The 232,899-nt window shown below is 43.4% G+C and overlaps 2 protein-coding genes across 2 annotated transcripts; one reads left to right on the top strand and one right to left on the bottom strand.

Moving 5' to 3' along the window:
• Positions 1-26,053: 26,053 nt before the first annotated feature.
• Positions 26,054-32,084, top strand: zgc:165573 (cysteine-rich and transmembrane domain-containing protein 1). The gene is made up of 3 exons (XM_068740529.1): positions 26,054-26,167; positions 29,206-29,526; positions 31,176-32,084. The coding sequence occupies exons 2-3, from the start codon at positions 29,223-29,225 to the stop codon at positions 31,277-31,279; spliced, it is 408 nt and encodes a 135-aa protein (XP_068596630.1). The 5' UTR covers positions 26,054-26,167; positions 29,206-29,222; the 3' UTR covers positions 31,280-32,084.
• Positions 32,085-39,214: 7,130 nt separating this feature from the next.
• On the bottom strand, positions 39,215-175,002 carry tenm2a (teneurin transmembrane protein 2a). The gene is made up of 37 exons (XM_068740384.1): positions 174,777-175,002; positions 162,062-162,106; positions 160,426-160,731; positions 154,658-154,708; positions 91,125-91,356; positions 80,191-80,429; positions 71,054-71,176; positions 69,839-70,044; positions 68,982-69,177; positions 67,211-67,312; positions 66,525-66,719; positions 65,021-65,221; positions 63,311-63,496; positions 62,382-62,408; positions 58,120-58,266; positions 57,583-57,793; positions 55,753-55,872; positions 54,151-54,412; positions 53,622-53,889; positions 52,406-52,549; positions 51,024-51,273; positions 50,600-50,620; positions 50,224-50,453; positions 47,965-48,119; positions 47,566-47,667; positions 47,088-47,261; positions 46,340-46,977; positions 45,852-46,027; positions 43,899-44,134; positions 43,482-43,778; positions 42,692-43,249; positions 42,281-42,550; positions 41,554-41,964; positions 41,296-41,406; positions 40,751-41,018; positions 40,129-40,259; positions 39,215-39,952 (listed from the first exon to the last, which is right to left on the bottom strand). The coding sequence occupies exons 1-37, from the start codon at positions 175,000-175,002 to the stop codon at positions 39,215-39,217; spliced, it is 8,253 nt and encodes a 2,750-aa protein (XP_068596485.1).
• Between the last annotated feature and the right edge of the window lie 57,897 nt (positions 175,003-232,899).

Raw genomic sequence — 232,899 nt, 5'->3', positions numbered from 1 at the left:
TTGGATAAGCGGCTCCTCAAGATACGATCTTACTTTATGTTATTTTGCCTTTGTGTCAACCGCATTAAAATGTGTCCAGATTTTACTACGTTTTCTATCGCTCGTTTTTTCTCTTACCCTTTTTTTTGGCTTACAATGACGGAAACCAGCTCCTGTCGTTCGCTTCAAAGTCTGAAGAACGATCTACGGGCGGCACACACGCTTTATTACAGCACGGACACCCTACAATGTTAATTACGTGATATTAGAAAAAATAAAATAAATATATATATATATATATATATATATTTTTTTGGTGACATTGGAAAATTTCTCACGGCACACCTGACGATCTCTCGCGGCACACCGGTTGGGAAACGCTGCAATGAGCTACCTATCCTGACACAGGAGCGAGACACATCTCACAACATAAGGTTGAAAACAAATTACGCACACATTGGTGGATAGCTCCTGACAAATATTCTGAGTGCAATCTCATCTTTATTTCCTTTACTGCACAACTCATACGACCAAGTAAAAAAAAGAAATAAAGTAAATTACATATCGTTTAATGCAAGGACGAAAATCTCACGGCATTTTGATATCTCGAGATCTCGTCGCACGAGATCTCGTCCCATCCCTAATTGATTCAGAATCAATAATTTTAGAGATTAAAATAAAAATGCCTTTATTGTATTCACCGAACATCCTCTTCTTTCTTAGCACATACCAAAAATGTCGACCAAAGCCGATTGTTAAACATAGACGCCGATTTATTTCTTTGTTTGAACAAGGCAATAACAAATGAACTGTACTCACGCAGTGCATTACTTAACTGACAGACCACACAAATCACTTTACAACGGAAGCCAGTTATTCACAGAGGCAGTCACACTGTAATGATACATTGTGGATGTACAGGAAGGGAAAAACACAAATATCACAGCAACAGGAAATGGACCCGCTCAGAGCATTCACATAGGTCTGAATATTAATGTGGAAAAACTTTTGTATTTTAATAGCTTTACACAATCATTCGCAATATGTTAACCAAGAGTCACGCAGACAGATTGTTGTTATAATGTTCACCTATGGATAGATGCCCAATGACATTGGCATTAAAGGAAAATGAGCACATCAAAGGAAAAAAAGTTCAAATACACTTAAAAACTGTGTCTTCAAAGCACAAGAGAGTAGATATAAAGCTGCTTTGGTAGACCTCACATTTTCTATACTGAGTACATACAGACACATTAATAATGCTCTGCAGCGACTCAACAACGTATTATCCTCAGCAACTCCTGGGCCAGGGGGCCTTTGGAAAGGTTTACAAAGCAAAACGGATGAGTGACATGAAGACGGTGGCCGTTAAAGTACAGCCCTTGACTAGACAAACCGTGCGCCAGTTAAAGGACGAGGTAAGTAAGAAAAATTGGGCCTTATTATGAAAGTTTACGATGAGCAGGATATATTTTATTTTCAAGTACTCGGTGCTGTAGGAAATCCGTGTCAGTGAGTTTGCAAGCGTTTCATACAGTATAAAATATGTGCCAGTAACATTTGATGAGGACCTGGATGGGACCTCTAGACCTGCTTAATGCATCTATGATACTGCAGAGTATTTATATTGATCTTTGCTTACTGCTGCACATTTCCTTCCTTGCCAGTGACTGGAGTTGGAGGAGAGGCGTGCCTTAGTAAATTTTTATTATAAAGACTACCTGTCACAGGGCAAGGCTAATACTTTAGCCGTGTTGACCATTGAGAGGGAGCTTGTTCAAAGACTCGATTTCAGTGACATTACTAATTACTAATGATGTTAATTTGATGACTTTAATGAAGAGAGAAGGCTGAAATATGCCCTGCTAAACTAATGTGAGAATTGGAATTGGAGGGCATTATATTACTCAGCTGATGATTGCAGTCTTTATGAATAGTCAACTGATTGTGATCAGTAAAATTTGTGTTCAATTTAATTGAAATTGGTTGTGAAGTTCTTGGAATGTTTTTATATACTTCAGTTTTTGTCATTACGAATATTTTTCAAATTAATTTTGTGTGGCTATTTGATTGAAATTAATGGGTCGATGTCGTGGAGGATTATTCGGCATGGGTTGGGGCATATAGTTCCCCAGCAAGTTTCTTGACGGTCCATCCATCCATCTGGACTATGGCTTTTGAGAGATTACTATGATGGGATGTGGATCCCACGGCCACATCCGTCTGTGTAAAATAAAGTCACAAGTTAGGGATGATACTAATTTAAAAAAAAAGTAAATCAGTAATTTTGTTAAATAATGCAGCCTCTTAGGCAGCACGGGTAGCGTCTCCCTTGAGCCGGTCCCAAAGAACAGCGTTGCGGCAGAACTGGCATCCAGACCTTTGCCAGACCTCTAAGCATGCAAAAAGAGATCACTGCATTTTCCGGGCAAATTGAAAAGGGCTTTTAGTCCTTGCCCTGATCCCAAGTGTTTGTGTCTTTTATGAGTGCTTTTTGGCAATTGACAAATTCGGAACTGGCTTATGATGTCTAACCAAACTGAAAATATTATGTTTCCTCAGTTATTCATCCTGTACAAATTGAAAGCATTGGACCCGGACAGGTGCAACATCGTCCGTTGGTACGAGGATTTCATTGACAAGAACATGTTTTGCCTCGTGTTTGAACATCTGGACATGAGTCTTCACACATTCATGTACCAACACTGCCATGCCTCCCACTTTCTACTGAAGGAGATCAGGCCGATTGTCTGCCAAGTATGTACTCTTGCACTTCTTTAGCATTACTTAACAGTTTCAAATTATTACCAATCAATTATGAATTCATTCTTTTGATTCCCTTTCAGCTTGCCAATGCATTATGCCACTTGCGTACATTGGGCATAGTCCATACGGACATTAAGATGGACAACGTTATGATGGTCAATCATTTACAGGAGCCCTACAGAGTGAAGTTAATTGACTTTGGGCTAGCCTGTAAACCATCAAGAATCATTGAGAGCTCTGAGATTCAGCCGCTTCCGTACAGGTGAGTAAATGGCTAATTTACACCCACTGTGCACTTGTAGAATTCAATATTACCTACATTGACATTAATGCCTGACATGTTTGTCCACTTTCAGGTCTCCAGAGGTCATCTTGGGTCTTCCTTTCACAGAGGCCATAGACATGTGGTCTCTGGGACATATGGCTGCAACTATGTACATTGGTACACAATTGTACAAAGGCAAGAATATGTACAACATAGTAAGTAGCATTTAAAGTTTCTTCCTTCTTCGGTTTGTCCCCGTCTGGGGTCGCCACAGCAAATCAACCTTCTATTTGATGATTGCATGCTTAATTCTGGTAATGTTTTACGCCAAATGCCATTCCTGCTGTAACCTTCTTCTGCATTTTTCCGGGCTTGAGACGGCTCAACTAAATTTGCTGTGTCTTCAGATCAGGTGCATTGTGCAGACGCAGGGCCAACCATCAGATATCCAGCTCGGGAATGGCGTCAACACTGAACTGTATTTCAAGAGAGTCAATAAATGCAGCGTCAGTTCCTGGAAACTTAAGGTACAGTGCTCTCTTTGTCTTGCATTTTGTGTAGAATGCAAATGTGATCTTTGTAAACTAACAACAACACTTTCCATGCAGACACCAGAGGAATATAGTGCTGATGCAGGGACTGCGAGCAAGACGATACGTAGAGCAGTTGTAAACACTCTGGATGACATCATCAAGGTAAGTTTAATTTATTTTGACCTTTCATCTGAAAGTTTTACTTGAAGCATCGAAAAACCCTCATCGAGTCAATTGAAGGAGTCCCCTGACCTTTGTTTTTCGTGTTCCAGATCTATCCCATCTATCCCATGCATTCGCATTTTGAAGACCATCTTGTCGAATGGTGGGATAGGATTTATTTCGTGAATATGCTGAAGAAAATGCTTGCGCTTGATCCCGATCAACGAATTACACCAACGGAGGTCCTCCATCACGCCTTCCTCACACAGGAACACATGATTCACATGTTGCCCTTCAGCATCCAGTAAGTCAATACTTGTATTTTATAATATTGTATTGATAATCTTACATATTTTGCAAGTATTATATAATGGAAGAAGACAAAATTCCAATACAGGCTGTTTCATTTACTTCTTATATCGTAATCACATTAGTAACTAGAAAAAACCCTTCAAATTAGATTTACACCATTCACATGGTGATGTGGATCATGACCAAAATGTTCTAAATTGTTGTTGTAAAGGGACACAAATTGTGAATTTGAATTTGACGCTTTTGAATGTAATGTAAACTGATCCATAATCCAGGATCACCAAAAAATAATCATCTGTTCCTGGTAACATTCCCAACATTTCTTACAAATTTCATCAAGATCCATCCAGAACGTCTTGAGTTATTTATCTAACGACGCGCGGACAAACGAGGTAATAAAGTCAACTATCTAATGGAATTATTTCATGTTTTCTAGCGTTCAGTCTTGCCATGGCCTCATGGCAAACTGTTTCAACATCATTAACCAGGACGTCGCTGTGGACAGGTCAGCAATATCAGTTTCTGCCAATGTCCCGGATAGGAGGAACCAGGGTGTGACAAAGAGGTCGCCTGAGGACAACACGGGTTCTCATAAAAAGAGGGCTCGTGATGAGGAAGAGGGGGAGCCTAACAACACAGGTCCAGACCAAAAGCGGACCTGCAAAGACGAGGGTCCTCGTAGAAAGAGGGCTCGCAATGAGGCAGAGCCCTCTCTGCCAGTCACCACAGGTCCAGACCAAAAGTGGACCTGCAAAGATGAGGGTCCTCGTAGAAAGAGGGCTCGCGATGAGGCAGAGCCCTCTCTGAGGCCTGTCACCACAGGTCCAGACCAAAAGTGGACCTGCAAAGACGAGGGTCCTCGTAGAAAGAGGGCTCGCGATGAGGCAGAGCCCTCTCTGAGGCCTGTCACCACAGGTACAGACCAAAACTGGACCTGCAAAGATGAGGGTCCTCGTAGAAAGAGGGCTCGCGATGAGGCGGAGCCCTCTCTGCCAGTCCCCACAGGTCCAGACCAAAAGTGGACCTGCAAAGATGAGGGTCCTCGTAGAAAGAGGGCTCGCGATGAGGCAGAGCCCTCTCTGAGGCCTGTCTCCACAGGTCCAGACCAAAAGTGGACCTGCAAAGACGAGGGTCCTCGTAGAAAGAGGGCTCGCGATGAGGCAGAGTCTTCTCTGCCAGTCACCACAGGTCCAGACCAAAAGTGGGCCTGCAAAGATGAGGGTCCTCGTAGAAAGAGGGCTCGCGATGAGGCAGAGCCCTCTCTGAGGCCTGTCTCCACAGGTCCAGACCAAAAGTGGACCTGCAAAGACGAGGCTCCTCGTAGAAAGAGGGCTCGCGATGAGGCAGAGCCCTCTCTGCCAGTCACCACAGGTCCAGGCCAAAAGTGGACCTGCAAAGATGAGGGTCCTCGTAGAAAGAGGGCTCGCGATGAGGCAGAGCCCTCTCTGAGGCCTGTCTCCACAGGTCCAGACCAAAAGTGGACCTGCAAAGACAAGGGTCCTCGTAGAAAGAGGGCTCGCGATGAGGCAGAGCCCTCTCTGCCAGTCACCACAGGTCCAGACCAAAAGTGGACCTGCAAAGATGAGGGTCCTCGTAGAAAGAGGGCTCGCGATGAGGCAGAGCCCTCTCTGCCAGTCCCCACAGGTCCAGGCCAAAAGTGGACCTGCAAAGATGAGGGTCCTCGTAAAAAGAGGGCTCGCGATGAGGCAGAGCCCTCTCTGCCAGTCCCCACAGGTCCAGACCAAAAGTGGACCTGCAAAGACGAGGCTCCTCGTAGAAAGAGGGCTCGCGATGAGGCAGAGCCCTCTCTGAGGCCTGTGTCCACAGGTCCAGACCAAAAGTGGACCTGCAAAGACGAGGGTCCTCGTAGAAAGAGGGCTCGCGATGAGGCAGAGCCCTCTCTGCCAGTCCCCACAGGTCCAGACCAAAAGTGGACCTGCAAAGATGAGGGTCCTCGTAGAAAGAGGGCTCGCGATGAGGCAGAGCCCTCTCTGAGGCCTGTCTCCACAGGTCCAGAGTAAAAGCGGACCTGCAAAGACAAGGGTCCTTGTAGAAAGAGGGCTCACGATGAGGCAGAGGGCTCGCGTTCGCGAGACAGATCGAAACAACATGAGTCAGAGTGTACCCGGTCTGGAGTGGAAGACAAAGCGTATCAAAACAGCTTAATTATGTCAAATAAGAAAAAGACACGGACCCTGCTCCAGAAACAAGCTCTAGGAACATGCAATGTCACCTCTCTGGCGGGAAAGGAGCCTGAGCTGGTGTGCGAGGTTGAGAAGTCCTGACTGGATATAGTTGGCCTCACCTCGACACACAGCACGGACGCCGGAACCACTCTTTATGAGAGGGGTTGGACTCTATTCCACTCTGGACTGGACTCGGGGGGTGAGCTCTCGATCTATGTTGGGCTGAGGTTGCTGAGGTAGTTAAAAGCTCCTTGGTGGCGAGGCCCCACGGGTGGATGAGATCCCCCCAGAGTTCCTCAAGGCTCTGGATGTTGGAGGGCTGTTATTGTTGACACGACTCAGGAGGGGGAACCAGACCCTCCAGGTCGGGGAGGAGATCCTTGTTCACGAGTGAGGGAAGAATGGAGCAGGAGATCGACAGATGGATCGGTGCAGCGTCTGCAGTCATGCGGACCGTGCGCAGATCCGTCGTGGTGAAGAGAGAGCTGAGCCGAAAGGCGAAGCTCTCGATTTACCGGTCGATCTTCGTTCCTACCCTCACCTATGGTCACGAGCTTTGGGTAGTGACCGAAAGAACAAGATCGCGGGTACAAGCAGCTGAAATGAGCTTCCTCCGTAGGGTGGCTGGGCTCTCCCTTAGAGATAGGGTGAGAAGCTCAGTCATCCGGGAGGAGCTCGGAGTAGAGCCGCTGCTCCTCCGCGTTGAGAGGAGTCAGATGAGGTGGCTCGGGCACCTATTCAGGATGCCTCCTGGACACCTCCCTGGTGAGGTGTTCAGGGCACATCCCACCGGGAGGAGACCACGGGGAAGACCCAGGACACGCTGGAGAGACTATGTCTCTCGGCTGGCCTGGCCTATCCATCTCCTTGTTTTTGACTCGTCTCCGAACTGCCATTCTCTCTCTCTCTCTCTCTCCCTCTCTCCCTCTCTCTCTCTCTCAACCCAGCCGGCCAGACAGATGGCCGTCCACCATGAGCCTAGGTTCTGTCCAAGGTTTCTGCCCATTAAAGGGAAGTTTTTCCTTGCCTCCGTTGCTCTTGTGGGTCAAGTTGGGTTCTGTGTTTCCCTGCAGGTCTTTCCCTGCTAATCCTGTAAAGTGCCTTGAGATGACTTTATGTTGTGATCTGGCGCTATATAAATAAAACTGAATTGAATTGAATTCAAACGGAACTTAATTTGTTATATACCACTGAAACGACGAGGCTATTAACACAGCTAGGGCACAAATATTATGAACATGGAGACATACGGGCCTCTTCACCAGACACACTTTGATTGGATTATTGTCAACCACATTTTTTAGAAGCACTGTGATTCGATTTTATCTGTTAAATAAAGGTGTAAAAAAGATCTCAACAGAGAAGATAGTTTATTCACTCAGAACTGAAAATATCTTGTGTTACTATGTTTATAATTACCGTATTTTCACGACCTTATGATGCACCTGCTGATTCGCCGCAGTCTCATTAACAGCTGATTTTTCAGTATTTCAAACGTACAAAGGGCGCGCGGATCAAAAGGCGCCGGCATGATAGGTGCACAAAATAAAGCAGGAGCAAAACTGAGTTTGGTACTCACATCTTTAATTGTCATCAATCAAACAAGCATACTAGTGCGCGTTTTAAAAAATAGAGGCGGAGCAAAACAGAGTCATTAATCAAACCCATCAAAGTCCTCATCCTCTGTTTCTGTAGTGAACAGCTGCGCTAGATCTCGTCAAACATGCCGGCCTCTTTCTTCATTGCCAGTCACTTTACGTGCGGCTGCGTCGGTGCCTCGGAAATGATGCGAACAACAATGCTAGCAGACAGTTAGCCGAAGCAGCTACAGTCCATTCAAACTGTGGCGCTGCGCTGCCTTCCACTCTGAGTGAAACTGTGGTCTCCTTCTGTCGTCCAGCGCTCCCACGCAGCCCACAGTTTAACGTTGAACGGTTGGAGTTCTTTGGTTAATCCACCAGGGATGACGATGATAAGCTAGCTTGCTAGTTAGCCCGTTAGCGCGCTAGCTAGCTTCACTCCGGTTTAGATGTTTAGTTGATGTTTAGTTACTCGCTACTTTACAGAATAATAATACACATACTGGTACATACATTTACTTATCATTTGCTAATGCTTGTTCATGTGTACATACGTATATCTCGACAGTTTTTCCATTACCAATTTGTATTCTTTCATGCTGCTGCTGCACAGGCCTCCAATTTCCCCTCGGGGATAAATAAAGTATTGAATACGACTGTTTTATCAAATAATATCATATACAACAGAATGGATTTCTGACACATTTGTCAGACAGCACATTTGTTGAGTACACCAGTAGCATTTTCCTCTATCTTTTAAACATTTGATTATTTGATCGCTGTGGTACTTTTACATTAAGCCTGAGACACAGGCATGTTTTCAGGTGACACCTGATTTATGCAAGCATATTTCCTCGTCGGTTTGAGCCTGTTCAGCTCCTCTTGGTGAAGAGTAGTGAAGCACTAGAATAGATGTTAAAGCTCTTAAAATGTCGCAAAAGGCTACGCAGAGACAAACACCTGCTCCTCTGCTTTTAATGGTTTTACCATAGAAGTCCATCCATCCATCCATAGAAACTACAGATAAACCCCTGTATTTCTACACGAACTATATATTTAAAATATCACACATATTTACATGACATACTGTGTGACAGAATTGTGCTATTCTTTTGGCCATTGGCAGTCGGATGCAATATGCAATGCATGCATCCGACTGCACAGTCCTGCGTTGGGTGACTGATGTTATTTGGTGTACGGGTCTTAAATATCTCATAAAATTCGCCTTCACTCATGTGGGTATTTTTATTCCCTAATCTCTGACTGCTTCTACCAGAGGTTGACAGTGTATTGTTCATTCATCCAGCTTTAACGTTCTACCCATGCACGCACGCACACATTCGTAGAGAGAAAATGTCACAGAAATAGGTGAGAAAAGCTTTTATACATGTAATTTCAGGCTTTAGTTGGTAGTTAGCACCAAGTGAGGAAAATTCAACAAAATAAGGGTCTTCACACAAAGTCAGGACATTTATCATTTATATCAAGTCTTTTATTTTCCACTTTTAGTTTTATGACTGAAATTGGGTTCAAGTTAAAGACTGACGGACAGGTAAAGACTGAAATCTGTTGGTTCATGCATTTGAGAACTGTTCTGAACGGTAATGTCAGTGTGTTTGCATCCACCTGTGCTTAATGCTTATTTTAATGAGGCAGACATACACGGATTTATAACAGGTTTTTTTTTAAGCCGGCCTTCTAAGAGTCAATCACACGGCAGAGGGATTTCCTGACTCTGAGAAAAGCCATTCAAAGGGTCAGACTCGACTGCGAGTTTGTGTGTGTTTAGAGTGCTTTAGAATTGGATAAACATGCATCACAGTGAGTCACATTTTTTATAGATTAGATAAAAAATTCTACTGACATTTGAAACTCGGTGACAGATTGTTTGCTGATGGTGATTCCACAGTGGGAGTGGGTTGGTGGGAGGGGTGGTGGTGCAGAAGAGCAGTTCTTACAGTAGTGTGCATATCCCTACCACGGTTTCAACATACGTCCTTATCCTTGTGTTTTTAAATGTAAAAAACCCATTAATGCTTCAAAAAAGCATTAATGGATTCACAAATTTAGCAAAATTATTTTTCTTTTAATAACTCACTCACTGGTTTACAGACTGCGTTCTGCTCTGTCTTCTTTGGTCTCTGAGGCCCAATGACACGAAACACAGATGTCCTCCTGCAGTCAGCCATATACCGGTACCATAGTTTTTTTTTCATACACTTTGAATCTACCACAGTGCAAGTGTTATCTCAGATGAGCTGTTTGGTGCAGATAAGTAAATGTGGGTCAGCTGAGTGTTCCTGAGGGGCGTTAGATTTATACACCTTCATGCACCGGGCTGCACACACACGGGGGAACAGGCTCCAATCAAACAATATCACTTACTAATTACGGAGAGTGCAGACCTCCGCCGAGCACCATAGTCTCCCTATACATTGTGATTTACACCAAAAATAATGGTACTACATTTATTTTATTAATTTTCATTTGTAGTTCTTCACTGGTTGACTCCCTTTTTTGGTAGCTTTTGGGATTTGGAGTGTCTGAATTTACACGCAGCATGCTAAAGAACTCCTTTATATGTCTGTTGATCCTATTCCTGAGCCGGAATTAACGCTCGGTATTAATTTTAAACACTCAGAGTATGTCTGTGCATGTGAATGCAGAATGTTTGTAACAAAATAAATAGCAAACCCCCCCAACTGTCTTTATTTGTTTAGACGCAGGCTCATGCTAAACTGAACAGAGACCGCTAGGATCAGCGCCACACCTTATTAAGTAATATGCAGCCATGTGTTGAGTCCTGGGAAGCTACTCCTAGCAATAAATAACCCATATCTAGCATCGATCTGATCCCAGGAGCAACCACCTCATCCAGTTGCTGCAGAACGAACCGGCAATAAACAAACAAGTCAACAGATATGTAAACAACCTCTATAGTGGACAAACATTGCACACACGTGTGTGTGCTGACTCCCTGATGTGAGATCGTGGTTATGAGTGTTTATGATACTGATAATATCATAAACGGGAGGCATGAAACAACGAATGGGCTGGCAAATGCGCCTCTCTTCAAGGGCAAGGGAAATGATAATAAACGACAATGAATTCTGTAAATCAGACAGGCAGTGGAGGTCGGAGTGATGAGCTAGTTTAGGTAAAGGTGTAACATCAGGCGGCAATGAAAAATACTCTCAACCTCAACTGTATAACAGCATTTTATTTTAAATATGGCGCAACCTTTAATGATCCCACTGGAAATCAGCTACCTTATAACTTCATATCTTCATCCTGAAGCCGGGATAACTCGAACATTCAGAGCAGCAGAAAAGTGAATCTTTTCTGTAACATGCCCCGTTTTATTTCTGTTAGACACTGATTTCTCAGAAGCCCTCTGCTATCTTGAGAACAAATTTTAGCAGTAGCCTTTTTTCCCCATTGCTGTTAGCAACTTAAGTTGTGGGACTTGAATAGAAAAGAGAGCCTTAGGAAAAAAAACTAAATGCATGAACATAATTTTAATTCAAGGATGGTGGGATGAATTTGGGCGGTATTTTGGCTCGGCAGTCTGCAGGCTCCCACATGGCTGGATCAGATTTCTTGATTTCAATCGTATCTCTAAATATGTGCACATTTAGAGTTTGAATATACCAACACATGTCTTTGCCTTTTTAATCAGCATATGATAATCCAACTTGCGATCACATTGGGTGCTGAGTGACCCTGAAATTTATTATTTTTCCCTTCTCGTCTTTTCAGACAGAAAACTGCAGCTGCCATGGCAGCAGTAGCAGAGGCTCCTGATGTTTGCTAATCTATTTCAATTAGAGCCAAACAAGTCAACATTTGATTCGTGTTTGAGGACATGATCGGCTCTGAACCTTCAGGGGACGACAATGTTTGGTTCCATTATCGGTAAACCTGCTCTTATATCTGACAGAGAAATAACAAAAGCGGTCACACTTGTAGGATTACGTAACATTCACAAAATCTTAATGCGCAGTAATTTGAACCACAGAATGTAGGTGATTTACGTGTCAGTATATCAAACAATTTAGAAATGATCTGAGACAAATTTCCCACCTTGTAGTTGTTTAGTAGTTTTATGGGAGTTGTCCCGAGTTCTGCTCGCTGGTAGGCGGTGTTTTATTTTCTTCAATACTGTGGTTGTGTTATTTGAAACTGTCATTGTGATTAATAATTGCAGACAGTAATGCTTTAAAGTACAGAAATTAACCTGTGTCGAATTGATAGTGGAAAAATGCGCTCTAATAGTGACTTAAACGTGCTTTTCACACTAATTGGGAGGCACTGTAGTGTCATTACTAAGCCCGCTGCAGTTTCCTACATAAAAAAGAATCAATTGTCATATTTGAACTTATGTGACGTTTATATGGACAGCGCAGTGGTAGCTGTCCTCACAGAAAGGTCACAGGTTCAAATCCGACTTGGTTGCCTTTCCGTGAGGAGTTTGCATGTTCTCCCCGTGTCTGCGTCTCCGGGCGCTCTGGCTATTTTCATTGTAGCAGCAGCAAGCAGGAAAAACATTAATTAAATCAAGTTCCAGGAATTTCCTGGGATTTGTGAAAAGAACACACGACAAATTTAATTATGGTGATGTGGGCATTGTATAATGAATATAGCTCCATTCTGAAAGTACATATAGCAAACACCAGCATTACAATGCTCTTTAGACCTCTTTTGGACACACAGTTCAATGCACACACGCACTCGCGTTCACACAATGAGCCAGTGTTTCCCAACCTTTTTTGAGCTGCGGCACATTTTTTACATTTACAAAATCCTGCGGCACACCACCAACCAAAATGACACTCTAACAGTACATATTAGATTAGATGACCTTTATTATAATAATATAGTTTTTTTTATGTATTTATACTTAGTGGAGGCCCTTAATTAGGGCCTCCATCCCAGAGATAGGACAGATTTATTTATCTTTTTTTAAAGGTTGTTTTTATTGTTGTTTTACTTTACATGTTCCATGTCGTCCTGTGGCATTGTTGTTGTTGTGACCTCTGCTGCAAAGCAAATTTCCCCTTGTGGGACAATAAAGCTCTGAACTGAACTGAACTTAGTGGGAAACCTGGGGCTGTTTCGATGAACACAAAATGAAGACACACACGAAGCTCTTCCTCAAAATCTCTCAGTCTCTCTGTTTGTAGTTTTTATTGCCGTCGAGCTTGAGAAGCTCAGCTCACACAGATATGTAGTTGAAAATGGGAGCAATGTCAGAATAGCTTTGTTGGCTAGAACGGGGAACTCCTTGGCAACAGATAACCAGAAACTGTCCAAAGGAAGATCAGCAAAGTTTAGCTTTAAACCACCATCTTGTTTCAGTTCAGTGTAGTGATGGGAATTCCAGCTCTTTTAAGAGAGCCGGTTCTTTTGGCTCCCAAGTGGCTCCTCAGATTTTTTGTTGTTGACAAAATTAATTTAATACCAAATCATGTGCATTGTGTAAAATTAGCTACTAATGTAAAAACATGCAATATATCAAATGTTGATTAAATGTCTTTATTTAAATCCTCTTTGCACTGCTAGCTACAATAAACATATTATATAATATAAAATACAAAACCAAACCAAACGCACATCTCACAGAGAACCAGGTCAAATCTCTGCATGTAAATCTCAAACAACACAACAAGAAAACATAAATTAAAAAGTACAAAAGATAAAGCAGCTTCAGGTAACAGTTCTACTGTTTTACTGAAGAATGGCATCAAAGAAAACCAAGTGGCTCAGCTTGGAGGGGCTGATCCTGTTTCTCCTTTCTGTTATGATCTGTCCTGTTCTGGAGAAGATTCTCTCTGGGGGGGACAGATGCGATACAGTCTCTGTGTCATCACATGTGTAAGACGTGGGTAGACTGAACACCTGGACTCCCACCAGCTCAGTGGGTCTGCACTTATTTGGATAAGCGGCTCCTCAAGATACGATCTTACTTTATGTTATTTTGCCTTTGTGTCAACCGCATTAAAATGTGTCCAGATTTTACTACGTTTTCTATCGCTCGTTTTTTCTCTTACCCTTTCTAGCGCGTCGTTTGTCTCTGGTCTAAAGTTCTCTCTCTCTGCCTCCCTTTCGTTTTGTCTGCTCGCTGTGCTGCATGTGTGTAACCCCCCCCCCCCGCTCGTTGTGGACACGCACACGCCCACACACACATCTCGACCAATCACGTTAGACTTTAACAGACTTTTTTTGGCTCACAATGACAGAAACCAGCTCCTGTCGTTCGCTTCAAAGTCTGAAGAGCGATCTACGGGCGGCACACACGCTTTATTGCAGCACGGACACCCGACAATGTTAATTACGTGATATTAGAAAAAAAAAAATATATATACCGTATTTTCCGGATTATAAGTCGCGGTTTTTTTCATAGTTTGGTCGGGGGTGCGACTTATAAATCGGAGCAACTTATATATGCTTTTTTTTACAAAATCTGTGAGCGCAGAGACAGTAGCCTACACATTTCTATAACAGGTGTTACAGGGAACTCTGTGACCCGTCAGAATCTGTCGCGGTTTCTGGAGGTTCAGAGTTATCTGTCACACCTGTTATCTAAAAACACAAATTAGAAGGGCTGAATGAAAATGGCGCCGAAAAGAAAGTCATATTCCGCGGCTTACAAGCTTCAGATAGTGAAATATGGAGCTGAAAACGGCAATCGAGCAGCAGAAAGAAAGTTTGGAGTGAGCGAAAAACTTGTAAGGGACTGGCGAAAAGCGGAGGTTACGCTTACTGAAATGAAGAAAACAAAGAAAGCTAATCGCGGGCGACAAGCTAGGTGGCCGCAGTTGGAGGAACGAGTTCACGCATGGGTGCTTGAACAACGTGCTGCTGGGAGAGGTTTGTCAACGGTGCAGTTGCGTCTCCACGCCCAGGTGGTTGCCAGGGAGGTGAATATAAACGGCTTTGCGGGAGGACCTTCTTGGTGTTACCGCTTCATGCAGCGCAAACGCCTCTCTATCAGAGCTAGGACGACACTGTCCCAAAAACTGCCAGCGGACTTCCAAGCCAAGGTTGACAGTTTCCGCGCGTTCATTGAAAAGCATGTAAGTGATCACAACGTGACACCGGATCATATTATTAACATGGACGAGGTCCCCCTCACTTTTGACATCCCCATGGGCCGAAGTGTTGCAGAGAAAGGGCAAAAAAGTGTGAATATCGTTACAACTGGTCATGAGAGATCACACTTCACAGTGGTGCTGGCATGTTGTGGAGACGGATCAAAACTGCCACCGATGGTCATTTTCAAACGAAAAACCATGCCAAAAATCCAATCCTCCTCAGTTGAAGTCGCCGTGAACGAGAAAGGGTGGATTGATCAAGAAATGATGAACTTGTGGCTTACAAAGTGCTACAATAAGCGACCGGATAGCTTCTTTAGAGCACGCAAAGCTCTGCTTGTGATGGATAGCATGAGAGCGCACATCACACCACAGTTAAAAAATAAATTAAAAGTTTTCAACTCCATACCTGCCATCATCCCTGGAGGCTTAACCAAAATACTCCAGCCACTTGATATCTCAGTGAATAGGAGCTTTAAGTCAGTTTTGCGTAACCTGTGGGAGCAGTGGATGACGGCTGGAGAGCACAGCTTCACGGCAACCGGGAGAATGTGGCATGCAACTTTCCTGGAAGTCATTGAATGGATCGACAAAGCATGGGCTTCAGTGACAACCGCAACCATCCTGTCGGGATTCAGAAAGGCTGGAATAATTGGAACTGCAACTGACGACGAGTCTGATGTAAGCGACGTAGAAGAGGAAGCGGCGTCTTGTCTACCTGCCGAGTTGGGGGAGTTGTTCAAAAGTGACACCGAGGATGAAGATTTCCTTGGATTTCGTGATTCGGAGTAAAACCTGATATTTTGGTAAATGTGTTAGCATGTTCTTTGTGCTATATGTTGTTTGGTGTTGGATTTTATCAAATAAATTTTCCCCAAAAATGCGACTTATCCTCCAGTGCGACCTATATATGTTTTTTTCTTCTTAATTATGCATTTTTTGGCTGGTGCGACCTACAATCCGGAGCGACGTATAATCCAAAAAATACGGTATATATATATATATATATTTTTTTTTTGGTGATATTGGAAAATTTCTCACGGCACACCTGACGATCTCTCGCGGCACACCGGTTGGGAAACGCTGCAATGAGCTACCTGTCCTGACACAGAAGCGAGACACATCTCACAACATAAGGTTGAAAACAAATTACGCACACGTTGGTGGATAGCTCCTGACAAATATTCTGAGTGCAATCTCATCTTTATTTCCTTTATTGCACAACTCATACGACCAAGTAAAAAAAAGAAATAAAGTAAATTACATATCGTTTAATGCAAGGACGAAAATCTCACGCCATTTTGATATCTCGAGATCTCGTCGCACGAGATCTCGTCCCATCCCTAATTGATTCAGAATCAATAATTTTATAGATTAAAATAAAAATGCCTTTATTGTATTCACCAAACATCCTCTTCTTTCTTAGCACATACCAAAAATGTCGACCAAAGCCGATTGTTAAACATAGACGCCGATTTATTTCTTTGTTTGAACAAGGCAATAACAAATGAACTGTACTCACGCAGTGCATTACTTAACTGACAGACCACACAAATCACTTTACAACGGAAGCCAGTTATTCACAGAGGCAGTCACACTGTATTGATACATTGTGGATGTACAGGAAGGGAAAAACACAAATATCACAGCAACAGGAAATGGACCCGCTCAGAGCATTCACATAGGTCTGAATATTAATGTGGAAAAACTTTTGTATTTTAATAGCTTTACACAATCATTCGCAATATGTTAACCAAGAGTCACGCAGACAGATTGTTGTTATAATGTTCACCTATGGATAGATGCCCAATGACATTGGCATTAAAGGAAAATGAGCACATCAAAGGAAAAAAAGTTCAAATACACTTAAAAACTGTGTCTTCAAAGCACAAGAGAGTAGATATAAAGCTGCTTTGGTAGACCTCACATTTTCTATACTGAGTACATACAGACACATTAATAATGCTCTGCAGCGACTCAACAACGTATTATCCTCAGCAACTCCTGGGCCAGGGGGCCTTTGGAAAGGTTTACAAAGCAAAACGGATGAGTGACATGAAGACGGTGGCCGTTAAAGTACAGCCCTTGACTAGACAAACCGTGCGCCAGTTAAAGGACGAGGTAAGTAAGAAAAATTGGGCCTTATTATGAAAGTTTACGATGAGCAGGATATATTTTATTTTCAAGTACTCGGTGCTGTAGGAAATCCGTGTCAGTGAGTTTGCAAGCGTTTCATACAGTATAAAATATGTGCCAGTAACATTTGATGAGGACCTGGATGGGACCTCTAGACCTGCTTAATGCATCTATGATACTGCAGAGTATTTATATTGATCTTTGCTTACTGCTGCACATTTCCTTCCTTGCCAGTGACTGGAGCTGGAGGAGAGGCGTGCCTTATTAAATTTTTATTATAAAGACTACCTGTCACAGGGCAAGGCTAATACTTTAGCCGTGTTGACCATTGAGAGGGAGCTCGTTCAAAGACTCGATTTCAGTGACATTACTAATTACTAATGATGTTAATTTGATGACTTTAATGAAGAGAGAAGGCTGAAATATGCCCTGCTAAACTAATGTGAGAATTGGAATTGGAGGGCATTATATTACTCAGCTGATGATTGCAGTCTTTATGAATAGTCAACTGATTGTGATCAGTAAAATTTGTGTTCAATTTAATTGAAATTGGTTGTGAAGTTCTTGGAATGTTTTATATACTTCAGTTTTTGTCATTACGAATATTTTTCAAATTAATTTTGTGTGGCTATTTGATTGAAATTAATGGGTCGATGTCGTGGAGGATTATTCGGCATGGGTTGGGGCATATAGTTCCCCAGCAAGTTTCTTGACGGTCCATCCATCCATCTGGACTATGGCTTTTGAGAGATTACTATGATGGGATGTGGATCCCACGGCCACATCCGTCTGTGTAAAATAAAGTCACAAGTTAGGGATGATACTAATTAAAAAAAAAAGTAAATCAGTAATTTTGTTAAATAATGCAGCCTCATAGGCAGCACGGGTAGCGTCTCCCTTGAGCCGGTCCCAAAGAACAGCGTTGCGGCAGAACTGGCATCCAGACCTTTGCCAGACCTCTAAGCATGCAAAAAGAGATCACTGCATTTTCCGGGCAAATTGAAAAGGGCTTTTAGTCCTTGCCCTGATCCCAAGTGTTTGTGTCTTTTATGAGTGCTTTTTGGCAATTGACAAATTCGGAACTGGCTTATGATGTCTAACCAAACTGAAAATATTATGTTTCCTCAGTTATTCATCCTGTACAAATTGAAAGCATTGGACCCGGACAGGTGCAACATCGTCCGTTGGTACGAGGATTTCATTGACAAGAACATGTTTTGCCTCGTGTTTGAACATCTGGACATGAGTCTTCACACATTCATGTACCAACACTGCCATGCCTCCCGCTTTCTACTGAAGGAGATCAGGCCGATTGTCTGCCAAGTATGTACTCTTGCACTTCTTTAGCATTACTTAACAGTTTCAAATTATTACCAATCAATTATGAATTCATTCTTTTGATTCCCTTTCAGCTTGCCAATGCATTATGCCACTTGCGTACATTGGGCATAGTCCATACGGACATTAAGATGGACAACGTTATGATGGTCAATCATTTACAGGAGCCCTACAGAGTGAAGTTAATTGACTTTGGGCTAGCCTGTAAACCATCAAGAATCATTGAGAGCTCTGAGATTCAGCCGCTTCCGTACAGGTGAGTAAATGGCTAATTTACACCCACTGTGCACTTGTAGAATTCAATATTACCTACATTGACATTAATGCCTGACATGTTTGTCCACTTTCAGGTCTCCAGAGGTCATCTTGGGTCTTCCTTTCACAGAGGCCATAGACATGTGGTCTCTGGGACATATGGCTGCAACTATGTACATTGGTACACAATTGTACAAAGGCAAGAATATGTACAACATAGTAAGTAGCATTTAAAGTTTCTTCCTTCTTCGGTTTGTCCCCGTCTGGGGTCGCCACAGCAAATCAACCTTCTATTTGATGATTGCATGCTTAATTCTGGTAATGTTTTACGCCAAATGCCATTCCTGCTGTAACCTTCTTCTGCATTTTTCCGGGCTTGAGACGGCTCAACTAAATTTGCTGTGTCTTCAGATCAGGTGCATTGTGCAGACGCAGGGCCAACCATCAGATATCCAGCTCGGGAATGGCGTCAACACTGAACTGTATTTCAAGAGAGTCAATAAATGCAGCGTCAGTTCCTGGAAACTTAAGGTACAGTGCTCTCTTTGTCTTGCATTTTGTGTAGAATGCAAATGTGATCTTTGTAAACTAACAACAACACTTTCCATGCAGACACCAGAGGAATATAGTGCTGATGCAGGGACTGCGAGCAAGACGATACGTAGAGCAGTTGTAAACACTCTGGATGACATCATCAAGGTAAGTTTAATTTATTTTGACCTTTCATCTGAAAGTTTTACTTGAAGCATCGAAAAACCCTCATCGAGTCAATTGAAGGAGTCCCCTGACCTTTGTTTTTCGTGTTCCAGATCTATCCCATAATGCATTCGCATTTTGAAGACCATCTTGTCGAATGGTGGGATAGGATTTATTTCGTGAATATGCTGAAGAAAATGCTTGCGCTTGATCCCGATCAACGAATTACACCAACAGAGGTCCTCCATCATGCCTTCCTCACACAGGAACACATGATTCACATGTTGCCCTTCAGCATCCAGTAAGTCAATACTTGTATTTTATAATATTGTATTGATAATCTTACATATTTTGCAAGTATTATATAATGGAAGAAGACAAAATTCCAATACAGGCTGTTTCATTTACTTCTTATATCGTAATCACATTAGTAACTAGAAAAAACCCTTCAAATTAGATTTACACCATTCACATGGTGATGTGGATCATGACCAAAATGTTCTAAATTGTTGTTGTAAAGGGACACAAATTGTGAATTTGAATTTGACGCTTTTGAATGTAATGTAAACTGATCCATAATCCAGGATCACCAAAAAATAATCATCTGTTCCTGGTAACATTCCCAACATTTCTTACAAATTTCATCAAGATCCATCCAGAACGTTTTGAGTTATTTATCTAACGGACGCGCGGACAAACGAGGTAATAAAGTCAACTATCTAATGGAATTATTTCATGTTTTCTAGCGTTCAGTCTTGCCATGGCCTCATGGCAAACTGTTTCAACATCATTAACCAGGACGTCGCTGTGGACAGGTCAGCAATATCAGTTTCTGCCAATGTCCCGGATAAGAGGAACCAGGGTGTGACAAAGAGGTCGCCTGAGGACAACACGGGTTCTCATAAAAAGAGGGCTCGTGATGAGGAAGAGGGGGAGCCTAACAACACAGGTCCAGACCAAAAGCGGACCTGCAAAGACGAGGGTCCTCGTAGAAAGAGGGCTCGCAATGAGGCAGAGCCCTCTCTGCCAGTCACCACAGGTCCAGACCAAAAGTGGACCTGCAAAAATGAGGGTCCTCGTAGAAAGAGGGCTCGCAATGAGGCAGAGCCCTCTCTGCCAGTCACCACAGGTCCAGACCAAAAGTGGACCTGCAAAGACGAGGGTCCTCGTAGAAAGAGGGCTCGCGATGAGGCAGAGCCCTCTCTGAGGCCTGTCACCACAGGTACAGACCAAAACTGGACCTGCAAAGATAAGGGTCCTCGTAGAAAGAGGGCTCGCGATGAGGCGGAGCCCTCTCTGCCAGTCCCCACAGGTCCAGACCAAAAGTGGACCTGCAAAGATGAGGGTCCTCGTAGAAAGAGGGCTCGCGATGAGGCAGAGCCCTCTCTGAGGCCTGTGTCCACAGGTCCAGACCAAAAGTGGACCTGCAAAGACGAGGGTCCTCGTAGAAAGAGGGCTCGCGGTGAGGCAGAGCCCTCTCTGCCAGTCACCACAGGTCTAGACCAAAAGTGGGCCTGCAAAGATGAGGGTCCTCGTAGAAAGAGGGCTCGCGATGAGGCAGAGCCCTCTCTGAGGCCTGTCTCCACAGGTCCAGACCAAAAGTGGACCTGCAAAGACGAGGGTCCTCGTAGGAAGAGGGCTCGCGATGAGGCAGAGCCCTCTCTGCCAGTCACCACAGGTCCAGACCAAAAGTGGACCTGCAAAGACGAGGGTCCTCGTAGAAAGAGGGCTCGCGATGAGGCAGAGCCCTCTCTGCCAGTCCCCACAGGTCCAGACCAAAAGTGGACCTGCAAAGATGAGGGTCCTCGTAGAAAGAGGGCTCGCGATGAGGCAGAGCCCTCTCTGAGGCCTGTCTCCACAGATCCAGACTAAAAGCGGACCTGCAAAGACAAGGGTCCTTGTAGAAAGAGGGCTCACGATGAGGCAGAGGGCTCGCGTTCGCGAGACAGATCGAAACAACATGAGTCAGAGTGTACCCGGTCTGGAGTGGAAGACAAAGCGTATCAAAACAGCTTAATTATGTCAAATAAGAAAAAGACACGGACCCTGCTCCAGAAACAAGCTCTAGGAACATGCAATGTCACCTCTCTGGTGGGAAAGGAGCCTGAGCTGGTGTGCGAGGTTGAGAAGTCCTGACTGGATATAGTTGGCCTCACCTCGACACACAGCACGGACGCCGGAACCACTCTTTTTGAGAGGGGTTGGACTCTATTCCACTCTGGACTGGACTCGGGGGGTGAGCTCTCGATCTATGTTGGGCTGAGGTTGCTGAGGTAGTTAAAAGCTCCTTGGTGGCGAGGCCCCACGGGTGGATGAGATCCCCCCAGAGTTCCTCAAGGCTCTGGATGTTGGTGGGCTGTTATTGTTGACACGACTCAGGAGGGGGAACCAGACCCTCCAGGTCGGGGAGGAGATCCTTGTTCACGAGTGAGGGAAGAATGGAGCAGGAGATCGACAGATGGATCGGTGCAGCGTCTGCAGTCATGCGGACCGTGCGCAGATCCGTCGTGGTGAAGAGAGAGCTGAGCCGAAAGGCGAAGCTCTCGATTTACCGGTCGATCTTCGTTCCTACCCTCACCTATGGTCACGAGCTTTGGGTAGTGACCGAAAGAACAAGATCGCGGGTACAAGCAGCTGAAATGAGCTTCCTCCGTAGGGTGGCTGGGCTCTCCCTTAGAGATAGGGTGAGAAGCTCAGTCATCCGGGAGGAGCTCGGAGTAGAGCCGCTGCTCCTCCGCGTTGAGAGGAGTCAGATGAGGTGGCTCGGGCACCTATTCAGGATGCCTCCTGGACACCTCCCTGGTGAGGTGTTCAGGGCACATCCCACCGGGAGGAGACCACGGGGAAGACCCAGGACACGCTGGAGAGACTATGTCTCTCGGCTGGCCTGGCCTATCCATCTCCTTGTTTTTGACTCGTCTCCGACCTGCCATTCTCTCTCTCTCTCTTTCTCTCCCTCTCTCCCTCTCTCTCTCTCTCTCTCAACCCAGCCGGCCAGACAGATGGCCGTCCACCATGAGCCTAGGTTCTGTCCAAGGTTTCTGCCCGTTAAAGGGAAGTTTTTCCTTGCCTCCGTTGCTCTTGTGGGTCAAGTTGGGTTCTGTGTTTCCCTGCAGGTCTTTCCCTGCTAATCCTGTAAAGTGCCTTGAGATGACTTTATGTTGTGATCTGGCGCTACATAAATAAAACTGAATTGAATTGAATTCAAACGGAACTTAATTTGTTATATACCACTGAAACGACGAGGCTATTAACACGGCTAGGGCACAAATATTATGAACATGGAGACATACGGGCCTCTTCACCAGACACACTTTGATTGGATTATTGTCAACCACATTTTTTAGAAGCACTGTGATTCGATTTTATCTGTTAAATAAAGGTGTAAAAAAGATCTCAACAGAGAAGATAGTTTATTCACTCAGAACTGAAAATATCTTGTGTTACTATGTTTATAATTACCGTAATTGCCGAACTATTATGCGCACCTGTGAAAAAGCCGCACCCACTGAATTAAAAAAAATATATATTTTGTACTAAAATAAGCCGCACATATTCGTAAGCCGCAAGTGCATTGAGACAAATGATATTTAACGGAACACGGCTCGTAACGATATCCGCAGCAGGTCTCCAAGGTGAACAGCGTCTGGCATGTTAGAATAAGGGAAGTCGGCAAATCAGATCCGTAACTTCGGGATAAGGATTGGCTCTAAGGGCTGGGTCGGTCGGGCTGGGGTGCGAAGCGGGGCTGGGCTCGAGCCACGGCTGGGGGAGCAGTCGCCCCGTCGCCCTCCCCTCTCCGCCCGTCGGAGGCTGCGCGGCGCGCGCGCGCGCCTGGCGGGGTGTCCCCGTACCCCTTGCCCCCGTGCCCCTCATCCTCCGTCCGCGGGAGCGTGGTGCGGCAGGGGTGGGGACGCCCGGGAGGTCGAGGGGGTGGGTTCCTTCCCCGCTACGCGGCGTGTCCGACGCCGCGTAGCGGATGGCGGACAGGCGGCGGGGACCGGGTACGGCGGTCCGGCGGCGGCGACTCTGGACGAGCGCCGGGCCCTTCTCACGGATCTCCCCAGCTACGCGCAAGCGGGGCTTTCCCTCCGGGCGGGCGGGCGTTAATTTTGTAACGAAAATAAATAGGCTTTAACGAAACACGGCTCGTAAAGAAAGTGGGAAAATATACGTAAATTTGCCGCGTCGTTGCATAAACCGCAAGGTTCAAAATATTGGAAAAAAGTAGCGGCTTGTACACCGGGAATTACGGTAATGGTATTATTAGCATTGATCATTCATAGTGTATTTTTCTATCTATTGTTTGAGTTCCTTGACTATTAATTATCTAGAGGTGGAATCTTTCCAGTAACATTTTGAAAAAGAACAAGTGTGGGTGGAACCTTCCTCTTTCTGTGAGTCTATGTGAGATATTTTGCTTGAATATGCTTGAAATTCATGACTGAAAAAGGCTCTTTTTTTGCAGAGAACCTCACCAGCACTTAGTAAAATTCCGTTTATCCTTTAGGCTTCCAAGGCCGTTTTTGTATCCAAAATCTGTTGCTCACAGCGTAGTAATAATGGAGATTATTTGGATGATAATGGTTAGTTTTATTTGACTAAGGCAACAGAACTGCTTGGCAAGGTATAATGGAAGATCTTCATTCTGGATTAAAACTTCAGGTATATTACTGTTGTCCTCTCCAGCCCCCCCCCCCCCCTTAAGAGTTATCTTTCGCCACAGTGAATACATACCTTGCATACCTTGAAATACTCTAGTTGCTGGGTTCTCTCCCGACAAAGTTTACGATTTGTTTTTATGCTCTTATGATGAGTTTCTCTGATATACTCTGCAGGATAGTCTCAGATCCTGTCTTTTGACAGCTGTTGCCAGATTATTGCATAATATGAGTACTGACTGTAAAAATAGCTTACTACATGTGTCAAAGATCAGGTATTTGTTTCAGAGGGGCAACGCCCGTCTACTCTGCCCATTTGCATCTCTGCACACACTCATTATGCAAACCTCATCACATGTAGCTACACAGTCTGGCCGCACATTCAACGGCAGCTGTCATGTTGGCGGCTTGCCGGAACGCTACTATACTCACGCTATACTCGTGTAGTGTCACGGCTGACAGAGGAACTGGAGGATGGCTCACCATCCTGTCCCCTAATGCTAACAATACGTAGTACATTCATGGGCGTGTTTATTGGAGCGCTATAGTTACTCGCTACTTTACAGAATAATAATACACATACTGGTACATACATTTACTTATCATTTGCTAATGCTTGTTCATTTGTACATACGTATATCTCGACAGTTTTTCCATTACCAATTTGTATTCTTTCATGCTGCTGCTGCACAGGCCTCCAATTTCCCCTCGGGGATAAATAAAGTATTGAATACGACTGTTTTATCAAATAATATCATATACAACAGAATGGATTTCTGACACAGCTGTAACCAAGCAACATGCTCTAGTGTTATTATTATTATTATTGTTGATGTAGCTATATATATGATCTTTTGTAATGGAGTATATTTTCTTTACTGTAACATCGACATTTCTTTTTCTTCTGCCACCGACTGTTTCGTGCTGCACATGCGCTCACACTAAGGTAAGCGCTGCAGGGACATGTGTTCACAAGTGTTTGCATGTATCCTCCTCTCTGTGAACTCGCTTCATTGTAAACTAAAATAAAATACCCTGGCACAGATTTAAAGGAGAGAGGGCTCCGAATCACAGCCACTTCTTGTCATAACAAGAACTGAGTAGACTCAGTCTGGTTTTACTTCTGTACACACACGGCATCTCACAAATGCAGTGTGTTGGGTTAAGCCCTTCATCGTTTTAAAGTCCCATTGTCTTAAGTATATGTCGTTGACATTTAAAATGTATGCCTGTACCAGTGTGACTGGAACGAGACAATGGAGGACCTTTCCTGAATGGCATGTGATGCTAATAACTACATTTATTAAGTCAAAAGCAACACAGTCATTTCCTAACCAACACTAGAAAGGCAAAATAATAAAAGAAAAAAGCAGCTCATTCTGCTCATAATTGGATTTACTCCGTCCACATGGTGATCCGGATCATCATCAAAAGGTTATAAATTGTTCTTGGTATCTTTATACACCAACCAGGAAATGTGGAAGTGAATTATAGTTGATGTTGTTCCCTCCTTTGCGGAAGTAACAACAGCACAATAGCGTAAATACATATTGTTTGCAGAAGTGAACAACAGAGGAACCAGTTCTCCAGAGAGGAATTGACTGAGGAGAGACTGACATCTGCTGGGAGAAAACCAGTAATGCGTCCTACCCAAACTGGTCTGCTGTTGAGCGACCAAACACAAGGATGCAGAATAGATGAACAAAAAATCAGAAACGATTAATGATATTCAAATATCTAGATAAAATTTATTTTATAAAAGAAAAAGTAATCTAAATTCAAGAGACACAAATGGACACCATGTATTGATTAACGTTTATTGATCTCTCTTGTGAATTAACTGGTGACTAATCAGACCAAAAGTTTCCCTTTGCATTATTAATCTCGTCACGGAATTGGTGATGTCGACTCATATCTGCTTCTGAAGTCAGGTGACTAGGATCCGCTGCCCCCCCCCCCCCCCACGTCCCTTTGGTCATTGCGCTGCTTTGTGATTGGACACCGTTACCAGCGGTTGTTCAAGCAGCCAATCAGGTGTTTTGTTGCTCCCTAACCGGTGCCGCGTCTGACGTCACGTCACTTCAGACGCAATCCGCACTGCACTGGGCTTTCTCCAGCAAAGAGGATCGCTCGTTACGGTAACCGACAATAACCGAAGACAGATATTTCATATTTACCAGCACCGGGACGCTCTTTATTCAAAGGTAGGCGCTCTCAGATGTCTGTAAGTCTTATTTTTCTATTTTTAATAGCAACTTACGGTGCTGGATAGCAGGAGAGGCTGTTATTTATTGGTTGGGGCCTGAGATACCACTAACCATTTTAGAAGCATTTTATTTAACGTTTATTTTTGGACAAAAATTACATTAATAACCTCACCTCAGATGCCATAATACTATTATTAATATTAAAGTAAGCTACTATAAATACGGTCATATTAATACTGTAATACTGTATTTTAGCTAGTAATAAACTAGCCTAATAGGCGATTTTATTCATGTTAACAGGCTAAATGCTGCGTAGGTATTTAGCATCACAGATTTTGTCGTGGCTTTGGTCGATTCTTTGAATTTACTTCTAGATGTGTGAGTTTTAGTGAGACACTTGGTGCGGGGGGGGGGGGGCTTAATGTACAGCAAACCTCATAGCGTCCCATGTTATCTCCAGAGAAGGTAAACGCATGCAGGCAGGTAACACAGTCGGTGCAAGCTCGGGCTCATTTGAATATAAACCTTAAATTTGTATAAACTTGGACTGCAAAGACCTGTTCTTGAGGCCTCTAATTGAAGTAATACTTCTTCAGGGCATTCTGCTTTGAAATCCACACGACATTTATTCCCTTTGGTGCCTTTTCTGTTCACAATTACGTATTTTATATAAGAAACATATTGAGTATTATCCAAATGTCGTACCTCAACAACAGCTGAGGCTAGCAGTCCTTCCGTAATCTACAGAGACGCTCTTTGAGCCCGTTTTATTATAATGCTACCATCACAATCTCACATATGTCAGTATAAAGATGAAATCATGTTTAATAGACTCTGAGATGTCTCCGGTTTCCTCTTCTGTGTGCGTTTGTATATTATCACCACTATCCTGTTGTGGAAACATTGGCTCAGCTTCCTCAGTCAAACAGGGGAAAAAGAAAATGACAAACATGCAAACGAACTCTGGGCAATCCATTCCGTAAACATACAAGTCATACAAGTCAAGGACTGCAGATCACTTCTCGCCAAAACTTTATCTGATTTTAATATCAGGATTCCATGGATGTAGTCAAGGGGAATAAAAAATGATGAACTTTAGACAGTATTGTGCAATGTAATAGGCAGTTTTACTGGTATCTGATTAACCAATGCACCACTCAGTATGAGGGTTGAAGGTGAAGTGTGTTCGCCATGAAAGCATTGCCGCTGTTTAAAAGGAGAAAGAGAGACAATCATGTTATTTAACTACTTTAAGGTACGATGAAAACAATTCACCAACTCCTGGAACCTATAGTAGCCTAGCTATCGGTCAGTAGCTTCATGAACTCACTTGGTGCCACTGCAGTAACAGTACCTTTCCTTCTGGTCCAATTCCCCCCTTTAAACTTTGGTAAGTAATAAATGAGATTAACATTCAGGTATCACACTTTCCAAAATCCACTCATAAAACTAGTTATTAATACAGTATTATTACTTAACTATGTAATATAGAAGATAAAAGAAACTAACTTTGAACATAATAAATGATGCTGGTTTTACAACACAGATAATGACGCTGGCAGCCATTTTTTTATTGCAAGTTATGCAAGAATCTGCTAACAGTCTACTGTGAAGTCAAAGTGAGCACCCTCGAGCAGAAGGTGGTCTGAGTGGACTCTCATGTCCTTTGTGTGCATGGCCAATGCAGTAATGAAGGCTTCCTTGTGCGCGGTGCTGAACCAGGATGTACCTTATCAGAAGGTACATCCTGGTTCAGCACCACGCACAAGGAAGCAGGATGTAACCCCTTAGGAGGTATTGGTGGTCGGATGGGAAATGCAACACCCTCTCATGCGGTGTAGCATAGAGCAGAGTTGAACCCTTGGACATTTAGAATTAATTGTACCTCCTAAACATGACAGATAAACTAATAGCTTGCAGAGAAACAACGTCAATAATAACAATCAGAATAATAATAAATAATAAATAATAATAAATGGGAACTAGAAAGACAATCAGAGATTGCAGACCCTCGCCTCCAAAAGACTATTGGATCTTGTGAGACAGTAAACAGGGCTTCCGGATCAGAGGGGCCAAACCTGCTCTAGCTTGCTGCTCCGGAACGTACTACACGACACCTTCTGGACTCTTTTTCCCATCATGCCATTCGTGTCCCTCCCTCTTAAAGTGACACTCCCATGTTACAGCACAGGCACAATTCCTGTTCATGTAAAAATAATTCTAGAATCTGGATACAGATCCAGATCAACGCCATTCTCAGAGAGGACCGAGCCACTGACAGAACCTTGCTTGTGTAAAAATTTCAAGTCGATTGGGTTACTCGTTTTTGAGTTATGCGCGCAGACAGGCAAAACAAACAAACAGACAAACAGACAAACAGACCCAATTGCAATACCCTCGCCTCCGCTTCGGCGAGGGTAATAATCACTTGCATGCGCTCTGCTGTCTCATTTTGTCCTCTTTGTGTCTTGATTCGTTTGGTTATCCTTACCACGCCTGCCGAGGCCACCTCCTCCACCTGGAGTACGTGTGAACAGAGGGATAATAGCGTTTATCGAGGGCTGATATTGATTTTGGTAAAACACTGATTCATAAGACGACCTCTGTTAACTTCCCAAATAATATTCCGTTGTTGTCCTGTGTGCAGAGACTCTAGCGGTGAAACGGCAAAGGTGCAGAATGGCAGGAAATGATTTGGGAAGTTAACTACATCCTTAAATGTTGTGTTCTGTGGAACTGTCACATTTTCTTTCTAACATTGTTTTGTTCTTGTATCAGAAGAATTATTGGACTAATATAACTGGTTTTTCCACAATCCACACCGTAGCACACATTGTGGTTTCCAGTTTAATCAAACAAAATGGAATGCAGATCTAATCCTTTTGTATTTTGTTGTATTATGTTGTATGATTCTGCTGGTATTGATGATGACCTACGACACCCAACTCGATGTTGTGCTCAGCGACTAATTTAAATTAAAAAGTGTCATTATTTACAACATCACAATTTTTTTTTCCTATTGTTTTTTTTTTAAGGTTAATCAAACTCAAAGATGAATTTTGAGCAGCCCCCACCATACCCAGACGGTCCTTCTGCTCCCGGCTACGCAGGCCCACCTCCACAGGGCTACCCAGCTCAGGGTTACCCTCCGCAGGTGAACATGGCACAACCTAATTCAGCTTACCCTAACTACCCTGCTGGACCTACGGGCCCAGGCGGTCCATACCCAGGCCCAGGCGGTCCTTATCCTGGCCCAGGTCAGCCGCCTTATCAGGGTTACGCTGGTCAACCACAGTTTGGTTGGCAGGGGGGACCCCCTCCTGGACCTATGTATGGGGAAGCTCCGAAAAACACAGGTGAGCGTCGCTACACAACTTCTCCATAAGTCCACAGAACATTTTAAATGAATCTGAATGAGTTTATTAGATGTAAGAAGCATTTGGGTCTCTGATCTTTGCTTAAAGAGTTCTTTGTTGACAGAAGGGCTCTTTGGACTGAGTGTTATCATTGTGAGTGTTACTCTCCAGAAGCGATCCGTTTGAAGGCCACTGATGAGTTGAGAAGTTAATGATATTTGAATTGGAAACAGTAAAGTAGAACAAAAAGATGTCAAAGTTATCAGTGTTTCACTTTTAGTCACAGGTTTCACATTTTACATGTGGAATAAAGTGATAGAGACGAAAAGAATTTCAGTGTGCATACCTTTTCCCATTTAATGGGAGTACTGACTTATCACATGACCGGCGGGGGCTAGATGAGCTTTAATTACTGTTAGTAGACGCTGCTGGCATGTTCGCTCGTACAATAGCGCTCTTGCCTGGCTTTGATTGCATTTAATAAAACAAAGCGATCTTATCCTATTTCACAGCAACATGACATGCTCTGCTGCCGCACAGTCGACTAAGCTAACTTAACAGCTAACATGAGCACGCCGCTCTATCATAACAAGTCTGTAAGTCACTGCAGCGAGGAACAAAAAAAACTACACAAGAGCCACAATATCTTCCTCTAACTTGATTAAATTAGGGTTTATTTCAACCAAACCATAGTTTCTCACTTTTGGATCACTATCCCGACGAACCAAAATGTTTTTTTTGAATGAATTATTGTCATACTTCCATAAAGTGTATTTGTGGTCGTGCACAACTCATTCTGTGAGTTAATGTTGTTTGTTTCAAAGACTGTAAAAGGTGACAGTCTTGCTACTTGCGCCGATCCGAAGCCAAGGAACCCAGGCGCCATTCATCAGTCTGTTCACTAGTTGCATGTGACACAAGTGGATTAGGTGACTTTACAGAAATGGTTGGCTCAACATTAAAGGAATGGACCTGCCGTCGAGCGTGATACGCACGGTACTGCATATCACCCAGCCCTGCTGGTCACCTTGGTCACCCGTTTAATGAGTCACTGTGACTAGCTGAGTAAAGCTAGGTAGGTGTCCCTCCACATGAATGATTAATCACCTACGCCGGGACGTGGAGGCGTATTTGCTCAAGCCTGTCGCTTGACCTTTTTTTGTGTGTGTCTGGAACAGATGGTAACGCTCACACAAATGGGTAACACAATCCTTTCGCATGAATAATTTAGACATATTGACTGAAGATCAAGTTGATGGAAAGGCCTCGTTGGGGGGGGGGGGGGGGGGGGGGGGTGGCGAGTCATTCCGTAAGCTCTCATTTCATTGGTTTAATTATACCTCAGAGCAGTGCTAATGCTACTCAACCGCAACTCTGTTTGATCGTGGCTCCGGGCTACTATGGCATTGCCATGGAGACGAGTCTCACGCGGCGGGCGTAATGAGAGGAAAATCATAGCCGCCATGGTGACGGCTGAACTCGCTGCTGAAGATTCGACAGTGATTCTGAAAATGATGTGTTTTTCGTACAATTTTAGATGAGGAATCTCTAATCGCTTTCTTTGAATTGCCTCCTCCCCTTTTCCCTTCTTCTAACACCTTGTCGACTTCTACCCTTTCCTCCTCCGCTGCTCTCTATTCTGTCTCCAGTGTATGTGGTTGAGGACAGGAGGAGAGATGACACAGGAGACACATGCCTGACAGCCTGCTGGACAGCTTTGTGCTGCTGCTGCCTGTGGGACATGCTGACATAACATATTCCACATTTATTCCCTTCCATTACCCTTTTGCCCCCCCATCTATGTGCCTCAGTCCTTATCACCCCCCACCTGCCTTAAAGCGTTTTGCTTCCTTGGAAACACCATTCTATTTAATCTGTGAGTCTGAAGCTTGTCTGTAATTCTAAGCATTGATGGTATTACATGGAGACGTCTTGACGTGAGGCCCTCAGCGCTGACTGACAGGCGCTGTTCAGTGACCACTCTGCAGCACCTTGCAACTAAGCTTCTAAAGTTAGAATAACCCGATTTTCACGCTCACACTCTGTAGAGCAATGCAACACTCACAGACATACACACAAGTTAATATAGATACACAATCATACATACACATTTACAATGTATTTGGAGCTCAGGTTCATGGTTTTCTGGCACTTTATTAAAATTACCTCTGTAAAATATGACTCCTGTTTGCCTTGTTATCGCCAACCCTTAAAAAGCCCCTTCAGCTAGTCTACTTTCCATAGCCAAGGACGACCCTCCCTGCACCAAAGGCCACAAAGACTTTGCTTGAAATGCTTCCCTTACGTTTGCACAGAAGCTGTTATTGCTCGAGTCTGTCTTCAAGTGTCATTAGAGAGATTTATGTTTGATTACTGTTAACGTTTATTGGCCTCAATGTCTCTTTTTTTCAAGGTGATCTTGATTAAAAAACAAAAACACTTTCCAATATTATTTAATTTTACTTTTCAGATTAAACTGAAATCATTACTTAAGTGAATGATCTGTCAGATGCATTTTGTCTTTGGAAAATAAAACCCATTGCATTAAAAGACTTTTCCCATCAGATGGAATCTTTGTTATTATTTGGGGAAATACAACAATAAAGCAGCATATACTGTTTGAAAGCATGAAAGCATGAAGAACTCTGGAAACTGGGCTTTCGACAATGAGTGAGCCTAAGATTTTTGAAAGCTCAGCGGACCCGATATGTAGAGAAATGTCAGCGTGCTAGGATTATATGAGTCAGCTAATTGGATCAATAAAGTTAACTGCATTGATAACCCAGGCATTGGTTACTGCAAGACATAACAAGGCAGAATGTTTCCTGGAGCTGAAGGCTCTTATTTTGATTCAGCAAAGAAAGATACAGATCCTAACCTAACGAGTTAAAGCTTCTCAGCAGCCGCAAAATCAATTTGGTAAAAAAAAAAAAAAAGAGACTTCCAAACGAAATGGTTCAAGAGTACTTATCTCGCAGAAAGATCTCAGGAAGAATTTGTTAATAGGTCGTATCAAGAACTCAGTAAGTTTCATACAAGATATGAGGACGTGGCTCTAAGAAGGACTGAAACGCATTTTCAATCTGCCCTCAGCATGCTGGGTATCTCTCCCAGAGAAGATTGGAACAACATGCCATTTCTTTACTGCCAGCTCTAAACATGAAGAAAAAAACTTAATCAATCAATCATCAATTGTTTGGCTTTTCAATGGCAAAAAATATGTAAATGTTTCACTTGGTCTGAAGATACTCTGTGCTTATATAGCTATTGATAATGCCCATTTATTTTCTGTCTGCTGACTAATTGAAATGTCTTACAAAAATAACAATTACTGATAATAAAAAAGAGTGTGATATAAAGATTTAGGATGCGTTTAAGATAAACTGTAAATGTGAATTATTAAAATTAAAATTGTAAATTGAAGAGTCCAGAGAGAAAACACCTTTATATATTATCACAAGCAATCCAGGTGTCCCTCAGGGCTGCTCTCGGCCCTCTGCTACTTGATTTACAAATCACACTCTGGCAGCTCCAGGTCGAAGGGGAGGAACACGGCCAGAGGTACTAAGAGATTGATTTAGAGATGATTCTACATCCTGTTCGACAAATGAAAGACGGCGGCTTTAACAATTATGCAAAAAGGGGAAGCGAAGGCTGCATTTCCTCAAGAGTGTTGGCGTCAGTTTGTCATTCACAACACGCATACAATGTTCGACAGTGCTTTTGTGGTGTGCATCTTAACCCTCATCCTCATTTGCTTGTTGGTTAACGAAACTGAAACACACACACACAAAAAAAAAACCCCTATGAGGAAGTGTGAAACTAATTTACTGCCAGCAATGCACTGACTAACCATTGTGTTGATGTGCCTGGGAGACATTGAATTAAGCAGAAACACATCTCTGACCCCAGCTCCTCTTTCTTCTTTAGGTTTTGATCTGTCACCCTCGGGACATGGGTTCTGCGTACGGTGAAACTAGAGTACGGACCCCAAAATACAGAGACACAAACCAGAGGGGATGTTTAAAGGCAGTACTAACACAAATAATAAAGACAAAATGCTGAACTAAGGAGACAGGACAGGCAGGCGGCGCATAATGCTGAACTAAGGAACACTGGCTAGAAAACTGAAACACACTATTAATAACCGAGGGGACCGGCTGGAGTCCAAGGTCCACAAGAACAACAAAACTACTCAGCTTAAACTAAACAACCACAAAGGAGCAACGAATAACTGTAACGCGCTTTAAAGATGAACCAGCAGGAAACACGACGAGGCTGGAGATACACGGGGAAGGAACAGGTCTGCATGTGTGCTGGGACAATCATCACCTGGCAGGTAACAGAGTGGAGAGGGCGGGCCTTAAGGGCATGACTGATAAGGGCTTTCAGGTGTGGCTCGTTGGGATCCTGCTGGTTCGTTTTCAGCCGCACCTGAAGCGCATGAGGAGAGGGCATGTGATCAGCGGCAACAGAAACGCCAGATTAATCAAAAGTGCAGGTTCATAACAGTCAGGCGACTATTTCCTCACTGCTTTATAGGAGCAGCGGATTACTTCAGTACATGTATTATCAAAGTTAGGCTAGCATTTCACCGAGGGATTGTGAAATACTGTATATTCTCAGTACTTTATTTTGGCTCGTAGTTTTAAAGGGATTGTGCAACACGGTGATTTGTGAAACAGTGAAAAAAAGTATTGTGTAATATTGTGATGCATTTGTGCCTCCATAAAAATGACCGTCATGGCTTTAATCCTGTTATCCTACCATAAAGTACTTTCCCCTCAGCTTTACCCGAATGCTTTTGTTAACCGACATCTGATAAGTGCATTGCTCCATTTTTATTTTTTATTTAACCAGGTAAGTCAAATGATAATTAATTCTCTTTTTCAATAAAGACCTGGACCTAAGTTGCACGTTTTTGGAGGTGGGAGGAAGCCGGAGAACCCGGAGAGAACCCACGCAGACACGGGGAGAACATGCAAACTCCTCACAGAAAAGCCGCAAGCTGGATTTTAACCTGTGACCTTCTTGCTGTGAGGAAACGGTGCCACTGTGCCACCGTGCTGCCCAAATATCAAAGTTCATTTTTAAACTCTGGCCATTTATTAACTGCTTGCTTGTCCTGACATGATCACAACTGAGCTCACAGGTAGTCGACGGGGCGTCGCTATCTTATCTGCTGATCGGAGCTGTAATTAACTCGCCTGAGTCGCTGCACCTGTTTTTAAAGCTCAACCAACTGACTTAAGGAAGTGAAATGTATTTGTTCAGGGCTGTCTTAATGTTTAAAGGAATAACTCATTGTATTATTACAATTGCCCCCCCCCCCCCCCCACATTGGCTTCACTTTCAACCATTTATCTTTGCTCCTGTGCCTCCTTCTCCTTTCCTTCTTTCAGCGAATGACAGATGGCGAGAGAAGAGGCAACACAGGGTCATTGTGCTTTGGAGTCTTCTGGAAATCTGTTGCCTGGGCCTTTCTCGTCAATATGCAGGCTTGCCTTAAACTCATCCCTCCATCGCTCATCGCTTCCAAAACCTGGTTCTCACTTGAAAGCGCCCTTCAGTTTCCTCTGTATGTTTTCCATTTGCCCTATAAAAAGCCTGGATCCCCTCTGACCACATTGATGTGAAGCCCCCCCCCCCCCCGGATCTGTTTCCCCTCCGGGGGCTACTCTGTAGAACTCTCATAGCTGACCTTCTAAGCACGCTGAATCTCGAGGCTCTTCACTGTAATCTTGTGGAATTGACTGACATCTAGCAGTTTATTTTCAGATGACACACTGACCAAGTACATACCTTTACCCTCACCTTCCAAATGAGTGGGAGAACCGGACCAATCCTCATGAAGTCGTAGGCTATGTTCTCTCCAGAGCAAAATATCTTGAATACATTTGCTGCTACTGCATCCAGTTGCATTTTAATACCATTGGCCGAATGAGTTTTTTTTTTTTTTTGGATATTGTGCAAAGAAATATTGATGTTTAACCAATGTGTTCATATTGGTGCTTGATACAGGTCACTCATATGTAAACTGTCAATCCGAGCTGAGCCAAAAAAAAAAAGCATTGGTAGTACGATGAGACTCGAACTGAGCCTGGTGGCCATTAAATTTGCTAAAAACGTGAAAATGCTTTTTCTAAGACCATTTTGTCAATATCACGTATATTTTCATTGTGATCTGTAAATTAAAAGTGTTATTTTTAGGATACATTTGAAAATCTAGAAGCGAATGTGATGAAATTCTTTTTGATTGTTTAACACAATAGGTAAAATGATCTATCACATGGAGTGGCACAGACATCCTCTGTGGAGTTTGGATGCTCTCACCACGTCTGTGCGGACCCATAGGTTGGAATCTTAGAATGGCTGGTTGTCTTTCTAAATACGCGTTCACGGGACCACACACACAATATCAGACTGCTTTTTGCTTCGTATAAAATGTAATATTAACAAAAAGAAAAACTTCTCATCGCATGCCAACACACAACATGCGTGGGAGAGTAACAGAGTCAGAGTTTAGACGAGCTGAGTGTGGCTCCTGGGGCCTGGCTGGATCCTATTCAACTATTTATAAGGTCTTCATAGCGCATGATATTAGTTGCAGCTTGACGGAAAGGCTACTATCTTAATAACATGTTTCACATTTTAAAAAATTTATAAAATACAATATGCACCTAAAGAAATTGAACAGTTGACTTCATTAGCCTAAAGTAGACTGACACATGAATACTTTACTTTTAATTAGTTGTGTTGCTGATACTAATACTTTTACTGAAGGAGATAAATGTAAATGATAAATAATAAGTACCTCCAAATAAACGTGCAGTAGCTAGCCTTTATACATAAATAAAGATTCATTTGGAATCCATTTAGTGGCCACATGCCCAACATGAGTCTAAAATTAAGTCTCCCCTTTCGCACTATTTTTGGCCTCTCGGTCTCCTTTGGGAGATACTGAGGGTCATTATACAGTAGTGCACAGATCGTGGCTCAGTGGTGAGGTCGCTAGGACATCACCACAGCACGACGGTTCTGCGTTTGAACCCGGAGCCCTTCATGCATGAAATTCACATTTGCATCAATCATCTTCAGGTGTTGTAAACTACAACGCTGGAAGCATCAGTTTCTGTTCATGTGAATGTAGTGTAACCTCTGTCATATGAATACGAGTAAACTGGCAATGAAAATGACCCAAGTTCAAATACTGACGGAAATCTAAAAATGAGCAAGTCGAAGAATCTCCCTTTCTCAATCTTTCAGGCCCCTATACATGGGCTCCACCCCCTGGTGAATCTGCAAAGGATAGGCAGAGATATAGTAAAGGTATGGATAGATACTACTCCCATAACACTGAAATATTTATAGCACATAGAGATTCTGGGTTCAAATCCACCCGAGGACCTAGAACATTTCTGGCGGCGAGTTCGCATGTTCTCCCCGTGCCTGTTTGGGCTCCCTATGGGATCGCTGGCTTCCCCCCACCTCCGAAAACGTGCAGTGGAGGTGAATTTGTAATCTAATTTAACCATAGGCGTGGATGTGACTATGAATGGTTGCTTGTCTCTCGATGTGGGTCTGTGATGAACTGATGACTTGTCCAGGGTGAACCCCACCTCCTGCCCGGAGCCAGTCGGGATTGGCTCCAGCCCCCCCCATCGGACCCTACACAGGATCAGCTGTTCCAGAATATGAATGAATGAATGATTATTCATACTTAAAAAAACCTCAAACACAGTGAAAAAAACAACCTCTGAGCCATCTCAAAGTTCCAGTTAACAGAGGTAGTAATAGGATCATTTTCGGAGCAGTCCGTGTGAAAATGACTCGCCCCTATGAATTTTGGAATTTCAGTCGTGTGTGGTTCTTTACTCAAATGCTGTTAAGGCATTCGTCTCGTGTGGGGACAACAATTTAACTATGCAAAGGCGTTTTTAAAAAGATCATTGGAGTCTGGTGCAGGTTTCTTTAGCAAAAAGATCAATAATCTGCAAAGACAAAAGCGAGATAAAAGTTAACACGTTGCTTCGGTTGAAGTAAACAATGATTTTTATTGATAAGGTTCTCAGAAGAGTCTCGTTTTCAGTGAATGTATAAGAATCATCTTTGATAATACTGATTTGGTACATTATGACATCCAGCACGAGTCTCTTCACAGTGAGAGGGATCCATTACTGCTACTGCCGTTGAGATCTAGGACAGAAATATCCCTGCTTCCAGACCAAAAAAAAGCAGTTGGGGGAAAAAAACAACAAATCGGGGACTGATATTGTAGAATATTAGAGTGCCACAAAACTCTACAGTAAGACCAGCTAAAGATTTCGCACATTACAAGCCACTTCCTCTTAGAAATATAAAACTTGATATTCGGACATTATTCTACTGTGCTGCATAAAGTTAAGTCTATACACTGTACATCGAAATATAGTTCGAAAAAACAGATTTCACAGTTTTAAAGACTTTATTTAAAGTATAAACCATTTTTAAACACTATATTACATAATTATTCTTTTCGAGAGTGACTATTATTTTGCCCTGCCAGCAAACCGAAATCAATACAAAACGAAAACAAACAAACAAACAAACATTTCTTACATATAATACAAAAGAAAATAAACTCCATCTATCGATGTTCATTTGGAATAGAACTGGTGACTCATTCATGATTGTCATATAGTACTAATTAATAAATAAATTAAAACAAGACTGAAATAAATACAGACGTAGAATGTTTTCTGGACCGTGGATGTCGTGTTCCGATCGTTCTTTACAGAAGTGCCTTGGTGAACGTCTCACAATTCTACCGCGACTGAAACATACAAAACTACGGCGTCTACAGTATATGCAACATCCTGAAAGTTAGTGTAGTTGGACACATACGTAGCAACTTGGTTCTCCCCATTTCAAAATAAACAATGCTGTGTGATACCACTGTCCACAAATATAGCCATCTTTTTTTTTTGCCTTTATTTTTAAAAAAAAGTTCCTATTCTGGTCTTCTCTGTTTGGAGGCCATTAGCTTGTGTGTGTGTGTGTGTGTGCGCGTGTGTGGCTTGGTTGGATGTTTGCTGCCTCATCAGCAATGGGGCTGGTCTGTGGTGGATGATTGGAGGCCTGAGACAGGGAGACGACTCGCTGTACTGTACGACGTTTGTCTGTCACTGTTTATAATGTCCTCCACTGGTGTGTAGTTAGAATGGCTGCACTCTGAAGGGCTTTGTCTCGCTCTTGGTCCCTGTGCCTTCAGCACATATTAGAGACAGACAAGCCTTTCGCCACAGAAGCCAAGCGCAGTAAAACTCCACGGCGCGCTCTCGGTGTGACCCAAAAAATATGGCCGAAAATATCACTATTTTCTTTTTTTAAAAAGGGGAATCTTTTTATTCTTTCAGCAACAGTTCTCAAAGTTCTTCAGTGCTTTTTCAGTTGTTCAAGTTGTTTTTTTCTCAAAAGAAAAAAGAAAAAAAAAAGAGCTATTTGACCAAACTTTCTTTTTTCTTTCTTTCAAATATGTTTCTGACAAGTCATTCTTTTGAAAAGTCCCTGCAGCATTCCACGAACAACCCAATCACTGTTTAATTCTCCATGGATATTGAGAGGAGTCGGGTCAAGGAGGCTGTGTGGGGGGGTCAAAAAGGAGCAGGGTCTAGAGAAGTGAAAGTGCCCTTCAAGTTCAGGTGGGCTGTTACCTCCTGCCCATCTCGTTCTGTCTGAGGAACTGGATGTTGTTGCTGCTGTCAGCCAGTTCTGGATACTGCTCCACGGGCAGTACGTAGTAGCCATCGTAGCCTTGCACTCTACCTGTCGTGAGGAGCTGCTGTCTTTCCCCCTCTGTCCAAAGGCGGCTGCCTCCCTTCCCATCCCTAGCCCTCTGCTGTTCTTTCGCCCAGGCCCCGGCCAAGGCCCGCTGCCTGGCCAGCTCCAGCAATCTGACCTTCTCTTCCTCCACTACGTCCACGGCGAGCCCATATCTAACGCTGAGAACCAGCGATGGAACGGCAAACTCCACCGTCACTCCTCTCCTAGAGCGGCCACTCACGGTCACGTTGATGCCGCTCTCCAGTGACTTACGCCCATTGGTAAGCCCCAGCGCTAAAAGGTCACTGTCAGCCGAACCCACTTTCACAAAGTAGTGACAGTCCTTCCCATCCTGGGTATAATGGGTGCCTTCGAGGTACTGGGCGCCATTGAGCACCAGAGACACTTTACGGCTGTCGTCGTTGGCCAAAGCGGACACACTGGCCACCGCCCGGCCTTCTTTCATAGCCAGCATCACTCCTCTCCCTATCAAAGGGGTGCTGGTGCCGAACCAGTGACCCGGCTTGTCCTTGCGTCTCCGGCGTTCCTTGTTTAGGAGGCGACCCTCCAGGGCCATGAAGGCTTGGTTGTGACGCTCCGCTGCCTGCTGAACGCCAGTGATGAGCTGCAAAGACGAGAAAGTATTAAAACACACCCGACTTTCCGCTTGTAAATATTTCTGTGTCGAAGACGACTGGACTGTGTGTCAAACACGGCAGCTCTGCTGAAAAGCCGATTTGCTGTCACGGAGTTAATATTGGCTTTGATCGCGCTGATGGCAGCCAGCCCGGTAGTCCATACCTGTCCATTCTCACAGTGCTGGGTGGCCCGGAGCTCGTACGGCGGCTCCACAAAGTAGAGCGAGTGGCGAGGGAACCCCGGGATTATGTTGCTAAGCTGGAAGCCAAACATTACCAGCCAGCTCTTCACATCTACAGCATACAGGAGGAAAATGAATCACTGAATGGCATACATGTAGGCAAAATAGAGAATTCATTATCATGAAATAGTGTCTTTGTGGCTGATACGGTGTTAAGCGAAGCGTTCAGCTACTGGGCCATCCTCTGGTTCATTGTCTCTCACACACACACACGCACACTACCTTGTTGATATCATCTGTTTCTTCTACACAGATATCAGAGACAAAGTCAGGACACGAGCAGCTAAGCTCTTGTTCTGAAGATGTCCCATATGCTTTGTTAATCTTATCCGTCGTCTGACCTCAACACAGCGAGTTTTAACTTATTGTTCACCGCATTCTCGCCAAAACTACGTGCATTTGTGGGAAATTTTGAAAGCAAATGAGAAATGGACAGACTTGAATAAAAATCCTGCAGCTTTAGATCCAAGGAAAAATGTCAGAATTCTGCAGACATATATTCCTGCAACAGAAATGAACACAAGCACAACATTGATCCTCTACCTGTGACATAATTCTTGACGTCCAGCATGTCACTGAGCGGGTTGTTGTTCTTGAACATGTACAAATTGAATGGAGAGGGATCCTTCCCTATCTTCGGCCAGATGCTGTAGTCAGGTGAGGTCCAGCGTCCAGCTAAGACGTCATAGTCCCGCTGGGTGAAGTGGACCAGCTTAGTCAAGGGATCATAGAGACCACCGTGAAATCCAACCACCAGCTGGAACTCTGGGTTGGAATCCAGATAAACCTCTCCATAAGCTGTGTATTGGACCTGGATGACACAAGCAGAGCCATTTTCTTTTTAGTTTTTGTCAGTGATGGTCAGCCGTGCCTCTGATGGAAAGGTCAGAATTCTGTCAGGGAGCAGAGTGTCCCTGGAAGGATGGTTTGAGACTTGGCAGATGCCAGAAGACTTTTCCAGACAGATTTCATGTTTTTTTTTTATACCACAAATCATTTCTAGAATTTTTCTAGCAGTGAGTGCAAATAGCTTTAAATGATTGCAAATAAACTAGAAAGAACAGATCCAAAACTACATTCAATAATACCTGTTTAATCATCTGCCCATTGCTGCTGAAGACGGCCAACGGTGTGCCCGTGTTGTCCGAAGCGATGTAATATTCTTCCCCACTGCTCACCTCCATAGCGAACAAATGTCCCTGATCACGGGAACAAAATAAAATAAAATAAAAACGCAAGGATTTTGACAGGATTTGCTACTATTGAGCTCACACGACATTCCCATTTTGCAGAAAAGATGATCTACTGAAACACAGTACTGATACGGACGACGTAAAAGGGCCTACCTGAAGGTCATAGTAGAGCGATGAGATCTCAGAGCTGGAGTGGTTGAATATGTGCGTGACCCTGGTTGGGTGGTTGAGGTCAGCGTAGAAGAACTGAAGGTGCTGCCCCATGCTGTTCCTTGTGGACACTCTGCGACCCAGCCCGTCATAATGATACACGACGCTCCAGCTGCCGGGGCCTCGATTGTAGGCCCTCAGCAGCTGACCTTTAGAGTTATAGTCAAAAACATCGGCACCACGCTGGCTGAGGAAGCCGTCCTCATCAAGGCGGTACTGGACATCTCCTAGGCGCGTGATGCGATCTCTGAGGTCGTACCGGAGCGGCATGATGCGGGCGATGTTTCCGGGATTTAGCAGATGGAGGTTGCCGTTTAAGTCATAGCTGTAGCGCCAGGTAGACCAGTCATTCACCTGTGTAAAGACATGAAATATTAAATTATAACTTTTAAAACCCCATTTACGGATTCAAAAATCAGTCAAAAGTACACATCGTCTCTGATTCCCTTTTACTTTTCATTATTGGTGTATAAAGATAACCAAGAACAATTTAGAACCTTTTGTTGATGGCCCAGGTCACCATGTGGACGGTGTAAATCTAATTATGATGGGGAATAAGCTGCTCGGCGGAGGTCTGCGCTCTCTGAGTGCTTTACTGGTTTAAAACTGTCACGACACCAGGTTAAAAAAAAAATCAAAATGTTACCAATCCTCCACACAGAATACTCGCCTTGACGCCACTGAGCTGTCCGTCTCCATCGTAATCGTAGCGATACTGAGTGGTGTTGGCGTAGGGCCCGATCTTAAGCTCCCTCTTCACCACTCGTCCCATGCTGTCATACTGCACCGTCATCCAGTACATAAGTGAGCGGAAGATCTCGTATTGGACCTCCTTGATGCGACCGTGGGTGTCAAAGTGCTTGCTCAGAGTCATGACAGCTGTGGTGATGATCTGATTGATGTCGTAGTAAATCACTCCAAACTTTCCAAAGTGCTCCACCTGTAGGATGATAGAACGGTTTGGTAAAGTTCTGGCAGCAGAACTCGAAAATTAAGACAAAGCAAAAGTCTTGAGTGCTTCAAAGACTTTAAAAGTAAGAATAGACCAGAATTATAATTTTTTTTAATTACAAATCCGCACCTTTCCAGAGATCTCATCGTATCGGTAGAGGTCGACAGGCAGCGGCGTCTCGCTGATGACGGGCTTCATGCTGGCGATACGGAAGCTGTTGTCATGGTACGTGTAGTCAAACCGAGCGTTGACCATTCCCTCCTCGCTGAACCGGTAGATCTGCTTGTCGATGAGCGGACCCATCTTTCGATAGCGTATGGTGCAAGAGAAACCCCCGCTCTGCAGGTTGACCATCTTCAGCACGCCGGCAGTCTCGTCGTAGCCAAAAGTGATGGCAGTGCTGTCGTACACAATCTCTGACAGCTTGGCCAGTTTGCCGTACTTGTAGAGGACACGGCGGCCGGTGCCCATGTAGTGCGTCGCCTGAGGTCTCCCGTCCTCGCTGAAGTCATGGATGATGGAGGCGTTGCTCTCCGGGGGGTTGTAGGTGTTGCGGATGTAGCCGATTGACACGTGCGTGAACATGGTGTGGCGGGCCACGCTGGGCATGGTGACAGCTGTGACCCGACCGGAGGCATCAAACTCAAAGACGTACTGTCTCTGACTCTGCAGGAGCAGCACCATGGACTGAAAGCAGAGAAATGGGGGTAAGCATTTCTTTTGAAGCATATCAATGGATGATTTGCGTCCCGTCATGTGTTGACAAATTAAAGCTTAAATAATTATGATTAATGAAACAATTTCTCGCTTGTTTCTGCAAGACAAATGACGACTGCTAGTTCTTGCCTTGTCTAGCGAAACCTCTAGACTGAAAAGAGGGGGGGGGGGGGGGGGGCGAGGTACAAACAAATGTACTTACTTTATCAAGGTAGCTGTAGCTCCACACCTTCCCGTCCACAAAAGAGCGAGATAGAATGCGTCCCTGGGGGTCAAATTCCGTCCTCTCGCTCATACTGCCCCTCTGCAGCCCGACGAGCTGCCCATTGGCGGAATACGACACGTTGACCACTGCCAGGCTGCTGCTGGGCAACCACATAGCTGGCCGGCCCTGAGCGTCGTACATGATGCGCAGCGTGAACTTGCGATGATCGTCGTAAATCTTCTCTGTCCGCGTGTTGCGGTCAAAATCGATGGAGAGAAGATTGCGGCCGTGTGCCTGAAAGAAAAAGGAAATTGAGGAGGTAAATTTGAGGACGTTCTTATCTTTTTTTTTAGACCAAAATGCTAGTTTTGTTAAATAATGCTGTGTTTTTAAGGAATTGAAACGTGGGCTCACTCTTAGCTTCCTCCCGAACACAGTGACTTTGCCCTTGGCCTGCTCTTTGCGCAGACGCCATTCGATGGAGTTGAGGCCATTGTCGGTGGGCAGAGTGATGTTCCTGCGACCAATTGTGGGGCTGACAGAACCCGCCAGGATGTGGGGCTCAGTGTGGAAGCTGATGCCCATCCCATTAGCATACATCACTCTGAGGGTCCCGTTGTTGCACAGCTGGTAGCTGTTCCTCACCTGGTCTGTTGAGACGAACAGATTGAAGGAAAGTGAAGGAAAGGAGACCACTGGGAGGACCAGCTGGCTTTCTAGCCTTTGTATTCCAATCCTGTGTTGTTTTTAAGGGATGCCAGAGCTCAGAGAATTTATCGATTGAGGTATATAATTGGGGTTAGACATGGCCGATTACAAACCTGCTACCTGACTCTCATGCACTACCAGAAGTTCCTCACTGACTCGGCGGTAATGCTGCGACAGAAATGAGAACAGAGGCTGGGTGCAACCAACGAAGACAGAGTGAGGAGGACTGATAATAGGCAGGGATGGATTTGTATGTCTGAAACATTACGTTCACTTGAAAAAGAGAACCAGATCACGAAACGCTCTTAATCTTATGCCTATGAAATATTTATGAACCTGATAATTATTATTGATTCCAATTATAACAAATGAAAATTTAACTGATTAAGCTATCATGTCTCTGCGGTTTAATGACTCACTCTCAAACACAAGAATGGAAACAGATAAGCCCCTGCCGAATGCCGGCGCTAATTCTTCCCTCTGATGTGTGAAAGCAGGCGTCCTGATCACAATGCGATGTGATCGATAGCAAGATAAAATTATTTTCGGCTCACACATATCTGGCAGAAGCAGAGGAGGGAGCTGTTCTTAATTTCATTAAAAAAAAAAAGATGAGCGGATCGGATGGTGTCTCCATTTGAACCTCACTATAAACGACAGTAATCCATAAGGCCAATTTGTAATAAAGCCCAAGGCACATTTTAACAATGCCTCAAACAGACAAGAGAAGCCCTTTTTTTTCTCCATTGACTTGGCAGCAAAAAGCTTTTAGATAAATCTTCTGAGCTCTCTCTCTCTCTGTCTGACCAACCTCGTAATAAAACAGGAGCGAGGGAAAGAGAGAGAGAGAGAGAGAAACAAGAGCTTGAGGGCCAAGCAGGATTCACTGTGCAGGAGTTAATGAAGAGCGCGAGAGGGGAGCAGAACGAGAGGAAGACGGTTAAGTGAGTATGCCAGCAGAGAGCCATGCTGAAACCCACACAGTGCGGAGGGAACCTCAAATGACTTACAGCTCTGTGAACAACTCGACATTTTCCCTCCTGCAACGCAGGTGGCTCGCTAAATACATTTACCATCTATTCCCCGCGGGCCCTTCACCTACAGTCCGCGGCCCGACCTCATCCCTCTGCCTCACCGCTCGCACTGGTCAAGAGAGAGGAGACAATTATTCTCCTTCATCCCCTCTATAAAGACCAAATGAGCTGAGGGATCATGGGAGATGATTGAGAACTGTGTTCGTGTGTCGGTGCCAGAGTGTGTGTGTGTGAGAGGAAGAAAGCTGAGGAAGGATGAGGAGGATTCACTCGACATGAGTTAATGAATTTTTGCTGTGATGATATTTAAAAGCAGGATGATCCCAACTGGGATTAACAGCTATATATATATTGGTAATTTTACGCCACGAGAGGTAGCGAGAGAGGCCTGGAGGGGAGTGGGAGGGATAATCTCCTGGAGCGTACACCTCACTGAATGAAAATTACAAGACTTTCAATTAGAGTGGACCGGCTGGATCACATTCGCCGTCACAGCGGAGGCTGTGTCTGAATGCTATGATTAAGTAGGTCTGACCTGTGTGTGAGCTGTCATTTATAACATATAAACAGACCCCGTCTCGTTCTTTCCGCCGCGTGTCCCGGTACACGCAGGGTGTGTCTCTACCTTGCACCACGGTGTACGAGGCCTCCACAGAGGACAGGTTGGTGATGACGGTGACGTCGTCGTCTCTGCTGGAACTTTCAATGTCAATGTTGATGGAGCGTTCAATCTCGCGGTGGAGGCTTGTCACCATGCCCGTGGGGTATGTCACGTTGGTCAAGCGACCCTCGCTGTCATACCTGGAGGACGGTTAAATTGCGGCGACAGTGTTTGTGAAAGGGGACAAATGCAAATACAAATATGCTAAAACAGTCAGTGCCAAAGAAGAACCTAAAAATGAGATCAGAAAGAATTTCAAAAATAAATGGGCTGCAGTTACAGAAGCTACCACTGAGGGGCAGCGGTGCTCTGTCGGATGTGAAGGGAATTGTTGCAAATGTGGTCAGACATGAACACAAAACATGTGGAATGCATTCATTTTGTAATTCAGTCATAAATAAAAGCGTTGCAAAGATTCAAAAACACAATCAGACACTTTGATGCACACTCACTGGTAAAACGTGGTCCATCCCGTCTCATCAGCTTTGGCAGCCAGGAGGCCTGTGTTGCCACTGTAGCCCATCAGAGCCACCTCCTGCCCGATGGCTGACACACTGCGCAACCCTCCATTGGGGTCCAGTCCCAGGGTCACCACTTGATTTTCTGGAAGTAGCACCAGTCGCAGCAGGCTGGCTCCTCCCCCCTGGCCCAGGCCGTCCCTCCTCACCTTCACCGTGTTGTTGCAGTTGTCCACCAACATAGCTAGCTCTCCATCAGAAGCGTAGGTGAAGTTGTAGAGTGGTTCCCCAGTCACCAGGCTAATTGTCTGGATGTGAAGCCCCTCCCCGTCGAAAATGTACAGCTCCTGTTCCCTTGGTGACGCGACTTCATACTGTGCAAATCCTCCATAGCCCACGCTTGAGACGGCGGGACCAGGGCGGTTGGCTCGCACAGCTCTGATGCGTATGTTATTGAGGTCTGCGATGAAGAGTGTCCCATCAGGGGACACAGCCAAGGAAGTGGGGGAGTTCAACCCGGCATCAGGGGCGTAGCCGTCATCGCCGTAGAAGCAGTTGCAGTTGACATCATTCTTGCAGTCACACTCCGAGGGAGTACCGGCCAGGAGAGAGATTTCTCCATTCGTGCTCACCTTGGAGAAATCCAGAAAATCAGGAAATGAAAAGATCAGTCAGTTAACGATACGATTGGAATACAGTGACCAATCATAGGAGAAAGCAAATGGAGCCTGGGCTCTCATACCTGTCTAACTCTGTTGATCTTCTTCTCATCTGTCTCGGCGATGTAGAGGATGCCGGTGTGGGACAGGGCGATGGCCGTGGCGCTCTCCAAGGCTGCATGTATAGCCAGCTTACTGAGGCTGTAGTCGATACCTGGTACTTGACAATGCATCGGGCGACCTGCTATGATGCTCACCTGGAAGCAGCAACAGAGATCTATGATCACATCTTATAGCCCAAGACAACGGAGACGATGGAGCGGCTTTACAAATAAACCGTAAAAAGAAAATGGCATTTCAGAAAGTTACAATATCCCTCAAGCAAATTTAGCAGTGACGCTGCCTCCAACTGCAAAACCTAGAAAACTATATTCGGATTTTAACTTCCCTACTATTTGGCTTGGAGGAAGCCCAAACTGGGGAAAAAAAGAAATCCGGACCAAGCCCAGTGAGTATCTGCCTTCAGGGATTTGCAGTGACGATCCACCTTGTGATCCATACCTGGTGGTTCTCAGTGATGCGTAGGATGACGTTATTTTCCAGGACATAGAGAGAGTTGTCCATGGGGTTCACCGCTAAATCTGTGGGCCACTCAAGACGCACCTGGTAGGCAGAAAGAAAAATGTACAAATGAGAAACAAGCTACGACCAGGGAGGCGTTTTGACAGGATGCCAAGGTTAATTCCGGTCTCTTCTTCATTTTTTTAAGTGACTGTTGTCCCAACTCCCTCTTGATCCATTCATTCATCAGTGGACTCTTTAATCCCTTCCTAAATCAGTCTCCGGCTGACCTCCGAGCTGGCATGTGTCCATGCAATTATCGCAGCAGCACTCACAGGGCTTTTAGATTGACGTGCGTCACGCCAAAACACCTCTCGTCTCATCTGCACTTCCTCCTACCTGGCCGACGTCCATGCTGGAATCGCAGCTCAGTGGTCGTATGGCAGTCAGATCGTTGGCCCCTAGAAGGGTAGAGATGATGCCGTTCTGGTCCACCTTACGGATCATGGTGGCATCCACAAAGTACATCATTCCATTTTTATCCACCGCGATACCTGCCAAAGTGTAGATGCACACCGTGAGTGACGACTCATAACTCAAAGGATTCAGGCGACCCATAGACATTTTGAGTCAATTAAACTTCACGCCTTCCATCAGTCTGCAAATGGATAGCAGCCCTGACAGCTGAATGGCTCAATGCTTCATCGAATGAGAGGGAGCAAATTGATGGGCCGGGCTTTGAACTGTTAGAGAAGTGTTAGTTTTCGGATGAGTCATGGGGCTGTGGCGCTGAGCTCATTCTCCTCCCCCTTTAGAGCGGAAAGCGATCTGTTGCAGCGACTTCCTTCCTTCGTCTCTGCTCGCTGCTTATTTTCGTTCCTCTGATTTTTAGATTCCGCAATCATTTTCCTTTTTTTTAGCATTTAACTGTGTTTCTGTGTCAGCCTCGCCGGTCTGAGAGGAGGCACGCTTTCAGACAGGTGCGTTTGTTTGCTTGACACAAAATAACTTCTAGATGTTAAGAGAATCACGGCGACAGAAGATGTGGGGGCGGAGGAATGCAGCAAACGAGAGAGACAGAGGCAAGGAGAGACAGCGAAAAATGATGGAGAAGAAAGAGACAAGAGGACAAGTTGATGTGTGCCGCTTGATTTTTGTCTGGAACCGGAAAGACGGAGCCATTGGATCTTTGTCTTCTGTTACCTCCTCTCACAAACACACACACACACGCTCTGTGCATACTAGCATCCGGAGTTCCACACACACTTGTGTCACTGACAGGAATTTGTGACAGCATGACATCCTTGACAGTTTGGTGTCACAATGTTCTAAGCGCTAGCGATCCGCAGAAATCATTCCATTATCAAGGTTACCATTAACCTGATTTATAACCTCCTTCTGTCTCCGTCTTGCGTTACTGGAGGCAAATGATGAGCACAATGTGAAAAAGATCACACACTCTGCTCAAATCTGCACGAGAAGGAAACACCCAGAAATATAAGCGTTTCAGGGCAGTGTGTTCGGGGGGATAGCGTTTGCTCTGCCTTGCAGGTCCTCAGATGGGTGGAGTTTAGTTGGGCATCAAGTAATTTGGAGCACCTGGCCACAGACCCCCCCCCCCCCCCCCAGTCATCAGGTGTCTGCGATCAGTAATCACAGTGGCAGTTGTTGCAGGTACGGATGCTGCTGCTTACTCCCAAAGCCATGCTGCCTGTTGGTGATTTCGCGGTCTTTCTTTTTGACATGCATCGCATATTATCTCACACATTCATGCAACCTCACACACAACTCATACTAACTTCCACAGCCCCCATTGCAGTATTTATTCAACTTGAATAAAGTTTTGTGTACTTTTGCAGCCACCCTGCCTACATCGCCTTCATTTACCTTTGTTGATGTCAAAGGGACTACAGATGGAAATTAGCCATTGGCTATAATCTTACATATTTACGCGTAAACGTTCATCGATATGTATTGTCCCTGTTTTAAATAAACTCAAACTCAAACTCATTTGTTGCGCCATACGAGCCGCTCTCAACAATTATTATAATTCGTCATCTGGACCAGAAAAATCTCGAGAGCTGCCTTCAACGCAATTCTGAGAGCGTAACCGCGGTTCTGTAACGTAGATAAATACGAGGTACTGGTCCCTGCTAGTCTTTCATCACCACCTGGTGAGGAACGATTTCTGTTATTGCAGATTATTCATATAAATTAAAGTGCCTGTAAAAACTTCAAAGCTGAAATTATCATACATTTATGTAATCTGAACAAAAATGGCACAAAGTCATTCAATTTACACTCTACAAATTGTGCATTTTTGTGCCAGGAATCACAGAAAGCCAAGAATTGTTGTTGACTAAAGTGACTAAAATCATTATTCAGTTATTAAAGTATTATTTTTCTACTCAGATTGGTTTCTAGCTCTATTTACACAGCTTTTGTAATGTGGGGCCGGTGATACTTTATTCCAGCTTCCTTAATAAATGCAGAGATTTGTTTTGCTCTACGTCTGTGGCGTTAATGGCAGCACCAAAGCCCATATTTGTGTAAATCTGAAGTGGAACAACAAGATGGTGCTGTGACGCTAAAAAAGAGAGGACAGAAAGAAAGGAGACAGCAGGGGGGGGGGGGGGGGGCATGTGGCTCGCGGCTCACCTTTGGGGCTCATGAGTGTCGCTTCAATGGCTTTGCCGCCATCGCCGCAGCGTTCATCAAAGGGCAGGCACTGCTCCCCTGTCCCAGCGACCACCTCTGAGTTGTCAGACTGCAGACGGCCCCCCGTTAATGAGCGAACGCGATAAATTCTGCGAGTGTTGGTGTCTGAGATGAACAAAGCCCCAGTTACTGGATCGACCGCCAGAAAGTACTTATGGGTTGGGTTATTGCTGTGGAGACAGATAAATAAATAAATAAATATCACGTCAGTGAAGAGCTTGTTTTTAAATCTTTGTCGAAAATGATCTCAAGTACTTTTCTTACTGGAATGTATACTAAAATATAATAACAACAAACTGTTCCGTCCTCATCTTACCTGTGTCTGAAATCCTTGTTCCTTCGAGGACAAGAATGAGGAAAAGCACAACAAAACAAACGTTAATTTACACAGTCTGACGAGAGCAACCTACAGAGAGTGGCACAAAGCTGGCTGCAGTGTGAACAGTAAAATCTAACCATGTGTAAAAACACTGGGGGGGGGGGGTATCTAGTGCAGTTTATATTCCACTTCAGTGTCGTCGTCCCCAGTGTCTCACTTTATTTTTTTCCGTTTCAAGGGGGGATGCAATCCTCCGTGTTTGTGAAGAGGAAACATGCAGTTTTTCCCTTCTTCATCTTCACACTTTAATCTACCCAGTCCTTCGTGTTTGAATGTCTTTCCCTCAGAAATCCTCTAAATCTCAATCTGCTTTCTTATTCCCTACTTTCTTTCAAACGTGAGTTTGGGTTTCGTGCTTCACCTTAATTCCAGGATGCCAGTTGTGTTCATTGACGGGTAGACCCTGCGGACGAAGTTGAGATCGCCGACATAAAGGCTACCGTCAACGCCCATCGCCAAGGCAACCGGTGCCAGCAGCTTGTTGCCATCTGCCAGGCCGTTACAGCTGGGGCAGGATATACTGCGCCTCCGGCCATTTCCCATGGTGCTGGTGATTACTGGGGGTTGCTCTGTGACAAAGATGTTCTCCCCACTTCCCTTGTGAAGGATGCCTGTACGGAGCGAGGGTGCAGAAGCTCTGGGTCATTACTTTTAGTTCGAGCACTTTTGGGACTATTCTGAGTTTTAACTTTAACTGTGTTCACTTCATGGTTCTGGGGACATCAGTCAGCGAGACACTTGGCAATATTGGCAGTTGTGAAGGACATGAAATACAATCTATTTCTACCTATTTCTGCTTTAGCATGCTGAACTAGAATGGTGAACATGCTGTTCATTATTCTTGCTAGACATCCGTCATTGATATGCTACCTGCTGATGATAGATTTTAGCTGCTAGCGTGGCTATAGACTTGTTTTACTAATGAATCCATCTTTTGGGATACTGAAATGTACAACAGTCTACAATCATTGTAGTTTACTGGCATGTGATTTGATGCCGTCCTCACATTAGGCTCAAACGAATCCATTTTGATTATTTGCCTTCATGTGACACAAATCATATCTCAGAATTGTTTCGACACAAATCAGATTTGTGTCACAGTTGTATGTGATCCTATACTGTATACATATCTAGCTCATGGTAAAATACAACATGCCGACCCCGGCAGAGGGGAAAAATAAAATGAACGAAGACGGACGGCAAAGAAAATCTGCTCGTAAACATGTCAGACATGCAATCACTGATTTTGTTGGGGCTGCAGATGATTCATTAATGTGTTCGTGCCTGCATGCCGAGGAAAGATGCATTCACGTAAGAGCTATAGACACACAGGTGACTTTTGATTGAGTAGGCCAGGGTCATGGCATCACCTTAGTAGGGTTTGTAAACAGGCTTTTTTTTGAGGAATATTCTCTGTAAACTGCCACAGGAATCAAATCAGTTTGAGAAAAATGCACCTCTGCCCCAATACCTCAATCCCTTGCCTGTCCTAGAAGCTGCTGTAGAACAGTTGCTGCACAATTCCATTTGGTAAGTTTGATGTGAGAGCATGAGGGAGCAAAGCTAAGCAAGTCATCGCATGTTGTTCCCGTTAAAAAAAACAACCTTGCTGACGGGCAAACAGATAAACCTGCCATATTCACGTGAAACATGTGAGGAATAGTGCGGTTCAAACTTTACCCAGGACAATGACATAACCCCACCTAACATTGAGAACTGATTTAGTGTGATGTCTGCACGTACCGCTGCGTGTGTTCAGGATGTGATGCTTGTCAAGAGACCAACCGCCCAGATTGGTGGGATCCAGTTCGTAACCTTGCAAAATGACTGTCCTCTTCTCCCAGAGGATGAGGCTGGCACAGGACTCATATTCATAGCCCACTGACACTAAATATAGAAGAGGTATAGGAGAGGGGGAAAAAACAAAGAACACAATAATGAAACACTTTCTGTATGAGAAACATTGTCGGAACATAACCTCCGAACCTCCTTTAAGTTATGACATGTGTGATACAGAAAGGAGCTACCGTAGTTAGCACCTGTGCCACAAGCTCACACCTAACAGTCTTACATTCTGCTTAGTTTAAAAAAAAACACCCGTTGATTGAACATACTGCCAGGTGCATCTTTAACTTCCAGAACACGAGGTGAAAGTGCTACCGGTGGTAACAATATGCTCCCGTCGTGCTAACAGAATCGTGCAATTTGGATAGAGGAAGGAGAAAAGGATGGAAAACGAGCTCAGAAAAGCCAGATGTTGAGATTGTTTGCATGCATTGTTACATTCCTACCCGTCAAAAGGAAAAGTGTTTGCTACATCAGCTCCCTGGGTTGCAAGCAAGAGCATTGCCGCCAGCATCTTTTTTCTTTAGCTCCAATGTAAACATTAATGGTGAGTATACTTGGAGCTGAATTGATACTTACCAAAACATAACCTCACTGTAAAGCTGATTTATATATAAAAAAAGAGGTTACGTTAGGGACCAGTGGGGTCTTTGAGTGGATTTAATTTCCCAAACAGTCTGTCCCCCATGATTTCAGTCCACACCGAAGCCCCCAGATGTCCACTGCATCTGTGGCCTGACAGCGGTGTTTGGCTGACAGCATCTGTGAGCGACTGTGACAGCAGAATGTAATGGCGCTGAGGCCCCCCTGGACTCATGCTTGCTGCTCCAGCAGCTAACTGCTAACACACCCTGATGGCTAATAACCCTTCACCGCAGTTACGGCTGGCTGACTGAAGCACACGTGGCTCCAATGAAAAATAGACATATGAAAAAAAGGCACTTAGCTGTGGCTCGACTGTGTAGTGGTTGGAGGAGGGATTCCGGCTGTATTATCTCTCCTCCAGGCTTCCTAATTAGTGCTCGCTCCCTCTGTCATATCCAGTGCAGCCTCATTGGAAAAGCTTCCAAACCACTGATAAAAACCCAAATCCCCACCCGTCCTTTCCACTCACCGACAGCTTCAGAAAGCCCGTAGACCCTCTGCCCGTATGCATCGGTTTTGTCCCAGATGTAGGTGTAGGCCAAATTGGGTGATGCGTGGAACCACTTCTGGAAAAGGTGGCCCTCAACTGCTACCATCAGATGAACTTTCATCAGGCCCATAGATACCACTGCCGGAGTCATGGTCACCTTGAGGAGGGAGCGGTAACCCTGCGTCCTGGAGCTTAGGTAGCACAGTTTCAGATTTGTGCCGGGCACTTCGATCTGCTCATGCAGCACCTGGAAGACAAAGAGAATAGATGACAAGGGAGGGGGATTAGAGGGGATTAGTGGGAGAGGGAGTAATGGGGGTCACGCTTCCACTGACGGCTGAAGGACAGAAAAGAGAAAAAACAATGGAAAAAAATAAGGAGGGAAATATAGGGGGTAAAGCTATGGCAGCGAAAGGAGGAGGTGAGCTACAAGAGACAGGAGAGTGGGGAGAGAGCGAGGGAGCCAGAAGGGAGATTAGCCGGCTGCCAGAGGTCAGGGGTACCGCACCTGTGTCTCCGGTATGATGGGTTTCTCCCCTGGCTTGGAGCTGAAGAAGGAGGAGAGAGGGGATGCAATCACAAGAGGGTCAGGCCTGACGAAGCCGCTCAGGTCACAACCTGGGATCGTGTTCTCTTCTGTCTTAAGCACCAGAGTGTCCATAGCACAAAACTGGCTCCAGGGCAGCCACACGGTGCGCTCCTGGCTCAGGAAGGGGGCACGCTCGAACCGCAGAGTCAGTGATGCACCACCGTTAGCTATCAGGTCAAACCTGGAGAGGTTTGCAAGAAGAGGATGGGAATAAGGAACATGTGGGGAGTGCTGTGTTGGATGGACTCATGCACTATTAGTGTTGGCTTCTTAACTAATATTTTCCCCATTTAAAAGAGACAACAAAAATCCTGGAATAAATGGTGCAAAACGATTTAGCCATGTTACAAAAAAAAGCTTTTCATCACATTTCTACAAAGGCTGTGGAGACAACAGCTAAAGTTCTGGAAAGAAGAATATAAAGAATCGTATTTTATTAGATGCTCTATATCAATCTATCATCACAAAGTTATGGTTAAGGGCTGCAGTTTAGAGGTTAATATGGGTCATATACACGTTTAGCATAGCACAAACAACAACAACAACAACAACAACAACAACAACAAACAGGAGCAGATCTTTGACCTAAACAAGATCAATCAGGAACATCAGAACATGCTCATTCAGATCAGAACTCAGTGGTACTGGAGAGTGTTCCTGAAATACAAGGTAAATTAAATGTTATTGGATTCATATCATTCGGCTCCAACTTGGCCGAACTGAGAGAAAATGCTGTAAAGAAAACACTGGCAAGGGGAGAAGAGTGCAGAAACTGCTCATTAAACGAGTGGAAATCTGTCTTCGGAACCAATGAATCACATTTTAAAGACAGATGTCAGGGATGTTAGCAAGACTCAAATCAAATAGAAACTGTAGGGGCAAAATCGGACAGAAAAGTCAAATTAGAAACTACCCCAGAAAGTGGAAGTCCTGCAGAGGAAACAGAGAGATAGTTCAGGTGAGTTAATCAGACAGGTATGGGTAGTGGCTGTTAAGGCCAATGATTATGGTTCTAACAGATCCACAATGTCAATGTTGTTTGGCTTAAAGGTTTCCCTTATTTTCTTTCAGACATTGCAACATGTTTTATTTTCTGCAGAACCCTCTTCTACCGGTCCACTACTATTCATACGGGATGAACCATGATCAAGTTAACACCAGCATTTATTCCAAAGCCTTTCGCCGGTACTATGCATTACGTTTATATAGCGTTTTCTTTTTCTTTCAGCAAATTTTTTTGTATTTAATTTTCACAATGGTTATGCTCTTCTTTCACATACCCTTAACTCAGAGATAGCAGTGTTTTAATCCTTATCTGTGTTGTCCTCTTAAATACATTAAATCTGTTCTTGAAGTCCCCTTCCCTTGCTGTGTCTAATTATCAGTGGCTGCAACATCTAATTTTCCTCATGGGATCATAATCTAATCCAATCTAATCTAATCTAATCGAATAATACAGATTTATGTGGTGAGGTAGTTTCACAGTTTCAGCAAGTAGTGCTGGGTAGCTGTTGTACATACATTCCATCCTGCCGTGTCAGCGTGTATCCGTAGTGGGGGTAGCTGACAAAAGACACATTCACCCCCACCAGCGGGGTTCCATCTGTAGTCAACACCTGACCCCGGATCAAAGATGCCAAACTGGAAGAAATCAGAAGAGGCAGAATGAGGGGGGCGATGGTCCAACATGAAAACCATCAATCCTTTTGATTTTGAGTGATTGATCTCTCTGTCATTCAATCATCCCATTCACTCGTTCATTCAATGCTCCGTCCGGTCTTCTTCAATAATTAGAAACCATCAGCAACCCCCCCCGGAATCCACATTCGCGCACATCATTCATGTAAACAAAGCATGCCAGTGTCGATGGACGTGTGTGTGAGTTGATGATGTTCAGCAACATTGTTTTCACACTGATGTGTTAGTTCCTTCTAGAAACGTCTGATGTTGGATTCTCAAATAAGAATCTTGGACAGAGTTTTTCCAGCTCTGATAAATCTACGTCTTTGCTTGATCTGCCTCGGCTGCGGGATTTGTTAAGATCTCGGGCGGCCCTGTCAGCCGCTCTGAAGTCCAAGTCAAAAGTTCTAAATCAAATCAGTTAATCAAGGAAGTCATGCGAGGCAAAAAAACCTGTGGAGCCACAATTAGAGCGGTGGACACGGTGATCTTCCACAGAAGACAATTAAAACAAAATAATGCAAATAATCATTAGCATAAATCGGGCTTTTGGGGGATTACTAAAAAACGAACAATCTGTTTCATAGCTGAGGATTCTCCCACTTTAGACGTGTTGGGTATCGCTGTAAATTTATTTAGAGATTTCAAGTCAATTATTTCTACTAAAGACACTCGCTTCTACACAATATTGTGTGCACTGCTTCCCTAAACTATTTAAGGGGCCTGAATTCAGAGAAAAGTCTATATTCATAATGCAAATTAATTAAGAAAAGAAAATATAGAGAGACAGATTAGAGGAATCCCAATATGGTAAATACTGTATTTCCAAACACAGTTAATAGGAAGCAGCGTGCATATGGATGAGACTATGGAGACAACACAGAGCAGAGTCTGGCTCCATTGCCAAGAAAAGCTCAGGCTGAGCAATGGTAACCTATTTTTCACACTGCTCTGCTTCTGAAAGATCCATCATCACCAGCGTAAATACATGCAATCTGTAACCACTGTCTGATTTATCATGAGAGAGAGACTCTCCAAGTTCACTTCTTGGGTCCTCTCTGCCTGACAGAAACGGCCATCTATCACAGATCACACTCGTTGAACTATCCTGCAGGGCAAATTTGGATTAGAGTCTAATTCATATTGCATTTACCAACAACATAAATACCAAATGTTTATTTCCATCAGTGTTTCTACCAGGCCCCACATATTTTCCATGTGTATTTTGCAATGAAATCGACACGACCACAAGAGGGCAGCGAAGAGTCAAAAGTGTCGAAAACAACAGAGATAACAGCGACGATAATGATATCCTCATTGCTGTTAGACCATTAAGAACATTGACAAATGAGGATGGACAGTTTTTAAACCTTTTCAATTAGCAATGTTCATCTTTTGTGTTTCCTTTGGTGCTTTTCTTGAATTGTAGTTACACTACTCCCAAAATGTTCAAGTGGAATTACACCATTTTACTAAACTTGCCCATATTTATAAGCGCTTTAAAAATGAGTCCAAGTGCTAAAGAAATTACATTTGCACAATCTTTTTTTGATCACATTAATGGCAAACACAATGAAACATGCACATGTGCCTTCTATATAGGTGTCAATGTATGAGGTTGTCTGGTATATCTCTCATCCTGTGACTGCAGCCTGTGCCTTCCTATTGTACCTGGAGTTGAATGGGTTCTCCCCGGGCAGGATGTGGGTGCTATCCCGCCCCACAAGCATCTTGACCCGGTCGTAGAAGGAGAGAACACGGGGCCGGGACACGGGCCTCTGCTGAATGACCTGCAGAGGATCTCTGGAGCCCCGACACAGTGGGCTGTTCTGACATGGACTCTGGATGCAGCAGTCTGGGTCCATGCAGTCTGTTAGTCCATCTGAGAGGTAAAATAAATCAATAAAATAGCACCGGCAAAATGATGATAAGAGTGGCAAGGAATACCAAAAAACTGCAGAGACCTCTTCTATTTTTGATTTAATATTTAAATAATCATGGATTGTCTCAAAGAGAAAAGTAAAATGTTCTCATTCATAGTCAGGGCTCTTCTCAAGAGACTTCTATTTTTGGTTTTAATTCATTATTTCTCATTATTTCCCTTCAGAAGCTTTTCTTATTTTTATTTTTATTCTGAAAGAAGGACTTTTAGCAGGGGCTCCACTTTAAAATCTAAAACAAATGTTCCTCCTTCTCCTCCCAATTCACCTCCTTCGTTGTCCTTGTTGTCGGCGCAGGAAGTCTCCATTGCAACACTGCAGCCGGGGCCCCTCCAGCCTGTCTGGCATTCACAATGCCAACTCTGCTGCCCCATGGTACACTGCCCGTTCCCGTTACACAAGTTAGGACATCCGTCTATTAGGACAGGAGGAGAGAGGGAGGAGGGAGGTGGGAAGGAAAGGAAAAAGGGCAGGGATGATGCTTGTTTGTTTTCATTGGTGATATACAGATGAATACACGCTCTTATCCTTATCCTTATTTCATTTATTCTAATAATCGTCTGCTAGCAAACTCTAAGCACTGAAGAATAAAACTAATTCAGCAGGTCAATTCTCATTCACACTTCCTACATGTGCGACACTGGGATGTCTGCCTCTGTGTGTGTGTACGTGTGATCAGAGGTGGATAGAACACTTACTTGATAGAGGCTCACACGATCATCACTCTTTCTCTCTCTCCTACTTATGATTCAGCAAAGGTAATGGGATTCTGATGGCCTGAGAGTAACGCTTTCTCATGAGAGAATGAGATTATGTTCAATGGAGTGTGTGTGCGTGTGTGTGTGTGTGTGTGTGTTTGAGCTAATAAACCCTCACTTTAGCTTATGCAAAAAGTCCTGAATCCAGAATCTGAGGCCATGGAGCCAAGAAAGTTTTGTAATGAGCACAGCAAGGCCACGCTGAACTCAAGAGTGAATTTAGGCCAAGGAAAAGCAAACACTTAAGAAGTTCGGATCAATAAATTTGCAATTAGAGAGCATAGTAAGAGATTTTCACTAGTAATGTCTGACAAGTTTTGGTTGGCAGTACTGCTGAAGAAAAATGAAAGGCGCAGTTTTGCATTTGTGGAAATACAGACATTTTGCACTTTTAGATGAGTTCAAGACCGTTCTATTTTTCTCGTCAGTATGAGCATGCTACAAAAAGCACGTGTGGAAACACACTAGTTGTTTTGTGGTGGCACTACAGTATGTGCAGGACGATTTCTTGGCTGTGAGCAGTGACTTTGTAGAATCTTGTCGCCAATGCCAAGAGTATCCAGGACATTACTGAGCAAAGTCAAAAAGGTTCTGCACAATGTCCCCTGTGATACTACAACATTCTATCTTTATTCTTTGGAATTGACACAACATTTCCAAGAGAGGCAACACTGCAGTATTAGTGGGGAAACCTTCGGTAACATTTTTATATTATTAGCAACCGAAACAGACCAAAATGTCTCTGGACACATTTATATTTAGATGGATAACCAACCAGAGCAACAACACATGACATAGCTTTGAGGTAAACATCGGGATAATAGAATATCTACAGCTCAAAATACAGATCTAATATATATTTATTAGCCACCATTGATTAAGAATAAAAAAAATTGTATTCACGCTAAGATGTCAACCCAACGCCATGGCCGCAGTCCGCCCAAAGTCCAAGTTAAATTTCACATCAACCCCTGACTCTGCTGCTGTTCTACTTCATTCAGCATAAGCTACTCTACTCAAACCCCAATGGGTAAAATACATTGACCTAAACTATATATTTAACACATCAATCCTGTTTTATACAGTACAATATAAACAGTTATGACTGGCATGATGCTGAGTCTACCTGCTACAGAAATAACATCACATACACATTTTTAATAATATTCTGAGACAATTCTGCCCTCATAGCCTTTTTCACGAACGTCGTTAAACTCCTGGCCTGTTTGTCATTATTACACGTCGTACCTTTGCTTTAACACAAGACATGTTTGCCACATTATCATCTATCAGGGGAAGTGGAAACGCATGTGGTGAGACACAAAGACAATGTTTTACTCGAGCAGCACATGGGGGCGTCTAACAAACTTGTCACAGTGATTTCCTCTTCAATAAACGAGCTAGCACAACGTGACACTCTTAAGTTTATCCACGGGAGATAGAAGCACAGACGAGGTCGACCGATAAAACAATAGCACATGCACACAAGGCACTTACACACTCGCGCACAGCCCACCCGAGAGATATCATACGACCTGACATTTCCCACTCAGTAGTGGTGTGCCGACGAAGAGCGAGGAAGGACAAAATAACCCAGTCAGAGATGATGAATATGAAAAGCTTCTCATTGGGGTCCTGCTCAGTAGATTAATGAACATATTTTCACCGAGATGTGCTTGTAGGATTTTTGCCCTCTAACAAATCGCTGCATCAATAAAGCCATGCATTATGAATACAAATAGTGCGATCTAAAACGCAGCCGCGGCTAAATTAACAGGGATTTCAGCCTGATTGTCATTTTATCACACAGTATATGTGTGTCAAACACTTAGCATTTAGGGAAAGTCAACAAAGGACAAAGCAGCATCTTTGATGAACTCCCATGAAGCAGGTAGGGGGGGGGGGCTTGTCAGGAGCAGCCAAAAACCACGTTTTCAACACGAGGAATCAAATCAAATGTTTTATCTTTAATTATTACCCTTTTCTGCATCAGGGGACTGATGCTGTATTAACAGTTAGGCTGGAATAGATTGTCCCCAAGTATTGAGCTCGGGGAACAAAGGCAGTTAGCAGTGATTGCCTGTTAAATGGAGTTGCCATTTAAGGCAGCCAAATACTTATGAAGCACCCGGACAGGACGATCCATAGTGGCATTGATCGGCTTGCATGGGCAGGCCAGCATGAGGCGCCTCTCTCTTTAATGCCAGGGTCCGGTCAATACCTCTCATGCTAACCTGAATAAGGTGGGATTTCAGAAACTATTAAGTCTTCCCTCCCTGCTAATGTAGCTGGACTCTGATGAAACACCTTTAAAAGGGAGAAGATATTGCCTTGGCTTATGGGTCAGCACACACACATTCTTGTGAGGCATGTGTGTGTGTGTGTGTGTGGGTATATATGACTGCACAGAGCTGTTAGATACTGTGTAAAAGGAAGATGTGAGGAAGAGTGTTAGAGACAGACAAAAGGAAAGGATGAGAACAAAGTGCATAAAAGAAAGTGTGGAGTCTCGGTTCTAAAATCGCTCCACCGTTCTCTATTCACTTCAAATCTGTCTCCTCTAAAGGTCATAAAGTAAAGGTCACATGAATAACTCTAAGAGCACTGCTTCAAAGATAGACCTGATCATTCTGCACTGTCTCTGACACACCTCCTCTCATCTGCCCCCATTCCTAACAACTTACCTCAGAAATTACTTTAATTACTTTAGCCCACTTGCTCTTTGACCTGCCGCTCTACCCTTCTGGCTCTCTCTATTCCTCACTCGCCCCCTCTGTCCTCCCTATTTAACCCTGCGATTTACCCCCCCCCCACCCCCCCCTCTGAGCTGGCTCTTCATAAAACAATGAAAGCTACTCCATTAAGTGTAGAGGGTGATAGGACACTCTCAACCGCTCTCCAGGGACCTGCACTGGCAGGCAAATCAGAGGCGATCGCTCCGACAGAGGTTCGGCCGCATCCATTAAGTGTTGTCGCTGTGCGCAGGAAGACGACTGGCCCTTAGACCCACGCCCTGCTGCACTCGCATCGATGTCTTAACCTTAACTAGGACTCGATTTATCTTCATATGATCTGATTACTTAGTTGTTGTTGTTGTGTTTTTGAAGAGGGGAAGGGAGATAAGTTTGATGAAAAGATAGAAAATCTGCAATTGATTGCTCGCTGAGTCACACGCAAAACAATATAACACACGCATGCACACAAAATAAATGTAATCGCCACTCTACCATGGCCGCGGCTACTGCCACAAATACCCCAATCACCACACACACACACACACACAAACTAGCTCTGTGTTTTTTGACATCACATTAAGGCCTCGGATCAGTGGCCTATGAAATTCACCAATTACCTCTAAAGTTCTTTATGGCTTTCGTTATTTTCTCCTCGTGTGAAGCAGCTGTGTTTATGCAGTACATGACTGGAATACCTGGGCAGAGTTATGTGTTTGTGTTTCCACATCGGATAAAGTCAGTGCGCATGCACATCCACACATTCACAACACAGCCCCCCCCCCTCCCGACACTGCTGATACCACACTGGGCTCTACGGCACCCCACGACACATCTAAGCTCAATGACAGCTCGCCCCCACTGCAGCACACTGCTGTGGATGGGAGTGGGAGTTATCATTGAGGCTGGCACCCTAAGCTACGGACAGAGAGCACCACAGAGCCTACAGAGCCAAGCCGGGCCAAAACCCACATTATGAAGCAGCTACAGCTTCTACCACCACAGGCTAAGAAACAAAACAGCAGAGTTAGATACGGTACCTGCTTTGTCAATCATACTCCCATGGTCTGCAGTGGGAGAAAACGTGCAAAAGGTAAGCAATCGGGAGAGTATTTATGTATTTATTTATTGTTTTTAAAAGTAAATGCAAGCAACATCATGCAGAGCCGATATTAACAACAGGCAAGCTGATATAAGCTAACGCTGAGAGTGTCTGGTGCTAGTGAAGCTTCCTTAGAGCCCAGCCGAGGCTTGACAAGCCTTTCATCTTGGGCTCATGCTGCAGTGAAAGCTGCCTTACTTTCTGATGGGGGGGGGGGGGATCATAGACTGTTATTCCCCTATATATGCGCTGTCGTGCATGCGCATAAGTGTAGATTTGTGTTGCTCTGTATGTGCTTGGGCGTTTGTTTGTGAGTTCACCAGGCTGAAATCGCACAGCTTGTGGTGACAGGAAAGTGAGACTTTGTGACTCAAAGCACTGAGTTGGGTGAATCAAATAAATCTGCCACTCATCCATCCACAGCGACAGTGATGTCAGTACGAGACGGTGATCGACTTGAGTGACATGGAAAGCAACACTCACACACACCAGCACGGTTGCCTACATGCACGCACGCACGCACACACACCCACACACACATGTGAGAGGGATATTTTTGATCTGAGTTTTACCTTTGATCACATAACTTTAACGTTTCAAAGGCCATAAAGACTAACACTCCTGGGTCTGAAGTTTAGAGGCAACCTAAAAACTGTGCTCTGCTGTAATCCTTTCTAGTCAGCTTCCATCCTCCCGGTTCACCCACCACCTTACGTCAGTTCCCCTTGTTCGAATTCCCCAAAGTCTCTCTTTTGCCTGCAAATTCCTCTAACAGAGTGAAGAGGAGCGGCAGAGTGGGTGCCAGTGTTTCTGTGCATACCCACACGGTGACACACAGATGCACATCAAACACACAAAGCCTCTTACCGATGGTGCAGTGCTCTCCGTTCCATCCCTGGTGACACTGGCATTTTCCATCTTTGCAGGTCCCGTGTTTGATACAGAGCGGGTTGCAGACGCGCTGGTCGCAGCCGGCACCGGTCCAGCCCTCCTCGCAGCGGCAAGTTCCACCCATGCAGACCCCATGGGTCCCACAGTCAACGGAGCACACCTCTGGAGGAGGCAAGGAAGATTTGAGTTGCAAACACCGCACAGAACTGAAAAGTCAATGCCTAGACTTTTTTTTAGATGCCTGCATTCCACCCATTATGTTGGATGTTGTTTCATTTGCATTAAAATGACCAGTTACATGCAGATATGCAATTATTTAAATGCAACTTAAAACAAAATGCTAATAAAAAAGTTAAAAGAAATCCGTTCTCTGTTTGAATATCAGTGTCAAATGAGTCTGTCAAGCACCCTTAATTTAACTGCATTACACCGCAAACAATTCTCCATCAAACACCTCCAACTACAATCTGTGATTATGGTTTTGTGAATACTGTTCATTTCCCAAGCCTCCATTACAGTCACTGTTTGTGAGGCTCGGATTTTGCAGGCGGCATCATTGCATGTGGCGAGATGCGCTATTCCGCCCAGGTCGTCGGAGCCCACGGAGAGAATTAAATGCACTACGCACAGATGTTTTGATGCACACTTGCTGGGGCATCCTGCAGCGTGGAGCCATGTTGTCTTTATTAAAGTTAAGCATTGCTATTCTGCTCTGAGCTCTGATTGTGATTCTGAGGCGGCATGTATTTTCCAGGCTGGTTGTTGTGCCACTTGTGTCACTTACAGTTGTAGCTCAACAGCTTTATTTTATTGAGATACAGAATCACAGAGGTTAAAAATTTCATTAAAAGAGAAACGCACTGAAGCATGAAGTCAGCTACTTTCAAAAGCAATATCTTCCTTAAAAAAAAAAAAAAAACTCCATCCAGGGACACAGTTGAGAATTACAAGCCTCACCCTCTATTGTTCCTTTGTCATGTAGACATTATTTCATCTTTCATCTGGATGTATCATTATTCACTATGCAAACACACCTCATGGTCTCTCCTGTTCAAGAATTTCCTCTCAGGAATGCACGGAATACATTTTAAATAGCTAACCACCATTTACAACAGTCGTCTTTGACAATTGCAATTTAAGCTTTTCCATCTGGATCTATAAGATCAACATGTGGTGAGGGGGCTTTTACTTTTTTTTTTTTTTTTACTAAAAACACATCCTCTGTAGTTTAAAAATACTATGCTTTTAATTAGTTGCAGAGTGTATGTGTATGTGTGTGTGTGTGTGTGTGTGTGGGTGGGGTTGGGGGGGGGGGCTACATTTGAGGCTGTGGGCGAGGTGTGAGTGTTTTGTGTGCTTTTTTGCATTTGCATATCTCTTTCAGCTTCTTTGACAGTGCTCTTTGTCGGGTTTGGGATGCTGTTGCTGCTTTGGTTGAATATTATAGTCTGCTATTTGTGGTTACATTTTGTTAATCGCTGTAATGTGTGTTTTTTATTTTATTGTTTTAAAGTTCCTTGCCTTGCTCATTTGGGATTTGGAGCACAAAAGCTCTCATAACTTCTGCATACTCTTCCGCACTATATATATAAAACTAATTAGCAGTGCAACCACAGAAAGCACAGAGTATGGCAGAACACAAAGCTAAGCTCTGTGCTATTTGATTGGTTCTGCAGCCATATTTACCCATAGAACAGTCGGGCCCCATCCAACTGGGGTCACAGCTGCAGAGCCCGGTGTCGGGTATGAAGGCCCCGTGGCCGTGACACTGGTCTGGGCACTGGGCCCTGGGCAGCTCACAGTGGAGCCCGCCCCAGCCCGGCTTACAGTGGCATTCCCCATTCACACATATGCCATTGTTGGAACACGTCGGATCCAGGCAATCCACTGCATTAAGAGAGAGGAATAGCGATGTGAAAGTAGAGAAGCACTGATGAACAAACACAAGGGAGAAAATGTCATTAAATATTATGAGCCATACCGTGAGACATATTTGGATTTTTCTTCTGTATACACAAATAGATAATGACTTAAAAGAAAACAGTAGCAGGCATATAACTAGACAATTAAAGCGCACAATAAGGAATCGCTGGGCTTATAATCAGGGCAGCGCAGCGACCGTGCTCCACTTTGAAAGAGCAGCGAGCCTGGCACATTATTCGGTGTCGGCATTTCTGCATGCATTAGTGTGTATGTGCTAATACATAGGGGAGAACTTGACACTGTCAGTCTGCCCGGTTGACAGGCAGCTCTGAGTCCAAGCACTGAGTGAAAACCAATTTGACAAATTACCTCCTCCCGGCAAAGAGCCCACCCACTCCTCCGCTGGTCTCATCTCACTGCTATGTCCCGATGGCTCCCAATTTCACTCTCTCTCTTTCCTCGTCCTCTTTGCCGTCCTTCCCCTACTCCTCCCTGTGCATCGGTGCCCCCCTCCCCCCAACCCTTCACACATACTTAGAAAAAGCATGTGCTCACACATAACCCCCGGCCCTCTGTTTCTGTTTGCCTGGCAGAAACGCCGGATCACAGCTATCGATTTTCATGTCCCAGGCACTCTAGGTAAATTGTTTGAAGAACTCTGTAGTGATGAATATCAGATTTGGGAACAGAAGAGCAAGTAAAAAAATTGGATGAGAGGGAGATCGAGAAAAAAAAAGAAGAGGAGAAAATGCTGACCTTGCCCTCTGACCCCGTGACTTTAGTTGTTCAGTGTTCTCCTTTCTTTGCTTTATCTGTTTGTCCCCTTTTCATCCTCATACCTGGCAGGCCGAGCTCTCTTTTCTCCCTCCTTCTCTCTCTTTCTTCTTCATCCATATTCCCCTCTCACTGCTGCCGTGACTCCATCTTTCTCCCTCTTGCTCTCTATCACTGCGACGACAGCGAATGTGGCGGGCTGATCCTTCTTAACAAGGATCAATAGAAGCAATTCCATCCCTTAATAAAAGCTCTGACGTGTTTGGATGCGGCACCATACTTCATCTGTATATGTGGAGGGAACGGATCCGCCGTCAGAGGAAGATTATGCTACGATGGGCCGTATAACTGGAGTTAGAAGGAGTGTGTGTGTTTGGATACAGGTGATGTGTTACTGTGCAAACAAGGTGGGGGGGGGACAAGACAGGCAACACAAAGGAAGCATTCCCACATCTTCGAGGATCACCACATCGTAAACCCGACGCTCTCTCACCCTCTGCGCAGCTCTGTCCTTTGTAGCCGATGGAGCAGATACAGTTGCCGTCGGTGCAGCTGCCGTGGCCGCTGCAAAGAGGGTCAATGCACTGCGTGACGGGGACATCACACTCGGGGCCCTTCCATCCGCTGTAACACACACAGGATCCCTTGTCGTACTGGCCGTTGCCGCTGCACAGCACAGGGCATGCCGCTGATGAAACGGAGAGAGGGTGGGGGGGGGGGGGGGGGAAGAGGTGGAATTAAATACCATGAATGACAACAGGAAAGCAGCAAGCTACTTAGAGATTCATGGGTTACTTGAAAAGCTTTGCCGCCCACCAACACACATCTACACCCACCCAACCCCACCAACACATCTCTGTGCGGGGGGGGGAGAAATAGAGTGGTTAAAGGGCTGGAGAATGGCAATGGCATGAAGTGTAATTACTGGCAGAGGTAACTAAACTATTCATCAAAGCTGTCTATCCCAGGTGATCACCGAGCCAGGGAGACATTAGCTCAGGGGGGGGGGCTGACATTCTTCATCAGTCATCTTGTCCCGGCTCCACCTCAGGCCATGCGACATCTTAGCTCTCCCAATCCTCCGCTGGCTTGGGTGGAGATGAAATGAAATGTGCCTGCCTGTCTAGATGTGGCGGGATTTTAAAATGGAGGGAACACATTTTGTGAGCGGCCCACTACCTTTGGAGCAGTCCATGCCGTGGAATCCTGGGAAGCAATGGCACACGCCAGAATTACACTCGCCGTTGCCATGGCAATTGCGCGGGCACTCTTGCACGGAATCTGCAAAGACAACAAAGTGAGAGAGGGAAGGGGCGAGAAAGTTCGATAGCGAGCATCAAAGCGTTCGATGAAATCGCACGCTCTTTAAGATGCGACACATCGAGTCAAGGCATTCAGACAGATCAAAAACACAAATGCCCCCCCCCCCCCTCCATGATCCAGTGCGTTTCTTCTTGGTGCGTTTTTCAGAGAATGCATTTTGAATCAGCCATTCTGTGAAAGTCTATCCATTATCCCTCCGTCATTTCACCGAACACTGTCAGATAAATACGCGTTCCCAGGCTCCAACACCGGAATTCATAAAAACCCTCTGCTGCTATTAAACACCTCTTCTTCCTCCTATGCTATCACTTCTCGACTCTCTTTGACTGTTTTATCCTTGCTGGGCCACACCAAGGTCGTTAACATTTCACCAATGTGCGGGTTCTTGATGCAGCTCAGCATTTTAATGTGATTTTTCTTTGCTGCTCCGCTTACATGACATCAGCTCTCTCTCTACTTCCTTTTGCATCATAACCCAATTACCAGAAGAGGAAGAATCACAGGGAGCAGTCTTCCTTTCCACAATGTCTTCAGACCTTTTTCCTCTCCTCAGCCACGTCCTCCACTAGCGCCACTCCTCTTCATTCCCCCTTCTTCCAATCCTTGACTCCACCCCACCAGCATTGATGGTGAAAGATTCTGTCATCTAGCTTGATTCTTTTTTTTTTTTAGCCATCCCCTCATTGCAATTGCAAATGCACCAAAAAACATCCAATTAGCAGTGGTGCCGTGTTCTTGTTTTGGACTCATCTTTGTCGTGTTCCGGATCCCATTTGAGACATTTGATTTGTTGTCGCTTGTTGAATGCATCCTCTTCACAGATGCATGAACGCCATTGATGTGATTCCAGAATCTCTTATATAAGAAGTTTACGAATGGCTGCATTATTATGAATTCAGCCTTATATGTTCTGGCAGATAGAGAAAAACACACTTCCTGCGTTTCCTATCTGACACTTAAACTATTGTTGAATGTGTCAATTATTCAGCAAACTATGGGAAAATGACTGCAGTTACCCCCCCCCCCCACCCCCACATTACATCAACATGTAATGTGGGGGTGGGGGGGTGATAGCTGCATTTGTGGACAGAGTTGCATAAAGCCTTTTTGTGACCCCAGAGGCAGCTGCACAAAATCTCATAAACTGCCTCAAGTCATGTCCCGTCAGCGTCTGTTGGGATTGAAATGTACAAGTTTGAAAATGAATTTAAAGAAAAACCTTGGGGTGTGAAGTGAGAAAGAAGACTTTGGCTGAACCGCGCCTCTTGTCTCTGCTTGAGGCGAGTGGCTGGAGGCTATGTGTTGCACTGTGGTTAATGCAGGCAGCAGGTTTGACAACGAAGAGAAAAAAAAAGCATGGAATAAAAAGGACTTCTGCTTCTGCTGCTTTAAAAAACAACAACAACAACAACCCTCTTTATAATCTGTTCATGGTGCGGCTGCAAGTGTCACAAAGTAGGAGTGAACGAGTGGAGTGTTCCTCTCAATCAGTGTCCCTGGTTGCGAAAAGATAGCCTCCAAACGTTCTCTCCACCCAGCAAAGCTCACTCTGATCTACCTCCCGATCTGCCCTCCCTTCCGTCACCTGTATATTATCTGCCCCCTACAAACACTGGCCCTTTCTTACCCATGACATTCGTGCTGAAGGAAACCGTTTCTCTCTCCCGGCCATCGTTGTAGAAGGCTAGATGCCAGGCCCCGGCGTCCAGGTACTGGACAAACACAGCCTCGTTGAGCACCACAGTTTGGATGCTCCTCCTCTCTCGTGGCGACTCCACCACACTCCACTTTTCCTTCCCGTCCAGGCGCTCCATATAGTCATACTGCAGGGGGGGGGGGGGGGGGGTTAAAGGTAGAAAGAGTTTCATGTTGAATAGACGTGAGGATAAAGTGCTGTTGTGGCACTTTTTAGACTGTGAAAAATGACCAAAGTTCTGGAAGATTACAAGATGGGGGGGAATTAGGGTTGGCTGGAAGGGAAGCGTGAAGGATGGAATAGAATGGATCCTTGAGGGCTGCCATTCTTTTTGGGTTCCGGCGAATTTATCAGAAGGTTTTTCAGTCTTAGAGCTCTTTTTTATGGTTCCTGCTGCTCAGTGGCCACATCTGGACTTTAAACGGTTAAGTCGGGTCAGGCAGTGAACGTATTATCTGAATGCAATTATACCATCCTACAAATGACATCTGCTGTTAATTGAATAGTTTTTAATTAATAAGAGGCAGTAAAAGTTACATTACTGTAAAAATTAATTAGAGTGCAAATCTTAGACTAAATGAGTTTTTTTAAACGATTATAATGAATTGCATATGAATTTTAAGAATTCCCACGGCACGGGAAATTATTTTACCCCCATTTTAGCTGATCAATACGAAGATAAAGGGTCCGCTAATGAACAGAAGCATAATTCTGTGATTAGTCCATTCCCCTCGAGGTGCAGACGATGTAGGATCTACGCTTAACTTGCATTTGTTGCCGTCGTTTACCTGTGCGTGTGAGGGAGGCAGGCCTTTGCGGATATACACCCCAAACAGGGCATCCTTGCTGAGGGAGATATTGAACTTGAGGAACTGTGGTAGGCTGAGGTGGAGCAGGGACCTCCAAAACACCCCCGGGGGCACTTCTTGGGTCGCCCGCCTCCCGACGTCAATGCTTCCTGTGTCTATGCTGCTATTCCGGCCGGCCCATGGACCTGGAGCAAGGGGGAAAGAAACTGCATAATCTGTGATTGAAGGCTTCGACTGCCAAAGTCAATAGCTAATCATCATACTTGAGGGAAAATAATTTGCTGTAAAAATTCAAAGCCATTGAATGACGGAGGACGAGCACCATTATCACTGCAAACTGCGTGCCCCCGCCAATTATGGTAAAATGAGTGTTGTTACATTTGACAGTGGGATGCAAAATGACACCTTTGCAGCGAAGGCTGCAGGAGTGTGGACTTTGTTATCTGGGCCGAAACGAGCGAGCTGATAGAACTGCTGGGCGCAGCTTTCCAAGCCGACTCAATGACAGGCAGCGCACGCAGCAAACACACAGCATCCTGCAATCGGGGGTCAGTCATCTAACAGCTGAATGCTTGGTCCCAGACAGAAAAAAGACTGTTTGTGTGTATGCGTGTGCAGCATGGCAATACAATGAGAAGAACAGCAGCAGCATCTGGCCGAGACGGCTGGGGAACACAACAGCCCTCTCATTAATACAGGATAGACACGCGGCTGAGGACACACTGCGTTCGTTACAGAGCATGATGGAGCAACCGAAAGAGGAACAGACAGAGCGTCATGGAAAATATGGAAATATTCTAGCTGGTGCGAGGCTGTTCGATTACACTTTGCATACAGCAGAAACAATTAAAAAGCCTTTTGAAAAAAAAAAGATTGTCTCTCTTTACTTTCTGACTTCTTTGGCATTCAATCCCGAGCAATTTTGTTCCAACTGAAGAAAATATTTAAATGTGCCTTTATTTCAGGAGTAAATACCCCATTTCCCAGGGACTGCTCCCCCCCCCCCCCCCCCACTTATAAATGAATGTAATATTTTAGTGAGCATTTTCCAGGTATTGAGTGAAAAATAATCATAAAGTGGCTCAGATTGATTTAATTTCTTTTAACTGATTTAAATAAAAACCTACACATACAATGGGAATACCGCCAGCCACGTCCTCCTGGGATGACTCTTTGGCTCATTGTGGTTCTTACCTCTGCCTCCAGAGGGCAGCGTGGCCACATCACTGTTGACAGGCAAGCCGGCTCCCAGTCCGTTGTTTAACACGGGGCCGTCGGATGCCTTCAGCTGCCATGTCAAACCCAGCAAGTTGATCGCTGCACACAAAGAGACGGAAAGACGGAGAGAGCGTGAGGATGAGGATTCTTTTTTTTAAACCAGGGATCTGCTTCCCTTGAAAGCTAATCAATGGAAATGAACGCAAGGGGGGGCGACGTTCTCATGTCTGATCTGTCGTCGTAGCACATCCTTAACATAAATAACGCTGCTGTTAAATACTCGTGCTGGCGCAGATAAAAAGCAGCTATTAAAACCCAAACAGGACCTCCCGTTTTGTTCACATTCTCCACCACGACCTCATGCCAGCTCCTTTAAAAGGGACAGCATCGCTTCCCTCTGATTTGGAAACCTTTGCAGCACCTCGTGAAAAGCCAGTGACAGATAGGCCTCTGAAGAGATCACTCCTTTCCCTTCACCTCTACCTTCTCCTTTGCCGCGTCGTTTTGTGACGGCGGCGCAAGGCTGCTCCTTCGCTCCACCCAGATGTCACTTCCCTCCTCAGCCTGTTGCCAAGTATTTCCACCCCCAGAAAAAAAAAGAAGAAGATGGGAGACATGAAATACCGGAGATTCGTTCGTGCAGCGATTTGAGCCTCGCTGATGCTCGTGGGGTGTGGGTGCAGGATTGTGCGTAAAGTATTTGCTGCGCTCATCCCCAACATCTGCATCTGAAACCCGGGAGTCAGCCTCCCTCTCATTAAGACGATCTCCTCTTGCCCAAGGGTTGCACACTGAGGCATGAGTGTAAAAGTATGGAGGAGAATGGGACGGAGCTTTGGGAAGTGCTGTCGGGGGCAATCTGATTCTCACCCTGAATCTCCCATCTCTCACCCCTTCTATCGCTTTCTTTGTTTATTCCTTTTTATGCTTCCTCTCGTTCCCTTTCTCTTCTCCCCCTCGCTCCTGGTCAAAGGAAAGCGCTGACACCTCGGCTGCTGCCGGCCTCCGCTGTCAGCTCTTTTCTATTTTTCATCGTGGGGGGGGTGGGGGGGGGGGTCGGAGCCGCTGTGGTGAGCGGAGAAAGGGGAGAGAATGAGAGAATACAGAGAAACTAAGGTGTCCTTCCTCCCACCATCTCTTTTCTCTTGCCATCTCCCCTCTGATCACGCTGACCTTCGTTCTCCTCCTTCCTTTCTTCCTCATTCTCTCCTCCTTTTCTCTGCCCGCCCTCCCCTTGTAGAAAACGCACGCATCCTCGCACACATGCAAGCGCACGCACGAGCAGAGATGGTATCACGGGGTGCAGTTGATGGAAAGATTACCCATTGAATCGGCAAGAGAGTAAGCAATAGTGGGCCTATTGTGATGGTGCGCTCAATCTAGGTCATCCCGGTGAATAAATCCGACAGCTCTACAGTTATCTTAATCTGAATGCGTCCGCGTCCAAGGGTCCGTGCACGTGCGGTTTTCCCAAATGAGTTTCTTTTTTCTTTTATTGCGGGAGGTGGCGAAGCCCTGGCCGATAGATGGCACTCTTCCTCCTCAGCAACGGGAGCACGGAATCCAGCACTTTGCCAACAGGTCACTTTTGCAGCGACACACAAAGAGGTGGAAACAGGAAAAGAAAGAACGACTGAGACAAAGAGAGACACTTGTTATCACTCGCTTCACCAAGCATCACCCATCTTAACAAATTACCCTAAAATTTGTTCGGGTGTCATTATATCCAACGCAAAACTGCTTAAATTCATGCATTGGGCTTCGGGTCGCCATAAATTCCCATTTTCTTTTCGGATCATAATTGCCGTAATTGCTATTTTCAAGCAGCATTGAAAGGTTGTATCAAACTCCACGGCAATAGATCTAAATTGAATTGCCGGGCAATCACAGTGTGAACAATATGAGGCAGTCTGCCGTACTTTTTTGAAGGCCTGTCTTTTCGTTACAAACACGCACACACAACACGTGTGCACACATCCACGGAGCGATCACAGAAGCGGCTTAAACAGGCCAACGAGCTGGATTAAAAATAGATCAGTTGCTTCACGAGGTTTTTATGTAATCTTGATGCATAATTTAAAGAGCCAAAGTGCTTGCCTGTATCATCCATGAAGGACGCGTTTGAAAAAGTGGCAGCACACGTGATCCATGTGAGCAAAAAAGAAATGAAAAAAAAAAAGGATGGACTGATGGATGGGCGAGGACGAGGGAGATGAAGAGGAGGAGGTGGCAGCTGGACTCGTAGCGGAGGCCAAAGGTCAGGAGCTGTTGAAGAAATGGTGCAAACCTCATCGGATCGGGGGGGGTGGAAAGGAACAGAAAGAATACTGGAAGAGAGCGAGAGAGAGAAAACTGAGAGAATATTAAGCGACATAAAATCCCCTGAGGATGAAAAGAGCAAGAAAAACAGGCTGCAGATGAGGTTGCAGAGAAGAGAGGAAAAGATGAATAAAGAGACTCTACGGATGAAATAAGGAAGTGCGACACAAGTGGGGGGGGGGATTTAAGTCATGAGTGGCCCTGTTTCCACTGACTGCAGGTCGGGTGAGAAAAGAAGAGGGCCGTGATGATTCTTCCTCTGACAGTAAGAGGTTCACAACGTGAGCAATCAGACATACGTCCAAGAGGAGAACGCTTTTTGCATACGTTCAGAAATATTTACACAAATCGTTTCTCCGTGGGAGGAAGAACAGACAGAGAGGGAGAAAGATGACTCTGTGGCCGGATGCGCAGCGTCTTCTGCTCTCTGCAAACATGTGCCAAACGTTTAAACCCTCCCTCCCCTTCTTTCCACCCTGTGCAGCGTTCATATGTCTCTCGCCCATTTCTGTCCTACCTCAACCATATCATTGCCTATTTAAGCAGCGGCATCTCCCACTGAACCAATTGCACTTCTTCTAATTGCACCACAGAGGCAGAAAATGGCCTCTTACGTGTTTTTACATGTAATCCCTTGCAATGGCACGAACACAAAGAGCACACACACACACAAGCAAACACTTTTTCTTCGCCGTCTCCCATGGCCATCCTGATAAATGCATATTAACTGTTGTAATTTACCACTAAATTAACAACTCTGACCTCAATTAGGTGTAGTAATTGTAGCCAGTCCCCGGTCCTCAGCCTGGCTGCTAATTGGTTTAGGAAGTCTTCTCCCTGCCTCCTTACCTATTGGCCCACCCCCCCCCCCATCTTTAAGGCTCTCATTTAGCGAGCTGGTAGACATTTTGTTGAAGCATTTTGTCGAAGAAGCGGCGGCACAAAAAGGCAGTCATTTGGGAAAACGCAGTCAGTCTTCCTTCCTTCCTTTACGAATCTCTCGCACCTTTCTCTGCGTTTTACAGCACACGGGCAAAGCGCTAATATCGAGCAGCGCGCTGCCTCTGGTTCTCAATATCCAGGCCGTTTGGGATAATTCTTTGAATTTACCACACAATATCCACTTATGTGGTCTATAAATAAAGCAGCCTTCTCTCTCAGCTACATTCTGAAGGCGCTGCTCGCTGAGATCATTTAGAGTCTCAGACAGAGCGACGGGGGCGGTGGTTGGCTGCTGCCCTTGGGGGTCATATGAACTGAGAGAGACAATTTATCTGCTTCTGAGTGTGTATGTGTGTGTGTGTGTGTGTGTGTGTGCGTGTATGCTTAAAATGACACGGTTTTAACAACGCTGTACACACCGGCACACACACACACTTGCAACCCCCGACGGGATCTCCTCACCCAGCTGATGCAACTTAACTGTAATTGACTGCAACACAAAAGGTTACGTGAGTTGCTTGCAGCTCCTACCTGCAAAATAGTGTCGAGGGGAGAGAGGGAGGCAACTCGCTCAATCACTCGACGAAACGCTGCTCTTATTGCCGCGGAAATATGGAGAGGGCAGAAGGAAGACGTGCACGCACGCGTGCACGTATGTGTATGATGGGCTAAATGAAAAGAGATGTGAATCTGAGTGATGCCCTCCTTTCTGAATCCTCATTTCCTCTTCAGATATCTTTGCCCTGACCCCCCCCCCCCTCAAGCTGCCCCTCCACCGCTAAGCCACCACCACTTCCCCTCCTTCTCTCTGTCTGCCTTGTCTTCTCCACCTCAATTTGCCGCGCCTCGTCCCTTCCCACCTCGGCCCTTTCCCCACTCATCGATCTGCATTAGAAACAGGATATGAGGGGCTATGCTATCTTATCACAGATCAGAGAATGAGTGAGGAGGAAAGATGAAGGCAAAAAAGTGAGTTCTCAAGGCCAAGAGAGGGAGAGACTGAAGGAAGATGAGAGGAGAAGAGAGGACAGTGATTTCTTCCACTTTCCATCTCCTGTGTTGAACATGGAACTCGTGAGGCTCCGTGGGCCTATCGGTAATTGAACAAATGATGGGGCCCGGATAAGAACGACGCTAATGAATAAATGAATGAGGAAATAAAGGAATGAAATGAGCCAATGCACTTTTAAAGCAGCCATGCAGGTCTACAAGCAGAAATGTAAGGATGGACGCTGATTCTATCACAACGTGGTGGACCACCTGCTCCGCATCGTCCGGCTGATGCAGGCGACCCGCCTATCCCTCTGGCGCAGATGGTACCGCCGCTGTCCCTGGTCCTGGCCATGACCTGCCCTTTTCTTGGAATGGCAGCGTGTGGTAAGATCTTAACCTTTATCAGTACGACAGGCCGTGCTGCTTTCAGACGCACACGCTCCACGTCTGGTCCTCATGCCCAGGTTCCTGAATTCACCATATGTCCAACTCTGTACCTTCACCTCAGCCCACAATCCACACACACACACACACACACACACAACAAATGAAGACACACACGCATACATTGGTACACAATCGCTGGCATGAGCGACACAGCCTGACCTCGAGCTGCTCCACACCGGACCAGCAGAAAGGGAAGTTCATGCAGAGTGAGAGGGGACAGTGGGGTCAAGGAAAGCAGCCACATAGTGAGACCTGCAGGTCGGACACGACTCAAACCGACATACTCAAGGGCTCATTTGAATGCGGACTTCTAATTTATGTGTGGTTTTGGCTTTTAAAATAGTGGGGAAATAAAAATAAGTGATAGTAAAGATGTTTCATTTTAATAAGCAACTAAATTGAATTGTCTCCTTATTTTTCTTTTAGCAGTCCTGGAGTCAGGCTGCTATTAACGTCATGGGAAAGAGGACAAAACAATTACCTACCAAATCATTTGATTTCTCTAATTCTTAATATTATTTTCTCCTCTCCGGATCTGTAAAAAATTAATAAAACAAAACAACCCAAAGAGGGGAAAAGAAATGAGAGACACGGCCCAGGTAAGGCAATCAGTTGACATTGGACGATAATTACAAAATAAAGGGAAGGGATGAAATATTTGTCTGTCGAAATCCTACAAGTCTCTGGAATTAGTTCAAATGAAAAATTTACAGAATTCACTAAAAATAATTATGCCAGTGCATCACCTCCCTGCTCTCAGGTTAAGGTCAGAAATATGCTAAAACTTTGATTTTCAATATATATGAAATACTCATCTGAGCTATATATAATCTGTGGACAGTAAAAATCATTAACGTGTTATTAAGTAAAGGAGCAGCGATATGAATGCAGTGAAGTGAGACACTTAGAGCCGAGGAGAATGGCCAGTAAGCGATTGTGATCAGTCTGGAACAGCGAGACAGCAATGATGGATGGAAGGTGGTCGGCTCAGAGGCATGAAGGTCACACTCGATGACAGTGAGTGTGTGTGCGTGTGTGTGTGTGTGTGCGCGTGTGTGTGTCAGTTTGTTTAATCAACAGAAAAGGGAGCTGAGATTATGACTAAAAATACCGTGTGTGTGTGTGTGTGTGTCCGTGCACACTTTCATTCATCAGTGGTGACAATATCGTGTGGCGTATGCTGCTGTGCACGACAAATTCAACCATCACACACACACACACACACACACACACCACCTCTGCAAGGTGACACAAACGCCAACAAGCAAGTTTACTCTTTGCAGTCAAGGGCACACCTAGGTGTGTGTGTGTGTGTGTTTGACAGTCCTCCTGGACACCACTGGCCTGACGTGTCCCCGATCTTTCGCCCAAGCATCAAACTGTCCCACTCTCTCCTTGCTAACACATGGCATCTCCCTCCCTGTCTGTTTCCCCCGCTCCGTCCTCTGAGGTTTACCGTCTTCTCCTCGTTTTTATCCTGTAACCCCCCCCCCCCCCCCCGCCCCTCCCTGTTCTCGTCCTCCACTGTTCTTTGTCCTCTCCTCTTCCTGTCACACTACCTCTGTTCTCTGCTTACTGTGATCAATTAGGAGACATTAGTCCCACAGATATAGCAGGTGACCGATCCTCAGGAGGCCTCGCTCTCCTTCATCTCCCCTTCTTTTGCCTCCCCTCATTTTCTCCTCTCCACACCTGGCTGTCTTGTCACTCCTGTTCCTCCTCCCCATCATCTCCCCTTCTTTTCTTGGAGAGTGCAAACCCCCAATCTATCGCAGGCGCCGACAGTGACATATCAGCCTCGGCCCTCCTCTCCTCCTTCTCTCCAGTCATCTGCCCTCCTTCCCCTCTCCCCTTTATGTTCGGGCTACATGCTGACAGTGACGCATCTCCCTTCTCCCCCATCTGCCCTCTCTGCTCAAACTCTTTTCCACTTCTTTCTCTTTCCGTTCCCTTTGCCTTCCTCTATCTCACTCTCTCCAGGCTGCCGTACACAATGACGGGCCCGTCTTCTCTCCCGTATGCCAACCGCTCACCTGTATCCTAGCAACCACATCTCCTTTGGCTCTGATGCTCCATGTGGAGCAAGCAAACAAGATGCCGGGAAATGAAGAGCAAGCACTCTTGTTTATCCTCCTCCCTCCAACCGTTCAGTCATTCCTTCACATGCAAAGAGGAGGCCATACTCCACTGGAGCTGGAGAAACGGTTTGACTCGGATGCGTATAAACTCTCTCTGATCCACACACACACATGCTTTCCGACAGAAACACAAACATGCGTATGTCCTCTACACTCTTCATCTGCGTGTATGTGCTCATCTCAATGCCTCCATTCTAACTGCTGGACACAGTGAATTCAAAGAGATGCTGTCTGCCGTGTTCTTGAAGCATGCTGAGTCCTGGAAGCTTCGTGTACAGGCGTGTGTGTGTGTGTGTGTGTGTGTGTATGTGTGTGTGTGAGTAGTTTCTGAAGCTTCTCACATGATCTCGAGAAATAATAAAGGAAAACATTATACAAAGGTGGACACACCCTTGACTCCATGTGACCAGACAGATCTTATACATTGTTCTCAGGGTAGGAGTACACACGCACACGCACACGCGCGCACACACACACATAAAAAAAGAAAAAAGAAAAAGAAAAGAAAAGTGCTGTTCATGCACTTGTGTCCTGGTGTAATTTATGAGCGGGCTCCTGAGCGTACGCCTCAGAGGGGCCCTCTTCATGCGGCATAGCTCTGGGTGCTCTGCGTGTTACCCCCAAGTGGGCATGAACTCCCGCATACACCGACACACAACACCCAAACAAGATACTACAACCACGATGAGCAGTGACCCCCCCTCCCCCCTGCATGATTAACGCTACAAAAAGCTGTGTAAACAGTGGCTCAGGCTGGGCAGCGCTGCTACAGCTCTGTTCAGCACAGACACAGAGGAAAGATCAGAGCTCTCTCTACCAATGCTGGAGACGGGCCCTTCGGTTCGGAAAAATAATAACACAAATAAAGGATCATTCCAGTCTTTTTCAGTTTACCGAATTACGGTCAGATGCACAATTAAGTTTGGCGTTTAGAATACAATCACGGCGTGAGCTTAAGAGGAAATGTACTAGCTACTCCTTGAACACACTCATTTAATTCCATTCAATAGATGCGGTATTATATAGCGTATTCACTCCATATCGAGATAGCAGGATTATCTATCTTTTTAGCTCTAAATGCACACAAAAAAATGGTTTATTATTGCAACTAAATAACTGTGTGGTGGTTTCTGTTATGGCCTTACAACAAGAAGCTGCCTGGGCTTGTCCGTGTGAAGCTTCGATGTTCCCCCCAGCGTGAATTCCTTCCAAGTTGCCTCCACATTCCAAAGGCGAGTGAGTTTAATATTAGATGTGAGCGTGAATGGCTGTTTGTGTGATGATGATCACCTGTCTGTGGTGCACCTCGCCCCCCCACCCCCCCACCCAGCGTCACCTCTGCTGTGTCCTGACAGCAATAAGCGGCTGGATGGATTTACAAGCTCACGCTATCAATCTTTACAACAGACAGGAACTGTTGCAAACAGATTATATCTGGTCAGTACAAGTAGTATACTGGCTAGTACCTGCCCTAGCATTCGTGGTGGGAAACATGTGAATAAGGGACTGTCTAGGGCCTCAGAATATATATATATATATCAGATAATGGTACATTAACAATCTATGGCAAGGCAGAAAGAAGGTTGCTCCTTCTGCTGATGCCAGTACTTCATAACATCCCACCGTCTGTTGACTGATCTCTCGGGTAAGATGCCAGTCAAAGGCTCGGTGACACATATACAGAAGTCTTTTGTCCAGTGAATGAGGTCAAGCAGGAATAAATTCCATAAATTCCTGTCAGAAATATTCCCTCTTTCTGATACACGGATCTACCCGTCGCCACACCGCCATCAGGATCTCGGCCTGGGCTTTTCAGCCACTCCACTGAATGTCTGCCTTTCACACAAGGTTAAATGAATGTGTGGCATAGGCATCTTCAGAACCGCCACTTCCCGGGTCGGCCCATTAGGATTTATACATTGACAGACTCAAACATGAAGCCGCTGCGGCGTGCCACTGTTGATGCCTCATCATGTATGTCTGAACGGCTGCTTTCTTATGCTGAGTGGAGGCCAAGACTCCTGCTGAGTCTCATTTTGGCGGTGCCTCATGAGCCAATAGTGACAAAACTCGCACCTCCGAAATCTGCTTTATGCTAATAACGGCCAACAAGCAAACTAGCCAACCTGAAATTAAGGAGGCACTTAAGTGCGTAAGCATGTGTTCTTTCAAAGATGGCTCTGACATTTTATCGTCCGTTCGAATTTCTAACTCCCCATTAAAGGAAATCATAACGCCATCATTATGAGTAATAACAGGCCTGTGCTCACTTACCGATAAAGTAGGACAGTAGGACGGCCAGCAGGGCAGCAGCTGCGATGGCTGTCACCGCGGCACATTTCCAGCTGCAGTACTTGGACGGCTTCTTTAGTTTGAAGGCCGAGCGGGAGAAGGTGTTTCTGGGTAGCAGGCGAGGAGGCGGCGAGTACACCGTTCCCGAGGTGAGAGGATACCCGGGGGAGGAGCTACTGAAGAGAGGGGTGGTCCCTGACGATGTCTTGAACAAGAAGTGCCTGAGAAAGACGGGAGAGAAAAGGTCGTTCTTACATGCGTGAAAAGAGGACATGGGCTCTGTTACTGAAATGAGAGGTAGAGGTGGTGAAGTTTTGGTACGGAAGGCGATACACCGCCCACAGGCTCACATATGTGCCAGCTTCTGTCCAATGTTTTGGGTTCGATGAACCCTTCCTGACATATGGGTTGGAACTGATTGTGTGTTGGATTTATCCGGTTCCAGACCAAGGTCTCTTTCTAACCTCCACCTGCTTTCCACCTTTTTTCTTCCTTTTGCCTTTTTCCTGCTTTTATTCTACTGGCAATGCCTTGTTTTCTGTTCCTTCTGGAAGGATTCGAAACATCACCTCGCTCATAATTCCCTTTTATCCTTTTCTGTCGCTGCACCTGCTCACCCATCATGCGTCCTTTGCTACTCTCCCTCCCCTCTTCCTCCAAATGACCACATTTTTGAGAATGTTTGAGGCAACATCAAAGTCATAGAAATACATAAATGGCTGGTACTTGAAGAAACTTTTTAATGACAAAATAAAAAAGTTTTTTCTGCATCCCTTCCAACACACAGTGAGGAGCTCCCCCCCCCCCCCCCGCCATTCCGACAACAGGTGGTGCAACAGAAGAAAGCCCTCGGGTGAGTGTGACAGATCAGAGGCAAGGTCACACCACTGGCTCAAAGACGATTGTGGAGAGGAGAGATTTTCCTTTCCGTCTTTTTTGAACCTTCTGGTTTTTGTGTAGAAGCACATGTTTTTGTCTCCTAGAGTTTCTGACCTTGTGAGTGAAATATTTTTTTTTTTAGAAAGGGTATTTTATCTGGTCTTCACTTTTCAAAAGATGCTGCTTGAGGATTGGGATCTTCTCTCAAGATTGATATGTGAAATAATGTGATGGGTAAATGTCATTCTTATTTATTTGTTCACAACCCTGTTGATCATACTGGAATTTAAGCACACCTATTGTACCAATAGTAATAACCAATTACACAAGGAAATGATACGCTGACAAATGCAGAAATAATCAGAAACCTTGTCCACGAAGTCTCGACTCAAATCCAAAAAGTTTTCAAATGAAGTCCTAAATATTGTGTCTGAGTCATAAACAGGAAAATGTGGAATTAGGCTAGAGCCATTTGTAAGTTAATCACTGCTACAGCCATCAACGACAAAGAGAGCGTTAATGTCAGGCGTCTCCAATTGTTTAATGATTGTACAAGTAATTTAGGCTTCCAATCTTAGATGCATAAAGATACAACACTGACATTTTGAAAGGCTCATTGATTTAAAGTTAATTATTAGCTCTTAGCTAATATTGGCTTAAATGCCATCCCATTAAGACGAGGGGGAGAGAAAATGATGTTTAGAGCGCAAATGTTTTCACATCTTACTTTTGCGTTGAGAATTTATTTAAATCAAACCTGAGGGGATAATAAAAAGATGAATCAAGAAAGCTGTGGTGAGTTAAATTTTGATTCTGCCCAGTTTGAATTAAATTCGTTTTAAGATGTGTTAAAATGTCAAAAGAGAGAATCTTGAAACTTGTATTTTCTCATTTACTATCTAGGTGCAAAGAGGAGTACCTCTTTGTTTTGTTCATGTACTCGACCAAGCCGTGAGAGAAATGTACCTTTGGACTTTTATCGAGGATGATATCAATTGAATATACAACTTGAGAACTTTGAGTTTCCTCCAGGGCTAAGAAGTTCACTTCTATGACGCACAAATCCACTGAAGCACCGTACGAGTGAACATGTTTTCAAAGGTATTACATTGAAATCAATATATGGCGCGTCTTTCCTTAATTATTAGCATCATCCCTCTGAATCATTATATGTGTATTACATGTGCAATGCTATCTTTCTATCTCTCTACCTTTATTCATTTCTCTTAATAATTGTTATCAAATGCATCATCATCATCATCATCTTCATCGTCATCAGAATTGTGGTTTTGTGGCCCCCAGCCAATTATTTTGCAGAAACTATACACCGAAACAGCATACAGGTCACACTGCTGCGTCTGTGTCATTCCTTCCTATTTCTGTTTCATGGATATATAAATAGCTGTAACAGTGTGTGTGTGTGTGTGTGTGTGTGTGTGTGTCCGCATTAAGGCACCTCTTCCTAGGGTTGCGTGGAGGTGTTGGAACACGTATTTTTGCTGAACAACGTCACTGCTGTGAAACAATCAGAAAATAAATTTTGTGCTCTGATTCGCTGTTCTTGTTGCAGACATGTTGTGTGTCCCCCCCCCCCCCCCCTATTTCCCCTATTTTTGCTGCTTGCTTGAGCTTTCTTGAAGCGGCGAGTAAAAATCCTACTCATTCCTGAGAAGCAAAATATAACCATGTGCGTACATAATGTGCACGCATCCTTGGCTCAACATCCTTCTGTCGAGTTTCGTGAACGTTACATTAGACCAGATGTACTTAAAGAAAAGCAATGCTCAAGCGGAAATCCTCCCTGTCGCGTAAAACAAAAGAGTCGGAAGTCACCGCGTTTGCCATTCACAGTAACAGCAGTAACTCCCAGCTGTAGCTGGGGTGGGATGATTACTATTCAAATAGTGCTTAACAACTCTATTCTGTGTGATCTCCTGCTCTTTCTGTTGCATCTAATAAGAGCCGTTTCGTAACAGCACGTCTGTACGCGTGTCTGCTTGTCTAAAAACAGTTGGTAAAAACAGGTGATGTGCTCATGGCATGAAGATATTGGTTTGAGAGCTCTGTTCCACTCTCGATCAATTATTCAGCCAGTCTGTTCTTTGTTTTTCTCATGCTCTCATCCTCACATGCCACTGATTGTTAGCTTTAATATCCTGCAGGAGTCTCTCCTCTCCTCCACCACCTTTTTCTGTACTCCCACCTCCCCTTCACATGTCAGGTACGCTGCATGACACCAAGAAAAATTGGGGGAAGAGAAGAACCCAACCCCCCCACAACAAACTTCAACACAGGCAGACACTGAAAAAGTGTGTGGATGTGGCACAGAGAGAAACGAGAGGTTACTGTCTAAAAATACCCGCCTCTCAGTGTCGCAGCCACCAGTTCTAATATGCATGCATAAATCTACCCGCTCCCAAATGCAAGAAGGCACATCGCATGCGTGTCCGTGTGCGTGTGCACAAACGCGCACATTTCAAGGTCAACTGGCACGCGTCTTTGCGTCGACTCATTTTCACCAGCAATGATGATCTCTGTGATGTCAAGGCCAGTGGTAATTAATTACAATCCCCCCTAATGTGTGAGTGAATGCAAGGAGCGCGTGAGCTGGTGAATTACACGCATTTCATTCCACACAACATCTGCGATTTAATGTGCGAGCATGTATTTGTATACGTGGGCACCGGATTCATTTTATTCCCCGGCTTTGTTGTTTGTGTGCAGAAGCTCGCTGTGGAATGGGAACATGTCTGTGGACCATACTAATTATGAGCAGGAATGGTAAGTGTCTAATGCGCTCTGGAGAGGTAATTGACATTGATTTATGTTGCAAAGGACTATGGAGGGGTTGTAGCATGGCTGGCAGCCGGCAATCACTACGCTATCATTAGGCTGTGGCGTGTGTGTGTGTGTGTGTGTATTTGGCGTTTGGGTGTGACTATTGTGGACTTTTGACAATGGTCCAGCATTGAAAAGTCGCACATAATTAGAGAACGCTGACAGAGACCCTGTTCTTTTTTCCTGAGCAGCCGGTAGAAGAAGCCCCCCTCCCCAAGTCCAGCTATTGCTATCTTGCTGTCATGCATCCTGTCTCACACGTACGACACATACACACATATATAGGTATATATACTGTACACACACTGGCTCAGCCACTGTGACATCCTTGCCCAGACTCAGGCACAGGTCTCCAACAACCCACAGACAATAAGAAACAACGTGGGCGGCCTGTCATAAAATCGCCCGGTAAAGACTTCCAAACATTTCATTTGGAGCACAAGGTGACATAAGAGAAGGATGGAGGATGGAGAGAGGGGCTGGAGTTTAGACGACAGACAGGCGGAGAGAGGGGGAGGATGGGTTTTTTTCTCCACTCCATTCCAACCCTGTTTCCCATTGAGAGAAAAGAGGACCTGGACAATTAACCACAGAACAGAGAGCATGCTGGGTAATTAGCAAGAAGTCAAAGCTTGCATTCCCCTTGAGCGAACGAACAGACGCACATTTACAAGCGCATAAACACACACTTTTTTTTCTCAGCTCTCACAAACATGTGGTTGCTTTGGATAGCACTCTGAGCATCATCATCAGAGGTAGGGAACAATTAACGGAGGTCGGCTCAGTATGGGGGGGCGGGGGGGGGGGGGGGACTGAAAATTGGTGCAATCTGAGAATGAAACAAAGGGCTCCGGGAGTGGCGGATGCTCAAGTATGGCGTAATGTGAATTGTTCTCTGCTATAAATGTCGGAAACAATAACAGGCAGATGGATGCAGTATAAGAGGCATGAATTTCATTCGCTGTTTGAAGTGGGACACGGGACACTTCTGGAGCTGAGAGATAAAAAGTCTAATACAAAAGGCATCAGATTAGCATCCAGATTTCAAGAGATTATGGTATTGTTTACACTAAAGGAGCACTTTGTCTGAGTGACACGCTCGAGTTTAGGATGTTGAGGCAAAAAAAAAAGAGAGAGATTTTGCATGGAATTTACTTGATATTTGTTCTGGGATTTTTTTCTGCGCGCTGCCCCCTCCCCGCCCCAAAATAAAGAATACCTGTGCAAACATCAGAGGAATCAATTAATTTTTTTATTAAATGTAATATCAAGCTTATTAAGCTTTAGGGAACATGAGCTGTGGTGGTATATTGTTAGGCAAAGGCCACACACTTAACGAGTGAGTCTGTTATTAAGATCATTAAGTAGATGAGATGGATCGGAACCGAATGAACACTTGCCTCTCGGTAATTAATCAGGGCAGCGCGGCGGCTGAAATGATTTTGATAATCACCAGGTGGACCAAATGTTCTACCAGGCAGAATCTGCTTTAGTACAAAGTTCTTATCAGAGCCCAGCCCATGTGTCCAACCATGTTGAATTTGTTTGGATACAAAACTAGAAAAGCACTCGGGGAGCACATGCCTCCACCGAGCAGCTCATTCCCCTCCTGTTTGGATTTACAACGTCCACATGGTGATCTGGACCATCATCAAAAGGTTATAAATTGTTCTTGGTATATTTATACACCAACCATGAAAAGTATGTTTAACTGATTTTTGAATCCATAATTTTTTTGTTTTGATATTTATTCCTGACCTTATTCTGGATCGGATTAGTGCATATCAAACCCCTTTATTGCTGCATATTTTACAAGATCGTTTTTGAAAAAGCATCAATTATAAGTAAATGGGAAAGCCAGGATATTTTTATTTTTTTCGTTAAGTATCCAGTAATCCTGCTAACAATCAGACAAACAGAAAAACAAAACCGTCTTAGGGGATAATAAAGATTTGCATAAAGAACGCAGAAATGCTTGATAAGCTTCGGATGAGGAGAAAAGCATCTCCAGAGAACAGCCCACCGATTTCACTTTGGTCATTGTTCCAGATTGCTAGATGTGATCTGTTACTCAAACTCTACGACGACTGTTGACTGTTGAGGGACTGTTGTTCACTACCTGGGGACTGAGCTGTGTGTAGATCTGCACATCGTTAGCACACACAACTCCTTTCTTGAGAAACACTCAAGCAGACTTGCCAGGTTTAGTTTTTCTCTTGCAACACTTCTACGTTCTGATGTCTAAAAATGACCAGCTTGTTGTTAGAATGATGTCCTGGCCATTGTCTGAAAGGGGAAACTGATTTTAAATTCTTTGTCAAATCTATTGACAGTGAATAAATCTTAAAATCTGCAAAAAAGCTGTGTCGCTTCAGTCAGGAGTCAAAACTGATGAATCAAAGGTTGCCGAGCTACAATCCTCAAGAAAACCACAACTAGTGAATCGTTATTTTACTCGACTAATGTACTTTCATCAAACCAAGAATGATAGCAATGTGATCATAAAATCTAAGGGCCAGTTTCCATGGTGACGAAGTAACGTAAGTGAGGGTGAAACTATCACAGGACTACCGGTAATAGCTTTTAGGTGCAACGGCATGATGAGGAAACTCAGGCTGAAGAGCGAGTTTCTATTCCAAACTTGTCTTTTTTTTTTTTGTCAAAAGTTTCTTACAGGTGTTACTTTTAATCCTCTTTAAGAAACATTCCTTTATTTGATATAAACAGCAACTGCCTGTCTTTTCCCATAATGCTTTCTTTTTTGGTGATAAATAATGGGTTTAAACCTACATTCCGTTTCTAACAATCTAAATATAAGATCATAAGTTGTGTTTGCATCATGTGCTGTTTGAATGTCAGGTATATGATTCATTAATTTTGCATGGTATTATGGATTTACCGCATGCATATTACAGTAGTGGCAGGGCTAAGCTTGAATCTTGTTTTCCCCGCAGTCACCTCTCCCCCCCCCCCCCCCCCCCCATCCGCCTCCCGTGGCTCTCACAGGTAGCATCACTGATTCTGTCCCCACAGTAATGCATTTGAAAGTAACCTATTACACGCCCCTCCACACTAACCCACCCTCTGCTGTGTCTCTCCAGACAAATAGAGATGCTGCAACCCAATCAGTGGTTCTATTTCTCCCCTAGAGCTGTCGTCCATCGATGAGAGAGCAGGGTGGGGGTGCGGGGGATGCAGTGGAATGTGTGGCGATCACAGACAGATTGAACCTGGCGTCAGCTATTCAACGGGGTCCACGGAAATCCGGAGTTTTATCGTAAAACGTTGAAAATGCAGCATTTTGTAAGACTCACGAATAGGCTCACGTTTGGAGACTTCAGATGGAGCCACATTCATTTCCTAGAATTTACTCTAACCCTAAACGTGACCTTCCACTGACAAATATTTTTTCCCCCAAGAGGGGATAAGCTCCGAATTTGTTCCCGAGTCTGGGTGTGTGTAAGTAGCCTATCCAAGACACACACACACACACAAACACCCCCCCCCCCCCCCCCCCACACACACACACACGCTGGAGTGGCACCAGCCATCTATAGTCATTTATCTCACAATGGTAAATGTATCCATGTTCGACGGGTCCCAATCTCCCTTCTCTGCTTTTCTATCTTCTCTCAAACACACTCCCCGAAACAATCTTCTTCAATCACCACCTCTCCATTCCTTTCCCTCTCTCTCACTTTATCTCTCCCTTCTCTATCGTAAACCATCCCCTTCCATTTCCTCCCACTCCCACTCTGCCAACTTATATTCCTCTGCTATATCACCCCTTTCTCGCCTGTTTCTATCTCTCTCTGCCAGTCATTCAGGCCCTGGGGTGTTCTTGGGTGATCAATCTTCATCCTCTCAGCGCTGTCACACTATCAGGTCAAGCAAAACACCCACACACACACCCCCACACACACACATGCACACACTTATTTGCAGTAAACAGTGGATAGCAGATGACAACGTTTACATACAATTACAGTGTATATAGTCAAAGAAAGCACACATGCTTAGATGCAAATATGCACACAAACGCACACAATCACGTGGCCTCTGTATGGCTTGTGCACGTGCGCTGATCATCTTCTAACTGCCGGTTATAATGAGATGGAGGGTGGCTCTGCCATCGCGGGGATGGTGTGACTCTCTGGCTATGCTTGGCTGGCTCTGACCCAGTCACAAGCTCCAGCAGCTCCAGCCAGCCCACCCAGCCTCCTCCATCGCCCAGCACAGACCGGAGGGCCCAGTATGGGCTGGAGGATGGAGGTGGAAATTCTGCTCTGGGCTCCATTCACTGTGACAGGCTCTGAGCCATGCCCAACCCCACCACCTGAACATGACTAAATACTGGCACTGCAGAGGGCTCAACAGCGTGTGTGTGTGTGTGTGTGTACGTGTGTGTCTGTCAATCTTACATTGTTTTGCTCAAATCTGTAAAGATGGCATGCATAACACCGTCTGTGACAAGAGGATTCCTAACTTTATTTTTGTAGCACAAACTTCAACAAATTTTACTACAAATAGATTTTACTCAAAGCTCAGACTTCCTGGTTCCGCACCACACTTCTTAACCATTGTGCAAAGTCATGGGTTAAAGGAGGATTTGGCAGGTATGAGAAACCCTAAAATCTGGTGGCACAGCCAGAGCGATATAAAATTAATTATTAGTCTATTGCGTAATTAAAATTTGTAATAAAATATAATAAAAATGCTGACAGCACTCCTGACAAAGTGATTTGACAATATGGTGCTCATATGATCATTCATAATGTTGTTCCCTGTGCTTAAACACAAGTCCAGTTCAACAACATGACATAATTTCGCTAAAAAAAAAAGAGTTTGTTTTAGAAAGTGTGTGATCATCAGCAGCACATTCGTGAAACAAATATTGATGTTAAATAATTTTGATGACAAATGACCTTAAACATTTTGTATTTGCAACAGATTTTCAATAAAGAAATGAATAAAAAACAACCTTTGAAGTAACCACACAAATTAAATAGTATTATAAGTTAAATGTTTTGAAGTTTAATGATAGTAATATATACATTTAAAAATATATGTACACCTAAAAAATAACTCCCTTTTCTTCTTGAATAAAGCGCATTTTACACATACTTTTTGGATCCGTGCTGAAATCTTATTGACTTGTGGTTGCGTGTTTAGTGTCATTATTATATTGTTAATTTCACACAATCGTCTTTCACAGTCAGCGCTGATAACAGCAAGTGATTTCACTCCTTGTTGCACTTTCAAAAGCCTGTTAACAACAGGATTTCATGGATCCTCTTTGAAAACTCAGTATTTTGTCTGACAACAGAAAAGCTTCATGTGTTTCACTGCCACACAGCCCTCGTCCTCTCGTTAGCTTGTCACGTGCTAGCTGGTGCTTTCCGCTACATAGACGTTACGGTCGGGTCCTTGGGGTGAACGATTTAAATGACAGAATGCTGAAAAATACAATAAAATGAGCTGGCTTGATTCCATTAAATGCAGAACTGCCGATCAGATCCTTTTATTTATTTATCGAAGGTGTCGGAATGCTGACCTGGACTGTTTCGGTCCATTTTAGCCCCCCCCGTGCAAACCACTGCAATGCATCAGCAGAGATGAGCCATAGATCTGAGATCAGAGGGTCTGAATTAAACATGCCCGGGCCTCATAAATACTGTAGAGGGCCAGCACTCTGGGGAACCTCAGGACCGAAAGAGTTGGAAGCCCCATTGCCCAGCAGGAGAAACACAACTACAGCCTGCAGAGTAAACGCTCAGACAGCAAGTGTGCATGCTAGCAAGCATGTAGGCAGCGGACCTCTCCCTGCATGCCTCATGAATAGTAATACCCTGCATGAATGCTCTGTTTGCCTGTTAAGTGTTCTTTGTGTACTGGCAAATGCACAAGTGTAGACTGTGTGAAATGGTTTGTATTTCCTGCATACATAATGGCCTTGACTTGTGACAACTTTTCTTTTTTTTTTATACGCTGCACTCGAAGATGATGTAGAGAACGCATCTGAGTAGAACACACTGAAATCAGAGGTCAGAAGCAATTTTCCTCTCAGTTAGGCGGTTGGCTTCGAATGATGGAGGGGAGCCTCTCAGTGACTCACAATGCATCTGTTCAGTGAACGAAAAAGTAGCTTTCATCAAAGGGCAGATTTGTTTGTTACTCTTACTTTTTATTTTTCTTACAAACAACTTACTTCATACGCTAAAAGTGCGTTGGCCTACTGGAAGGAATAAATCAGTGGAGCTGCTCACTGTTGCTGGACTGTCTTCTATCTTTTTTTCAAGTCAGAGGAATGTTGAAAATAGACAATTGGTGCAGAAAATAAGTATGGTAGGTGGTCTCAAATATTAAAACTATATAACTACTCATCACCATTATCCATTAATTCATACTTTTATTATTTTTAGTTCTGTTTTAGATTATATAAAATCTGGGCATTTAATGCAAGTACCGTTCTAAGAAAAAAAAATGTATTGTTTTATTTTACACATTTCATTTATGTTACAAAAGACGTATATCTAATCATTGTCTGTTAAAAAAAGTTCTGATTTGCAAAGAACAGGTCGAACGACTGCCAATCATTGGCTTTACTGGTAGAACTGAGAGACTGGCCGGTCATGCTGAGGAAAACCTTGGCGCGAACCAGCCAAGAGGTATTTTGATTTGTCTTTGGCCCCAATACTGAGGTCAGATGACCAGTTATCTAGGACCTCAGCAGGGCTCCACCAGAGTTCCATGTGGTTTTGCTCTGTCCAGGAATAGTTCATCTTTCAGATCGTAGCAAACACACTCATGTTCCAACCCAAGACTCCGGCAGAGCAACTGACTCCTAGAAACAGGGATCCCACCTCAGCAACAGGACACAAAACTACTGTTCACACCAACCAACGAACAGAATATTTGAACTGTAATTTAAAAGATTCTCCATAATAGTTTACTTTCTCTTTTGCTCTCTCTTAAAAAAAAGAAGTTCATGTATTTTTTTTAGTTCTCTTCTTTTCATGTTAATTTAGTCTCACTAACCTTCCAACGACACTCGTCTCATGTCATTTCATTTTAGTCTTGGAAATAGAGGTTGACAACAAATATCTTTTTCGAAGCTTTTCAGCCCTATTCCACTGCTGTGTATCAATAGCAGGTAAACATTGGGAATAAAACCTTAATGGGAACACATTTCTTCTGACCTGGTCTCCAGTGGGACGTTACTGTTGAGGACCCAGCTGTCTTGCAGCTGGACCGACTCTGGGGTGGTAGGCCCATCTCCAGTGCCCGGAGCAGGGGCGTGAATGGGGTTCCGTCCGCCCCTCATGGTGTTTCTGTTCAGGCTGTTGGCAGACTGGTGCGACAGAGTGTGGTGGTTGTGTGGAGGGGGCAGCGGAGGCCGTAGTGTGGACTGACTGTGGTGGTTGGCAGCCCCTGGAAGCAGACAAGAGCACAGCAGGAATGTCAGTGTCATTCTTCACGAACAAAGACAGTTTAAACAGGAAGTGAAGGATTTCATTCCAAAATCTACAAATTGTACCGTTGGACATAACTGTTACTTGATGTTTGATGTTTGTCAACAGGCCAAAGGAGTAAAACCGTCCCAGCTAGAAAATAACCACATTAACCATCCATTATGCGCTACTGTGTGTCAGCAATCACTTTGTCGGAGAGGCTCATATTTTCCAATATGGTCGATAACATATTCAAGATGGAATTTCGAGTCAAATTTCTAAAATTTGATTTTCACATTTTCCTTCCACATCTCATTTTTAGCCAATTCTTCTCTTACCCTCAGATACCTTTTTTACAACATCGAAGTTTGTGTGTCTGTGCATGTGTGTGTGTTTGTCTGCTGGATCAGAGTCCTCTGCGCGGTGCATTCCCACATCTCTCGCTCTCAGACTTCGAGGGAACATACAGTATCAGCTAGAAACCAATGGAGGCTCTTTCAACACTGAGCTAATGGATTGTTGAGTGAGATACGTAGCTGAACAGCAAACCCGGATGACTCAGACAAGAACGCCCATTAACTTTCTCTCATTCTTTTTCTGTAGAACAGTCGGGGGGGGGGGGGATTTCAGCCCCACTTTCACAGAGAAATCGTAAAAAAAAAAAAAAAAGCCATACAAGAATAGAGAAGCATCACACAGTTAAATTACTCTTGTTGACGTGCATTTATTGATGCACAGCTGATCAGAAAGTCTCCTTGTTTAAACAACAACAACAACACACACATACACACACTTTGCATGCCACTACTGTCCACACATTTATTCAAATTCTGTCTGAATAGAAGTGTTGGAATGATTAAAAAAACACACACACACATTGATGTTACATTTGACTTTGAAATCCGGCTTACACCGTTTGTATTTTGTTTCTTTCATCAAAGCTCAACACGACACTTTCATCATCAATATTTGCCAGGTCTGAACATGGAATGCATCAGAACGATTTGGTTTGCGTGTTCTGATCGAAAAAACAGCAGAAGTGCATCAATGAACATGCATGTGTGGGGTGAGAACAACAGAAGCAGCTGCGTTGTTGAGCTTGCGTTCACACTTGCCCTCCACTTGCCTTTTTATTATTATCTTGAAGTATTAACAGAAACAGTGCAGATATGCAGAAGAATTGGCACAATCTGAATTCATCTCAATCTCTTGTCCTGCTTCTGACCTTTGATTTTTGACATTTGTCAGGAACTTTACTGAAACGCACACGAACAAGTCAAGACAGAAAATGAATGCAGACGGCCACGACAACCTAATTCTAGGCATGGAGCGTATTTATAGCACAGAATGTGTGCTGACGTTCGTTCTTTGTCTCGCTTCCTCTTCCTTCCTTCTCGATCGGTGTTTAGAACAGATAGGGGGCACAGCGCTCCCCTGGAACTCTAACTGCAATGGCGAGCCGTTTGTAATGTGACCTGATTCCGCTGCACCGCTACTGGGACGCAGGTGTCACCCACACGGCACCAAAGAACAGATGCTCGTGAAAGGAGAGAAGAAGGGATGGAGATTAGAGAAAGACGGAGGGGCTTGTCCTCTGCCATGCAGGAAAGACTCCAAACATCTGTTTGTACGTGCAAAGACGCTCCTGGGAGCAGACGCATGCACGCATACACACACAAACCCGCATGCAGCTGCACACCCGCAGGAAACGCGAGTCATTCATCACAAATGTGTGGTTAATTCATATAAATGAAGTTTCATTTGCAGTTTCTCTCTTTCATTTGTCTTTTATTTGTGCTTTGTGTGCATCCATTGGTGAAATGTAAATCACTTAGAGATAAAACTGGATTGTTAGAAGTATATTCTAAACACATTTGACTGGAGATCTCTGTAATGCCCTTACATGAGTAAAAAAAAAGCCCAGACTACACCCTATTTGCATAAATAACTATCTGACAGTGAGATATACTGCAAAGAATATGTTTGCACACACATGTAGACACAAGCAGGTAGAACAAAGTGAAATTAAAGTAGGCATTCCTCGCACTCACTCGCTGCCACGTGCAAATTCTGTGTACAGAAATGAACGCATTTTTACCTTTGTTCATTTTGCGCCCATAAATATTGAACAGTTTCTTTCATTCAAATCCAGATGAATAATATATAATGTGCCATATATGGGAAATGGAAAGATGAATACATGTTTTTCTGTGGCTTTATTTTTCCAAATTGCTCTGCAGAAATGTCTGCAAGTGTGTGCTTCTTTGCACATGTGTGTGTGCACACAAATGCCACTGGAAGAGTATATATATATATATTTTTTTTTTTAATCCAGCCCATTGCTACACTTATTGGCATTCTGCAGTGTCATATAAATACATTTGTTTGCAATAAAGATTTTACGTCACCAGTAATGCTCGGAAAATATAAATGCAGGTAATTCTTCGCCTTTACGGTCCGGACCATTACGTTTGTCATGCTGAACTAGCATTTAAAAAAGATTATTCAGAATGTTTCTTTAATTATCGAATCAATATTCGCAGGAAAATGTATGCTGACTCACTGCATATGTTTCCTCTACAAATATTAGCTTCAAATAATTACCTAGGTTATGTTTTTGCGGGCGTTTATCTGTCTGTCTGTCTGTCTATATGTTTGTCTTACTGTTAGCACGATAACTCAAAAATGTAAGGACGGATCATGATGACATTTTGAGGAAATGTTGGGAATCATACCAGGAATAATTTATTACATTTAGCTGATGATCCAGAAGAGATTCAGGATCACGTTGAAATTGTCATTAACATTGCAGTCAATGGAGCTTCAAAATTTGTTCCTCAATATCTCGGTTGATTAATTACCGATGTTTAAAGAATTCGACACAGTCCTGTAGGGTGGGGACCTCTATCTCACCACCAAATATAATCTGGATTGGATCCGGATTGTGGATACTGTTGCAATCCGGATTGTCCCATTTACTTATAAAAGAGGCAAAAAAGACATATATTGTAAAATATGAATTCAATTCACTCGCCAAAAATCACAGTCATAAACGAGTCCAACATGTACTATCATGTAAAATGGCTTCTGGATCTGATCCAGAATGAGGTCCGGAAAAATTATTACATTTTAACATTGAAAACTCCATTTATGGATTCAAAAATCATTTAAAAATACACATGAACTTTTCATGGTTGGTGTATAAAGATATCAAGAACAATATAGAACCTTTTGGTGATGATCCAGATCACCATGTGGACGGTGCAAATCCAATTACGAGGGGAATGAGCTACTTGGTGGAGGTCTGCGATCTCTGAGCGCTTTTCTAGTTATTTCGAGTCACAAAACCTTTAGTATGTGTAAAGTATGGCTCTCAAGACATGCTGAAACATATTTATGATCAGAAACAAATTGCTTTCTTTTGTCTCTGCTCCAGCACAGCGGAGTAATCGCAAAGAAATTCCTTCTCATGTAGCCTTCAAATCCATAAAGAGAATCCTGAGAGCTCACCAGAGAAAACACAAACACGGCCAGGCTGAAGTACGAGGGAGTTTTCAGGCATGCACAGAACCCTGAAGAAACCTGCAAATATGAAACACAGAGCTGAACAACTGCCGAAACAGAGGCGGGTGCAGTACGGACTGACCAGAGGCAAATGGTTGCAACAAATTATGATACGGGACAGTTAGAAAAATCCAAAATTTCTAATGTGCAATCACCAGGTAGGCTAATGGGAGCAACTATTTTACCAGGAACCCAATCTGATAAAAGACAAAACGTGCTGTGATGAAATAGAGCAATTAAGGAGCAGCCAAGCAAATCACATTGTTTTCCACTTTATCTTTTCCTCTTTTCTTTCCTCCCTCTTTCATGCGACAGTGTGAATAAACAGCGATCATGAAAAGATTTTCTCACAATCCCTCTGTTCTGCTGTGACAGCTACTTTTTGCAGAGCAGCCTGCCTGACCACTGCTGAAGCCTGGCGCTGTCCAAGGTCCCCTGCGACTGGAGCGGGGGGGGGGGGGGGGTTCAGACTAAATCCTGGATCTCTGCAATGTATGCCAATTCAAATGAGCCAGAGAGGCATTAGCCTGCCTGCTAGCTCTGTAAAGACCACATAAATCAATGAGAGATGGGGGCTAACGACAATGTGCACATGTATGCGTATATATGTGTGTGTCAATGTGTGTGTTTTTGTGTGCAATACAGAAATGCTGATTCAGCAGTTAAAAGGGGATCGTTGCGTGGCTAAGGTCCCATGCACCCCCCCATTTTCTACCTTCTGTCTGTCCATCTTTATTTCACATTCCATACTGTCCATATTTGAAACAAAATGATCTGCTATTTGTCTGCACCTTCTCTCTGAGCTAATTGCTATGCTATGGATGCATTCCCATGTTCTCCCGGGTCACATGACCCTCATTTATCATTCTTGTCAGAGATGTGAGCCTAAGCATAACGGAGGTGAAAGTAAGACACACATACGAGCATAAACTGAACGCTGAAAAGAGGAGCTTCGTTTGGTCTTTATTATAGACCAGCGTACATGCAAACACACTGGAACAAACTGGAAATAATACAACAACACAAGCACACGCTGCCTCTGCCTTGGCTATAGCCATCCCCGTCTAACTAAACTAGGAGGCAATAATCCATGAGAAAAGAGTCATCAAATTCATCCGAAACAGTCGGAATGAGCAGAAATACACATTTCACTCACATGCAGACACACATGCAGGCAGAACACACCACACCAGGGCTCACCCCAACACAAGCGGCATTAGGAGGGACAACATTAGTGCAAAGGAAGGCGATGCATCTTTATGTGCCTTTGTTTCTGTAGATTTGTTTCAACACAGCCATTAAACATTCATATCCCCAGCAGTGACTTGAGGTGCCTTCCCTGGCAGCAGATAGCTAGCCACTTTAGAGGAGGCTCGAGCTAAAAATAGCGGAGCATTCCCCATGCATAATGAATGGCCAGAGACAGCGCTAACGCTAGCTCTTTCCAGGAGTGATCTGCCACGCTCCGTTTAGCCGTCTCAGCTCTTCCAGCGTTCCACAGAGCATTCCCAGACAGGTGCTCCGAGCCAGACAGTATTCCCACATAAACACTCGCAGACCCAATTCCCAGTAAATCCTCAGCAACAGCGTTCCGTCCCATTCACCTGCCATATGCTTCAGTAGGAACACAAGTCATGTCTGTCCACCTGTTAGCTTAGGTAATGGTGGACTACTTTACAGGAACACACATGGAAGCAGCATGCGGCTTCCTGTAGGATTATCTCGAGGAGGTCAGTTTCTGCATGGCTAGGCAGGGCTCATTTCCTGCTCAGCGTCCATTCTCTGCAGGATCACACAAAACACACGTTCAGACAGGCATGCAAGCGCTCATCGCTTGCATAGAGGTGCATGCCTGCGAGTGTTTCATACAGTGTCAGCCTGCCACTCTAAACTCATTTGAGTCGATTTTGAATGGTCGGCCAAAGCCAAGCGCTCTCTCTGCACCCATTATATCAGCAGTCCTGGCTGGAAAACGTGGCAATTTGCAAATTTTATCTCAGTGTTCTCCTGACATCCAGCTATCTCTCGTCGTCCCAACACCCCCCACCCCCCCTCCAAGCTCTCGCAAGATTACCCCATTTCATTCACAATACCCCTTCTTCTCTTTGACGCCGCACGACTCTTCATCTCCCTTTGAGTTGCATTCTCCATCTATTTTTACTGCTGCACTTTGGATGTGTTTCCCCCCCCCCCCCTCATCTTTCTTCTTTTTCATTTTTTTCATGCAAGATGTCTCATTAAACAACTTCAAAAGTCAAAGTTTGGCTTTTTCCATCTCTGCTCCCATTTGCCTCTTTGTGCCTCTTTTCTGCTTCTCTTCGCCCCCCCCACACACATATCTTTGTTTTTTGTTTTTTTTTGGTTGGCGTCTCTGCGTATTCATGCTCAGCAGAGACTGTAAGAAGCCCCAGAACAGAAAGTGTGGGTGTATGTGAACAAGAATGAGAGCGAGTGTGCCTGCGAGCCCCTCTCCCTGTGTGCCAGCGTCTGCCATTAGGGTGTCAGTGGCAGAGTGAATTTATTTGCTGTGCGCTTACTGGGCTAATGATTGATGTTGCCCCAGCAAACAGTAAACCAATTAGAAGGCTGATGTAACGTCATTTTAAAAGCCTCCTAATCACGTTGCTCTTGAACCTGGGACCCGGGCCTTTCCTAATGAAGATTTATACTAGATCAAAGGAGAGCCTAACGCCATTAACAATAGATTGTATTCCACCAAAAATCGCATTAGGACTTCTCTGCCCACCCCCCTCTCTCCTCCCATCAGACCCCTGCTAAATATATCTACTGATTACAAGTAGAGCTGCATGGAGGAATGGGGAAAAGGGGGTAAGAGTGGGAAACAGAGACAGAAAGGGTCAGAGAGGCAGAGCGAGTTGGCTCACAGAAGTAGATTTTTAAGAAGAAATGTATATGCTGATGAGCAATCTCATCACTGCAGATGTGTGTGTGTGTGTGCGTGTGTGCACACAGGGCCTGTAACAGCCAACAAGAGACCATCCAATGATGAAAGAAAAAGCTTAGCGCTCGGGAACATAACTGGTATGTCTTTGCTATCGCACTCCTCCTGCCGACACTAAAAATTCACTTTCTGGGGGATTATTAATGTCATATGGAAAATAAGCACAATCACACCTCCTCACTGGAAACCAATCTGAGCTCTGTAGTCGTGAGGGTTGCTTTCACTTGCGTCATTGTTTTCTAGCGATCGTTGACAAAAGTGTGTGTGTGTGTGTGTGTGTGTGTGTGTGGGGGGGGGGGGGGGGGTTACTTTTAATCATTCATTAATCATCATTCATTAATTTTGTCCATGCATGTATAGGAAAAAATGCCCCGAAAATAGACGTACCACATTATAATCCTAAATATGTCCCCGATTCCTTCTTATTCAGTAAAGTTCAAGATTACAAAAAAATGCCATACTTTCAATCTCTGTACTCCCGGTACATGCATCAATGAATCTAGTACTTCATTACTGCAGTTCATTCTCAGTGTTCAAGTTCCTCCATCACACTCCTGTCAGCTTCGAAGCTACGTGTGATGTCACAAATCATTCTTCAAGACCTGCCTCTTAAATTGAAATTTCAAAGACTACAGAAAAGATTTACACTCATGGCACTATGTGAAAACGATCTTATTCATGTCATGTCTAATTCTGAGAGAAGTTCAAACACTCAACTATTTGAATGAGAGGAAAATATATTTTGTACTGGAGAGGTACTTTAAATCCTCTTGGTTTGATTCCCAGACCTGAAAGTGATCAGATGAATACAAAACAGTAAAATGAATGGCTCTAGGAACAAGATAAGATATTAAATTAAAGCAATGGGTTCCTGGCATTTTACTCAGCAATGATTAAATCACATCAGGAAATGGACACATGATGTATGACATAGTGGCGTTTGAACAAAATGAATGAAAGGAAAAAAGGGTGAATGTATGGACAGCTCTCTTACCGGTGGAGGAGGGCTGGGCACAGAGCATGTATGAGTCATCCGGGTGGGGTTCCAGGTGAGAGTGGGTGGAGTTTTTCTCCAGCAGGGGCACCTGGCATTCCCTGATCGGTAGAGACGGGCCAGGGGAGGGGTGGTGGGGGGCGGAGGAGGAGGACGGGAGGGACGGAGGGAGCAGTGAGGAGGAAGAGGTTGGAGGGAGTGGGCGACCTGAATGATGGGGGGAAAAGAGAAAGAGAGGGGAGGAGGAGAGGGTGGGGCCATTAGACAAAACAGATGGCAATGACTGACAGTGATATGAGGGCCTGATCTGAGTCGGGTTCATACGGATACCTAAGAATCCAGAATGGCTTGAACCCTTTAAAGGTTCGATTCACACAAATAAAAACAAACAAACAAAGAAATCCTGTGATCTCTGCAGCCATGCAGATCGCTGCTTCAGTCTGTCCAGATATTCAGTTGAGCTGCTGATGAGATCTCTGCCCCCCATTAGTTACAATAGAGGTGAATGTGTCAGAACCACAACCAGCACTTGATCCAAGCTCCCTCTACACAGGACTACACAATATTAATATTAACTGACTCGCTGCCATTGTCAACAGCAATGACATTTTTCATTCTCATTCAATCCTTCAGTTAAAAAAAAGTTATTTTAAGCCCTTTTTTTGGGGCTTTTGTTGCTTCATTGAACGGAGTCACTGTTCGGATGTTTACAGTGTTTACAAGACATGTTTACAGTACAGTGTTTACAAGACAATACATATTAGTGTGACATGCTTGATGAATTTATTTTTGGGGTAAAAACTGGTGTTTTTGGTGAAAATAGCCATTAACTCTAGAATGAAGTATGGATGAATATGGCTGGCACTGAATGAGTTAATATTAATGGAAAAAAACCCTGTGGCACATTAACCATAAGCAGCAAAACACATAGACAAAACTTGATGTCCCTTATGAGACATCAAAATTACATAAACATTGACACAAAGTTAGCCAGTTAATGAACAACACTCAATTCATTGATTTTACACAAACACATAGCAACATGCAGACACTGGCCAGCTTCCAGATATTCCTGGCAAGCCTCACATACTAACAACGCTTACATATTTTCCACGTTTGCATACTCATACATCCATGGATTGGATTTACAACCCAAACCAACCTGCTCCAAAGCAATATAGCACTGGAAGGAGGAAAAACTGAAAGCATAGTAGTGACTGTGGGCGGGAACAAGCGAAAGCTGACGCAGACCGGGCCAGAAACAGGTAAGCAGGAGCCAAGATGAAGACTAGAGAGCTGTAGCTGCAGCAAGATCACAAATGAGGTGCAGGAAGGAGATATGCAGATGAACCGTAGTCATGCGGCGAATGACTCGGGAAAGCTAGTGAAGGAATTTGATCATGCCGGTACAACAATCCTGGCCAAGATCCAGTTTTGATGAAGGGAACACAGGGACAGTACAGACCCCACGCTCGTGGCACAGGTCACAAGACATCCTGACATTGACGAGGGAGGAGGCAAAAGGACGAAAAGACGTGGAAGAGACAGCCGGAAATAAAGTGGCTTCGGATGACATTAAAGCTGTATGAGCATGGACTTTGGTGTCCTGAGGGGCAATGGGTGGGTGATAAAAACCAATGTCCAGTGGGACTGAATTCAATGAAGCTGAACTGACATATGGGAACAAAACGAAGTTACAAATAAGTTGTTTAGAAAAGGTGAATCCAAAAAGGTGTACCACATGAGAGCAATGTAGGACCGATGAAATCAGCCAATCCAACTGAAGTTAAACTAAAACCAAATACACAATTACCAGGATCACCCAAGCCATCGGACTTATTTCAGCCACAGTGCATTCCACTGGACTCGCCATTATCAAGTGTCAGTCACAGAGAAATTAAAAACACATTTCCATTATTGCTTGCACAAGCGGTGTTGCTGAGAATGTGATCTCTGATTTGCACAGTGTGCCACTGTGAAAGCGGAGGACATTATGAGGTCCATAAAACAACAGGGCCATTGGTTAGTTATTGATGAGGTGTTGAATGAATGTGAATGTTGTGTTCAAAGCAATGTGAGAAATTGAATAAAAACACCAATAAGGCAAATTCTGGAATTAGAACGTCCAAAAATAAACATCTTGTTTTCAGCTATGTACTTATGTTAATGCCTGCACATGGGAAAATATACATGCATGCTTTATACATGTATATTTGTTGACTGCATAGCAATGGAATCTACACCATTAAACAATTCGGGAGATAAAACTGTTGTCAAATTTCTAACCAGAGAAGTGTCTCGGTGATTTTATATATGATATATATGAGCAATTGAGAGACTTAATGGAACCCTCAGAGCTGAGATTAAGATTTGTGCACTTCAAAGTTAAATTGAGCAGCTGCTTTGCTGCTTGCGATAATGAGCTATCACATTCAAACTAACAGAAACCCATATTTAATGGCAAAAAAAAAGCTAACAGGAGGACGCAAGTCAGCGCTGCATTGAGAGGACCCCATAAAGGTCCCTCACGTAACCAGTGACAGGGAGAGCTGAAGACATATGAAGCGTGGGTGACCAAGGATCTCCTGATGAGTCATCATCACCCTAAGAGCCGGAGCACCCCTGAGCAGATGAGCGTGATGCACCCAAATTACAATTAAATGTGGTTACCATTCAAAGTTCAGTTTATTGGATAGAAAAGCATTCACCAGTGTTGTCTTTCTGTGTGTGTAGTTTTATATGTAGAGAGAGAGAGAGCTGATGAGGTCATCACACCAGCTCAGGTTCAGTATACACATCAGCGCGAATGATAAAATCCTGAATGGGTGGACAAAAATGAACAATTGTAATAATCATATAGGCAATAACTGAAATAATCCCACATTTCCCAAATGATTTAATAAATATATATTTAATCTAACAAAGACATGGGAAATAGATGGTGAAATTGAATCTAATCTATTATAATGTTAAATTGCCGATATGTGAAGGTAGTGAGTCTGAAATTGAAGACACATATCTGCACAATGGCACTGCATTCTTCTTTTGACTCCACCATTTTCACCTGACACGTGATGCTGAACTGTCAACGATAGCGTAACTTACACCAAGCATCATAAGCCAGATGTCACAACAACCTGCAAAATCACTATTTCAACGGTTAAATTCCCATAATGATCAAATGGGAAAACGTTTTTTTTGGGGGGGGCCTACTTCCATTGTACGGCTGTCCTCGACATGGGCACTGCAAAAGAAAGTTAACAGCCTAGTCTTTAAATAGTGGGAGCCATGGGACGGACGCATGGACACAATCAGGCTGTCCCGTACACCAGAGAGTGAAGACATGGAAGGAGAGCATTCTCTCTACTCTCCAAAGGTTTGGAATAGAGGACAACGATGAATCTAATAAATTATATTTAGAGACGGCTCAAAATATAAAATAATTATGTCTGCCATATTTGCAGCTCAATCAATCAACAACATGGTAAGAATGAGGTCACATCGTCCGGCCGATCCACCAAGATACTCCGGTTATTAAACTCCTAATTAGATGACAATTTTTTTTAACTCACGGGTAATCATTTATTTTCTCCAGATTCTATATTTGTACTGATAGCTCCGGGCACGAGCAATACTTTGTTGAAAGTTTCTACAAATAAATCTTTTTTTTTTATGATGCCCTGTCCTTCACCTTTGAAGTTAAAAGGTAAGGGAATGAATAAAAACTTGCATCATTTCACTCAGCCACTGATCTTCCATTAAACCTCTGTTTTTCTTTTTTTTTGGTACAGATGAAAAACGGACAGCGATATGGAGGAGGAAAATAGAAGCCTTGACTTTAAAGACTTCTTCAGAAGAGCCTTGATGGAAATCCAACTGTGTACAGGCCAACATAGATGGGGGGGTGGGGGGGGGCTGCTTTAGGCAATGGCATCAGAGAAGCAGGACCTTGTTGAGGGATTTGGAAGTTCATTTGTGAAATAAACAAAGTAGATAGCTGCTAGTTGCTAACAAAACACAGTGCGAGCTCAAATACTAACTATACTTAATAGTATTATAGTAGTATTTGACAGAAAAGCATGCGGCGCGTTGCCTCTGTTCGCCGCTACAGCTCAGAGCTTTGCATCACGGAAACCAGATCTAGGATCGATCCACGGCCTCCCATTAACTACACCCAAGAGAGAAGACAGCTTCTGTTGAGGTATGTGCTCGTGCATGAGCCTGTGTGTGTGTGTGTGTGTGTGTGTATGTGCGTGTGTGCACGTGTCCGGTCAATCTCATCAGTACAAACAGAGAAAAATGGATAAACAATGGCAAAGCAAACAGGAGGGGAAAAGGAAGGTGACAGGGGAGGGACACTGGGAAGCAGATGGAGGGGGGTGGGAGGTAGGCGAGGGGTCACGGGGGAGTGGAGAGCGAGATGGTGAGAAATAAATAGAAGGAGCAGAAGATGGAGAAAGCGGGAAAGTTGAGGAGCTATGAGCTGACAAGACGTATTGGCAATAAAAAGCTAGCAATAAAGGTAATTAAGGGTAATTAGAATGGGTGGATGCAATAAGGCAGCACTGAGCAATGAAGGATGGAGGACAGGCAGATACAAAACGTAGGGGAAAGAGGGAATGTGGACCGATGGCAAGAACCAATCCATCGTTCTGCATATTTTACTGGACCTAAAATGAAGCTAATGGTGACACGCGTTGAAAAACGAGTCGAATGTGACTGCAGCTGCACATTTTTACTGCTGTTACAGTTTTTGTCATTTGTGTGTATACACAATGAAATGTGTGCAAGCCCATTTGCACGGGAGACGGTCATTAATATTTGAAATCAGTTTAATTGCAAAAAAAAAAAAAAAAAAAAAAGGGAGAAATATTACACGAGTTGGCCAAAAGCAATTAATGGAACTTTAATCTCCTTAGCAATTATGCTGGGGGGCATCTTTAACTCAGTCATTTCTGCCTGCTACATTTGGAGAAAGGTCAGTGGAAATTGCTTTGTGTTATTAGAACAAAGTCTTAGCGATGGGCTCACGTGGCTCTCTTGACGATCCGTTGGTTGTCATCCTCCGTCTGCCTCCCTGGCCATCTGTATACATCTCTGAATCCTTCTCCCTGTGCCCATCGCTCACTCTCTGAGGCTATGTTTTTGAACAAGTGTTGATTAATGTGAAAAAAAAAAAAAGCATATCGTGGCAAAAACAAAAAAATGAGACTTGAGACTGTGACATTATATTGAAAGGCATAAGCTGAGTCCCTTCATGGTTCCTTGGCAACGTAGAAAGAATCACTATCATCATTAGTCACCCGGTTTCTTGTGAGGATCGTGAGCGCGCTTCGCCTGTCGTGTCGCTGCGCGTCTCTATTCAGCTCCTCAAGATGAGCTTTGTATCCCTTGTTTCTCAATGAAGACATTCTTTATTGTTCAATCATGGCTCAATATAACAACCGTAATTCTGCTCGCTGACTTGTTTTCTCATTGTCCTTGGCTCCTTTTACGTCCCTCCTTCCCTCTCTCCCTCACTCACTCCCTCCATCCATCCGTCCACCCATCTGGCTGAGGTGAGGAGTGGCAGGCCGAGGAGAGTGGAGTGGAGCGAGGGATGGAGCGACATCTGGAGCCCAGTCAGACAAGAGGAGACAAATTACCCCTCTAACGAGAGCCATTCATCATTTCTTCATCTCTCTCTTCTTTCACCGCTCCCGTCCTCCACCTGGATAGTAACTACGGAAAAGCAAACAAAATTCCAAGACCAACGCCATGCGACTTCAGACTTGATGTTGCTTTCATTTAGTCACCAATCCGGTGACTCCGGTATCCGGTGCTGCCAAGTCAATCGGAACGCTCTTCTGTTCCGAAGACGGAGCGTAAGGAAGCGGCGAGGGGAGGAACAACAGGATGAGGGAGACGTCAAATGATTAAATGAGCGGTACGCGCGGTAAAGGGAGGAAGAAGAAACCGACACACCCATGCTGGCACATGCAGAGACTCATTACCATGGCTGCTGTCGGCACAGATGTTGGACTGAGTGGGAGCTGTCAGTCAAGTGTGCATGTGTGTGTATGAAAAAGTCTGTGCGCATGCATGTGTGTTTGTGTGATAGCGGCTGACAGTGATCTGAGGGCTATTTAGTAATGACAGCTGCTGACACAATGGGCCCTTTTCTCTATTTATCTATACAGTGCAGTCTGTCTCCTCCATCTCATCTCTCTTCCTCTTCCACCCTCACTCTCTTTTCGCCGTATCCTCGCCTCTGCGTTCCACTCGCTCCTTTTCTTCTTCTTCCTGGATTGGCATTTAGCTTCGCTGCGGCAAGACGCACACCTGTTGTTATCAATACATGCGAGCATCAAATGGATGCTGCGGCGTCTAGAGCGGATCATCCTCCTGATGTTCCAACGCAGCCTCCTTCTCATTGCTTTCCTTTTGGTGATCAGAAAATGAGGTGAGAAAAGCACCGAGAGAACGATTCAACGGACGCGGTTTAATGTATAAAGTTGGTCTTTCGAAGCCTAAAGAGACGATTGTATCGCTGGCGCTTTCTTTGTAGTGCAACAGAGTGTCTGGGTGCGTCTCTGGCCTCGAGCTCTCCTCCGCTGATGCGCTGTTCCTCGCTTTCATCACGTCTGCATCTCTCCAAAGCCAATGGCGGCCCTCTTCCCAAACAGGCAGATCCTCCACACAAACACAAGCAGCCTGCAGCTCAAGCTGGAGACGCCTTCCAGCTGGGTAAAAGGTGCTATCCACACTCACGGCTTCCCATTATTTTGTTCTACATGGCGGCGCTGCTTGGTTTCATTTCTCGATTCTTTCAAGGATTACAGCTTTGGCTTGTCATTTGAAGCACTAAGATTTCCACAAAAGTGTCACTGTTGGTCTGAGTTCAGTCGGAATTTGTACCATTACAACTTAAAATGGCAGAAGCTGCGAAATCTGATGAATTATCATTCACCTTTAGAAATTAATCCCATGTCAGCCTTCATTCTTTAGGTTAGAATAAACACATCTCTTATCTATTGTTTAGCTGTTTGCTAATTTTATAATTTTATAATTTTAGGTTATTTTAAATTTCTAATATTTGTGTTTTGCAATAGTGATGTGAGAATAAGTTAATGTCCTGATCCCTTTTTTTGAGATTGCTCAAATATGCGTTGTGCATCAGATTTTCACCTTGCACGTCTCTTGAAATCAAACTTTAAAATAAAAAGCCTTCAAATGATTTGCTTATTAAACTATTAAACTCGGCCTTATCAGTATGCAAAAAAAGAAGAAGAAATGCCCAAAGTCCTCTGAAAAAGAATAGAGATGAACACATAAGGACAAAAATCTTCACCATGTTTCAAAGCTAAAAACCTCTTCCATAATGGATGGCACCCGAGGACTGCGAGGCTATTCAGAAGCAGTAGGTTTTGATTGATATAATGTCCTCTGACCTTCTAAGGACATGGAATAAGAAAAGAAGAAATAGAGAAAGACACACTAATTTTAAGACCTTTGAAATGAATGGCAAGGAGATGATGATTTGAATGTCAAGGCTGTTAATCCCATCTAAACTTTACCTGGAACATTCACAAAAATGTGACTCCTGTACAATACACACTTTCTGGTGTTGTACATGACACTGACCGCTGAGTTTACAGCGTAAGAATATGTTGCAGAGCTCTGCGATGAAAGAAACTTGCAGCAGGGATCCGATCACATTGTCCCTGAATGTTTCAAATATCTTGCTCAGAGAGTCAATCCTTGCTCCTCTCATCACTCAAGTGGCTGCTTCTGATTTTGAGAGGAGGACTGACGGAAACTTGACACTCAACCCTTTGCACCCAAAATTCACAAATCTAACGCAGCACCTGTCTGCATCTGCTAATTGAAACGCGCCTCCTTCTCGATGGGAAGCACAGGCCTGTGCGTCTGTTCCCGGTTACACATAGCATTAGGATGCTGCAGCACACTTGTGCTGGCCACTGTCAAAGATGTCCACTTCGTGACTTGGGGCGACCGTGGAGCCCACATTACCATATAAATTACATCCATGTTGTTGCCGCTGCCGTGGATTGATGGTATTGTTATGGATTCTACACATCGGACCCTCATTGAAACTATCAAAATAAATAGCCTTCTCCTCCCACGTAAATGTGAAAGCATGCACGGGTGCCAGTGCTCGCACACACGTAGAGTTCTGTGCACACACACACACGACCTCAGGTGTGGAGAGAAAGACAACGGTCCTCTCTTTACCTCTCAACATCCCTTGTGGAGGCTAAAAAGAATAGATTAGCAAAGGGAGAATGATCTGTCTATGTCTGTAAGTGTGTGTGTGTGTGTTGCAAATATATTCTACAGCCTTTCGCAACAGGTGTGTTCACCCAAAATCTATTTGTGAATCAATTTGGTGGCAGGAGAGACTTTGCGACTTTAAAACCTGAGGGCAGACAACATAAAAATATGAATCACCAGTGAAATAAAAGAATACAAGTGATATAAAATATAATAATGGAGTGAGATGAGGTGCACAGAATGAAATAATTTCCTTTGACAAAACAGATGCCACAGCTTATGGAAAATACTGCCCAATTCTGTTCAAATTTTTTGCTCAAATGCTAAAATATTGTAACAGTAATTGTACGATCCCCAATAATCGTGTAACAAATCTAAGGGTTGGGGGGGGGGGAAGAAGCATTTCTCTCCATTGAATACAAGCGTTACGTGTGGGAGCGGATTTTATGGTACCAGCATGGCCTCCATATTTCAGATTTTCTCACTTGAGAGAAGAACATACACTTTAATGACTGGAGTTTCATTGAGAACACTGTGAAGATGCAAAAAAAAGAAATCAACTCACAGCATCGGAAAAACCTTCCTAAATTTATGTTGTAACCCGAACTGTGATTCTCATGCTGACTGCAGAAAGCCGTTATAGATGTTGCAGTGCTATAATGAGCAGACAAAATGCTTGGAAGACTTTTGTCTCCATTACACTACCGAATGATGCTGAAAGTCAGATCTACAGATATCATGTACTGGACATGAATTATGGGATTGTCGGGAGATAATTTTACTTTATATACTGAAGAAAACTCATCCGTGCTATTCAACATGGGTATGACTTCATGCTGCATGAGCCGATGTGGTTGCTATGGCAATCAGATTGCCTAAAATACACAAAAAGCACAACCAACAGGCCTGAGAAACAAAAGGGAAACAATGGAGAAAGAAAAGAAAAATGTTTGGAGAGAGAAAAGAAATGATTGAGGCCAATCTCCGAGAGAAACAAGAAATGATAAGTGATCTGTATTTGTTTGGTGCGCAGATCTGCCAGCTGGTGACCTTGTGCAGTCGGAGATACTGCATTGTATTGTAATTTCATAAATAAACTCAGTTTCAATCAAGCCTTTTTTTTGTCTGATGCTACTTTACGTGAAGTATGTGTGTGTGTGTGTGACTGAACATGCGGGGCTGAGTCAGCTGATTAGCAAACACGCTCGTGGAGTCCACTACTGTCAGGTGATGCATTTAGATCCATTGGTAATAAATATACTATGGCCTGTTGCTGAGGAAAACTGTTCCTGTCTTTGATGCTCTGCAGCCTTTATTTATAGCAACAGCAGGAAAAAAGGAGGCGGCGCTGGGAAAGACAGAAAGACACATTGTATTTCCTCTAACTAACTTACTGTTGAGCATTGCTCTCTTTCACAAGGTGAACAAGCTGGAGCCTCCACACTCTGGGCCAAATTTACTCAGCCCTTTGCACCTTGGTTCTGACACATTCTGCACCGTAGAGATGCGTATTTATCAAAGAGACACAGCAGCTTGAAGGCACAGTTTGCCTGTCATCTGAGGTACACCTCATGCGCCTCTCGCTTTCATGCACACACTTTGAAATGAGGCTTGCACAAATACTACTTTAGCTCTGATGCTACCTGCTAAACAAAGGTGCGGGCAATCTGTGAAGGTCATTATTACAGGGGCAATGCTCACCTCTACACCAAAGCTGGTTGTAGTGAAGGAAAGACCAAGTTATTCAGCCAGTATTACGTAGAGGTTTTTAGCGCCACCAAAGTGGGAGGTGATCTAGTGTGAAGGAGAGGTCAGAAAGAAAGAATAAAAGACTTAATGGAGCAAAGTATGTGCTGCGTGTGGATGGAAAATATGGACGAACAAATTCTGTTAAGGCAACTAATGTTTTAAAGCGACTTCAACTTTTGCAGCCTCCTATATAAATCACAGTTTTTTATCAGCAAGACATCTAATTAATTTTTGCACAGTCAGAGATTAATTGTGAGTTTATTTAATGGAATTGACATTTTGGAAATGGCATTTAAAATTGTAGTTTTTTTATGGATCTCAGAGAAATCCTACTGCTGAACTGCGCCCTTTGAGCAATCCATCACTTTCCGCCTGAGCTTAGGAGGCAGTCCTAATCACTGACAGCAATATTAGCTGCAGCCTGGGTAAATCAGATGCAAATTACTTGCAGATTGTATAAGCTCAAACAGAATGAAAGGTGCAGTCTAAAGTTGTGACGGATGTAAAATAAATGAAGCCCACCCATCTCTCTGCCTGCCTGTCTGTCGATCCTGCAAGAATACGCAATAATGATATAGCTTTACCATTCATAGCTTGCATCAGCTGACATCAGCTGGCTCAGAGGAATAAGGAAGTCCCCATGCTGGCGGATTTCACATGCAGTTGTGCATCGAGGGTGTACGTCTGAGTGTGTGTGTTTCAGCATGCTTGTTTGCGTGCCCGTTTTACACAAACACTCACCTGCAAACGTGATGCAACTCTCTGAGGCACAACTTGCACACCCATTCAACTCACTAACTGTTTGTGAATTCAAAATACTCCACCATGTGCTGCAAGAGACAGACAGCCAAGTCACATGTCCAAAGATAGGATATTGGTCTTACCCTCCGGCCAGCGAGCACAGACCTCGGAAACAAATCATAAATGTGAATCCTTGTAGGATGAAGCCGCATCAGTCAGTTTAAGATCAGAGCATCGAATGAGATTTTTAATTACTGCATGACCTGCGGTATATTAGCACATATTAATGAGGATCATTAACCCAGAGGTAACTAAGACCCCGCCTCCTTAACTACAAATGAAAGCACCTCTACCCTGTTATATTAAAATGTATAACTGATATGAATGCAGATTTTTAAAGTGATGTTCAACTGATGGCTTTTAAAAAAAAAAGCTTTTTTATTTTTTTTTGTTAAACCACACATCCTTGGAAAAAGTAAATACGTGGGCTTAGTTTACTTTTATGGAGAAATGAACTGTGGGTCAAAATTGCCCTTTACTGAATACAAACGTTTGGTCTGCAGCATCTTTTGTACCCATTTGTGACAAATGAAGGATGACTTTGATGATTTTTTTGCAGTCCCAGATAAAGAGTACTTCCAGTCATCAACAGGTAGTACAGGAAGGATGAAAAAAAGCAGAAGGGGAGGAAAGAATTTCAGCTGACATGCTAAGGTCATGTGACCTTATCATCTTAACACACCAAGGAGGAGAAGCAGAAAAAAAAACACAAGAGGTCAAACCTGAACATAGGACGGCCCATTTTGACATCATCCACCCATAATTTCTGCCATGTAGCCCCTCATCTTCATCCCTCTCTGCATCCAGTGTGTTAGCTTCAGCCTCGTCCTGCCATTAGGCTGTAGTCTCTGTGGTACTGAGGCAGATGCTTCTTCCTCAGAAGAGGACAGACTGGCCGTGTTTCGCTTGTAAAATTTGCTAAGCGTGCATGCACCCCCCCCCCCCCCCCCACACACACACACACTCCCCACTCAGCATTCTATCCTTTCATCTTTACATAACTGCAGTCCCTCAGTAACCTCTTTCAAAACGAGTTGTTCCACAGCACACACACACACACACACACACACAGCTCATGTTCGGCGTGGAGACCTATCCACCTGAGGTTTGGAATCTGCTACAACGCTGCTTTATATCTCCGCTTATGTCAATATACTGACTAGAATAAAAATAGCAGTAAGATAATGAGCATATACGCCGGGATTCAGGTGCGCCGATACGCATATAGATTACATACCAAGCATCGGGCAGCGCAGCAGAGGCACTGGCTCGTCTTTATGCTGCAAATTCATTAAAAATAAAGACTTGTTGAGAGGTCTGGGTGGTTACATGAACAATAGAGGCAATCACTTGAGCACTGTGCCATTTTGACGATGCTTGTATGAAATAATGGGGCATGCTGCTACTCTCTAGTAGCAATTTACATTATATAATCTGATGGCAAGTGCAGTGTGGCTGAACGCACCATATACTCGGATCCTTATGCGGAAATGTGGACAGTGGAAAATTGTGCCGGAGTACATTTTATGTAAATTATGTGCGGATGTGTGTGTTCGTCTTCCTTCAATTCACTAAGCATTAATTGCCATTCCCAGTGGTCATCAAGAGAGCCCGGGGCTCTTGTGGGACTTCTGCACCTTCATTAGACTCCGCTGATCATCATGTTGCAGCGCTGAGAGAGGCTCTGCGCTCCTCTTTCATCACTATACGTTTCATTTCTCCACTCCCTTTCCTCGTGCTCCTATTCCGCCAGCCCTCGCCATTTTTTTTTTTTTTCTTTACATGTTGCGTTATTATTCCTCAACCGGAACCAGCAGGATAATTTTCTTCAAGTGCTATCTTTCATAGGATTTCGGGGTTTATTAGGCTCATGCAGAGACGAAGAGAAGTAATGGGAGCAAGCAGGAGGGCTGTTTGAGAAGTTCTGGACCAGCCGGACTTGAACACAGCTGCTTTACAATGCCGCCCCACGCTGTACCGTGCTTCCTTGATCTGAAAGGGCTCATAATGTATTTGTCTGCCTTCCCTCTCATCCTTCAACATTTCTGTCATTTTACAGAGCCCCCCCCCCCTCCACTTCCTCTCTCTGCCCTCATCATCTCACATTTTCATTCCCATCAGCTCTTCCTTCGCTATTATCTCTCAGTTAATACATCTCACTGTCTTGATCCCCAGCGCAAGTGGTTCTTACCCCCAGGGGGTAGGTTCGCTCGCACTCGACAGACCCCTACAGATATGTAACGCACCCAAATCTCTCTCTGTCTCTCCCTCCCTTCCTCTCTCTATCTATTTCATTCCCCCCGCCTCCTTTCTTCACGGTGGATGAGAGACGCCAGCTGGAGGATACAGAGAGAAATGGGCCCAATTACAGCATTGGGAACTGAAAGTTGGCTAATTAGCTCTAATTCGCTAACAAACTGCTTTCTTTCTTTTTTTTTTTTTTTTACCAAGAATCATCTCTCTGTCAAATGGTACACACACGCATGAGAAATTGCATTTGCAAAAACAGGAAATGGGGAAAAGAAAAAAAAATCTCTAGACCTTGCAGGTACATGGGCACAAAGCCATACACACAGCCTCACATGCGCACACACACACAATGTGCACAGACGCACTTGCTCAGCTGTATTTACCACAAGGGCAATATGTTGATTACGTTAGAGAGGCTGATTATTGCACAGTGACAGTAAAGAAAACAAATGTCTTTCAAAGGCATCTATTTCAGTTTTGCAGCTTCGAGCGATAGACTGCTGCAGCGAACGACTGTGCTGCGGCCGGCGATATGACAGACAAGGAAGAGAGGGAAGGAAAGGGAGGAAAGGGGCGAAGATTAAAAAGTAGACAGTGACTGCAAAAAAAAGAAAGATGTGCGGGGAGAACAAAACAAGTTAGAGGAGCAGCAGCCGGAGAGGGGGAAACAGATGAATAGAGGATGAAATACAAAACAATGTGGATGGATGGGGGCAGAGCAAGAAGGAGGAGATGGATAAGGAACAATTTGCCGATTTTTGTGAAACAGTTTTCCTGGGATAATGGTGGTTAGAGGCAAGAACAATAGGTTTACAAGACACACACACACACTGTAGGGTGTTTGATTACTTGTGTGTTACGGACTGTATATGGAATTATGGTGTAGGCAACACTTTGAACAACAAGATTGCCAATGCTGTGTTATCACACACACACACACACCATAGTAGGGAGGACGAAAGCATCACGTAAATTCATTGTCAGGCTATACTCCTGGATTACTAAACATGATCCACTGCCAAAACAACGACTCCAAGTCCTCCAACAAATACCCCGCTGACTCTGCCCTCCTCACTGATGAAAGTCACAGTGGCTCCTCCTTCTCCTGTGTTGCGCACTTTCTTTCACGCGCCTCTTTTTCTTCTTCCATTTGGTCATCTCTGCCCCTCTCTCACACCTCATTGGCGATGCTAATACCCCGAGTAATAGAAGATGCCATTTACAGTGTATTTATCTGTGCCTGCTTGACCACAGAGGACCGAGTCTGGGAAGGGCAGATGAGCTCCCTCCCCTGATCCCGAAGGGAGGAGGAAATCCAATGGAAATGTAATCACAGTCAGTTAAAGTCCAGCTGAGAACACACACACACACACACACATTCCACCACTGCCAGGGAGCCATGCAGAAAATTGCTTCGGACATGGTGATGAGGAGAAGGAGGTCTGAGGCGGGGCGAGGCGACTTTTTAATTTACATTTTTAATGTAAAATATCATTCAACGACAGGAAGTTAGGCATCTCATTATACTGCTTCTTTATTACACGCAAGGCTCGTCAGTCCAAGTCCTGTGCATAAAAAAATACACTGTACACACATGGGAATAAGCACACGTGTGAACAACCTGCTGGATTATCCACTCCACAACGGCAGGACCTAACTTCTTCTCTGCTAACCTCGGGAACATCTCACACCCAACCTCTCAAAAAAAAAAAAAAATCAATCTGTTCCGGCTTTTAATGGTTGTGATCATTCCACACAAAGCATTGTTTTCCCAAACATAACAGATCTAATAAATTCTTCACATGCAGCATCAAATCCTAAATGTTGTCTCTTTAAATGTTTGCCCTGCTCCAATCAAAGGAATCCCTCCCCGCCTTAAACCTTTCCCCGCTTCCGAGGTCAGGGCCAGCGCCGTCCTGTCAAAACCCGTGGCGCGCCTCGCGGCTTGTCCGTGTCACATCAATAATCATCAGCTGCCATAAGGATCACCCACCTGCAGGAACACCAGTGGTGATGCCTCTGATAGCTTGCATGCACGCCTTTGCCTTAGAACACAACTGGAACCATCTGCACTTGATGCTGCTGCTGCAGCGGCGCTATAAGTGAGAAGAGTTCTGCTGCGCACACAGACGCTCGGTTAATAAATCAAATCCACCTGACGTCTGGCAGAAAATGATTGATGCTGTAACGCGTAACTGTTATAAAAACGTGGTCCCGAACCTGCAGTAATTCAAATTCCAAACATGTGTGGTCAAATTGAATTCTATTCACCCCGAACAGCGGTTACAAATCAGCAGGAAGTTTGGCAGCACTCGGATAATCATCCTGCAAAGAATCTCCTCGTCGAAAAGTGTAGTTTCACAAAGTAATGCAAACACTGGTGCGGCTGCCCTTCCTCTTTTTTCCTCTGTCTCTCTCCTTTCCTGCTGTCTTTTGTCCTCTATAAGTCTCCTGCAGTTCTTAGAGGCTGAGACAGCACAGCGGGGGGTCTCAGTCCACATGCTTGGACACACAAACGCATAAATATATGCCTACACACACACACACACACAAAGGTAATTTCTTTTAGTGTGCAGATGAAAATGCACCTTTAGAAGTGTGTCTGTCAAAATGAAATTGCCTCCCCACTGGGGAGAAACAAACTTTCAAAGCCAGCCAGCCCCCCCGAAGAGACACACTCCCACAGAGGCACATCAAGAGGCACAGAACGGACATAATGGCTTTCAGATAATTATTTAATAAAGGTGACTTTAGGGCGAGCCTCACTGAATGCTCATGCTCGGCGGTGTGGAATGGGCTTGGCGTTAGTCACAACACAGGGCAGGCAGACGACGGGCATTATGGTCCGGCTGGAATGGACTGACACACACACACACACACACACACACACACACACACACACATAGGCTATCGGCCCGAGGAACACACATGAAGCAGATTCCATGATTTGGCATGATCGGAACATTTCAATTAGCTGCAGAGGAGAGTCGGGCAACACAGTCTGGACGTGCCTCCCCTTTGGGGTTACTACAGTCGAGCGAATGGTCGGACAGAATGACGGATCAGCTGACGGCCCTCCATGCTGGTTAATTCTGAGGGATTGTACGGGTGAAATGGGAACACAGTGATGGGAATAATCGGGCGAGGCAGCGAGCTGTGCGCCTCAGAATTACAATATGGCCATGGAGAACATATGGTTGCTCTCTTTTCCACTTTCTGTTGGGATTACACCTCCGGCACTGCAGTTATATAAGTCTCACTCTTTTCTTTAAGACTTCTTTCACCTTATCTCTCTTGCATTCTGCCTGAACCCTCCTTTTGTTTGCAGCTGCCGGGACGGGAGCATTACTTTGTCCCACCGCTGGAACATCGCCGACAACAATAACCATCCCGAGGGCTGCGTCTTCCCTCCGTGATCCGTCCCTTGAGAAAATAATTTAAATAACACCCCTCTTCATTTTTATTCTATAAGTGTTTTCTCTGTCTGGTTTCTAGAAAGATGTTTTATTGTTCCTGTGCTGAAGTACTTACAGAACGACAGTGAAATAAAGATCAATGAATAACAGCCAAGACAAACTAGATTCCCACTTGCGTCTGTCTGCTCACCTCTCTGTCCGGACCCCTCATCATCATCTCTCTTATCCGCCCTCCCTCCATCCCTCTCTTCCTCTCCATCACCTTTTCTCTGGTGGAGGATAGTAATCCCATTAGGATCAATATTCCAGGCGAGTGAGCATCCTTTCACTGCAGCAATTACAAACCTTTAGAGACATAAAGGAGAGCATTTCTTCACAGCTTAGACCATCAATCAACTATTTAGCCTGAGAGGCAAAGGGTGTTGTGTGTCTGACTGTGTGCACAAGAGACAGGATGTGTATGCAAGTGCACCTCTTTCTGAATTCTGCCATATTGTTCTGTCTGTGCTACTGAAATGACTGTTGGGATTTTCATCTTATAGATCCCATTATGGGTGCACGGATTCTCGTGAGAGCGTCTTAATGCACACTACTGATCTTGGCATGCAACAGTTCCCTTGTGAATGCATGCACTAGACATAGGCATCATGACGAGCGCCTAAGCATGGGTCTTTAGCCAAGGGGTTAATATTTCATGCACTGATGTTACCTCCACTCCGTGCAGTCCATGCAAGTTGAGTCTGCCGCCTCACTTCATTGCTATGCATGCCAAACGTATGATATGCTAATATAACAATCTTTGAACCGAGTTCACTGACAGCTGCGGAGCCTTCTATGATTGTAATTCTACAACAACAACAAAAAATGTTGTCTCTTAAAAACATAAAGACACAGTTGGAATCCCGCTCTTTCCGCATCTTCCTCTGAATGCTCTCACTCCCCCCCTTTTTTCTGTCTCTAATGAGGCGGTGTGACTGACAGGCATGTTGAGGGCATATCACTTCTCATCTTGTCAGCTCTGCGGCCACTTGTGCCCCTCAATGTCACAGGGCTCTTCTATGCCTGGAGGCCCCCGGCTTCCATCCATCTCTAAATGCTCCACAACCCCCCCCCCCCCCCCACCAATCTGGCACGTCTCGCCCTGAGACAGAGTCAGCCTTCATTGGGTCATGTCTGGAGGCATCCTCAGTGGCAGGCTCTGCAGCAGATTAAGCTAAGAATGCAGGAACACCTACTTCCTCCCAGATCTTCATATACGCTATCCACACAGTGCAAAGTAATCTGCGTTTGGGTTTCATCATCCATCCAAGTAAAACAACTTAACACATTCTGAACTGGGCTCTTGCCACATTTTATGTCTGGTGCAGCAATGTCTGGTCAACAATCACAACACAACAAAAATGATGAATATTAAGGCTCACAAATAAACTCCCAGGAAATGGCAGAGCCAAATGGCTGTCTATTTTTATCAACGGCTCAGAGCTGCAACATAGCCTGTGGCTCACGCTGTCAGAATGATCGTTCTGATTCTTTGCCATGAAAAAAATAAATTAGAGTATCATTAGACCAGGCTGATGATGAGGTTCTGTTTATCGTTAACTTCACATTATTTGATTCTTCATTTAACAGGCAGCGCCTCATTTACTGATGATCCATTTTACAAATGCGTTTCTAAAAGTTTCTTTGGACTGAAAATGTGGAGTTTTCGGAACGCATCTGTCTTGAGCGTTGCACAGGAAATCTGAACGCGCAAAATGCTACAATGAGGCCGTGGTCGTGCTTTTCTGTTTATGCTGTCCAGCGGAGTTTCCTGTCCTGCTGATTGGACTCACATTACTACATGTTAAAAACAAAGGGAGTGGCAGGGGATTCAACTGGCATTTTGTTGTGTCGTCCCAAACAATGGGAGATGTAGCTTGCATGCATGGAAGTGTCCCTGAGAGAAACAGAAGGGGCTTGATGGTACTTGTGGAACCAGATTAACTGTTACATCCCTAACAATAAGTGGCAGCAGGAGAGCGGAGGCTAAAGCCAAGCCCTATTTTCATCAGGGATTTTTCTTCTTCTTCCTCCTGACAGTTGAGAGGGGAACAGATCGACTCCTGCAGGGCCAGCACTGTTTGTTCTTCTTTTGCTGCATCCAATTTCTATAAACCTCCGAATTCCAGCGATCCCAGAAAAGAATACAAATCAAGTTGCACCAAAATGAGGCTTTGCAGCCTGCTGGTGAATTTACTAGAAGCCATTGTAACTACTGAGCATCCTTTACCATATTATCGCATTATGTTACTTCCAGCATGCGCCTATTCCCTCATGCAAATCTATACATGCACATGGCGAAGGTACCTGTACCGCTCACCCACTCATTCCTCTCAACACCCTGGAGACGGAGAAAAATGGCTAACGAGGGAACAGAGGATGAAAACAGAATGCCAGAAAAAAAAAACGGCGCTGGAGGAAAGAGTGGCAGGGTGGAGGACATGCTTCCTTAGAAATCAAACTGCATATTTTCATCTTTGCTCACAGACCAACTCCCACAGGACACCAGCATGCCAAACCAAAGGCCTGCTGCATCTGTTTACGCTCCACTGCAAGAGAGCAGACTGTATCAAACTCATTTTTAGTAAAATCAAATTATATGTCCTTTGATATTACTCCACGTGAAGGCAAAATTTGTTATCAAAGCTGCCTCATGGAGCAAATAATCCCATTCCAAAACTTTCAAGGAGCTAAACGCTGGCTTGACACGTAGTAACCAGATGCCGTTTTCCATAAAGCGCTGGTCGGTTATAGCAGAGGGACGCAAACACAACACCGTTCTCATATTCAAGTGGATTAATGAAAGCATTAGAGATTTGATTGTATGCAAGCAGCAAGACAATTCAGTAAAGTGTGATGCCTTTTATGCAGTGCATCCTCTTATAGTTTGTTTAAAATGGTGACTGGCAATAATGCTTATATATTGGTTTTAGAAAAACAGTCCATCACTATGAGACTGGCTAGATAACACCTACAGCATTACATATACCGGAGCTCTGAACACAAAAAATAGCTTTAACGTTTGTTTATCTCTCCAATTATTGTGTCAAGAGAACCACTTCTGAGTCAACAAAAAATTTCCCTTTCTGACAACAGGCCTGCAAGACATATTTAGGAGAAAGAAATGCATCGGAATTTAAATGGAAGTTGGTAATATGGTTGCGCTGTTTCTGTTCCTTTCCTGGTTCCCCGGCTGTTTACTGCATGTTAAAAGTATGCATGTCTGTACATTGGTGAGCAGATATAAGATGGCCGTTTGGCAGCCTCCATCACAGCCCTGCATCTGTCAAGCCCACGGGCTGACTGAATGACGAAGGCCAGAGCAACAAAGTGCAAAAATGAGAGGACCGAGAGTGGGAAGAAGGATAAGAGAAAGAGAGGGAGTGTGAAAGAGGGGCAGAAATGGAATGAGGGCAAACTAGGCAAGAAGACTTTCAGTGGAAAGCTTGAACATAGCAAGAGATGACAAAACACGTGATTTTCATGTGGTGGCGGCATCAAGGGATTGATGGAGGAACAGAGTTGTGGAATAGGGGGGACAAATACAGCTTAAAAAGAAGCCGCTGATTTAATATCTATTGTGTTCGTGTGTGTGTGTGTGTGTGTCTGTTTGCGTTGCATGCGTGTGCAAGGAGGAACTGGTGTAGGTGAGTGGCAGGGTGTAATAAGAAATGTGACCTATTGATTGGCTGTGGAAAGATGCCAGGGCTCTCTCTCTGTTTGTGCATGCGTATGTGTGTGTGTGTGTGTGTGTGTGTGTTTATAAGGTGGGGTGGAGTAATGGTGACATTTTGACAATGACACAAAGACAAAATGGCATCCTTTCCCCGCTCTCCCGCCGTGTGCTTATGACAGCGTCTTTACTTCTGCTTGGATTTATCCGCTTTGCCGACTCTTCTTCAGCTTCCGATCTCGACTTGGCTCGGTGACAGATAAAATCTGATTATTGTATGATTATGATGTGTGGTTAAGGTAACAGCGCTGCGAGGGCTGTGGCGTGCTATCATGCGAGAATGCTAAATGGAGGAGGAAGTGGGCTTCCCCAGATTGACAATCCAATTAAATGACTGCGGTTAGAGCTGCTGCAGACCTCCCAGGAAAAAAAAACAAAAAACGTTAATACTACATTTCTGGCCTACAAACACACTTGTTATTTGTGCATCCAATTGTGAAAAAAAAAAAACACATTTCACTCTAAAACAACACACCCACTTGCAGCTCTCACATCCTCCCTATCGCTGGTGCTGGTCGACTGCGTATGAACGGTGTGAATGGACACTGCACGCGGGCCAGGGAGGATGAAAGAGCGTGTCTCGACCTTGACGCTGTTGCTTAACGCTCAGCGTTGTCGACAGCAGCAATGGCAGCCAGCCAGAATGCACAGCATTCAAGCTATGGAATATTTTTTTTTGGTAATGTGCTCCCTGTATCTCGTGGCTCCGGCTTGTCGGCGCTGCTACGTTTGCAGAAGTCGAGATCAGAGAAGTAAAGCCTATAGATGAACCATGCAATTCAAAAGCCACGCAATCAATGAGCTAACCTGACCTGATCCGGCATCAACGAGAAGGATCATCAAAGAGCATCAAAGGGAGGGTGATTTAGTGTGTGGAGATGTGGGAGAGTGACAGGTTCTTAATGTTGCTATAAAAGGCGGTCCACAGTTGATCAACTTCCAGATTCTTGGTCAATTATTGATGTGACTGTTTGATATGTAGAGGGAAGGAAAAAAACAGCAGCGTAAACTTGAATCTTTTTTCACCTGTAGCTAATTTAAGTGTAGATGCTTTTATTTTCGGGTATTATGCTTAATGCCTTTTGAGCAAAAAATAAATTTGTGGTCTAAAATTACTTTTGGTGGCAGGTTTTGTAGTTTTCTTTCCTTTTCCTGATTACTACAAGTGGTCAGAAAATAATTTGTGCGAAAGCACAAATGCACACTAAATTCAATGAAAAGGATGGCGATGAGGAAAAATATGTAGAGATGAGAAGCAACAGCTTTTATTTGAACACTGCCGCACCAGATAGCGACTCCAACATGCATGTTCCCCTTCGTCTATGTGCAGTTTAAGCCCCTCCCACCACATCGCTTTCACAATCTGCTTGAACCAAACAGTGTCGGTCAATTTATATGGAGATGCTTTGTCCCATACGGGGGCCCATCTAGACAATCAAGGCTACCTGATGAGCCTCTTGGGGAGATGAGGGCAAGGGAGGGGTGACAAGGGAGTGATGTCAGGAGAGCCTGCACACATGAGTTGGTGGAGGAGGAAGATGAGGGTGGGAAACAGGCGCCGAAAAACAATGAGGCAAAATCAGAAGATAAACGAGGCACTATTTCAGTGGCAGGATTTATGTACTGTCAACATTACCCTCGCTATTAGGGGGAATCCAATTACTCCGTGACTCTCTTCTCCTTTCCTTTCGTCTCTCTCTGGGAGGTAGGAAAAAAGGAAGTAAAAGACAGAAGGATGAAAAGAAAATGGATACAGAGAGATTGGGGTACGGGTGGGGGGCACCTCTGCATGATTTATCAAGTTTCCAACACATATTTAGATATTAAGGAAACAGAGCAGGAGGGGGGGGGGGATGCAGAATGGAATAAAAAACTGAAAGAGACAGGAAGAAGCGCGATGCACAATGGCACAGTCTGAAGGAACCACACAAAGAGTGAAAGGACGCGAGTGAAAGCTCCTGCACACATGGGGGGTATGAAAGGGAAGGGACTATTTAAAAAGACAGAAGCTCCCTCTAGATTTAATTGCATGCACCTCTGCTTTTAAATGGCTGATAAATTATACATGAACGACGCTAAGACAATAATTATGAGCTGTTTTAGCTCAGAACCGCAGGATGAGGACAGGCAGCGGTGGAGGAGTGGAAGGCCTCAGTCAGCCAAGATATTCTCCAAAGAAAAGTCCCTGGAGAGAACACAGGTTCCAGAGCATTACCATGATATTATGGATGCTGCATGGAGCAAGTAAACAGTGGAGTCTTAGTGAAGCATTGACACACACACACACACACACACACACTGAGCAACACGTGCACACACTTATGGAATATAGTTCTTTTCAAAGCAGTGCCTTCAGGTTAGGTTAGCTGGATCCTCAGATTTTTGGCATTGTTTATGTGACCCAACACAAACACACACACACTGCAGATCTATGCCAGGGGTATTTAACTAATAATGGAAGACAACCTTCCCTTCCTGTAGGGGTCTAAGACTTGTCTCTCCCTGAACCTAACCCACAACATAACCAAATAATATATATCATTATTATATTATTAAATATAACATCAGTATAAAATAAAAAATAAGGATATTCGAATAAAATCTCCAAAATTCTTTGAACACATGATGAAAGAAATGTCTGCCACTTTGATTGGATGCTTTTTAGGGGTGAGTCAACCAACATGAACATTGCAATAATTCACTCATTATGTAATTTGACAATAAAATATGACCGCCCTCATTGTGACCCTGTGCCTGGTAAAGACGTCTTCTTCCTGATCCCTTTGATGACAACCGGCCTCTTGGTAGAACTTTCCTCTTTCCTCAAACACTTTTGTGATCGGGATGGGAGCCTTTCAGGGTCAAGATTTGGCCTGAAGATTGTTATTTGCTGACCTTTGATCTTTGCAATATTTCTATTTAGCTCTCCACCTTTGCCATTATCTTTACTCCCCCTCCCTCCATATCAATAAGAAGTGATGATATATTCTCCCTTGTTCTCATGACAATCATTATAAATCTCTATTAAACCCCTACCTTCTGGATAGATGGGGAGTGTCAGCCCACATCTGGCACTCTGTGTGTGTGTGTGTGTGTGTGGCTGGAAATCTATAAAGTGAGCGTGTGGGAGAGAAAGAGAGGAAATGAGAGAAATACAAATTGACAATCTTGCAAAAACAAAAGGATGACAGAAAATCAAACAGCTCACACCGGACGGACGTTCCTCTCTTCAGGCTTCAGCTGTCTGTGTGTGTGTGAGGTTCTGTTTTCATGAGCCCTTCATCTTTTTTCGCAGGGCTCGCAGTACGGGAGCAGCCAATGATCGCAGTAGTGCTGTTGTGCCCTTAAGCACAGCCACTTAACCCAGGCTAACTCACTCACTCAATATACTCAATACCCAGTCGGGCAAAAATGGAAAGCCTGCAGTGGCACGCTGCTTAGCATAAAAGCTATAAAAAGACACAGAGCCTTGCTAATGCTGTGTCCACAGTCCATGTACTTGTCATATCTGCTATAAGCTGATGGTGGAAACTGAGTATTTGTGTGTGTACTTGTGTGTCTACGATCCTTAGTGGCTTGCTGGGAGCACTGCCACACTGGATAGAACCATCAGCTCTGAGGCAGATAGCGACGAGCTCTAACCGCTTCCCTCTGCATGGTGTGCAAACACACACACACACACAGACACACACACACTGAAACGAAAGGTCAATTTCTTGCCACACCACTGCTTTGCCCAGGAAACCTGAATTGATTGATTTGACTGGATTCTACCACAGGCTGAGAGCGCGGAGAGGGAAAGACGGGCCGACTGACTGGAAGCACAGATTGATAGAGAGAAATAAGACAGAGGGAGAAAAGGGTAGAGAGAAAGTCCGGAGCAGAATTTTTCTTTTCATCTCTCCGTTTCGTTGTGCAAAGTATACAGCACCAATTATATTTCAATTATCATCACCGCTACACACCCAGACACACACCTTGGTGTGAGCCTGGCATGTTAGAAGCGTGCAAAGAGAGGTGCGATTGGATCACTCTGTTGTCGTCGTGGTGTCGGGGGCGGGGGGGGGGGGGGCAGGGGCATGTTTTGTGTGAACAGATGGTGTTTACCTAGCAGCAGGTTGGATCACCTTACCAGCCCCCACCTCTGTCGACCATACCATTATAACAACGCTGACCACAAGCCTCTCACACACACACACACACACACGCATAGGATGTGCTCACACAGACAGTCGAGTGCAGAAAATAAAAAAAAAGGGGGGAAAAATGAGACATGCCGCTCCTCTAATCTGAATGAGGGGCGATAACTCACCAAGCGGTTGTCAGGGAAGAGATAGAGATAAACAGGGAGCGACAAAACGAGAGGAAAAGAGAGCAGCTAGAGAGTGAGCAGCAGCAGAGACAGAGAAAAAGGGTGAAGAGGAGAGGAGAATTGGGCCATTGGTGTTTTTTTTCTGGTCTGTAGTTATGTAGGTCACTTTTTCCTGCGACTCTGGAGTGGGGAATTTGTAAATCTGACATAATAAGGCATTTGGCCTGCAGTGACGCTTCTGAAGATGTTCCGTCTTTCCTGCTCATTTTCACTGCACCATTGCACAGCTAGCCGAACGCCACTTTACCTGGTGATCTGAGGAGGGAGAGAGGGAGGATGAATAGACGGAGGATGGCTGATTAGTTTTTAGCCCGGGGAGAGACCAGTGAGAAAAATGGAGGATATTTAAATGGAAATAAAAGTCTGCACGCACGCACGCATGCAAAAACATTTAAAGGACACAGATTTATTGATCTGCATATTAAAAGGAAAATATTTGGTTATTCAGACCTTCCTCCTGAGACTTGTCCCTCATTCATAATTCACCTCTAGCTTTGACCATCGTCAAGCAGACAGAGAAAGAAGGGTGATGACAGAAAGAGAGAAGGAGTTTTCTAAAAATGAACTAGAAAGAAAAGTAAAGTAAAAAAAAATGAAATAAAGAAAAACGAAAACAGAAAGATAAATTAAAAGTAGGAATAACAGACTTAAATAAATTTAAAAAGCAAGACATAAAAAAATATAATTGTATAAAATAACAAGAAAAGACAGAATGAATGAATATATATATAAATAAATAAATGAATAAAAGTATAATAAAAATGAGAAAGAAACAAAAATAAATAATGCTTAAACATTAAAGAAAAAATGAACAAAAGAAAGAAATAATGAAAGGTGGAATAAAGGAAAAATTGATAATGATACAAAAATGAAGGAAAGAAACAAAATAGACATTCCAAATTTTTTTTGATGACCATGTTAGTCTGGAAACACACACACATACACACAAACAGGCGCTGTCGTGTATGAGGTCTGACAGCGCTCTCCGAGGACCAGCTTGTGTTGCTAAAATAAGGCTGTGGAAGGCTCTCTGGAAAGAGCTGGATTCCCCCTGAGTTGGGCACAGAAAGCACTAAAAGCTAAGTGGAAATGAAAAAAAAATTGCCTTGAAAACAGAATGTGAGTGGATGAAATAAAAGTCGGAGTGAGGGTGAAGGACAAAAAGGGAATGGAAACAAAATCAAGGTCAGGATGGAAAACATGGAAGAATAAAACATTCTGAGTAACATTTTTAGTTTTAGTGTTGTGTTACTTTGGATAAAGGCATCACTTACATGTGCTGTCAGAGAGTAATTATGTACGGTAAAATTAATAAAAATAGAGAAATCAGCATCACAGAAAATATGGGGGGGGGGGGGGAACGAAACTGCACGTCTACATCCTGAACTTTATTCATCGCACAAATAATTCTGTTTAGTAAAAACATGTAAAATAAAACGTGTCAATAATGTCAAAACATACCATTAGACGTTATTAATAATTATTAATAAAATAATATCCTCGAGCACACGGTCCATTTATCAGATCTGGAGTTACGCAATGGTACAGAGTGAGACCTCTCCACTACAGACAGAGACGGTAACGTGTGCGTCACTTCCTGTGACGCTATTGGTTGAAGGTAGTCGCGCGAGTATGTCTGCGCTGTGGAAGTATTTTGAAGTGGATGACAAAAACCTGGCGATTGAGGTGCTGTTCATTTTATTTTAAATATTCGTATTTAATATGTCCTGTTCCAAATCGGTACATAATCGGTACATCCCTAGTTGTAATTTCTAGTTCACCTGTTCTAAACAAAGAGATTAATCTCTACCTCCATCCTCTTTACTTTGCAGACACGCCATCACACCCGAACAGGCTACCAGGCTGCCAGGCTGGTCAGTTCCTGCCGCGGACAGCATCTCATGGTTCATTCTTTTAGTCATAACTTTTGCCATACGTATCAACAAACACACGCACAGCTATAGTTGCGTAGGCTACAACTCATGCACAGTGAGTTGGTGTTTGTGTGTACTTTACGACGAGGACCAGAAGGATAAACACAAGGAACAAGAGTGTTACATTGGCAACATGACGGAGAGTTTTTCACAACACTGCCTTTCCCTTCCTATTTCTTCTCTACTGTTTCCCTTTCTCTCTTTTATGACTGTGTTGCTCTACATCCTTCGCCGTCTCCCACTTTGTCTCCCTCTCCATCTGTTCCTGTGTGGCGGTACATTCCTTCTCCATTAGCTGCTTTTGCTGTACCGTGGGACGCCGAGGGAAGGTCTAACGAAATGAGTAAGGGAGAAGGTTGACAGAAATTAAGATACACAGCTGAATCAAAGACCTGCGCCCGGACGGAGGTCAATCTACATTTACACGGTTTAGGGAAAACTACACGACATTTCATGTAGCAGACTGGCTGCAAAAATTGCCTGCTATTTTTAATTTCTTTTGTATGTGTGTACCTTGTTTTACACAAACGTGAGACATTTGAGGACTTGCTGAGGGTTGAGGGTGGAAATAGAAAGAAAAAAAGAACAGGAGCTCTTCTTCCTTCCTAACCCCCCCCCCCCCCCCCAGCTCTGACACATTTGCACGCCCAGCACTCTTACATTTTATTTCTTCCACTTGATTCATTTCACAACTTATGTGCCTGAAATTGGCAAGCGGTGCTTTAAATTTTTGTGGCCTTGATTGGGTCACCCAGACGACAAGAGAGACAGAAAGAACTGATTCTCATTCAGAGAGAAATATCAATATATTTAGGAACACCTTTCAGGGGTGGCTTTTATCAGGAGACTCTGGCATCTGTGAGGTCGTCTCCTTCCGGCCGGCTGTTCTAATTGAGACTTTGACAAAATGAAAGGACGCGTCCCGTTTCTGATGTCGAAGTGGCTCGGGTAATATCCTTGCTCTGTCCCCGGCATGCTATTTCAATCGCCCTAGGTCGTTCTGGGCATGGTAGGGTGAGATACAAGAGCGTAGATACTGGGGGAAAGGACAAAAAGACCCACAACAACAACAACAACAACAAAACAATGTGTGGCTGTAAACAACCTCAGCCAGTTTGCGGATGCTCTGTGTCTGGAAGCGGATCAGCGACAGACCGAGAGAAAGGAAGGAGCTGCAGCGTGCTTGAGAAGAAGCGCTCCTCCCACTGTCTCTTTTGTCTGTCTTCTCCCTTTTCGCTCTGCAATCCTTCGCTCCCTGCAAGCCAGTGTGTGTTTGAGTGGATGAAACACTGCCACGGTCCTATAGCCTCCCTTGAGACACTACTTCAAACAGACTGGAGAAGCACTGCCAAAGGTTCACTAGCTGGATGTGTGTGTGTGTGCGTGTGCACATATATCAGCGTGAGCAATGCCTCTATACACACTCATGCGCTTGTGTTCCTCCGTGGCCCCGTCAACTCCGGAAGTTTTTTTTTTATAGTTCCTATAGCATTACACATGCACAGATTTTAAAACAAGCCATCATCAAAGGGATGGTAAATTACTCAAACCCTCTTTCCGAAACGCACAACACTTGCAACAGGAACACATGTACACACAAGACAAACGTAATTAAACAAATCCACGGCGTCTATTAAGCATGACGGCTTCCCCGCTGTGAGAGACATTAAAGCCAGGATTAGCCCAAACCCATTATAAAACGCTACCAATCGACCTGCAGCCCCTCTGGATGGCGCTGTGCGAGTGTGTGAGTGTGTGTGAGATCACCACGCCACCATTTTTGGGTTTAAAACACAGAGCACAAATTTTCTTTGCTCACGTTGCTCTAACGTCTTACGTTTTATTTAATACTTGGCAATTGTTGGTGAGCAAAGACAGCGGGGTGCCTTGAAGTGTGTGCAGCATTAAGACACACTTTCAACAGTGCAATGACTCAAGTCCCATTATATTTCTATATATGTGCTCATACTCCAACAGTCATGTGTGTGTGGCGTTAAGGGAGCCGACACAAAAGGGAGAAAAGTGATTTGCTGATGCAGATCTACAAACACATAAGGTGGAGAAATGATTCACTCCAATTCAATATTCAATATCTGTTGCTTCAATGAGAAACCATTGTCTTCCACTTGCAGCTTCTGCCTCTCCTTTCTCGCTCCCTCACTCCTTCCTCCTTGAAGCAGAATGACATTCCCTCCTTTTCTCATCAGATTAGTTTTGCACGTTTGCGATCTTCTTTTTTTTCACACTCTCACAAACTCATCCGCGAAGTTTCCAGACGCTGTAATGGATATTCGGTTTGTTGTAATCGACATTCACACAGACAATAAATCCTTAAATTACTTGGCCTTGAGATGCATCATTGACTTTCTTGCACAATATTTGTTTTCTAGACTTCTCAGATCATTTGATTTGCTGCTCCAGAGTCCTCTTAAGCACTGTAAATATATTTTCTTATTTTTTTTTTACATTAAGGGGTCAAGTCTCCCCCATCATCTCATTTTCTCTATCCAGCCGTTTGTCTTCACTCTTTCTGCCTACCCATCGCCTAGTTGGAAGTCTACCTGCTGGATAATCCTGCATTACATCCTTAATCCCCTCAACATGTTTACACACACACACACACATACACGCACAAACAGCAGTATATGCTGCTGTACACCTGTGTGTACAACTGTGTGTGTGTGCCAACGGTAAATATGCATTATTAAATGACAGGTTTGACTGGATCCTCATACACGTTTAATTACTTTCTTAATTATGTTGAGCCCGAATGGAAATCGTAATCCTTCCTGCTGTGACAGGCTTCAGCTTGAACAAATTGAGTGGACCACCACCACAGGGTCAGCCATCAGGCTGTCTAAGAATACCTTCAGGGAGGGGAAAAAAAAAGTCAACCAGAGGCGTAGAAGCTGCATTGGTTGCAGCGCGTCTCTCTATGAGCACGGTCTGCTGTGGGCGAAGGGCAAAAGGCGAGAGAAATCGTAGCCGTGGAAAGTGAAGACACCGTGAGAGAGGCAGAGCAGTGGGAGAGACATAGACCGGAGGAGGAGTGGAGATCTCTGAGGCACGTCTCATTTACAAGCGGCTCCGGGGGGGTCCGGTCACATGACATTGATTTGTTTAAAATCCAAAGCTCAAGATATCGACTGGCTTGGTGTCTTGTAGTCCCGTCCCACACAAGCCAGTCCAGCAACCAATCGCAAGTGAATTCACCGATACTGTATTTTCCAGTTCTCCAAAGCATCGAACATCATGTACTAAAACCAGACCCCTTGGGTATAGCTCATTATACACAAAACAGTAATATCTTTGAGAATGAAATGATGAAGTCTTTAACAAGAGGTTAACATGAACTGTCCGTGTGTGCAACATAATCCTTCTGTCTGCTTCCGCATGCTTCCGATTCCAGAGCACTTATGTGTGTCCCGGATGAAGAGCGGCCGCAATCAATCAATAGCAACCAGTGGTCAGCATCCACAAAGGTAATGGAACTGTGCAAGGACTGGTACTTGGCTGTTGTCATCACACACGCGCACAACACACACATGCACACACACACACGGAAATGTTTTCAAAACCAGATACAATGAGAGAAACAACCTATACAGAGAGCTGAATGTGCTGTGAGATGTTATTTAGGTGATCACTAAAGATCAATAGAATCATTTCCGCGCCCACTCTGCCCTGCACCATTAGCTAACGCTTGTGCAAAGGCCAGGTTTCACTTTGTCATCATGCTTGAGCCAAGGTCACACAGCCATGTCCCTGAAAGCACACATTCTGGTGGCGTGGCAGCTGGAGATATTGTCGATGGATGTGTGTGTGTGTGTGTGTTCCTTTATGCATTCCAGCCTGTGAATTAGGATGAAGGAAAGATTAGGGTCTGTAATGCATAAAAGAGGTTATGCAAATAAAGCTTTCATATTAGTAACAAGTGGCTTAAATGACTCAAGTATCATAACAACACTAACCTTTATGAGTCCTATCAGAGTCTGCAGCTCAGGCTGAAAGCACCGTGCTACAGCGTCAACTGAGACAATCCCACCTGAGCTGTAAATAGACTGCATGCCATAATGGGGGGAGGGGAGGGGGGGGGGGGCGTGATGTTTCTCTGTTTAATCATCTACTTGTGGAAGTGAGCACATTACACCGAGTTAATTGAGGGAAAAGTGGAAAACATTTTTAGCCGAATGTGTCAACCAGCTCACAAAATTGATGGACGGCTAATGTACCTTTTCGGGAGAGTCGTCTCGTTTGTGTTCATCAAAGTAATTCAAAAGTAATAAAAGCAAGTCGATAATGAAATACTGTCTGCATGAAGTCAGACTTAAAGTCCCAGCTGTGATTTAGGGGAAGCATGTAATCAATAATATCTTTCTTAAAGATGTCTGTGACTGCAGGGAATGAATATATTTCTTTTTGAATATGTCCTTTCATCCGACGCACCTCTAAGGCGCTGTGTAATTAATTTTGTTGAAAAAAATAAATATTTTCATGGAGCAGAAAGAGAATTGTTCAGTTTTACTCTGACTCCAGCTGAAACGCTATAGCAGAAGCCCTTTTTGCGCCATCAAAGTTTCGCAAGACGTCATTCATAATTGACTCTAATGAGCTATTTTGTAATCCATCTATTACATTCAGGTATCTATCCTAACAGTTTAGGATAGTTCACTCGTGCATTCAAACCCTTTGTGCGTTTAACTTTAACCTTAATCCAAACTTGCTTTTAACACCTTTTCAACAGAGCAGGAGCAACAAAGGAGACGGCGTACTGGTGGTGTTACACATGATTGATGAATAGCAAAGTAATCTCTTTTCAAAATAAAAATAAAAATGGCAAAATCTTCTATACATACGCACCCTGAGAACTACAGAAGGACCACCTGGGCTACAAACTATTCCATAAGTTATGGCCTATTGTTAAAAGACAGTGGCAACATTGGATGAGGACAGCTCCTCTACTTACCACTAAAAACAAATCCTCCTCTGTGCTTGCGAATCAATCCTGTGACTTGTTTTAGCTGCAGAGGAGGCACAGCAAAACTACCTGACTGCCTTCAGCGGAATCTTTGCTCTTTGAAACTGTCACAGATGCAAACTCTCTAATGTGTGTGGCATGTCATCCTCCCATCCCTTAAAATTGCTTTCACATCTGTCGGGATGCGACAGCCAGAGCGGCAGCTGGTAGCTGGCGGCCCGGGCTGACTCACAGTCTGCAGGCTTGAAGAAAGGTTAGTCGCTCCTTCTTTTTCTTTTTTTTTTTATGTTAATCACACGGACCTGAAGAGAATGTTCAGGAGAAGGGATGAAGAGCTGCAGGGAGAGAGAGAACAAAAGGAAGGGTGAAGAGTTCGAGAAGCTGGGGATGGCGTTTTGGGGAGAAGGATATTAAATATGAAGGGAGGTGCCGAGGAGGAGGAAACGTGGCCGAGGAGCAGCGGCAGAGTGCCAGCGATAGCAGAGAAATGAAGGAGCCTTAGATAAGATGAAGAATGGAAAGGAGAATGGTTAGCCGGGTTTCGCGTTTACAAACAACAACGTGATGAGTCGATGAGTCACTGCGCTCGCTGCTACCCCAGAAGGTATAATGAGGCTACGCAGATGAAGAATGGCACCTCGAAGACAAAACCTCCTTCCCAGCAGAAATGGCGGGATCAACTTGTCACTTCAGCGTGAGTGTAATTGTGACACTTTCATCTGTCACATAGTTAGCTCTGGCACGGATCGATCACTTATTAGTGTTGCATAGCTAACAAATGGAATAACACTGCATACTACACAGCTGCTCTGATGGAGGATATGATGGATTCTTGCTTCAGGAAAATTAAGAAGGTGAATGAAAATGATGAATAAATATGTAAAAGAAAAATGCCTTTATTAACATGCAGTGCGAAGTAACAAAGGATTTAAATGAAATCCAATGTCATTTTTTGTCATCTTTGTCTTTTTATTTTTATATATAAAATTGCTTTTTTAAATGGAAACAGAAAAAGTCAGCGATAAGAGCGCAGTGACTCGGCAGAGTCAGGTGTGCATGGAGGGCTGGTTACAGATATGAGAGGAGTGGGATGAGTTGGGGTAGAGGTGACACACATGGCAGCGCCACATGCAGATGGTACACATGGATGAGCAGCCAGGGTAGCAAAGCATAAAACCAGCCAGCTCGCTGATCAGAAACCCACACACACACACACACACACACACACACACACACACTCATGCATGCTGAGAACATCGGTTAGCTTGCCAGCCCTTTACTCACCCAAATCACCACTGTGAAAATTAATACCTCCAACAATCCATACAAAAACTTGCCATACACTCTACAGCAGACACACAAATACACTCTAAAAATCAATATTTAGAAAAATGCATCTTTACAATATTTGGAGGCAACCTTTTCGAAATACTTTGCTTTAGAAGTATGTTCAACAGCAACAAAAACAACAATTTCCAAGATTATTTTTATCTTGGAAATTCATTTTTTTCTTTTATTTCATTTTCTTTCCTTTTTCTCAAAACTCACTTGACACACACAACGAACAAACACACACACACACACACACACACACACACATGCTTACCTGAGGCAAGATTGAACAATAGTTTACTTGCAAGCTCTCCAGACACAATAATGATGTCTATGCAGTAGTTTATGCGCTGTATTAAGCGTCTCATGGTAATCCCTACATTGACATGTAATCCAGTGATTCCTCACATACTGACTGTTAGATCTGTGCAAAGGATGGATAGAAAACACGGTCACATGAACACAATCTAGAAGATCTAAATATAATATTAAACTGTCACAGGTGGACGCCTCAGATTATCGTCATCAATTCTGTGTTTGACAAAGTAGTTGTGTGACTAATGGCCACAAATGTGTTTCTGCAGGGAATCATGATGCCGGAGCAAAATTCACCTTTTGGATTTGAAATGTGTTAAAATCTTGTTATCTCATCAGATGCTACTGATTTTCAGTTGTTGTTGTTTTTTTTTTTTTGCCAAAGAATGTGTTCTGGCCAGCTAAATGCATTCAGCTGATCCTTGCAGCCAGAGAGGCAAGCAATCAAACAAACAAACAAACACATCATTTTCATACGTGCAGTTATTAAAGCACACAAATTACAGGCAAATGTGTAGATGCTAACGGCCCAACATACAATAAAGCATGGGGCGTCAGGAAGGACACGGGGGGCTGGAAGCAATCTTCCAACTAACCTTGAAAAGGGGGGGGGGGCAAAATATGTGATTGAGGGAGAAAAAAAACACCTAATGTGAGGAAAAGGAGTGAAATACATTATCACTGGCAGAGGGAAACAAATGCTTTCAGTGAGATTGAGGACACACCACCCTCACTCATTGACACACACGCCGCATGCACATTTTGTCCTAAAGATCACTGGATGGAAAAAAATGAAAGGGAGAAAAACAAATTTTCATAAAGCAGAGGGGAAAAAGGAGAGAGAGAGAGAGAGAGAGAGAGAGAGAGAGATGAATAAAAAAAAGTGAAGCCAGTAAAGAAGATGATGGAGGTAGAAAGCGAAAAGCGTTGGGCAGACGTTGTAGTAAGGAAGCCAAAAAAGGTGGAAACAAACGGGAAGGGGAAGCAAAGCAGACAGAGACAGATGGACAGAGTAAAGCGAGGGACGTGAGAAGGAGAGATGACTGCTAGGGACCGGCCTTTGTAGAAGACTTTCGTTGCTCACTTTTGAGTCAGTCACTGAGGAAAAGTCTTAATGACTCATGGCCTGATAATCCACATAATCATGCTGATCATGTGTGGCTCTGTTACTGACGAGCGTGTGTGTGTGTGTGTGTGTGTGTGTGTGTGCGTGTGTACAATCCACCGCTCTTGTAACAGAAGCACTTTATTACCATCTGTTCCCACACATGTTTATTTCTTTAGCCATGACACGCACGTCTTCAATCGTTTTGCTGTTATTTTCTCTCCCCGACCCCCCCCCCCCCCCCCTTCCTATCGCTTCTGCTTTTGTGTCCTCTACTATCTTCTGCCTCCCCCCCGCCTAAGTGGAGGGGTCATATTCTAATAAATAGCATGCAACTAAAAAAACAACATCACAGCCAATTCTGACTACCTCGCTCAAGCCATTTTAATCAAAGTGTGAGTGCGTGTCAGCCAGTATCAAACGCGTGTGTTTGTGTGTGTGTGTGTGTGAGAGAGAGAGATAGAGAGTGTGGTCCTCAGTACCTGCAGAGACCATTAGGTGGAGCTGGTGCCTGACTGACAGGGAGAGAAGATGGGCGGCTGAATGAAAGGGAAAGTTCTCTCTCTTCCATCATATTTTCTGACAGTATGGCAGAGTTGTGTTCTAGGCTGGATTGCTATTGACCAGAAATTAGTATCCATAATTATTCTTTATTGAGACAGTGACTATCAAGCATCAGACTGGATGTATAGAAATAAACATATTTAAATGTGATTATTTATGAGTATGTCAACAACAGACAACGATGAAGCCCTTTTTTCATTCGGAAAAAGCACACAACGATACCAGTAAACCAGCGAACCAGTAAACCAGCGAACCAGTAAACCAGTGAACCATTGAACCAGTATGAGCTGTTGCTGCTAAAGCACTTCATGGAGTGCAAAAAAGCAAGAACTGAAAATAATAAAGATTAAAACATCGGCCACTAAAACAAAACGGGACATAATGAACTTTCTCAGCCGTGATTTTACTTCCTAAGAAGGGCTTTCAAACGGGCTCAAAGATTCAGACATTTAAAAAAATACAGAGGCCCGATCCAAATGTTCAAACACACACACACACACACACACACACACACACCTGTTCAACCACAGACCTTGTTGGCACTTCCCTTCAGAGGGACGGTTGCCTGGAGGAAGGGCAGGTGTCCACAGACGGAATTCTCTCCCTCTTTCTCTCCCACAGATGGACTCAGTCACACCTATTTCTCTCTCACATGCCCTATGGCTGCAGTCTCAGCTCGAGTGTGTTCCTGCCCGGCTTGTTTATCCTCCCATAAAAACGGACGTCACCTGAATGAGTTGATAAACAGCTATATGTGTAGCGTGCTTTTAGCCGACAGCCCGGCACATTCGGTGTGGCAAAGCGCCGCCACGGTAAGTGTGTGCTCGCTGAGAGGTGCGCTTTCTTTCCAATCTCCCCCCCAGTGTTTCAGAACATCACATGGAGTTAAATGAAGCCTCTAACACTATATTCCATCCTATAATTTAGCATTTGGTGAAAAGGGAAAAACGTGTGAGGTGGCCTGTCGGCAAAGGCAGGGGGTCCCGCTAGCCAATGGGACCACCCGCTCAGTAAAGCAGGAAGTGAACCACCAATCTGTCATCTGTCTTCATAAACCCACCAGTCAGGACCCTCCTAATTAGTTACCATGGAAACCGTGGCTAATTCCCTGGTCCGCCATGCCAATCACATCCTGTCTGTGGCAGAAATCAGAAAGGCGCAGTTACCCACCGCGGGGCCCGATCTGTGTAACAGCTGTGTGTTTGCGTGACTATATATTGGCGTGCATCTGTGTTTGTGTACGTGCGCGCGTCAGGGTGGTTCAGGGTGCTTGTGAGTGTAAGCTAGTGAAAGCTCTGTAATTCCTTCGACAATGTTGCCTTTATGTTTTTGGGGAAAGAAACCCATATTACGCCCGTCGAGCTTGTTAATTCATGATGTTTGCACAGATAGGAGGAAGACGTGTCAGCGCCGCCGAATGGGGTGTGTGGCATGTTGTGATTGTCTGTGGGAACTGCTCGATGAGTGCTAGCAATCCCCACACACCCACGAAGCAATCAAACAACTATTATATGACAAGCAGGCAGGCCAAAAAAATAATACACACACACACACACACACACACACAGAGTCCGTGGGCCTTCTCACGATTTTATTATGTTCGCATAATGATAATAAAGTATGTTGAATCTTGAATCTTGAATAGTGTCGACACAATTTACCTTTCTGGTCAAACTCTTCTGTCAAACACAAATGCGACTGTTATTGTGCAATATTGACTCGCAAAACACATTTTGATTTTAAATTAAAGCCACATCCCATTGACATGTTGAATCAATTAATCAGCACTGCGTTTGAAAGGCAAATACCTCGAAATAAGCTTGTAAATATTGAAGAACAGGCTTGAATAAATTAATTTTTTTAAGGAGAAGGGGCGAAGCATGTCCCGTTCAAGTCTCCCGATCGGCTACCTGTCAATCGCTGTAATTATCATCAAATGGAAGGCATTCGCCAGAAGGCTGGAGTGGGGGCTGACACACAATGGCACAGCCATGCACGTCCCAACTTCACATCAGTGACCAACAAACATGCACAGACACACACACACACATGCTGAATCTCACACGGGCAGCACATTGGCATTCATGGATGGCAGTCATAACTTCGGCCGATCATCAAAGCCAAGTTTGAGTCAGATGTATGCCGTTTGATCGCTGCCAAAGCTTCCAACTCTCCCACACACACACACACGCACGCACACACACACACACACGAAAGCACATACGCGTAATCTACATTCCAATTGACGAATAACGTAGATGCTTTCCGCTATGAGCATGTGACTGAACATTACAAGTTACAAGGATTCTCTATTGTTCCTTAAAGCTGGAGGGAATAACACAATCTGCACGCTGGAGTGACAAAGAAGTATCCGAGGGTCTTACCTGTCTCGTGAGAGAGGGTCTTGTTTCGTCCTGTGTTGCCCGAGTGATGCATCGCTCCGTACTCTTCTCTGTTTCTGATTAACCCTCTACCCTTATCTCCTCTCCTCCTCACTCCGCTCCTCTCCTCTCCCTTAAGAGTCTTCTTTTCTTGAGTCTCAATCTTTTTCACCCTGTTTTTTCTCCCTTTTGACAAAGTCCTTGCTGCCTGCCTGCCTGTCTCCCATTCACTAGTGTTCTTGATTCTCTTTCTTCCTCCCGCTGCCTTGTTTTCAGCGAGCCCTCTCAGGCACAATCCACTAGCTGAGTGCCGGAGCGCCGCACAGGAGGAGGAGGAGGAGGAGGAGGAGAAAGAGAGAGAGAGGGAGTGGGTGAGGGAGAGGGATGGAGCGAGAGAGATGGAACAGGAGCAACGCGAACCACACTGGTGTGGATCAACACTCTTGTGCACGTGTCTGTTGCAATGCAGAGACGAATGCCACACACCGTAAAACAGGAGTGGAAAAAAAAGGATGAGCGCTGCTTTCCTCCTTTTCCAGAGGAGAGCGGATCTTTTTTTTTTTTGTCTCTCCCTTGTTTCTAGTCCTTTTTGCTCAATCCGTCAAAGATCAAGGCCGCCATGGGTGTGGGGGAATGGATGGATGAGGAGACACTGAGAGAGAGAAAAAAAGAGAATGCCTTTCAGCCTATGGCAGGCAGAGCAGTAGAGAAGGAGAGATGTGGCTGCCGCTCCATCCTCCATCTGCCCACAGCAGAGACTGAGAGCAGACTCAACATGCTCTCTCTCTCTCTTTTTCTTTCCCAGTAGCACCGCACCATTTGAGGTGGGGGGGGAGCCGAAGGGAGAGAGAAAAATGGGTAGGGGTGAGTCACAGAAGGAGGGAGCACGCAGTGGTAGAAAGTGGGAGGAAGAGGAGGTGGCAACAAGGGCGGGAGAAAGCGATGGAGCCCACGAGCGATAGCGAAAGGGTGACAGAATCATGGGAATGTGACAAAGCACGCACATCAGAGGCGAAGGGCAAAGAGGGTGAGAGGGAGAAAAGGATAAAATGAGGTATAGGAGACACAAGGGAACGGTGGCTGGAGGAGAGGAAGGGAAGAGGCAAATGTAGACGGACGGAAAGACACGGCTGATTGTTAGAGAGAGAAAAGACAAGGTGCTGAATCAGAGATGCAGAGCAAGAGAGGGGAGGAAGGGCAGAGGACACTGCGGCATTGACACCAGTAATATGTGAGACTTCACAATGCATGCATTATGCCCCTAAACAAAGGGCGGCGGGGGGGGCATGCGATATATAATTCATCAATATGACAGACACAGAACACTTTCCCTGAAACCAAACATCAACCTCGCATGACATGGGAGAACGGAGGTTGAGATGAAAGGCAAATGTGTTTGTCCTCTGACCGAGATTACACAGCTATATCAGAGACGCTAGCACCAGATTAGCCGCATGAACCGCAACCTTTCTCCCCGGCCACCAGCTCAGGTGGCAGGTGAGTGACGGTCCCCGCAGTGACCAGCAGAGGGCAGACATCATGGCACCGATCAACCGACCGAGGTCATCTCATCCCGACATTAGGAGAAGACCTCGGAGAACACTGCAAATACACGGAGAGATTTTCCAGTCGAGGCACTGAACCTTGCTAGGAGCCGCAGCAGACGACTGCTGACCCAGAAGAGGAGGGGGAAAGGGATCTAAGAGTGAAAAGGTGATACATGCACTTCAAGGCCTTCCGCTGCAGGTTTGAACTGCCTTGTGGCGGAGAGCCTGACACAAAACAGGCAGGTGTGTGTGGTGCTGTGTGCACTGTAATAAAGATGAGAAAAAAGACGAGCGGTAAAGGCCAACCTCTGAGCCACCACTACAGAGAGCTGCTGTCAGCTTCATTTTCTCCCTCTTCATGTGGCATTCTCAGACACCATCTATCATCCTCAACGAGTCAGAGGAGCACACAGTGTTCCACAGCACCCCGGCGCGCACATACCGCTGTACGTGTGAGGAAGTACACACACACGCACACACACACACGCGCGAGCAATTCCAAATGTACACAAGGGCTGCAATATCCGGACCCAGAACACACACACACACACACACACACGTTAATACTCAGGTGGCAGGGCTCGATTTACAGTAGAGGTTGCAATGGGTGTGGCGAGGGGAGGGCCGGTCTGCAGCTATGACTTCATTATAATAAAGTTGAGAGAGCGGCCCAGGTAGCATCAGAGGGGGTGCAGTGGGGGGGGCGCTGGATTTCTCGATGAGGTTCACATCAATTTGTCATGATAAAAAACAAACCCCCATCTGAGACAGAAACAAATTGCTTTCTTGACAACACCTTGTAATACTCCATCATGCCCACACACACGCACACACACACACACACACACACGTACTCGTGCGCACATGTACGTGGACGCAAAGTGATGCATTTTCTCATGCAAGTTATTTGTCAATGCCATACGCCATCATTATACCTGGCACATCTGTGTAACCATATATATTAGATGCACAGGTGGGCTTCGCAGATGCTCCCATCTGTGGCGCGATTCACTGGAGGGTCCGTTCACCCTGGTGCACTCCAGTTTGGAGGGCAGAGCTGGACGGACGAAAAAGTGAGGAGGAGGAGAAGGATGCACATGAGGAAAGGTCACACAGACTAAGGAGCAAGAATCATCTCCCCCTCTTTTTTTCATCTCATTAATCCACTGTTGAGAGCCAGAAAAATAAAATAAAAAGGCAACTGTAACATTATACACTCGTCCACACTCCAATATTCCACTGTCTCATAATCCCTTTCTTCCCAATGTGACAGGTTTTCTTCTTTCCCTCCGCTGCCTTTGCCTGTTCCCCTCCACCTCCCTTGACCTGTTTCTCCTCCCGTTATGCACCTCCTGAACTAAGACACAGATGGAGAGGGAGAGAGAGAGAGAGAGAGAGAGAGGCGGGGAATAGATGGAGCGAGAAGGTGTGCTGTAAGGCGCCCCCATGGGTTGAACATGGTCATTTGTCATGAGGCTGAAAGCTTAAGAAAAGACTAGTTAACCTTTACAGCTGATCCCCATGAGACAAAAGGGGGAAAAAAAAACACAGCCCAGCAGAACACCTCCCGGAGAACGGACACGCTATGAGCACACTCGTATGGACACGCACGCGCGACCGGCCATCGCAGTGGGCCTCAGAATCCAGAATCGATAGCAATGACATCCACTCCACGAGGAGCGAGTCTTCTCGGCTGCACCCTCCCACCCAACCGCCGCTTATTTCCCCTCGGAAAGATAAGTTGTTGTCTCCATGGCCCTTTTCCTTCCTCCTTCCCCCACGCCGCCTCCCATCCTTGTCATGCCCAGACCCTGCCAGAGTAATTAATCACCTTGTGCTAATGAGCTATTAACTAATGACAGATTGACATGCCTCCGCCTGTGTGCGCATGTCTGGTGCGGCGGTGTCGGTGTGTCTGCGCAAGCATGTGTGAGTGTCGCTAGAGCCACTCTCAGCACACTAATGTGTTTAATAAGGTTACGCCCTTATTAGGCAGGGAGCAGAAGATGCACACACACACACACGCACAGACACAAGCTGGCATCCACGGACATAAAACACCACAAACTGAATGGCAGTGCTGCCCTACTGTAAGTTGAGTAGAAATAAAAGTAGGCCACATAAAAAAATCCAGTCAGCTGCTTCATATCTTCCACCATATATTCTCATTACCCAGAGGATGACGCCGCTCTGTAGTCCTGTAGCACTAATTACATCTCAGGGAAACGAAGCGAAGCGTTGAAGGCGTACACATCGCCACGACCTCCTCTGAAACTGAGCTTTTAACAAAATACCTACATGCCCTCTGATGATAGATTTCTTTTTTTTTTTTTTTTACCAACACTTTCAGCTGTTTGTTGACTCTTTTACAGTCAGCCAGCGTGGGACTCATTCAAGCGGGGGGGGTAGGTCAACAGAGTGTGTGCTTTGTTTGCTGCGTGTGACCTTAAAAATAAAACAAGACACAAGCCTGTCCTCCCTTAACCTTCCAGGAATAGTTTTGACGGCACAAAGGGGCCGCTCCGTGATGCAAACTGGAAGCGTCCTTAGAACAATGCCCTTGTTTCTATACGCTCATTTTAGCAACGCTCACGTCCTAATAGACTGTGTAGTAAACAATTACAGCGTAAAAGAGAGGCACTACATCAAACTGTAACGCTGGTCTTGCTTGAGACAGGTGATTACAGTAGGGGCCTGTACCTGGAGTCTGTTTAATCAGATAGATCGGACTCTGAAGCCTCTGCTTTCTAATTCCAAGAGAAATGTAGTTACAGCTAGATCATTTACTCAAGAGAATCCTTGCACTGCATAATAGGCAGTCTAACCTAGCTGCACGTTTGTGCATTCGTGCAAATGCGAATATTGTGCACGTGCCAGCACATTGTACCGTGTGCACCTCTGTGTGTTTCTGACCCAACAGCTTGTCCCTCTGGATAAGTTTTGGCGCATACCGAGACTCATTTGCATTCTCGCAGCACTCTCGGATTTTTTCTGTGGCTGTAGAAGTGAACAGCTGCTTAATGGTCATAGCTCTTCAGAGACAGGACATTGGGAAGAACAGAGGGGGTTAGCCAGGGATTCTGCACTGCTAAACACACACGCACACACTCACACACACACGCACAAACACGCATGATCACTGAGGCACGCACCAGGTAAACCTGGTTCAGCTATGGTTGTGAGAGCGAGATGCGACCATTTAGCAGATGTTTTCCTTACTAAAATTGACGTTGGAGGCTTTTCACGCCGTTGAATTTAACTACAATGGAAAACAAAGCAAGCCTCAAATGCGTTTTATTGTAGCTGATGTGACAACAAGAGAGAAAAATCCTTTTCACAACAAAGCTGTCGGTTATCTGAACACATTAAATCCACACTACGCCCCGGAAATCATTGAAATCCTGAGCTTTGAGAGAAAAGATGGATGGATGCATGTAAGACGCAGTGGAAGGTGATTGTAAAAGCTGATTTAAAAAGCTGTATACTTGGGGTATAGTGAGGTTCAGTGCTTTCTGTAATTCTTGTTGAGCCAGACAAGTTCAAATAAGCAATTTTAAACGTGAATCACAGACACACGGCCGCATGCCACGCCACGCTGAACCTTCATAACTCTGAGATGAAGTTAATGTTATTTTTGACAAGACACATTGACACGAATGGGTCAGAACATACACGTGTTTCTGAACACTGGAGCCTATTCATAAAGACAGCAAATAAAAAATATTGTAATAGCTCTGCTCCAAAATGAAAATGAAAAAATAAATAATGAAATGTTCTTTTTTTTAAACGGATTCAGCAGAAACTGTCACATTTACAAGATGTTTGTCAAATAAAACATGTGAAGCAAAGAAAAAGATCCTTTGAATTTATTGTGTCTATATAAATCTAATTCTGCTTCGGGATCCTGGAACTGGAACACACATTCATTTGTAAAATACTTTTTGTGAAATTATATATATATATCTTTAGCTATACCACATATATAATTTCTGTCCTAAATATGTCCTAAATCAACATTTAAAAAAAGGTTTTTGAAAGGGTTCCCATGTCAATATGTTCTTTCATGTTGGAATAAGAACAGAGGGCAATAAAAAAAAAAAGTCAAGTGAGGGCGTGCTGGGAGTCAGTGAGTAAAGCACCTTAAAGTTACTATCTAGTTCAGTAACTAAAAACGTCACCTTTAAAACCTCACTTGGTGCTAAATGACACTTGTTTATTGGACAAAGACTTTAGGTTCTAGGTGCTCAAAATAAGAATGGATGAGTGTAGTCAGAGACACATGCATATAGATACCCCAATAAAAAGAAAATAAAAACTTAAATATAACAGACAGCAACCCACCAAATCTCAGACTGGTATATCTGGTTGATAAGGAGGAGCTGTAAGGGTTCGGAGGAGCCAGATAAGATAATCAGGGGACAGGGCAGCTCCAGCATGGAGACAAATGACCTGCTCACATCGCAGACCTGGTGAGTCTGAGGAGCGGTGGGTAATAAAAACCTCGATATGCATGTAATAGAGCAGAAGAAGCAGAAGACTCGGAAGCAGAGGAGAGCCGCATCGAAACACGAGGATTGATAAGCTTGTAATTTTCTCTTTTCTGCCTGATAAAAATGATGAATCCCTCTTTGGGGATTTTTTTTTTATCAGACTCCAACAAAGAGCCTACACACAAGCAGCGCTGCAACAAACCTTTCAATAAGTAAACAAATTCAAAGCTCGTGTGTATCCCGGTGTGAAACAAAAGTGCATAAATAAATCTTAATATTGTAACTCAGGGAAAAGTATTAGTGGCCACCCAGAAACAAATATAGCCAATATTATTCTTAGGAAGAAACAAGCAGTAAAGAGCTAAGATCCTATAAGGTTACATGCATGTACTTTCCAGGAAGGAAGGGATTGATTTCCAGCTGGACAGTGTGTGTGTGTGTGTGTGCGTGTGTGCCTTTTGCTGGCTCTTTACTGGGCATGAATGCTGCCTCTTTATCAGACTGAATAGATTACAATGCATATGCCACACAGATCAATACACACAAGTTATGGCCAAATTAATTGCTTGTGACAACGGAAGAAAGACCGTGGAGCTCGCGGGGGGGGGGGGGCAGGAAGCAACCTTGGATGGGGAAGCACTGTAAATATAAAGTGTGTGTAGGTGTGTGTGTGTGTGTGAGAGAGAGAGAGCTCATTGTCTGAGCGAATTGTGCAAGCTCACAATAGTCATTGTTAGTCAATAAGCAATTTCTATGTAAACGGCCTGCGAGACGTGCACTCTATATCAACTTAGGAGGAAACGCTCCCGAAATGTTAAAATATGAAATCAAAGACATCGGGAGAAGAAGAATGGTACGGATGCATGAAGAGAGGGAGAGAAAAGAGAGGGAGAGGAAAATAGGGATGAAAAAGGTAAAACAAGTGAGTTTGGGGATTTCTGTCTTTATGATGGATAGATCGAGAGAATAGGGGCTCCCAGAAGAAGAACAGTAAAAAATAGGCGAGTGCCTCTCCCTCGACACCTCTCCTCTTTCCCCATTTATCTAATCAGCAGTCAGCTCTCCCGCCTCCTTTCACCTATGACTTCACCCTAGCTCCTCCTCTGGTGCTGTTCGCCACTGTGTTTTACATGAAACCATCTCCCAGCATCCCTCCTCCATCCTCAGAGTCCATTTTACTCATCCACTTACACCTACACCCGGCGCAGACGAAAGACAAAAACCTCGCCATCCCACCGGGTTTCCTCTTCACCGCATCACGGCGGCGGAGGTTTTAAAACGCTTCACTGTGCTGATCCCAGATGGCACACTTAAACAGTAAACTTTGACTTTTTATGAAAAATCTATATTTACACCCGGGGATGACTTATATCCTCTTTCATATCAGCATTCTCACTTTGTATTCATAGAGCTACGCAGATTCAGCGCATTCAAGCCAGTGGTCTGTGAGGGCTATTAATGGAAGCCGTTCAGAGCAACACTTATTGTCCCGCGTGTCTCAAAAGCTCAACGAGCCAAACGGCAGTCAAACCACGGAGGGGGGGATAGAAACAGTCCTCCACGACTTCGCCCATGTTTTTTCGCTCCCATTCTTGTTCTGTCCTCTCCGGTATCTATCGCTTTCCTACTCATTAACCACCCCATCCTTTCTTTTCTTTTCTTTTTCCTCCTTTTTCCTCTGTGGAGAGGGGAAAAAAAACAACAAACAGCTGTCAGGGTCAGGCTTGCAGATGAATTCCAAATGGCTTTGAAGGGCACAGAGGCCGACCGACTTTCTCCAGAGGAGTGGTTGGTTACAACACGGGTGCATGCGAATGAAAACAAGCACAAAACCTTCAACCAACACACACACACACACACACACACACAGTGGAGCTCGCTCTCTGAATCAATACTGCATCTTAAGTCAGCCCACTGTCAAGGTGAAGGCAGTGTGTGTAAAGTGTGGGTGTCGACACAAATATCACGTACAAAAGTGAGTGTGTACCTGTGTGTGTGTGTGTGTGTGTGAGAGAGTAGTTCAAGCTTGCGTGATGACTCAGTGAAGTTAAATAAACAGAAATACATTGTGCACAGGTTTCATCACTTCCTGCGGCTCAGATTTATTTCGGGGAGAATCTCCTCTAAACTTTGTAAAGACGCAAGGAAGTCAATTTCACCTTCGCTGGAGCGCCGCCCGGGGCTCAATCTGCTGCTCTCGTTGGGTCAAGATGCAGTCAATGAATCACTTTTCATCTTATCAATCATATCTATGTGCTGTCTCTCTCCATCGTGTCAGTTGTTTGCGTCCACCCTCTATCACTGTCTGCTACCATTCATCCATCAAGAGGAAGAGACCTCTGCTTATCCAGAGGCGCTCAGCAAACGGTTTAATCAAGATGTTCACATTATTCTTAATTCTTCTCTGCCATTTGCTCTCTAATGGAGTCAATACTGCAGTCTGACATGATTATCCAACAAAACTAAATGGATTAACTTGTCGATCCTGATTGAAAGAGCCATGCAGAGGTGTTTTGTGTACAGGTGGGTAACAAATGGCTGGAAGATCATGTGCTGAATGCTAGGTCTGCTTTTGCAGCTCTGATGATGCATTGTTGCCATTTAGTGTTTCGTTTATGGATGATTTGTTACGCACCTGCTTTCTTTACAGTTTAAAAAGATCATTATATCAGCATTTATCTATCCTGCTAAAGTCGCAAGCAGTCCTGTGGTTGCTATTAAAGTACATATGATCTTATGAATGCATCATAACCAAGATTATTTTAGTCATGTGCCGAGTTTTGACTTTAAATGAATGAAAACATGGAAACACATTCTCTATAATGTACAGTATTTGGTTGCCACAGAACAAGAGTCTCTGAGTAAGTCTCCCTATATTCTACTCTCTTCTAAAAATAAGTGTTAACTATTACCATTTCCACCCTATTGGTCCACCACCATCTGTCCTTCTCGGTTCCGGTCCTGAATACCAAACTTGCCCATCACTTCTTCATCTCCTCTATTTCCTTCACCAACATGCCCATTGAGGTCTACTCCAATCACAACTCCCTACCTGCTTCAGGGATGCTGTGAACCGCTTCATCTAAGTCACTCCAGAACCTCTTCTTATCCTCTAACTCACATCCTACCCGTGGAGCGTACCCACTAACAATATTCAACATGACACCCTCAATCTCCAGCTTCAAACTCATCGAGTTTTGAGGCGGCAGTGGCTCAGTGGCTCGGGCCTTGGGCTGGGAAGCGGAGAAGTCCACTGTTCAAGTACCAGCCCAGATGGAATGAGGAATGTGTGCTGGTGGCTGGAGAGGGGCCAGTTTACCCTCAGAGCACTGCTGAGGTGCCCTTGAGCAGGTAAGGGCAATTGCTCCAGGTAAGCCAATGGCGGCGCCTTCACCCTATGCCCTCTCTGTATGCTCTGGGGCCCCTATGCATATGTGTGGTTGTTTCAAGGGGCCCTTATACTTGGGTTTAAATGGAATTTAATTGTGTGTTTGCAGTGTAAAAAGTGTGTAATGACAATAAAAGATGCTCTTAATCTTAATTAGTCTATCCAACACGCAATTCACCTCTAGAGCACAAAATCTTCCTTAAAGATAACCCCTACTCCATTCCTCTTTCCATCTCCTCCGTTATAAAACAACTTGAATCCTACTCCTCAGCTTCTAGCCTTGCTCCCTTTCCACCTGGTCTCTTGGACACACAACACATTTCTCCTCCTCCTCATCATGTCCCGTCATCGTCCCAACATTCAAGGTCCCTACTCGCAGTCGTAAACTCTTCCATTCCCTCTTCTCTCGCTGTTGAGGGCAACCGTTTTCCTCCTCTTCTTCGTCTCTGTCTTCGACCCACAGTAATCCAATTTTCAGCAGCGTCCCGTACAACGCTGCTGGCGGTCGTTGTTAACCCGGGCCTCGACCAATCCGGTATATCTTTCGTATTCATGGTGATTTGCATTTTGTAGTTTGGTAAATATGTACGCCCGATGCCATTTCCTGAAGCAACTCTCTGCATTTATCAAGGGAGAAACTGGCAGTGCTACGTTAGCTCCTGCTAACCGCACTACCAGCACTACCCATGAGGCTGCATTGAAGTCTGACTGAAGCCTTTCCACGGAGCAAATTTTTTAAAATTTGGAATCTATTTCAAACCACACATAAAACAAGGTCTTACTTCTGCAGAGCAGTTTTCAACAATGGGGCATGGCATTTTATTCAGTTTTAAATACTCATCAGTGTGTGTTTGTGTGCGCGTGCTCATGAATGTGTTAGCCCTTGAAAGTCTTTGAGTTTTGGCAGTGAGATCAGAGGAAATTTGTGTTGTTGTGTTTGTGAGTGCGTGTGCATGAGCATGTGTGACAGGCAGAGCGAGAGAGAGAGAGAGAGAGAGAGGCATGAAAGTGAGATTCTGGCATGAGACGTTTGATGTCGAGGAACAGTGTCTGCTGTCTGTCTGCCAACTGCCAATGCTCTATCACCTTCCCAACACATGGCCTCCACAAACTGTGCATGTAGTGTGTGTGTGTGTGCGTGCGTTTGTGCAAGTGGCCTGATGAGACAGGGACTTGGCTATGTGACACTGCTACAGAGCTAGTTGGACTCTTAACACGCACCTCGCTGTGTCACAGTGTAAACGTGTGGGCGCAGGAACACAAAATAGGATTTGGTTTTTAATCACACGACAGAGACACGGAGAGAGACAAGAGAGAGAGGGGTGAGTTTAGAATGTTGTGTGTGTGTGTGTGTGTGTGAGTGTGTGGGCGTATTGGAAAGGGTGCATAATGTCACACTTTTGGTGCCTCTCATCCCACACCGGCAATCTTTGGATGAGTTGTTGCCATATAGAGTCAAGAACACTTAGGGCTAATTGACTGATGCATGCATGCATACGTCTGTACATTTCTCTCTCTCTCTCTCTCTCTCTCTCTCTCTGTTTATGTAGCCAACATTTTCACAGACCTGAAATACAAATCACAACAACAAACTCCAAATTTGCATGATTTAAAAACGTGTTTTGTAAATTATTGTTGTGCCTTCTTATCTGCCATTGTTTTTATTTATTTATTCATTCTTATTATTTTTTTTGTGTGTTTTCTTAGTTGGTATTGTGATTTGCACTTCAGGGCCATCGTACAGAATACTCCAAAGCCTGTTCTAGCAAACATCTTCTATTTTTAGCCTTAGAAGGCCATAAGATGCTTTCTTGACTTTTAGTTATGTGATAAAAAAGAAAAGAAAACAAAAACAAGAGACACCGATGATGTGAAGCACGAAGAGATGGGGACACAAAAGCAATTAAAATAAAGAAAGGCTGAAATGGAATCTGTTCAAAGAGTCAAACACTTGTCTTTGATTCACAATGCCTACGAAAACGTAGGTAAAAACAAACGGAACTAAAAGAGTGATTGAGTTAATATATGTGCACCGTAACCTAGCTAGGGAAAGTCATGCATGGTAAAAGTTAATAAAAAAAAAATTAGGTACTCTTATTATCGGGGTGATCTCTGCACCTCAGGTCGATTGCAACGATGAAGAGATTCGGAGGGTTTTTTCCAACCCTGAAAGGCTTGACAGTCAAAATAAGTGAAAGAAGAAAAAGAGGGAGGCCTGAATCTAAAGTAAGTAAAATCAATATGTAGACTTGTGTCAAGATACAAAAGGACTTAGACTGAAAATAAGATTATACAGAATAGATAAGGCCATGCCCTGAGAATTTGGCAGTTCTTATCTTTTCATTGTAAATTTCTATTTTCACCCTCTGTCTTTTACTTTGCAAAGTCTGCTCTGCTCCTGCATTTGGAGTAATGCGTTCAGAGGGCTCGGTTGCATTAATTAGACCCAGAGGTAACAAAAGAATGTTATTATTGATCTGGGTTGACAGTTTTCTTTTTTTTAATTTTTGGTCTGTTGTTGAGGTGTGCAGTGAAAAACTATTCAATGATTATGGCAGAAATCCATGAGGATATCAATATGATCAAAACCTGCAGCGACTCGAACAATGTGTCAATGACCTGTTAGTTTAAAGCAGCATGCTTTTAGAAGTACACGACGACACAAAAGCTTTCCCCGCCATGACCTTGCCAATAAAGTGGCGCTTCATTTAAATGGCTCTAATGTTGACTAGTTAAAGACTTATTTTAGATTATTAGGTGCAATAACCTTTAAAGGGATTCTGTATCAGTCCACATGCCAATCAAGACTGTGGACCAACAGTCCTGAATCAAGCACACAAGGTCATGAAGCTGAGTTTATTGTCAAGGTTAAGCCAAGTAAAATGTCCATGAAAGATGGAATATGGAGTTTTTTGTTGTTGTTTGCGACAGAAAGCAACTGCACAGTCCTCAGCATACATCCTACCCTGTTCTGCATAATGTCCCTGAACGGAGTGTCAGTGTGAAAGGGCTGTGACAAGAACATTTGAATAGGCGTTGGACAGCCTCTCTTTATCCCAAGCTGAGGTCTAAACCGACTGCAAAATGATAGCGGTTTAAAAATCCTGCAAATATGTGGCTAAAATAAACACAAAGACACGCCTTGTTTCGATCCAAAGCAACACTTCTTTTTGTAACTTTGATTTGAAACTACTTTTGGCGTTGATTGCCTTGGGTGGAGGTGGTGGTGTGGCAAATGGGATGTTGTTAATAACAGAAATGTGTCACCTAAACCCTGATCAATTCTGTGACTGTTCATACCAATCAATTGAAAATTCCTTGATTGATTGGTGCTTATCCAAAAAGTCATCTTCCTTTGTTTTCCTGGGCTTGATGTCCACTGCCTTGCAGAACTGATAGTTGGCTTAGCAGTGGAAAGCTTTCAGAAAAAAAGAGATTTGATACCCACTGAGATGCCAGGCTGCTTCTCAATGCTCTGCTACGGAGAGATGGAAGATAGTCAGATACTCGTCTGATGATTAGCCAGCTCTGAGCATTAAGTGGAGAAACAAAGGGACTGGCACAATCGGAGCTTAGATACTCTAATATAGATTTACTCATCTATTCTTTCTCTTCTCCCATTTGACTCCTCACTAAACAAAGACAAGCTATTAAACTGAGTATTGAGTGGAGAAGAAACGCTTTTAATAGAAATATCGACATCAATGCTGCTGTGTTTTTTTTTTTCCATGCTGAACACTGCGATTTTACTCAGGGTCTGCTTTGTATCCATACTGAAACCAAGCGAAGTTCACATATTCATGCATGCACACTGTTGCAATGGAACAAACACATAACATGACGTTGTCTCACATACACTGGGACCGCCGACTTCTCACAAGATAAGAGGCTTTATAGCGCAATGCAGGTGGGAAACTGAGCAGAGCAATATTCAATATGCAACCGTATGAAGGTCGATTAATCTGACATGACAAGTACTTTTCAGCAATTTGATCACGGCTCTGTGCCTCTGGAATGAGCTCTTTTTTGAAACCAGAAACCATATTTTGTAGAATGCAGCAATCATTTTGAAAGATAGAGATGTGACAAAAGATGTGACTGAACTGAATCAATGGAAGTTTTTATGCACTTCGCCTTCCTCTGAAGTCGTCAACCTCAGTTGCACAAAAGTCCCTGTATTGCGTGGCAACCACACAACATGACATAGAACCAATCAGTTCTTTGGCGCTGTGGCCTACCAACACATCTGCTTTGAGTAAGTGGTAGGAAAAAAAAATATATGAAATGAGGGAAACATCCAACTGCTAACTGGTACCAGTGTAGTACCACAGGGAAGAACCAGTAAAATGCAAAAGACAAGATAAGATAGGGCTCCATCCAGCTTTTACTAATTGCTGCTTAATGCTTAACACATCCACAAGTTGACACACCAGGTAGACGCTCTCTCATTCGCTCCCCTCCCCCTCTCCTTCTGTTTCGCGCATAAACACTGGACAGCAGAGACTTGCAAGCAAACACCATGGCATGCTTCGCCACACTGTGTGGTGCCCCCGCAGTGCTGCACTCCGTTCAATGAGACAGCATGAGGCACAAATCAATATGGATTAAAACTCTGCGAGGAGCGAGTCGCTGACTCCGCCCCCATATGCACCGAAAGGGAAATGAGTGCAGTTACTAAGCTCATTTCCTCGTTCAAATCACAGCCGAATGGTGGAGAGTGGGAGATAAAGTGGTTTGGGACCAAGAGCGAAAAAAAAAAAATGCATATACCACACCCACCGCCGGCCACCTGCGGAGCGTATCCATCAAGTTGCTAAGTGCGCCACATGGTTGCGGCACCTGCCCCACCTAGACTGAGAGTCGCACACACGTGTGACAGGCCTGGCGGTAGGTCTCAACCCTCATCGTGGGGTGGGCTTCCCACAGTGCTCTGCAGGACACCAGAGATTATCACGCTGCTTGCAGACAGTCACAGAATGTTAATCCTCAACCATCGCTTCAGCTGTGCTGTTAAATCTGGATCTTCCTCACGATCACTCCTCCTTCTTAGCTCCACGCTTTCCTTATCCATCTCTCCTGCAATCCTCTGAACTGTCTCCCCCACAGTACCAGCGCCGTCCCCTTTTCGTCATCTGCTTTTACCACCATCCTGTCCGCTCCCTAAAAAAATCATCTGATCCCCATTCCCTACTAGAAAGTGACAAGGCCTCATCCCCGTTCTTCTCATCCTTTTTCTCTCTGCTCCCAGCCCAACCCTCGCTATCAGCCTGCCATTGATCTTCCCATCGGCAAGAAAACAAAACACCAATCAGCCTGTCATAATCACTCTGCTGGTGAAGGAAGCGACGAACGCCAAGCACAGCTGCCGCGTGCCGGCGTAAAGGCAGTGGAAAAGCCAACGGGGCAGCAAAGGGTAGCTGATTGTGCTTGGATGTGCTGGCTCGACTCTATTTTTAACATTTTCAACAGACTTTGAAGTTTTATTAACTATTTTTAACAGAATCTATTTTGTTAATGATACACTAACACTTTTTTCATTTGTTTGCTGGAGCACATAAAGTGACAGCTGGTGCAGCTGTTCCTTCTGAAATCACAAATAGCTTCTGAATGAATGATATCTGGTCTCCTGCAGCTTCTCTCCAGCATTTGCTCTCATAAAATTGCCCTCTTCTGCTACTGCCTCTTTAAACTACTCGTCCCACAGGAGGTTTTCTTTTTTTACGGAGTCCATGGCTGATAACTACTAAACAATAAATGCAATTTGTGACCCGTCAGCAGTCTCCAGGCTGTTTTTTTCTTCCTTTTTTCAGATGGTTGCTGTGATGCATTCAAACCCGACATTAATGGAATGAGCCCTGAGACCATTCCCTTCAGTACAGCCTCAAAGCTGCACAGTGGAGTATTTCAATCCAAGAGGCCGCTGTTTATGGCATCATTATATGTTTTTGTACTGGACAGTTTGTGAGAGTAATGAAGGACAGGCTAAGGATGAAATGAAGAGATGAAAAAGATTAAACACACACACACACACACACACACATGCACACTGATTAAAATGAACATGGATTTACCTAATTGGCTATTACTGCCATTTACACACAATTACCCATGACATAAGATTGATACTATTAACGATAATAAAACTTAATAGATAAAAGCCCAAATTAATATTATAATACTCAATGAATAAGGCTATAAGCAGTATGTGAGATAACTTTTGATAATGGGAGTGTCGGAAAAGAAATACCCGCATACCTCTTCCTTGCATTCACGAGACATAATTCTTCTTCTTACATTTCATAATGTGAACACAAAATCACTACCAGCAGTTGTAATTAAGATCGCTGCGAGATCTTTTGTGCTTTACAGATACCTGATTTCCCTCTCCATGTGTTATGAAGCTGTTTAACAAAAATGATACAGTCACCTCTGAGAGGAGAAAAAACCCACCAGAAATACTCAGAACCAGGAAAATAGCTCCACTTATTCATTCACAAATTCTCTCTCTCTCTCTGGTTTAACTTGTCCACAATGTACAAGGTGTTGGGAATTTGAATTTAATAAAGAACGTAATAAAGAATAATAATTACAAAAGATAAGACGCGGAGTACACAGCACACTTGAAGAAAATTATGTGTACTCGTTACTGTTTGAGGCAGATGTTCTACAAACAGGCATGGAAGTTATTGTGCAATGTATTGGTTTGGTTACTTATGTGAAAAAAAAAAGAAAAATTCTGATCATTTTGAATTAGGGGGTTTAAACCAGGGGGCATGATAATGATATGACATTTATAATTCTGTTTTTATAGGTATATTGAATCTTATACTACGGTGTTGATAATCCTGGTAAATAAAATTAAATGAACGCTGTGTGAATAATTGTAGATGTTATGGTGGGCGACAAGTTTCTTTTATCTAAAGAATTTAATCACAAATTATTAAAAACATAAAAATTAAAAACTAAGAGTTAAGACGTTACCCAGCAGTCTCCAGTACAAGTACTTCTTGATCTTATGTGTGTGAGTAAATATTACAACCAGCTGCTAATCTCTGCTGTACTGTTCAAAAAAATAAAATCCCATATTTCATGTTGAGCCACTCACAGCAAAAGACCACGCTGCCACACGCTGCAAAAAACAAAAAACAACAACAAATGTATCTTCAGTGTACCAAGGTTACAAGCAAATCTGTAACTTTTGTTAATTTACACCGCAACCCTGCAAACAAAAGAGGTGTGGCGTATAACACATCAACATCTTTGTCTCGTGTGAGCAGGTTGGAGCAGGATGTATAAAAGTAATAAATTAGAAAGTGTGAAACAGTGATGATGTGAGCAGGGCAAAGGAAAAGGTTGATTTGTAAGGCTGTTAGTAAATAGACAGAAATGGCTACAGAGATACAAGCTGCACTGTTTTAAAACACCACGAAATAAAAACCTCAACTGTCAGATCATTTCTAAATTATCTGCCGAGTAAAGATGGACCAGTGATCATATTTTGGATATATTTAACTTTTGAATGATAATGATTTAGTCATTTTAAACAGACAGTGCTGGATTTTAAATACGTACAGGAGAAAAAGTTTGTTCATTAGCCCCGCCAACTTCAACCCGCTTTTCTCTGTGTGTTCCTCCAAATTAAAAGCGAGCTGAATAATTTCTGCACGGTAAAAAATATATATATTTCAAGACTTTAATTTCCCCAAGAAGGCGTGGATATTTACTCACCAGGAAACCAAGGACATTGTGCATGGCAAATAGTATATTGACTTGTTTCACTATAAGACTATAATGAAATAAGACAGAGGGGAATTTACCGCATCAGTAAATACCACCTGTAATAACTTTGCTTACATAAGTTTCTTAATTTCACTTTTAAGAGTAAAAGTCTTGATTTTTATTAACATCAATTCAGTTCAGACTCACCAGTGTTAGAGTTCTGTTCTGTTATTCACTGACGAAGATGAAGCGGTTTTTAAGGTGCATATTTGCCTTTAACGCTTTATCGTTATGCACCGTACATACAGGATGTACCAGCATGATGGTGCATGCAGTAAGACCCCAAAGGTGTCCATAAAGTGCCTGTAGGTTTGCGTGTGAATGGATGCGTGTATGGCCTGTGTTGACCAGGGTGATGAGCTCCAGCCTTCTGAAGAGGATAATGTAATTGGATGAAGGTGCTGTACATATTTATGCGCGGCTCCTGTGTACATGCGCATCCCTGTGGCATGAGCTGTAACGTGACTTCAATTCGTTCGCTCAGCACAGAAGTGATTAAATGATCCCAAGTGGAGAGCCCACCGCATATTCAATGATTCCTCCTGCTCTTTGATGTCTCATTGCTCTTCTCGTCGCTTCAAGGTTACAGCATCTCTTGGCTTCTTTTCCTCCTTTTCTCGTTCCACACCCGCCACTCTGACCCTCGGTAATGGAAACGCCGGTTCTCCGTAACACAAACATTAGCACTCATTTGCATTCACAGAGGCAAAGTCGGGGGACACAGGTAAATACGGCTCATTTTGTGATCGAGGAGGAGGGGGGAAAGGAAAAGAAAAAACGCCCTCTGGGAAATTTTCACCCGATCAAGTGTAAAGCGATTAACCAGTTGGACATGTGCTAATGAACAGAAGATAATAAAGAAAGGAGCTCGTAAATGTAGATGAAGCATGAGAAAACGAACAATGGCTTTGTCTTGTATCGGATGAAATACAAGAGTAGCACACAGAAACCAATTATTTCACCATCCCTCGCTGCACCTAACCCCAATATCCTACCAACTTTTATAAATGGAATGAAGCACTGTCACAATTTGGAGATGAGCGAATATTAGAACGGTCACAGAAATACGTACAATCCCACTCTCAGGCCTTTGCGAAGGCCCCTTCAACATTGTCCTGTACGGACGACACCCAGCTCGAAGCTGCTATCCTTTGTGGAACAGCCTCGCTCAGAAAAACAGGAACTCGTGAACAAAACGGCAAACGGCGCACAGACAACTGGAACAAGCACATCTAACACAATCACACGCACAAGTGGAAAGGCTTATATTGGAGCCACGTAATCCACGGGAGCACACAGACAGATGCGACTTACTGATTACACAGTCTCCAAATGGATCCTCATCTTCCTCGTCATCCAGGTAAACTGGAGGAGAAGGGAGTTTAGAAAAAGGAAGATGAAGCAGGAGAAAGGAAACAAAAAAAAAAAGATTGTGACAAACAAAGACAGACAGATTGAATGAGTTTCAGAGGTAAAAAAAAAACCCCAAACGACAACAAATTGAAATTGGAAGATAAAAGCAACATCTCCGTGAAGTGGATGCAGATGTGGTTAAAATCAAACAAGCAAACAAAAAGAAAGGCGGATGCAGCATTCCAGCCTTTCCCCGCCCATTGCTTCTTTTTTACTCCTTCTTGCTCTCGATCAGATACCCACAGCCTTCATTAGGAAGCAAAGTGCTGACGATAAGCTACAAAAGTAGTTTCAGCACCATGCAGGGGAAAATAATATGATCACTCATAATTGGCTGGAGAATTCTCAATTTTCACTCAGGGCTCTGCCTCCCCGCCTCCCTGCTTCTCTTTCCTCTCTGTTTCTCTGACAGGTCTGAAGATGGCATGAGAGGCCATTAGGCTAACTAAATTCCCTATTAGGGCAGCAGCATAGTCATCAGCGAGCTTCCAGTCTGACACCAGTGATGCCACTGGCTCTTTGACTCTCGCTTACCTGATAATAACACTGATGCTGAGAATGGGCCCTCGCTGCAGAGCGCACAAGAAGACATTTTTTAAAGTGTTCTCCATCAGCTTTTTGTGGAAAGCCTTTTCTCATCTCTCGCTTTCCATTTATTCATCGATTCTGTTTTCCTCTTATTCCTCCTCTCTTCTCTCTATCACTGCAGGCTCCCTCCCCTTTAACTTGAGTTAGCACCTATCTACTGTAATCAATATCCACAGGCTCATATTAAATACTGCTTCTATATCCATATGTCTGTATGTGCAAATCTGTCTTCCTGTTTGAGTCTGTTTGTGCGTGTTGTGCATAGGATTTACTTTATGATCTATTCATACAACTAAGATCATCATTTTTTTTATTTTTTTTTATTCATACCTGTGCTTGTGTGTGGTTTTTTTGCAGCAATGTTAAGTATTTTGAATAGTTCAACCTTTATTGATCCTGGCTGTCAGACATATTTCAAGCTACAGCCTGAACCCAAAGACATCAGCATCCATCTCTGCTTTGTTCATTTTAGCATGCACTGCTCTTGCTGCTTGGATGGAAAGTCCTTGAACCACTGGTGAAGTATGGAGGCCTAAACACACGCACGCACGCACGCGCGCACGCGCACACACACACACACATTCTCACACAAGCTTGCATTTGTGAAAGCGAGCTGTCAGTGCTGCTCTCACACACCATTCATCACAGGCTACTAATTCTGTTAGACCATTGTCGAGCCTTTCGCACCACACGTTGCTCTCTGAAAACTCAATCAGAGGCTAATGCCCCCAACCCTCCTAACACACACACACACACACACTCACACAAAAGGTTCTCACTATTGGTTTATTGCTTACACATACACACTCACAGCGACCCCGGGGGTAGAGCAGAGGTCTCGAAGGACCTCACTAGTCTGACTCTTTAAGTGTTGCTTGAGTTTGACGGACAGGACTTACGTGAACTAGGTTTCTGGTGCTGAGAGTAACTGTTGTGGGGGGAAAAGTGCCTCATAATGATAATCTGTAAAGTGAAGTCCTCAGCACTTTTTATGCAAAATCAAAATAACCATAATTAAACATTATATCAATTTAACTTGATTACTAGTAAATCCCTGCAGCAAATCAGCCCTAAAGATTCCATGGAATAACAAATCATCAACCAAACGTGGCTGATTTGGTTAGGTTTGTGGTGCAAGCACTCCACCACCTGTGCCTGTGTATTTGATTAGTTAATCAAGAATCACTTTGCATTGTGCAGCTTTCATAAAGCATCATTGTGGCTCAGATTACCAAAAAACATAAATATATACCGGTATATATATATATATATATAAAAGGAAACAGATGTTTTAAGGGATATTTCCAAAGTTTTCTGATTAGTCAAAAGAAGGGAATTAAAATAAAGTTTCAGCAGCATAAAAATTATTACAGACCATTTCCTTAGGGGGGGGGGGGGGGGGGGGCGTTAGACAATGAGCGGACGCAAACGTGGGGCAGGATTGGGCAGACTAAATTTAGCACCACCTTTTCATTCTCTAATTAAGAGATTAATACACCCTGTCACATATGTTACAATACTACCCAATGATTTATTATCCAGTCGAACAGATGGAGCGATTGGAAGGAAGGTAAGGAGTAAATGGGGAGAGAGAGAGAGAGAGACAGAGATATTGCCTGAACCCAGCTAATTAGCATTCACATGTGATTGTGCCATGTCTCGACTGTGTTCTGTGTTTATAAAGCTGAGATTTATTAAGGCAAAACGACGTTGAAGTTGACTTAAACTCTGATCTGTTTCCTTAACAGGCTGCTGTTAACAGAGAGGCATGTGGCCCCACATAGAAGCATGTGCAGCGTAGCCCTGGGCTTCAGGTCGAAATCAATGTCACAGCCTGATCTTATTGCATCCAATGCATGTTTTAATCAGTCTCTCTGCTAATCAATGCAGGTAGACGTGGCCATCAGGCACTGGTGGGGGGAATTTACAAGTACTTCTATTCCCCCTGCCTGTGTTTCCAGACGGAAGTTTTATGAGGCAGCGCACATTGTGACAGTAAATCTCTTCCTCCATTTTGTCAAAATTAAATCTCCCAATGCTGCTCTCTATTCCCACATTTGTTTGTCTCACAGTGTTGTTTGCGTAAATGAAATCTGCCTCGGCTCTGCCAAGTCAACGTTCTGGTCTTTATTTTAATAGTGTCTGGAAGGGGCAATAAAAGCAAAGTGTCTTTGTTCAATATTCGACAATAAAACTAGATGTAGGGAAACTTTCAAATCCCTGAGTTGCATTTAGGAAACTTACTTAAAAAGGCTTGCATACTTTTTAAGGGGGGGGGGGGGTAATGGGGATTTAGTGTTAAATGACAAAATAAATGAAAATATAGTTTAGAAAATAGCTTCATGTATGCCAGAGGTCTACAGAGGAAACTACTGTACTGATGAAACACATTTCTAAAATGAGCCACAAATTAACCTGCACACGTTCACACTATTGTCACACTGTATCTACTGTTCTGTTGTTCACGCTGAAGAAACGTGGTTGGCATTACTGTTGTCAGCTTCTACACAAGTACAATTTATGTACCATATATTAGGGCCTGATTACAATTAGAATTTTTTTCTACCAAGCTTCTTACATAAAACAATATATGATCAGATTGAGCTTCCGTTATTTAGAAAAATGACTCATATATATATATATATATATATATATATGAGACAAGTATTGAAATTACCAAATACATTGTTAATGTTTTTTTTTTCCGTCATGTCACAGCAACTGAACCAATAACTATATATATATACGGTATACAATATAGATAATATTGGCATCCTGCTCCCAAACAAGTTTCGGACACAGACGGCTTCAATTATTTTCACAAATCTTTTCAAATCTCTGTAAGTGAGTTTTCGCACTGATCGAGATCATCCAACCGCTTGTAAGATGTGCATTTGAAGGCGCTAGTTGAACAATCTATCTACACATACGTAACACTGTTCCTTTGTGACATATATTTCACCATTTCTGGACTTTCTATTTCGGTAGTAAAATCTGGAACAGGCCATGCGTGATCGTTCATCCACATACACACTCCTGCCCTAAGGGGGGGACCTAGACCCTCAAACTGACACCTGTCAGTCACGCCGCCAAGCTCTACTGACAGGAGCATAATGAGGGGACGGTAGCGGTGCAAGCATGCGCTGAGAAGACAGACGAAGATGCTTGAAAGTTGAAGAAGAAAGGTGGGAGAGGAGGGAGATGAAGAGGGGGCGGGAGGAAAATCAAGGGAGGTGAGACTTCTGAAGCTTGTTAGGGATGCTGTGAGATAAAAGTGGTGCAGCGTGCTGTTTGGTGTTTTAGCACGCCACCATCCTTTTCATTTGTTAGCATGTGTTTATGATGTTGTTTCTCTCTCTGTTTCTGTCAATCTCTATTATTAGACGCTCAGAACCTCCCCCTGCTGTTTTGACACTCCCGTTGCTCCTGTTTCACACTTTGACACACGGCGCGGAGAGGTTTGGGCCGTGTACACTTTCACACCGGTAAACAGAAGAAAAAAAAACATCTCCAAGACAGACAACCACAGCATCATACAGAATGAAGACACTTTCAAATGAAGCACCCACATTTGCTCCGGGCGCTGTGAAGTGCCTCCAGTATCAGAAGTTCTCTTTTGGAACGGTAAAATTCAGAGCAACCAAGTAACTAACAAATTGACTTGATCAGACGCAGACGAGCACCTGGTCCCTTTTATCAGACTGGCGTCTCTGATCTGGCGTGCTGGCAGAGGCGACAATGCAGATCTGAATCTTCGCTCTGTGGAACCATCATGAGACAGGTCTGAAAGTCGGAGCCAGCGATTCATAACCCTTTAATGCTTTTGTAAATGGCGAGCCATTGATGTTGCGTTGAATTCAGCTGACGTTAATGTGACACACGTTCGGGGTAGTCATCAAGATGAATCTCTCTCCAACGGGCGAATGAATGTTTAGACCCTCGAGGAGAAGAAAAAAAAATAGCCACAAATAGCACAACTTTTGATCAAGTCGTTCGAGACAAACGTGTCGACACCTACTTCAGGCGAGTGATTATCACAATATAGTGCTGGATTAAGAATTGCAATGGAAACGCTCGCGACAGAGCGCTCAATGGCACTCTGATGGCCCCGAGACAGACAAGCGCGAGAGCGGCGTCTTGCGGCTGATATCTGCGGCTGCGAGATTAGCTTGGTAATTAACCACAAAGCAATTATCGGGCGATGGGATGAAAGGCGTGTCTCTGGGAAGGTGTTTCTTGACGTGTTTAATAGGTGTTGAGTAGCTTGAACAGCCGACAGAAGTTGTCTCTGATTCGGCGGCCTTGCAGTCCAGCAGAGGTGGATCCACAGCTGATAAGTGCGGCTGCCGAGAATTCAATTAATTAGACTGTTGCTTTTCCTTCCATCTACTTTTCATTAACCTCCATTGACACCTCCGGAGAAGCTTGTGTGCCTTTTTTTTACGACTGCGAGAGGATTAACAAGGAAATGGGAAGTTGGCAATAAACAAAGTTAGAGGATAGAGTCCCCCCCCCCCTGAAAACATCACACTCTCAAGATTGCTTGGAGACGCAGGATGCACTTGAAAGGCAAAGAATGGCTTCTCTCTGACTGCAGACTGTAATGGGTTGGATGACAATAGTTAAAAATGCTCATGTGCGGTTGTCTCCCCCCCAAAAAAAAGAAATCCCAAAGAGTTTTTGGCATCAGGCCAGTGGTGAGAAGTCAGTGGTGTAAGATTGTGGAGTTAGAGGGCTTTGGCTAAGTGCTATTGATGGAAAATAAGGATGGCTCTCTGGGGGGTTTCAACCACAGTTCCTTAGATCAGAAACAGACTCAATCCATAAATCCACCTCACTTGCAATTAATATAATGACTGTCTGTTTCAGAAGCGGTTTAAGATTTAAGCAATATCGACAAATCCTTGTGAGATATACATTCTCATTTATGATGTCATTAAAGATGGACTACAACACTACTTTAGTCCTCCTTTTGTTGTCACTCCCTGATCAACCCTTATTAACTCAATGTATCTTGTATCAATGGGATTTTAATATACACATAGCCTCTTGGCACAGTTTTCAAGAGCCTTTCATCCTACCTGACTCTTCATCAGACTTGTCATTTTCTGAGTCGGTGAGCGTGAGGGCCGAGTTCTCGTGACTTGACACTCCTGAGCTGCGTCGGGACTTTACCCTTCCTCGTCCGGCCCACAGCTGAATGGCTCGCTCCGGAGACAGCGGCCCCTCGGGATCCGAGTCTGCGTCGGAGCCGGCACTCAGGGAGTATCCTCTCTGGAGAAGGGCCAGGTCTGGACAGTAGGGAACAGCAGTGGGGTGAGGAGGAGGAGGAGGAGGAGGAGGAGTTGGCTCGCATACTCCCAGCTCGGCCAGGGTGAAGTTACCCCCTGTGGAGGAGAGAATGGAGTAACATAGGTAGAGAGAGGAGAGGGCTAATTTTGACTAAAGCAAATGGAGACACACAAACAAAGGAACACACACACACACACATTTAGCAAACAAACCTACAATCACGTACAGTGAAGCACACTAATTATGAAACTACGGAGGCGGAGGATGAAAATTGGTCTTTGTTGTTAGAGGCAGGAGGGGAGAGATGACACAGCATGAATCAGGCACAGGCTGCTAACTCGTTGCTGCAGGGAACATGTACTCGCCCGGCTCAAACCCACCTCCCTTGCTGGATTACCAGACTTTGGATTTCGTGATATTTCTCTCTACATGTGATCAAATAATTGTTTGCTTGAGACCTGACTGTACTGCAGCTGCCGGTTTGATCATCTCTCTGCCTCGTCGCCATCCCTTGCTGGACCCCAGGCTTGTTGAATATTACCGCAGCCTACCGCAGTACCGGCCTCGCCGCCTAACGGCCTCTCCCTCAAGACAAGCAATTTCGTCACGCCCAAAATAAATATATAAAATTATCCAAATTAAAGCACATCAAAGGAGATCAATAAACTGTGCTGCAGCTCAATTAAATCCAAGCCGAGGAAAAAGCAATTAAGAAAAAAAGGCATGCTCAACCAGTTTATTCTCTATACTAATTAAAAGTGTATTGTGGATGCAATTGCTCACCGTCAGCTGTTGGGGCAAAAGGATCAGGGGGAAAAACAGTTGTGATTCACTTCATTAGCTGTTTGGGGAGGGGAAAGCAAGAAGCAAGGGAAGAGAGTGTAACGTTGTGGTGACACGCTGCATGAATTGATCTGCTGGGAATTGTGCAGCTGTGCGACTGGGTTAACTGTGACTCATCAAGCGTACGGACGCAATCAGAGAGGGAATTAAGCAGATCAAAATCGTCTGCTGGATCTTCAAAGCTCCTCTTCACAGTCTCACCGAAACACGAGCGCAGCGCTGAAAATGATGCAGACAAGGAGGGCCTGAATGAGAACTAGAGGAGGAGGCGTAAGGCTCTACACTTCTATTGGACCAGACACCGGAGGTCAGAGAATGGCGCCACAGGTGGGTTCAGTTTCTAGGCAACAGCTGGGCAACATCAAGTCAACAAAAGAAGACTTAAGTGTCAATTACCCGTTCTTATCTTCTTTCTTTCTTTGTCTCGTCCTCCCACTTGGCATAAATACGGATGGAAAGAAACTCCTTTACAATACATATTTATGAGAGGGGGGGGGGGGGGGGGGTGGTATTCCGTTGGTCATTTCCCCCACTATACTACAGTTTAAGCACAGGGTCTATCTCTACTTGTTGAACCCATACCTGAGATGAAGTATCGTAGGAGGACAGGAGAGAATTCCAGGAAGCCTGAGAGAGAGGAACACACAGGTTCTTTAACACCACTCAGCAAATCGTCCTGAACTGAACTATGTCTACTCGGCAATCACGGAGAGAATTAGTCCTTATGCAAAGCATCCCATCCAAAATACACTGACAATAATTGGGCCACAAACACATCTTCCAGTAGAAACAAAATGCTACGTGGATGACGAAACAGCAACCAAGTGCGTGTGTTTGTGCGTCTTTGGTGCAAATATCCAGCGTTACATCCCACAGGCCAATGCTCCGTACAATTAACAACCCATAACTAGTGATTACATATGCAAAATACAATCACTCCCTATCACCAACAGCCGCAGACAGAGCCCAACGCTGTAACAAGCCAATGCTGCGCTCAAAGAAAGATGGATCGGTGCTACGAGCCGAGGCAGGCATGAAAATCTATCTCAGTTATTCCATAAATAGAAAGCCAATCGCATATTTGTTATGTGATATTATGACAGATCTGGGGGGGTAAATTTGTCGCTGCATTCTTATCTGATCAATGCCTTTGTCTTGCTACGATGCAGCCGCTGTCATTGTTGCACTTATAATGCATTGATGTGCGTTTTGTGCTTTGAATTTCTTCTGCAGCTGCTCACATCTGTGTGTGTGTGTGTGTTTCTATGCTCCACACTGATATGTACGTTTGCCTGTCAGCTGATCCGTGCATTCACTGTGAATGTGTTGTACATCTGAATCTAGCAATGGGTTACATTAAAAATAAAGGCCGAAATCAGTATATGTAGAGTAAAATGAAAATAGAAGCAGGGCCAGATTCAGTGGAATAAGAATCCAGAGGGGTAGAGGGGCATGATCTAGGATGCTCCCGGGACTACCTTTCAGTAATAGAGCTACAAGGGAAGAACAGAAGGATGGAAGAATGAAATGAGTCCTGAATGTGTGCAAGATGAAGGACAGAATACAGGATTTATGACTGCAGTGATGAATACAGAGAATTGTACATTTTCATGTATTTATTTATTCACAAGTGACTGCTGAGATTCTGTCAAGATGATAATTATCAATAGTTATTGATAATTGGAGGCAAGCTCCTATGGGTAAGTAAGACCATCCAAACATCAAAGTCACTTTGTTTGAACTTTAGTCAGCCACATCAGAACACAACACAACACCATTGTCTTTAAAGACAGACTTGTTTTCATGAAGCATGAAGATGTACTCGATCAGAATCAATTGAAATCAGATGAAATCGACCTACATTATGCAAAATAGTAAATAAATATTAGAACATTAAAGACAGTCAGGCCGGCATGGTGGCATAGTGGTTAGCGCTGTCCCCTTCCAGCAAGAAGGCACTGGATTTGAATGATATCTGTGCAGAGTTTGCACGTGTGGCTTTGTGCAAGCACGATTGTAAGCAGTCAGTTTTGTGGATAGAGAGGCCCATCATTAAACAATCATTTGTGCTTGTTAGCAGTTTGACAGGCAAAGTATAGACAGCAGGACTCTGCATTCTGCTGCTTGACTTTTCCTCACCCCACTGTGTGATTCTGCAAAGGATTTAAAACAGGGAGAACATGCATGCTTCCCTGCTTCGTCTCTTGGACCACCTTTGGACATTTCATTTCTAGCTTCCGAGGGCGCACCAATTCAGAAAAGGTTCTGATTTGTCCAAAAGTGCTAAACTAGGGAACTGATTTGCTCTTGGAAGGAGGAAGCATTAAAATCAGGAAGAAAATGCGACCGTGCACGGTCGGTTCTCTAGCAATCCCATGAAATGGCTGAAATTACCGCTGATAACTGTAAAAGCCTTATTTTCTTTGTCACCACGAAGGAAATGGAAGAATTGAAGGCTAATAGCAGCTAAAATGTGTCAATTCTTAATATTTTCCATTTTCATTTACAGCTATTCATCTACACTGCACTTTAGTGGTTGTCCTTTGTTTCTTTTTGGGAAGTATGTCACAACAATATGTATATTTTTTCATTCCAAATAAATCCGTGGAAAATGAAGACAATATAATCAATATTTATTTTTATTTTTTTAATATTCAGGCTTGTATTTCCATTCCTCTGGAATTAAATCTTAACAAAGTGGCTTTCCTGTGTCGCCCTGTCTATTTGCTCAATGCTAGACAAAAAAGCACTTAAAAAAAGCATTTCTGCTCAGCAATAAAACATAGTGAAGGAGATTGGGACTGTAAACCTGAAATCAAGACGGGGACATCACAGTTTTTTTAAATTAACTGCAGACAGTTTTCATTGTCCACTTCACTAATTGTAAATATCTGCAGCGTTGTCTCCACACATGCAAAATGTCACACGGCAATACTTGGATCGAAAATGCTAGTCTATCAAAATAGTTAACGAGAAAAGCAGACCTCAGCCGAACAGCTCATTCCCCTCGTAATTAGATTTACACCAGCTGATCTGGATCATCATCAATATCCAATCAACTGTTCCTGATAAGATTTAAAAAATGTTTGTGCAAATTTCACCAAGATCCATCCTGAATGTTTTGAGTAATCTTGCTGACAGACAGACAGACCAATGTAGGAGAAAACATAACCTCCTCGGCAGAGGTAAATATACTGACACCTCTGGTAACATATGAAGGCTATCAGTGTCTCTGTGTCCAACTCAGTATTGTTTATTTTAAGGGGGGGGGGGGGGAGTAAATTTCTCTGTACACATACTGTATGTAATACAGGTCCAGTGTCAATTGCTGCAGTGTGAGTGGGAAAATTCATAAATTCATGAATTTTGAAAGGTGATCAATGAATTAATTTTGTGTCAAAGGAATGAGAAACGATCTGCTGTGTCGCTCACGCAGGCAACAGCTTATGTAAGCTTTGAGAAAGAAAAATGAACTTCCTTTTAAATTTATAGGATACGAAGAAGAGGAGCAAAATAAAGAGCCGAGTCAGAGAGAAAAAGGTGGATTTTATGATGAGGTGTTGAAACATGGTGGAAACCTCATTCATGAGCAACAGCTTTGGTGAGGAGAGAGACAGACAGAGGGACGGGCCATTGGAATGACTTTGACTTGAATATATTAGGCAAGGTTCAAGGTCATTGCTGTCTTATTGAATTGGGAATGGATTTTGCTCCATTTTTATGCACTTCTAATTAAAATACAAGCAATTAAAATTCTGGAAAGTACCAATAAAAATGTACAAAAAGGAAGGCTTCCATGGTGATGTGAAGCATTCTATGAAATGAAGGGCTATACATCTGTTTCGAGAGAACTAATGAACATAACCTCTATGTGTGGCCATAATGAGATCACAAAGTTTGGCATATAATTACAGCCTAATTACATATAATTAACAGCCTAAATGCTCATCATATAGTGAAACAAGAAAACGCTCAGAGAGCGCAGACCTCCGCCGAGCAGCTCGTTCCCCTCCTAATTAGATTTACACCATCCACATGGTGATCTGGATCATCAACAAAACGTTCTAAATTGTTCTTGCTATCTTTATACACCAACCATGAAAAGTGAAAGTGAATCGGAGTCAAACATCATCATATTTCGAACATCATCCTGGAACCAATCCAGATGAAATTCGGTGGTGAGATAGAGGCCCCCATCCCACACGACTGTCAAATTCCATAAACATTGGTCAATAATCAACCGAGATATTGAGGGACAAATGTTAAGCTCCATTGACTGCAATGTTTCTGAAAATTTCAAACTGATCCAGAATCCAAGATCTCTTCTGGATCGTCACCAAAACGTAATCAAGTATTCCTGGTAACATTTCCAACATTTCCAGAAAATGTCATCTGGAATTACCCTTTGCCTCGCCGGTGGTAACAATGTGAACTACAACTCAGCTCCAGAAAGAAATACACTCTGGTATAAATATGTATATCAGTATTCCTGCAGGACTGTTCTGCAGCTCAAAATTTACAGTCAATGCTCTGGTTTATTAGAGAAAATAACAGTCATATAATTTTGGATCGTCTCATAGGACTAAAATTAATGTTGTCTTTTTTATGACTCAGCTATGCAATAACCCTTAGCTCAATGGAGCATGTGATTGAATTTCGACTCATTGTTTTGGTTTTACAGCCAGAACCCTGGAGTTTGAGTAAACTCTGACCTCTCATCAGACTTGCTTCTGGATACAGTAGGCAAGTGTTGTTAAAATAGCCCCAATACACCCACTGCAGGTTACCCACTTAGCAGCAAACAGCAAAGAGGCAAAGTTGGAATGAGCTGAAGCTTAGCAGAAACATGAATGCTAATGATGTTCTGTTCTGCCAACACATTAATCACAACAAATTAAGGCTAATTGTGCTCAGTGTCAAAAATGGGTGCAGACAGCCTTCTATCCATACGCTGCGTTAATGTTGTTCTTATTCATGTCCTGAAGGCACATGGATACGGACAAAACTGAGCAGCACCACCAGGATTCGCTGGGGTACAGAGTTCAAGCAAAACACAGCAAATGCCCACAGACATGACAAAGAAGAGAAACGTGCCAGTGTTTCGGGCGTGTGCGACTGTTGACCGATACCTAGAGTCCTAGACGGAGAACAATGATACAATATTCTTTCAACTTCTCCAGCTAGTCCAAAAGGCCAGAAGCAAAAATAAATAAATAAATGAAACAATCTGATTCATCGTTTTCACCATCTGAACTTAACCATAAATAATAATTCTTAGTTTGAAGAACAATATTTTGGCAAAGGGACTTTCAAAATGGTCAAAGAGTGTTTTTAATAATAATAATAATAATAATAATAATAATGCATTTGTTTTATATAGCGCTTTTCTGGACACTCAAAGACGCATTACATTGTGCATTATTCATTCACTCCATACTTGGGAGTGGAGATGCTACTGTTGTAGCTGCAGCTGCCCTGGGACTGCCAATTTGTGCCATCGGCCCTCTCGACCACCACCGACATTCACTCGCTCACTACATTCACACAGGCAATGTGGGTGAAGTGTCTTGCACAAGGACACAACAACAGTGTGCACATGTGCAGGAGCCGGGATACAAACCACCAACCTCTCGATCATACGACGACCCACTCAACCACCTGCATCGCCGTCGGCACAAATTTCGTTCATCCTCTTTAATTGAATTTCATATAATAAAAACTTGCGAGATCATATTAGTGAAGTGAATTCATGAATATTAGCAAGCAAGATGACAACAACCAAAATCATATAATTATTATTATGTTTTGTTTTTTGTTTTACCAGATGATCCTCTCAGGATGAAAATATATCTTCTTAAAAATAAAATAAGCATTAACACCCAGCCAAACAGCAGATTGTTTGGCAATTTATCCTAATGGGCGTGTTGGGATTATCGAGGTAACATTTGTTTTGAATAAAGAAAAATCAATTTTCATGTTGCCAGGAAACAGTTTATGTAGGATATGAACATAGAGACGGCTGTACTTATTTTTTATATTTAATGGCCAAATTTCTACCTGCTTTAAACTTTTGTTGTCTCCCATCGTACGACCGGCGGCTGCGGCTGAGTGAGTGGCAGCAGCAGAGATACGTTACAACATTACTTTCTCTGCGTGACTGACATGTTGTGACAGGATGATGGAGTGCACTGGCAGTCAACTTAGAAGGATTTGGTGTTGATTATCAACAGTTCTCTCTCACACGCACACACACACACACACATGCATGCACTCATACATATTTCACTGCATGTGGCATGTCATTAACACCACCATTAGCAGCGCAGACCTAACAGATATGCCCACATAGGAGTGTCATGGTCAAACACTTCCTGCACCCAGATGATATTTGCCATTTGGGCTCCTGCCTGATTTAGATGGCTGCTGGCATCTCCTAATGATGGGACCAAAATAGGTGTGACAAATGTCATCCATCCCTGGGCTAGTTCTATCCCCGCCTAGAGAGCAGCAGTCTAGGTTGGACAGGACATGACACAACCCCAAGCACACTGGAGGAGGCCTTGTCACAAAGAGGTGATGCGGGAAGCAGTGAAACGCCTCTCCTCCATGACGAGCCACTCACTGTTGCTCATAACCCCAGAGTACTCTGTGTGCCCCTTCTACGGGAACAGTGGCAAAATAAAAATTTGGTTGGTAATGTGTTGATGTTTAAAATTCAGAAAATTCTCTCCCTTCATGTTCTTGAATAACAAGAGAATTGAGATACGAGGCATTTATTCTGGGACTGCCGGGGGACGTCAGATTATGATGTGAAGATGGTAGTGGCATGTACACACAATTTATCTTTCTTTCTAAATCTTTTACATCGTGTGCACTTCTAGTCCATTTCTTTCCCATTACTCCCTTTCTTAATTTTTAAAATCATGAAAAACCTACTTTAGGGATGAAAGATTTCTGACTTTAGAGATCACTTTAAATCTAATGGTGGGTGGTTTTATCAAAACGACAGTAAAAAAATAAGGAAATGCAGCTCTGCACTCATGTCACCTAGAAACAGTGACAGTCTATAAAACAGCACATAGACTGCAGAAACCTTCAGTGGTATGCCTATTTTTTCTCTTGTTTAGTATTTCACTGGTATGTGTGTGTGTGCGCGCGCGTGTGTGCGTCTTTGGCCAACAGTTTAACCCGTAATCTAAATCACTGTGCAAATTATAGAAAACTGACGGTAACCAAGGCAACAGCATTCCTTCTTCATCCTAATATACCTTCAATGTGAAAGGGAATTTAATGAAGATTTGAGAGTCCAGTTAATATATGACTTTCAAACACTATTTACACTTTTTGCTGGAACTATGTGGTGTGAGCTGTCACTTCTCTTTTTGCAAACAGTATGTGTGATCCAGCATTGAGTTTTATATTCATTCATTCATCAAATTATATTAATTTCAAATTTTAAAATATGTTTTTGACAGCATAGAAATGTATTTTACTATGGAACCAGCTCCTGGCTAACAAGCAACAGTAATATACATACAGAGAAATGCACGTTTGATTCCTTCCTTGAATAAGAGGTAAGAATAACTCATTGAACATCAGGTTCCCTTGATGCAGGATTCATTATTGGTGGAGAAGCCGCTGTTCGCTGTGGCTTCCTGCACTTGGAGTGCCCTCATCTGTGTCCTAAACATGCAGCAGCATCAGTTAGAAAGCCAGTCATTAGCAGGCACGTATAGACCCAGCATCAAAATGAGCATATATGTTGCATACATGCACAGTCTCACATTCTGTGGCAGCAGACCAGGTTTAATTACAATCTATGCAAGCGAGTGACTCGGCAGAGGAAGTAAAAAAAAAGAAAAAAAAAACCAGACTTGATAACACTGACATTTATAATCTGCCTCATTTATCAAAAGCTGCCAAAGCAGAGTCAAAGAGGGTCATCACGTAGTAAACATAGATTAACTCAACTCTCACAAAAGACACACAACATTGTCTAATAAATGATTTGTAGTGTAAGAAAATTGCGGATGTCAGCATGCATTTCCCCAGACTCTGTCAATTAGTTGTCTCCTTCGCACACAACATTCGTGTGCGTGTCCACGTGGGTGTGCGAAAAAAGACCTAATATTTAAGTTGAATGCTGAAAAAAAAATGCTCAATAGCGAAGACAACCGGAGGTGTCCTCTGGTTTGGACAATGCTACAAGGAGAATGTCAGGGTTGCTCATAGACCTGGTGGCTTCCAGCCCTTCTATTAGAATTGTATATTATTACTTTTAATCTTTAGAATCATCCGTGATGCAGGAAAACAGAGCAAGTTTCAAGCTAAAATGTGTAATCTGCACCCCTTTGATTCATCGAGTAGTGATTTATAGTGGGAAAATACCAAACACTTGACAAGATGGGTCTATGATTTAGGTCATGTATCGAGACCTTGAATACAAACCAACATTAGCATTTTCCAGTTGACAAACATGGAGATGAGTTTCGTTGGAGTGCATTCAGGATGGGCGAAGTGTGGATTAAGTTCCAGGATTCTCTTCAGCAACTCATTTGCTTTCTTGGAGCTACGGGACCGCCTTTGAGTGTCAGCAGCTGGCAGCGGCACCGAATGCCAGGAAGAAGACAAAGATAAAGAGGAACTGGCGGATAACGGGAGGGATTTCCTTTAATTTCACCATTTAGTCTAAATAGCATGCAGCTGCTTTGTTCTGTCTCGGATCATTGGCAGTCCGGCTTGACAATCAACCAATGGAAGGCGAGGGCACGCACGCATGTATTTATGCATGCACGGAAAGAAGTAGCACAGAAAACACACATTCTATTTGTGTGGATTTTTGTACTTGTTTACTCGCAGTAGTGAAAATCCCAATCTGTATGCAATGCAGTCCCTGTTACTGTTTGTGCAGGGCTGCAGACAGATAAGCGATACCTTTGTGACACAGCGGTTGCTGGAAGAAACATATGCGAGGTATATGCACCTACTGCTGTCAGGAGCCCTGACAAAGCAGGAGCCATGAGCTCAGCAATGAGGACAAAAACCCTCGGTGTCTTCCCGCTGGTGAACACAGCTCATTGTGCTCACTGGAGGCGCCGATGCCCGCGATCAACCCAGGCTTCTATAATGGCTGAAGAGAATATTTCTCCTGTACCATCAGTGAAATAAGGAGTTTTGTAAAGATTATCGGAAGACTGTAAGCATGACTATGAATTTGAAGAAGTCAAGGGCAGTTATTTTTCTGTCATTCAGATTCCCATTGGACGCTGCTCTCACAAAAGTGTCGGGGATTACCCCCTGAATCTCACTAAAGATGGCACATCATGAGAAGCTGCTCCTGCTGTTCTTCCAGATATGTGGATGCATTCACCACCCAAAGAATGGAGATGACAGAGGAGGCGCAGGGTGACCCTATCGTGCTAAAAACCTATAACCCGCCCACTCAAGCATCTTTCCCATTCTGTTCAAGCAGTGGAAAGATTTTGGGCAAAGTGATCCTTGGCTACTGTAATCACTAACTACATTAAATACAATAAAGAAAAGTAAGCACAGCATGCGGTAACAGCCATTTACTGGTAGGTACTGCATACGGCTGGTTTACACAGGAACGAATGGACTTATTCTGGTAATACATTACAGCATACAGTTACAGCATACAGTTGTTTTTTTATACAAGACGTCAAGCCAAAAGAGCTCAAACCCTCTGTGAAATCAAACACAAAGGACAGACAGAGTTCACAACCCACGGCACGGACAGCCACTGAGTGGCCCCCATCGTGACAAATGTGTGACATGATCACCAAAGCAGCAATACAGGAACAGCAAGGGTGAGAGAAAGGTGGACAAAATGAAGAAAAAGCAGGCATGAAAGGTGTGAGAGAAGAGTTAAATAGCACATAAAGTCAGGAACAAGTGACCTATGAAAATATGGAACCCGAGAAAAACACAGAGGCTGCGTGTCGTCCAGGCAGCCATGTAGGTTTCCACCCCTGGGTGCAAACTGCAAAGCATCGAGGACAAGGTAGAGGGCCTCATTTAGAGTGTTCTGAATGGAGAGGATGAAGTTTCTCGAGACTACAATAACAGTGGTAATGCTTGCATGCCTAGAGGTCGACTTGGAGAAATCATGAACTCATGGGAGACGCAAGGATGCGTAGAGCATGTGATGAAAGGGACAGGGAAGCAAAAGACTGCAGCAGAAGAGAAGAAGCATGTATGCTGCACTGCTAAGATGGGCAATATTAAAGTTTACACACTTGTCATATTTGCATTTGTGTCACATGGTTATCTATTTATCAGTTACCATGCATATTCAGACCAGGATACTCCACTGAAAAGACATGACAGGGCGCTTAGGTGGTTAAAATTGTATGTGTTAACTAAAATAAACATGAGCACAAAGCTTTCTTTGATTCCTGGTTATTTGTATTCTCTTTATTTGCTCCTTACCTCTTTGGGAGGCTGCAGCGTTTTGTAGTGTTGAATGGGGAACACTTTAAATGAGCTTTCCAGGCTGTTGCATGTTATGGTAGGAAAAAGAATGTGTCATTTGGATGTGGAAGCAGAGAATGTAATAAATGTGTAATGGGAAAACAGTAAAGCTGAGAGCCAAGGAATGTCGGGGTGGCGGGGGGTATGTTGGAAAAAATAAAAACACACTTATGTGCGGCTGCAGATCTAAAGTCGATATAATGCTGTACATTGCATACTTAATATAGTAAGTTTAGCACAGAGGACACACAAAGATGAAATGTTATTATTCTGATACAAATGCCAGCACAAACAGATTAAAAACTGCTGGAGCAGGATAAATATGTTGATGCAGAGTGAATACATCATCAACATACAACTGTTATAAAGGTCACTGACATCAGCTTTTCTTATCTCCTTGCAAAGCAGCAAATACATTTCAAACAGGCTAAGCAACAAAGCACTAAATAGACCAGACCCAAAACGGCCTTCAGACAGACAGAATGTGGTACCAAAGGGAGCCAATGTTCCTTTTAAAAGATGAATTTATGCTTCGGAAAACACTGAACCACCAGTAAAGCTTTTCATGCATAATGATGCACTGTGAAGCAAGTTATTTTAGAGGGCTGTGATATCTGTTGTGATAAAATGGCAAATGTGACAAAGAGCTAGAAATATCGGGAGCAAATGTTTTGGTTTCTTGAAACGAAAAATACATCCCATTTTATTTTTTGCAGTTACTTATCCACTGGCTGAGGGGCGGGGCACATCCTGACTGTTTTCACATTCCAAGGAAAGAAGCACAAACAACAACAAAACATGGAAATCAAGGTTGGATGACCTGAGATGAATTTCTCAACCAAAAGCTGAAATAATAGGCTCGTCCAACTGAAACAACAACATCATCGTATTTTAATCAAAGTTAATCAAGTTTCCTGGTGTGTTCCCATCGGCGTATGAATTACTAATATCATCAGTTCAGATTTGTGGGCTATTCAAAAAATCTACAAGGACATCTGAGTCAGCCTCCCCTAATTTCTTTGGTAGCTGCTATTGAAGAAAATTAAGTTTCTGTCTCCATTCACTGTCTTGCCACTGAGTCACAGGCTGTTCAGTGCAACACACACTAGCAGCCATATAGGATCAACATGGCGCCACCCTGCCTTATTTATTTTATAGTTTGTTCCTCTGAATATATTCATACAAAATGAAACCATATGAATCTGCCGAATGACCAGAGGAGCTATCAGATTTCGGAATCAGGATAAAACCCCCGGTCTCGCACGCACCGGTTACACAAATGCTCTGATGAAAAAAAAATGAAGACGACAATATGAATATTCTTCTTCTCTTGCTCTTCGCACTCCTTTCCGACATCCCATGGTGTCACAGTCCATATGGTGCCGCAACACTGTTGGTCTCATGTGGCCACACTTCCCACGATGCATCTGTGGCTCTGGGCTTTCAAGGGAGCTGATAGGCTGAGAGGACTGTGGTATCGACCAGGCACTGCCTGGTGTGAGGTCAGCGCTGTGCAGCAGTGGACTGTGTCTGAACAGCACGCACCACTGACGTCCAGTCTGTCATTAATCCTGCCAATCAATCCTCCATTTTCTGCCATTTTGCCGACAGAGAAGAAAATACACTCATCTGTTGCTTTCAAAGAAGCAAAAGTGGCACTAAATATTTTCTTCTTTAAGCTACTGAATTTCTCTTCGTCCTTACAACTCAAACAAGCCTGAATCCTTGAAAATGCATTTGTCTTCGTCAAGCAATAATGTCACTACATTTGGAAAATGTCATCTCTAACATGCTGTGCACATGTTTGGCCATGTTTAGGGTTATTGTTCTGGTATTTTTCGGTCTTAAATGACATTGTTTCATGTTGCTCTGGGCTCGCTTCCTCTCCAGCCTGTGTCCGCGTAGAGAAAACAGAGCTTAGCAAAGATCAATCCCATTGAGTCTGACTCCTTTCACTAGCCGCGGATCAATACTGCCTGTTTCATGTCCCTTTGCAATCCACACACACACACACACACCGACACTGACTTTAAAGACATGCCTATGAGAACAGCCCCACTCCTTTAGAAATGACCTATCGGCCTATCGGCTAACTTGCTCACCGGGGATACAGAAGTTCATTATGACAGGCTTGCCAGTGCTAAAGGTCTGCTTTGGTCCTCTGCTGCAAAGTGCAGCCTTCACACCACCTGATTACTTTAACAGCTTGCCACGGAAGCCTTGCAGGAAACATGCAGTGGTTGAAAGTGATGTACAGCTGGAAAAGGTTTGACTCTACAAGTGCAGCAATGTTACTGCAGAATGTTTGATGGCATGCATTTAACGTACGAATCGCAGGAGAGGACTGGGGAGATTCTAAAAAATCCTCAGGTATATTTGGCTCAACCACACGTACTTGACAGGGGAATGAAATGCTTACTGAAGCTGCACTGAGAGCACCAATTATTGGGGAAAAACTGAAAGAGACTTCCTGCATGCCAAAACTAGCTTTGATTTTATGCTGAAATTGTCAGCCTTGAATTATCCGTTATATGTGGAAAGCATGCTTTAACCCTGGAACTATATTAGCTCTTGTGTTCTTCATGTACTATTCTGACAAAGGACACACAAGTATCTTTTCTATGGTTGATAATAGGTGCAATACAAATACAAATTAACCACTTTTGGAAATCCATGATAAATATGAAGCTAGGTTCAGCCTTTGTTTTTGTCTCATGTTCTTTCAAAAACACCTCCCATCCAGCTTTGAATAGCCTCAAACAGAGTAACAAATAGTTCCGAGGGAGAGTCGTCTCCACAAACCCACCTTGTCTGGCGTACTCATCAGCCTCATGGTGAACAAGGTCAGTCACGCAGCCGCCATAGTGGAGCCTCTGCTCGTGGTCGAAGGCCTTGAGGGTCTCACTGGAGCTGTAGGACTTCTGGGTCGGAACACGGCACTCATCAACATCCAGGGAGGCCGTGTTGTACTGGGAGTCTTTGGAGCAGCGCCCCCCGGTCATGGAACGCTGTCTACGGTCCTTCAGATCCATGCTTTGTGTCTGGTTTGTATGTGATTGTGTGTGTGTGTGCGTGTGTGTGTGTGTGTGTGTGTGTAGTGGATGGGGTAGGGATACAGGAAGCTGAGATAGGAGTGGAGGTGAAGGAGAGGGAGAAGGAGAAGTAATTGGGGGGAGATGAAGGGGCCTCCTATTGGGCCTCCGTAATGTCGATCACCACTTCAATCACCTGGAAGACAGGAACAGAGAGAGACACATCATGAGAGGGGTAAAAGAGAGAAAGGGCTTTTATAGAACGAAAGATGCACCACTGTGACACTCTTCAGACACACTCTGAGTCTGTGTGTGCAGTGAATGGACTGTGGCGAACGCACATTTGAGCAACCAGGCAAACACACAACACACTGCACTGCTGATGCTGGATAAGTAAGGCTATTGTGTTGCAGAAACAGAGCTGTAAGCATCGCGGTCCACAGAGATAGGCAGCCACTGAGCATGCTGATGAAAAATGGGCATAAAAGTAGCACCACCCAAACGTATTCCAGTCCAGAATATGATGTTACCAATGCATCAATAGGGCTTGCACAAAGGGAAATGGCAGTGACAGTAAAGGATGGAGAATTAAGAAACAAAAAAAAGAGTGCAGCGAATCAGAGAGGAAGGGCAGGCAAAATGACAGGAGAAGATACACAGATTACCCACACTGGGGGAAAAAAAAGGTAAAGGGCAAGGAAGAAAGAAAAGCAGCCGGATGCAACAGGAAGGATGGAAGAAGTGGAGAAATGACTTGAGGGCATTGCTAGTCTCTCCCTCATTATCAGAGTGAGAATGAATCCTGCTCCCTTCGAGGCTGTAACGGATAATCAACATACACACACACACATAGTATGGGGGTAACCATGCTGATTGACTGTCACAGAACGTGTGACAACTTATATGAACGTGTGCATGTAGTCATCACTTCCTGCTGCATCACATCCAGCACATTTTTAATCAATCCAAATCTTCTACTCGTGGATGTAGATTGTACATGATTATGATGCTAATGCAGCATGATACTAGTGCAGCGGCCTTGAGCGACGCATTACATTAGCGGCTAAAGATCAAAGTACAACAATACAACAACCAACAGTAATTGACATGAACGCTCCCAGCAGCTGCCTTGTATGGGATATTTATGGTAATAAATAGGTCATCCATGTTTCTATTGCTCCAGGCCAAACAACGTCTGGTCTACCCGTTGCATTACAGCGCAGCATTAGATTTTCAGGAAACCATCCCTCTCTCTGCCAGGACGACATGTATTGACATCAGTGTGGGCAGAGCAGACATCATTTGATTGAGAATATGCGATGTAAATAATTGCATGCTGGGATGGAAAAGGAACGAGACAGGGTGAAAAAAAAGGGAGAGAAAGGACTCACAGAACGGGAATCAATCTATTCAGTGAGGGCTCATTTTAAAATGCTTAGAAGGTAGCATTGAAAAGTACCCTGCTATGTCCATTGATTAACAGTAGGTATTAACTCTCATAAAGAGCTCATTATGCTCCTGCATCCATCACACAGGCTATTAGGATTTCAACCTTAATGCCTTGGTACCTTGAATGGAGGGTGAGGAAACAGAGCACTGGCTCAATGTGGTAGACATGGGGACATTCTGACTGGTATTTTGTGATCAATGAGGAAAGAAAATGCTGTGTGGGAGTGTGTGTGTGTCGGTTGAGATGTCCGTAACAACAAAAACGTCTCCCAAACTCCCTCACTGGTCCAGTTCGCTGCTGAAATGAGAATAAACCTGAACTTTCATCAGCAGCATCACGCAGCTACCCCTGGGTCGATCCGTCGCTTGTCGCGCAGAGCAGATTTAACAACCAGTGGGCGTTGTTAAATTTAAAAGAGCGCTTTTTGAGCCAAATGGAGTTGCTATGCAGGGTAACTATGGGTAACTTTTAAAGTTCCCTTTTTTACATTTCAAACTATCAACTGTTGCAAGTGTGAAGGTGCTGATCCTGTCATGATTGTGTGAGCTGCCCATGGAAGTGACCTTATCTTTTTTTTTTGACAGAGCACAGTATTCAGTTTCCTTGAAGAATAATGGATTTTTCTCAGAGTGTAAATCATGAATGTTCATTTTTAGCAACAAGACTAAAGCGTATGTGTCCATGGAGGACAAGAGGAGATCCATGGACACGTCTTTTGGTACATCAGAGGGCTGAAGCCCAAATCAACCGCTGTTAGTCGACAGAGCAAAAACATAATTTGTTATGCTCTTGATGGTCATACCAAATTCTCATGATTATATATTTTTTCAATAATTAAGCAAATTTGAAGCCGACAAAAAAGAAACAGTATTGTAATCTTGTATAATTTACCTAATTATAAGCCGGAATGGAAATAGACTGTTGAAACTTTCCTGTGAAAACGCTTAGGTAGTTTGCAAACCAGTTGTATTGTTTGGGTTTTTAATTTAACTAATTATTGTGAAATTATAATATTCCTTGTGTATACTGATACATCTTTCCATGTGTGTGTGTGTGCAGCAATCACCCTACAGAGACCTGAGTATTAGTTTGCAGTTGTAATGTTACGTGAGTAGGAGGAGAGAGGACACAGAATGAGAGAAGATAGATGGTTAAAGCAGAGAAAGCCGAGGGGGTCAATCACAAGATCTGGAACACAGATAAATCACAGTCCACCCACACAGGTGTTTTCCTCAAGGTCGTCCACACACACACACAGACACACACACACGCACACTTTTTCTTGTTAATTACTCTAGTGACAGCTGTCCTACCTGCCTTGATCATTGCACTGAGGAATAATATATAATTTATCAGATGTATAATGACTTATCAGTCTGGCTGCTTACTATACCATGAAATTATGGGATGGTACCAGAGATATGAGTATATTCTTAGACATAGAAAATTAAAGACAAACTGTGTTAACACCCATATTAGTCTCCATGTGTTCTTCGGCGGTGAAATAAAGTATGAATAAGAAAAAGTATATAGAAGACTATGAAGTCACCATGAAATCCAAGTAGAATAATAAGAAACGAAAACTAATGGTAAGACTAGAAAAGCACTCAGAGAGCTCACACCTCCACAAGGCACCTCCGTCTGCCTACATTGTGATTTACACCAACAATAATGGCACTACATTTATTTTAGCTGTATTTTAAAATTCCGTAACCATGAAAACAAACATTTAGCAATTAGATTCACGTTCACAATTACCCCGATTTCAACTGGATCCTCAGGTATTAAAGATAGAACTCGGGAATACGGGACGACACATAGAACGGGAGAGCCTGAAAATACTGAGGAAACAGAGAAGATATTCTGGCAGAGAACTGTCCAGAGAGGCAAGAGCTGATTAGGTGCAACGTGTAACAGGTGCATCTCGTTCAGTTCAACGAAACCTCCGCAGCTGTGCAGGTGCAGAAATCAACCTGCAGCAAGAGTCACCATAGCAACCCTCACTAATGGGGTTTAATGTTAAAATTGTACATTTTATTCCTGACTTCATTCTGGATCAGATACAGAAGACATTTTGCATGATAGTGCATTTTGGACACCTTTATGACTGGGATTTTTGGTGAGTGAATTGAATGCATATTTTACATGATGACTTTTTTTTTGGAAAAAGCATCCATTATAAGTAAATAGGAAAATTTGGATCACGACAGTATCCACCTATTGAGAAACACATTTTGAAGCTCCATTGACTGCAATGTTACTGACAATGCCAAAGTGATCCAGAAACCAGGATCTCTTGTAGATCATCACCAAATTGTAATCAAGTATTCCTGGTAACATTTCCCAAACATATCATCAAGATGTGTCCAGAACCTTTTGAGTTATCCTGCTAACAGAAAGACAAACAAACAGAAAACATAACCTCCTTGACGGAGGTAATGATAGGGAGGGTTGAGAATGTAAAACAAAGTTTTCTCTGCAAATAATAGTCAGAAATAAAAAAACATGAAAAATGATAATGTAAATCCACCACTATTTGAAATCACAAATAATGATAAGCTAATTATATCAGAGCATTAGCATGAAAAAAAGCTTTACTGTTCAACCCATCAACCTCTGAGAGTTAAAATGTAAAAGAAAAGAAAGCAACAAGAGGAAAGGGTTTAAGACAGACATGGCTTTAAATACATATGCAGCTGTATCAAAGTTACATATTTTTTTACCAATCTAAAGCATAATGTGTAAGTTGTAACCAATTAACAAGGTAAAACTGGAAAAAAATCCTCTTGACTCGTCATAAGTATAATATATCTGACATAATCTGCAGCAGTAGGTGTTAAGTGTTTCTACCATTTTTAATCATATTACCCCCCCTGCCAACAAAAACACACGCACACACAATACAGCTCTAACAGTGGTCGCAAAGTTTCAGCTGAATGTTTTAACATTTGGAGCATATTGCGCTGGAGGTATACTATGTTTGCTGAGGCACTATGTTTTTAAGAATGTGCTGCAGACATCTGGTTCTGGGAAACCTGCAGATCACAATCGACCCGGCTCAGCTGCGCATATTATTTCACTGCATTTGTAATGGTTTCCTGTATAATGGCCACATACCTAAAGACAATTAGCTACAAGGATCGTAGCCAGCCCCTGCTCTCCTTTGTCAGAAAAATAAGCATCGTGGCAGCACATAAGTGCTAGTGTAGACGCCGTTTAGGGCCATCACGCTGTGGGAGGCTTCCGGTCCAGACGACGCCTCCTGCAGCCAAATAGGAGGAGGACATTCTTGTCAATCAATCAATCAACATAAGCTACTATTCTGAGAATTCTCCACATTTGAGCGAATCAAGACAAAACTTAAGGTTTTTGTTGTTTTTTGCGTGCATATTTCTATAAAGAGCTCTGGGTAATATGGATTATATAATATAATTATTGTATGTGGGTGGAGCATACAGGGGGTTGGCCTCCACTTTACTGATGCCTGAAACTGATATAAATTATACATGTAAATATATCTGCTAAATTGCAGAATTTATGGAAACCAACTGTAAATATTAAAAAAATAATAGGAAGACATTTTTACACATGAAAGCATGAACACACTTTCTCCCTAACCGTGAATGCTGCTGATAATGATCCACACTGTTCACAGAGGGCTTCAATCAGATGTTACATACATACTGAGGAACTGTAAAATCTGTTTCATGTTCAGATTCGGGCTTCTAATGGATGGGAGGAAAGCGGTTTATTTTTTTTTTAAAACCAAAAGTCCTATTATTTGGTCATGGATCAGAGTCAACAGATACCATGATTTGGAGCAACAACATGGCAGGGTATTTTCCAAAAGCGGTAATAAAAACAATAAAAACAACAAAAACAATGGCAACAACAACAATAATAATAATAATAATAATAACATTAATAAAAGGTTAAAATAAAAAACATTGATAATAGTTAATGAGAGAAGAAGACAAGGATAGACAGAAAGATATTAATCTGTAATTATATTATATTTTAATTAGTCTGCTATTGCTGGTTTTGATACATCGGTATATTGTGCAGCAACATGTGGCCAAACAGGAAAGGAAACCCTGTCCTCATTTTGATCACAATCTCTTCTAATAAGAGTAGATGTAGATCGAACAGTGATCCATATATATAGATAGATATATAATTTTCTTTTCTCTTTTTGTCTTTTCTATTCTCAGCTTCTTTCTGTTTCTTTTCTTTCTTTGATCGGCTTTAAAGCAGCCATTATCTGGCTCATTTAAGTGAATTGTATACCAACCAAAAGCAACAATCAGCCAACAAGACTGGTGGCTAAAAAGCTTGTTAAAGCTCAGCATGGAGCCTTTCTATCATGACATTCATCCATTTTCCCAACTCTCATTGTCAACAGGAGGTGAAAGTATGTTCATTTGGCATCTTATTCTTTCTGTTTCTCTCTCTCTCTTTTTTAATTTGAAAGAAATTTGAATAAAAAAAGACAGCCTATTGAAAACACAAGGACCTGTTATCATAAACAACACAATTGTTGGCTATGAAGTGTTTCGCTCTCAATTTTCTGCTGTGTTTGTGCTGCTGTTCAAATTAAGTTGTTTACATAGTTTGTGCACAAAGACAAAGGGAGGAAGACACAAAGTGACTGAGAAGAAAAAAAAGGAGTGGATGGGGAAAGAGAAGTGCACACAGAGGTGGGTTAGAATAAAGACGGAAAACAAATTGTTGCAGGAAAATTGTGTTAAATTACACGTCACCAAAAAAGTACACAGGTTTTGAGTTTTGAAGGATCAGGCCGTACCAGATCAAAATATGTTAACTAATTAACTAACTAACTAATATATGATAAATGAATAAAAAAATGCAAATGCACTCCAAAGAAGTATCCAGTTACATTTCCCTCATGACCAGTTTATGCTTGGACCCCTAATAATAATAAAATAAAAAACAATGCTATATAATAATTATTAGATTTTCGAACTATAATCTCATTATGTACAATATGACTGTTTTTAATTGCATTCACTTTTTAAAAAAATGCCAGTCAGCTATTTAAGAGCCGAAATTGTTCTAATGAAATATATTTAGTAGCAACAATGAACTGGTGACTTGTCCAGGTTGTACCCCGCCTCCCACCCAGTGTCAGCTGGGATTGGCTCCTACATACCCTGACTCGGATAAGTGGCTGAAGATGAGACAATTACATCACCCATTCATCTTCAAGAAGATGAATGAATGAATTAATCAATTTAGGAGGGAAGTGCATGATGGACAAGACACTGGTCCAGTAGGTGTACCCTTTGGCTGCACATATACTTAACTTAGTTTACTTACCGGTACTTAACTTAGCATGTGCAAGGCTGTTGGATGTCAATGTGAAATCCCAATAGCTCTAATAGCAATAGCAAGAATATCCTGCATCTGTGTTACATTTGGAAGCGGCCATGGTGACAGCATATCTTTTGAAGTACTGAAAATGATTGTCTTTATTCGTCCCTCCCATAATGGACTTTCAAGTGCTTGGAGGATTGGGCGATGCCTTCACCCTGTCAGTGGTGATGGAGTTCCATGTGATGAGAATGTTCAGTCATGTAAATGCTTGAAGATGCTGTTTGTAGTAATATCTTCATAATAGTGTTGATGGAACTATTTATTTCATTCATATTTCTCTGTTCTGGAATGAAAACAGAAAGGCACACCCAGCTAAAAAAAAGAGAAAAAACAAAACACCTCTTGTGTACTGCAGACTGAAGAAGAGTCAAACAAAAACTGGCGTGGAAGTTACAATGACCTGCTGTGGCGACCCCCCCCACGTAAACAAAAGGAGCAGCTGAATAGATGCTGCTTCTTCATACGGTAGATGGAAGAAGCTGCCGGAGGTGCAGCTGAGTATTTATTTTGTGTTATTTTTCTTACGTGGGCCTGCAGAAATTCAATGAAGCAGAAACTGTGGTAACAAACAACGACCACAATTTGGCCTTGGTTTGGACGCTCCAGATTTTGTGGAAGCACCAAAACTCAACCTGAGTTAAATAAATATTCCTTCATCTTTCCCTGTCTATAAAGTCACAGTGACCACGATCGTTATTCCATGTCTCGCTTCAAAACTAACACACACGCACACACACTTCCTTGTGTGAGCTTTGGACTGAGCCCTGACTAAGGGGCACCTCACCATGAGGAGTTATTAATCTTGTCTTCAATTTTGGGTGGCATTGAAAATGCCACACTCACACCCACACACACACATACATACTCACACACAGGAGACAGTAGGATGGCTGGGATTGCTTGCATGGCTCCAGTTCAACTGGGAACTGTGGCCCAGTTTGTGTCGAAGATGATCTGTGAGCCAACAGTGGAGGAGAGTGCAGGACAGGAAATATTCCATCACTCCCGCTCCCACACGCCTCGCCCCATTACCGCCAACACCCCTCTTAGACATAGGGAGAAAACATTTGTCTTTTAAGTGTCATTGGTTGTTGTATTCACCAGTGCTGTCATTATTTGTAAAAAACGTTAAGTTCTGCCTGTTGTCAGAATTTCGATGCAATGAAGTCATGCCCGGTCCTTTTTTTCCCTCTTATCCTCATCTCCTCCTCCCTTGTGTTCCGTGTTTGTGTCTCTGGGAGCGGTGATCCCGTCCTCATCTCAACTGCGCTGGGTTGATTAGCCAACTTGACAAAGACAATGTTTTCAGGCGATGCTTTGTCACTGTTTTGAATACAGGTCGTCCCTTGCTATAAGCGCAGGATTCTGCAGTATGTATAAAAGTTTAAATGTCTAGTTTAAGTTTATTTGGATCATTTCTGTTCCTGGTATTTCTTTTCCTTCATTCTGTTCTCTCCCTCTCTGCAGTGGGCGTGGCAGAGGACAGATTGGCAGAGCGGAGCAGACACACCTGTGATCCATCTGCTCATCATTGACTTCTTTAAAACTACTGCTCACCTGACAACATTCACCGGATTATTGCATTGTCTCTTGTGCCATCCCAGTGTCGTGCTCATAGTGTTTAGCTCTGTGATGCCAATCTGTGCTCTGCCCGACTTATGTTTGTGATTTTGGCTGATATTTATTCTGACAACGATTTCCTTGCTCAGTTGGATTTTTTGTTGGCTGCGATTTAAAGAAAATATTTTTGGACGTCCACGCCCCATCAGTACACTTGCTGAGAGTTTTGTGTTTTACCTCATTTGCATTTATGCTTTTTGTGAAAGTTTCGTTAACTTTTTGAAATATACACTACTGTTGCTGTATTAGAAATACAAAATGAATTGTAGGCATGTGGGAGAGGGTAATACAGTAGACTAGCCCACCCTCTACTGAGTAGAGGGTGGGTTGATAACAGTGCAGGTAGGCTTCATCAAGTTAAAAATACACGTAAAATAAAATACATATGGTGTTGCTATTTCGTGGGTTTTAACCCATCGTGGGGGACCAGGAACGTCACGCCCGCGATAAACGAGGGACGACTGTATTTCATTCTAATGAAGGATTTCCTGTAATTTCTGCAGCGACTGAATGATGACGCTACTTTTTTGTGACTCAGCGTCTACAATTCTCACGCCATGGGAGAAAGGATCCTCTTTCGGACTGTTTGCTCAAGTTTTCATTTTTATTGAACATTAATTTTCATCAAATTGGCTCTCGGCCCACTCAATCCAACAACTGAAATGACCAAAAAACTTACTTTAGCTTGAACAAAACAATCTCTTTTCTTCTTCTGAGTCCACACAGTTTTTATTTATTTATTTATAACAATATGAATAAAACATAACATACTGGTGATGCTGTCCAGGTCACATGGACTTTTTCACAGTGTCAGCATTTGGTTGTTGCTTCTCATAGTGCAGCATTTGCTGATACCTCAATATTTGGACACCCTCATTATAGCAAGTAGACTCACTATAATTATGCCACAAACCAATATATGTTCCCTGTAATTAAACCTAGTCCTAGTCAGGTTTCAAACCTCTGCTGTTTGGAAATAGAATGGAAGCAAACTTGAAAATATTAGCGCAAGTAGTTGTTTTCTTCTTAGCATCCTAATGGTAATTCTAAATTCTTGTTCTGTGCATTATTTGTGGTTCGCCCAAGGTGTGCATATGTGACTAACAGCTGTGGTCCCTGCAGGGAAGGAGATGGATGGAAGTTGCCACTCTGATCACGAGCTGTGAAGAGAGACTTCATCCACCTTGAATTTTCTCGTCGAGGTCCTTTCTCCTCTCATCTGCTCATTTGTCAGAATAGAAATGAAACGGGAGGAAACAAGCCACCCCTCTCTCTCTTCCTTGCTCTCGGTTCTTGTGTAATCTCCACACTAGGCTGCAGAGTGCCACAGAGCCTCTGTTTATTAGAGTAATCCTTAAATCCACATTCTGCAGGCCTCGCAAAGCTCTAATCTGACTCAAAACAAAGGGATTAGAGACGACAAGGTTCCACTCTCTGTCTCTTCGTGTCTGCCAGAGTGGGTTTGGGGTGACACACACACATGCACCGACAAACACACTAGCGCTGTTGCATACTCTTAACCATCACACCCATATTTGCTGAAGACTGATTGGGGCATGCAGACCCACACACACGCTTGCTGTGAACACAAGCTTGAGGGGGGAAAAAAGGCAGTTAGAGCCAACATGCAAACAAACTGGGTAATTACACATAGCTCACAAACTCATGGGAGAAATGATAGACAAGATGAGAATGAGCTATGGGAATGAGACATAGCAACAGCAGGAAGGATATAACCAGAATAACTCAACAAGCCTGGCTTTTATTATTGACTCACACTGCTGCAAAAAAACAACAAAAGAGGACATTTATTTTACACACTATTGGAGCCTACTTTGGGGGCTATGGTGGGGGCTATAGGGGGGTGGAAACAAGTCAATGTTTGTCCAGCGTATAGATGGACATTAACATTCACAGCAAGATCCTATAATAATATCAGATATTATTATACTCATGATATAAATCAAGTCTGGTCTTTCCATAACCTCCGGATGCCACCACTGTGGCAGGCATACCTTATTTCCATTCAGTGTTCTTCACACTTTCCAAATCATAATTTCCTTTGGTTTTTCAATATAGCAAATTAATAAAATAATTAAGAAAATAATTCAGTGTCAAGATTGCGTTGATTGTGTTCAATATGTGGTTATTTGCAAACATTTGTCAAGTTTGGGCTGTTGTAGGACTTCTCTTTGAAATACTTTTTTTTTTTTTTTCAAACCAATTTCTTTGAACTAAAAATGTGGAACCTAAGTCAAATTAAAAACAGTAAATGTTTCCACAATGGACATGTTAACAACAGGAAAAAAAGACAATAAATATTTACAATATCATATTTTCCATTATTTGCACACAGGGGTCTGATTGACCCAATATTACTGAGTAGATAGCACATACTCACTTTAAAAGGACATTACAGGTCATTAAAAATGCAACAGGGAGCTCTGACAAATATTCTGCATCATAATTCAAAATGCAACAGAACTTCATTTAAACAAGTTTCATGCCTCATTTTTAGGAATGTACAGCAATACCAAAGACGACGGCATTCTTTCATAGTACTATTTCACCTGTCAAAAAGGTTTCAACCATCTTTAAACATGAATGTTCTGGTGTTCCTGCAGCTTTATGACCACAACAATGTCAACAACAACCAGGAAGTCTCTTACCCGAGTAAATGGTGTGCTTGCCACATCGCTTGAACAGCATTATTTCCTTGTTTAATGTTAGAGCAACAATAGAGCCATTGTTCATACTGTATGAGAGAGAAACATCGAGCTGTCCATTGTCTGACATTGTGGCATTATTCTGAGGTTAGGGAGTAAATCCATTCTCTTGACAGGACAACATACCAAGGTCATACAGGAGCTCATGGTATTGTGCAAATGGTTAATGTATGTTGAAGCATTAAATAACCAAGAGGCCTGTTCTTTAATTCAGTGAGGGAATTCCTGCTCATCCTCAATCAGCAACGTCACATCCAGGAGTGTGCGTGTGTGTGTGTGTGTGTGTGTGTGTGCAAGAACATCTGAGAGTGTGTAGGGTCTTTCACCTCTGTCCGAGGAACAACCTGCAGTCAGGGCAAACTTTGCTGCAGCGAGTTATTAAAACTATCGAGTGCTGACAAGCCCAGCTTTCTGTTACCAAGGGAAAGGGCTGGTTCTTAATAACTCAGTGTCATGCCTTGACATTCTTACCATCTGTCTGAGTAAAATATTCAAATCTGCAATAAATGTCACTGGGGACAGACAGTGACACTGTCTAATTAGCACTATAACAGAGGTGACACACTGAGGGTTTTGGCTGGCTTTTACTGTACAACATGCATTGCCTCTCTCTCTCTGTGTGTGTATGTGCGCGCGCGTGCCGCACCGATGTGCACAGGTGAAATGCTGAGACACTGACGCCATTTTAACTTCAATTCTGTCTCTTTAGAGGAAAGTCAGCTATTTCCTAACTAAACAGAAAAGTATAGCACTGTAACACATGATTAAAAAGTGTAAATGACAGCAGCCACAGGGTTGCGCAAGCCCGGAGCAGTGAATAAATGCCAGAGAGAAGTCATTTCCTCAGGCTGAAATGTCAAATTGGCGGAGAGCAGCGGGGAGAACTGAATGCCAGCCGTACACGGCTGTCTTACTTTAACCCAGGTACATGTAGATCAAAAGCACGATGCCATGATTCACTCCCTGCTCGCTGCAGCGGGAGTGCAGAGCATTTTTCCACCACTCATGCACAAGTAAAATTGTTCATAATGATTTATTGAGTTGAATGAAAGCGGAGTGGATTTTGGATGTGGATGTAGATCTGAAACGTATTAGCCGACTGAATAACAGAACATTTATACTTTCAGCTTTTTCATCGAGCGTGACCCCGTGCAAGGAATTTAACCATGAAAACTACAGAGTAGTTCTCATGGTTAAATTCCTTGCACGGGGACACGCTCGATGAAAAAGCTGAAAGTATAAATTCAAAACTACAGAGTAGTTCCGGTAATAGGAAAAAAAAAAAGAAATATATATATATATATATATATATAAAGGCCAAAAGAGGCACAAATGTGTGTACTAATGTTTAATGGTGGTCCATGCCCTACATTTGACTGAATTGAGTGTGAAATGTGTTCATGTAAAATAAAGCTTCTTGAATATTTTTATTTGATTTTATTCATCCTTTCATATTTTCATATGTCACATTGCCATTTCCCAGTTTGAGAGGAGTTATGTAAATATCTTATTTTTAGCTTTAATCTCTCTTAGGGGAATTTGTTAAACAGGAAGCAGTCAATGATATTAAAGAAAGACAAACATGCTTCAGCAAAATCAAAGATTGATTCTCTCTCTCTCTCTCTCTCTCGGCTCTGCAGAGTTCCCAAGCTAGAAACACAATTAATGTTCCAAGAAAAAAAAATCAGGACTATCAATGAAACCATTGTCCTCTTCAGTATATGCGTGTCTATGCACACAGTGTATATAAATATATTATTGGTGGTGGCAGCAATTCATTCCAAGTTAGAGAGGAGGAGTGACAGATATTGTTGTACTGTAATCCCTAAATGTCACAGGGACATCATATTTATCCTCGCTCTAATTTGTTCATTGTAAGACAACGTAATAATCAATGACAAACTGTTGTGTTTAAATTAAAAACATCACACACTCGTACTGGTTCCTGACAAAATGTGCTTCAGAAAGGACCGAATAAATTCATCGTATTTCTCTAAGTCTGTGCCTCGCTCACTTCCCCTCTCTGTATTTTGTGAGGGGCTGTTGTATAAAGCACCTATAATGGGTTTGTGAGGGATATATTGGGCTTCAGTAGGAGATATGGCACATTGTGTGTGCATGTGTGAGTGTGTGTGTCTGAGTGCACCTACAAGTGTGTGTGCTTTTTTGGATTGTCATGTAGGGTCCCATATTACTGTGCTTTTCCACTTGTGTTGCTGTGTGTACTCACACTCCAAAGCCATTACATTCTATATGAAATCCTGCGGCTGAGAACTTTGAGGCTGAGAGTGCTGCAATTGACAAGCTGCTGTCCTGCAGAGAATTTCTCTGTACACTTGATTTCTGGTACCTCACCAATCTCAGCTACAGTTGCACCTCCCACATACAGTACAGTACACATTTCAACGTGGTCGCTTTATTCCTTCTCCGCAACCTACACATGGGTGCTATATTGTTTACCATGCATACATTGCACTGATATGTCAGAGCTACCACAGACAAGTACTAGCCTGCTTGGATCTACAGTACTTAAGCCTGAATTCCTCCGAATGCTTCTGACACCATCGACTTGTTGTCTTGGAGTGGCGTTTATGCCTTCGGGGGGCCAATAGACGACTGCTACGGGTGCTCCAGCACCAATGACATAGCTGACTGGTCCCATTTAGCATGCTAGATTTAGCTTCATTAGAGATGATGTGGCTGGGAAGGCGCACAGAAGAAATGAAATGAGGAGTAAGGGGGGGCGGACGGGAGAAAAACAGCGAGGCTTTTGCAGGGGCCACTTTGCAATAGAGCTGGACAAAAAAGTAGAAGCTGTCTCATAAAAAATAATTTATAAAGCAGCCATATCCATAATGGCTACCCAATAGAGAGCGAGATGGATTAATGCAGCAGTTGGAGTTAAATTGAAAGCACACCCATGCTGCGTTAGAATGTGGCTCACATCCTTTTCAACATGGAGCGTCACACTGGTTGCCATGCTGAGTCCAAACATTCCAGTATAAAGTATGGGAAAACACATTTCACAATTAAGACAAACTAATTATGAATGCTTTAAAAACCGCTCAACCATATAATGTATTCACCACGAATAATGAAGCCAACAATCTATCCAATGGGAGGAGATCTGTTTAGAGGCATTACACAACAAGTGTCCTGAGTCCTTTTAGACTTTGTCTTAATTTAAGAAATGTCTTTGTCTGCGACTTTGTCACGACAGGAATAAATGAGCCATCACATCCAATTGGCAGATTTGCTTCACTTGTACTATGAAAAATATGTCTGTAACATTGATAATAAGAATAAATGGCTTGTCAAGATGAATCCTGCTAGCAGTGATGAGACAGGGTTGTGGCTATCTGGGAGGCTATCCGGGACTGACGGCACAGAGACTGCAGATGGGATGCTATCTGGAGATCTGAGCAGGCACAAAGACGAATGGATTTGACATGCGACCTCAAGGTCGTACATCAAGAAAGGCACGTGATACCCTTTAACCTCATCCCTGATCTCTCTCTCTCAGCACACTTCCACATGTACACGAGGGATGTGCGAGAGAGCGCTCCAGTGCAACACACAACCAAGAAAAGGCTGCAGACACCGTGTGTGTGCTTCTCTGTTCAAGCTGTAGCGTGCAGCCCTGTGGAGCACATATCATCCAGAAGGTCATCGCAAGACACCACGCGAGAAATGGTGTGAGGCCGTCACACCCTTGCTCTGGATCAATGTCACAATAACTGCCGGTGATAAAGGTGTTTCCATGGTGACCAGAGTGGGTTTTCATCAAATGAGAGAGGAGGAATGCATGTCTTACAGCAGTCACATCCCGGCTGATTTAACCCCTCACAGGTCACAGTGATAAGAGATAAACAGGCCATGAAGGAGGTGGAGGGGGGAAAGACAGCTGCTCAGGGTCATCTGAATAAAATATAAACATATATTTAATTTCAACTACTGCATTTTCTTTAGATTGCAATGTCCAGTGTCATAATTTTGAGCTGTGATAATATGATAATATAAATATAATAACTACCTCAACCACCACAGAAACAAAACATTTATTATTTTGCGGCCACTGTGGCTGCAGTAGACATTATATTATGAAAGTAGGATACATATTGTTTTATTATACCTGTTCCAAAACTTGCTAATCAGAAAAACCCTGTTCATGACAAATATTCTGCAGGTTGGCCCTAAACAAAAAGGCCTAAAGGATGATATACAATATTTTCAAACAGAAGTGGGTGAAGTGTTCAAAATCCACAGATGACAGATCCACTTGCGCTCTAATGTTCCGATTTAGCTGGGGGGGATTGGTTGCAGCTCCTTGTTTTTTTTGTTTTCGTTTTTGCAGTTTCAAGGAGCTGCAGGTTGCAGCTCCTTGAAACACGTACTCTAGCCATAGAGGCCCAGCAGAACATTGTTTTCTTAAAGTACAAAAAAGTAGTAGTAGCAGAAGAAATACCCAACATGATGTGTCACGGTTAAAATATTAGTAGTTGTATTTGGGTGGAAACAGCTGCACCAGTCTTGTACAGTGTTATATTGATAAGATTGGAGTGGAGCGCTCTCCCTCCTCCTCCACGCAGAGGCCGATATTGCATTTCACGCTGGCTGCCCATTCACCAGACACTGCAGTGCATTCCTAAGGGCCTGGGGGGGGGGCGATACGACTGCTTTATTTGTTTATAATGTTTAGGTGTCCCACAAATGTCCTTTGCTGCAGTCCAGATAACTATGCATATTCACATTTAGGCCATCGGCTGAACGCCACAGCTCAATTCATTTGGAAAGGACTAAAAATCCAATCCTGAATTTTCTCAGAAGGAGGAGGGGTGAAAAAAAAGAGCGGGCTATGGATGTCAGGAAAATGGAGGAAGAAAGGCAAAGGGGAGGCACTGGGAGTAGTTGCAATATGAAAGGCATAACCTGTGTAGATGTAAATGTAGAAGAAACACTAGCCTGTGCAAGATACAGAGCAAGCATTTTCAGTACCTCCCACCATCACACCACCTCTCCCATCTTTCTCCTCACTCAAATATGAATGACAGATAAAATATAGATGGCTTCCCGCTGCTCTGAACAGCTTTCTCTTAGTGTATCTACACAAACCCCTGACACAGCCGTGGCTGTCCTTCTGGCTATACGACGGCACTCATAAAATCTATAGCAGCCGGCGGCCAGCGTTTACGCCTTCAGCTCCATTAAGAGGTATGGCTATATACGTGTGAGGCTAAATTCCCTGGAAACACTTTGAGAGTGAAACTCTAATTCACTAAACTGATGACAGACGATGACACTCTGATGACAACGCATCAGTTAGTGGTGTTGCAGGAGGCTGTCTGAGGGATGACACACACGAAGACGTCTGCTAAGCGAACTGGTGTGAGTCATGTCAGTGTGTGTGTGTCGCTATCTTGAATCACTGCTGTGTGTGTGTGTCTGTGTGTGTGTGTCTGTGTGTGTGTGTGTGTGTGTCTGTGGTTGCACGTGTGCATGTGAATCTCCTATCATCTTCTCTAGCCTACTCCTTGTCCTCCACCAGCTGCCCAGCTCCTCGCTCCTCACCTTTACTCCAGACTTCGTACACATCTGCCCACCAAATCCATCCATCTCTGTCTCTCCCCCCCACACACACACACACACAGAGCATTAAAAGAAGTTGGTGTATCTCATAGCTCTAAAACACTTGCTGCTGGGTATTGACATGAACAAACAGAACAACATTGGCCCTTGGTAACCAAGGTCAGCCAAGAACAAAGTGCCATTTCCCCCCCTAATTACTTTGTCTTTTCTCCAGCGAGTTCGCTTTCTGTGTGTGAAATAGAACGCCCTTGCAAAACTTTAGACGTCTCAGAAATCTCTGTGTGGTTGTTGCAAAAAGAAAAAAGTCGGAAGCTTCCCAAAGAATCCAGTGAGGTGTAAAGATGAAAGCCGGTGAGCGAGAGAGTGGGTAGAGAGCTGGAGTGAGGAAGTCTGATGCAGTCTCCTGAGTGAGGGGAAGGGATAGAGAGAGAAAGAGAGAGCAAATGCAAGGGGAAAAAGTGTCCTCAGAAAAAAGAGTAGCTCGTTGATGTAACCATTTCTCCTCTCAACCTGAAAATGGTGTGCTTTTGAGCTAAAGGCGGCCGAAACCAGAGGGTTTCCTTCAAAAAGAAAAAAGAGGACCATGCGTCCCCTACCATTTTTCCTCCTTCACCCTCCCCCTCCTCTTTTCTTTAGGCCCTTTGAGCATCTCTCACAGAAATGGCACGTCTTATACAAAAATTGAGTTCAGTAATTAACCTGCTCATTTGCTAATTTGAGTGTAATCAAGCCTCTTATGTTTCCCAGCGGGGCGCCGCCACTCCTTGAGCAGATGAGGCAGGAGACAGTAGCAGCAAGCTTGGTGATGAGTTGCATCAGGAGCCTCCTCTCCTTTACTTCACCTTCTAAAAAAAGAACTGCATGCTCACAGGAATGACCAAACACTTTCATGGAAAAAATCATGGCGAAGGCTAGGGTTTACAATACGGTGCTTATACACAATTTGAGGGAAAAAAGGGACACAACGGAGTTAAGTGTTCCACATTGAAAACTATTCAAATTTTGCAACTGACTTACATCTGTTGCAGCCACTTCTGAGTTCTAGCTGCACAGAACTGCATGCAATGATCATATTGAAGGACACGCAAATGGACTTAAACGTAAACCTGAAAGAAGGAAATAAATGTAGCTTGATTTTCTACACAGCCAAGCTATTGTTGATTGCCTTTTGCCATTGTGTTATTTGTTGAGGTGCATTTCATTATAACTTTTGATTTGCGTCTGTGCTTGTGTCTTTCGTTTGGTTTGATTGAACTATTTAATTTCTGTGTGTAATTATCATTTGCCAAATGTGACTCTGGCTTTTAATTTAAAAGTTTCAAAACCTGCAAAAAAAAGTTGTTGAATGATTAATTCTCTATGAATGAAGCACTAAAAGTCATCTGATATAGATTCCAGTATTTTTCATAATGCAATTTAGAGAACAGACTTTTTTTCTCCAATACATTGCAGTGTTAGTCAGAATGCAGCACATCACCTCAGAAACCTTTTTTTTATTTTGTGCTTTTTTTTGTTCCTATCTCTCTTGCTTACGTTCAAACAAGGTGACACTCTTCTCACGCAGCGGTACTCTACCAGTTGCCAGTAGCAACAAAAGTGCAGGGTAATGGCATCACACTGGCGATTAGTTTTGATGTGAACTTCGTAGTTAACAATTATGAGAGCAACAGAGAGACCACGCCACTGGGGCAACATTTACATGGTGCCTGTTAATCCATTAATGGGATGGAATGAGCTGCACACTCTAAAGTCAGCTGGAGTAACTCGATCAGCCAGGAGGCGGGCTGCCTTAGCCCACTGAAAATCTGTTCATTGGATGAATTATAGGGCAGCAGCTCCAAGCAATTAAATACTGTGAGTTGCATCTCAGATGCATTAATTTCATCTATAAATAAGATTCTTAGTCATAAAAAAGAATGTAACCCAACAACTGCATTATCAAAGGTCTGTTTGCATCATTCTAATTCAAGATTGTGACAAATTAATGTATTATTGAGCTCTGTGATAATAATCATCCACTAATACACATTTGTACAAACAGCATTCTTGTTCTTGTCTTCCCATTTGGCAGAACAGACTGATGGGAATAAAAGAACAGTTTATTCCAATTAGAGGATCCCATGATGCGCAAATGTTGACAACCAATGTGTACACCTTCACTTAAATTAAATACTTGGAGTTGTGTAATTCTGTGATGGCCTCTCTTTTTAATTGGCAGGAGGGTGGCTGAAGAGGGAGAGATGGTGAGAGGCTGACAGAGATAAGGTAGAAGTTATTTAAGAACAGAGAGAGTCTGACAGAGAAACTGGCTGCATAACACTCGGTTTCAAATAGGAAATAAATCTCTTTGACGCACAAAGTGCGACTGAAGAAGAGTCCAACTCACGGAAGCCTCTCCTCTGTCATTCTCGTTATGTCTAATAGCTTGTATATACAATTCATTAGTCAACGGGACTAGCCTGGCTCTCATTTCCTAACATATTCTTCATCCTTTTCTTTTTCCAAGCACTAATCTGTGGTGATTTCCTGCTGTCCAGATGACACCACAGAAGTTGTCACGATTGGAGGGATCAGCTTGTCTTGGTTCAATCAGATGCTTGGAGAGGTGTCCAGGAACATGAGAAATCCCTCAATGACACTAATACACTGACATCCAGTGCCTGTGCCCAACACAATCACTTTCAAAGAGCATGCCACACGGATGCAGAGATGCGTGAGATACAGCATCTGACATATTTACCAGGAGTCAACCACCTGGACCGGAGGGGCACCAGTTACTGTGACAATAACATTTTGAGTTCCACCACCCAGAACAATAAAATAAAAGGTGAAATGTGGATACAGCATGGACACTGAGGATCGGTGCATTTTGATGTGTTGTTCTCAGTAGCTCCAAACAGTTGCCATCTTGACCAGCAACAACACAGAGTTTCCGGAGGAGTGACTGTGCCCAATTATGTGTTTGATCAAATTCTCATAGAAGCACAACTAAACACATGCATGTTCATGAAGGTGAGCATCAGACTCACAAAATAATTGTCTAAAAAAAATAAGCTTGTTTTTGTTTTCTGTTGACACAAACGTACACTCCATCCTTCACAGTCCCACAATGCATCTCACCTGATGGCCATTATTTGCCTTTCTCTAATCCTTACATTGCCCTGACCACCTTCTACAAAGTCTTCCATTAGTGTGTCTGTTTAATATCTACAAAAATCTTTCTCTGTTAAATAAAGTATATGCTGCAACATAATAGTTTTTGTTTTTAAAGTGGGATTTAAATAGACACTAAAACTTGTGCTAGTTTCACTGAAACCTTTAGAAGTTTTTCAGATGCTCATGGGTCCCAGGCTTTACTGTTCTTTTTCTGCTTTCTTTAAACTATGCAGAGACGTAACTCGCCTACTCTTCAAAAGGCTGAGCTGCATCATCGCTGCATTAAAAAAAAAATATTCCCTGATGAAGCAAGATTCAAATGAGCAGTGGAGAAGAAGTCAATAAAAGTGGGTGGATTTTCAACCGGGGAACAATTATGTGTTTTTATGGCAGGACAATGTTTACCTCAGTATTTTGAATTGTTTGGATGTGTCTCTTTTTGTACCCGTGTGCAACTAATTTTTACGAAATGTGTGACTCTCCAATCAGCAACGACTATGGCCACTCACAGCGGGCCTGAAACAGTCATGTGTGCTCGGTGCAGATGACGTACTTGCAGGGTAACGCCTCCACTTAAATTCCTTCAGGTGTGGCCTGAGGACAGAACGCGAACTCCTATGGGACAAGGACTATCTATAGTTGTGCGCCCATGGCTGTGCTAGTAGACATGTACCTGTGACGAATCCATAACGCACACACCAACAAATTCTGCATGAATGCACGCTAACAGGTTCGTCCATGCATGCTAATGATGAGGACAAAACTCATTACTTGACCTTAATGTGGGATGTGCTGTAATGTTCATATAATGCGCAGAAAAGTGATGTAATAATAATAAGGTATGTGTGGACCCCCCCCCCCCCCCAGAGGGAACAAAAGCAGTGCCACCTAACCCTTCCCCTCTGTTCTTCTCTACAGATAAAAAGGCCCTTCTAAGTTTCAAACTTTGTAAAATATTTATCAGCACCAAAAAGGGAAAACTTTTAATACACATGAAATCAGACCCTCCTTCCGTTGCTGCTGCTCTGTGTCTCGCTCCCTCTCTGCTCTCCCTCTCTCCCTCTTGCCTGGTCCCTCTTCTGTGGTTCTCATGAATAATGAAGGCCGATAGAATCCAGTGGCTCAGATTGTCCCTGCAGTCGGATATAGCTCTCCTGTATTGATCAAATGAGGCTCCTTAAATAATTAACTGAGCCTTTGTCATGCAAATGAGTGGCCACAGTCGTGTGTTTCTGTGAGCTATTGTGGCTTCCAAACACTGGTGGTGGATGCAGGTTCGCGTGGGGGGGGGGGTCTGCAAACAAGTTGCATCTCACTGACAAACTTGTGCATTAAATATCGCAGCCACGCACATGCTAACTCAGACAAAGTCTACATTCCCATTAATCAATCCATAGATGCATGTGCTTTCCAGATAGACTGACGTCTCACGCCTCTATGATCACTTATTTTCATAAAGCTTGCGCGTCCATAACTCTCTCACTTTTCAGTAATGGAGACGATAAACGGTAGCAGTGAGGAAGCGCGAGATAAATCAACAAGGACAGCCAGGCTGGAAATGAAAAGGTATCTGCTCTAAACCTGTAGTTTACCATGCATTTACAAACAGCCAGAGAAAGGCGATAAGATAACTTTCACTCCTCCTTCATCGCTGCAGCATCCAGGCGGAGAGAATCTGCCATATGACTTTGTCTTGTTGTTCAAGGACAGGGTCTCACATAAAGCAACAGTTTCTTTTGTGTGTGTGTGTGTGTGACAAATGATTTATTTTCATCCAATTCACATTATCCGCCTTTCTTCTGACTGTATTTATTTAATATTAGGCGTCTTATCTTTAACTGGAACTTTTAGTGTGCAGTCTTTACGGGTACTCTCTGCATGATTCACTGCAAACTGTGAGCAGTTTGGTGAATGCGCTCTCTGATTTCCAGCAAACTATTAAAGTGATAAATAAACCTTCAATACAAATATATGCAATGAACAACATGGTCTGTGTGAAAGTTACCTGCATATTTGGTCATGAAGAAAAACTTTGTTTTTCATGGCATCATTATAATACCACAGGCTATTTTATTTCTATTCATTGTAATTCAATAGAATGGATAATAATATAAGTTAAATAATAAACTAAATTCAGTTGCAGTAAACGTTTAGCCTTTAACGGGCCTATTATTTTTTAAATGATAGTGAACATTTCTTTGCAACCACATTAGAATAAAACATGAACTAATTATACCTTTCATGTCTGTTTTCTTCACAATGTAACCCTTGAGCTGGTTTATAAATTTGACGATCTTAAAAGTAGATTTATACGATTTTTAAATCATCTGGCCTTTCCTTACCCGTCCTCCATAAATGAAGGCATGGCTAAATGATGGCTTAACTACGACTGCTATCTCAACTCCCGCAGCAACTGCCAGGAAGCACCCTGTTCTCATCTAATCCTTTCTTCTTCTCATTATGTTAATTAAGACCAACTCATAAGAATCAGACAAACAAGTGCTCGTCTCTCTATTTCTCTCTCTCTCTCTCTCTCTCTCCAGCTTCTCTGCCCATGCTTTGTTATTTTTTTCAAAAAGGCTAACCCAATTCTCTAAACCAAGTGATCATTTTTAACAAAACTAGCCTCCATTTGCCAAAACCATACACACATTTCACATGACGACACAAATCACAAAACGCAATCCTCCTTTTCTCATTAATCTAAACACTTTTTGTCTTGCTAAAACACAATTGCAAGAAACTCTGCTCAAATTAAAGCTCATGTGATGCAAAATCTGAACACGATGAACACACCTGGCTTCATTCATTTAGCGTAACGACTCAAAATTGAAGACACTTTTTGCAAATGATGTGACCACACCTATAAAAGCCAGTTCAGAGTGCAACTTGCTGAAAGCTCCAAACATGCACCACAAGAGACAGAGACAGGGGCAGGAGAGCAGGACAAACTCGCACTGTCATTACAGACAAGATGTGACCATAATACTTGTGTGTGTGTGTGTGTGTGTGGTGTTGCTCTGTGTAATACATAAAACCTGAGCATCGTGTTTTCAATGAGTGTTGTTGTGTGTGATGGATCCTCTGCAGTGTGCATTGAGTTGTGGTACAGTAGTGTACATGCTGTTCATATGAAACACACAAATCTATGAATGCCCAATACTCTACTGTACTATTTTTTATTTTAAGAACTGTAAGGTTTCTAACAATGTGCTTTGGGACTGTGAAGGTTAGACATTTACAATACAAAAAAAACTCATCAACATTTTGTATGTCTGGTCCGTCTGCTGGCTTTACAAACCTTTATGTCCCACTTTCCATGAAGAGGGACATCGATTGCCACTGAGGAGGAGCGGTAATGGAATATTTATTCGAAAAGTTGTGCAGATTCTTTTTGTCCTTTGTCCCAAAATGCTATTCGTCTTCGTATGCCTGTCTTTGCTGAAACAGCTGAAGTGTTTTGCTTCAAATTCCATAAAAAATTTTAATGGAAAGGGGAGCTGACATTTGCGTAGATATTTGTCAATAAGCACAGTCATCCTTGTACAGCCAGTATTTTACAGCAACAGACCTTGATTTAATTGCTACTCTAGATTCACATCTATCAACTGTCACTCACAAACTATAACACAAATGCCAAAGAGATGGGAGCACCATGATTGGAGGAAGTGTGTGTGTGTGTGCGTGCGTGTCGGGAGATGCCACCTGTTTCGTCTTGGTCTTTGTCACAATTACACAATATAAGATCATTAAAATGTCATAAAATTTTATTTAATTAAATTATGACTTGGTGGCATCGAGATGCAAAGTGTAACCCCATGAATAATAATGCAGAATCCATCCAGAACTCTAATAATTAAGCATGTGACTAAACTGACTTGACTCCCATGGTGCATTACCCCCTGCTGGTTTGTTTTTAATAAAGATACTTCTTCAAAGGTCCTCAAATCCATGCTAATAGACTACTGATCATATTTATTTTTGTCACGCTTGTTTTCTATTTGCTAATATATGGTTCTCAGGTGGGGCAGCAGGGTGGCACAGTGAGTAGTGCTGTTGTTGTCTCACAGCAAGAAGGTGCTTGGTTTGATTCCATGTGGGGCCTTTCTGTATGGAGCCTTCATGGGTTCTCTCCGGTTTCTTCCCACCATCAAACACATGCAGCTTCAGTGATTTTGTGACTGTACACTTTCCGCTGCTTTGAGGGTGAGATGGTGTCCGACTTGCTGTGTGGCCCTGCGATGAACTGGTGACTTGTCCCGGTTGTAGCCTGGCCAGGCTGCAGCATAACCTGTGGCCCAGATTCGGATGAGCGGCTGAAGCCGAGACGTCTTCAAGAAGCTGAATGAGTGGTACTCGGGTTGCAGTTCTCTAATTTCCATATTTACCATCGATGTTGTTACTCAGCTTGCTCACGGAATCAGCTCTGCTCTCCTCTCTGTTTGCAACTCACGCATAACTACTGGGACCAAAAGCATCCGTTCCCCACAGCTATTCTTAACATGCTCACTTGATGGTGTTAGTACATAAGCATGTACACACACACACAAACACACACACACACAACCAGGCCTTGCCAAGGGAAGGAGCACAAACTTCCCTCCAGCAAAATGGCATCTCCTCGGGACAGGAAAAATAAATGAACAAGAGTGATTTGTGTGTGGGTGTGCAAAGGAACACACAACGCGCTTTGCTGTAAAACTTTCCTGTCAGCTCTGAAGGCTCCTGGAACGCACGGTCCATACAAATAGGCTGCCCGAGGTCTTGCCTGCTTGAATACACCACAACCATCTTAAACGGATGACAAACCGGCAAGGGTTGCGACAAAGAGCACGCTCAGCCCTAATAGAGAGAGACTGCAGAGATGATTCATAAGAGAGACCAGCAGACAAGACAGAGTTCACTGTCAGAAATCAATATGAATAAGTAACACGCAAAGCACAGACTGAGAAAGAATTAGACACAATTTTAGTTTGAAAAAATGATGGGAAGAAGGGAAGACAACCATGCTTCTCTCAGATATGTGAGAAGCTTGTGTGTTATATGTTGCTGAGAGTGTGGGTGTCTTCAATAATGACATGAAGTAAGGACAAAATAGACATAGGCATAACGAGGAGGGGGGGGGGGGGGGGCGAGCAACTGAGACAGACATAAAAACATTCAGATTAAATGACTGATGGAGCAAGACAGAAAAATAGATAAAGGGGCGATAAAAAAAATTGCGGGAGACAGGTGGAAACTGAGGGATAGCGCAGGTGGAAAGGTGTGAGCGTAGGTGGGCGATGCTGCAGAAGACTTTACTATGACAACCTGTAAAGAAGTCAGCATGCTCCCGAACGTACAGCAGAAATGTCGCTGTTCAGCAACGAGAGAAGGCACTGCACAGACGTATCTCCAGCGCACAGGCAAGATGGTTGACGAAACCAAACTGTGCTTTAACTAGACCAGGATGACTAAAAAAGGAGGCAAAATAATGTGAAGTTTTACCATAAAAACCTCTTCATGGTGTCCGTTTCTCTCATTCCCAAAGTATTTACTTTCATTAAGTATTTTCTACTTAAGTAAATTTTTTATTTAGCAACTTTTACTTTTATTGGAGTAGTATTTTACTAGTAGTATCTGTACTTTTGCTCAAGTAATGAAAGTAAGTATACTTCGACCACCACAGCCTAAAACCAACCTAAATTTAGAAGGAGGTAAAGGATGGTGAATAGAAATGTGTCTTGCATGACTTATGCATAGCTTCTTTCAGCTGTTTCCATGACGTAGTGAAGAAGTGCCCCCCCCCTGTGTCCCCCCCCCCCTGCTTGAGCACCTTTTAATGATTATTGATGAAGTTGCTCAGTTAAAGAGAAAAAAAAAACAATTAAGACCCCGTCGCTCATTAGGGTCCACACCACTAATGAGCAGGGGCATGCTGGGGCCTGCTCGCCATACTGCTGACTCGTGTGTAAAACCTAATGGAAGCAACACTCGTTTTAATCACACCTGAAACCTGAAGGCTGGAGGTGGCAGTCGCTGTCAACGTCTTTACAGGACTTTGGCTTCTGTGGCTGGAGCAGCAGCAGCTGACTTTCACATGTCGACTGTTTGACGGTGCAGGTCGCTGGAGTCCGGGAGGTGGCGTGTGCAGGCGGCTTTGCACTTCAGCTGTTTACTCAAGGGCTAACTGACCCTTCCCCTCTCCTCTAGGGGCCCGCAAGGACCAAATGAAGCCATCCGATCGAGATAAATGTCTTTCCCTCCTGAAGCATCTCTTTTCCACTCTGCTCTCCTCCGCTGCCATCTCCTCTTTGCTCTGTTTTACTCCTCCTTTGCCTCCCCCTCATTTCATATTGCACTACAAGCTAATTCTTTGCATCCAACAGCAGCAACTGTTTAATTTATAGGAGAACCAATGTCTGGGTGACCTTTTCCACCCACAGCTGTTTTCTTCCTTGTCCCCCTGGCTTCACCACGCTCATCCTCCTTCTCTCTTTGTCTTGCAACCTTTCCATCCTTCTATATCTTAAAAATAAGGCCATGTGTGTGTGCACAAAACGACTCTGAGTAATGGAGCTAGAGGGACAAGCAAGAGAGAACAAATAACACCATCCCCCAAAGAGCTGTGTCTGAGAAACATTAGTTCTTCCTCTGTATACGTAGAGGTGTGTACGAGGTGTGTGTATCACATACACACCACCAGGTCTGAGTGGTGGATTAACAGAACACACACACACACATCTTGTCACAATAGCAAAATCCTTTTTTGTGCATCACTCAGTCTTTCTTACTGTCCGCTCATTCCCTCATTCTGAACCCCCCAGTCTCATCTACAGGATTTATGAGGGGGCACACCTCATTCCTCCAATGCAGCGCAGTCTCAGTTGGACTGAGAACAGCCTTGTTCCAAACCAGACATCCATTAAACCCAAGGTATTACTGTAATGCAACTATTGCACAACTCTATCTCCCTCTGTCTCTCCCATTCAGGCTGAACATGAGCGAGAGTGATGGTATCAATATAGATTCTACTATAGTGTACAGAAATTTCATTTCTATGTATATCAGAGGGGAAAAAAATGACTCATAGCGATGGCTTTATAAATTCAAATTGAAAAAAGATATTTTGCTGCAGGAGGATCTAAGTAAGTGCTTGGATGATGATTAGTTTTTTCTCTTGTTTAGGATCCACGTTGGACTAAGTAAGCACGTAATACCACCCATAGAAAGTCCCTTCTGGTTTCGGAGCTGGGGATTGCCGCAATCCAGCCTTCTCACCCCATTCCCCGGCGTCTATCCTCCCACCAAAAGACTCTCCGATCCAATTACCAGCATGGCGCTGCACGGCTCAGCACTGACTGTACCAACCTGGGTGAACTACGTCTGCTCTGCTCTGTCTCCTTTACATTCCCTTTGCTGATTCTCTCTATCTTTATGTTTGGGCTTTTTCCTTCACTTACCCTGATATGTGACGCCGTCATGCTCTGTCAACCTGCAAAGGTTTTTTTTCTTAAATTCCTTTTTTTATCTTTTTCTTTCCATTGTAACTTTGTGTGTCTGCGTATGTGTGTGTTTTGTCAGCTGCGAGCTGAGAAGGAGTTTCAGGCTGATTAAAGAGATGATTTATAGGAGCATGATGTTGGAGGAATTCCCTGATCGCTCTTCAAATCACGTCTTCTCAAATGAGCTCTATCCACTCAGCCACAGAAGAGACTCGCCCCAAGATACATGCATATGTACACACACACACACATCAATATACATCAAGCTGTAAAGAAGCTCCAACTTTGCGCCACCATTCTTATTAAGCGCTATAAACATATCCGCATATGAATGCAGAGGGGATAGATGAAGATTTGGATGCATTCAAGTATCAGTTTGTAGTCTCAGTAGTACTGACCAATCATATTGGAGTGAGTTTTGGCTGCATGCCAAAATTGTAATCATAACCCATCGGATAAAATTTGAAGATGATTTAACCATCCTTGACTATATCTGCATTCAAATGCAGATTTATGTTTAAGTAAAAACCGATGATATGCCATCTCCCAATTATTTTTTTGTTGTCTTGTACTAAATGGAGTACAAAGAACGACTGTGAATATAAGATGAAGTCTGAGCTCAGATACCCACTCTGGACTAAATAAAATAGTCGTCAGGCAATCACCGGTTCTGGTTTGCTGAGAGGAAATATTAATTACACAAAGAGTCTGATAAGATAACTATAGTGTTGATTGGCTTTACAGTATCACCTCACGATATCAAGTAATATCTTTAACAAATCAGACTTCTGAGCACAAACCAGGTCTTTGACTCATCACTCTGATTTGCCAGCATTTTTTTGCAAATTAATTTCAGTGTTTACCAGTGTGGTATCACTTTTTAGCTATTATCATTAAAAATAATACCTACAATTTTTTTAAATAGGTACATTAATTACTGATTTAACAGACTGCTGCCTACTGAGGAATCAATGCCGAACATGAAAACAAATATTGCAGGTTTTCAGGTGCAGTTTCAAGATGTATTACACTGATGGGAAAACAACCTCCCTTTCTAGTTGAGTCTTTTTTTTTGTGTGTGCTAATTTCATGGTAAAAAAAAATATTTACAGAAACCTCCCACACTTCAGAATTAGAAGACATTTGCAGATGGATATACTTGTGTGTATTAAAAGCACTTCCAGTAATCCAAACTCAAGCAAAGGAGGAGGCTTCTCACCACAGTTCATAACGCGGGATTGGAAGCTGTTACTCCCACATTGTTCGATGTGCATTTTAATCATAATTACACGACACAACAAGTTTTTTTTATCAAATGCAATGATGATGCTTGTTAAATTGCAGCAAATTTAAAACACGCGAGACAAAATATTACATACTATATGTACTTAAATAGATGAGTAATATGAATGAAAAAGGTCTTTATATATGTGACAGTACTTCATTACACTTTACTTAACAATCACATCAATATACTTTAGACTACTGGCAAATCAGCAACTACAGCTTGTTATATACTTTATATAAGTGTTTTCCACACATAGGAGTGTTTCTATTATCATGTATACCACCGTCATGGAAGTACAAACACAACTCTTTAACTGGGGTGTTCGATGCTGAAATACGATTTAATAAGGGCAGACAGTAGAATGAAAAAAAAATTAGAATCACTGAGATGGACAAAATCAAAATTTAATTGGTCATCCTCAGCTATTGTTAAGCCAGCAATAAGGTGTTTTGTGAATTTATGTGGCCGATGTTTCTCTCTCAGATATACGCAATCTGATTCTGCATCAATTAGTGATTTCCGATATTTCCCAGGAAGCCTTTCAACATGCTCCAGAAAACCTCCCCAGGGTCAGTTATGCTCAACTGAATTATAAGTGAGGCCAATGAAAACCAATGCCAGTATTAGACTTGATAACATAAACTTTACACACAACAGCAGGAAATTCAATTTTCCGCAGGGAATACAGAATCTTTACAGTCCTCATTCAAATGCATCCTCTCATGTTACTGCTTCACAACAGCAATACAATACATTAAAAAAAATGCATTCTAAAAAAGAAAATCTCCATTTGATCCTGAAGGTGAGATGTTGAGCAACATTTACAAAACAATATAAAAGTTCATTTCAGATGTAGAAAAATCCATTTGCACGTTGAGTGAACTTCCATTCATTCATTCTCTATAACTGTTTTTCCGCTTTGCAGGTCAAGGGAGTTGCTGGAGTCTCAAGGAAGTACTTTATCTCTGTCAGTTATCCTTTAACAATGATGGACATGTAACGATCCTTTATCTATCCTATATCCATAACAGAAAGTCACAGGAGAGCCAGCTCTACCTAAGGCCCTCCGGCCTCCAGAGGCGGATCACAGCGACACACACTCATTTCAACTCACCTCATCTTTTGGGAGTGGAATCATCTGATTGGCATACAGAAGCAAAGTAAAGGATAGTGTGAACCCTACCCTCTGAATATAGCATGCAATCTCTATTCTGCTTCCTTCCTTCCATTAATCGCCTGATAACTGTTCTAGTGCTGAAAAATCCATTGCGCGGTGGGATCCCGCTCCGAGCTGGAGGCCGAATGTTCTACGATGCAATCAATGCCACTGTATTGTTGTACGACCACCATAAGCAAACGATGAGATGGGATGTGTGTCAGTCTTAAACATCCCCAGTTGCTTCGGGTAAATTAGTTCTATTGGGAGAACAGTTCGATTTCTGACACACTTTGGAGTGTTTATTTGTATTTATTCAATCTCTCTGTTCTTTGCCTGAACAAGGAGAGGCTGTTAATAGCGATGAGTGTGTGCTGTAATGTAACTTTAGCGCTGTTGGGAGTTTCATTAACAAAGTGGTGTTTTTTTTTTTTTATATGTACATCACTCTCAGTTAAGGAGCTTTTGGGTGATGTTAAAAAAATATCATCCCCTGTCAAGGTTACGCTTTCTTTCATTCCCCCTGATTCCTCTGTTTCTTTGGAGAAAGTAATTGTTTCTCAGTCTGGCTGTATTCAGGCTATGTGAGTTTATTAGCTGAATCCTCCGGCAGGAATGTGGGCTAAATGGAACAGTGTCAAGAGGCTGGATGCCCTGCCACTGCTGTGTGTGTGTGTGTGTGTGTGTGTGTGTGTGGGAGGATGACTGGGAGTGAAGTAACAATGGCCAAGTACATAAAAAATACATTAAATGTGTCTGTTATGCATCATTTTCAAAATGCTCAATCAAAATCGATTTCCTATACTGTCTGATTGTTTGTGCAGATGCACTCTTAGTGGTTCGGTTAGTGAATGTCTGCTTTTTCAGAATAAATTCAATTGTACAAATATTAATGTGTGGGATTGCAGGGGTGTGAGGTTAAAGGGGAAAAGTCTGCAGAGACAGTGTGAAGAGCCGGAAGACAAAAACATGTCAAACTAAATGTAAAAAGGTGCTTTGACGTAAAGAGGTCAGTCAGTTTGTCCACTCAGTGGATGCAAAATTCCCAGGTGGGTCAATGAAAGGGAAAGATTAATCTGACGTGAACATTTATATACAATCGACTGTTGACAAAGCAGAAAATAATAATCGGCATAAGAAAATATTCACCAGCAATGAGACCTGGAACAGATTATACCTCACACACATTCGCAACCTTCAGAAATGCAAGCAACGCATTGTTGATGTGAATCAGTACTCTGTACTAATGCAATTCTATTCATAAGCACAACTGGATATGTGCATATATTTATTTGTTTGTTTGTATATATATATAGAGACACAAATAGTTTTATTTCTACATTTGTAGTGGTTTATTTGAGTAGAGATTGCCCCTCCGAGAGGTATTGAATATTTTCAGGATGATCATTCATACTTCTTAAACTAGTGGATTTTCAATTTTTAATTTACTTGAAAGAATATATGGCACTGATTTAGCACTGCGCTTCAACAACAGTTTCGCTGACAGTGTTTATCAGGAGTTGCTAAACTGGAACTATAGATATTGTGTTTTACATTTTGGGCATTTGTCATAAAAACCTGACCTCTACGTTACCCATACTGCAACACAGGCCGCCGAGATGCCACTTTCTGTTCCACATGCAGCTCATCCAACCTCAGGACTGTACCCTGGAGTGCAGAGGTCCAGTAAGCTCACCCATAGGCGCTGTCAAACTTTAGGCTTTAGTGCTTCATAAAGTTAGGCCGATCCCTCTTCAGGCTAATCTTGTGTTTGACAGTTTTTACAACACATTGAATAAATGGGTAAAATAATATTGAGGTAAAATGTGAGAGGACCATGGTGATGTCATCTCTGAAGCCCCGTGCTCTGCCCCCGTCCCACTCCCCTTCTTTATAAAATAGAGATAAGTACCATTGATGCTTGTTTCACCCATGAGCACACGCACACACACACACACACACAAACACACGCACAAACTGGGCTTGGTATTGGAGGGTAATGTCAGCTGACCGAGACCTTGGCAGCTCCATCCATGGTTGCCAACTTCACATCGGCTCCTTTGCACAGTAAAGGACAAAGGTGGTCTGCATGGATAGTGTGTGTGTGTGTGTGTGTGTGTGTGTGTGGGCCTGTCATACTATTTTTACTTTCCAAAATGTAACTTCTGACCTGAGTAGCAATCCATCGTTTGGTGGACAGCAATAAAAAGAGACACACACAGAGAGAGAGAGAGAGAACAACAAATAAAGTGGTAATCTGGTTGGATCTGAGTGTTGATCCTCTTTGGCTTCCGTAGTCTGTGTAGGAGGTCACGTCAAGGATCAACTCAGAGGGGTAGAAAAACAGAGGCGGCAGGATTTATGCAGCTAAAGTAACCAAAAACAGATGGAAAAGGATCAACAATATAGCAACACTGAAACTCTCCCTCCGTGTGTGTGTGTGTGAACGGGATAGACACATCCGTGCACACAGAACTGTGCGATGTATAACGGCCAAATGATCATTAACATTGTAGGACAGCTGCATGGCTGACGGGCTGAGTTGAATAGGAGGTGTGGAGATGAGCTCACACTCCTACAGTTGTCCAGGGATGAAGCTGAAACCCAGCAAACAGTCCAGATGGGTCAGCAGGCAAACTGAGCCAAAGCCGTCCTTAACCTGCTGGATCAGACACTCAGTTCGACGTCACAGCTACAGCAGCGATCACACACAATCTCCCTCAACACACACACACACACACACACGCACAGATATTGTACTCTGCAGTTACAATCCGACCGGGGTTACCCAACCAAATCGCTTTGAAAGCTTGAGCTGCAATTCTGAAATGTGAGGTACTAAAAGCCGTCTCACCAGTTTGTTTATCATAACTACTGTAAAATTGCTTTTATAGATTGAATTCCATATAAAAGATCAATTTGTTTCTTTGGGAATACTCAATAATACAGTACATTTAATATTCCTTTCTGCAGACTTGTTTATTTTCATGTAGACTGGAGCATTAGAGATGCTATTATACGGCTGGGCCAATTGGTCCGCTGAGGTTTGACAAGCACCGGGATTCCGAAACATTTATGCACCAACATCACAGCGTTGACTATTTGTTCTGGAGAATTGTTTGGTCTCAAGAACAAAATAATTGCAAGGAGCAGTGCAAAGCAAAAGAAGAAAGCTGCCATTCACGTCGTACTTCCCTTGTCAGGCGGCGCTGCTCAAAGAAAAACCCATAAAAAAGAAAAAAGAAAATCCATTTTGACTTGTTTTTGCCTTTTCCTAGCTTATAACTAATTAACACAGAATTAGCAAGGCTGATTGTCCCGAAAACATCCACAATTGTTTCGCGTTGTCACGGAGACATTTTGAAAATGTCTCTCTCTCGCTCTCTTTTCGCCCATCTAAAAACGTGTGATTATGCATATCAGCCGCAGCTCTGCTTGCTGGCGCAGCAGACGAGGCAGAGTGGAGCAAAAAAGGGACGGGGGAATGTGTGCACATACATTGTCAGCAATTACTTTTTTTTTTTTCTTCTTCTCAGAATAATCAACAGGCAACTGTGGGGCACACTGAATGCATAAGAATGTAAGTTGGATTTAGGGCACATTGTTATCACAGCCGTGCCCGTGCTGTGACTGTGAAATGGAGAATATGGTTTCACCCACTGGGCTAGTGTTCCTCAAATACAGCTCGCCCGCTGTGATATCCTCTTGTCGGTAGTGAGTGCAGGGCCCTGATATCCCATCCCACATTGGATTTGAGCTCTTTCCGTCTACTGAATATTGTGTCTTGGCTTGAGTCTTGAAAACAGCAGCCCAGCACCCGCCCCCCATGTGTCTCTCATGCTTCGCTGCGTTTTAGTAGCGCCGCTTCTGTACCCCAGTAAAACGGAGACGGGAGTGATGAATGCCGGAATGAGGGAAAGACAAATTCCCAATCTGATCTCTTTTCGGGGTAGAAAAATCAAATAACCAATCCATTATGTGAGTACCACCCCCTGCTGTGTTACCCTCAAGCTATTAGCGGCTAAGGACACAAATAGATCACAAGAGATATTAAAAAGCAGCGGGAATCTAACAGTTTAAAAGCTCCACCGTAATCCTCACTGCTGAACAAAAACATGTTCTGAATTCAGTGAAATTATTTTTGGGCAACTTCTTTCTTCCTATTTTACATTTCATTGTTTGGTATTTTTAGTTTATTGCGCTCATTTTTTATTTGGGTTTGAATTTACATATCAGACGCGCGGATGCGAGGCAAACCAGGTTATAAACCAGGAAGAACATCCAGAGGATCCTGACAGCTTTATATCAGTTTTTATTCACTTATTCTCTGTCTTAATATCTTTTTATTTACTCTTTCCTTTCTGTCTCTCCTCACCTACATATGATTCAAATAAAGTGACGGGTTTTCAACCTGGCAGGTGGCTCTCGAGCAGAAAAATATTGAAGTCAGAGCAGTGAAGCCGATCTAATAATGAAAACTCAGGAGACACATGTAATGTTGTTCCTAACAATGAAAATGTACAGACGCGGTATATCAGGGTACTAGATTTCCATGCTTTATCCTCATAACTGCAGTCACAGATGCGTGGATGACAGGAAATCAAACACTTTGTCACAACTGATCTGGAATCAAGTGGTGAACAAGATTGATGTTAACGGATTTTGACAGAACCTGGGTGTGCAGCAGGAAACACATGAGAGTTTGTGCGTGGCATTGGCGTATTTCATTGAAAACAACGATTAACACGAGGGGGATGATTATCTCAATTATGTTCTTATAATGCAAACATCAAGGCTTCCTGTCGTTGCATAATCACTCAATGCAACTCAAACTGCATTCTTATAACACCACCTGAGAACACTGAGACAAGTAGGAACAGTAATCTGAAGGATGTGAAGGAGATGAAATACAACAATGTCCTTGAGATCTTTGAACCGATGATCTCTGTGTCCAGTGAATCAAAAAGCTCCCGCTGTCCACATTTACGCAGCCCAAATTTAACGACTGCTGCAAACTGTCTCTGGGATTAGCTCCTGTGTGAATTATGAAATCCATGCTGAAGGAAAGTGAAATACCAGCAGACATAATAAACACGAAGGCAGTTTAAGTGATTATGTTGCTGCGTCTTCACAAACTAAATCCATGAAAATCCATGAAACTAAATCCCTAAAAATAACAGAGTGTGAGATGTTTGCTCGATGATGCTGTCTGAGTTGCGAGAGCAAGAGGCCTGATTTGATATTTGAGCTTAAACATTTTCACATATCCTGGTTGAACTGAAATTAGATGTGCGATGTGTGAAACCAGATGATCGAACATTTCATTTTTAGGCAGATTTTCAATTTATATAGTCTAATTGCAGGGTTGGGGCTAAAGTAATGAGAATATTACATTTTATAATAAGGGTTCAGTTCAACATTTGCATGATGACCAATGGTTTGAGATACTAATCTTTACACAACAGCTTAAAAGTGTTTCTTTCACTGGGTTCACTAGTGCTTTTTTATACTGACAAGTTTACCAGTTTTGTTCTTTATTGCTTTTTTTTACAAACTGTTTAGGTTTCAGGTATAGATACATATTTTGATCTTTAACATGTGCTGCCTGTCCTGCATTAATTAATACTTAATACTTTTTATAGATTTGTCCCTCGGAGGGCGACCAGACAATGTGGGTGAAGTTAGTTATTCAACTAACACAATGTATATAGGAATACTGAACATATATTTGATTCCATTGCATCTCCCTGAGACAAGGATGCACATTTGATTCATAATCAGTTTGATCAGCTTTACGTTAGTTGAATAATCCTGGTGCCTCAATTCCATTAGAAATATGTCTTAATTTAAAAGCATACTCAATGTGGACAAACAGCCAGCATGCCTCTGAAGAGAGGATTTATAAATGTAAATACAACATAGTGGCTCCTCAACATGCCCTCAGTCCGTACATCCCCCCCCTTCTCTAAGTACAGACATATTCTTGAGTTGCTGTTGAGTGACAGACAGCAGTGTAAAGAAAGCAGGGGAGTGAACTAGAAGACCTGTAGTGTCTAGGCTGCTCTCCGCAGCAGCGGCTTCCGATTATTCTCCACAACATTACATCACAAGACAGCTGGGGGGGGGGGCATTTCAGGACTCAGCGGTGGCATAGACAAAAAAAAGTGCATCTGAAGACACAATGACATCTGGTTACAATTAAAAGCTGAGGACTTAAACTTAGAGATGCTACAAGTAGAACTACACAGACGCATCACTCTATCGGCTAACGTTATTTTACTATTCGCCATCGCTGTGTAAACATCAAATATGAATGGTGCAGACAAGTCTTTCTCTGCGTGTGCTTGTATGAGCTTCTCTACATGTGAGATAATGTGTGCGTGTGTCTGAGCAGATTACAATCACCCAGGACATTCATCTATTATGTAGCCGGTGGAGGAGATGGAGTAGGGCCTGGGTAATATGATGGCACTTTCACAAAGGATTGCATTACACTTTCTCCCGTTCTCGCTCCATCATACAGCATGTCTCCTGCTCTTCCCATTTGATAATGGCCGCTGCTTATGTTATGCATTGAGCTGGCGCTAAATAAAGGGTTACGCCCAAAAGGGATTGAGCCATAGACACATTAGCGTGAGCGCGCCTTTTAGTATAGTTATCACTTATTGTGCTTCTCCTTTGCCAACTGGTATTCATCCTCAACTACTATCTCGTGTCATGATTGTGGAGGGGAAAGCAAGTATAGTGTTTATAGGCTGATTCTGTTTTGTCAATATATTGATTATATTGTCTAATCAGAAAGTCATTTTCATATGGCAGGGCACAATGGAGCTGGCATGAATGGAGCAAAGGCATAGAGCATTCGGCACTAGCTTTGTCATTATAATAGAGGTGATATTAAAGCAAACAATGATTAAATGTATGTTTAAAGGGTTTATGTTGCAGACAGGAAATTGATCACACAATGTAAGCTGGCGGCAGCAGGCCATTTAATTACTGCAGCGATACATGAAAGGGTGGAGCTTGTTCTCATTCGTGCAGACATGCAAATCATAGCGATTGAGCATCAACTGTAGTGAAGATGTTGAAATGAATTTTAATATTGATTTAATAGGTGTTGCAGTGGTTAGCTCTGTTTGCCACACAGCAAAAAAAGTCCTGGGATCAAATCTATCCGAGGTCCCGGGACTATACTGTGTGGCGCTTGCTTGTTCTCGCCGTGTCTGTGTGGGGTCCCTCTGGGCTGTCAGCTTCCTGCCCACCACCCTAAAAAACATGTGGCCAGACTTTGGTGACTTGAAATTGATTAAAGACTGCGATTGTGATTGTGAATGGTTATTTTCTTTCTTGTGTAGATACCTGTCCAGGTGTAAGCCCACCTCCAGCCCAAAGTCAGCAGGGAAGGGCTCCAGACTCCCACAAGACCGCAAACAGGATAAGCAGAGGATTGAGTTGTAATCTTTATGTTCAAATAATTAAATGCAGATTGTTTTTTAATTATAGTATTTTCTGTGAATACATATCATAACAGATTTTATGCATTCTTCTTTAGAGAATTTTACTGAACCCCAACAAGCCTTCTTGCACTGAAGCCATAGCGCCGCATAAAAAGCAAGTGAGGAACACAAAGGCTGCAATGTGAACAAAGTGCATTTTCTTTTCACCAAATCTGTTTTAAACACAACGCAGACAATGAACAGAAACTGGTAGATGAAGTGAGCTGCTTTACTTACTGGATAAAGAGTTTAACACCTTATTTGACTGCGACTTTCACTCCTGCGCAGCATGAAGACACATTGCAGTCGAGTTTTCTTTTTTCTAATTTCTATGTAAAAAATGTTTCGTTTATTTGGTGGCACCGTTAACAGATGTCAGCTGCTTGTCTTTCTGTTGCTGTGAAAGTCCGGGAGTTTTTCTTTTTTTTTTAACAAAGCTATTATTTCTGCAACAAAGTAAGCGGCTGTTTCCAAGTCAAGTTTGAAGAGTACACCTTTATAGTACAATAAATATAGACACATTTGTCTTGATTGGTATCATCCATCCATCCATTTTCTTGTAGGTGAGACAATCTCCCCGTCTCACCGCTTTTCCACTTTGCGGGTCACGGGTGTTGCTGCAGCCTATCCCAGCTTGTTTATGGGCGAGAGGCGGGGTACACCCTGATTGTGTCGCCAGCGCATTACGGGGCTTGATTGGTATTATGTAAGATATATTTCATGACCGCAGGCTCAGCCTACATATGGCTTCATATAATCATTAAAAATTCAAGCCTTGTAGGGGCTTCAGCACTTATATCTCATAATAAAAATGTCTCTCAAATAAAATTAATTGACTCTTAAACTGATAGATGCCGCATCGATATTAACTTATTCTCCATCTTTTAAATTTATTGCAACTGCTATATTTTATGTCTGCGTAGGTTCTCGGTCATCCAGGTCGAGGTAATCAAAATGAGCAAAAAAAAAAAAAAAGAATCAACTGGACTTGCAAAGATGTAACGCCATGGCTTCAGTAAAGGAAAGCAAGTACAGTTGATTCTTTCTGGTTTTTTTCGCTCTTCTTAATTTGCTCTGTTATGTCAAATCATGTTATCAAGTGGTGCATTTATTCTTTTATTTTCGTTAAAGTAATTTTACAATAATAAATTATATTGTATACGCAAAAGGAGGCTTAAAGACGATGCACATTGACGTTTGGGCAGATTCCCATTAATTCAGGTCATGGTAATCCTAAAAGGTTGGATAAAAAAAAAAACTGGACTTCTGTTTTGTGGTTTCTCCTATCTTTAAGAGGCTTCATCAATCAACTCTAACTTAAAGAATCAACAGCTCAAGACAGAGGTCACTGCATCTGCAGTTCTGAGCTACTCCACAGATATGGAGATGGATTCAGAAAAGAATGGGAGCGAGCTCAATAAAGAGGCAGGGAATCCGTAATGGCAAAAGCAGAATCTAAGCTACAGTTGCCTGTAAATGTTCTCCATTACAATAAATGACTTCATTACAATAAAGCTGTGTTCAGCCGCCCTCTGTGTTTCAATGAGTATAGCTGTGGAACAATTTGTTGAAGTGTGCTCAAGTAATAGAGCTTAAAATGCAGCCTGTGGTATTTACACTTATGCTCTCCCTGTGCTGGCCCAGGACGGCCAAAGAGTGTTTGTACCTGCACCGAGCACCGAGCACACACACGCACACACTGATAGGTCCTTCCCTTTTTTGTACCTATTAAGACATTGTAGCTTTTAGCACCTAGCAGCACTAATCCTATAGCCTTATGCTCCCTGGTACTAGAGCCAAATGGCTTCATACAGAGCCCATTTCACTCCTTCTCACCCCTGTGATTATTTCTGATAAATGGATGAAGCGAAAGAGAAGAGGGATGAATATGAGACAATACACTCTTGAGGTGAGCGAGGAGGGAAAAGAGAGAGAGAGAGAGAACACGGGAAGCAGAGACGAAAAGAGGGTTTGTATGTGTGTGCGCGTGAATGTGTGTGTGTGTGTGAATTGCATACAAAAGCACCAACACTAACAGTCCATCCTCCTCTACTGAGCGTGTGTGTGTGTGTGTATTGTGCATGTGTATGTGCATGCTTGTGCAAGGCCGAGATAGGTTAAACTTGTACTTGTGAGGTGTTCCCAGAAGAGATTAATCATCCTGTGTTGGAATGCAGCATCTCGGCCATAAATCATCACCTGACCTCTCTCTCTCTCTCTCTCTCTCTCTCTCTCTTTGCCAGTCAGTGTGAGAGGAGTGTCATTTCAGATGTGCAGTAAACAAAACAACTTAAAATAAGCAGGAAGCAGTGCTAATTATCAGATACCGTTCAAACAGGCAAAAGCCACTGATAAAATAAGAAAACAGTAAGTAAGAAGTCATCCAGCAAATGAAGCTTTGGCAAGAAACATAATTTATTTATTTAGAATGCAAATGTTTCAGGGGGGCAGAAACGGAGATAGTCATCACGACTCTCTCCGGATCAATCCCCCCCCCCCTTTTTTTGTCCACCTACATTGTACATATTATGTGTCTTTTTAATTTATTGTTATTTTGCATCCGTGGTGTAATTTATTTTTATTTTATTATTATTTTGCATCAATTGAGTAATTTAATATTAGTTTTATTTGTATTGTTAAATGTCAATGATTTATGTACCAAGGACTTTCAACGGAAACAAGACCGCAAGGGCTTTTTAGAAATGCTCCTCTTAGACAGGACGTTTGACTGTACTTGTACTGTAATACATGCTACTGTTTGACTGTACTTGTACTCTAACATTCTATCTAATAAATATATTCATCATCAGACAAAGGTTTTAATACACTTTGTTCCTGTGATTTTGCTCGTTTCAGTTTATGAATATATTTTTTAATTAAATGACTCTGCACTTGTAAAAGTACAACTTTACAAGCCGAGCTTGAAAGAAAAAGGTGATTTTTATTTTGTCGACGTGGTTTTATTAATCAGGACCTACATTCATCTTTGCAAGGCTACTATACTTTTCTACTCTGGATGCAGCGTTTGCCTTTTGAACAACCTATGTTTGCAATCTCTGCTGAAATGTTCAAGGGCAGCCGCAGGTTCCAAGAGATGTTGTTGAGCAAATTTGTTTGAGCCTTTAGACCTACTAAATCTCATTTCAGAGGGAATAGGAAGCTCACCCAGAATTACATGCTATACTCTGCATTTTGTAATTCACGTGGAAGAAGAGAGCCTTTCTCGGTTATGATCAAGCACAGGAAATTGATTCTATAATATTAAAAATTCAGCAGCCGAGTTTCATTACTTTTCCGACTCTATTGCCTTTCCTTTGTGGAGTGGAAAAATATCACAGTTTATTAAATTACTTCTCTGAAAAGTCTCCGGGGATACCATCTTAACTGCCGTCCTCCTTCACAAGACCTTTTAGACTGTAACTAGGCATGTCCGCTTAGACAGCCAGAAAGTGCGAGAGAGAGAGAGAGAGAGGCAGGCTGGTTCAGCAATTGTGGGGTGGAAGGTACGCTGCATTTCTTGAATTCACTGGCTGCCACAGAGCGTTTGCGTTTGTTCTTTTGGCTGTGAAAGTCACGGAATTGAACGATCCAACAAAAGGGATCATTCAAGTGAAGAAGAGTAAATGCGTGTAAGTGAAGAAGACACACTTACATTGAAGTGTAATTGCTAGCATGTGTGTGTGTGTGTGTGTCTGTGTATGCCTGGATGCGCATGTGCTTAGATGAGGCCCATCACAGATACATCTTCGACAAGTCAGGGTTACAAAAGACCTTCACGCAACCTGCCCAGCCTTCAAGCGCACTTAGAAATGCAAAAGGTGGGTTCACTCATATAATAGATCCTCAAGCATCGTCAGTGAGGACTTTGATGACAGCTCTTATCTGAAGGAGTCAAAGGGTCATAACTTGACTTGCTTCGTATGTCTGAGAAAAGTCTAGCCATTCTCTTTGAGCTCGGCTAAAGGGGCCGCACCTCAGGGCCGCAGAGGACAAATCCACTTTTCACTGCATTTCTCAAGAGACACAGAAAGAAGAAGGAGAATTTGTAATTTGTCCCGGAGACGACTGGCCTGCTCACAGTAATGGAAAATAGTTTTAAAAGAAACCAGCTACTGCAGGGCCAACAGATGAAGGCTCCTCCTGGCTATTTTTTGTAAGAGTTGGCTCTGCAAAGTCAGCCCCCAACTTCTGGGTAATCTTTTTTTGCGGTATGGAAAGAATGACCAGATATTCGTTACGCTCTTCATTGGAACTAAAATTACTTTACAATGGAATAAGCCTATAAGCAGCATCCATACTGTGCTACATGTGCCATTTCACATCTGAAAATGCCACTCATTAGAGCATTAGGGCTGCAGAAAAACACATTTTCACTATTGACTGATATTTTATAGCTCAGTACGTGATCTGCTCGTTTCTAGATTCATCCAAACATCAGCTTAAAACACAAATAAAGATCAGCATCACATTAGTTTTATGGGGCAAATATTTTTTGGGCATTTTAGATTTTGTGTCTGTAGACTAATCGACAAAGCTTTTAAAGCTCTGGTCATTATTCATCTTTGTTTTTTCCAAATTTCATCCAAATCAGCTAGTGAGATTGGTCGGCAGCCATCATGCACAAGTGTCTGTGCATGTGAGCACAAGTTCCAGACTTATTTCTGCTCAACATAAATGGATCCAGGAAGCGCCATGAGCATGTGATGATGAAATAAAGCCAGTCGGTCAGTTTTCAGACAGATGTGGTGAATATCATCCCAGCCTGCTGTCTCTCCAGTGCAAATATCGACAGGATCCACGAGCATTGTAATCCAAGATGAAGGCTTCGCTCCACAACCATCAATCTCTAAAACACGAGTAATGCGGGGTGCCCACACATGCACACATTGCACGACACTGTTCACTGTGGTCTGAGCTACAGCTCTTTGAAAGAGAAATGTGGCCTATTAAGGTCACAAATGGCCTGAGAGGAATACGTGGAACGATTGCGCATACGCTAGTGTCGATTCTCATTCATCCAGGTCAAGGTAATCCTCAAATGTCGAATCAGATGTTCCTGGAGATCTAATGTTTCACCTCTTATTCAAGACTTCAACTGTAAATAGAAGTCTGGTGACTTCAGATTCAACCTCTGAGGAGGAGTTTATGCCATTCAGTCTTTTAACCGACACAACATACTTTTGAAAACACTCAAATGCAATACATCTAGAAGCAGGGATCAATGCAGGACTACATTGAAAACTGCACCAATGATGCCTGGGATTTCTGGGTTCCAACCTTGACCTGCGTGGGTTCCCTTTGTGTACTCTGGCTTCGCACCAATATTCCAAAAATCTGTAATATAGGCCAGGGGAACTGGTGACCCATAACTTGAATGTGAGTGTGAATGTTTATTTCTCTCTCTTCTTTGAGAATCTGAGATAGGTATCCTGCAAAGGATAAGCCTGTATAGAAAATGGATGGATGTTCTCTCAAAGGTGATGTCTGGCCATTCATGACAGTTATATGACCCACTGCATTTGCTTAATTAAATAATGTACAACCCACAGACAGCCCCAAAGTAACCCAGCCAGCAACAGTGTGTACAGCTCTGATGAGAAGATGAAGTGGAATTATTCTACTGGTTATAAAAATAAAAACAAATATGTGAGGGCAGACTGAGGGGAATGGAAATCAGGTAGAATGTTCTTCTTACGGCAACAAATAGATGTGATGTTAAGCTGACACTGACCTATCACATTTGGCATCAACATGCAATGGTTTTCAATAATAGCATGAATACGTGTTCACATATATATATAATATAATATAATTTCCCAATGGGATTATTAAATTATCTGATTCTGATATGGACAACATGTGGTCCAATAGCAACTTCTGCCAAAGATGCTTTCTAGACACCGTACTCCCTATGCAGCACAGCCAAGCGTTTCATTTGACTATTTTCTACATTTATATACATATATATATTTTTTTAACCCACCAGTTTCATCCTGTGAGAAATAAGTGTGAAAAAAGGTTCAATTCAACATCGTAATATCTCCTAAATTTAAACGTATTTTTTAACAGTACTTTTGTAAAAACTGCCGCTTACCCACCAATTAATCGGTTAGAGGAATTAATTCTCTCTTTCATCAGCGGGTCTCTCTCATTTGTGCCAGGTAGAAAACACACCAGGCTATTCTTACATGTGTCTCTGAAAGCTACGGAGAAGCAGCATGATGCTGAAACAAAGTTGAAAGTCGAAATGTTGACTCATGAAACAGTAAAGCCAGAGCATGTAAATTAGATCCATTTGAATAAATGGATCAAAGTGAGGACGAAGCAGAGTTTTTGTGCACCCGGTTAGTAAAGAAATAGAGTTGGTCTGTTCTATCTCGCTCAACCAAAAAGCGACTCAGTAGGAGGTGAACTAGTGGAGCCGCTAATGTCCAGATGTGAATTTATGGCACTGAGATGATTGTGTTTCCGGTCCACATAGCCATAAGCGTGTGAGACAGCTGAGACAGTAGTAGGGCTAGGTCAAATGGAACCTTTACTAAAGTTAGCAATTTTCTATTTACCAGCATGTGCTTGGTATAAACACCAAGCGCTCACCTTGTCCTGACACAACATCTGACCTTTTCACCATTTCTCCTCTCTGTAAAGGTCAATGTTCTTAGTTAATAATATATCGAGGTAAATGGTGATTCTGCTTCCATTGCAGTCTATCCCGCTCTGTCCTAAATGATAACGTCTACAGTCTAGTAGACAGCAGACTTTGTTTACTTCTGCCAAGCAGGTTCTGATGTCAGCCTGTCTGTCTGTTAACAGGATTACACACTACGAGACGGACTGCTCTGAAACCTGATGAGAGGGTAGGGGATCAACGGTCTGTTAAGCACTGGGGAAGGAGGAACGATGCACACTTTGAAATAGCGTTATTACAGACTTAGTTTGACTTTGTCTTTCTTTTAAACTGCAAAATGTACAGCCGTATGATGACAGGATTCACTACTATCCACGGAGACAATGAGAAAATAGCCCCGACTAACATTTGGGATTAACGCATCACACTAAACAGAGCGTCAGAAGGAAGGAAGCGTGGAACTTTGCCTTCTGTTGGCTCACAACTTACATTTGTCTTGAACATAGCAATTTCCTTTTTTTAAAACTTGTACTAATAATGTTGATTTGGCCTTGGTGGAGGTGCTCTCATGAATGCCTTTCTAGTTCTGATTTTAACATCATTCCAATGCACCTCTGAGTTAGCTCTAAGATAATGATGACACCTGCTTTTGAAAATGGCTCTTAAAATGGCAGTTTTTTGTCGCAGATGTGCAGATCTCCCAGGGATAATTGTTTGGTGTCTCCTTTTTTGCATCCTCATAAACAAAAATGTATCTAAATTTGGCTCTAAGGGTAAATCAGATACCGTATTTTCACGACCTTATGACGCACCTGCTGATTCGCCGCAGTCTCATTAACAGCTGATTTTTCGGTATTTCAAACATACAAAGGGCGCGCGGATCAAAAGGCGCCGGCATGATAGGTGCGCAAAATAAAGCAGGAGAAAAACTGAGTTTGGTACTCACATCTTTAATCATCATCAATCAAACAAGCATACTGGTGCGCGTTTTAAAAAATAGAGCCGGAGCAAAACAGAGTCATTAATCAAACCCATCAAAGTCCTCATCCTCTGTTTCTGTAGTGAACAGCTGCGCTAGATCTCGTCAAACATGCCGGCCTCTTTCTTCATTGCCAGTCACTTTACGTGCGGCGGCGTCGGCGCCTCGGAAATGATGCGAACAACAATGCTAGCAGACAGTTAGCCGAAGCAGCTACAATCCATTCAAACTGTGGCGCTGCGCTGCCTTCCACTCTGAGTGGAACTGTGGTCTCCTTCTGTCGTCCAGCGCTCCCACGCAGCCCACAGTTTAACGTTGAACGGTTGGAGTTCTTTGGTTAATCCACCGGGGATGACGATGTTAAGCTAGCTTGCTAGTTAGCCCGTTAGCGCGTTAGCTTGCTTCACTCCGGTCTAGACCGTATCGGTGAGATCGGCCCGCACGGAGTCGCAGATCTCAGGAACCGAGTTGCTGCAAGTCGTCTTCTTGCTTCCTCCTCTTCCTCCATTGATTCATTAATGCTGGATTCTCTCTCCGCTGCTCTATTCCCGTGTTCTGCTGCGGGACCGGCAGCCTCGGCAGCCACTTCCGTCAACACGCCATAATAGTTTACTGTGGTGGAGCGTATCACTCCGCCAGGCGCCTGACTGAGTCCGCCTTACAACAACAAATAGGCCGCGCGGACCAATGGACGCGCTGCACATTTTGAAAAAAATCTAAGACTTTTAGGTGCGTCCTATGGGTGTGAAAATACGGTAGATTAAATGTGCTTTAATCCTTGCCAGTGTTGCTGATTGCTCTATCAAAGGTAGCAGGGTTTTCCAAAGCAGTCAAATCATGAAATCATACATATTCCATTAATACGGACCACTTTCCAGCATTTTGGGTAATTAAACCAGAGTGATAAATGGACACATTTTGTCACAGTTCTTGCAAGTTAGTATCTAGTTATCATGGACATAATTTAAACAATGATCGCAATGCTGCATATTTTCTCTAAAAAAAAGGGGAAGTTTGGATCTAAATCAGACAGACAATTACATTGGCCCTGTCACAAACATTCAGCCCACTATGCAGGTTCATTATATAACACTGAGTGGGCTCTAAATTGGTCGGGAAGGACAAAATATATTAACTGCCGTTCAGTACAAACACAGGTCATGCCTATAGTGTGAAAATGGCATTAGTGAAATACGACTCTTGAGGTTTTCTAATGCTATTTTCCATCTGTTTTCCAATCCTATCTGCACAATGCATGGCACAGAGAAGCGGGATCGCACTGGGGTATCACTGACCTCTGAATGGCCCCCGCACCCATTGACTGTGTGTGTTTGTTTGTTTGATGAGCGTTTGTGTGTGCATGTTTGCGCCATCTATGTGCATGCATTTGGGTTATTGTGTGAAGCCTTTGGTCGTTAATCCTCTAATCTGCTGAACCCTTGAAATCACTGCAGTCGTCTGTCAGCTGGGTCAGAGCAGGCGACAGCATACACACACATGAACACACATGCCTGGACATGTACTCAATGATAGTTGTTTATTGAACAGGGCTAGCTTTATTTCGGCCTAATGAAGACTGATGCTCCTCCTTCAGGCCTCACAGGTGCAACAGCAAAAGGTGTATAAATACAGTATATAACCTACATAATGGAACAGGAAGGTGGTAGAAGCATGCATCAACACAAATCAACACTCCTGTATATCAGTTTTACCGGTAACTACCCGGCTGTGAAGGTCCAACAAGGTCGTGGACTTGAGAAGCCTGCGCCACTCAGGCCCTTGATTCCAGTCAAAATCTCTCAGGTCTTTTTTTTGCGTGTGTCTGTACATGTGTGTAGCCATGCCAAGTGGGACACCCTGAGGGCTTGTCTGGAGATTGTGGTTGACATAGCCGGCTGCTGTCCAGCATGAGCTCCTATTAGCAGTTAAGACTGGAGCGCGCGTGCACACACACACACACACACACACAGGCAACCGTAATGACTCTTCTTGGCGGGTTAAAGGCTGAAAGTGGATGGCCGAGGCAGCTGCTGTAACTCAAGTTCACAATATATGCATTTGTTTCTACATGCATGTATTTAGATGAGTGGCATTAACGACCGGGCGCCAATATGGTGCCTGTTTGAGCTCTGCTTTGATTCATGTGTTTCGGTCAAAGCTCAAGATGGAGGGCTGGAAAAGTCGGAGCGAGATGAAAAAAAGAAAATAAAGCCGTGATCGATCGCACATGTGCATACAGGCTTGAAGAGTGCTAAAAGAGTAGAGGGAGAAGCAAGGGCCACTGAGAGAGAGAGACTGGACCAGATGGACTAGAAGGATGAAACTCAGCTAGGTGCCTCATCATCAGAATCTGTGGGCGATGTGTGTCTGCTTCAATTTCATGAGCTGCTGCAACTGTCAGATTGTGGGATCTACAGGTAGAGTGTAGCAGTAGTCTCATTCCCCGCTTGGTGTATGTTGGACTCAAAAGGGTTTTCCAAAGCAACCTTCAACTTTACATATATGTTTCTATAGATCCTTCATTAAAAGTCACACTCTTGCCCGCTGAATATTTTGCTCCTGAGTGAAAGGGCATCCTGCAGTGTTGTGGTCCTCATTGCTGCTTGAGGGGAGCCAGCTGCACTGTGGCTTTGAGCCTCTGTGTGTCAAAAAAAAAAAAAAAAAAAGAGCATGGCAATGGAGGAACTAAATTAAAATGCACCACATCGCCTCACCTCCTGCCTGGACCTTTTGATTCAGCTGTCATCACAGTATAATATCATTGGCACCCATGCCAGCATGGTGGACAGTGTAGATAAAATGCTCATGAGAACATATGAAGTGGATCACAGGGAAGGGTTTGACCAGGAATGATGTGTGGAGAGAGGCAAGCGCGGTCACGCACCGAGGCGCAGCGCCGTGGTCGTCTGGAGGAGAAGAGACGGGTTCAAGTAGACAATTAAAGTCCGACAGCAACTCCGGACTCGACATGATGGAGCAGTAGTCTCTTTCTCACGTCTGTATACGGACAGCGATGATGCGGGGAGAATATTGTGGTGCGGTAACCTTAAACGCGTCAGGCAGGAACTTAAGGTTCAGCTGAGCTCCCCCCCCCCCCCCCCCCGCCCCCATAGCGACAAAACAACCCCCCCTTTGCCCTTTAAACAAAAAATACGCTCCTCACACCCAGCACGCTGTTATTTTTAGGAGATTGTGTTGGCATTCTGTGCAGATGTGCAGCGCGTAAAATCGCTCATACTCTAAACTCTACATTAAGGTCACCTCTATATTAACCAGACGGCTTGACACAATCCCGCATCACCGACACCGCGGACACGCAAACGTAGCCCCGCGTGTCCAATGTCGACGCTCACAGGAGGTCCAGGCGCGCTGTGTCCGACAGAAGACACCTCAATGTCATCCCTCCGCGCTAACCCCCCATCCCACCCGCCGCAAGGGCTGAACGCTCGGACACATGTGCAGTCCGTGGCCACATATATGGGTTGGGGGGGGGGGGGGGGTAAACAAGGGCACGTACGCGCAGTTTCCACATGCATGTATTTTAAATGTCACGTACCTGTATGCAGCAGTGCGCGGCACTCGGTGCGTAATCCTCCTCCTTCAACTTGAACTTTCCTTCCCTTCAGTCGAGCAGCCCGAAGCGACTTGACACTTGTTTATTGCATACTTTTCTTTGCCCCGTCTATGTCGCTATTGCGCACGGTGTGAGATGAGCAGCGAGGAAAGGTTGGGGGTGGGGGTGAGTTAGTGGAGAGGATAGGCTATAACCCTCCAGTGCAACACCTCACCGGATCGGGGCATGAAGCGGAGCAATCCGTTCCCTGATGGTCGTTATATAGGGAACTGTGCTGACCGGTGGAAAAAAAAAAACATGGGACAAAACCAAACGTGTGCTGCTGAGCGCAACCGGGACGTCTTCCGTTGATTCTGTTTCCACCGAGAAGCGGCTCTGATTGTGAGCGGCTGACGCGCGGCAGGGAAGCGACCATCGGCACAGAAGCGCAGAGCGCGCGCGCTCACGTCCGAGTCGATGGTCTTTATTACCGTGTGTGTGCGTGCGTGAAGAGTTAACGCAGAAACGCACCGTGTGTTGGCTGCAGCATGGGGATCAGCAGCGACAGCAATGGAATGATTCACACTGACAGCTCCTGGATCAGCATTGTATGTGTTGTTAATTATTGTGGAGCCTTAAATATAACATGACCTTCAGAATAGAATTAATTAAAAATGCATTTAAAAAAAAAGAAACGTTCCATTTCAAATTGCCCGAAATGGGCAAAAGCAACATTTATGCAGCCACTTGTTTACAGCCCGGCAGGCAAAGTTGACTCTCGGTGAATCTTTCAGCGCTTGGGCATGCATTCTTTGGGTGTAACTATACAGTAGCTTTCCTCCACGGCATTGGTGCTCATTGCTCATTACGGCGGTCCTCGTGTATCTCTCTTTAAACAGTGCACCCACTGCACTGCAGGCTGCTGCTCACACTGGCACACTGCCTAATGGGCTTTCTCTGTATTAGCAGCAATAGAAAGGTCCAATAACACAAGCATGCAATTATGCAACATAACTTGGGAAAACATTGTTAACAGTTACCCTATTGCTTCTCAATCTCCAAGCTGTAAATGCATATTTCCCAATGGAGGTATGATAATAATGTCCGCTTATTTGAAAACACCTTGTAAGGAGAACCTTGTGGCTCTTTTGATAAAGATTTCATTTCAGAGGCATTTTTATGCATAACTGGGGATTGGCAGGGGACATAATCACCCCTCCCCCATTTATTTATTTATTTATTTATTGAACAATTTCATTTCCTATTTTAGTTTTACAAGCATATCACCTTGTCCGCCAGTGATATACTAGTTAAGACAAATAAGGGTGTCAGCTTAAAAGGTAGATAACATCTTGAAACCTGGACTTGATTTCAATTTTTGGGATAGTTGAATCCTGAGGGGGTGAAAGAACAGTGGATGGGAATCAATGGAACTCTTTGGATATCGCAGGTGCACGATAAAATGAGAAATGAAGATGAGGGCATGCTGAACCATGTTTATCTCCTCTCGTGATAACCTCCAGGTTTGACATGTACCCATTCTTAATCATGCATGTGCAGCTTTAATATCCCTGTATAGTGTCCATTGCGGTGTTTTGTTATTGTTGTTGTCGTCCCCCCGTCCCCCCCCCCCCCACCACCACACGCACACAAAAACAAACTCTTTATGATACAGAAACACAAGCTTGCTAACGACAATGTATCATATATATAAATATGTACACTTAAATATATACACTTATAACACCACATGTCTTCATTTGCCGGGGCCTTAAATGGGATTTGAAAGTGATGATGTCAGCAGAATTAAATCTGCCCTCTCCATCCGTCTGTACTTAAAGCCGTGCATATGGACACACCTAGAGATTAGCTCTAACATGTCCTATAACAGGCCACACTTAACCAGGGAACATAGATATGGAGATTAGCCAGTGAACAAACCCAGATTAGATGTTCCAGAAAATGAAAAACTGAATATCAATTTGTTCCAAGAGTTTATTTATTTCATTCAAAATCACAGACAAATACATAACAAAACTGTTAAAAACAATGCAGCATAAATGAAAAGGAGCAGAGAGAAGATAAGGCTTATGATTTAGCACCTTTTACAAATTAATTTTTAATCCGCTGATGTTAATTGCATTGTGCAAAATAAATGCACCGAAAATGCAACACTTTCAAACCACTCCAGATAATTGTATTATTTGCATCCAACTTTTGCTTTCAGCACCAATAGATGGTTAAGTTTTATTTATTTACAGTAAATAATGTTTTTAGAGGAATTGCTCATAAATGGACCACAAGCCATCCGTTTGCAATTTATTTAATAGAATGTCATTAAATCTAGTCAAGATAATCTCACACAACAAGGGCAAATCCAGGCTGAGCAGACACCTCGGCCTGCAGGCGCATCTTAGACCTCTACGATACATAATGCAAGATCAGTCGTTGCAGTCCACCATCATGTCTCTTACTTTTAGAAGAAACTAAGGAAGGACCTCTGGCAAGTTACGTCTTTACAAACACTACCACTACTTTACATCAGTGTTAAACATATTTGCATTAATAGCACACTATGATAATGATCCTTTACGAATGCATACGATTTAAGTTCCATGTGTTACATGCTCTCTCCTGTCCTTTTGCCTTTTTCCATAATTATGTACTGCTCTCTTAAAATATGATGGGTCACCATAGGGGCTGACCGCTGGATACATGTGTTTTACTGGATTGGCTCAAATGAGGAAAAGAATAATCCTGAAGCAAGTTGTTAGATGAGTTATCTGACCTTTCTCAATCATGAGCCAATATTAGCACAAGCCATTATAACCTATCAAAGTCTCATGCTCAAGGGTCCTTTGGCCTCACACCTCTCCTGTCGAATTGCGTTCCCGTCGCAATCGCCACCATTACAGACCGCGTCGTGTCGGGGTTTCTGTTTAACCTTGTGCAATGACTTCTATACATCCATCACGACCAATCATGTCGACAATCCTGAGGGTTGAACCCTGCCAACATTGGGTATCTGTAGCTGAAGTCGGTATAAATGTGTGCCCTACTGAAACTGAGAAGAAGATGCATTGTACTGTTAGTTGTAAAATCAATTCCATTAATTATCAACATGCAAATGAGCTAATTAAGAGATCCAAACATATAGAATTTCCACTGATTAGCTCGCAAAGCAATATCGCTGGCCTCTGGTTACACCCTTATTAAGCTACTGTATGGGTCTTTGTTGTCGCAGCAGTAATGCAATGCATAAATAAATTCCAGCTTTTCAAAGTCGCATTAAACAACTACGGGAAAATATAGCGGCTTTCAGTCAAGCAAGACATGCCAAAAAACTGCAGTAATGTTCAGAGTAATAGGTTTTACACAAACAGCGTCTTTAGCCAATTTGTGCTCACAAGAACCTTTGCTGCACAGAATGAAAGCAGATATTTAAGACCTTATCAACAGGCTTTCAGTCTGTTTCTCTCCGTCTGTCTGTTCGTGTGGCTTTCCAGCACATGAAGCTTTGACTTTGTGTTTCTGTTTCCCCCCCCCCTTTTTTTTGCTTGTTCCTCTCATCTCACCCTCAGAGGTGTAAGTGCCCCCCCCCCCCCCCCCCCCCCCAGCTATAGTGGGGGCCAGTTGATGGTAGGCAGTAACAGGTACATCAGGGAATAGGCGCACATGTGGCGCAAGAGGAAGAGAGCTGGTGAGGTTTGGCACACGAGTCTGCCAAAATTACATCAAGCAGCGGGGGGCAAATGAGCTTTTACAGTATATTTGAGAGGCAGTCGGTCTGTGTTTGTTTGTGCACGTTCACATGTGTGCTATGTGCATTCAGAGGCAGCATTAGATCCATCGGCATGAGGCTAGTAGCTTACAGGCAGCTTACAGAGCAGCAGGGGCTCTGTGGTAGGGGGTGAAGAAGGAGGGGATGGGGTAAGATGTGAGACGAGGGGGGCGAGGGATGCCGGAGGGCGTACAGAGGAATACGGCACAGCTGGTTTTTAATTGAGTCTCCCCCCCACCACATCATATGTGTGTGTGTGTGTGCGCACACACACAAACACACGCACATTTTTTTACTCAGCATTTTCCCAGCTGATGGCCCAGAGGAGCTCAACACTTTGGTAAGGCAGCAGTATTGGTGTGAAACCCTCCACTTGGGCTCTGTTTTGGGTTGTATGACTGATAAAGCCCTCCACCAATCAAGGCCCCTGACAGCTGCACGCTCCCATGAATCTCGGCGCTCAGTCTCAACACGAGCCAGAACAGCCTGCCCGCCGCCTTACCTCAGCTTGCGCTCTCAGCTGGGAGGGAGAGAGCAGTCGCACAGCCCAGCGTTTTCTTGTTCGGAATCTCACGGCTGGTTATGCAACATAACTCAGAACTAATCCAGCACTTTAACAACACATGTTTTCTTTTTACAGAAAAGTCTGTTTTGATTTCTTCTCTGGTAACTTCACTCTATTTTGTCTCACCGAAGTGAATTAACATAATGTTTGGCTTAAATGAGTTTACTTAATCTTTCAGCTACAACATCAAGCAACCGCAAGTAATGCGGATATGATGCTTTCTAATGTTCTGCCACAGTGGTGAGCTACGATGCTACGCAAAGTGAAATCATAGTAATGATAACTGAGTTACGGCCAGTTTTGGATTTTAACATTATGCAAATGCGGCTAAAAACTGAGCCAATCTACAGGAACTGCACAGTAATTTATGAGCGCTGGTGCTTTTTTGTCTGCTGGACAAACATACAGCTAAAGCAAATGTGTGAAAGCTGAGAAATTCATTATTAGCTCGAGTTATCGAGTTATGTTATCAGTGACTGATGAATGTTGTTTCATGAATCCATTTGATGTCAGTTCAGCTAGACAAAATATATAACTACAAAAGACCTCCGTCGAGCAGCTCATTCCCCGAATAATTAGATTTACACCATCCACATGGCGATCTGGATCATCACCAATAGGTTCTAAATTGTTCTTGGTATCTTTATACATCTTTATATATCTTTATACGGTTGCTTCTTTAAATGTATCACAGCGCAACTAAAAAGTTCAGTCTGATTATGTGGTTAAATTTGGTGAGGAAAATGAAGTCGTTTTTCTGCTCCTGTATAAACAGCTTTAGTTCTTCTTAACATGATGCAACACAAGAAACATGCAGGCAAGCAAGCAAACAAGTCCATATTTTTATATGTGTGTGTGTGTGTGTGGAAAAGAGGGATTGAAACGCTAACTAGAATGATGCTCCTCACGGACTGAATCGGGGAAGCCCACACTTCCTGTTCCAAGCCCCAAAAACATGAATACACAGTTAAGTTAAATGATACAAATCCTGAGCAAATTAGTGTTTGTTTAAAGCTCACTCAGGTTTGAGTGTGTGATGATGGATTGGCTTTACGATCTGGACAATTATCTCTGCTTTCAATAACTGCATAATTATCTCTTTTCACACGGGCACACATTAATTATTGCCTCCTGTGAACATATGTGCAGTGTTTGGGAGCTTCAGTTTACAGATGCCATTGTGAAGTAGTGCACGCCAATTATGAGCATTAAATGGATCAACATTGCAACTGTGCTTAAAAGCAAGTTCGTGCATTAACTGACTATTATGTAATTTCTCTGTCAGATACTTGGATGTCTGACACCTCAGTGCTGTCAGGGCTTAGAACTCTTCTTGTGATATACCAATTTTTGCACACACACTCGTGCACGCCCACCCACACACACACATACACTGACCTATGCAGATATGATGAGTCCGCTTTGTCTGCAGTGCTCTTTGAGCTGACACCACATGACTGCTACCTCATTAGAGGCTTTAGCTTGTGCACTAACAGGCCACAGAGACAGTGGGATATGCCACATTTGTTAATTATAACAATAACAATAACACTGCCTTAGGATGCCACTTGCCTTTCTTTTCAATTAATTTTATCAGATATACTGGAGGGGGGAAGAAAAATGGATGAGGCAGAGGGAGGGGGGGGGTCAGCCGCCACACAGCGGCTCGAAAGGAGAGCGAGGATGTGTTTATTCTACACACTTGGCCGGCTGACAGGCTTTGTAATTGCTGCCAAATGACAAGGCATAACCTGCTTTTCAGCACGAATCCCTGATGTGTGACAACATTGTGGATGCGACTAATATTATTTACTGTACCAGTGTATTTGCTGTAATAACTTGTTTGATAATATGGTTGTTAATAACTAGTTTATTTTTTTTTAAATGCACTTGTACAACCCGCAGAAATCCATAAACAGGAAATCCATGAATGGAAGCTGCGACTATCTGTGAGATATTTCTTAGATATTTCTCAGCTGCTCCCTGGATCAGAGTTCAGCCTCTGCTGTTCCGTGTTATTAGAATCGAAATAGATAGCAGTCATCCGCAGGTGAGTCTCCGTCACAGATAGCGTGCAGGTCTTAAATCTGTACATCAGCATAAAATACACACTGTGAGTCGTAGTCAGACGGTGCTGTGAAAATGCATTCAGGTATGAGATGTATTTCTTGGAGAAATGTATAATTTATTTTGACACTATTCTCAGCAATACTGCCATTTTTCTGCACATGCGGTAACAAATGGGGTACAACTGAATTCTCACTCTGCTGGAGTGAGATATCAAACAGAAGTATTGCCTCCAGGAGTAGAAATAGCAGAGATCGTGTTTCTGTATAGATTGGAACTTGAATAAATAAAAGAGATAATTTCATTTATGTAGAGTTCAAGCAGTAAAGACAGAAGTCAACTAATTGCATGTCGACCCCTGCCTTTTTTTTGGTAATTTATTTTGATCCATCGCAGCAAAGCTGTGGCGTTCAAACACCCAAGAAATCAGCTAATTCCTAAATTTTACCGGGCTGGCTTGCCAGTCACAATTGTTTAGCAAACAGCAAGCAAACACCATTGCATATGTAAGTATAGGCAAAGCTAGAGTGATAAAGCTAGATGACGCGCACCAGACCAGCCTTTGTAGAGACTGATTTATAATACATTAATGAATTGATCGTTGCTGCCAGGCTGAGAGTGAGCTCCCAATTATGGTAAGGATTCATTTAGTCAGACTGTGTACTCTGCCAACATCATTTTCAATGAGTAATCAATATTCATAAGTGCAAAACAGGACTTTTACTGGAAAATTCTGGTTGAAATTTATATTAAAAAACACTTTCTACATTATCCTCAAGCAGACAGAGGATTCTTATTAACAGCAAGCAAAAATGACATGCATCTGACTGAACTGAGGAAGTGGATAGAAATGAAGGAAAACTAGAAGAAGGGGACACTCTATTATTAAGCAAATTAAGATGGTCATATTTGCATGATCTCAATTAACGTGTAGTTACAGGCACACGCCAGGAAATCAAATTAGCTGAGATGAGACGGCATCTGTCTTTGGCTCCCTTGTCCCTCTGGAATGGGAAGGACATGGCTGGCTCCAAACTGCCCATTGTTCTTTACAAAAGCTGGATGAATGGATGTATGACAGCAGCTGAATGTCAGAGACAAACTGAATCTGTTCAAATGCAGGACACCAGACATTGGAAAAATATGGTGATGCAGGGAATTAATTGCCCCACTGTCAGTCATGTTGTGCCACTGCAAGTTTACGGGTCTGAACACTTTGTGTTCATGTGTTGCAATCTTTATCGTGACGTTTAAGGATTGCAGCAGGACATATTTACAGATGGACCTCTGAATTATATTTGTGTGCAATTATTATATTATCATGCAATTTGGAAATGTTCACTCAAGTATACATGAGCATATATTTTATAGAATTGAAATAAATCTGAATAAATCTGTACTTGATGCAAGTCAGTCAAGTAAGTCTGACAGCAAAATATTGTTTGTGTACGTAGGGAAAAAAAACACGTCAAATGAAAATATCTGAATTTTAATTGATGGACAAATCAGACACATAAATTAAAATAATTGTGCTTTTATTTTTTTGTACATGCACTGTCCTGGTGGGGCAATGCAGCATCCATTAGCTTCCCCAGCATATGCGTGACCTTGAACGTATTCCCATTTATTGTGTATGTGAGCACTCAGGTGTGTTTATATGCATGTGTGAACAAACAGAAGGTACTTGTGGGTCTGATCCTGGATTTAGCCCCCCCCCCCCCCCCCCCCTGGAAATAGGCCAATCCTCACTGCGTGGCATCTTGTGACCGCTTCGAATGAGAAGATGGAGATTCCTTCTATAGTTCCAGCTCGGCCAGTAAATGGTGCATGTCTCCTCCCATCAATCACAGTGCTGCACTAACAGACAGCCGGCTGCTTAATATACACCTCCATTAGCAGCCTCTGCTCCTCACTGAAAACCTTTGGAATTCTCAATAGATGCGTTAAGCATGTAGACAACTTGTCATGAAACAGATTCGCCAAGCTCTGCCAGCTGAAGGTGGGAATTAGTGTCAGGAATCCAGTGAAGCACGTTTCAACCTCAAACAGAGGGAGCAGAGAGCCATGAGAATTTGCATCCTCTGACATCTGACTGGGAATTAAGTTAACATATAAACAGACTGGAGTTTTATTTTAACACAAGTCGATGAAAAAGCAACAAATTCACTTTAGACATTTAATTGTTTTAGAAAACAGTAAATGAAAGCCATATTGTAAATAATGAAGGGATTTCATTACCTGAACTGAAGCTTTCACAAACATGCACGTAGCGGTTGGGCTACAGACGGGATATGATGTTTAAAGATGAATGAGAAATGTAAATGAGAAGCTTTGGTCATGTTTTTTACGGTAGTGTTAGTTATTTATAGAATATTATAATGATAATGTAGAAATTAATCATGTTGTTTTGTGTAACAGTTTCATGTTAGCATGAAGACATTCCTGAAAGCAAAGACCATGATAAAGCCACTCATTTCTAACTCTGATAATGTAAATGATTCAGGTATCTTATAGCAACAGTGATGGGGAAAATGTATAACGCCACCATCGCTAGCAAGAATCCAAAACCTTAAAGAGCACAACACTGTAAGAACAGACACCAAACGACGATCAAATAATTCCATCGAATTTTATCATCAGTTCTCATGCTCATGTGACAATGGAGATCAGACTATCCAGGCTACACAATGATTTCATGTCAGAACTCAGAAAAATATTTTACACATTCCATCTCAACCAAACCAGCATCAAGGCCCCAATCTTGTGCACCTCGTTGCATACCTGAATTTGTCGACAGTCAACGCTCCAAGAACCTGTTCTACGCTTGGCCAGCTTCCCCAGAGAGCTGTCGCAGACATGAGGGATAAGGACAGCAAGTCCACGTCAAAGTGTATTCCATGAGAATGCATCCCAGAGTCTGAATCTGCAGACTCTCTCGCTCTCCCCCCCTCTCTAATATTAGTTGAAA

Source organism: Brachionichthys hirsutus, chromosome 6 (assembly GCF_040956055.1).
Source record: "Brachionichthys hirsutus isolate HB-005 chromosome 6, CSIRO-AGI_Bhir_v1, whole genome shotgun sequence".
Classification (NCBI taxonomy): Eukaryota; Metazoa; Chordata; class Actinopteri; order Lophiiformes; family Brachionichthyidae; genus Brachionichthys; species Brachionichthys hirsutus.
Note: the sequence above shows the minus strand (reverse complement) of the source record. Positions and strands in the feature narration are given on the sequence as shown.

Excerpts from the sequence above, each read along its gene's own strand:
- zgc:165573 (XM_068740529.1), top strand. The coding sequence starts at position 29,223 with ATGAATTTTGAGCAGCCCCCACCATACCCAGACGGTCCTTCTGCTCCC. Across the intron at positions 29,527-31,175 it reads GGAAGCTCCGAAAAACACAG|TGTATGTGGTTGAGGACAGG; the intron begins GTGAGCGTCGCT and ends TTCTGTCTCCAG.
- tenm2a (XM_068740384.1), bottom strand. The coding sequence starts at position 175,002 with ATGGATCTGAAGGACCGTAGACAGCGTTCCATGACCGGGGGGCGCTGC. Across the intron at positions 63,497-65,020 it reads GGGGCCCGACTGTTCTATGG|AGGTGTGCTCCGTTGACTGT; the intron begins GTAAATATGGCT and ends TGCCTCCTCCAG. Across the intron at positions 48,120-50,223 it reads GACACTCATGAGCCCCAAAG|GTATCGCGGTGGATAAAAAT; the intron begins GTGAGCCGCGAG and ends ACACTTTGGCAG.